The sequence below is a fragment of the Bombus vancouverensis genome, chromosome 10, assembly GCF_051014615.1.
Source record: "Bombus vancouverensis nearcticus chromosome 10, iyBomVanc1_principal, whole genome shotgun sequence".
NCBI lineage: Eukaryota > Metazoa > Arthropoda > Insecta > Hymenoptera > Apidae > Bombus > Bombus vancouverensis.
Window position 1 is genome coordinate 2990849 of NC_134920.1, and position 288358 is coordinate 3279206.

A 288358-nucleotide genomic window follows, 5' to 3' on the forward strand; every position below is an offset into this window, starting at 1 on the left:
ACTTCCCTCTATCAATTTTACGATGAAAACTTAAAGAAACCTTGTTAGGGGATGGCGTACACTTTCCTCGTTTAATTAACCGTTCTCGCTTGCGGTTCCCAACCGCGAACCCTGTTTTTGAACCTTTAACCATTCCCGTTGTCAGGCGGTCGGTGAATTTATCGCTTGATTTGAAATGCACCCGCGCCGCCTAATGTCCATTCATATCTCATCCGCGGTAACAGTGAATATTGCACCGACAGAACGTCTCGGCGTCGCACGTTAGGTCGAATGAACTCCTGTCCGTTTCCGAGAGGGTTGAATTTGTTCCATGTAGACGCACGCTTCCGTGTATACTTGGCCTCGCATGGAAATGGTCACTCCGCTTTGGCCTCAGCAAGATGTATTTGCTCGTTGCGGAGAATTCGTAGCGCATGCTCGATCTTCTATTAGGCAGCCAGCTTCCTATCAAGTGGCTTAGAGAAATGGGTCGTTGATTAGTTGTGAATGGCCCTTGTTGGAGAAAGAGTTTGCATTCAAATTGCGTACGGAGGAAGAGGCATAGATATGTACGTAGTTACTCGCAAATTCATGATACGGATTTTCTAATGACCCATGGCTTGCTCGAGTAAGTGAATTAACGCTTGTCCGTTTATAAACCAGTTCTCTTTTGTTAATTATAATTCGATTATTTTTTATTCAGTTTTCACTACTTTTTTCTCATAACTTTTTTCCTTGGCCGTTTCAAAATCCTACCCATTATAATAAATACCTATTATAATAAAAATCGCACAATGAATAGTGTGTATAAAGGAAGCTTCAGATATGTATTCATACGTTAAATGTTCATAATACAGGCGCAAGTATGATCTCTAATTATGTACGAAGAGGTGTCAGTATGGTCTTTTCGCTTTACCGAATTACCGAGTAAAAAAGGCGAAGTGTAAGCACGAAAAATACGCGGAACGTAATAGAATTACCGTGAAAGCAAAATGTCGTATAGAATACGATATTCATTTCTCTTGCTTAAAGAAGATATGTTCAGCATCGTTAACTCGGCTCACGTGTCTTAACCTCTCAAGTGAATGCAATTAGCGTAATCCCGCTGGATTATTTCTTTTCAAGGCCTCCCTTTTACGAGCAACCGAATCCCTGAGCGTTGTTTACGTAACGATTATTTCAGTTTGCGAGGGTAGCGCTCAAGCGAGCTCGAGTCCGGCTCAGAACTTTGTTACATTGAATTAGACAGCAATGTTCAGATTCGCGATTAGTGCACATGGCAGTGGTAACTGTACAACCGAAACTTTCGTAACTCTGAATCTCTGCACTCTCTGGGCGTTATTCGAAATTCCAGACAGAGAGAGCCTCGCCCGCGATACGAACAGTTTTCCCACTTTCGATGGCTTAGAATGAATTAAGATTTTTCGAAGTTAGTTCTCGCGAAACGTCAGAAAGTTGCACGATGAATATCAAACGCTCGCTTCCTGAAACTGCTCGCAGGGAGTCGCGTTTCAAGATAGCGCATAACTGCGGGATCGATATGGAAATACGACGGAAATAAATGCGAGGATGATCGTGCATTCGAGACTTAGATAGGAAGAAGCGTGCTTCTTCTCGAAGGATCGGAGCAAGAAAGGAGGTGGAGGGAGCGAAGTTAAGAGGCTAAATTAAGCTTAAAAAAGTTAAATTAACGGGACACTCTTGATCGAGAGGATAAGGGTGGGAGGGAAAACAATATTTTCGCTGTGAAAGGGAGAGTTATTAATTGCATCTGAAACGATTACTTGTACTCCGTCGAATCGGTATGGAAGAGTCCAACTTCGGAAAGTAGAAAAACTTTTGTGAAAATTGAGAAAAGCTTTTAACGCAAATACGCAGGAAATGGGAAAGAATGTTTCAAAGGAAAGGCTTCCAGACGTTTACTTTGGATGATAAGTTAAAAACTGAGCTACGCTTCGGGACAGACATGAATAAAAATCCAGATTTTAAACTGTTCCATCGTGGAAAACGTAACATCTGTGCTTAATTCCATGCCCTCCGCGTATCATCAAAATCTAACGGAGATCGTTATTTTTAAATGGAAATTGTTATTCCGAATAATGATCGATGTTATATTCACATGGTCTGCTAGAAGAATCGAAAGCGATGATATCTACCAAACTTGTCACAATTGTCGAATTAGATAATACTCTTTACCAAGAATAATCTCACAATTTAAAATTGAAAAATATATTTCCTTTGCATTAGTTGCATCAATCTGCTTTCGTGAGTAACTATAGTCATGATTAAAATTTTGTCCGTAAAAACTTAATTAATCGACCGTGAAGAAAATATTTGCTGTAGATGTAGATACTATCGATCGAATGGAGACTGGCCTCTGATGAAACTCCAACACGCGTTACCATCGGTTTAATGAATAAAAACATTCGTGATACGAATAAACTCAATCACTCTCTGCACCGTTAATTAATCAGGCCTCCTTCGTGCAATTTGGCCAAATAATCATGATAACTGATCGATTGTCGACCGCGATCGGCTACGATGCCTGCCTTCGATCATCGAGTCGGAAGTTACAGATCATCATCGTTACCGATGTAATACGGTAATCACGGGTCCTTAATTGGTTCGGAGTTTACAGCGAGAGAAATACGCGTTATTATCGTCGCTACTCGCTGGCAAATGCCTATGCACGTCGGTTGTTATCTCGATACAAGCAACAAGCCGCACATTCGGGCCGCCGACTAATCATACTAACATGAGATGCAGAGTCCGCCTCCTAAGTAAACTCTAAACTCTAAAGTCTGCCACAAGTTGTTCCGACGTGGTGTCAGTGAGCAACAGAAGGTATTCCCGGTAAGTACATATCTAAGATGTACCTGTCAATTGCGAGCGTGTAGGTAAGCGCCAGAAATACCTTTGGATCCCAAGAGGTTAACCGCGATGCTAAGATAGCATTCAACGCAAACTCAGGGGCTCTTATTTTAATTACCCCGTCCTTCTGTGTTACAGCCAGGCCACGTCACCGACGAAAACACATTTAAGGAGAGGATACTGTAATACGTTTCCTTCACGGATTAATGCAATTTCCCGTTCATCGTCATTGCAACATCGTTCTCTTTGTTACGGGAAATCAAAGTTGCCACCGTGAAAGACGATCCTTGTTCTCTACGTCCCTGCGAGATTAGCGTTTTCTTATTCGAAGATTAAATCGCATTTGTTTATCTTTGGTGTCTAGGAATTTATATATGGATGCACGACATATTGCTCGTACGTGTAACGTTTATGTTTCGCTTTACGAAACTTTTTGTTAGGATATAAGGACCGTGTTAATTTCGATGCACAGGAAACAGCGAGAAACGGAGAAATTGTCGTGTTAGTTCGGATAAAAGAACTTTGATCCAAAATTAATTTATCTGATAACTTGGAGGATCAAGAAATCGCTAAATCATCGGTATTAATGAATCAATAATCACTGAGAGATTTATTAGATACGCCTTTTAGATACGCCTTATTCATGCGTTTTCGTTAATGCCTCTAACTACTTGTTCACCTTTAATGTTCCTCCTTGTGTCTGTTACGTTATCGGGATGATGAATCAAGGTTGAATAACGACGAATCCTATCGTAATTTCAATGAAAATTTCATTGTGATAAAATAATTATAATATTATTCTCTGGTTTTTCCAATAAATTCACATATAACGACGAACCAATTTTATCTTGTTTGGAAATAACCAATCAATAACGAACCCTTTGATCTCTCACATATCACGTATCTCACATATGTGTCTAGTTATAGACATATCGCCGAAAGAAATCTCGTTTTTTATTCATATTCTCCCTGTTCTATACGACAGAAGAAAGAACTAGGAACGAAGCTGATTATAATAACTCGAGACAAATACGTTGGGATGGGACGTTCGCGGCGAGCACAGGACGTGATGTGACCGGTTCATCGTTTATGCATTCCGTAGCAACGCATAAATTTTTCTGCTTCGTGGAAGAATCGGTTTTTTTCGCCATGTTTTTTCTTCAATATGTTTTTTACTTTTTCTCTTCTATTTTTTGGCTTTTTTCTCCTATTGAACCCGCGACACGCACATAGCCACGCCGTTAAAAGCTACTCAATATTTGACGCCGGTGAAAATGACTTACGTGTGATCCGACGTTTCCCAACGTTTTCACGTTCCCTGAAACGTTCGACGCAGAACGTAAATAGACCAGTAGAATCGAGAAGCGGGAAATGGGTTCAGATTAAAAAAGCGTTTGCATACGTGATTAATTGTTTTCCCCTCGTTTCTGCATGGATTACCAGTGTTCGCTCGACTCTTCTCTACGCGTATACTCCATAGACGAGAGAGCACGACCGTAACATCGACCGGTATAATTACACCTCTCGAAACGTTCTTTCTCATCGGCGATTCCTCCATTCTATCGTTCGACGTCGCGTCCAAAAGCCAAACCGCCTCGAATAACGTTCATTTCCTTACTGGTTGGATCCAGAGATGGCTACCACTTGTCCGCAATTCCTTCAGGATGTACGGCTCAGTGATTCGTGAGAGAATGAATGAGAGCAAACGCCGCCCCGAAAAAGGAAATCTCACTACTGAAATTCGGTTATTTCTAGGCAATGATTAAGATTACGGCGGATATAGTAGAGCGGATACGTTTTAAAATATGAATAATCAATCTCCTGTTGGATCTTTAGCAAGAGTTTTTGCTTAATTTCCTCAAAGGAATAGATTAAACGAAAGAATTTTGGAATGTTTGGTGCGTTTGTTTCTTTCACGAAATTTATCTGTGTATTTTACATATAGAAGGTTATTACATGAATTGATGCTTTAACGACGTAAGCTGAGAAACATTTGAGGACTTTCTCAAATACCGTGACGACAAGAAGTATTTACAGGTATCCTTGTTTCATTCTTCTACATATTACCTTGTTTTATATTTAATTTTCATAGTATCAAATTTTTGTAGTCATATGGAAGCACTACTATGATGATATGAAATTCAATATACCTTTTAATTAGAAATTAGTAATTAGTAATTAATAATTAATAAATGCTGTAATAGATACAACGATATGCAAATATTTCTTGCAGTTTCTGTATAATACTGCAAATCTTAAACCACGCAGTTATGAATATTTATTTCGCATAAAGAGTTGAAAATAAATATCGTTTGCATCCGATTGTAGAAATGTTAGAAACTTTGACGATAAAGGACTAATTATTCCGGATTCATCGCTACCTTGTTACACTGTTAAAGAGTTAATCAAGCGTTCAATCGAAAAAATAGCAACGTAACAATTAGTCTGTGCGTACTTTAGAGAGATACAGACACATATACAAATAGATGTGGAATGATTTAAGCAGAGTTCAGTATCAACGCTCATTTCCGAGGAAAGTAGTCGAAATTACGTTTCGATTACCAATCTTGAAAAGACCGGCGCGCTATCGTGCACAGGGCACGTTTTACACAATAGACAGAACAGTATCTTTGTTAGCCCGTTCTGATTGGACTGTTAGAATCTCTGCTTATGTTAGTTATGCCGGTGCATTCAACCAACAGCCAGAACTGCTTTGTTGGCATTGGCATATCAGGGTGTAACGAGCCTCTGTATTGACGTTCTATTCTCCGGCTCTCTCTGACCGTGAATCTCCCGCTTTCAGCAACTATTATTAGTATGTACCTTTGTGTCTGCAGACCCAGGCTTTATACATCGGAAAGTTTTCCTGATTCCCGTCGCAAGTTTATGGATAACAGAGTTAACTCCGCATCGCATCGAGGTTCGGACGCGCGACCAACGGAAGCGTTCTCTTCCGAAAACCGGTGAATTCACAGCCTCCGTCTAGTTGCTAGCATAACTTCTGATATCCTCGATTTTATGTAATAAACTTCTAACTGATGAAAGAAATTAATTTTAATGCAAATAGCTTTCGTAACTAGACCGCGGATGTTCGTGTTTTTATGGAAAATTTGAGGATACAAATATCCAAATTATGAAAGTACTTATAAAATTTATGGTAGAACGGCGATTATATGAACCTACTGGAATACAAGCGATTCATGTACGTAAATGGAGTTCACATACTGCTTACTATTCCTAAATTATGTACATGTATATGATCTTCCATTAGTGTAATAGGAAGGAGTCTATCTAATCAGACACTAAAATTTCGTTCAATTAAATAAAGTTCCGCAGGGAATGAAACAAATCTCTGCTCGGGTTTTATCTTCATGCCCCTAAATTTATGTATGAAATTTACAAATAGGAAGTTCCAAAATGTTTTATGCGAAAAAACAAATATTTGAAACTTCCAAAGAACAGAATTTTTGCTATTCCTAGCACGTACGTTTAGAAAAAAAAATATTTCTGAAATCTATACGAAAAGCATGTGTGCAACGTTAGTCATCCATACGAGGAAAGAGGCAAAAATGGCGAAGGTTCCGATCAATTCGTAGATTCCAGGATTCCAGACATCGAGTCGAATCCTCTAGGAATGCCATGGGACAAACCGGCGACCGATACATCGTCCCTTACAGTAGCAGACCGCGCTCGAATCATTATCATGCAACTACCAACCCCGCAACAGCGACCTGCCGTGCAGACGCATCCATCTTACCGGGTCCTTGGCAGGAGACGCGAAATCAGTTTTATTGTATCTCTGTACTTGCTCACTCGTGTCGCGTATGGATGCAAATTTGCTTCATTAGGGTATCGGGGATACGACGTGGGCCGAATACGTTCAACCACGGGGATGCTCGTGAACCAACGTCGGATATGGTGAAACACACCAATTAAAACCGAAGGCTATCCTGTGCCCGAAACGTAAAAGGAAAGCGTCCGTGGTTTCTTCTTCCGTTTCCACGATTGAATTTTATGTTACCTATTCGAATATTCTATCCTAAATATAATCTCGAATGTCAGGAGCTCAACGACTTGTATAGGTTGTTTCAAAATTCTAAATATATATATAAAGTGTTGGATTTATTTTCTTTTTCTCTTATCACGGCTGATAATCTATCCTAGAATATATGTAATTTTGAATGATTAAGGTTGAATGAGATATAAATTGAGAATTTTATATACACCTATAAATTGTTAGATTTAATTGCTTGTATATAAACGAGTCTATTACAGAAAAAGTGATATGAAATAAAAATATATAATACATAGTACAAAAAGATGGATTACTGAAGCACTAAAAATTAAAAAAGCTTTACATGCAAAGTGTAGGAATAAAAAAAATAATTGAAATATATGACCGTACGATACGTGCAGTTCGATTGATGTACTATTTGTTTTTCTCTCTACTTCCCCCTTCCCATGCTTCTATTGGGTTCATAGGTCGAAAACTGCCAATGACCTCGATAAACCCAACTCTATGAACTCCAACATAAAGTAATTGCTAAAAATCGCGACTATTTGAAGCAATAATAAAAAAAAACATGAAAAGACATTTCTTGGTAATAAGAATAATTGATACGTCCTGCGATTGTTCCAATCTATGCTATGTACGCTAATTTAAATCCTTCAAAGTAAGCTAGAAGGAGCATGAAAATTATCAAATGAATGTCGCGTCGACGGAATTGAAACATGCTGTTCGTATCGCGAGTTTATTAAAAGCTATGTGCACATAATGGAGTGCACTAATGAAGATGAAGGTCATCGCGTGCCTGGAACGCAAAGGAAGAGTCTAAAGAGATTTCTGCCTCGTTTTCTGACCCGTCTCGATTTATATTTACGTACCCGGCTCACGTATGTAGCGCGCAGAATGAAAGATCGGAACCACCAATTCCACGCGGATCTCCTGTTGAAAAACTGCTCATCGATCTCCATCCGACACAAAAGTCGATTAATTTGACGTGCCTTATCGCCTTACTTTCCCGTGCCTTGATTTGCATTATACCTTATTGAATGTTTGTTTTCTGAATTATGTAGATACCAGTCACGGAAATCGCCCTCCTTGAACGCAGATTGAAGAAATTTAATTTTGAAATCAAGTATCTATAGTAGCATTTTTTTATTTTTAGATCCTTTATTTGAATTAAATAAATTTCTAGTATGACGATAAAAAAAGAATTAGTGGCTGTTGATGATGATGGGGAATAATTAAAAGTTAAGACGAAATCGAAGACTATAGAACAATGAAGTCTGCGAAAATTGCATCGAACAACTAAGTAATTACACTTACTCCCAACATTAACTTCGTTCAACTGTAACAGGAGCAGTATACTATATCAGATTAGAGTAACTAGTACACCTTCACTTACAGTAATATGTATATACGACCTAAATAATTGTGTATAACAACTTTCTTCAAGGAACGTTATATTACCATCGTTCACGAGTAACTGAGTATTTTACTAACAATAAGCCTATTATCCCCTATAACTACGCAGATCCATTTTTAGGTTGAGCATTTTCATATACATCACTGCATATTCATTACTTATCAAACAATTAGCCACGCTATAGAACTATTACAATACATCAACTGACCATCAAGAACGGTACCACCAAGAAACACACTTATTACTATAAAACGCTAACGAACAATATTATTTTCGTGTTTGAGGTGAATAAATATTTGACCATTGAAATTCACGATCAAGCTAAACTCTTGCAGAGAAAGCTAAATGTATGCACATTTGACCTTCGAAGCTCAAAATCAAACCAGAAGTTTTGTTTTCGCAGAGAGGCCAATCAAATATTTGACCTTTGAAGGTGAAGGTCAAACAGAAAACTATTTTTGAGGAGAGGCCATTCAAACTCTTTGCCTTTGTACATTCAAGATCAAATCGAATATTTTGCTTTCATAGGAAGATTATACGAATATTTAATATGGGATGATTAAGTTTCTATTGTAATTTTTAACTTTCTATGCTGTGATATGACTCGACGATTTGTAGCCATAAATCATATGTATTTCCAATTCATTCATACACTCTGATTCTTAATCAGAATGCTGTTTATGCCAGGTGCGTAACATTTTGCTACATTAAAGAATCAAAGCCTTAATTGGGTTAATTAAACTGTCTACGTGGAAGAGTGTATTTGATGCAACTCGACGACAGTACCATGATGCTGACGCGCGACTTTGTGAAATTCGGAAGTTAACTTCCAACCGAACCGTCGTAAATCTGTAAGCAAATACAAACAAGCTGATTGCCCTCGAAGTCCTTGGTCTATCCCTCACCAGTAATTAAACAGGGCAATCTGCACTTCCTATCCACGACGTCGTATGAACGGCGAGAATGAGCTGGATCCTCAGGGCGGAGAGCACCTATTGCCCGAGAGAGAACCATCTGTGTGCACTAAGATTATATTTGGTTTGGTCCATGCAAATTCATGAGTTCCTCAACGTCCTGACATTCGGCTAGTTTGAGTTGAATAGACGCAAAGCTATTGTAACAATTTCAATGATATGGGGATTTGTCACAAAAATTAACTTATAATTTATGAAAATCTTCATAAGTTTCCATACTCGTGCTCGAATTTTAGCGAAATTATCATCGAATCGGTAATTTCTTGTTAATTCAAGCATGCATAGGGCGGATCTTCAAACATTGTTAATGCAAATTGAAGTGTTTCAGTTTATCTTGATGCATGTTAATTAGCCCAAAGTTTCCAGTATGTATGCACACGATAATCGTCCGTTATAATACGAGATGCAGAATATTATTGAGAATGTCAATGTTTCAGTAAGTATACTCCTGTTATATGTTTCTGGATCGTTAGACAAACAATTTCATTCCGATTACGAGGTACCGGCGATTAGAATCGAAAGTTAGCTCATTGGATTTCGTCGGTTGTATTCGGCGCGTCGAAAGAAAATTCCCCTTCAAATTGTTTCGTGCGAATTAATAAGTTCGAAGTTCATGTTGAACTGGATTCGAAGCGATGGAGAATTGGAACGAAACAGTGGCACGCAATGTTTCCGGCGAGCGCGAGTTAACACGGCGTTACTTAACTTCTAAACTACTGACCGAGACGGGGAATCGCCTAGCTCCGTGTAAGAGAACAAAATTTCGATAATTATCAGCACGACGGAATATTCACGGTTTCGCTGGCAGCGATTTGCACCGGAGAGATAGCTGTATTAATTCTTCGCCAACTTATCTCATCGTGGAAAGTTTGGTTTATCTTGTAGTAACCTGTGCAAAGTAAACGTCTAGACGAAGCAGATCTCTGAGGTATCCGCGATATGAGACATTCTGTCGTATTTTATGCTGATCCTAATCCACCTTTGAAACGCGCTGGAAACTTTTGAACAAGGAGCATTGGTAAGCACACAGAATACATAGCCAGGCCTCCCCCGGATGCACGCGAATAAATGCAAAAGGGAACGTTTAAATTATTATACTCCCAAAAGGATTACCCAAGAAAATTGAAATCCTTCCGCTGGACATGCCAAGGTATTTTCTTTACGAAATAACGCCCCTTCTTCTCGAATGAACAGCAACTACATATGGGAGAAAAAATGTTACAATTTTGTTAGATCGGATCTCTTCAGTGGAATTTCCACTCATAGAGCAAATAGAGAGGGTGTTATTCTTCTCAAGTTGCATAAGAGAATTCAACTTTCGGAAAATGTAATTTGAATGTTAGCGAATCGTGAATGGTTCACATTTAGAACGAGCGGGTGAAGAATACAAAACGCTCTTTTACCTCGAGCACCTTGCAACGTTACATTCGAAATGGGACTTTTAACGCCTGAATTGTTAGTCAAATTTTTAATGACGAACCATTATATATAACAACGATGCAAACTCCAGTTAAAAGGGCTCTTATGTATTTAATAGCGTATTCCAAATATAGGTCAAAAGGTCGAACGCACGAAGACTTTATTTTCACATTTTCCTGCAATTCAAGTTCGAAATCGAACGATGTTTAATTATCAGTACACATTACATGGTACATAACTCCGACCTCGTTATCAATTTAACATATCAAGAATTTTGATTTAATATACCTAATATAAATTACATACATATAAATTATAGCTAATTTAGCATATCGTACCAAAATACAGGAAGACGCCACTTATTATCTCAGCGTTCAAACATGTGATTCATCAAAGTATTTGGGTACTTACCATAAAAAAACCTTTTCTATCCTCCTGAACATTAAAAAATATCCTTTGTTTTTTTTAGAAAATCTCATAATTGCACACTATCGTTCATAATTGTGTACAATGATTGAATGAATACGAAAAATATTGGGCAACCATTGCACTCATCATAGCATTTACACACTAATTAATTAGGTCCAAATATATTAAATTTCGTATCATTTAGTAACATTGTCATATGACTGCAAAAATTTGATACTGTTCTTATAGCCACTGTATGTGAACACTATGGTCGTTTTCTGTGAGCAAAACACGAATATTACTAAAATATATGAACTAATTCCTAAAAGCATCAGAATATCTTCGTGAGCTACATGTATGCATTCCCAACCACTGAAACGTTAATCGACGATCGTTGATATTGACCAAAAGTGTATACATTCCTGAAGAATAAACGCTAGAATCAACAATTCGAGAAACTGTGCATTCTCGGTGAACTCAAGGTGGCCATTTCGGTAACACAACAAGTCAAGATCACCCGTAAAGGGCGTGTACACTTAACATTCCAGCGACGTGCGCCAAAGATAGCGTTACTCCGTCATTAAACAGCGCCGAATATTTGCATTATAATGGAACACGGAGGCCGTGATTCATTGAGTTCGTCTCGTTCGTTATTAATGGCTCTCGGCTGCACAGATATTGCCGCGCGAGCCGCATTGTGTGTCAGTCCCTGCCCGTCCCTCGTGGTACACGTTTCCCTTCGCATTAACATAAGCACCGTATCTCGCAGGGTGTCAGTCGAAGACGCGAAGGACATCGCGTCGAGCTCTGGCTGGAATCCATGTGTCCCTTCTTCCATCTCTCTGTTTTTCTTGTACTCTCCTGGACAACGACTCTGCGAACGACTCGAGCTACTCTCTAATGATGACGTCGCGTTCGAACCAATGCATTCCAAATGCCGACACGCCTTTAAATTAGTGTCTCTGCTAGAATGTCCTAAAGATACGTCAACCTCGTTGACGCGTAAAAAGAGCCGCGGCCAGTTCTCGCCGAGTTTAAATATAGCGAGACGCGGAGAACACTCGAACGCTCGCGTGGTCGATGTCTTCGGTCCGCATGTCACCGCTCCGGAAGCCCAGCAACGCCAATGGGAAGAGGGTAACAATGTAATTCGCTCCTCGAGTCGATCTCAAGATCTATCATTATGATACCCGGACTGCATTCAGTGGCAGAATGCGAAGACAAAATGCGAGATTTTTTACTATTTTGTAGTTACTGGACTGAGGACCCCATGTATTGGGTTGATAACTAAGAGATTGCGGATTTTTTCAATACCACTTAATGACAACATTCGTAATCACTTAGTTGCCAACCCAATAGATTCGTAGTTTTGTAAATGCAACTGAACAAATAGAACTGAAGAAGACTAAGGGGAGATTTTTTCTTTTGATAAATATTATAACGTGCACACTATCGATATTTTGTATTTTTTTTTTCTCATTACATGAATTTTATGTATGCTTCTATCTTCAAATTTCACATGCATACACGAAAATCTAATTGCATAGTAATCACAATCGTAGAAGTATTGTCACTTCTACATTTGTGCTAACTAGTGTTCTATAAAAACTTGTTTACTCTAATTTTCTCCGTAATATAAACTATTATAATAATATTATTAAGAATATAGCTTTCAATGTATAATATCTTATAGTTCGCATATTTATGTTTACGAATTATATAATTTGATTTTCACAAAAATGCAACAAATGTTTTGCAGGTCATTGAATTCGTCAAAACTAAATCTCGGTATTTTCATTCACAAATTTATACTTATTCAAAATTAGAGTCATTTCGAGCCGTGAAAGGAGCTTCTCGTGCCCACGTTAGATCTGATCAGACATCAGAACGTTTCAGGATGCATCTGTTTTCTTTGCATTCACGCAATCTTCTCTTCTTCCAGTTCGCATGATAAAGATGATTATATGGTTGTTTCTTTGAAATGTCATCGACTTCCATCAAGGGCGGGAAATACTCGAGGGGTGTTAACATGATAAATTATTACGATGAAAGAGACGCAGATGGTGTCATAACAGATTGGCATACAATATGGAAAGTAGCGTAAAAATGAAATTTACATGCGATATTCTAGTTTATTCAAATATTTCGCCACGTGTTAATACGACAGTCATATAGCTTATAGTATATACATTACATGATAATGTCACAAAAACAATTCGTACAGACTCGCTTTATGTTTACCGAAACGATTTCGTATTTTCTGCAAGACTGATAGGAAACATCGATAAATTTCATATTCTGCGATTGACGGAACGCCATTTCTGACCTCATTTGGCTATCACCAGTTCGCTGTGCATGACACGGCCAGATAAGTCGTTAGTGTCGGATTTATCGACACGTTTTCTGCGTTGTCAGGAAAATTCATTATTCCGTCAGCGCTATGTGTCAGCGAGCGCGTTAATGTCAATGAAGCCTATCTGTGTATACTTTTCTCGTATACGGACTAAAGATCCATATATTTCTGAAATCCTGTCAAAAAATACCTTTATATATATATATTTGTTATATAATAATATACTTTCTTAGTAATTTATATTCTTCTTTGCTTTCATCTATTCGCATGATCAATTAAATCAACGACTAAACAATTACATTTCATAGATGGGAACACACAATTCCGATTTTTCACTAAGACAGAAGTCATAATGTTAGTACTTAGACCGATAAACAATTCCGTGAAACATACGAATTCATTATAATGTGTATTGTCCAATTAAATTGATTAAGTATATTATATTTCGTATCCTACACATTTTCATATCACTACAAAAATATAATAGATAAAGTGAGAATGAAATGTGTAGTACCTAATAAACAAAAGATTCCATTGGAAAGTAAGAGTACAAATAGTTATTGTAACCACTGTACTCATTTTATTCAATCTATATACAAAACCAACTAAATCATCGATTGATCATGATTGTTCAGTGAAGCATGGATCGTGCCCAAATGTTGGTTTTTATATCAAAAAAGAAACTTCACGGAACATGCGAATCCATTAAAACGCATACCTACAAAGCGTCGTAAAAAGGTGGAAAGAAGGCGCGGGAGCGTGAGCATCTGCGCGCAACGATATCTAAATACGTAAATTGCCAGGAGCTTCCGTGGCGGCAGCGTCGTTTGAATGAGCTGAACAGAAGATGAATGCCGGGAACGGGAGGAACGGTGGCGCGCAGAAAAATAAAAAAAAGTAAAAGTGTCCGTGCGTGTCTTTGAGCGAGAGTGGAAGCGTTTCTTTCGGTTTGCATCCGCTACCTTACCATCGCTGCATTCGAGAGTTGCAACGCGCGCTCCTTCTTGTCCGCCTTTGTATCCAGTTTGCGTGAAGACGTAAATAAAACGACACGCAATTTATTCGCCGAAGCCAAGCGCTGCCAGTTTCCTCCGTGAGAACATATATCCGCAGGTTGCTCGCTTTCCGCAGGAAACACATACGAGCGTGGTTTTCTTTCTCCTCTTGGCCACCTTCCTTTACACGCTCGTGAATACGAATCTCGCCCGGTGAATTGACGTTCTTTTGTTACTTTCGATATGGAATTTCACTCCATCGACCGTGGCGTGGCTCGAGTATTGAAAACCCTGTCCAAAACTTCGCCGGCTTTCCTTCTTTCGGGCATCGTGACACGCAGGTTAAAATCGTGTCATTGTGCTCGCGAATCGTGGCTCGTTCGTGTTGCTCGTGTCTTTCCACGGCCAGATTCTCGTTACGTTCTTGAAAGAGTATGGACAACGTGTAACTAAGGTTACTATATCCGCAGTAACTCCATATAGGAATGATGTATGAGCCATTCAGAAGTCACGTTGACCAGTTCCAAAATTGGAAAATAAAGAATAGTGCCATATTATTATCACGGGCATTGATTCTAAAATTTATCTTGCAATTTGCTATTGTTTGTATTATCTCTCTATCACAAACGAATTTATGAAAATAAGTTATTTGTTATTTTTAGAATTGAATATCAATTGTGGGTTTGATCAGTTTAACTTCAGAGAGGCGCAAATGTACAACATATATGCACGGTAAATGTCGTGCAATTCCTATTATACATTTCCAGACTGGTTCCAAATTTTACCAATATAATTATGATAGTCGAATTACGTTGTAGTACTAATGAAATTTCAAAAGGTTTCATATAACAGACACAATATATTCGTAAAAGTTCTCCATGTGTAATATATTCGCGAATTACTTGATTCTTGTATAATTTGTAAAGTTATAATATTTTATATGTAACTATTACACATTAATATGCTTCATATTTTGTAAGTTAGTAAGTCCAACTTTGTGAAAGATAATACAGAATACGATTGTTTCGACAGCTTTGAACTAAGAAGTAATCCTCCTTATTATACCACCTCCCCCGTTTCGTCTCCTTTTATACGATATATTCGGTATGTTAATCGTTAAAAACTTCAGTGAATATAAAAAACCGCATAATGCACCACTCAAAGAGACCTAGCATACAAATGTTGCCCAGAGTGATTGCATCTGCTTAATTTTCGTTTCGTATATAAATTTTCAAAAATGGCAATACCACGTTCGCATTCTAGTTTAATTTAGACGAGTTAAATGTTTCAAAGGTATACTAAGAGATATAAAACTACAATTGATATTCATAAATAAACACGTCTAACGTAAGGGTCATTTGTCTCGTCGTTATGGTGCATATTTTCAGACTGAACAAATCCTTAGAACTATAATGAAACCGTGCTCCCGCGTTCTTTCCATTCACCAGATAATTTTCATGAGTCCGGAAACGGATATTACATTACTCTGAATCCGTCGGCTTCGAAGGAAGCACAAGGTCTATCTCTCTCTCTGTCTGTCTGTCTCTCTCTCTGTCTCTCTGTCATTCCCTCCGTGTCCTGTACCGATCCAATGAACTAAAGAAAAAGGAAGGTAATCCGGCGACAGTCTCGCCGAAATAAAAGGATTTCTCCGGTATGCTTTCCAGAAATGTTTCAAGCAAATAGTTCAGCAGGGAGAGACAGGACTAGAACAAGTTTTCCACGAGAAACTTTGCAATCACGACAAAGAGACGCGTGATGCACGCGTGACTCTTCGTACTTTCGTTTGACGGGTGTGCGAGTTCATTCTTTCACCACGCGAGACGGAAACTGTTTCGTACCAATCCTTTTGTCCTAGTGGCTGCCGTTGCCTTTAAGGTTTGAGTGGTTTCGGGGGCCGTACTCCGTGGAAAGAATCGTCGGTGGAAGTTCGCTTTGACCGGTTAAGGTATAATTTTCGGATAGTTCCCAGGCACTTTCAGCCCGGCCACTTGTCAGCGAAGCCAATTTCGCTCGAAAGAACTTTGGAACCTGAGTTCACTGATGAAACGGACTGGATACTCCGAAAGGAGTTCCCGTAAAGAAACGCGTCGTTTTTCCGACGAATATTAAGTACACGCAGAGATCATGGAAACGTCGCAAATTTGCGTGATAACGATCGAATGCCTGGCTCGACGATCTCGAATTTTTTCCCTGCAAGTAGTTTTGACATTCTTGACTGTTATCTTCGATCTGGTTATTAAAACTGCAAAGATCATGGTTGATTTAATAAATACGGATGAAACCTTTTTATAAATATTTTATAATATATAATTTGTCCGTCGTTTGGAATTGAGCTACAAAAAACAGGGAAAAAAGTGAAGGAACAAGAAAAGATATGGAAGAAGAGAAGAAAGAGAGAAAAAGAAATATATACCATTGTACCTCTTAGGATTGAAGCAGAAGTAATCTCATGCTTCAGATTACAAGTATTTATTAACTCTACAGAAGATTTGATTTGCCTAATACACGCGAACTTTTATAACACAGAAGATAACATTATTCGCGGAATAAACTAATTCTATTTTCAAAATAATTGAGTACCAATGTAAAATGATAATTTTGATAGACTTTAACGGCTTTCTAATCAGTATGACCCGACTTGGTGTTAGGTACCCGAAATATAAGCCAGGAACGAGTAAGTTCAGAAATTAATTTGCGAGGTCGAAAGCTGCAAGCGATACTTTACGACGTCAGCTCCAATTTCATGCGGGGTGGATTAAATCTTATGGCGCACTTATCTCGCCATTAACACTGGAAATCCGGTCCGTTTCTATTCACGTTCGCTTTCCAGCAGGGTACCACGATTAAAATTCATCCGAGGCCACGATCGTTTGTCGTGTAACACTGCTACCTTGCCCGTCGTCCAGGCTGCGTATTATACAAGCAATGATTGGCCCGAAATTTCTCGAAATCTCTGGCTACCTCTTAGATTAATCGAGCCACGCCGATCCTTATTAATGCTGGACAGGCGAAACGGAAATTTGCATTATTACCGAAGCGTGTACGCTGGTCTGATGGTTCTTGACGAACGCAGCAGGCTACGCGTAATCATCGTCGGCAGGTGGAGGAAGGAATTTTGGAGACATAATGGCGAAGTTCTCCTCGACCGCCATTAGACGCCGCTGAAACGACCACTAAAAACCGACATTAAATATTCGGTGTTCGCCTCCAGCTAACCCTTGATGCCACTGATCAACAACGTATTACCATTCCTACGATTCCGAATAAGAAATCGGTTAGGGATAATAAGACAGTTATGTCGGTGATGCGACAATTATCTTGCATAATACGAATAATAATTAAGAACACAAGTTAAACGTGAGCCGCTAAAGTGTAGTGACCGACGAACAAAATGACACGATTAGAAACAGAGCGTTCACCTTTTCAATGTCTTGATTCCAGAATGAAAAATGTTCTGTTCCAAGATTCAAGTGTCTGACCGAAGACAAATGATCGTTTCTTATTAAATGCGCTTACGTTATCGCGAAAGAAATTACAATTTTCCCAAGTGAATTTTTATGTTCTCTCGTTTACAGTTCTCATATAGTATCACGATTCGGAAACCGTGTTGCTTTTCCTAACAACCGTCGCGATATGTCATCTATAATCGTGATAATACGTATGCATTTCTGGTTTTGTATAATACGTTTTTTCGCTAATCAAGCTCAGATTCAAAGAGTTACCTTTCGGGACGCGAGGCACGCGATAGCGTTTCGCGATGATAATCTCTTTTCCCCGTTCTCATTTGCCATTTCCGAGATCACGCAACGCAAAGGGGCAATGTACATGCTTCCCTTTCTCTCTCTTCTTTTCTATTTTCCTCTTTCACTCTATTTCTCTCTCATTTTTTTCACGTATTCATCGAGTTGGTAATTCAAACGAATGAAAAGTTTTCAAGCGGCGCGTCCGGCATCTCCTCCTTGTGTTACACGATTCTACATCTTTCAATAATGGCGATGCGTTGGCGATTTCACTCTGTCGGATGAAAAAAAGCCGCGCAGACGGCGTATCGTCCCGCAACTTTTTATCCTTTCTCCCGCGTTGCAAGTTCATTTCCGCATCAGTGGAGGCTCCGCGTCGATGTTTCAATGCTAATGTTACTTGCCAAAAGGCGAGCGCGTACCCCGGCACCGCTCTTATCTCAATTGAATACCGTCAGCCCCCGATTATTACCTTCAGCAAATTTAAACATCCCATTACACTTTCCTTTGGCCCTCGCACGCCCTGTTACACCCTAACAGAGGCCGACAGAGGGGAGGATCTCGTTCAGAACATTCATAAAAATCCCGGCGATTTTTTAATGAATCGTAACTACGAGACAGAAGGTAAGTATATAATTACAGTCATGATTTTACTCACGAACACGTGCCTCGTACTTCTTCGCCACTTTTTTCCTTTATTTTTCTTTTACTGTCCTCCTCCTACCTGTCCCTTTTCACTCCTGGGCTTTTCTTACCGGAAGGGAAGACGCAGCCAGAGGAAAAAACGAACATAGTACTTCCACTAGTTAATTTAATCGATAACGAAGTGAAAAATAATGTCTCCCGTTATTGTAATAGACTTGTTAAGGAATCACGTTATTCCAACATACTCGCTGACGATCGGCCACGGCTACCATTATGCGTTAAGACAAACACGTTTGAAATGAAACTGACAATCAGCATAAAATTTTCTGGATTATTTCCAATATCTGTTTATGGTCTGAAAATGTACTATTTGTAATCCAAAATTTACATTCACGAATGGTAAATGATTTTTAAAGATCAACGTTTGCGGCGATTGCTTTCGCAACGACAATTATTATTCACGAGAATTCGGCAATATCGAGCATGCCAACGCTGTAACAGACAGGAGAAGAGACGAGGTCTGGTATTGTCACCGTTGCATTCATTGCGGGCAAGTTGGTCGCTTGCCTGATACATAATAGTTGAACCATTGTGTCATTTGATTGCATAATTCTAGTTAGACAACGAGCGACCTGTGTAACGTGCACGCGCAGCCGCGTATACTTCGCTACCATCAATTTAATATCAATTCATTACGACTAGATCCCGGCTGGATGGGACTTCACGTTCCAGATTTTGATCGATATTCCTGTAACTTTAACGCCCTCGTATTATAAACGTTCGCTGCATTGTCTTTCGCGTACCTATTGTACATCGTTTCCTTTTCAACGCGAAAATATACGAGTTAACACAAGATTCTTCTATTTTCTTTTTTCCTCCTCGACCGTATAAAACAGTGAAAGGAAAGCCATCATTTATTTCGAAAGTGCTTTTAAAACGATTCCGTTATTATTCGAGTATGCTCGTTTCATATTTAATGATACATTCTATTTAATTCAATGCCAGCAGCACAGTGGCAAAATGAAAATTCTTGCGTTGGAAAAATAAAAAAATCCTTAATTTCAGAATATAAAATTTACATGGAGAACGGAGCGACGAGGTATGAATTTCGATGGGCGAATTTCTCTAAAACTGCGCTCAACTTTACGCAGTGCGTCGCGGCGCAAGTGAAACCGTTCTATCTTTCTCGTTACAACATTTCTATCTTCTACCATCGACGTGTGTTTTCGTATTAAAATGCAGATCGACGTACCCTATGTTCGAATACAACCGCATTTTTTTTGTTCGGGAATTTTCTCGAAAATGGTTTGGTAATTCGCGCGCGCTCCAAAGTGCGCGGGTACTTTCAAATTTTCCCATTACAATGCAGATCAATCGCGCTCTCCGGACCTCCATAGTTCTCTGGCCGCCTCTCTGAAAACGATTTTTACAGGATTGTCGAAATTTCAATGCATACTGGCCGATTCCGTGCCGCTATAGCGATCCGGTAATTTCCTTCGATTTGTCGTCGAAAGAATGAACGCTGTTGGGGCAAACAGTCGGTCAATTTCGCCGAACATTCAAGTTGTTATAATGGAAAAAATCGAAAAATCTTTTATTCTCGGTCAATTTCTACGAAGAATCCAGCGCGGCAATTTTCAAATTACTACCATTAAATCCGTATACGTCAGAGCATAGTGTAAACTATGGAAACAGTTTGTAACACGTTATATTTCTCCTCGAACCAACCGCCATCTAACTCTCAGATCACGAAGCGGCGGGACAAGAAACAGCACACGTTCTTCGATTATTCCGATTTCGTGATGGGATTCTTGGGTGTAACTCGAGATTCAGAGCTATCGAAGATGTATCGTCAGTGGGCGTGATATGAGGGCAAGAAGCAAGAGAACCAGAGCTATTGGAGCGACATTACAGATGCAGTGGATGTTACTGATCGGATTGCCGTGTGCTCGCGCGCTTTCGTGTTTACACACCTTCGGTCATGCTCATTTCCATATCGGAATAGGTGCATATTACTCTGCGTAACCACAACTCTGTGCACTCGCTTCTGTGGCCAACCACCTTTGCTTTGTGTTTCTCATTTTCGTTCTCCATTTTTTCGGTTTTTGTGCGCTGTCTTACTTCCATCTTTCCCTTTGTACTGCTCTAGGACTTTAGTTTTTCTTATCATTTACTGTCTCTTCTTTATCATCGTTTCTTATTCTCCGAGTTCTTTGTTGTCCCTTTTCCATTACTTTCCTGGTGCTTCCATAACCAGTCCAGAAGTTCGAGTTGAAATGCAAGATGGAAATTCATACGATCGAACGGATGCCGTTTCTCGTTTTTCTCTTTCTTTCTCTCTCTTTTTTTCTTTTTTCTTTTTTTGTAGCTTTGTGCGCTTCTGAGGATGCTCGATCGGAATTACAGAATAATCGGAGCGAAATTTCTCGCAACATCGGACTAGAGTTGAAGCAAGACTCGCAGTATTGAAAATTGCAAGTTTCAAGAGGACATTTGCTGCTATTCCGCGAAGCATTCTGCGTCGGAAGAAATTTTTGTCAAGCTGTTTTAAACACAGCTGGTAGAAAAAATGCCCGTGATTAGTCACCGTAGCTTTCCTTCTCTCGGTTTCCTTAACATTTAGTGCCTGCATTTTATCGTTACTTCTCGTTGCCTAGTTCCTTTGTTTCTGCCTTCCAGATATTTCCGTTGGTTTCTTAACCAGCCGTATATCAAAAAATGCGAGATACAAAAGTGGATATTGGAACAATCGACATAGAAGAAAGTAACGATGTTCGTCCATTTTCGGACTCATCTTCTCTTTTTATTTTTGTCACGGATGGATTGGGCTAAAAAAAATGTACGAGCCGGTTGGTAGTTCCTGAATTTTTTCCGGAAATTACGTGATCCGCTCGCAGTTAATCAAACGAGGCCGTGAAAAAAACGCGGGGGTGGAAGGTAAACGAATTTATTACGGGAGTGAAAAAAAATATTGAATGAAAGGATCGAAGCACGGATAGGACGGTTGTTCAATCGGCGAATCGACGCTCCCCGTCCACGGGACGAACGAACTGTCGAATTGTCATTTTGCCAAACGGATAAATTGCGAGAACAGATATTTCATCGAACAAATTGCTGAATATGTTGTGTCGGCAATAAGCGAGCTCACCGGTACGTATGCCTCTTTCTCTCTCTTCGTATTAAACGCGATGAATGGATTTATTAAACTTTTGTATCCTTTGGAGCGGTGCATTGCGTTGGCGTTGACTTGAAATTCTCAAAGCCACCGCAACGATCATGATTTCGATAAAAAAAAAGACAAAATAGTGAAAAGAAGAGGTAGGAGAGAAATGTTTCATGAAATCGGATTCATTTCGACGCGTTTAACCCGCGACGTGTGTATTTTCGGCGATTTTCCATCCTTTCTTTCATGGTTTCGCAGTTTTCCAATGGAAAATCGAAGAATTGAAAGATGTAACGTTGGCGCGTAAAACCGAAGAATGCAAATTGCTTCTTTGTTTTATGCAGAAGCGAAATTATCTCTGAGTTTCTAGGAGTTTAAAACAATTTCTAAAAATAAAATGAATCGATGATCCCACTTTTAGTTGCCTCACTGACGGCAGTTTTATTTGTACGCAAATTTTTGTAATAACACGAATCGTTTTGTTTCAATTCGTTAATATTCGAAAATATTCGTTAATATCACTTGCTACTTTTAAAACATTTAAATCAGCGTCGATTATCGAGTGAAATATAGAAAAAAAATATTCTCGCTGCGAAGTGTATTAACGCTATTACAATTCGATATATTTGTATAACATGGACAGAAACGTATCGAGTAATATCGAGTTTTAATTTTAATTCCATATCCGAATTCAAAGAAGCCCATGTGCTGAGGCGCTCGGGAAAATTAAAACAGATCCTTGAGCGACGAAACCCTGGTGGTTAATAGAAAAATTCCTGAGGGAAACGTTAAAACGTTTAAAATCGGGCTGATGAGGATTTCAATATGAAAGGAATTCCGGAACAAATATCGGACAAACGTTAAATAAAAATCAGCGGGCGCTTGATAAAATTCGCTCGATTAATTCACACGGGGAGCGGGGCGAAATGTAATTGTTGCGAATACGTTTTAATTTATGAATGAAAACGTGGTCGCCCGGGGCGTTGCCGGTGTAAAACCACCGCGCAAAACAACAGGGAACTGGCGAAAGGCGAATAGGTTTCCGATTTTGTGCGTCATTAAAATTTCATTCGGGCCGACTCAAAGGTATCAGTGTTTGCCAGTTATATACATCTCGTATGGCGCATACGTACGTAGATACGTGCACACGGTCGCACGTTACCAGCCAAAGAACCCATAGTAGTCGCATATTTATCCAGGGAGGACAGAACGAGCAGGTGTATAACACTGGACACCTTTTGATTGGTAAACATGCATATTTTATCCGGCCTCGCAATCGGATAACGTGTTGTTCGTATCAATTATTCTCCAAAACTCAACGCTACCACCTAATGGGGAACAGAGTTTTAATTGAAACGTAATCCCAATTAAAATGAGTTCACGATACTCTGCGCACGAATACGCGTAATCGTGTTAACGAAATGAAATGTCCACTCTGGCGCAAGATATCGGGGTGGTACTGTTCGCGGAAAAAGGTATAGCAAGAGCTTTTTAGTCGATAAGTTTCAACCTATTTCCTACGATAGATTTTATTTTCCTTCCCTTGCTCGTTTCTTCTATTTTCTCTCTTTCTCTCTTTTTCTTCCTCTTTCTTCTTTTAATATCCCTTTGCGAGCGAAGCGAAACGCTCCATGTTAAAATAGAATATTGTTTCCCTTTCTGATGGAGGAAAATTCTAGGAATGGTATTTTTATTAAAGGATATCGTGAATGTTATTCAATACTAGGAATTCATCCCGGTTCCACGTAAAATCGAAGAAACATCAGGACAAAGTGTATTCCTCAATGTATTTGTTCCGTTTATTTTTTATTCATAACGACTTACATCTCTATGCTCTTCAAATATACAGTCTTATATCTGGCATGATTCTCGTACCGATATATATTTACAACAACGTCTCACAAAACGTCACGTAACAACATCATACATACCCTTTTTTTTGTAAATATAACATTTCTTTATAAATGACTTTTTTTCTAATAGGACTCGTGTGCCCTCTCGTAACAATCACGTTCTCCGCAACGATCGTCACACGAAGGCAACATTCTGCTTAAAACACGCCCTTCATTTTTTCACTTCCCGATTACGTTTTTCCCTTTCGATTACCTGCGTAGAAAAAGCTCTGACCGCTGTCTATTACGATAATTTTCATGTGTTAACTTGTGTATGTACGTTAAAAAATGCTCCCGCCGTTAAGAAGTAACCTTAGAAAACGAATCGAGAACGCCTGTTATATTGTCGGATCAACGATACATCCGGAAAGTTGTTACAAACAAAGTAAACCGAATTTATTACGAACCGAATACTGGGAATCAACGTGAACCACGCGATATTCCGCCCTTCGAAAACGACCATTCGCAAGAAACAACGAACAAACGATATTATATCATCGATTCCTTACCAGCTACCTACGTCCTAGATAGTTTTTATTCTTGTTTGTTTCCCTAACGCATCAAAATGTCTCGCTAAAGCACCTTTTACGAATACTTTCTATTCCTCACAGGCTTCTGAAACGGATCATCGGATTCGTTTCACTGGATTTGTTTGCTCATCAGCGGAAGAACATGACGACGGCGATTCCTCGTCTTCGTTCACGTTGGCCATGAAAAATATTACGTTGTAACATCATAGACAACGCTAATTCGTACTTACGATTACGATTTCTTTACGCAGGAGAAAAAGTTTCTTCTTATGCATCGTTTAATCGAGTGCAAAGTTATCGCATAAGCTTCGCGTGCCATGATTCACATGTTTTCTCGTAGATCGTGGTAACTGTGAATTATCTCGAGAATTATCTCTTCTTCGCGATAAAATTAGCGAATTGTATCTAGAAGCTAGTTTATAATACGCGTAGAATTTGATCTACAAGCGTGACTTTTTTTTCTTAGAGTAATCGACGTAGATAAAAAGAACTATAACCGATGTCACACGACGTCGAAAAGAATTTCTGGTTTTCTTGACGCGCAGATATTTTCTCTTTTTTTCTTTTTTTGTTTGTCCAAGTTCTCGACACGTCGTTGTAAATTAGCCGAAACTTGACGCGGGTTGATCGCAGAGGCACATTAACGCATCCAGCTACTTCGGAAAATTTTATCAACGATCTTCGCTTCTGCTTCTAGTTAACCGTCGAGCTTATGTTTCTTCCGGCTCAATTGTTGAGTATAAAAATCTGCACGCGTCAGATTGCGAATTGACGATTCTACCTGCCATCAATGATTAAATTGGACGTAATGGTCGACAGACTGTCATCTATATCGCTATGCAAGCCGATGAAAATAAATTGCATGTTATCAGCCTATGTATATTTTTTCCGTGGTGTTACTTCGTTAACGCATATTCCAGAATTCTGAGATTAGATCTTTTATTTCTTGTCTGTCAGATTACCTTCGTGGCAATTTTGAAATTTCTGATTATCGACATGAACGACAGTTCAAATTACAATAGAATGAAACCTGTATTTATAAAATATCGATTGAAGGTGTTATAGAGGTTCGCGTTACGATCCTCTATAGGAGATATATAATTATATAAAAGATACTATAGTTTAAAAGATATATATGTATATATATAATATATATTATAAAAGTAACTGAATAATATTCAATTGAAAGATTTTTCTTTAAACTTGTAGACCATTTTAAATTTAAATTTATTTGAAACAATGGATTGCCTCCTTTTCAGTCGTACCGGTAACAAAGAATATGCAAAAAGAACGATCGTTCTCGCGACAAGCGTAGCTCATTGTCAGCTAAGCTCGTTCAGTGACGGCGACGATACGAAGATTTATCTCATATTAGAAACATCTAAAAATACTACTTCTTTTATTTTATATAAAAAGATTTAGAACGACTCTCAAGCTCCACACAACCCCATTCTCTTTCCCTTCCCAACCTCTTTTTGTTTAATAATATACAATTAACGTCTATGTAGTTATGTACAATTTGTTTTTTCTGCCTTACTGCCTCTTTTGTGTCTCTGGCCTCGAATAATGGTACTTACTCGGTCTTTACTTAAACGATACGCCCACTGCACGTCTAGGTTTTGCGCGAAACGTACGGATAAATTAAGCTCTATATCGCTGCTCCGTCGTAACAACTTCTATAATTTTATACAATCTATGTGGTTGTATTATATATCGTATCTGTTCGAAGGAAATTTCACGTTACCACGGTCTCGCGATCAGTGTCATGATTTACGATCGCATGCGAGATTACCGTAGTAAAGTGAATCGCGTTCGAAGGAATGGAAGGCATTTTGTAACATTTTCCTCGTCCTTTTTCCTTTTATTTTCCCCTTTCTTCCACTAGTAAGCTTCGTGCGCTTCCACAGACTATTTAGCATAAATTTAGTGAATAATCGAGACGCGATAACGAGGTTTTTCCTGCGTGATTGGAGGGAGATTGAAGGCATTGCATTAGAAATCGCACGAGTACGTTTCGCCAAGGATTTGTACGCTATTTTCACAAGCTTCTCTTCTTTTCTCTTCACCTTATATTTTTTCTTCTATTTGTATTTTTACATCGAAGAGATTTTTGTGTGTTAAGCTGTATGAAGCAGAACTCGTAGAAAAAAAAATGATTTTTAATTACTCAACGTTCGTAGACTATAAACGTTTGAGGAAACGAGTTAATGATTAACATTAAAGAGTAAGTATGCGATAAATCGTGAAACTCGTGTTCAACGTTCATTTCGTTGAGCGATATCCTCGAAGTTGTGCCTCTTCTTCTGACACGTCCCTCTATACACCGTCGTAGATAATTTTATATAAATCCATATTCTTATGAATATGGTTAGAGGAACGCATGCTTAAGCAGAGATTTGTTACATCCGTCAAATATTATAACGGTATGTATTCTATGCATTTTTGTATCTTTAAATTTTCCAAGCATCTGCACAAATAGAATCCACAGGGAATGTATTAATAACCGACACAATATTAGACAAGAAACGCCAACTTAGAACAAACAATCGTTTGTCGTGATCATAGTACGTTCGTGTCAGATGAAGGCAGACTTCGCAATTTCTACGATCGATATCCGCACATAAACTTACATAACGTGTTACGCTGGTAACGATTAGTTTCAGCTGTTGGCAACATCAGGCACCACAAACGATAAGTTAGGCCCATTTTGGTAATATCGTAGTCACTGTCAATGCGAACATTCCCTTAACAAAGACAATTCATCTGATACATTTCGCAGAATCAACAACAAACAACCATTTAGAACAGATAAATCAACGCGATAAACCAGAAGCAGAATTTTTATCGTCCTACACTATGACCTTTTTAACTGTCCTGTATCAGAACCTTTGGGCGAATAGAGGCCCAATTTCAGCGTAAGTTCTTTCGGCTTCCTAGGAGCGTTTCTAACGGGAAAGGGACTGAACTGCGTTTTTGGACTGGTCACAGTGTTGAAATTATTATCAGCTCCTTTACTCGAGTGTCCTATGTTACCTAAGCTAAGAGATGATTTCTTGTAACTGCTGGAACTTCTATCGGGTAATTCTGCATATTTCCCAACATTCATCTTGCCAGGGAATTCCGGATGAGAAACCGGTCGTTTCGATTCGTCAGAGAGACCTGATGAAAGTTTCGAGGTGTAGTGATGATTGATAGTAGAAGGAAAGTGATCAGGAAACTGACGATTCGGTGATAGAGAATGATAATCTCGGTGTCTCGTCGGTAAATACGATCCTGTCTCTGTTCCAGGTTCTATAGGAGGTAACGTGCCTAAGTGTCTATCATAATCCGTCGTACTCTTGGTATGAGTGTAGTCCTTAGGAGACAAAGCGTCGTATTTTCGACGAAGAAGGTCGGAAGATTCGCTGGGATAGTTCAGAAACGAGGTACCACCAGTATCCAAGATTCTTTCCTCCTTAGAAATATATTTCGTAGGCGTTAACGGTTCGGTATTTCCATTGCTGAAATAAGGAGACTTGCTCGGGGTAGTAATCGATCTACTTTCTGGCTGGAGAGACATGTAATCGGTGTTAACTTCTCTGACTGGATCATCGTCGTATCTGACACGAAATTCTAGCGATTCCTTCGTCATCATTGGACTCTTCAAATGTAGATCATACGTATTGATCGAGATCTCTGGTTTATGGTTAATGTACTCGAAAGCGGTATCCACCACAGGTTTCTCATACGTAGCTGACACAAATGGATTAGTGGAAACTTGTTTAGGTGACAACTTAGGCTTGAAGTCGAAGGTCTTGTAGGGATCGTAAGAAGTCTTCAGGGGTGAAGTGTCGTATTGAGCCGGCTTGGAAGTGTACCTCAATGGTGACACATCCTTGAAGGGCGACGTATTTGGAACGTACGGAATCGAGGACAATTCCTTCTGTGGAAGCTCCAGAGTCGGATCTGGTAACACCTGTGCGGAAGAGATCTTATCGAGTTTCTCCAATTCTCTGTAGATGTCTATGTCGCTTTTAGGTGATGAGTCGTCCACGTGATACTTCGGTACGGCGTATGCCGTATATTTCGGAAACTTGTCAACGAGAATGGACGGTTCCTGCGTCGAGCCTAAGTCGCTTCTCGTGTCAATGGAGTCATTGGATGATTTATAGGAAAATACGTTAGTTGAAATACTGGACAGATCCAGTCCTTCGATCTCGCTAATATTCTGGCTAGATGGTCCTTTGTCCAAACTCACCATACTAGCTGGAGAATGATCGTCGTAGTTTGCCAATAATTTCGACAATTCCTCGTTTATCTTACGATCTATTAGAGCTTCTCTCGTGTTCAAGTATTCGTGGGATATCACCTCGTCCACGTCGAAATGGTCCATCTGCTCCGTCTCGTCGATCAGAGAAAGCTTCGATAATTCCTCGTTAATCTTTGCATCAAACTCGGACACACTGGTAGCAGTCATGTTGTCGAAATCCTTGAAATTGATTCTCGCCAATTCCTCGTTAATCTCGTGTTCGTTTAATCCCATCTTCTCTAATATCGGACTAAAGATCTTCGAAATCTCCTCGTTTATAGGGCTAATGGTAATTTCTTTCGATATCTCCTCCAGGTCTGGCAGACGCTTTTTTGCTTGACACGCGAGAATCTTCTGAAGTATAGCGGAGTTTTCTTGAATGATCTTCAACGCCCTGTCGCTGTTCCTCCGCCCATTGTCACTCTTTTTACGAGGCTTCACTTTCGTCCACACGCCCAACTTCGACTCCCTGCCATCATCCGTGCCGTTACTCTTACCACAGGCCATGGTCTTCAATATGCTGTCGCTATTTTCGTCGATATTGATCTTCGGATGTACTACGTACGATTTTCTGCTTTCTCCGGTTATATTTATATCCGGTATCTCCAGACGATGTTTCGAAAAGTTCCTCGCTGAATCACTAAAGGTATCTTGCCTTCTGGCTTCTAAATTCTTCATATCCTCCCAAATATAACTGCTCTTCTTCGTCAACATCCCATTATCCGACGACCCATCGTTTGCTTTCGCCTCCAAGTGTTTAATATCTTCTAAAATGTCACTGGATCTCTTCTGCGCGATCGACGTTGAAAATTCATCGGTGGAAGCCGATGACTTCATATCAGCGTACCTTCTACTGTCCAAACTGCTTGAACTTCTTTCCAACAACTTCGATCTATCTCTATATCGATAGTTCAAATAATGTTTATCTAGCTTCTCCTGAGGCAAAGAAGGTACCACGTCTTTCTCCGATGACGGATCATCCCCTCCGTCATCAAAAATATCCTTATCCTTGCGATAGTAATCCGTACTCGTTGTTTGATAATACTTAACATCACTAACATTGATTCTTCTATCCGTCAAATTAATACTCGAATCTTCATTCCTCGTGATGAACTCTGGTCTGACGAATGTGTCACCTTTTCGTGCTATACCGTCTACATCTTTCATATCAGACGTCTTTATGGAGGAGTCAAATTTCGACTGATAACCTAGAAACTTGTTCGATTCCCTCGAACTGGTCGATTTCTGCTCAGGTGACGTTTCGTTGCTGTCCAAACTGGATCTTCTTCTAGAAGCACTGTACGGGGACGTCGGAGTTTTTTGATTCGGATTCGAGATCGGATAAAACGGCGAGGTAGCGCTGCTCAAGTCCATTGGCGAGCCTGATACGTCATCTTGGCCCCGTCTACTGAAATTCGAGGTATACTTTATGGAGTTGGCACTTATTGGCGATTGCAGGTCCGAACTGAACGACCTCTCGGAAGACTTTAATTTACTCGGGCTACACGATTCACTGGAGCTGCTCACGACTAGTTTTGGGCTGGCTTCTGATTTCTGCAACGAGTCCATGCTGATAGGTGTCGCTGAATTGGAAATCTCATACATTTTCTTCGCGTCGGTTTTCGTGCTGTCCCTCGTACTGTCTGAATCTGCAGAATGAAGAACCAAAGTCTTCGAGTCTGAGCTAAGTGACGAACACAGGGATTTGTCCATAGGGAAATCTCGAGATTCTGATCTAACCGGCGTCCTTGGGCTAACTGTCAGACTCGATGGTTTCGAATCAGGTCCCATGGTTTCACCTGAACTGAATGATTTGTTGCTTTCCGGTGTTTTAGGACTCTTCACTAGGTCTGAATAAATTTTCGTTTGGGTCGTCTGTATTCTATCGTTATATGACGTGTTCTCTAACTTTTCATGTACAATTTCAGGCGTTTCAGGAGCTAATACAGTAGTATTATGCGTTGCATGTATACTGGGTGTCACTCTGCTTAATTTTTGATCAACTGTTACAGGTGAAATAGGAAGATGACCAACGTAGGCCTTGCCATAAAGCGTTCTTTCAGTATTCACTGTGTCTGCAGTGTCACTGGTTAAACTTCCTACTTTTGAAGTTTCATACGGTTTCAAGTCCAAAGATATTCTACTAGAGAAATCGAAGGATGTTTTATATCGGTCGGATCTAATTTCATTTTCTATCTCTACATCGAGGCTTGATTTATCTTTGATTCTATCGTATTTCTTGTCCAAGGATGCTGAATAATCCAAGTATATGTTTAAAGAATCCTGTTTCATAGTCGTAGTTATCTTGTCTTCAGTTTGGTTTTTCTTGATTGTCGCAACTTCGTCTCGAGGTATATCTACAATCTCATTTGTTGTCTGTTTAGATCGATGCCTTTCGTGCACTAATACTTCATCTTCTTTCGAACTGATCTTACTGCCACTGAAACCTAGATAATCGTACTCGTTCAAGTCCAATGACGATTTTTTAATGATATTAGTATCGGAAGTGTAATCTATAGATAGATCTGATATGGATTTCTCTTTTTTCAATTCTTTCGTCGATTGTTCTTCCGGTGATTCTTTGCTCTGCACGCTAAATTTTTGAGGAACCATGGAATTATTGTCATCCTCTGCTGATAATCGTCTTATTTGGTCGGTGATTTTAGCGATTGATATGTCACCAAGGTTATCCTCGGAGCTTTTCGAGTCCTTCGAATCTTCGGCGTTAATTGGTTCTATCTTCTCCTCGAGAAACGAACGATCGAGTGGCTTCTCGCGAATCGGTGATCCGGTGATTCGAGAGCTCTTCTCCTCATCCGTACCGACGACACAGGATTCGGATGCTGACGTCAGGTCTTCGCTGTCAACGTCACTGAGACGGTCCGGTTCGTCGCACAATTCCGTCGATGTGCTGTCGCTATCACTGTCACCGTTACTCCGCTTTGGAGAAGCCAGCTCAGCTTCCGTGGATTGCATTGTTACAACGCTGCATTCCACCGTTTCTGAAAGGTACATGAAGGTACATTGGCCCATTATATACACTTGACTACAATTTGATTATCATAAAGGACGAGATATTTTTGTGAATCCATTAAAGTTTCATAATAATTTTTATTTATCTGCCTCTTGTTGTTTCATTATAATATTAAATTAACACATACATGCTAAATCAGCGGTGTAAATGCAAAGCATGTTATTTAATTTCAAGGATACTTCCTTTTCTATCGTAGGTAAAGCAGATACAAACTAACTGTTGGTAAGAATCGTTTACCAACTGATGATACATATGAATACAATTTGTAGTTTCCTGTATTACCATTTATCGGTGCTTCATTACTTTTAATCGATAAGTAAACTATTTCGTCAAATAATATTTAAAAACTAGCAAGTGGTGAATTAGAAGAAACAGAAATTTACCTGCTATCTGCAAACAAATCTTATAAGAACCCTTTACGGAAGTATTGTTCGTGTTATTTGTACCTGGTAAATTCGAGGGTTTCTGCTTCGGTTTTTTGGTGTCTTTCCAGTGAAGCGTGACGCCTTGTCTGTCCCTTCGGTTTTGATTTAGCGTCGTAGGTCTTATCTTCGTCGTTGCAGCACCAGAAGGTAGGCTCAGGGGTCGATTCTTCCCACTCACGAGCGCACTTTTGCCCACTAAAAGATGATTCATGGCCTGAGAAGTAGGAGGTGGTACCATGGTCTGCCTTGCACATGCAGCTGCGCCAGGAAAAAAAAGTAACGTATGCATTCTTGTAGCCGTTCAATTTGCAACAGACATACTTCCATTGGTCTTATTCTACTGTCAAATGCCTTAATATATGCGAAACATTTATGTCAAGCACGCATCTCAAAAGCGATGGAGGAAACGAGATGATTTATCGTGCCTTAAACCTTAGCAAAATACATTTAATTCTATGATTAGAATCTGTAATTACCAGAAAGTATAATATGCGCTTGTCGTTGACGTTCGCGTAGCTTGGCGTACTGCTGTTTCAAAGTGGTAATGTCCAAAGCGAGCCGTTCTCGGTCGCTGCTGGGTGCCATTGCCTGCAGCGCTCCAATCGTTTGAGGTATACGATCTGCGAACATGTTTTTACGATGTGAAACAACCACAGCTAATATCCTAACGGTACAATGATTACAATGTTAACGTATTTTTATTTCGCACCTTTCTTCAATCGCTGTGCCATACTGAACATCGCAGCAGCCACGGCCAGCCTTTCATCCTCCTCCGTGTCGCTGTCCTCGTCGTCGCTCAATTTTCTTGCCCAAGGTGTGATATTGTATCTATGTTTCTCTCTTAGCCCCGTTACACCATGCAAAGATCCCATACTAACGATATTCTATCAAAGTGACACAATTATATCATTCGTCACGTATTCGATCTAATAATTCTTTCAATAATTCTATAAAGGGTTCTGGCAAACCTTTATGAGGTTATTAGTATCCGTGAACTCGAGCATCTCTCTTGTCAGCACTCCCATTATACTATAAAACTCGTCCGCCGATGTCACCGTCATAATACGACTGAAACCAAACAATATCACTCTATATGTAACTGAACAAACGAAGCTATAGAATTATAGATATTCAATCCGATTCTACTTACTCGGAAAGTCCTTCCCAGATGGCCAGTGCGGTTCTAAGCAATATCTCATCTCCTTCGAGAAATATGAGGTCCCATACGCGCAGGACAGCCTCTTGTGGCAAACAGTGACAGAAAAGAGTAAGGAACCATTGCATCGTGAACACATTCGTCAGAGGTGGCTCGTAACTGCTGCCTGAACAAATTTTTGTTGTTTTTTCGCGAATAAGATAAGCCAGTACAACGCCCCTGGGACCGATCTCGCAGTCCCTACAACTGAATTGAACAGAGAGTTACGATTGCACAACCAGTTTGGTTACCTGTCGCCTTGTCCTTAGCATCGTTCTGCAGAGCCTCCAGATGTTTCGAGAGCTTGGGCAGTCTGCCCCGGAGGAGATCTCGAAATACCGCCATGTCGACCGACAGGCCACGGAGATTGTCCGCGAAGTAACCCTCGGGCAGGACACCCTCTATCAAGTAGATCATCACCTTCACCGCGGCGGACTCGGCGCGATCCATTACTTGCAAAACGAGGGCGGCCAACACGTTCAGGCCCTGGCAATAGCCGACGGACTTGTTCCATCGGGCGAAACCAAGCAGAACTCGACGAAGCACCGCTTGATTGTCTCTGCCAGCTGCACCGCAAAACAGACTGCAGCCCGTTCTGTGTAGGTCCTAAAAAATTCGTTCAAATACAGTGTGTATAATGGTGTACATGTTCGTGCAATATCACCTAAGCTTCAATATTATAAAATTCTAAAATTATGACTTACTAATATAACATAATCGTGAATAATTGACTATTCAAATATTTTCATGATCTTCGACGTTTCTATACATTTCTGATTTATATACATGTTCAGATTCGTTGCAAATTTTAGCAATATAATCACGACAATAATGTCGTATTACAGTGCTAATGAAATTTCAAATTTCAATATTGCGTAGTATATTCAGAAATAGCTTGTACGAGTGTTCAAACAGGGTTAGGTTTGATTTGGTCACTATTTCGTGAACCATTCATAATTATATTTATAATGTGGAACACTTAATAAAATAAAATTTGTTAGAGTTTTCCAATAGCGATAATATTTATAACAGGCGGTGTATATAGGATTTTATACTTATGGAACTCTAACGGGACGAATCACGATTCCGATAGAAACCGAAGGAAAATGAAACGAGCTGGCTGGTGACTCGGCCAGATTCATTAAAGGTCAGTTTTTCTCGTCGCAAGCGAGTTAATTGGAAGGCTCATTGGCGACACTTAATTGCTCGGCGTCGAAGTGATTGATGATCGAAATTTAATTGCGCTTAATTATACGAAGAATGAGGGCGAATATAAGGAAGGAATCGTAGCAGTGGTGTCAAATTTTCGTGGACACGTGAAACGTGAATGGAAAACTGGTTTCGACTGTTTTCGTTCTGTAAAGGAAGATTATTTGGAAAGTATTTGGTTGGAACGTGGGAAAAGTAACGGAGAGTGAAAGCTATTTGGAAGTTGGGAAATATTTAAAGTGCGTGGTTTGAAACGTTGTTTGACGACAGAGATAAAAAAATATTAATAGCTATTTATACGGCGAATGAATAATTCAGTAAACGAACGACGAACAAGTATTTATTAGTAGTCAGTTTGAAGTCCTATTAGTTAACAAGCAACGGAAAATTACTTCTTCCTCTCTATCTAAATAAGCTTGTACCTAATAGCACTCGTTAATGATAAAACAAATAAAAAATGTAAGTCAATCAAAAATGTAAAAACAACGATATATACATGGAGAAAAATAAAAAGGCATGGATATATATTTGCATTTCAAATTTAGATATTGCTCTCGAAAAATCATGTCGCTCTCGTCATTACGACAGCCAGAGATGGTGAGCAATAAGTTCATAAGAACACCGATGTACATGAGCAACTGTTATAAAAAGTATGTACGTTCCGCAGCCTTACTTTAACGATTTGTATACCAAGCTCTTCATCGTCAGGATTGCTCCACTCGTTGAAGCAGATCTTTTCAGCCTGCTTCCAATCTACGCCGCGCTGCTCTAGATGACGTTCTGCCAGTGTCAGCCACAACTGTGAAATATTTAGAAAAAAAGAGGATAGAGAGAAATGAGGATGCATTCTATAGGACAATAAGTTGGTAGATGTTGGAATCTAGTCTGATACTCGCCTTCTTTCGAAATTCCGGCGGAATTCCTCCTGGTAACCTGGCAACCATTTTCATCGCGTCCAGCCATTGTATAAAACCACTTTCTCCTGGTTGCGGCGTCAGGCTAAATCTCATCTTCGTGTCTTCGACTGTAAATTCAATTTATGCTCGAGAAATATCTGGGGTTGATGAAGAAATTTGTGCAAACAGCAGTTCGACGTTGCTATGAATAAAATGAAATTGAAAAAAAGTGAAACGAAAAATATAGAGAAAAATACAAAGATATTCGAGTAACAATCCTCTAACTGAATATGGAACTTGTTAAACATTGAAGATCAAAAAGAAAAACGAGAGGATCGAGGATAGAGAGGACACAGGCACTCGTTAAATTGCTCGAGTAGTATAAATTGCGTTGAACAAACAGAAACGTTAATATCTGTAATTCGATCGAAATGTCAACTCCCATTCAGCTTGGATTACGAACTTTTGCAATCAAACGTCAGATCTAACACAAGGCGACGCGCAGAACAAACGACGAAAGATGGACAGTTAAATCAGAATTGAATGCTTCGATCATCATGAAACCTCGAAGCATATTAATACATTTATCGGCCAGACGGCTTTATCGTCGTTAATGCTATTATTTAATTAGCCGTCGTGAATCTTCGAATCGGGTACATGACACACTCTGCGTGGACGACTCCGTTGATATTCTTACGATTGATCCATTCGATTTTGTAAAACCTCAATTCAAAATTTTGAATTTTTGAAATTTGAACTTGAAAATTTATTTTTTAATAAATATATTAATGAACATATAATAGTATATTTATTTAACATATATTTAATTACTCCCTCAATGAATGTTTCCTTACTTTTACAGTTTCACACAAACATTTTTCTTTTCTTTTTAAGTATAGGTACGAAATATCACCTCAACCTATTACGAATTAAAATGAGAGGAACATGTTTACATTGAAATCTAATTTAGTTAAATACGAAATCATTAACTAAATAAATGTATTTCGCGTCAACAAGTTGAAATGGCCATATGTTCCATTATAAATTTTACAATCGCGCTCCGATAAATATAAAATCTATAACTCGTTTATCAGAATGTATTACGGATACAAATGTGAACTGATTTCCATTATCCCTTTGTTGCCCAAGGATAAATTCCGCAAATTCCGTAACTCGAATCACCCAGTACATGTAACCGAATTTCCTTTTGAACTGTAGGATTTTGTTTGAACGAAAAGTCCATTAATAGAGACTCGTTCGACTTGAAATAAAGTACGACGCCAATGCGTGTGATCAACTTTTCGAGAAACTCGATTCTAACTTATTCAATCGTCAAACGTTTCATGAATTTCTAGTAGTTCGTGGGAGTACATACTTTGCATCCTTGGAATTTATGTGCCTTAGAAGGAAATTCATAATCAGCGAAGCGCAACTTAAGATTTCTGTTGTGTACACAATTAAAAAGTATTCGAATTTACACAACGAAATAATATTTCCCGTTACTAATACAAGAGTAAAGACTCCTTCAAAAGCATCGTTGTTGACTCTTAGAACGACGGAGACAAAGTTACATTCCTCCGTTCCAAGAAGTTGCCAATGCAAGCATCGTATCAATCTCGGCAAACGTTTAAGTTACACAATAAATATTACCATAGTCGATCGTAAAGAATCGCCCAAGAGTCTGACTCTATCTATATTTAAAAATCCTATTTCGATCAGTGGCGAACGAATCAAGCAGCAATTACGGCGCTTTCGAATCAAGTCGAAAAATGAAATCACATCGCATTCGGTGATCTCGTTTTCAAAGCAAAAGCGATTCAGCCGAAACGAAAACAGAGCTTTGAAACGTAAAGCCGCGAAGCGAAAGTTAATTGAAATTCGCATGCACAGTCGAACGAAACGAAACCAAACGTTGATTCCCATTTGCTGAGAAACGGAGCACACAGAGACAGTCGCATGCACCGGACGTTGAAATTGTTTTGTTCACCTTCCAATTCTTCGTACTTCGAGGCAGAGCTGGCAGCGTACGCGGCTCCTGACGCGAAGTTTTTCAGGGAGTTGAAAAATCCGCTCATTCTCCAATTAGGAACGCCTCTCTTTCTTCTTCATCGTCACTTTCACCTCAGCCGCCTCTTGTTGTACGCAGTGCAGCCGCCTTTCAGCCGTTTTCGTGATTCATGATCCGTCGACCTTCCGCTTATTTCCTCGGGATCATGTTTGCTAGTCGCGCTCTGCGAACCTTCTGTCGTGCGAGATGCATTTTTATCACGTGTCTGAAATCCCGATGGCAACGTTTACCTCGCGCAAAACCTTCTCTAAAAATAACATTTGTCGGCGTTACGCGCATTCGATCTCGAGGGAAGTTTCTCCTCGATAACGCTGCGGTCGACGCTGATACGTCATGGTTGTCGACCAGTTTGAAAAGTTGATACACCGTGAGTTATGAACAGAACAACTAGCCGTTATTATCCAACACACACGTATCGTATACGATAGCGTTCGAGTACTATATATGAAAATCGAACGAAGAAATTCCTTTAGTTACGGTTACGAATATGCATGTGTATTGATAAAATAATGGGTAACCATATATGTACCGAGAGGAGCCGATTATTAACATATGTGCCTTTTGCTTATTCAAATGGTCGATATACATAAAGCTTAGGTATTGTAGAGAACAAACGAACTTAAATAGCTACTCCACTGTTAAAAACAACGAAGGAATTATTAATTTCTTAAAAGCGTATCAAGGAATCAGGAAGCTCAGCTTGAAAACATTAATTTTTAGAAAGCACGAGCAATTTTTTAAATCGGGATCCTGGTGACAAACGAAAACGCGTTTCCAGCGTGGTTTTTGTTAATCGCGTCTACATGAAGTATACCACCTGTTACAAAGCGTTTAATGCGGACGTACCACTGATACGTAATGCACGCGCTCAATTCTACGAAGAAGTTGGTGATACTGGGACAAATCGATTGGTTATCAGTGTTTCAATTGAAAGCATGTGACGCACGGAGCGTAACGTATACATTGGAAATCTCTGGTCTTCTGATGGGACGAAAATTTTTAGTATAATATAAATCATTTGGCGTCGATGAAAAGTTAACAGATTCGAATATCACTGTCGAAGATAAAAGCGGTTTGTTCTTAGACTGCGTTGGCAATAAAAAGAACAAGTTTACCACGTAACTATTTTCAATATAAATTTCTTCATAAAGTGAAGACATTTTTAATAATGCTCAAAGTATTACAGAGTTAACGATAAAAATAACAAAAGGTCATTTAAAAAGGTTGTTAAATATCTTCTAGATTCGTCCGAAAAAACTTAGAGAATGGTCTAAAAGGCTGCATATGGTTGCTACGCACCCCACGAACACGTACACGAACACAAGCACGAACCAACATCAACGCGAGCACGTACACGTTCACCGCGAATCGCAGCTTGAAACGAGGCATTAACATCGGTCGAACTGGTGTATCGAACGTTTTGGTTTATCTAATCCTATTCAGCCGTTGAATACACATCGATTTCTCCGCTCTTTGAAGGCCTACTTATTTCTTGGCCAAGGAAAAGGATGTCCCCCCTCCTCTACCGAATAGAACGTTCCAAGCAAAGAGAAGCAAAAGAACTTAACGAAACTTTCAACGTCCTCTTTCCCTTCGTCCTGTGTTCGCGTGTACTCGAAGCTGCACAGGTACGAGAACGATCATTGTCGTTCGATAAATCAACGTGCTTCGACGCGGTCAAGGAAGCTACCAAAACACATCCCCGCGAGACTGCTCCAGGGACGTCTTACCATTGTCAGTGCGCGAATCAACGTCGTGAACGTGAAGTGGACGGCTTGTCCTCGGGAAAACCGCACGTCGTATTACACATCTGGCCTCGTGTCACTGAGCACACACGTTCCTCGAACACTCACCAGAAGCACATCCCCGTAGTGCACCCCTCCGACACTGACGCGTACTGGTTCACCCTCTTGTGTACGTGAGAGAGAGAAAGAGAGAGAGAGAAAGAGAGAAATCGTTGGAATTTACACGACGTACTGTAACGACAATACACACGACGTGATGTTTCACTTTTTGGTTCAGACCAAACTTTCTTTTTTATGGACAATTGTACTGAGCGAGAGTACACAATCAGGACGACGACAACGACGTGGTCGTAGACGAATACGTCGAGTTAGCTTAACGACCACTACGCCGGCGGAAGCACAGAGATGCGCGCGCGCGCGTACGTCCGCCGTGAAAATAACTATGGTGCCTGGCGTGTATGGGAGGGGTAGTTGTCTCGTGGAACCCTGCAATAGGCACACTGAAGCCGTTTCACGAACCGTTCGCTTTGGCAGCCTTAGCGATCAAGCCACTCCCGTTAGATCGCATGCGCTAACGCCCCCGCACCACCCCACTGGTGAGGAATTTGTATCTGTGGGGGTGCTCGCGTGCGCCAACGTCTTCGTGGCCAACGGGAACGCCGTGACCGCTCCGTAGGGGTGGCTCGAATTCGGTTGTTCGACGACGTTGCCGCGATTATTCCCGTTCTGTCCTGCTGCTATCTTTCGTTTCCACGAATACTTCGGGGCACACTTTCTCTTCGTTGTTGGACGAGTGCTGCGATTGAATAATTGGAGGAGCTCTTCCATTATCTTTCTTTTTCTTCTTCTTGTACTTTGCTTGAGAGTTCTTTTGTTAGGGAAATGGGTATCCTTAAATAGAGTTACCCTTGTCGTCGTGAGAAATTATTGCAGTTTTTTCAATGACTTTTGTTATCTTTGTACGTTGCTTCTCCTTATTGTGTTCGTTTGAAGGTAGTTTTTAAGTTTTCAGTTATTTTTATTGCAATGTTCCATCATAAATGAGTATTTCCATAGCGTACGCGATAGTAGAAGTAAGAGATTTTATCACCACGTCATATCGCGGTGCAGCAGTCGATTTTAATCCGCGTACACAACAAAGCCATGTTCCTTCGATCGATGAACTTATCGACTCGGTCCTTTATGGGTCAGTCGGAAATGTCGTCAGAGTCAGTAGCAACACGACGAAGAGACTAAGGCCATCAGATACATTCGTGGATATAGTGTCTATCTCGACGATCCTCTTGAGTATAAAATAAAGCTCTCAAGATAAAAACTGAAAAATAGCTGTTATTTTTGTAATGCTATATTGCTCGTGTTCCGTTCTACATTATTAATAACCTTGCCAGCATGTGAACTGATGTGTTCTAACTGATACGAATCGTTGTCGCATAGTTAACGAACTAGTATTTACGTACATATATTGTGCATGAACTTGATAATTTACTTTATCATGAACCATTCTATTTTTCTCCCCCTATAAGTATTATACAGAGTGGTTGGTAACTGGTGATATAAGCGGAAAGGGAGTGATTCTACGCGAAAAAAGAAGTCGAAAATATAGAATAAAAATTTTATTTTTTAATTCTTTTTTTTTTTTTTAATTTTTCCATCGAGACAACGATCTGCAATGAGATCCGTTATAACGTACCGCACGCGTACCGAGCGAAAATTCAAAGTCGATTTTCTCGAAAACAAACCCTCAAACGAAAAATGTTTATTCTATATCTTCGACTTCTTTTTTCGCGTAGAATCACTCCCTTTCCGCTTGTACCACCAGTTAACAACCACCCTGTATGTCATTCAAATTTAACGAGGTTTCTGGGAGTTTCAAAATTCACTCTATAGTCAAATTTATGATAACTCATTCCGTAGTTAAATATTGAGAGTCTGAAATATGCGCATGTAAATATTTGCTTCTGATAAAAGAATAGAAATGTGAAAGAACTATGTATATCGTTTCGTTTTCTTTCGATCAGAAATGATCATTAATATTAGGCATTATCGTTGACATTGACAACTGTCGGAAATAATTAACAACAATGTCAAGATATCAGCGATATGATTCATTTTTACAGCTAACTGGAAGAAACGACGAAAATGGAAAAATTTAAGTTATCGACGTCTTTCGATCGCGTTTCCAGGACTCCCATCTCGTACATGGAAAATCTGATCGAACATGAATTAAAGACGAGCTTAGCGTTTGTAGATAGAATTACCTTTGTCCGTATCAACAATGCTACATTGCAAGTCCATATTCGATTGAGACACGCGATCCTTTTCGCGCGAATTCGACCCAATTCAATTCGTTTCAATCCAGCTGGAGTCTCGTCTGACCGCTTATTTTCAGCTTCCAGGGTTATTCTTTCTGTCGATCACCATGGTCGTGTTCCAATGGATGATACTTCCAAGCCAATGTTAGTAATTTTAGCGTGTAGTTATTTAGTGAAACCGAAAGAAATATTTTTTACGAGCTTTCTATTTTCTTATTTGCAAAAAGGAAAGTTTAATACATGACTCGTGATAGAATATAATCGTCCAAATAAAATTGTAGATTAAAATTCGAGATGATAGAATTGTAATCTATATCAAAATATAATCCGAAATATTTGAATAATTTAACGCTAGAATTTAATATTTAAAACATGTTAAAAGATAAAGGTTGAGCTGTTGTGAATTAAATATAAAAACTAAACTGGTGTATACAGTTTACGTGAAAAAAATTGCATTTTCTGCGTGACGCGAGCCAGGGGTATCACGATAATCGATGCAATCATCAACGCATAATCCGCGCGGATATATTCAGCAGATACGCTCATTTCGCAAGACCATGTTTTTGCCGCTTTTGCAAGCACATCGGGGTAATGGCTTGGAAACAGTTACTTAATATTTTGCACGCTCGGTTGAGCCATTGAAGCACTCCGGCAAAGGACAGAGTTTAGAAGCTGTGTTTGAAAAATTGTGCAAGGTCGATAAGTTTCTCGAGTTAAGGATGAAAAATTGTTCGACGAAAGCGTCATCTTGTCCCGAGTAAAACGAATACCATGACCAGGATCGTAGTGAAGGGAACGGTGAAATCGGTAATAAAAACTAATTGTTACGTCGCGTAACACTCTACCTAGCCCAGGCCACACACCGCAGGCAAGATGGCAACCAGATGTCTTCGGATACTCACTGCGTACCCTCAATAGCCTCAAGTACCTTCCATAAATCTCATAGATTTCCTAGTAAAGGTCCATCAAACCAAACAAACGTCTATTTCCGAAGAATTTCTAAAGACTATTGTCTACCAAGGACAAGGGAAAGTTAGTTTTTCTCACGCACGCTGCAACTTTCCTCCCACTAACCACTTTCTCTCGAGGGGGGTTAAGACCCTTCGTTTAACCAATTAACAACGAAGCCTATTTCCCTCACTCTCTTAACTAACATCGGCACCAACAAATCCGATGGTCCCGTGCGCTAGACACATCCATCCTTAGCTTTCCTCCGACACAGCATCATCTCCCAAGACAGTACTGATTTTACATCCTTCGAACGGTCAACATCCTTCCACCGGGTATACAAACCCGCAGATCAGTCACTCATTCATCTCGTACATACGCACCAGCGTAACTGCCTTCGTTATAAGTTGGAATAAACGGTGAAATATAACTTACTCTACTGTGTCATATTCATTTAACCACCTCTGTTATCTTAACCGAAACAGGGGAACGACTACTTCGCGGCGTCGATTCACCGAATCGTAGCGAGAATTTACGCCTCTCGCTGACGCGTTTTCCTCGCGACCGCGTCTCTCCGCGAACGGTCGTAACACTAATAAATTGATAAATGACAGGAAGGAGATTAATTCTTCGTAAGTCGATAATGTAGAATTACAAACTGTTAAGTGCAAACTCGTTCCAGAAAAATATTTATGATTTTTTGATTACCTAGACTAGATCCCAAATAATTTACTCGCCGTACTCGTCGTATTTACTGCATATAATATTAAAACAACCTATTTTGAACACCAAATGAAATTATTTGAAATGTCTATCATATTCCTATTTCAAATAACAATCTGTTAAATGCAAAAATTAAAGGAGGAAAATTATAAGATTGAATAATATAAATATAAAAATCGATATTGCATATAGAATGAAAATAATTGCATGTCCTTAAAAATGCATTTATTAATTAACTATTTGTGTTCATTGATTAAAACACAGTGAAAACGAGAAACAATTACATCAACAATTATATATAAAGTCATTTCATTCGCATATTTTTTAAAGAATTGTTGCAGTTTTAAACTTTTTAATATAGATAATTACATTTAAGCAAATTAGGTGAAGTTAGGATCCGAAATCAATAAGGATCCTACTATTTATATATATCTTTACGAAGTATGGAAGTACCACGAAGCACTTAGTCGACGATGTTCTTCCAAATTAAATGTCGCACACTAAGGTTCATGGAAAGATGTGTGGCTCCCAGAACTTTTCACGAGAGTTGTTCGAATCCATTACTTTTTCAATTTCTATGTGTACCTAGATCGAAGCTGACCTTTATAGGTCAAGTTGAACCGACCCACTAATCGAGTACCTGCCCGGGACATTGTGCACTCTGTGGGCAGTCAGTGATTATTTTGTCCAAAATCATCCTTTCAGAATATCTGACTACGTCTGAAGAATCCTTTTCCAGTAACTATTTCTAACAATAGTGATCCATTTAAAATCGATCATGGAAAATGATCTATTACTGTAGGAGCTTCCTTGAAATGAAATGAGGACTTAGAGAAGTTTACAGGAGCATATAGAAAAATGATCCTACTACAGAATTGTTTTCAAGAAGTCAGAAATTTTAGCAATAAGAAAAAAACCTACATATACAATATACAGGAGATCCGTCGTAAGATATCGAAAAGAAAAATTCCTACAGTAAAAATTGCAGTGCAAGAGTATCTAAAAAAGAGAAATAAAAAAAAAGGGAGTGCAGAAGTACTAAAAAAGGGATTCCAATAATAGGCACGACAATACCGATAAAAAGAATGCGAAATGTCATCGACATTCGAGAAAAATAATTGACATATATTAAAATAGATGTTTAACTACTAAAAAATAAAAATTAAGTGAAGCCAAGTAAACGACCTTTAAATTTTAATGTCATTACAATGTATATTTAAGTACACTTCGACTTTAAGTATAACAGTATGACCCCACTCGTTCGTGTGGTGAAAACTCAACCATAAAATTGCTTATGTGAAAATATCACACGATATAAGCGAACTATGCAAAACTGGAGGTAAACACAGATATGAAATGTTTGCCTAGTGGTCGGAGCGTGCCAGTTTAGTTGTGCATCGGCTCGCGCGATGCATCGGGTTCATCGCACTAAATGCAGATCTAAAGTTAAAGAGAAGACCGAGGAAAGTTCCGCATTTCCGGTTCGCAGGCGCAACATCATTAAAACTTTATCAATGACGCTATGCCGCGAGGTTCAGCCGCACTTACCGCACGCCGGGCATGCGTGTCGTGCACGATACGCGCGGCAAAGTCTAATTATTGATCACCGAGCGCGCGTCGTGCCACGTGAAAAAGAAGGCCCTCTTTGTTTTCCGGATGAGTCGACCATCAGCGTAATATTTTTCGCGATACGCCATGATAATAACACATTAAAAGTATCGATAATACGTTTTCTGAAGCGTGAACAATTTTAGAGCAATGCCTTCCTGCTCCAAAATGGACATGAAGTTACAGAGTAACATGGTCGTGTTAATAACGTAATTTCATTCCATAACAGCACATACTAAGTATTATTTTTTCCACATTTTTTGCAAGTATGGTGAGGAGATCAAGGTTTCTATAAAAAATCGGGGAATAGAGAAATTGAAATTGCTAGCAAAAATCCATATAGTTGGACGATAACTTTGAATTCTCGGGCATGCGCAGCAGACGCAGCGTAAAACACGAACTTTCAAAGTTGTTTAGTAAAGTAGTGACTAGAAAATGTATTTGCATACCGTTATATTTATTATAGAATTTACTTATTAATTAATTAATTTCCAGTATATTATATTTCGTATTATCCAACGACGCCTTTTGACTACACAAATTTCATACTATGAAAATGAAATATCGAACTTGATTAATTTTATGTTTTAATCATTGTATATAGAACTATTGACGCGACAAATTTAATTGAAATAGATGACGATCGAACCCAAGGCCCCCTTTATAATTTAGAGATATTAGACATAGGAGTTCGTATCAAAAAAATTAAATATTGTGTTAGAATTTTTAATGAGAATAATTTTGTAAGTTTGTAAAATATAACTTTGTGTCTTTCTTAAGAATGCACATAATTTGCGTATCTGTGCCACAGATCTGGACACCGGTTCGAATTCCTGTTCCAACTGTTTTCCATATTTATAAATGCAAAACGACGATAAGATAAACAATAAGTTGCCAGCGGTTAACGAAGAGGCGGTATAAATCGCGCGGTTGTTTCTCGCGTCGAGACGAAACACGAAGATCGCTTTTGTGCGGCGACGGTTTTATTGTCAGAAAGGGAAATACGGAGCTTGAAGCAACTCCATGCGAACAGCTGTGTTTTCCTATTATATGAAGCTCTATTGTTTGTCCAGCGACATTATCGTCGACATTGGAAGAACGTTGCTGTTTGTTTAAACGCTACTTCTTTCCCCTAAGCCAATTTTAGTGGTTATAAATATCATGCGAGTAAATCATGAAACGATACGATCACTTAACTTAAAACTAAATGAAGGAATACCGAAATACAAGCGTACGTGTATGTCATGCTTGAAGTTCGAAAAAACCAACAACAAGATTGTAAAAATTCTGAAAATGTACTCACCGCATTTTGGGCTGACTGCCAGAAGGTGAGCCGTAATTATGGCGCATAGTTTCTCACATTTGGTGGCGAGATGATCTTTACGACGCAACTGCCGAATGAGTATTTCACCAGTGTGATTAATATGGTCGCGTAAATTCAGCACTAAAACTTGAAGCTCGTGCTCACCTGAAATGAATTCAACATGCGTTACATAACGAGCAGGAAAAAAACTTTTAATCTCGTGAGAGTTACAGTGTAACGAGCACGTACAATATTCCGAATTGCACGGGGTTATTTCGAAATTGGGGATCGCGTGTTTTATATTCTGACGCGGATAAAAGGCGAGACACTTGGAGAAATCTTTGAATTCGCGTTGCAATCTTGATAACGGCCCGAAAGGGCTCACCCTGTGTACACAGCGTCCGAAGATTGAAGTTTCCCAACCCTTCCGCTTATGCTCCTCGCGTACTTCGATGAAATGAGCGTGCACTCCCTCCGACTGTTTCTTTTCGCCATTCCAGAAACATGTTCGTCTCGCAAATTCGTCAAAGTTTTCGATAACTAAGTTAAATTATGTTAACTTTCGCGTTAAAATTTAGATGGTAAAAATTGAGGGAACGACTCATCGTCTATAATACGTAAGATGCTTAAAAAGAATCTCGAATAACTGTCACGTGTCACGGATCAAATTTAGAGATTTAATGAAATGTCGTGTAATTTAATTTCTTCACGTAGCAGGAGATAAAATTGATCCGTCAAATATATATTTTATCTTTATTTATAATTATTTATAATTGCTTCTTTTAATGCGTTTCTAATGTTTCTATGAAATAAATATATGTATCGATTTATATCGATTTGATCATTTCTACGTTTTTCGTGATGTTTTAACTCAAGACGTGTAATCTCTCCTCTGTATTTCCTTATGTATGTTCAACGAGGTAGAATGAAGCAGCATCGTGTATAGAGATAAAAGAAGTGCTTCTCCTTCGAAAAAAAAAAAAAAACGAAAAAGAAGGAGGAAAAAGTAGTACTCCAAGTCAAAGAACCTTCGTGCCTCGAAGTCAACGAGGTCGCTTGTCTGTCTCGTCTCTACGACCTCTTGTCTCGTCAGCTCCTGCCAAAGTATCTTTGCCTAATCCGGTCACATTTCAAACTTCATGCGTTGAATTACGTTTAAATATCATAAACGAAGTGGCACTGTGCTCTTCATCAGCGACATTCGTGATTAACGCGAAAAATTTAGTTGAGAATTTCGATTTTTCACGCGATGCAGCAAAAGTATTCTTATTTTAAAATAGAAGCTAGTATTTCTTTTAATAAAATGTTTTTCACTGGAACGTATCCAACCATTTCTCTTCCATAATTTTATTTTTAAGAGTAGCTACTGTGCTTCTGGGAGAAATATGCTTTACAATAAATGTCCTCGAGCTAACGTGTTTATCCACCACCCACGAACGCTCTATTCTTTCCTCCGACATATCCAACTCTTATTGAATTACTCTTACTTTTCCAGAGTAAACGCGCCTTCTGCAGGTGCTGATGTTGCGGACGTATCTTCAGGGATGAGGCTGTCGAGTCACTTTCTGATCGTCTTCTGTCATCGTCTGGCAATCCATAAATATCTAGCAACAATTGATCAACTAACGAAGACACAGTTCCTTTTTTGTTCTCGGGTGGATTCGGTAATGGTGATGGATATGTCTGAATGGAAGAAATAATATGCTTATTTGCATTGTATGGGGATTTTAGAACCAAATTTTTTAGAAACATATTTTACGTCTATTACTTTCTCAGTTACATTTACGTGGTATTTTTACTATATTTTACCAAACTACAGTGGCTACAAAAAGTATTAGAGCACGTCCTTTATTTTTCATCGAAACATTTTTCATTAGGTTTTACATTTCATATTCAAAGTATCAAATATTTGTAGTCCTACGAAAATACTGTTAAATAACAAGAATAATTTTATTTTTTACGCGATATAAAACGTGAATACAAAGCTTTTTCTTGTTCTCTTCGCTTTATCCCTATAGAATAAAATACTCGATATTGGTAACAGCAACCTATCTATAATCTAACCTACGCCGAGCAAGGATTAATATTTTTCTATAAGCCTACCTTTGGCTTGCAAATGTAATTTTCATCTTTCGAATTGTTAGCATTTTTGCAATCAGTTTCGATTACGTCCCACGTGTCACCCAAAGATTTCGACCTCTTCAAATTTGTTCTCTCCACTTTGGTCGGCATGCAACTAGCCCTTCTGATCGGCTTTTTCCGATTCAATTCCATGAAATCCGGACCTTCCCATGATTTCTGAATCAGATTGCGTCTGCTTCTGTTATACAACGAGGGAAACTGATATCCATCTGCGCAATACAGCAAATTTCGTGTTTGTTGTGTGACGTATACGTCACCAAACACGCGCTCATTTTCCACAGCCACACATTTCACGCGGTAACTAATTTCCGCGTACTTCTTCAGAGGCATCACGTTACAGCTCATGGTTCATCAACGTGACTGTTAAGCTATTATACTTATTAGTATAGTCATTCGAGCTCACTGGAACTTCTTGTGGGTGGTACGAGGTTTAAGAAACATCGTGCGTACGATCGTTTCACCTCTTTTGACAATAGAGTTGATTATTTATGAAATGTCAGTAATATTGTTCCGCGAGAGCATTGAGAATACGTTTACGTCTGACTCGCCAGGAAAACATTTCACATTCAAACGGAATTCGCGCGCGTCAACGTGACAGAATGTTAGTTTCTCATTCTCTTGGTTATTACTCTCGTTTCAAGTTGTAAATACACAATGCTCGGCAACTTCAATGCGAAAGTTCGTTAGCAGGACCTTTCACACAATGCTTTAATAACTAGTGGTATTAACAATTTAGGACTAAATTATTTATTTATTGTTACTTGTAACAAATGACAAATAAACGATAAGGGTTTAAAACGATAAAGGTTTAAATCCAATAGAATATAATTATAATTTGTAAAGTTGACCTATAGAACTTTATTTGTTTTACTGCTAAACTTGTTACTGTTAAGAGAATCAAGTGAAATACGAAGAGATATGAATGACAAGTTAGATATAAATTTCTATTCTTTGTGCCTGCTAATTGCCGGGAATGCTTGAAATAAATTACCAGCAACCACAATTGAATGTACACAAAGTGGCGCATATGAAGATATAATAAAAATTGACCAAGTGTAGTTAAATGAACGAATAAATTGCAGGACAATACTTCTTTGACATTAGCATGAGGATGTAGATAATGAATGACCTTCTTACAATTGAAATTATCTAACATTTATCATTTTTAATACACGCGCACTCGTAATTGCTTCCACCGCGATTAGGAAAAATCAAGGCTGAAGAAACATTCGAAACGCACACGTTTTCATTTGTGTTTATAAAATGGAAGCGACTATCGCCGTCGATGGAATAGGTGCTGTAAATTGCGGAATGATATTTATAAACAATTCCATACGAATACCACCAGATCGCAGTTCGAAATAATAAATTAAATATATTATGCGTTGTCTTGGTCTTTGTTTAGAATTCGTTTAACGAAGGCGACGACTTAATGCACACACGTATGAAAATACTAATATAGAAAATTTATGGCACATTTAAATGTCACACGTTTCATACTTCCGCGAGAAAGAGTTTCAAATGTCGCGCAGGATATTTATAATACTAAATTAGAGTCATCGGGTGTCTATCTCTAAGAGAAATTTTATTTCACTTTTCACTTGTCATTACAGTACACATATTCACTTCAGAACTTTTAAAGACGATGTTTATACATTTAAGATTACTATTATGTTTGCTTGTCGTGATTTTAATCTGTAATTTACTCTTATTACTAGCAGCTTTTATTCGTAACATTTTCTGTCTTTTTAACAGCTTCCGCGTCTTGGCGTCGACGAATATTTTTCGAGACTGTTTTATTGCATTCTCTACGCGTCGTAACCCTTATCGCGAGGCCAGTAATTCGCTTCTGGTGGCCAGACCGCAACTGGAAGTGGCGGCGATGATAATCGTTTCATTAAGTCCATACCTCCACTTACGTCGTCGACCAACTAGTTGACAGAGGTGGTGTACACAACAAACGAAACAGCTGTCGTTATTTATAATTGCCATGTGTCCAACGAAAACGCAAAGATCTCTTTGTATGTTAATCACACTAGTAAATTTACGCTAGTAAATACTGGCAATATTTCCTTTTCTTCTCAAACAAATATTGTTCTCATAAAATGGTTAATATTTGAATGAAAAATAAAGATTAAAATTTGTATTACTTTTTTCTCCAGTCATACTTCCTTTCTTCATAGATTGCGTAAGATTGTTAACAAGGAATGATTTTTACTATACAATTAATTACATAACGCTCTGTTTGTTTTGCTTAGGGGGCATGAGGGGAAGTGTGATTTCAAGGCGGTCATCGAAACCGCTACTGTTATCGGCTGTTGCTGATAACGCGGCCGATGTAATGTACTGCATACTCAGCTAGAATTTTAAATGCTTGCTGGGTGTGCAGTAGTCGTTCACCTGGTCGGTTCAATAACCCTTTTCCTAACAAAAAACTGCTCATCGAAGAAGCGGACCCCGTTTCTGTGCTCATGAGTGCAGATAAGCATAAAATATTCCTTATGGAGTAAGAAATTAAAACGACAGTGCTCGATGAACAAAAAGTTTCAATGAACCCTTCACTTTAATGCCCATTTGATTGGAAATAACGTTTATCGGACATAGAAACCAGAATTATATATCTTCAGCGACGGACGAATAATTTAATTTCACATTCAAATTTTTTGATTCTGAATTTCAATATTGAATTTTTATTTGAATTTAAATGAAGATTGAACTTTTTAACATTAAATCTAACTTTTGTGAATTCTTGTTCTTTATTTCGAAATTTTAAATTTAAATTTCTAAATCTAAATCTTTTAATTTCGAACTGTCAGAATTTGTCACTTATATTCTAAGGTTTTTAATTTTTATTTTGAAACGAATATGACCGAGAAGTTGACCGAGCAACGTAAATCGATGCCCGTTTGATCGATACCAATGTCGCGTACAAGATACAGTCACCATAGAAACGAAACATTTATGGTCAATGTCGCAGCAGAAATTGCAGCGTATTTTCACTGTGTTCTGTGAAGATTATGTTTTGCTGTTCGGGAGCATTATGATACGTTTACGAATCGATTGAGCAGCTCGTAATCCGAAAATGATCAAAACGCCGTGCATATGCAAAGAAAAAAAGAAGGATGCGGAGGGAGAGGAAATTTCTTTCGGTCCACGCACCGATGACATTTATCGAACCTGTAATCTTCCAACACGATTTATGTACCCACGTAAGTCTGTATAATTTATTAACGTGACGTTTTTCATATTTAACAAGTGACATAGTCTTAATTGTACGGCCAGATCGGTTCTCCACACATCAATCGATATTTTTAATCTTATTTTATTCTTTTGAACGAAAATGTTTCAAACGTTTTATGAAGTTCGTTGAATTGGTTTGGAGATTGATTTCGCGTGTCGTGAAAACATCTCATTTCGCGGTAGACTACACGACAAGAAGTTCTTCGTACTAAAACGATAACATTCTGCTATTAATAAGTCAGTGTTGACGATCGGTACGTTCGTCGAAGCTTATCGGTAATACAGACATTTTTGCACATGTCACAGGAACCTTTCACAAGATACGTCTTGCTTAAAATATACGCGATTCCGTCACTTCATGTATTTTCCGTTTAAGAGATTAACTTCGTTTCGCGATAAAAGAAAAAAGATGATTTGAAGCGTGTCGAAATACATATATCTACGCTCAAGTTCACTTGTGAACGTCCATGTTTCTCAGATACGTTTCTTTTGCCATAAGAGTGAAGCGTGTATCTGACGCTCTCGGATATTAAAAACATCGCTTTAACATTTTCATTTGTAAATCATCTGTTTAAAATAAGAACACGTTCGTCTCTGGTTCGAATATTCATTTCGTGAAACATCGGCGTAACACTGTGAACGCTAGATTCAAAATTCTATAGCGTCGTCTTTCTCGGTGTCTCGAACAATGCGAAACGATCCTACAGGAAAATAACTTGTCCGACGCGAAACCTCGGATCACGAGATTGCGGGAGACGGTGAATAAATGTGTCCTTTGAAATCCCAGCCATGTTTCCAGAACATCGACAAAGAACAGTTTTCATATACGCAAACCGAACACATAACGTTGCATCGATAAAAATGCAGGCAGGGTTCCCGCGAAGGGTCCTTATCTCTCTAACTTCGTGGAAATTATGAATTTGAATATCAGCTACGAAGAAACAGCTACTTTGGATCGATGTGCAAACGTTGATTTCAATAAAATTGAATTTCAAGATGAAACGTTGCTATGTAACCGTATCATCCGCGGACACAGAGCCACTGTTAAAGTGGGCAACCGCGGGGCGTGTGTTTAAAATGAATAAAACATCCAATTTCTGCGGAACTGAACTTCATCGTCGAGTTATACTGTACACGGTATGGCTGATATATTTGTCCAATCGTATCTGTCGAACGGTAACCGTCGGTTTGTTCCCTTGGCTGCACATCGAAACTCTGCTCTTCCACGCGTTCAGTGCGTATCCAGCATCTGAGCACACCATGTGCTTCCTCTTGCTCGTTTATCTTCTCTTATCGGTCACCACTCAAGACGTTCGCGCGGAGGAAATCGACTGCCAAGTTTATAACCATCTTTACGTTTGTCTGGCCAACAGCGTGTTATACAGTGTCGCGTTCGAGGATGTCAACGCGGTGCAGACGATCGAGGACATAGAATTACACCTGGAGGGTCTTGGGATCATCGACATAGCCAAGGACGCTTTTCTCGAAGTCAGCAACTCGTCCGCCTTGTACATTCGTGACAACCACTTGTCTACAATTTTTAGACACTATTTCGCTGGTTTGGACCAACTGACGTATTTGGATCTGAAGAATAACAGTATAACCGAGATAGAAGACGGTGCCTTTGCCAAATTGCACAGTCTAGAAACGTTGCTGCTGGATAACAATAATATTACTGCGTTTCGACCTGGAATGTGGAAGGGTCTCACCGATCTTCGTGAATTGTACGCCACAAATAACAATATTGCCTTGAAGAGAAACATATTCAGAGGACTGCGACACCTGGAAACCTTGGCGTTGGATTGTAACGGTATCACGGAGGTACCTATTGGAGCGTTTAATGGACTGCCTCACATCGATCTCCTCTATCTGTCGAGAAACAAAATTTCGTCCCTGCAACCCGAGGTTTTTCGTGGTCTTGGTGAAATCAACGAACTAGATTTGGGACGGAATCGATTGAAAAACGTGTCTGGAGGAATTTTCCGACATCTGAAAAACTTAAATTCTCTTTGGCTCAACGGGAATCAAATTATCATGCTGAAGGGGGACGCTTTCGATGGATTGGATAATTTGTTGCTTCTGTTCTTGAACAGCAACGAACTGCGTTTTGTGGACATGTCCGCTTTCGTCAAGATGAAGAATGTTACCACCGATCCAGGTTTCAAGATAGCCGGGACGACTATTGATAATGTTTCCAAAGTGCAAGGACGATTTCAATGCAGCAACGTCGAGTATCAGCTGCCCTACGAGTGCACAGAGATCGAGTCTCAAGTTCATTAAAATACGGTTTACAGAGTGAACAGTGTTGCTTCGATATGGAAACGCGATTCTGTATCCGAAACGTCGTTTGACAAATTTTTAGTTATATAGGATATGCTTGTTAACGATGATTTATGTAAAGTATTGGAAAATATACTAATACAACGAAACAGAGACGTTACACTGCATTCATCTATTTAGGGGTAAAGTACAAGTTTATCCGATAGAAGTCGTTTTTCCAGGAGTGTTCAAAGGATACCGACAGGACGAGAGTCCGCCTCCGCATCCTTGTTACAGGAGCACGTCGATGGATTACGGATGGTACGCACCGACGATTCACACCGTGCCCACCTCTTATTATCCACGAAATACTTGTTTCAGCGACAACCAGGCCCGTGGTGGCATGTACCGTAATTGCTCACTCAATACGGAACTGGATAAAAGCATAGTTTAATTTTTTTGCACGATTCTTTAATTCTTTAACGATAATTTTTTTCAATTTTATTAAATCACAGTATCTTTTGTAAAGTAAATCGTAGTTTCATATCAATGGTGTACTATATAATGTATCCAATAAATTTAAAAAATGTGAAGCTTGTGCATTGAAAGGCGCTAAAAATTAAATCGTATTTGATATTTAAGAAAGTATAATTTGATATTTCAAGTCTTTATATCTAGAAATTATTTTGATAATTTTTATATTTAAAAAATATTTCAAAATTAGTTGGTGATGAGGTTGTGAGATTGACGGCAGTCAGAAGTATAATATTTTATTTTGTTTTTATTGTTACAGTTTAGCTTGACGTATCGCAGTAATCGTATTTCAACGAGAACCTAGTCGAGCTACGCAGAATTACACGGTGTCCCGAAATCTAGCACAGAATCGAAAGTCGTTCTTCTTCTCATACGATCGCGACAACTGGGTTTTATCATTCACGTACTTGTTTTCACTAACGTTTGTTTTCGTTACAGCTTCATTTAGGATTTAATAATCAGGGCCTGAAAGTTACTCTGTGTTACTCGACCTCGGAAGTAATTACGACATTTTATAATTTTTAAGCGCATGTCATTCATCCATTACGCTGCTTGGTATGACCATCATAGAAGTAATTATAACTTCAACATATATATAAGAGTTTTTAATACTTTTAATACAATGTCTTAACAACCATATGACGACTTCGAAAATGTTTTTGACAACGTTTCACAGTCCAATATGGCAATATTTTTCATTTTCTGTTGGTATGCAATGGATGAATACACGATTTTAGTTGAAGAAACTCTGTAACGTATGTCCATATTCGTTTGTTAACAGGCCACGTCGATCGCCTTACGGAGACACCATAAAGATATTTCATGTTTGATAGTATGACATGAGACCAGTATAGTCAGAAATGATCACAATAATCAGAAACACGCGACAGTTTATTCTTCCTCACGTGGCCCCTTTAATTCATTCTTATTCAGTCATATGTAACTTTGCTTCTTGAAAAATTCCTCTATTCGGTGCTTCATTCGTTGAAAAATTTTCCACAATTGCGTCATGTATCAAAACTCTTTCAGCGGTTTCGTGTGAAGAAACGCGCAAAAAAGAACGACGCAGAATCGGTATAAAATCTTTCCAGATCAATCGAATCAGTCGTCGATAAGAGTCGTGGGGCACGTTAAAGCGTCGATCGAAATTTTACACGAAGTTAGCACAAAACATCGGCCCATCGGTATCGCAAACGAAGTTCGCAAAATACACTGAATTTAATACAATATTCACCAGTACTTTTCGTACTCCGTTTGGTATGCGTTGGCCATTCGTGTCGTCGTCATAGACATTTTTTTCGTTTTATCGCGACAAACGCGATGTCGCGATTACGAAGACACTTGACCCCTAATGAAAATTTGATTAAGGCCATAAAATGATCACCGAGCGTCGAGTGTCGTTTGCCATCGCGAGGAAGACTCTCTTGATGTTCCATGAAACGGCGTGCTCGTTACCTATCGACCACCCCAGGTTATCATGAGATCCCTCGGTGAAAAGGGCCGTTGCACTTCGATTACTCGCGGATAGTGAATAGAAAGCGGTCGAAAACGTTTCCGTGGTATCTCAAGAAGCTTAGAGGAACGATCTTGTTAGGCTTTCGTCCGTAAATACCTTTCAACGTTGAACCAATGGGAAGGGATCGGTAACGAGCGCTCGACGTGTGCCCCAAGACCGATACCTCTTTACATATGTCCTCGAGTATCTATACACAAACCTATACATTGTACTACTTGTTATTTTTTCCCGTATTTTTTCAATGTGCTGCGCTTACGTGGTTCGCATACCTGGATTAGAACTACCCCCATTTACTTTGATGATGAATCCTTAACAGCTAAAACGATGACAGATAGAACTCGCATTTTACTCGCATTTTTAATCTTTGAACATTCCTTCTTTCCTTCTTCTCTTATACTTGGCGGTTAGATAAAGGTAATAAATGGTCGTACGATCGGAGAACTCGTAATAATCGTGTTCAATTCGAGCGATCATTTCGGCGAGACGCCGCGTCGTGATCGCTGCCCACTCGACCGCGATGATTCGTTGTCCACTTGATATCTTATAATCACACGCTTAAAACACCCGTCATCAATATTAAGCGGCCTTGACTATGAGCACGGGAGAAAAATAAGCGAGCAAATGCGATCGACGACGGGGCGACCGCGAACAGTACGCGCGATCCAACGATCGAGATCGATCGTTCAGTAAAGCGATGATTCTTTAATGAAATAATCAACGAATGAATTGCAAAGATCTCGATAGTTGGATCGCGCGCTGTTTCAGAGGAATGTTCCAAATGATTTCGCGACGCATCTAGGATACGCGCGCCACGAAAGGGAACATCGAGATTAATAGGTACTAACTTGCTACTCTCTCACATTTGTCTCGTTCGAGAAGGGTGAACGCTCGTAGCGCGTTACTCTACTCGTGATACCTTATATTGTCATACAATTGATATCGAATATCGGCATAACAAAGGTACGTCCTGTGCTACGGTGACTCTAGTCGAAGATTCGGTATAAATTAATCGACGATAAGAGACACCGGTCCATTTCCCGAACGAAATGTAGCGCTAGTCGCACGAGAACGTTCCATTTTTATTCTTTTTCTTCTTTTTTTCTTCCGTAACTGTATTCGCTTTTCTTTTCGGGTTACAATAGCATTCCGATCGATTTACAATTAATTAGACCTGAAGCACCCTTACACTTTACAACGTCGTTTAATACATTCCTAGAATAATAGACATAGAATGTTATGTTGTTTATGTTATAATGTTATGTGTATATATAATATGTCGTGTTTATATATTCATGTGTTGAGAATACGAGTGTTAAGTAATTATAATACATGTGACATTTTTTTTATACGTGAGGAAATAGTCATGGACACCTCGCCGCTCTTCTGGGAAGCGGCGGAGTAGTGTCGAACTTACCGATTAAAACTCCACGGTGGCTCACCTGGCGCTCAACAGGGGTGCCCTGGGATCTCCTTATATTCTTGCAACGTTTTTTTCTTTTTTTTATACGTGAGGAAATAGTCATGGACACCTTGCCGCTCTTTTGGAAAGCAGCAGGGTAGTGTCGGACTTACCGACTAAAACCACACCGTGACCTACCTAATGCTTAATAGGAGTGCCCCGGGAATAATACATGTGACTAGCACTCATTGAAATCAAGGAGGTAACATACGGTTACATATAGAGTCTACCGTATTCTTAACTAGCCTACTATGATAATCTCACCTTAACGATTGTTATTGTTAACACTATTATTATTACCTTAAGTTTCGTTACACATAGACATTGATTAATCATAATTAGAAGGACGAGCGTTCGCGTTGATCGAGGCGAAATCCGGAAATATCGTCTAGCCAGCCAGATTCTACTCCTATGAGAAAGTTGCTTGATAATATTCACCCCTTCCATATATTCGTTGTAATTAGTCTCGTATAGTGTTTTGGTGTTTCGTTTCACGAGCCGAGAAGTATCGATAAGGAACAAAGAAAGTGGAAGAAAATTATTGGTGTTCGCGAACGCATCATTCAAGTCGAGTAAGGAAAAGGAACGATTCGATCGTGGCGTAACTTTCTGTTCGATTCGCGACCGAAGGAATTTATTAATATAGGCATAAGTGAACTTATATAGACACGAATATTGCGACATGATTTGAACTCGAAGTTACTAGAAAGAAAATTGCTAAAAGAAGGGAAAGTAACGAGGCACTAAATTGACAGCGAATGCCATGAGCTAAGATCGCTAATTCGACTGGCGCACGACAGGATTTGGCCCCGATTTTTTGCGTCGAATGCTCGATATTTTTCGATACTCGGCGAGATGATTAGAATTGTCACTTGCCATATTCTATAGTGTAACTCTAGGCTATTCGATCGAATGCATTTGGAAGCTTCGCCACATGATCTTACGGTGATTCAAGCACCATGAAAAAAGCTACGAAACAACGATAGTAACACAAAATTACACTACTGCTGCGTTATCATCGAGCCTGGCCTGTCTTCTCGTTTTCTTTTTTTCCGTTTTTTTTTTCATTTTTAATTATTTTTCTGTTGGAGCCTACCTTATACGATGTCGTTATCCAAGACATCTAAATTAGTTCCACGACCTTGAAAGTATTTCTAAGAATGGTAAATCTTAACCAACAACGGTATTACAGCGATGCAAGGATCCTAAGTAAGATTAGCCTAGCAGTAATATTATTACTTCCGCCAAAAAGGAAACAGAGATTGAATGACGAAAATTCGGCGCGAAAAAGCACTGTGCTTTTTTTTTAAACTAGACTCGAATTTACGAAGCGATGCGAGTCTTCGTATGGAATAAAGAATCTATTAGCCTGCCAAATTACGCTGACATGTGGCTGCGACGAAATCAAACGCAGTATGGACACATCAACACGTTTAAAACTAATGGGAAGATATTGTAACAGTGCTGCTCACTACATCACACGGGCACTAGAACAAATCACAATGTCGTCGATCGAAGATTCTTATAAGATCAAGCAGCGTGAAATGCCTAACAATGTGATTTCTGTGTTCTGTTTGGTGTTCTGTTTGATTTGATCATCTATTCGATTTTAACGAATAATTAATTATTTTCAAATTATATCTGTAAATTTAAAAGTCTAAACGATTAAAACTAAATTAAACATTAACTCGTTTCAAGCAAATATTGTCAATGTCAACGAAATGATTGATATGCTTGTAAGAATTGACGTTAAATCGACAAATATGCGATTAACACATCTGTACAAAATACTGTAACGTTGCATAAAGAAGTTCTTTCAAATAGTTACAAATGTAGATGATCGTTTTGCTGATCCGATTCCACAAGTTCTATCCTTAAATGGATAATCGCTGTGATTTTTCCGAAGAAGCGTGCTTGCTAAGTGACTAGTCGTCGTAGGTATCAAAGTCAATGCCGTTAATTCGTCTAGGCAGCAACAACACTTGAACCCAACTGTCTCTTCTATCTCATCTTTTTCTATCCTACCTTGTGCTTAGACTTGCACCCCTGAGATATTCGTTATCTTTAACCGCGTCTACGTATCAGTACAGATTCCGTATCGGATCGAATGCATCCATCTTAACGAATCTATCAAGCTTTCGCGTTTCGCTTCTCCTCATGCGTCGTGGCGTCAGCTCTGAAAGCCAGTCTCAGCAGCAGCTTTCGTTCTTCGAGAATAATTTTTGTACTTTATCGGGCAACTACAACTTTTTCAGCAGCGAAGATTGTCCAGGATTTTTTGTTTGTTACATGTTCTTATTTAGTTATCCCTTAAAGTACTATTTTTTCCAATGTTGGTAGGTCCGATAATCTATTTTTCGCGATATCTATTGCAAGTCTGATTTTACTTAGATCGTACGTACGAGCGAGCTTTTGAATTAAGTCGCGAAATTAGACAGCCTTTTATAACATTAATTCCAGAAGCTTCTGCTCTATTCTCTCACTGTTCTTTCACTCTAAACACTCTTTAAGACTATTTTCTTTCTCTACGTGTCATTGCCTATCGTAATGATGAATAATTTTTAAATAAAAATTAAGCGTGAAAGAACGTAAATCTAAATGCACTAAATCGCGAACGCTGAGGAACGAAAAAGAATAAAGTCGTAGTATCGAGCTACCGCGAATATCGACGAACGATAATAGGTTCGCTTGTTCGATCGATTGACGTTTCGAGTGATACCAACGTCTTCGTTCGCTGTTGATCATACTTTGGACGGTGTACCTGCACTTATCCACGGTATCGAGGTGCCTGATGAATCAATAAGCAGCTCGTTAGAGATGATCATGCGAAAAGGTAAAACGATGCACGCGTTTAGTGTATAAAAAGTACAAACAACAGAGAGATTCTCATGGTTAAGTGCATAGTAAAAAGTGCACGTTGACACGCGCTTCGACTACTTCGAATGGGCAAGAAACGTGACAAGAAGGGCACTTAAGTATTCAAGGCACTTCAAAAACCAAACCATTGGACGTCTATTACCTGGAATAATTCGTAACCGTTTGTGACACTATGTAACCGTTTGTAATACTACGTAACCGTTTGTGACGCTATGTAACCGTTTGTAACACTATGTAACCGTTTGTAATCGTTTAAATTCGTGTACCATGTATCTTCTAACAAATGACTAATGCATTAATTTACATCTATATACACACACAGGAATATCGATCAATTAGTCGTGCAATAGAGAATTGATCAAGTTCACGTCTTTGCGTTCATTTACTTGATATTCCTAAATTCGATAAAGCAATGTGTTGATAATAGGAGACAATAAATCAGAACGAGAAGAGGCAATACATTCCTTTTACGATCCTATGCGTTCCTCTACTATATTCTTGCAACTTCTTTTTTTATACGTGAGGGAATAGTCATAGACACCCCGCCACTCTTCCGTGCAGCGTTGGGGCAGTGTCAGATTTATCGACAAAAACGCTAAGGGTGCCCCGGGGCTATATTCGAAACGTTATGTAACGGAACAAACTACACTTTTTTCTTTATATGTGAGGAAATCGTCATGGACACCTCACCGCTCTTCTGGGAAGCGGCAGGGTAGTGTCGGACTTACCGACTAAAGCTTCACGGTGGCCTGCCTGACGCTGACCAGCGGTGCACTGGGACCTCCTTATATTCTTGCAGCATTTTCTTTTTTATACGCGAGGAAATAGTCATAGATACCCCGCCGCTCTTCCGTGGAACGGTGGGGCAGTGTCAGATTTATCGACAAAAACGTCAGGGATGTCCTGGGACTATATTTGAAACGCTATGAAACGGAACAAACTACACTTTTCTTTCTTATACGTGAGGAAATCGTCATGGACACCTCGCCTCTTCTGGGAAGCGGCGGGGCAGTGTCGGACTTACCGACTAAAACTCCACGATGGCTAGCCTGACGCTCAACAGGGGTGCCCCGGGATCTCCTGATATTCTTGCAACTAACGTAGGTTTAAGTAAAATTAATTTTCCTAAGTGCCTCTTTGACAAAAGTCACATAATCGAAATGTGAAATTAAATTAGAACAGAATATTAAACGGACGAACTTATTATAGTTCTTTTCAAAGCTGACACCACGAGGTCTATCTTTCGTCGTAATGCCTTTATTAGCTCTTACGCTAAGGTAAATTGAAATCATTTGGACAATTGTAGTAAAAATAAAGGACGCATATTCTGAAGTTAAAGACATCAACGCAGGGGTACTGCAAGGAAGCGTCTTAGAACCAATATTATACACACTATACACGGCCAACGTACCAATAACTATCAACAGCAAAATACTGATATTCGCAGACGACACGGCTGTACTAGTCAGGCACACTAATCCAGAAACAGCAGTCACGTTACTACAAGAGCATATCACAAAAATAGAAAAATGGATACAAGATAAACAAATAAAAGCAAACCCCAGTAATGGTAACCATATTACATTTACACTAGGAAAACGGAAACCACCAAATATCCAATTGAATGGCACGCACATAACACGAACAAGGCAAGTCAAATACCTAGGACTCCACTTAGACACACAACTTACATGGAAGCAACATACTGCCTAACTAGTCGAAACTCTAAACTCAGCATGGAAAATAAACTAAAAATTTACAAAACGATAATGAAACCAATTTGGTCGTACGGAATACCACTATGGGGAACAGCAGCAATGAGTCACATAAATAAACTAGAGTCGCTAGAATCGAAGATACTCAGAACAATAGTCAACTCCCCATGGTATGTCAGAAACGAGGATATACGCAAAGACTTAAAAATACCAACAGTTAAAGAAGAAATCGGCAGGTACGCAAAAAAATACAAGGAAAGAACGGCAACATATCCAAACCAGCTAGCTGCGAGCAAAACTTTCATAAAAAGAAGACTAAAGAGAAAACACTCCACTGACCTCACTAAAGGAATAAAATAGACAAACTCGAAGATGGTATCCCTCTGGGGATAGCCATCCACATGTTATTTAGCAATAAAGCTAGAAAAATTTACCGTATGTCCAGCTGGACAAATTGTAAAGTACAAATTAAATAATAAAAAAAGAAAAATTTGGACAAAGACATTTCGTTCTCTCTTCTCGCTTTCGTCGATTGGTTTTTACTTCGCAAATCCAGATCCTTCTCCAGCGGGTACTGAATCAAAGGAGCTTCAGTAGAATCAAGTTAACTCAGGCAAGCAAACACGATTATATTTGCAGATCATCAAAAGGTTGCTTGGTGTGCTTCGGATTTTTTGCACGATCGCAAAGAATCGCGATTTACTGAATGCCCATGTTTTTTTTTAATCATTCTCGCGGCAACTAGCGGCCGCTTCCCTTTCGCTTCCCGTTCCTAGTTCACGAACCCGTTTATTACATTTTGATTTCATCGGTAATTGTTCTTAAAGCCTACGGAGCAACGAACATCTCTTTTTTCATGAATTTTCAGCAAGCGTGCCAAGTCGCCTTACGCAAGTTCCTTTTTTCCTTTACAAATGACCTACAAATGCGTGAAAATTTAGGAAAAAGAAACAGTTCGTTATCGGAATGCAGGACAGTTTTCAACATCGAGATGCTCAATACTATTCGAGACAATGAATTTTGAATAATCCAAATCGAAAGGTCGCCGGCCGAGGAATTACACTTTTTGCAGGCCGAAACATATCATTGTTCAAGAACCGGCGACTCTGCAGAAGAATTTTTTTCATTTCTCCCTCACCATAAGTCCCGTTTATTAGACCAAACGTTTGCGTTGTTCACATGCACGATGTCAAAGTACTGCCCGTGTCTCGAAATCCTAATGACTATTTGTGCGCTTAAGATACAGACTGGTCGATCTTGTTCTTCCATTGGCCCGGCATTGAGTGCCGGGCGATCGATCCGAAGTCTTCTCTAGCCAAATGTTCAGTATAATGCCCGAATCTCCTCTTTTTTTGTTTTCCTCAATCATTTTGAATGACGTCGGCTTACAAATACTTTTTAATAATTTTACAAATATGTATTTTACTGCAGGACTTCCATCAGCCATTTAAATTTATAACTCATCTTCCATTTTTTCCTCTCTCCAGCTTTCTCGTTCTTTTCATTCCGCATCATTCCCGTTCCCTCGCCTTTAGACAATGCTATAATCGAAAGTTAAGCCTAAAAAGTGGACGCCTGAAGTAAAGTCGGATGAGGAGATGACAGGGGCCTATGGTACTGTTGCCTGTTGGAATCGAAAAACCAAGTGGCGGCGTTCCCCGTAAACGAGACGAGTATGCAGAACGGATACGTCGATGGTAACGAAACATAACTGGACACTTGGAAAAGTATTCATTCTTTTACTATTTTAACCTGAGAGAATTTTCCCTAGCCACTATGTAAATGCTGAATACATCGAATACATAGAATCTACATTACGATTTTTTTATTTTTTTATTTTTTAATATACATAAACGACCACGACTCTTTCTTTAAATCCCCCATTAATTTTTACTTACCCTCCCCTTATCGAAAATACGTAGTTAATATTTGAATAGCAACCGATGCGTTGAATACGCGATATCGATTAATAATCAAGTACAGAGTAATAGCAACGCGATTAGCAAGAATTCTAGAAGAATAAATTTCCAACGATATTTTCTTTCGCTCAACGTAATCGAATGGCAAGAAACGGATGAATTATTGAACTGATAAAAAACGAAAAGTTAAGTTATGTTTATGTTTATACACATCGCCGTGGACCGTTAGCAAAATTTACATTGTTATATGGCGTCCAGTGTGGGACGCGAGCGTCATTTAGATGAGCTTGATGATCTACAAATATATCGACTATATTATATATTCCTTTCCAGTACATTTTCATATTCGACAAATTAATTTAAATACATCTTCCAACTGTTTAACAAAAATCCTATAATTGCAAAATTATTCCTATACATCACTGATAATGAAGAAGCTATATAAAAAAATACTTATATAAAAAAAACGTAAAAATATAAAAAAATCTTTCGTTAAAAATATTAACTAACTCATTTACATTTTAAATACTTTTTGTTCACTAACTTAAATTTGATGATAATCCTAAAATGATCTCCTTTGCTCCAGTACACTTTCGTTCGAAAAATTTACATGTCTCCAAAGATTCCTGCAAACGTTTTCCGAAGGTTCTTCATGGTGTCTTCGGTGTCTTCGCTCTGGGATTGGCTGCCTTGTCTGTGGAAAGGTACTCTCGATGTTGGAACATCTTCTTGGCGTCGACCAACCGACGGAGCGCTGCTCACTGTACTCGATTGCGATGCTGCAGATAAATAAATAAATATTTCGATATTTTAGTTATCCTTGATTTAATTATATTTCAATAATTGTAAACCGAATCCATAGTTCTTACGAACCTTGAGAATCGCGTCGTTGCAATTGATGGTGGCTGTCAGAACTAGTTACATCACCCGCCATTGCTGTCGTGGAGCCCATGGAACCTAAGCTTCCTATGCTAGCCATGGACCCCATGCTTCCATGCGATCCTAGCGGAGCTGTTGGTGGCACAGTGCGATCTTCTACAGGACTCGTTGCCTGACTGGAGCCAGACATCGATCCTCTGGATGTCGTTTTCGTCAACACGCTTGGAGGTCGACAACATGCCTAGATATTGGAGAAAGTAATGCATCATGTAATAAAAATTTGTCGACTTATTAATTTTTATAATTTATAGTGACTAAAAGTGGTATTGGTACATTATTGTATTTATTATAATTAGACCATGAATTTTTATGTAAATTAATATTTTTGGAAATACAATTAAGAAAATAGAATCTCTATAGAAAATTGTTTTACCAATTATTACAGAAAGTACTCTATTTTAGATATTTTGTATATTTTTTTCATACTATGTGCATTTGTGCAATTTTTCACTTTAAAATGTTCTATAAATATATACAAACCCGCAGTCTGATTATAACATTTACATACTAATTAATTTAGTCTAAGTATATTAAATTTCGTATCACATTTTACCTGCATTTTCGCGGTGACGAGGTCTGCAATGTGACGACGGTCTTCCTCTTGTGAATCTCCCATTAACGACAGCGCGCTATCATTCACCTCGATTATGTATTCTCGACCATCCTTCCCGACCAACAGCTCGATCGCACAGATATCCAATCCACCGAATAATTGGGCCACGTGATCAACCCAGGTGCGATGTCTTTCGCTCACGGCTAATTGCTCCAACATCGCCGAACCGGTGTTAGACTTCCAGTTTCCGCTTATGCTCTTCCGCCTGAGAGGAACGTCGATGATTGTGGTTGTTAATTAAATACGTTGCTATTCTTGTCGCAATTGTCTAGTTGGTTAACCCTCGACTGATAGAAGGCGGATGGATTAAAGTTTCGATCGTTCAAAAAGATATATTTAGAAAGGTGTAACATGACAACTTCTTGATCCTGCTTCGAGAATCGAATGACAATGTGCAGGATCCTGTATTGTTCTGTGAGTCATACAATGCGTATTACCATAAATATGCTTACATATTCAGTCACGTAAAATGTGAAAAAAATAGATGGATTTGAAACGATCCCGGCGCTGGTCGTTACATAACTTACGTTTCACCTTACCAGCCGAGAGTTAAGCTACGCGTTCTAATTTCCATTTTTGTACAGCGGGGAAACCGTAGTACCCATTGACAAGCTACTCGGTAACATTTGCAACGACAGATCACGGGATCGATCTGGCAGACATTTCGCGGCACTCACATGAACGCCTTGTAGTTATTGCCTATTTTCTGCACGTGAACGTCGTATTTGGTGTCGACGTACGGTTCCGACGTGCAATAAGTGTTCGCCAAAGCAGCCAAAGAGGCGAGATCTAGAAACTCTTGATTCGTCTCGGCACGGGCTTTTCCCACTCCACCGTGGGCGTGCCCGAGTTTCACCACAACCGGATAACGAGATGCACTCACCTGCAAAGACGATCAACGTTCAAAAAGAGAAAGAATTAATGGGTACATGGTGTTCGATCGCGAATCGATTGGCTTCGACTGCGTCACCAAACGACTTGTCGCATAACTACAACTCTTCAAACGTTGAACTGCAAACGTTCTGTAATTCTGAATATATTCGATGCTTCTCGGATGCATTTTCAACGTGGTATCGAGACTTCTGCGTGGAGAATCGATTAACAATGCACGCGTATTCTGCATTCCGCTCTAATCGACGGAAACCAGTCCGAAGGGACGCCTACAGCAATATCTCGGGCTAGTCTTCAATAATCGAATACATTAACCGACATCTATGGATGAAGATCAAAGTCAGCCGATATACAGGCGGTTGATTAAACAGTCTACAATATTCGCGTGGGTCGCAAGAGATTATTAAACGATGATGCTGCGTATTCGTTGCATCCGTCAGTCGATTCGTTTGGAACGATCTTCCAGGATCGTGAAACATATCCTCTCGAGATTTATTTTTCTTACGCGAACCGGAGCATGCTAAAAATATGCGTGATATGAGATGAGTATTTCATTCGATGTTGAAATAATTTCTTTGAAACGTAAGGTCATCGGAAGTTTGCAAACCATACGTACCGGTTTCGTTCCTAGTAATTAAGATTCACTCGAAGCTTACGATCTTCAACCACAAATTTCACCCGATTCCATGGTAATCGAGTTAGGAAAAAAGGGTGAAGGCGATATAAAATGTGAAGTCCCTCTCCTGGTTATCCCGTTAGCGCAGATAACCAAGGAATTCCTCGTTAAAAGAAACAAATCGAAGCCAGCCGAGCTTAAGTGGATAACTCCACTTAAATTGAACCTTAATCTCCTTCGTCCAGTTTTTCTCAGAACTTGGGACAACATGAGGAATGTCAATCGATTCTTCGATATATATCATTTCCCATGAAATTCTTCGTACGTTTAATAGACACAAAGTTTATTTCTTTTCAAATCTACTGCGTTCTCTCTTTCAGACTTTAAAATTTCAGTTGATCGTTCAATATTTTCTACCTTCCTCAGAATTCCTCCTTGCAAATTTCACGATATAAAACTTGTTCAGCTTTTGCTTTTACTCGCGACGTAGAATAAAATTAAGAAATGAGCTGTTCTCAGGCCAAAGTTAAATAACTCGACGTTACAACTTTTTTGAAATAATTTTGAAATAATACCAAAGCATTTGATCGATGCTTATCTTATATAATTTTATCAATTTTCTCTACTTTCTGTTTCGTGGACATATGAGGGTATTTGTGGAAATAAATGGTACAAATGTTAATCGATCGTTAATTCCCTATGAAATTAGTTTGTGAAACATTTAATAGTCACAAAGCGCATGGCAATTCAGGAAACTAAATGACGGAGCTGTTTAAAAGCGACGTGGAAAAAGGAAGTGGTTGTTGAACGAATCGTCTCATGGGCGTACGTCCGGCCACCACAGGCTGGCTGCGCTGATTCTCCGATGGACAGTGCTCAAATCGTATCGTATCCACGTGTTTATGTCGGCACGTGGGTGTCGCAAAAGTGACTTTCTGAGCACCGCTGGACGCGTGTCCGTTCCCCCGTGGCACGAACACCAACGACGGGGATCAACGGCGAGGGACACGGAGATAAATCATTTATCGTGCTCGAGGGGACTGTCGAGGACTCCGAGGGCAGACATACACAGGGGTGTCGCCTTCGATTTTGTTCGTCGTACTTGAACGCACTAAAAATAATGCGCCGTTCACGTCCGCGAAACCAACGTTTATATCTGCTGCGAAATTTTCGGTGATAATCCATCCAAGGTTATTTGACGAGTCACACCCACTTTCGATAACGTTTGTCCGATTTTCTAATCGTTCTGCACCATCATCGACTTCTGCCCATATTTTAAATTTAGAAACGTAAAAAGTTAAATTCCGCTTTCATTAAAATATCTTATCTAATATCTCACAATTTAATTAGTGTATAATTTTATTTTAAACATTTCAATGTATCTTTAGAAATGCTGATTACTGAAAAATTAGAAATAGAGTTCTACGAATTTTGATCAACTACCATTTTGTTCAATAAAGAAAGAATACGCACGCCGTGTTTTTTTTAAATCATGTAACGAAAAAAGATCCTATTAGTATAGACCAATCAAATCTGCATTCCTCCCGCTATCCAACATTCCAGCCACGAAGTTTATATAATGTGTACAAATGTATGTAGCTAATCTCGTCTAGAAAGCACCATCAGACTCAAAGAAGAAACCACAAGCTATCGAATTTATGTGAATTACCGTTTATCAAGCGAATAAACATTATGGACATATATTACCAGTCTCTGTTTACCGAGTAGGCCATGGTAGGGCTCTTTGAATGCTAATAGAACCGATCTGTTCTACGTTCGCGGGCGTTTCAAAGACAAAATATGTTTCTGGCCAATCCCGGCTCGTGTTTCGTGAAGGGAACTATAAAAAAGGCCGGCGGACGTATTAAATGATAGTAATCGTGGATCAAACGGTGATGAGTGGAACCCCCGCGAGCGCGTTTTGGCGAACAAGGAAGGCACGTAGCGAAGCTTGAGGTCGTGTTGTGGGAAGAGGAGGGCGATTGGCCAAGAAAAATGTAAGTAGATCGACGAAGTTCGAAATAAGAGAGAGAGAAAGAGAGGAAGACGAAGCATCGGTTAAACGGAGAGAGAAGACGAGAGAAAGAGAAAGAGGACTGTGGGTGGCCGGCAGGAGACGCAAAGCGAGCAAGGTATACCGACAAAGTGGGGGATGAGAGCGTTGGAAGGGGGAAAACTCCAATGGTAGGAGAAGTTGAGGATCGGGACAGGAGGAGAACGATAATGAAAATGCGTGACGAAGATATAGGTAAGAAGCTGCGGAAGATGAAGAAGGAAGAACAGAAGAGCGAGCAAGGACACGAGGAAAGTAGACGAGGAAGGTAACGAGAAAACAAGAGGGATAAACGAAAGAAATGAGGGGGGGGAGAGGTATGAAAAAAGATGATCGAGTTCGAAAGAGAGAAAAAGAGCGTAGCACGCTGGAACGAGCAAAGTTCTCCGAGAGGAAGAGAGAGCAGAAGAGCACGGTATAGAGCGAGAGAGAATGGTAAAAGTCAGAAATGGGGACAGAGACGGAGGACAGGTATGATTGAATGGGAGTGAGGAGGATAGCAGGGTAGGAGAAAAAGAGAGAGAGAGGAGGAGTGGATCGGAAGGGAGACAGAAACAGCAGCGAGATCGACGTAAGAACGTAGGAAGGAACGAGAGGCTCCCGTGTCGTTCGCGCTTGCATTGCTTTTCGAAGCTCGCGCGCGAACGGTCCGCTCTTGTTGGACGTATACGTGTGCGCCGATCGATAAACACACGTGAAAATCCAGTCGGTTCTCGTTTACGGTCGATGGTGTATCGGCTGATATAGTTGGCGAACTCGAGATCGTTTATTTATAACACGGTTGCGGGAAAGCTTCCACTCATCGTTAAGTACGATTCGTGTTCGTTCGATTATCAGTTCTATCGTAGTTTCCGCAAACGAAGGAGAAAAACGTGGTGCACGCGAATCGAATCACGCGGAACTCGCCGGCTCACGGAGAGGCAGTCGCTTCTGAAAGATCTACCGGCTGCGTCGACCCGTCGACGGACTCTGGTACAACCATTCGCAGTTTCGAAGAATGATTGCGCGTCTTTGAGGTCAAGGAGAATAACGGAGAGAAAGGTAGAGTGCAAGTAAACTTTACGAGGAAAGCCGAAGCGGAAGGATCTACGCGGGGTCACGAAGAAAGGTATCTGTGCACCGCATGTACGATTTTCACGTTGTACCTGAAAGCGGTTTCGTGTTCCTGTACTGATCGTGTCTTTAATGATATACCTTTGTGTCTCTAACGTACTTCTCTCTACTCGCTTCTTATTTATCAATCGATATATTATCGACATATTTACGACTTTTTGTTATTTATCTATCATTCAGACAATTTACTGTTCCATATGATCCGTAGATAGATTTTATGTCAATAAAACTTTCTAGCAAAGCGTTCGAAGATTAGTAGATACGAGAATAACATTCGCTACTAAAAGTGGCTGCACTTTGACTCCATTTGGCCTTAAGTTATACATTTGTCGCTTAATCGTAGTAGCAATCAAAACGATGACATCATACTCGCTCGCGAGCCAAAATAAACTTCGCTAATCGTGCACCGAGGAAACGCAGAACCGCGTTCTCTGAGGCTCTCTTTTCTAATCAAAGTGTATTCAATCGAATAGACTAATGTGTTCTAGACAATCGAGTCTATGTTTCACGCATTTCTGGCAGCGAATTTACCGATGTTTAGATAAAAACGTAGAAATTATGCGTTGTTTCAAGGCATTGTTGTTAAATACTGCGAATTTTGCAGCGCTAGTTGTATAAATAAAACGATAAGTCTAAACCAGACAACATGAGCACGGTAGAGGATCATTTATGCTAGCTCTAAGACCGTGTCATATGAACCTTATGCGAAGACAGACATTCCAGCCACGAATGCCATGGTTGAAACGCGAGAATCCACGCGAATCGTGAAAATAACAGAGACGTAGACTTTTACGATCGTTTCATTATGTTAATTCTATCCAGCAACATCTATTATGTTCCTGGTATTCGTGTACCCAGCGTTTTTCGAAAGAAGATCCTAATACCTGCTATTTCTCGCTACTACACGCAAATAAAACCCTCGCATCTCGTTATATTCTGTCATCGTTATGTTCTTTAAACGACAGCTCACGATATGAATAATTCATGATACTAATTAGTCGAGGTTCGACCTATCGTGTCCAGTAATGTCTATGATCGCCTTCTTTTCCTCTTCGCTTTACCGATATCGATAACGACGAATACCTTTGTGATAATAGAAATGTAAGAAGTTATTTACCCAGCGAACGAGAATTAATTAACTGTAAATTGAGACATATTTAAAGTTACTATTAAGAAGTCTACATTACTTATTTGCTAAAATACATTATAGTTTCAATATTTCGCGATAAACAAAATAATACAAATTATTAGGGTAATACGTAGCGAAGAATAATTTCAAAAGTTCCTCAATTTATGCTAACGAAATTCTAATAATCTGTTGTCAATTACTGCCAACAAGGTGCGGGTGACGAAATTGAATTAATTTCAATTTGATACATGTTAGTATTTCCAACATGTGTTTAAAAGGAATTTCATATTCATGGCTGTGTAGGTATTTCTTGAGAACAAACTTCCAATCCACCTTTTCATCGATTCGATATAGGGCGGTGAACAACCATTTGCTCGTTAGCTTGTCCTATTTATCATTTTCAGCGTGTGGAGCACACCTCATTAAATACAATACATTAACGTTAGATAGGTACTAAACGTCCGACGACATTATTAAATATCAAAATTTGACGATCTTACTTAACCGGTTGTTAACTGTGGATTATATGTTCCACGCTTGATCGGAAAGTCAAAGAAAGATCGCATATTGTAAAGCTCAAGAGAAGCTTCGTTCGATGTTCAATTGGCGAAACCGATATCCATGTAATCGAATTCGGTATGCTGTCGAGGAATCGATTTCGATAAAGCGAACGACAGAAAATATGAGGACATGAACTTCGAGTTGACTATATCGTACCTCTCGTACGGAGGAATGTACCTGCCGGCGCCGCGTTGTGGCGTCGAGTTAATGATTGAACCTTTCGCATGAACCGTTTATATACGCTTCCAAACAAACATCATTGGAAACAAAGTTATTATAGTGACAATTAAATACGGTATTCTGTTTGAATGGAGTCTGAAGATATGCTTCACGTAACCGTAATCAAAGTTTCTCATTCTTATCTCTCTTATCCTCTTTATCAATTTGCTCGTAAAACTTGTAAGGGAATTCTGAAAGCATTTCTCCATTCAGAAGGAGGTATCACGCAATTATATGAAGAATTTTATGTTATTTCACACTAAAGAAACTACTTAATTTAACCGAAAAAATTATTAGTTTAATCAAGTGCAATTTATTATTTCCATCTACAAAATCTAAATACTTTCTGTACAAGAAAAAAAGTCTTTAACTTGATAGCGATACCAGTTTATTTTCAAATTACAACTACAATACTCTGAACCTACAATGAGACCTTCGAGTTTTGAATTGAGGTGAAACGTTTCACACTGATAGATTTCGTCACTCTGTTCTCAAAAATATTTCATCATAGGACAAAATACTCAATATTTCTTACGATATCGTCAATTAAAGTTTTAATTGCAAATCTCCTACATGCACTTTCTTCGTGTCCAGGAACAATTTCGTGGAACGATCGAGAATGATCGTGGTCGCTGTTCATTAGACTAAAGCGACTTCCCTGAAGTACAAACAGGGATGACTAGCCTGGGATGTGTTATAAATTCTTTCTGACCTCCCCACGTTGCGACGTAGTATTGTGATACGCCGATTAAGGAAGATTGGAAGAGGAAGATATAATCCCCCGATTCGACTCTCATAAGAGAACGTAATGCACGGGTCATATCGGTGATATTACGTTTATTACGCGTTTCTCCGATACGCTATGAGAGGACCGAGTGGCGCCAACCAGCCGGTCTCCGCTTATGTATACCTAGCTATCTACGTACGTTTCTTCAGAAACGTGTATTAGGCCCGCGTATTCGCATGGTCACCCGTCCACTGTGTCTACCTATGCTCTACACGCGTTTTATTTCCATTCGAAGAATAAGCGACGGCTCTCTGTAGACTTGGTAGACCTGGTATACCTCGTCAGCCAACAGATTAGAGCAGCGAATCGAATATTTATAGCAGCCCGTTTTCATGATCGCACGCGCGCCGTTCAACGATGTACAGAGGATAGGGGGACACAGTGCCTGTGTACAGTGTTGCGTTTCGATAACGCCACGGGAGTTCGCGATCCATTCTTCTTCTTCTTCTTCTTCTTCTTCCTCTTCTTCCGGATTTTTTCTTCTTCTTTTCTATTCTTTCATGGCAACTGGAGATAGCGTAATCTGGGAATCTGGTCGATAAATCCTGAACTATTCCGAGATCAAACGCACCACAGACTCAAACGTACGTCTCGGAGTTATTGGCAATTTTCTTGTTATTTATGCCTATAGCGCTGCTTTATGTCCGTCCCGCGATCCTGATTACAGTGTGCACGAGAGGCGTTCTTTATCCGGCGCCTGTTACCGCGCGTTTGGTAATATTTATACTTATATTCTTACGTCGTACGAATTAACAACGTTTTACATCCGTTATTTTCGTAGTTCTGGTATTATTTCACGACCTCATTCGAACCGGTCCTGTGCACTTTCGACTACGCGAATGCACGCGAGCTATGTTGGTGATTAACGACGTTCCTCCGTCCTTGGCTATTATCCAATACATGTCTCTGGCGCCAATAATAAATTAATAATTTCCGCGGAATTCGCGATACCTGTCCTTCCCTGATATATATTTCTTTTTTTCTTTTCCTTTATCAAAACGTGACATTATTGAGTCGAAGGTCAGCCAAATTAATGGAATGCGGCATTGTTTGTCACTGTTTTCGATTGTGTTCTCTCGATCAATTAAAATTGTCACTCTGTGTGAACGTAGTTGCTCCCAATTGTACTGTTCCAAGACGCGAGACACAGTCTTGCTGTTTGCACTAACGAGCAACAACGTTCGACGGACTCGTGAAACTGCCGAGACCACAAACTTACTCTTCTTGTCCACCCGGAAACATCGCACGGTGCTATATTTCTCACGCAGTGATTACTTCGCTTGCGGTTCAAGAACCTTCGACAGACCAGCGGTCCTTAATACAGAGAATGCAGATTAATGGTAACGTAGTTACTCCGCGAACTCGAATAATTTCTACAATTTAAACTACATTAAGCATTCGTCAGAAAAATTCATTTAATACATAATTTGCAGAACACTTGCATCTTATTAACCGCATGTCAAGGTAATAGCCAGGATGAAAGTCATGGATATCTTAAAAAAGTGATTGTACAGTTTGCCCCACATTAAACATCTAACACTACATAACCATAAAAATACATTTAATACATAATTCCGAAAATACCGACATGAATCACAGACCACGAATCTTACTTGCCGCATCTCAAGGTAATGTCCAGGATGTACGCCATGGAATGGCCAAAAACATGTTATGGGGAGCAAGCAGCATCGCAATGGCCTTGCCTAAAAGTCGGTAGCTTACGAAACAGCACGTGGCTGCGGTATCGTCGGGGTGTGGTCTTTGCGGTTTCTCCCGTTACATCATCACAAATATATGGTCAGTCTAGTCATGCACTTTCTGCCCGCGGTTAGCATTCTTTTTTTTACCTTTTCTTTTTCTCTTCTTCGTCTTAATCTTCTTCGCGAGTCTCTGCACGCGCTCAGGAGGATTCACTCGTAAACGCGTATAAGATTACGTGGCACACATAATCGAGCGCGCGAGCTTTAATTAACCCTCGCTATTATTCGTTGGCACGAAGAACCGATCGCATTACGCGCGGCTGAAGCATTAAGCCGCGGTAATGAAAGAGTACGACAACCCTTGCACGTGCTGCATTCGTTTCTAAAGGTATATTCGTAAGTTTCAACCAACGAAACGTTCATTTCCTGAAGCCTTCGCAACAAAAATTGATTGAGATCCTAGCAGCTTGAATCACTGTGTTTCTACGTTTCTATAATAGTATTACGATGTTTCCCAGTCGCGTTTCTACTATCTTGGTATTCCAGAGTCGTGTGAAATTCTCGTACAGCGAATTCCGTATGAATATGAAATCAGGTACACGTTTCGCGGTTTCTTTGGCGAAAGGTATTCTTTAAACAAACTGTTTGTTCGACATTCTTTAGTACTGAGTAATCAAATTACAAGTGGCTTCGTAGTATCGATGGAAACAATTCCTCGTACAACTTTGCATTCCCACCTCAGTGTCTGGTGAGCGCGATGTTTTGCTGTCGTGGTTCGCGGAAAGTACGGAATCGGTTGGCAGAAGGAATGAATTTTCAGCAGAAAGCGGGCTGCTTTGAAGTGCAGGCGGATCGCTGCCGTTGAGTCAGTCCTTGGCATCGATCGCCATAAGTTAGCGATCGACAAGTTCGTGTACATACGCAGAAAGCCTTCGTGCGTCGTGCACGATCAATCAGCGGGCCTTTTTAAAAATTTCAGCCACGTATTACGACTATTACGAGTGATACTTAGAGGTAGTCAGCTCTCCCTTTCTCTCTCTTTCTCTCTCTCTGTTCTCTGACGTCTGCCGCGTTCTTTTGCGGGCCAGCTAACGCTGCTACTACGAGCAGAGTGACTCAGCGGCCAGCAATCTCATTCATCGACGCGAAAGAGGAGTATTGCGGCGAACCGCGTGTATAGAACGCTTTTGCAACGACGCTTCGGGGAACGAGATGTTTTCTAGGATGGGAAAGCGTTTTAGTAATTAGAGTCATTCGTTAAACGCGACGTCCCGTCGTTGCTTCGTGTATTCAACTTATTTTTCACATCCCTTATCCCCCCCCCCCCATCTCACTCTATTTCTCTCTAGTCTATTCGTTCTTGAGTTAGTTCACGACAGCTCCAACGACACACGCAGATTTACTATTCGTATATAACGCGAGCCACGTGAACTTTCAGTGATAAATTCGATTTTCTGAAATTCTAACCGAGCCCGATGCCTGGTAAATCCGCACGGAGAATTAATTACCCGTTATAGGCAAACATGTAACTCTCCCGAATACATTCTTCACATGTAGCACGCGATATTTTGTAGCCAGTGTCGGAGTCGCGCGGCTCCTTTCACGGGGCGAAGGAGGAGACGCGATCCGCGGCTCCCTTTTTGACAGATGTTCCGTGAAATCATGCCATGCAAATGGTGTACCCGCGTCAAAGGAAGTCTACATTTTTCTCCTCTACCTACGCTTCGAGCTGGCAATTCAAAGTGCACGCTTGATAATAATCGGCTGTGATTTCATCTGTTATTTTCATGAGTTGTCGTCAGTGGGTAGGCAATTCTCGAGGTCTAAAATATATTGGTTGCTTTGATACGCCTATGTACATTCACTTTTGTGGTATTGATATTGTTTAATAAGAAACAATTTTACGCAGAATCGCATAATCCTATTGCAATTAACTTTCAACGCATCATTCCTTGGAATATCGGAGTTAAAAGTTGAAAACTATAAAGATACAGTCGTCTAATCTATATAGAAACGTATGTATTTAATTCCAACAAGAAGAACAACGTGTCGTTCGTTCGGTAAATAAAAGGATTAGAATGTTTCTCGTTGGCACGCAGATAAGTACATCGTTGTAATTCTTCGCGGTAGATTCGCACCAAAGATAGAGCTATTCGTCAGTCAGCGGCTCTATTTTTTCCCTGTCTGGTTAAAAATAGATACAGACAATCCGTGTCAGCGGTTTGTGACCCACGGGCTGTTTTGAAACACTTTTATTTCTTCGATGCGCGTGAAAATAGCTGCCCATTTATTTCTGTGTCGTTAGCTGCCCTATATTTTTGGTCCAGTAATTTACTAAATCCAAACACTCTGATAAATATATCGCGTACCCATCTACGCGCTATCGCCCGAGGTCGATCATTTTCTTCATTCTATACCGTGAGTGATTCGTTATTACTATAATTTTCAACGTTTTATCCGTAACAATCGAATTTGCATAATGATATAGTAAAAGTTTCACAAAATAGAAAGTGTCGCTAATAGCCTAATCTGTACCATTGTTTACAAGGTAAAAGCACTCTATCAGCTACGTCTTATCAACCGGACCGTTTCGAAAGAGACCTGGCGTTTTTAGAATCGAATCACGTCAAATTTCCCAGTTGCGCTCTGACTACGAAATTACACTTCATTGTTCACCAACCGCAATTTACATACAAGGCAGAGCACGGTTATCGCTATTAAACCGTGCACGAAACATGCCCGCACGCAATTTCGTGGCAATGCTAAGGCCAGATTTTTCTCGCAAATTGATCGTTGATTCTGTTTCCTCTCTGCTTCCCCAACCGGTTGTATGCAACTTGTGACGACTTCCTCTTGGCAATTTATAGCCAGACGTTTTCTTTGCCAACGATTATTTTCACAAATGCGAACACTTCCATGAACATGCTTCTTCTTTATTCTACAAACATGTGTTTTGTGGAAGCGATAAAATTCCGTTTACTATCAATAACGATCGCACCCAAGGCCTGGCTGTCTTGTACATCTGTCGTAGACCGTCCTAAATGTACTTGACAATCGTTCCGCCCTCTCGTTTCTCTTCCCGACAGTCGTCCACGAAATTGCATCTTAACGTAATCCTCCAGGATCGATGCTGAATCATACGTAGAGACTTCCAAAGCGTACGAGACGTGCATTATTCTACGCTTACGAATCTTCGAATTAATGCAGCTCGTGTGTGCATTACGGTGAATCGGCGCGATTACGTTTTTATTTCGATCGGTAAATGAAGACTGGCGGATTGTTATCGGGTCGCAATAGCGGCCGATTTAACGAGGCGCAAATTGTCGACCACCAGTATCGCTTTAGTTCCTTCGTTATTTACACTGAGTCACACTGTAAATATAGATACGCATTCATGACGCGAACACCACGAGAGCAGCGTTGAATACTTTTATCGCCGTGACTTTCCCCGTTGCATCGGTGATTACCCTAATTCCCTCGATTACCATAATAAAACGTTTCGACCTGTCAATTTGCCCGCTGATCAAACCTCCGCGGGAAATTGGAACGTTAACGGTATTGAGATCAGTTTTAACAATTCAACAAAGTCGAATCCCGGATGGTTACAAAAACAGACTGATTCGTCATGATCGTATCTAATGTCTTACACATGTTTCCCGTGGGAATTTTGTTTATTAGCTTTCGAACGAAGAGCAGGAACTTGATTCACGAGCTTCCATGTGGTTGGAGAAAAATTGCGCTGAACGTAACGAAATTGCAATGTTACGCATTGGATTAATAATAGCGGGTATCGTGGAGCAGTTGTGCAAAACCGTAGAGAGATGAATTGCCATTCGAGTTTGAAACCATGCCAGGTCTCGTCAATTCTTTTTTTGTCTTTCATTTTAAATCCGTACTCCCTCTGGTATCGTTCATAACAAAGTACTTACGTATGTGTCAAATGTAGTAAATTCTTCAGTATACGTACCTATGTGTTTGTGCACAGTAAACGAGCAACACGACACGATGTTCAAATACATGATTAATCGTGCTATCGTCCCGAGCAGTGGCATCGATATCGAAATGTAATTAAAAGGCATATCGCTATCTCCGTTTTCACTGTTAAGAATATCGAATTTGATGCAAAATCTCGGCACAAGTACGAAGATATATGTATCTGGAATCTCGTATCGAGGAATTCGTAATACTTTTTTCTGTGCGTATTATTCAGTGTATAATATCATTCAGTTCGTTATCGTCTTTTTGCAACTCGTTTTGACGAAATTTTGACGGAGTTGATTGACAAAACACCCAAAATTGCGCGACACGTTGATAACGTATTTACATGTACGTCTATAAAATTTTAATCTTTTAAATAAGCTCAGACTACATACTTATCAGCAGCGATAAATATATGAACCAATACAATGTTGATTTCCATTGTTCCGCTTAAATATAATACAAATATCAGAGATATGCACATATTCAATATACTTATTATGTCATGGTTTCGTTTTAATATTAGATACAAGAATCGTGATTTATGTGGTACCAGATATCACTAACTGACTCACAAATCTTGCTATACGCTTTCCCAAGTTATCAAATTTCTTCTTTAATTCCAAAATCATCTCGTAAATAAGCCTCTTAGAAGCCAAATTGATCAGCTTCACTTCTTACAAAGTTCTTAATCAGTATTTAACATCATAAAAAAGAAACGAATTAGGGATAGCATAAACGATTGTAAAAATCCATATTTGTAGTCGTAACTTGTTACACTAATGTGACGACTAGAGATGATCAGTGTGGCTTTTAAGAAATTCAAATCTAACGATCTATCAATTTCACAGTTGTTTCATTCTAATAATACGTCCCAATTCGTAGATGGCAGTGACATGGTCATAAATAATAACAAGCAAACAGAAATAATAAGTGAAACGGGTTTATATTAAAATCTGCAAGATCGACGGCAACACCGATCCATCGTTTTTACTGAGAAGAATCGACGTAATCGTTGGCTAGTCGGTTGCACTTCCGACTACGTATCGTCGGTCACGACATGACGTAACGTCCAAATTTATGATTAATCGCTGTTCAGATAGTCTCGCGTTCCTTCTTTCGGCTCGGCTTCGTAGCTTCTGCACGCCGCGACAGTATATTCGCGTTGACGAACATGCGAGTGAGTGAGCTGGCAAGTGTACACGAGCTCAGAGCTCATGCGTACACGCATGTACGGATGCTGCCGCGGAATATAATAGCGGTAATACGATGGAACTGGGGCAGTCCTGCTTTGACGGGCGTCTTAGAAGCCTCTACCTGGCTGCTGCTCCGTTTCGCCATCGTCACGCGAATTTTTATTTTTGGAAACGTTCGATTCTAGAGGTTCGTTCCTTTTTTACTCGATTCGACGTTCGCGAAATTCTGGGGACGAATTGTGAATTGTGAAAATTCGATATCCACGATTAGGCTGCAGATTTTTATACGTTTGTGAAAAATTTAAAGATGCGATATAAAATTTCTGAAGTAGAATATTCGTTATAATATATATTAAGCGAAAGAAATATCGTTTATTCAGTCGTGATCACGAAAATTTGTTTCTACATAAATATCCGCAGTCTATTCATGATTGATAATTGAATCGCGGTGAATTTTTTTTAGAAATCAAATTGTTTTAAAAATTCATATTTTGTTCGTCTTTCTTCCTTTGGGTGATATAGTGAATTTGGAGATGTGAGATTTTTAAATCGAGTGAAATGTCGGTAGGTTAGGATTGTATTAGAAGCGGACAAGTAAAGCTTCGACATTCCGTGGAAACTAGAGTGAGTTCATCCAGTTCAATTTAATAGACGGTCACGTGTAAACTAGCAAAGGTTAACATGACAGAAGCGATAGACATCCGCAAGCGATAACTGTCGACTTTCACGTCGATTTATTTTTCCCATCTTACGAAAGCTAATGTATATCTTTTTCGTTTTCTTCGTTTTACTTCTTAACGATTTCTACGGATTATCGCTTAAATACACATCACGAATATTACATATGCGGTGTAGTAGCGTAAAAGATAGCAATATTTACTTTCAATCAACGTTATCCACGCATGATACGGTGAACGAGAAAATTCTTAGAATCACTAATCGTTTTCTTCTCTCGAACTTATCCATTTTTGTACTTACACACGTACACAAATAAGATAGGGAAACAAAAATCCATAAAATAATTACAAATGGCTGGTATCGAAATACTGCAATATTTCGGAATCTTAGCTCGAAGTATAAGCTTGTTTTAAAATGTTTAATTTCTGCCAGTGCACCGGTTGAGTCATGAACTTTCATCGAAGATGAACCGCCTCAGGTGAAAACTAGTTGCTCTTTAGATGAATGTCAGATAATGACGATAAGCGATGTGTATTTATACGTTGATTATCCTCGTGACATATTGTGTTCGTGCGCATTTCGCGGCACGCGTGATGCTGCTCTGTTATTAGCCTCGGTGCAATTATCAATTTGCAACACTTGCTATAGCACAGTGTTCGCGGTAGTACCGCGTGTCTCAGGATCGAGTGGCCATTTATTAAATTGTTTTCATTAATCGAACGCTGTTTGCGGCAAATGGCTCGGAAAATGTAAATCAGCGATCGGTACCATCGTCGATTTATCTATCGCGCGGCGATGATTCGAAATCACGCGCGCTTCGTGACATCGTGGCGGTCGTCATCCAACCATTCATTTGCCGGTGATTGATCAATCGTATAATTAATACTTGTCTGCATCGCATCTGCACTTGCAGTCGCGGATTTAGAACGTAAATGATTCGACTGTTTCTGAGGAAAACTGCAGATTTATCTTATTACTCGACGCATGGCCAGACGTTGGACGCTACTTCAGTGTATTTTTATCTAGATTGTAACAAAATGTTGCTCTGTGTTCGCATTATTCGATACTTAGATCACTTTTAAACGTGGAATTAAGAATATAGATCGATTGTTTGCTGATCGATGCTATACAAAATATTTTTCATTTAGTAATTAAACGTGGAAATTGAGGGACAAATTAGCCAAAACAGCTCCTGTCAAGTTTTCCGCCCATTTAGATGATAATATATTTAATATAGTATTCAGAAGATTATATTCTGTCTTACAACCAAAAAAAAAAAAAAAAAAAATGAACTAAACCATCTACAATAAGTACAAATACATTGATAACAATTGTGTAATATGATAAATGTTTTTTTCAAACAGTTTGAACATATAGAAGAAAAATTAAAGATGCCAGAGTATTTTTTTGTTTCTCTGAAGAAAAACAAACCTGCACAAAGGTCATTTTTGTTATGAGCCCTTTTTTGTTATTTATTATGCACTTTTTATATATCTTCTTAGATAAATAAGAATAGAAAGTAAAAGATAAGTCGCTAAAGCAACATGCGAATACAATGCTTTATATGTACATACACATCTATTTCGTTTACGCAATATGTTTCCAGATTTGCATGGCTTTTCAACTGATGTCACATTCCGGAATTATGATAAACATAACGAATATTTGAACCAAGGGAACATCGTCTTGGGGGAAGGACGTTTCAAGAATCGTTCAACTTTTCTTTAAATATTTCATGATATTTCTGAACAAAAATATTTTTGCAAATCCGCTAAGAATTCTTGGCAATGTTTTTCATGCAATTCAATCCACATCGTTCGCATGAAATTACGCAAGTGCACGTCAATGCGAGACGTCATTTCTTGCGCATTAATTACATGCACTGTTAGCAAACACAGCGATGAACTTCAAACGACGTGTTTGAAAGCCTCTGTACAGCACTTAGCTTGCCCGATTGTGAGAGATGCTAATTGCTATCTACATAAACGTTGAGTCTTCCAACTCTTGTTAAGTGTGCGCAGAAATTACATCGCTCTGATTTGCTGCTCTTATTACTGACATTACTGTGACTACTAACTGTGACATACTACTTCAAGCAAACACGAAATGTTTAGGATTATTTATGTTTAATTAATGAAATTTTATACATTCTGTAAAAAACGATATATTCAGAAATAGAATAGAATTCGAGGGTGATTAAAAATTGAAATTTTACATATGAAATTTATATATATAACTTGTCTGGTGTGTAGCGATTAAACCGGTATTCATGGTCGATGACGCGACGAAAGCGAGTAATCGATTTATCCAGGCCGAGATGAAAAGGCCAGTCAATTCATTGAGAGAAAATTTTGGGCATCATATTTCCCGCGTGTTAACGTAACGCTGAATTAATGAATACATAAGTAGATACTGATGAAAATGATGGTTCTTCAATAAAGTACATCGTGATTACCATTAAAATGTACAATACGTCGTTTATTGAAAAATGCTCGCCAATTTATTTTTATAACTTTCTTCTCTACGTCGCATCGATTTAGCTGATTCCCTACAGGAGCCTGTCTCTTCGCCACTAAAGGGTTGTTATTAACTTTTAATGAGGTGCAGTTCGCTATAAATTCCATTCAACATCCACGAGGCAATCTCGTACCTCGAAATTCGACGACCACAAAAATTTATGTTCGAATATATTTCTGCAATTTTTTGGAGCATCAAAAAATGTTTAACACTGTATGCTTACGTCTAATTAAAGAAGAAACGAGTCTCTGCATTTCTTACATGGTATCTATCTCAATTTTTTGTTTATTGAATTTGCAAATACCCGCGAAGTTACCCAGAAACGTGGAAACTAACCTTTTCTTATCCTTGAAATTTAAAAATAGACCGAGCGTATTTTCAGAAAGATTTCCAAGAATTCTAATCCAGCGAAACGACTTCTGGTAACGATAACGAGAACAATTGTTCTTGGCTTAATGTATGTGCTACTTCGAAATCGGGAATTCGTTAAATCTAAGCGTAACGTTAGAACTCGTTCGAACGATATGCAATCCGTTTATTCTTGAAGCGAGCAATAATTAATTGCGAGTCTTGATAATCAAAAGAACAATCGTTCATTCGATCCGTAAACAATTATTCCTTCTCACTTAATCTTAAGTCAATGAGAAAGCGTTTTATAAAGCATAATTTATGTTAAAAGCCAAATAGCGTCTCAAATATCTCAATATACGCTTCGATAAACCTTCACGATTTATAGACGTATTTATGATTTTATGTCATCGCTAATTTTCAATCTTGTTACCGTGGCAAAATGTTAATCGAACGGGTTTTATATTCCACGCCTCTTCCGTTTCTGATAAAAGTTTCAACATTTGAACCACTCGGTGGAAATATACTCGTTGAGTTAAGCACAATATTATCATCTGGCTGCTTGGATAATAGTTTACACGATATATTTCTCCTGTTCGTGAGATCGGAGTCCTGTAAACTCGTAAGACGATGAACATTTTCACGCTTGGAACTAGTGAGCCGGTGCACGCCCCGGTATATTTGATACGAGCTGCTGTCGCTGCCGCTGCTGTCAGCTGTAACGTAATATAAAACTTCAAGAACTTGCTGAGAACGCGTTCTAATGGTCGCGTAAATCCGCCCACTGTATCTTGTAAACAATTGCAAGAATGCCTGATGCAAGTCAGTATTCAATTACTGCCGCGATTGTCTTCCTTGTTTTGAAAGAAATTCTTCCTAGATGCTCTTTTGTACTATCGTGTGTAATATTACTTCCGGTTCATCGTATAATGTCAGGTAGATGAAGAAGTAATGTCGATTTTGAGGATGTAGCAGTAAATCAACTTAGTATGATGTTAATTTATTTGACCGTTTTGTTTGGTGTAATTTTTATACGATTGCGTCATCATTTTGGAAGTTTCTTAGTAGGTACTATCGTCATTTCATTGAAATAATTTTGCAATGACCTAAAACGATGATAATCTGACAGTGCCGTCTGGAGTATAGCGAGGACGAGAAAGACTAATATAATGTTGTTACCTTTTCTAAATTTACATAATATAATTGACCAAGAAGAGACTTTGTTGTGTTCTACGTCTAACTATAGAAACTGCTCGATCTATACTCATTTTTATACCTTATGATATTTTATAAATATAGAACACAATTTCTTATTGTAAACCATGATAAACATGAAACATTTGAAACTGATTTTCTTACTATGATCAAACATCGAAATCATTTCTCTGCAAACGCAATATTTCTCAAACTATTCTTCGAACTTTAAACATTCAATTGTTCATAATTCAAGTTGCGTTCGGCTTAAACTGCATTGATTTCAAAAGCGAAACAAATTTTTTATTCGCAGAGTCATGTTCGCGTGATATTTATTGGTAAGAAAATCAGCTCAAGTTCACGCTCGTGAATAGGACGGAAACGGAACGTAAATTAATTGGTTCGACGCGACGGGGAATAACAATCTCCGCGAGCAACTCGAGTAGCAGGGAGTCTGTAAGTTGCAACGATACGCCGCAAATGAAAACGCGAGATCGGAGAAAGTAGACACACGTATGTAGGTAAGAAAAGATCTGGTAAACGTGTTAACGTCGTTACAATCACGAGAAGTGCACTCGACACGTTATTATGACGCGCTTTGATCCCTTTGAATCACCACAACGCATCGCGTTCATTTTCAAGTCGTTTTGCCACGGTGACTCGTGGAATTCTGCGTCGAGATGACCTTTTAAAGCGTGCACCATCTAAACATGGTCGTTCGACATCATCACGCACAGCATCGTTCCGATGTTCCCGTCTTAATGAAGATATACGAAAGCGATAAACGTTACGACCGGACCGGGCACGAGGCAATCCTTTCGCTGATGTACCCGATATAAATCGGCACGTATTTGAACGCACCGGTAAAGTTACGTAAAGTCACGTGCAGGCGGGACGAGTGTGATTTTAATGCTCCCGATAAGGAAATGCTGAATCAATAGATATTAACTCGTATAGGACTATTATGTAACTTAGTTGATCCGTCGGATGTTTCATCATCGAAGAGCCGTAAGAGTGGTCATGAGAGTCGAATGTTGTAGTTCATCGTGGTTTTGTAAACGTAAACCAGGCGAAAACCTTCCTACTTCATAAGGGAAACAATTTAAATATTCAGTCCGTTGTCAAATCAGCCCACGTTACTAAACTTGTCTAAGTATATTTCATTTTGGAGCTAAACATCTGTTTTTTTAACAATTGTTTTTGTTTTGTTTACAATTTTAAACTGTTTGGATATCGTGCGAGACAATATTCAAATATCGAAGGTATTAAAATATTACTTGTCTTAATAATTCTGTCCGTGTAGTTGATTGGTATTTGTACCATGCATTCCTGCCAATTTCGGACCATTACAGATTTTTCTGGATAATCTGTCGTTCGTAGCAACGATGCGCGTGAATTATCACAACGTTTAGCCTTGCGCTTGTACTAGACTCGAGAAAACTGCGGAGAAGTTATATTATTGCACTTATATGTATGCTCGTTTTAGATTACCATAAGTATGAGTTGTAGCGAGTATGCGTGGCCTGACGCTCATTTACGTTCAACAGCGCTACGCCGTGTATAAACTTATTCGGAGTTTAAGGTTAATTGGCGTAGCCTTGCGCACTTATTTACATCCGTGCAATCACAAATCTTCAGGCCAGAATTATCGATCGTAAATTACTTCGTACATCGTACGCCAGTCGGATCGCTCGTTCTGCTAACACGAAATGGTAATACTGTTCATCTTTGGTTGCATTCGATCTTCGTAAAACGAACATTTTTATGTCATTCCGTTGGTTTTAGCGAATTGAACCTCGAACGTCTTAATTCTCCACGGAAAAAAAATCCCAACGGATCTACCGTAAGTTTCGATACTTTATAACCAAAGTATGATTTTCAGGAAGTTCGAAACGAAATAAGATTCTTAATTTTATCTCTTCAACTAAAGGTTAACCAAGAAATTTTCGTAACTTGAAACGAGTCCACAAATCTTCAAACAGTTACTTTGCTTCTGAATGCAACCATGACCACAACTTAGCGCGTAGAAACAAAACTCGCTCGAACTAGAGCAGGACGAAATCGAATCCGTCCTCAGCATATCGGGTAATACTCACTTCACACCGGGTTGCAAACCTAACACCAAACTAGCACAATTCGATTGGGAAATAATTATATGATCAACTGCATAAACAAAGCCGCGTAATAACTAAATTTCAGACGAAATACACAGACTCACGAAAATATTTAAGCAGTTGTAGACAACTTCTGCGTGTTATATAAAACATTTTGAAATCTCATTAACACTATTATGAGATATGACTATCGCAATCGTATTTGTAATGTTTGAAGTAAATCTGAAAATATCTATAGAAACTACGACATATTTGGTAGAAGTATATATTCCGGAAACCATAAACTTATTTGAAGTCAATTACCCGTTATATTAATAAACCTCGATATTCAGTATAATGAACTTTGACACTTATTATACAGTTGAGAAAGCTATGCATGGTGTATACTAATTTTTTACTAAATACATATATACATATACCTATGCAATAAATATCTTTCTAGTTTCTATATAGTATATATATTTTCAGAGCTTCAAAATTGACCAATATGATTATGACAGTCGTGTCTTCTTACGGTGCTAATGAAATTTCAAAACGTTTTATATAACATACACAATATGGACATGAAAGATTTCTATGATAAGTGTTCAAATACTCGTACTTTTGGTGTAAATCGTGATGCGTTTGACGAATAATGTTTGGGTGCGCAATAGGTCGTCATGTCGATGCGTCACGAGGTGTGGGTCGGACGATCCATTCGCGTATGTTTATTATTGCCGATGGAAATAAAAATAATGCAAGTACGTAGCTGCCTATATGACATCAGCCAATCAATTCGTTTTGCGTGATGATGCATGAAGTGCATCGGATGAATGCTGCGTGAGAGTATCGGTGTCATCATTTGGGTGTGGGTGCTACGAACTGTGGCTCCGTTGAAATTCTTGCACGCAATTAACTATTTCGATACACTTTGCGCTCGATCGGTTACATTCATTTTCCTGATAATTGCATGAACGCATGTCCGCCAATTGGAAATGTAAACTTCAATAGTTGGCAGAATTTATAACAACGGTGAAACACCATTTATTTGAACTTGTTGCACGGCAGACTATTCGGGTAATTGGAATTAAATAATTATTCCGACTATCTATGATTTTTTCTTTGATCAATATGCGTTCATGTTCAGATAAGTGAATTCAATCGATGGAAGTTTAATTAATAACGTTAAATTTAAATTTCGTCCTTAGAAAGGAAATTTTGTTATAATAAAGTATTGACTATTACGTTTTTCGAAAGTAACTATCAGATTGCGAATTTGTTTGCATTTATAGGAAATTTGGAGATGCACAAATGTACATGGTGTGCACAAATGTGTAAAATAAAAATATGAATTCTGAGGACATTTGAATTAGTGAGTTTGCAGGCACCTATAGAATGCCATCCAGAATGAAGTCTAGAGAGTTAAATTTATGTTTATTCTTAATCACAGTATATCAAATAGAATTTTTCATCCGCGTTATGTAGAAAGTTTCCAGTCACGGCTACTGCAAATTGTTCGTTATCCACTCGAGTTCGAACTCATAACTCTGGGACACGCTATATTCCGTACGTAATTACAATAATCAGACAGAGCTTTATGATCTTTAAACATAAAATTGTTTCTTGTTAGTGGCACTATAATACTCAACTCCCTCGACGGCAGTGATATAAAACCACGAAATAAGACTGGAAACGCAAATAAAATCAAATTTGCAAGCCGGAGAGAACACAGTTGAGCAAGTGGCTCTACGAGCGTCCTGACGTTAGCGTAACGTGGTTCAATTCACTCAAATTGCCTTTGCTATTAACATTCATTCCGCCTGAAATGGCTAACTCGTTGTCAACTAACCAATAAATTTTTTAAAACCATTGCGTAACGAAAGCTTATCACACGAAATGTTCAATGATAGTGCATGAGTGCTATTGGGAAGTGTGTTAAACGATGATTCCAACGAGAACACCTACGAATTTGTCTGTCATTTACTATAAATGTACTTTGCGCTTTGAAGTAACACTGTGTGTTACGCTTCGTAAACGTATATTTTCGAGCATGATGTATCGATACAGGGTTGAATATCGTGACTGCCTGAGCACGCTAACGATCTGTGCACGTTCAGTACATTCCGTTGAAGTTCGATGGCGATATAGTTCACCGAAATCGTTTTCGTGTTCGTGTCTTAACCTCTTTGCTCCTACTGAAACAAATATGTTTCACGATTTTACTATTTATAGGCCGAGCCTACTACATGCTTTCGTGCATTATCGTTCGTTTTGTAAATACAATTTCTTGATCAAAATTTGTATGCGTTACTAGTGAGAGATGTGAGTTCTCTAACAAATGGATGAGCATTACGGAAAGAAATCTTTATGGCATCGGAAAATTACTTTGTGTACCATTGCTGTCTTGTCTTGTTTACTACGCACAACTATTTTCAGTATCTGAATGGCTATGATTATTTATGTGCGTATTCGTATTCCAATTCCATGTTTTGTTAATAGTTATATCTACGTTTAAAAAATATCTCATTTTTACCGTGATTTACCCTATCAATCCTCATAGAACACATATATAGAGGGCGTATATGTCTCACCCCATTTTCTCCTTTGATTTGTTACATTAACATAAGAAATATTTTGTTAATTCGTTCGTTGGATCTATTTCTGATTAGAAACTTTTATTGGAAATTGAAAAAGTAGTTCAAGATTTCTGGCATAAAGCATTAATATTCTTTAAGTTCTCCGTTATAGTATAAAGTATTAGTTAATTAGTTAAAACTTAGTTATAAAAGTAGTATAGTGTGTGTGTGCGCGCGCGTGCGCATGCGCGCTCGCACGTGTGTGTGTAAATACCAACAATTCATTTGGAATTTATCGATGCACATAATCACAGTATAGTTACCGAAGAAAGTTTTGCAGCAGCCAGTCGGTTCCGTTAGGAATGCCTAGATTCTAAGCTGTCCACCGGTCTATTCTCGCAGTCCAAGGAAACGTATCGTCAATACGATCTTTGAAACGGCTCACAGCGTTTCTGGTCCGTGTTGGACTTCGGTTTCCATTTTACGTCTATGTTTAGACCTGGCCCAGCTGATGTCGATAAACTAGGCCGAATTGCAGCGCTTCCGTAACGTTTATTGTCGGTCCAAAGTTGATTCTTCCCCATTATACTCGGTGTTATGAATGAATTTATAACATTGTTCTCCATGATTGATGTTTCTACTCGTAACACTATTTTCGAGTATTTTCATTGATTTAAAAGGATTTAGTCACTATGCGTGACTCCGGAGTCCATTTAAACCAGTTTTGTCAACTATTCTCTGTTCGGATAGTTTCGTGTTTGAGGCCAGTGGCAGCTTATTCAAGACCTCGTGTTAACAATTGTTGATCGTCAGTTTCGCAGAATTCGCACATCAATTTAACCACACGTTACAGCTCTGCAAGGATTGAATAAATTTGCATTAACGAGGTTTGCAGGTGGGCTGCCGAGATACCAGATTTAGATGGAGCAATAGCAAATTCAGATTAGTCGTTTAGGAACAGTCATGATTCACCTCGACGCGATGCTTCGTTTGTTGCATCAAAAACGAGACACGCATTCTCATGACTTAGTCAGTCAGTTTCTCGTTCGTCGAATAGAGTTATATGTTACGCCGTATCCGACAGGTGACAACTGTCTCGGATCGTTCGGATACATGTAATCAGATTTCGGAGATAAATGGATCTTGTCTGAGAGCACAAGCATTTCTCAGAAGTTTCATTATCTTCTTACAATGGTTACACGTCTTCGATTCAAGATCGTTTCATTACCTTGCCTCTTATCGTATCATTTCTACCTTTCACTCTTATCTTTGATAAACATTTAATCTAATTCCAATGATACTTGATAAGATTTAATGCATCTTTTTTTATTGCCACCAATAAAACATCCAGAAACTACTTTTCACTTTCACCATGTAATTGAATCGATTCTTCTGTTTCCAGATGTGGCAATTGAGGTTTTGGATGTACATTCTGCTCATAGCGCTGTCGCTGGCTCCATTGCAGAGGGTCGCGGCGTGTAGCTGCATGAGCAGTCACCCTCAAATACTATTTTGCAATTCAGATTTCGGTAAGAATTTGCATGAAATTTGCTAGAAAAATACGATCTCTTCTGTTACTTTATAAACATGCTTTTTCTCTCCTCTATGATAGTCGTTCTTGTAAGAGTGAAGAAGATGATGAACATGAACGAGCATGAAATCGCCTATAGCGTGAAAATCAATAAAATCTTCAAGGTTCGTATGGCAGTTGCACTATTTTTACTTATCAGTTTTGTATCGTAATCTACACCTGATTGTTTTTTAATTACAGGTAAACAACAAGACATCGTACACCGTCCTGAAGAAAAATATTTTATGGACCGCATCGTCCGAAGTTTTATGTGGAGTAGACCTTGAAGTTGGAGAAACTTACGTTGTTAGCGGCAAAACTTATGATGGTGAAAAGGCGAACATATCGTTGTGTGGTATAAAGATGGCCTGGCGTTCTGTGACGAGCAGACAACGAAAAGGTTTCAGGCATTTGTATCGTTACGGTTGCCCGTGTAACGTAAGTGAGAAATTTTTATTTGTACAAATATGAAGCTTTCATGACACATTTTTCTGTCGATTACTTTCCTAAATATGCAAAAATCCTAATTTTAATACTGAAAAATATTTAAAATTCTGTCAATCGACTAACGATGTAAAATCAATCATTTGAGATCTTTTTTACAGTAATTTACCAACTATTAACGTTAGTAAATTAACACATTGCAAATTGTACTTATAGAGTTCCTTTTCCATCTCTTATAACTTGTGACTTGTAAAATTTCGCTAATAATGATTAGTTCAATAGTGCAAGACGACACAGACAGTTGCATGTGACCGAATTCTCATCTCAGCTACGATCAATTTTAACCAATCGGACATAATATCGAATCCTTATTGACCAAGAATTCCACTGTTTTCTTTCAATTATACTCTGCTCGTTTCATGAATTGCAGATCTATTACACACCTTGGTGGACCAAGGGTGCCGCTCTAGAAGGCACGGATGGCAAAGAATGTCTATGGGAGAGCAAACCTGGTCCGGAAGAGTGCCAGAGGGATTATGGCGTTTGCATGCCAGGACCAGCTGGATGCTCTTGGGTCCCGTCGGTTCCTTATAAGAACTGCATCAAGGAGTATCAACAGAAACGCGAGCAACAGAGGGCGCGAGAACCTTAAATCTTTCTATTTCGATGCATGCGAAAGTTCTACGGTGGAACGAGAAAATCGATCACGCTGGCGAAAAATCGACGTTGCTCGTGCCAAGTCACGTAGCATGCCTCGATTTACGAACGTATTTGTGAAATTTCGCAGAATCCCCACGAGAATAATGTTACTTCGTGTGCAATGAGCGTTCCAATATGCAGCAAACTGGCGCTGTACCATGTAAACATGTTGACAAATTAATGCTATCTTATAACGTGTGTTGTAGCGAACTGTGTACCCAATGTGGTATCTTCAAAGAAGAAATATTTGTAATAATTAAATATTCAAGAAATTTTCCAAGTCAAATGGTCGAGATAGCATTAATTCGCAATGTGACTTTTTCATTTCTGTATCGTGTCATGCTCTATTTATTGTTGCGTTCCATTAGAAGTATTAATCGGGTAGTGATATATCGACGAGTACAAAAGTTGTACGCTGATTAAATACACGAAGCAAGGAATCGATTGGGGAAAATCGTACACAGCTAGCTGAGGGGAAGCTGTTATTCAGGGGTATAATATAAACCGTCGAACTCTTGAAACTGCTTGCATTTTCATGATAAATTACTTCCTTGATGTTTCGATGTCTATTTCATCGCGTTTGTAATAATTGATATTCTATTTTCATCTTTTCTTTAATCGGTCGTCGGTAATATTTATTCTGGGATCGTTGACTTCTTTCACAAACCGAATAATAAACGTCGTTAAATATATTCAACGTTTAATTAATCCGCGTTGAGAAGAATCATCGGTAAAAAACTCTGTTCGTATCGATTCAGATTGAAATTTTCCTCTTCTACCGTTAATCATCGCTGTTAACCTTATTTCGTTTAATTGAATCGTAGACTAACGTTGACTCGCAATATGAATCGACTGAATTTCGTGAAATCTGAAATAGCAGGTATAGATGATTGGCCATCTTTTTAGTTGTATATATTAGGCTATTGATGTATATTATACATTTTTAAATTATTCTCATTTTCATTTCGTTGTACGTAGTTTCTTCTTCTTTTATTTCTTCTATATAAGAAACTGTTAACACGTATTTAATTTTTAGCAAAGTCTTGTACAGGTCTCTGAATATTTGAAACTAAGTTACAATTGAGTCAGTTAAAAAAAATAAATGAATAAATAAAAGAAAAAGAGATATTTTATAGTATTAAAAAACAATGTTTAAGGAATATAATTTCTTACGAAAAAAAAATTCAAGTTTCCTTTTAACGATCATGTTGTCTCATTATTCGGAGGGTAGCACAAAGATGCTAAGCGTTGTGTTAGAAATGTTACAATCAAGTTAGGTACTCTAACCTATCAACTATGTATCTAAGCGTAATCACGTATTGTTTCTCGATAAGAGTGACGAGAAACAAAAACCCTGCACATGGGTAGGACTTTAGTACAAAACACTAAAAAACGCGCGACGTGACGGAAGTTAGCCGGCATTTCCTAGCTTGAGAACGTAACACGAGACGATGTATGTTCTTAGTCTTAGTTCTTTCATTTGATAACTTTTGTAAAGTATTATAATACTTAAACGATGGGAAATAAACGAGAAACTCATATTCGTTCGTTCTATATACAGACCTAAGCAGTTACCTTATTTTAATTATATTCTATAACTTACCATTTCACGATGGTTGGGATAGTAAGTTTGCTCGATCAAGGGGAAGTTGTCTTTTCCTAAACGACGTTGAAGTCCCAATAGGTGTGCGAACACCCATGGTTTATCCTGAAAAAAGAAGCACGATTAAGAAATCCATTTTCATGCGAAATTGTTAAAGTTCTTAATCGTTTCCTTTATTCGAAGTATCTTCAATGTGGTCGTTAGCTCACGCAAAGTTCATACCTGAAAGTTGTAAATTGCCGTGAGATTGTTAATGCTCGGGACACCGCCGTACATTAAACCGAGAAGAAGGTTCTTGTTGTCTTCTCCGGCGTCCTTTAGGTTCTGTCGTATCAGGACGAAATCAGGTTTGAAAGATCTGTCGACAGAATTTGTCTGTTTTACTTTCGCAGTGAAAATAAACAATACATATTGATTAAAATAAGTAGAATACGTACATATACATATAAATAAATAAATATTATGATATAATATACATATAACAAGTAGACTGCGGATGTTTATGTAAATTCATATTTTCATGATTGATTTCTTCTATTAAATATTATAGTGAATTCTATACTTCCGATATTTTATGCATTTTTACATATTCAGCACGTTCTATGCATTTTTGCACCTTTAAATTTTTCAAAAAAAAAAAAAAATATATATTATATATATGTCGGAGATGAAAGGACACCGGGGCCTTCCTTTGGAATTCTTCGGAAAACCCCCAATATTTTAGCCTCTATAACTTAACTCGAATATAATTGTTCGAGATTTGTGATAATGAGCTTGACTCGAAGCAACAACAAGTCGCTGAACGTAGCCGCGGTCACGGGATGAATGTTCTTACCTAACATAGAGCTGGAGTAATTCTATAGCTCTCCTTAAAAGAAATAGTTGTAGCGGCACTCGACAGTAAACATTCCAACGGTTTCTTGTAACGGACCCGTTACAAATCTTAAGATTTAGTTAACTGAAGTCCTTCAAACAGGCAAACAGTCTTTGTCCCAACTACGGGAAGATAGGAGAAATCTATTTTTCTCACGAACGATGCATCCCGCTAGTAATTTTCCCTCAAGGGCGGCTAGCATCCTTCTCTAATCACCAACATGGAAACTAACCAATTAACAGGAACGTCCGTTTCCCTCATTCTTCGTACGAAGGCTTTTCTCGACAAATTCGATGATCTCGTGTCCTTAGATACACTCCATCATAGTCTACCTCTGCAGCATCATCGTGACGGAAAGTCATTCTCTCGTGAGGTCTCATTAGCGAGTTACATAGCGTCTTTACGCTCGGTGGATATTCCACGTTTTAACAAAGAGTTAGTTCAGTAATATTTGTACCGTAGACAAGCAAGTTGAGTGCAACTTGGGCTTTGGAAGAAAGCGCATTTTGTTATCCCGTTGACCGCGGATTCGTTATTGAACCTAGGATCATTGTCATTAGCATCTCGAGTCATTACCACGATTACTTGTCAAATTCTGCACTAATGATATTTGCACTAGTCAACATCTCTATTGCATAACAACAATGTGTAATCCAAATGAAGATTCGTTTCACGCCCCTAACCCTAATCATAATGTGAACCCGACATATATATAGATAAATTTAAGTGAGAGAGATACGTAAATTGAAAGATAATATATAATTATAATTAATAATAATTACCGGATGACTTTGGTTCCGTTACGATAAACCGCCATGGACACAATAGTACCAGTCTCGCTCGCAGTTAACGACAATTCCCTAAATTCCGCCTGTTCTACACGGATCTCGTAATCACCATGAAGCCTACGACCCCGGAAGTATTTGCTCCAGTCGGTATTCTGGTCATCGATGACTAGCAGGGTGAAACACCGATCTTTGTTGTAAGATGGCCCTCTAGTTGTACCTGACACCGCCGCTCCTAGAATCGATGCACCCTGTTTGTAAAGAAGATTTAGACAATTAGTTACACTACTGCATTCCCACAATTTACACGCAAAAAAAGAAAGAATTTTTCTTCTACATATAGGGCTACGTCTTAACAGATCCAAACGCTCCAAATGGTATAATGGGATAATGAATACTGAAGAGATTAATGGGATTTCGTGCACGCAAATGCTTGCGTATTTCTTCGAAAGCATTAGAAAGACCAGATAACGCGTTGAACATGCAAGAACGCAATTTTAGCTTGAAATCTGGCTAACGTCGTTCTATCGAAGGTTTTGCACCGCACGTTTCTACGATTACATTTCTATGTAATCTGACTGTTTGAGAATGAGTAACCATTTATATGTTACACACTGTGTGTACACCTTGGAATTGGACTTGAAGATGGAACTCATTCACGGAAGTAATCATGCTTAGTCATATATTTCTCTCGTACAGTGATAAACCAAAGGAGACTTAAAAGGCAAATGGCACGAAAAACACTGTAATTTTAGAAAACGACATTATATTTGACAGGAGATACGAATAGACGTAATATATCTGCCAGAACGGATGGCTGTTACTAATATGATAAAAAGAGTCTAATATAAAACAGATCAAATATACATGTATATCTTTCTTTCGTTCATTATTATATAATTTAACCTTTATCACTCCGATCATTTGCAATGCTATTAAATATAAGCCAGGGTTCTACCCTAATTGTCAGCAGTAGGGTAATAAATAAACTGTGGATGTTTATACAAATTTATATTTATAATTAAGAAATAGAATCTTGCCCCGGACATTTGTTCCGTCTAAATATAACGTGTACTATATATTTTCGTCTATTATGCATATGGATTCTGTGTATTTTTGTAGCTTTTGATTTCCTTAATAAATGTATAAATATCCATAACTTAGTGATAAGGATTAAAAATTCGTACCCCAGCTTAACTTTTCTGTACTAAGTTTTTCTAATTATTTAAAAAGAAGATGAAGTGTACCTGGTCGCGAGCAGCTCCGGTCAAACTTTGAACCCTCTGGAGTAAACTTTCCCGGGTCTTGGCCGGCGAGGAAGGAGCGCTGGTGGTTCTCGATCCGGGTCTCAGGTTGAGACTTAGATCGCCGCCAACGGGTTGAGGTGGTCCAGACGGCGGTGCTCCAGGTACCGGTGGCTGGTTAGCCGGTGGAACAGGAGTCGGCTGAGACTGCAATGGCCGATCCGGTACTGCTTGATACGATTGGGACGAATCCCTGGCCATGGAGGCCAGCCCGGAGTCTGTGCTTGGTTCATCGTCGAGCTCCGAGCTCAAATCCCCTGACGAGAACCTGGAAGACAAACTATGGTCGTGGTCGTGATAGTGGCAATCGGTCCGATCGTCCAGTGATTTCACGCTTTTTGCATTTTTTTATTTTGCTTGGTTGCTTTTTTGCAGATCACACGGCTTAGTTTATAATGCACACATCGAACAGCCAGAGGTGCTCGGGGTATAAATGGCATAGATGGCGCGCCGGCGATGATGGACGATTGCTGATTGCTGGTTTGCATGCGTGACACGGGATGTGATGACATATTTGGTTCTGATGCGCGTAGCTGGTAGTCGGATGGTGTCTTTTAGTAGTGGACATGTCTCGTCTTGCGGTGTCTTGCGTGAAATACGGCTCGACGATCGCTCGTGCTTTGCAAGGTACAGGTAGAGACGACTTCCCCCTGACGACGAGACAATCGGATGACAGATACCCGATAGCGACGTTTTGCTTGGTTGGACAATAAATTGTAACGAAGACATGGAATGCGTGGTAAGCTTGAAATAATTTGAAATATTTAGCGTAATATCGTTACGGGTTTAAATGATACGAAGCGGTGGCTGTAATTAACACAAAAAGTTGTTCTTAGAGCTTTTAAATCACTCGTCTAATACCAAAATGGAAAACGTCGAGCCTTAGGCTGATTTTGCACGATGCCAAAAGCACTTTCTTGGATAATTTGCATGCATACATACATCGAGATTTATAAAACATGAAGAAACACCGAGATGCTTGCGTGGTATTTTACTCCATTTCTTTTTGCGGTATTAATTTACGCTTAATTGTGCTATAATTAAATAATAGCCGTTATGATGTAGTTGGAATTATCGGCCCATCGCTTGGGTCTCGTGGAACTCGAATACCGGCTGTTAATTATAGTTCAATGGATAAATCAGATAGTCGGCCCAGGGTTAATTGAACGAGCAATTTATTCGCCGAGATATTATACGACATATCACCATTCGGAATATATACGTATAGAAGACCATTCAACTAAGCTTTCTATCAAGATGGTCGTTCATTATTTTAGGCTTCTATTATAAGACTCTGTCTTCAGGTTCAATGAAAAGGCTGCGACAAATGTACTCTTCTGCAAGCATCTATCGTACAACGACCCGGACTCTTTGTTTCAAGTTGCTTTATACATTTCCATGTACTGGCATGTACTGTTATGAACGTATCTGGACGTTCTCAACTACGAGAAACAAAGTTACAGTTTTCGTTGTTGACAGGGACGTTAATCTATCATAATGTTCTAAAAAGAAGCTCAGTGACCTTTCAATCTAAACGATGTTTGATGATGATTTAATACTAGATTCCTTCTCGTGAGACCTTCAATTATACTTTTTTTATATATTAAAAGCAATAGCCAAAAAATTTCAAATTTATTATCTTGAGTTAATTATTTTAAATAATTCATATAACAGCACTTGTCATTCTTTCGAGTATAAAAACCTCCGAGTATTTCCAGTCGTTAGGCGGGGAATTAACTTTTACCGGCTTGCTAATGACTAGTACTTTTAGTATTAATCACTCAACAAACAAGACTTGAAGCTATTGAACGAACAAATAGAAATATGAAGATATCCGAAGCATCTCGCTTCCGAATTCCTCGAATCTCTCGAGACGGTCAGAAGGGAAAGTGTTGAAATTCCATCGGCCAAGTGTTATCGAGCATGCAAAGAGACAACAGAATAGGCATCGCGCTGTTGGACACAGAAAGAGACAGGCACTCACCTCCGTTTCAGGTAGTTAACATTGGAAGTGAAGGACTGTCGAAAGCTGGAGAATGAAATGTTGCCGGGTGAAGGGGCTGTACCACAGTATTTGGCGCAACCGCCGCGGCCGGTAATCTTGCTGGTTTAACACCGACCTCGTCCTCCTGACCAAAACCGCAGAATTCCGGTGGCTTTTGGTGGTCGGATGGTCACCGTATGCGACGATCTTCGTGTTCTTCGAGCGGCTTAGGAACGGGAGGCGGAGGCGGAGATTTTGTGTCTTGGGCTTTGTGGCTCGCTCGACGACGTTCACTACCGATTCGTCTCTTTGTTGTGCCCTTTTTTTCCCAAGTTGTGGAATAACACTTCAACGTAAGGTAATCCAAAAGGAAAGGATGAAATAAGAGAGGTGAGGAAGGAGAAACTAAACAATCCAAGTTGAAATCTGCAAAGGGAATGGTACGCGATGATTAGAGAAGGTTAGAATGGTTTCTGGTTTGTAATATTGAATGAATGTCCATTGATGGAATACTGTTGGATTAATATAAAATTCCTACAACTACGTAAGCACTTCTCATACATGTAGGGGATTATGACGCGTTGATTACGTAAATGTCCGAGGTATAGTGTTACTATAGTATACACATTATGTCAGGACAAGAGTGTCATTCAAGTTTTTAAAATCTTCTTCGAAAGTGACTGGCATATTTAAAAGAACGAGTTACGGGTATAGATTGTTGAAAGCCATGGAAATATCTGGCAACCGGTTTAAAAAAGGAGGAGATACATTCTTTTTTTACTCTCCTTTTTTATACTGAAGTATCGCTATAATTAAACCTCTATGTTCTTAGTAAGGAACAACGAGTGCTCGTGCGAGGTCCGTGATAAAAACGTCCACGCGAACACTCAGAGTGCGCGAGATGGAGACCCTCACAGAAATTTAGCACAGTAAAAGTGGAGCTTGATATTCCGCTGATCGATACCGACGCAGCGTGACTTTACATGTTGAAGAACTTTTTTACGCGGACCGTGTTTTGCTTTCTCCGATAGGAAGCATGATTTTAGCTTCGATATCGGACCGCGATAGAAACGCCTGATAACGTTGTATTGCCTCGTACAATTTTTACCAAGGCTACCAGGAAATGGTGGGCCATCAATTTGTTTCTACGATAAAAGTGGCGTCTCGTTGAAATTCTTCGGAATTATTCGCTGGTGTTACTCGTTGAACGCGACACGCTATTTCGTGACCGTAAAGTGGCAGCAGCAAAGAAAGAATTGAAAAGTGGAAACTTTTCACTGAATGTCGAGAGAAGCTTCGTGATTTCTTTAAAGCCGAAACTTCCAGCTAGTCGCTTTCCCCGTGAAAGCATTTTCTAATCAGAGTAACTCGAAACTTTAAACTAACAAAGTTCGCCGTTGCATGCGACAACTTGGCGAACTGTCTGCATTCAATTAATGTCAGAGATTCTAGACGTAATTGAATTTTAAATGAACTCCCACGAAATTCGGTCTTCCTTCTAATTTCCACGTGTTTTTAGATATATCTTCTTTTCCTCGATCTTATTAACTCGTGACAGCTTATCTAACTTGGGAGATTCACTTTATTTATTTTTATGTTTAGAATGTACTAAACGTCATACTGATCAATTAGCAGATCTTGACAACTATTCCTAATTTTAATATAGATAGGTGGAGTAACAATTTTCCAAATTGTTGACAGTACTGCGCAGCCGATTGTCACGAGGGATAAAGTGATAAAACGTTTTAAATCAATAAATTTCTTGACGCACCCCATCGTTCAAACATTTACTGTGTACAGAACGTATTCGGATATACCGTATATTTAATTAAGTGTTAGGGTAAACTTTCTTTCCAATGTATTAGACATAATTTGCTTAATTAATCGGCATACGAAACATGGGAATAGCTACGTTGGATGCACTTGTATTTTCACGGATCTACGCTGATCATATTATTTCTAGGGGCTTTAGCTTAGACTCTAGTAATAATCGATGATGGAAATCCCTAGGCGTTAGGAAAGGGCAGGCGCATTGACCGCTCAAAGCTGCGCATATAGAAACGTGCATCTGCCGTAAGAGTTGAAAAAAAATGATCAAATACTTACCATGGAATATTTAATTTTGAGTAATTGTGTAATTATTTGTAATTATATTTACACCACGTTTATTCTGGTGACTAATGCTCTTTATTCTTTGTGATAAGGGGCGTAGTATTGTATTTAATGCAATCACTTAACGTTTTTTAAACGTAAAACAACGCGTAACTTCAACTAGATTCTTTTTTATTCAATTCTTTTTATAAAAACCGTTTATGTTTATCATTAATAAATATACGTATTTAAATGGTGATTTCGTACATCAGAAATCAAACATTTCAATAAAAACTTCTTTGTAACGAGCGGCGCGCGAAAGAATGTGTTTTGGTATCGAATAATTGGAAGAATCTAATTGGTGGAAAAAAGTAGAGATCACAGAATCGAAACGTCACGTGAAAATAACGCGCAACATACCCACGAGAACGGTCACGTCACTTTATGTACACCATAAATTGTTATCTCGTAGAAACTCTTCGATCAACATAGTACCGTTGCGTTTATAGGCTCCCGCGTAAATTTAAAATGAATACGAATCTCGACTAATAACATACTTAACACTAAACCTATCGACACTTCGTGTATATCTATTTGTACCGTGCCCGGTCAAAATGACCGGTGATTAAAGAAGTAATAGTTTTTATGATTTAAATTAGATAATGGTTAATTTATAACTGAATGTATATAAAATGGTGAACTTTCATAAAATTTCGTCCAAATTTACTTTTGTTTAATTTCAATTCTAAACTTAAATAAAGTTACACTTTTATTTATATAAAGATATATCTTATTCAACTTCACTGCATTTTTTACAAATTATCTTATTATCAAATGTACATTTGCCGCATGCATATTTCCTGCATCTTGAACAAATTTTCGTAGTTTTGTAACCTTTACAACTTTTTACTTGACAAGTTTTTTGTAGTAATGAATCTGGACTTGTTGATAGTTACATTGCATGGTATTTTGCCGCGATTCTTTATACAAAAGTAATGTATGCACCAGGTTGATAACAATTTTGTGAATTCTCTATAAATGAGTCCCATACTGTAGGTACCATTGCAAATTTATTGGTTCCTAAATGTTGGCTTCTTTCGCTCTTCTTATCAAATCGTATAAACCTCATAATTTCAGTAAAGTCATTCCTGCTTATTGTTTTTGAAAAAAATGCAGGTCACCAAATTTTATTCCACAAATGTGAGACATCTAAATTCTTTGCCTGATATGCACCGCGGGCATATAGCAGAGCAATAAATGCATCTAGTTTTGTCCCAGTGCTCTAAATGTTTCTTCTTCCGTACATTTTATTATATGATCTCTTATACTTTACTTGTCCTTTCATTACATGCCGTTTAGCATATCCCTAAAAATATTATCAACTGATGTCCGCCAGGTTTGGGACTTGCATCTATTCCTTTCCAAGCTGTTCCATCAAGCCCGTTGTGATACATTGGTTTTCTACATCAGTCTCATTCTCTTCTGTCAATAATAGTTTCTTTCCTTTTTGCCCTGGACGTGAACGCTTATTTATAATATTCAACTCTGATTCGGTCGTAAATAGTTTTTCATGTGTTTCCATCCTGTTTTCAGTTGCTGAAGTTACTTGTTCATCGCACACTGAACAGTCTTCTTCTATGTCCGTTATTATATATGCTTTACTTTTTCTTTTATAACAACTTTACACAAAACGCCCTGAGATGCTTTCCGTCTGAGATTTAGAGATAACAAATTTAGATGTCGACTGATTCACTAACAAACTAAGACGTATACTGGTCGGAAGGGCGATAGCAAGTAAGAATCTGTGACGGCAATATTTATACGAAAATATTGATGGGTGCTGGCCGTTCTCCACCAACGGTTGTTCGAGGGTGGAATTGACCGTTGAACATTGGAAAACCCCGCTTTACCCGTGTTTTATCAGAATGAGCAACAACCCTAAGAAACTTTTCGACTTTTAAAATGTTTGTAACAATTGACCGTAAAAGATGCTAAATTTTAGCATCTTTTCCTTTGGATTATTATAGGCCTGAGTTGATATGTTTTGATACCTGGTGACCATCTTGATCTAGGGATGAATTATGGTTTATGACAAGATTACGGGCGTAACAGTTATTATTATTTGTTATTACTGATTTTGTTTGTCATCTGACTTTGAGATAGCTCTTCCTTTGTACTGATTGTATTTATTTTGAGAGTAATTAAAATATTTTATCGGTCAGTTAAACTGACCGCCCGCGGTAGGCAGGACAGAATACAATTTTTTCTAAGAAAAGAAAAAAGCAAACTAGAAGTAAATACCGAAAAATATATTGTATGCACGTTTTAGGAAAAGTCGGAAATTATGAAGAAATATGATAACGTTTAAATATGGTTAAATTTGTGTAGAAATTTGAAAACGATCAATTTAATCAGCACTGGTAGGTTTAGTGTTAAAACGCAAAGCCAATTATCAATCACTATTATTTTCGAATTAAAATATTTCTTGCTTGCCACGCCTACCTATTTCACATAAATCTTTATTATTATATGATTAAAATATAAATAACTCTATCAACTTCGAAAAACTCTATTCAACAGCGAAAAAACGCGATATCAACTATCTATTTGAAACCTTATTTACTTACTAATATGACAAAGAAACCTCAAAAATATTCTCTACCTAAAAATCAATTTCTTATTCCTTTCAACCCCCCAATGACCGTTGCGAGTACCCCGCGAAAGAAGTACGACCTAGCCAAAAACCGATCCGACTACGATACCAAACACTGAACTACCAAACAAAGAAAATATCATTATCAATAGAAAACAAATTTATAAACTGATTCACTTGTTCTTTGGCCAATCTTTCGGTTAGAAGAATTATTTTAGACGTCGATTTTATCCCAAACATTCTCTGTTAGATTACACTTAGAAGGCAAAATTTGAGAAGCTGGTACTCACCTGTGTCGCGTGCGTGTACTACCCACTAGTTCGCCGGAGAAGCAGTGAGCTTCGGCTGAGGATCGCAAGGGTGTTACCCGGAGGGTTAGCTGGTCGATAGGTTCGCGCTTGCGTTCTTCTTATCATCCCCTCCAGCGTGTCGCGAGCTAACGACTAGGGGGAAACTGGACGAGCCCCTGGTTTCCCGATATGCCCAGGCTTGGTTCTCTCTCGTGTTTGTATAGGATGATGTTGTTCGATGCACATCAAACACGCCCCACCTGCTGGTCGTCTGAAGATGAAATGTCAGGTTACGCATTGGTAAAACGTGGTTGTGTCTATATCGAACCATTGCGATACTATTTCGTGTCCCGGGTTGCGCAACTCTACACGATCGAAGCTTGTTTTTAAAACTTATGACGAACCTCTAAAGCGTCTGCATGTGAAATGAAATCAAAGCAGGGGATGAGATATAACTCGGGAGCAAATCCGACAATATTATTTCTGTACTTTATTTTTGTATCTGCGACGTTCTCTTTCCTGATATCTTAATGATTATAGATAGCGTGCCGGCGAGATGTTGATTTCCCGGTTCTATCGCTCCTGTTCACTCGACCGGCTCTGCGTTTCACAAGCTCAAGCTGCATAAAAGAATTAATGCAGCGACCCAGTTATTCATGATTCCTCGGCGTTGCACTTACGGAGCTTTTGTGCCTATGGAGATCGTACTTTGAAATCTTTCGAGAGATAGAATTTCTATTGTTTGGGGCTGTGTTAGTTAGGCGTGCGGACTCGTGTAGGTAAAGTGCGGAAACGGATTCTTCTTTTGGAATAAAATTTCATTGTTTATAGCATTCAGTGCGGCAGCTCTGGTTTACGTTCACGCGGACGCAATAAAATTGATATATTCGCAACAGTGTCTGCCCTTTTGCGTGTTACTATAGACAGAGGTAGTATTCAACGCGAGAAGACGGTTCTTTTCTTCTCTCCCGTTTTCTTTTTCCCCCTTTTTCTTCTCTTCGCGTAGGGAAGTCGACATTAGAGCTGTTTTTTCTGTGGGGAAGTGGGTCACAAACATTTTTCCGAGGTAAAAACCTTCAAAGGAAACAAAAACGTCTGGATTTTTATTAAGATTACATTTTCAGTACGCTTTAGATATAACGTCTCGTCTTGTTACGTAAGAAAATATGAATTAGCACTGGTTTCTCTTTGAATGAAAATTTTATTCCTTTTTCATGCCTTCAAGTTTCCCGAGAGACCAATTAAGCCACTCGGCTTGAGTAGGTGGCTTCGCGTTAACACATAAGAAAAATAGCCCCAGTAAAACTTTTATCCTCATAGCTTTAACTTTTTATTACCGCGTTTAAATGAATACTTTTCATCCACTTATCGCTACAAGTGTCTACATATATTTAGTAATTTATTCTGTACATCATGTCATTAACTGTATTCATTTATAAACGTAAGTACTTCCATTCTTGTACTTACGTTTATAATAATATGAAATTGCACAAACATACGCAATCTAATAATATCGTTACATCTGGTATATATTTATGTACAATTGTTGGATGGATTGGAAAAACGTAATAAAAAAATTATCTGTGCGTAAAGGTAACGATGCATCATTATCTTAGATGGTTTTCACATCATCGATGAATGATTCCATAAGCATCGTATTGTCTTCGATATTCACCTTCATCCGCATTGTGATAAACTTAAGAGGTGCTACGACAATACCCTTACCAGCGTCACGACTATCGACAGTTCTGTGATTCCTACAATCTTCGTTCAATCAATATCTATGGAATCGTTTCTTGGACGTAATTGTTCGATTATTGCCAATTATTGCATTCAAATTTTCGTACATATAATCAGGCAAAATAATAAACGTCTAATTCAAATGTTTAAAAACCAAAATATTTCATTTTTCAGGCATGGGGCTTAGACTTTCCGAAATTTAAATGTTAAAGCAGATGAATCGTTTTCCGAAATCAATATTCACATCTGACAATTTAAACCGAGCGTCTCTTTAAAAATATTCAATATATTCAATGGAAAATTCCAAATTCTATTTTCTTTTACATCGACATTAACAATCAAATATAATTAGTATAAAAAGAAACATTTTCCAATCTGTGAAAAAAATGAAAGGTCACCTTTTGCAAATTAAGGTCACCATCTAGTAGAAAAGAGTTTCGAAACCATATGAGAACGTTCTCGAATTTCCCAGGCACGTCGATAAAGAGATTTTCTACGCGAGTCATGTGCGGCGTGCACAGTGCTGACCTCGCGCAGCAACCATGAGAAATATACAAAGCTCATTGCCGGATTCGGAGACATGAATGCGTGGATCGCATACAATATCGGATGAAAAGGGAATGGCCGCTGCGGCACGATCTATCCCCACCAAAAACGCTGAACACCTGAGCGTCCCTGGGGGCAGCTCAGGAGGAACAGTCATTATTGCGCCAGTATAACATTCGCTTCCAGTTCTCTTGAACGAACCATCGAGTTTTCGAGACACCATCCACGAGATCACGATACGGGCGTGCTCACGATCGCCACGTTTCCTCGGTTCGTCGTTACGGAAAAGCAAAAACCGCGTGGTCGCCTCGAAACCGTCCCATCATTCGCTGAACGCGCGCGATACGATGAGATTGTTCTCGGCAAATAACGAAAATGTGACGTGAGATTGGCCTTAAGAGAGCCTTGGCAAGAACGTGACACGTTTCGCAGTCGGTCGTTCAGTGTGGCACGCACTCTGCCAAAATGCCAGTGAGAAGGACCAATTTTCACGCGTTCACCAGTGCGCTTGTGTCGATACTGTTCTTGGTTCTGGTGGCGCTTCGCGTCGGCCAGGTAAGTTTGGCAATGTCCAGTCACGAAGTTCTACGTACAACACATTTTGCAACGATTTCTTTTATATTGTCAATAAATGAAGTGCTTCACGAAATATTCGTAGCTGTTTTTATTGAAATAATTTTTATTTGCAAAATACTTTTATGTTACGATACATTATTAATCGATAGCCGAAGGAATCTCTCCATAGATGCGGATGTTTGGAGATAATTTCGTTTGAATCTTAATGATTTTTTACCCCAATCATATTACGATTGGTTTCTTGGATAGATAAGACCTCAATATCCGATTACTTTAAACAACTGTTATGAATTAAGTATTAATTAGACTTTTGTGGACCTTCTTCTCAATGTCCCCATCGAGAAGTACATTATACCCGCCGGAATGCAGGCTTGATGCAGTTGCTCTGTTACCTGTATCACTGTCGTTTATTCATCTGTGTATCGGCACGAGTTAAGATCAGCGATACGCAATCGTCGTTGGACAAACAGAATCGCGGGAAAATAGAAGTGGAATCGAAATGGAAGATGACTGTTCTTTATCTTGCTGGGATAACGCGAGATACATATAAACGCACATTCGCCGACGATAAATCGCCGCGATCGAGTGCCGAGTCTCCAGCTGACTCATTCATCTCGCGCAAATACACTCCCGTCGCTTCTAAATCGGTGTCACTGACGTTTAACCGTTAAACAAATTAGATAAATGTACAATAAGCTGCAGTCATAAATCGGTCGTTATCTAACGATTCCAATAATTTACTAAAATCTTCGTCTATCATCTCATTAGGAGAATTAGGAAAAACTTCAAGGATCCACAAGGACTGAACGGTACTCGAACGTAGTATCGCGAAACCGTTCATGAAAAAAGCAGATTGCTTAGGCATTCGCGTGCTCACCACGCAATACGATATGATACAGTAATCTATCGGCAAGTAGGTACGCTAACGGCCGCAAACGTAGCCTTTCCACATTGTTTCGGTAAGAGCGTTGCGCTCCCTCGCCGAGAAAAATTCAGATAGACCGGCTGGAGCATGGCCAGCTTCGTTGGTTTCTGCGAGAACGCGATACAGGAATGCATGTCCAGCGGGAGGGCTGCATCGTTGGATGGCACGGTTCTCTGTGTCTCGTTCCAGTCGAAATATATCGTGCGTCGAAATGCCGCGGATCCTCTGGATCTGCCTATGACCAGCAAGAATGCGGGCTACCACGAACGCGGCCACGCGTGTGCGTGTATCGATGGGACGGGCATCGAATGCGTGAATTGCACAATTACGTGTGCTGGATAAAAGAGCGAACAAACGAACGGTGTGTATTTATGCGTGAATTGAATAGGAGATATAGAAACATGTTTAAAGCTCGTACCAATGGAATGTAAATACTGGGTGAATATGAAAAACATTAGCATTATTCATCTCTTCTCCTAAGAAAATGATTCTTTTTAGAGGTACCTTGATATAAAGGAAATCTTAAGCTATTCATAAGCGAACTTTCCATTATGGATAATGCAGAAGCGTAAGTTGCTTCTACAAGAAATATCATAATCTCAGGGTGACTAGATATTTGTCTGGACTGGTTCATAACGCGTACATAACGCCCGATGCAACGAACACCCGGTATGTATCGTGCAAACACGTACCGTTTAAGTGGGCAGTGAGAAACAATGATGCACACAGCCGCTCGGCCGTATACCACTCCTCGCGGACCGAACTTTTACTTAATTAAAAAATCTATTTAACAGGAAACTGGCCTTGCCTCATACGGGGTTATCTACGACGTAAATCGTAGATACAACTTGGCTTTGGTTCGAATCCCGCGCGTATAAATAGACCTTACTCTTGGGACCCTCTCCGTGAATCGAACGTCGTCTTTTTACGTACGCACAATTACGTTCGTGTCAGCGGCGAGAAAACGCAACGGGGGGATACACAGCGAATGTTATCGAAATCGGCGATATACTCTGGAAAGCTTCGCCACACAAGAGATTCGAAAGCAAGTTGCGCAAGCTCGCAGGGAATTTTAATGGCGTTCGCCGACTGTCGAGCTGAGTATCGGCGAATTAATTGCAAACGCTTGTATCGAACTTGCCAAGAACTTTAAGGCTCTTCTCATTTCTCTGCGATGCTTGTCAATCGAGGGCATTACCGATCATTCGTAATAGTAGGTGGCCTTATTAAAGCGTACGGCCTCGCGCTGATCAATTTACACAACGCCGCTTTATTAATATTTATGAGTTACCCTACCATATCACCGCGATATAGAACGTACGGACTCGATCTGTGACACGCCGAGGTGACAAGTTTGGGTTCGTTGAGCAATTATTTTGCGCCAGTTTCGCTATGCTCCTTGCGCGTGTACGCGCGATTGCGAGTCGCACGCTACCGTCTCGAAGAATAGAACGCAATAAACGAGGATAATCATAAAATCGCGCTAACGTTACTTGATAATTCCACATTTTATTCAACAGATATTTCAACGCGCATCATGTAATTCTAGCTAATGGTAACATACCTTATGGAATAATTCTTGTATGGTCGAATTATGATCCGATTAACCCTATGGAATAATTTTTGTATGGTCGAATTATGATCCGATTACGAGAATTTCTGGATGTAAAAACACTGTGAATACTAAGTTTGCTGTTTAATTTTATTAACTGTAAATTTTTGCACAAATCAGCAAAATTTCAGATTTTTGTTTCTATTAAAATCGTGCAGGTGCTTTTAGTAAAATTAACGCTAATTTTCATTGCAGCGGAATGAACATGAAAGCACTTGCATACTGGCAGTAATTGCAAAACCTGGATTATGTTAGAAATTTTTATGAGATGAAAATATAAATAAATTTGTTTTCCTGCATAGTACAATAAAATACACATTAAAGTTTAACGTGTAGTTTTCGTGAACAAATCTTTTTTTAGTGAGTTACATAGTATCAACTCTTTTCATGGCTCAGAGTAACAGATGTGTGTCACTACTGGTATGACTACATACGGTAGAAAAAGAGCGCGATCCTCTTAGTTAAATATTCAATCACGTTGAAATGACGCAACGCAAACTAGACATCGCCGCGTCGAAAGAAAAATCCATTCTTTCATCCTTGCACTCATCCGTGTGCGCGACATACCATTGCGCGTCTTCGAGAGCGACAGTCTCGCACAGAAAATCTTATGCTTCTCATATACCTATCTTATTCCTCAACGAGCGGAGGAATTCTCACTTTCCGCGAGAATTCCACGGGGCGCTCTGTGAAATCCACGATCACGCATGTACACTCAGCATCGTTCCTTCTGTGGCAATCGACAGAATTTAAAGCGTGACGGCATCCCTCGCGTTTATTCCACCTTTGTAATCCTCTTACGTCGGACATTTTTCGTCGAGCAGACAACCGTGCGGGTTCGTAAATTCAGCCGTTTATAAGTCCACAAACTGTGATCAAAAATCACAGTCGGATCACAACTACAATGCTCCAACGATGACATTCTATCCATTTTTGACACGTTGGACTTCGTCTAAGACCTTGGACTTAAGGATTATATTTTCGTATTGGTTTCGTACTGCGTCTCCTTTTGAAATGAAGTTTAAAAGTTAAATCAAACCGACGGATTCGTAACTATGATAGTATGTGAATGTATAGATGTAACAGTAAATACGTAGACATGTTATTGAAAATAATATTCTAATCGGTTAGCTTGATCATGCTGGTTACAAGAGCAGTTTGACGAATTAGAATATCAAATCTTAACTAGATGCAATAATATCAGAATGGTTTCTTCGGAAATGTTCCATGGTTCACCGAAGGCATGATGCAACGCACAATTAATTCTTACATGGTACATATTACTTACGGCCGATCAATCGACAAGATTTTCAACGAATTCGTGCTCTTACTTGGGTCTCTTTGAACGAATTCGCTGGTCGGGTAGGAGGATGGGTAAAGAACGAGCAAATGTCGAAGGATTTTTTTCGTTTTGCTGCAGTGTAAGTGCACTGCCATATACAGAATCTTGTACAAAAACGGACAGAACCTCTGTTGTTGCATACTTTTCCTCTCATTGGCGTGTCCATTTTGGGAGAACGAGCACGGACCAGATAGCGTCTCTGCCTACGCCACAGGAGCGGCCTACGTTCGGCCGCGATAATATGTCTTTCGTTCGAGATTGCGAAAGGTACGAGAACGGGTACGAGAGGGTTACGAGCGCCGAGAGAATATCGACGATCCACCCAACGCACGGCTGGCTATAACTACTCGCAGCTGGTATATCATACGTTATATCTACATCGAAGATCAAACACGTACACACGAACGGCGACACGGAAGTATAACGCGTATTGTCAGATTTTAGACGACAGAAACATGTTCCAACGTTGCATATAAAATACTTTCTTTATTATGATAACAGTGAGATATCTGTGGAGATTGGAGGTTTTGTAACTAGGATATTTCTCGGTTCTCCTGGTTGATTATATGACACGGTTCTTCGTTAAGTTGGACTTATTGAGGTAGGGCTATTTCGAATACGGGTTCCACGGATTTATATGAATTTAGTTCAGGAATAACTAAGGAGAAGTTCTATGTGTTTGGAATAAGTGTAACTGTAATTCTAATTGTCAGATGTTCAACTAGTTACGAGAAAAGCATGTTTGGAATTTGGAAGAATTTGAATTATTGAAGAATGATGATGTGATAATAAGTTATTCTACATGACTGACAAGAAGTGTGACCGAAGTGAGAATGACGATAATAAGGTTTCAAATTTTTGAACAATTATGTCAAATGTTATTAGTATAGACATATGAGCCATGTTATAGAATTTTTGTTGAATCATTTCATTTTCTCATAACTGATTGACTACAAACAAGTCCAAAGTAGTTACAGATTCTTATAAATTATTCAGAATTATTACTTTACTAAATTTCGTTCAAATTAATGAGGATCACATCTGAAGTAGAATTAATGTTCGAATTAGTCAAATCAAATATGTATGAGTTTGCATCACCTGCAACACACTCTGATTACCTAAATCCAGTTGAAGAAATGAAATTTGTACAATCTTGATTAATTACGCTATTACGCTTTAAAAATGTTGTGGCACTCAGATAGCTGGACCAAATATGGCCGAACAGTTTATAACCATCATGCCAGTCTGCTCTTTTTCTCTGGCATCACTGCACTTTCGAACAGACTGGTACGAAGTTCTTTTACATAGGAATGCAGATGTTCGAGGCTATGGAAAGATACAGCGTTAACGCTGCGAGGCGTCGTTTTTTCATCGATTTGCATTGGTAAATTCTAGAATGATCTGGCCGCTGGGAATCACGCATCGTTTCAACGTTACGAGCTGCGCTGTGTATCAGAGCGAACGGAAACGGTGCTAATGATGACGCGTTCCAGCCACGGCGTGCATACTATGCATCGTACTACGTACAATACGCGATTTCACCGCTATTCCCGGCTTCATTATTTTCCCGCCTATCGAGATATTACTAAACGGCAATGAAAGTGAATATGTTTAAACAATGCTGTCGCTCATAATTCTTCATATATCATTTAATGCGTATAATGCGCGAAATTCATTTATTGATGAATCATCGCGATCAAAATTATAATCGTGAAAAGATAACATGGAGTGCCATGAACATATCTTTTTTTGCACATTGAAATTTCCTATCAATATATGTAAATTCAAAGCTCAATGATAATGGGTGTCTTACGGGTTTATCTTTATTAGAAATTAAGAGACATTACGTGTGTGATTTTCTGAGCGACGTTATTTCTGAAGTAAATAAATCTCGAGACTATTGTTCTCCAAGTTTGATCAGTTCAGACGAAATGCAAGTGCGCTTTTTCCCAAAAACACGCGCATGAAATAATACATGACATCCATATTTGTTTAGAGACTATGGGTTTCTAAACTTTTATAACTATGTACCACAGTACTGTGTTCATACTAAATCTTATCTACAATTCTCTCAACTTAAGTATATCGTCACTTGCACCATCTTCTCCTGATATTATCATTTCATTAGAACAAAGATTTGCAGATTTTTAACAAGATGTGCACCATATCTTTTGTTATGCTTCTTGGGTGGCAAAGCCCAAGACAAAGGAGCTTCGAGCTCTGAATATTCTCGGCTACGCCGCAATTAATTCTTTCTTCATCCTCATTCTCGTTTTCTTAATGCCAGCGATGCTGACAAATAAGCACCGCACCGAGTATTCGTCTTCCTCCTACGCCGCAAGGCCAGCAAAGCGTTAATACCTCGTTAAAATATTTCTCGGGAAGCGTCGTAATTAAAGGCGATCCACCTAGTCACACCTTCTATCACCATCGTGCAAATCGTTGGACAAACACGAGGAAATAGTCGTGTAATTAATGCCTCGACTACTGAATAGATAACGATATCATTCCAAATATGAGGAACTGCAATGGTAAACGAAGTAGATACCAGAAGCAAAAGCTTCAAACAGATACAAGAAAACGCATTTTTTTTAATTTGATAAGTTACATTATCCGTTACTTACAAGCTATGAACTTTCAGCGTTTATCACATTCAGAAATTTCAAGGAAGTATAAATAAAGTGTATTGGATTGGGTAAATTTATTTATTTGTATTTTACATTTCCATCTCTTTCAGTCACGGCGTAATTAGGATTTATCATAGCGATACTTTTAAAAACTCGAATAAATTAATAAATCGTTTACCATTCCAACTTCTCAATTACCAAACAATTTTAACGGCACCCAGCAACTTTTACCATTTTCTGATACCGACTCTCTTGTAATAGGATCAGTAGCTATTTCTTCGTCATTTTATATAACGATAAAAATGCTAGATCGTTAAATCCTCGGATGAAAAACCGCATATTTAATATTACCACCGTCGGTGGAGAAGACTCGCTCGTTCCCAACCGGAGGAACACTGCCACAAAAGTTCGATTCTCTTGGTTCGTGGTTTCACCGGTGCTTCCTCGACTTCCAGATAGGATTCACGGACGCTTACATCTTTACGACAATGCCATTTCGTACGCGGCGAGATGTGTTGCCAGCGGACGGTCTGTGCACGTACACGTCGAACACAAAGAGAACCCGGGGTACTGCACACGAAGCGTGAAGAACGTACCTCTCCGTCGATTTCGTCCTGGCGTCGCCCTCGGGAGAACTACGGATATAAATCACGATCTCCACTGACGTGGCTGATTTGCCGACTGCCGTGGGCAAACCTATATGACTGCTCCATGGATCGAACCATGTCAAGTGTTTAAACTACCTATGGGCTCCGGTCCACGGAACCCAACGTGGTACCAGGGGGAGAAAAGGGATACGGAGGAAGAAGAAAGGCGAACGTACAGAGCGTTTCAGAGGTAGAATTGTAAAGTTTTGGAGGATATAATACGAATAATGATGCTTAATTCATACGCGGTAGATATCGTGGAAACGTCTGTTTGAAAGATCATACGATTGAAAATCAGAGGAAAGGGATACAGATTGAGAGAAAAGACGAACGTAGAGAGTATTTGAGAAAAGGAGTTGTAAACTTTTGAAAGATACGAGTAGTAATGATCCTCAATCTATAGTTATCGAATAGATATCATAGAAATGTTTGTTCGAAGATTATACGATTCCTCGTACCAACTGGTCTCTGCGAGTAATATAAACGTATCCGTTAGATATGCGAAGAAAGTGTGAAGAATCAAATGCATCATAACTGACTAAAACGCGTATTCTCTTACAGGTCATTTATATTAGTATAAACAGCCAACTTTTATACGCATATTTGCCATGATCCACCCTTGTTTAATCATAGATACTACAATTTTCATTTCAGTGACAACCAAGTTAACTTTGAAGCAACCTGTAAAACCACGAATCGTACCCCTCGAATTCCCTCGGTTCTACCGTTCGACTCGAAATCGAATTCACCTGGGCTCTGAATTCTTCATCGTTTTCTGGGAAACGAGGTAGAACGGCCCAGACTGCCGCATGAAATCACGCCGCTGTTTTAATGTCCCGTTCCTCCAGCTATGCACTTCCTTCTTCATCGGATTCTTGCTGTTCTCGTTCTCCTGTTCGACGCCATTATCCATCGGTTAGCTCATCGGCTTATGAGTCGACGTTCCGAAGGACAATCGTCGGAAACGTATCGCTACGTCGGATCTCCCGTAAATTCTGTGTCCCATCGAGTTTCGATACCTTCTTTATTTCGTATTTCCTTTCACGTGGCGTCACCCTTTGCAATCGAATCGTTCGTTGGGTACCGTAAAATACGCCAGTATTCGCCGCGTACGGAATCGTTGTTCTGCTGGAACAATAAACGCGCGCCGTGTGTTGCCGTTCGCAAACGTAATGATACCGTTTCGCGAAAGATAAACGGCACAGTTAAGAAAATAGTATCGGAGCAGTGATATTACTCCGTCCCGTTGTCATACACACACATTATCCGTGTCGTGCGAAATTATTGAAACGTTTTCATCCAGATTTGTACGCCTGTTCCTTCGAATGTTTGGGTACTGTCATCATGTGCAATATAGTAATTTAATTACGTTGTAGTAGAAAATTCTACACGTCAAAAAGATATCCATGAAATTGATGGAACATATTCTTTTCTATACTTGGCAATTTTAAATGAAAATTCATGAAAATAGATTTTTAATAATTAGATGTGGATGTTTATGTGTATTTATTACAGGTTTATGAAAAAATGTACAGTGACATATTAAATACAGTGATTGGAAGAAGTAATTCCGAATGAAATGTGGAATTTGCTAAAAATATGCTTCACTGCATAATAAGGATACGTGCAAATATTTCTTGTAACCACTTCATAGATGAATATATAAAATACTTGTTATAGCATATGGTAGATAAAATAGATCTCAATCTTCCTTTAATGTAGGTGGACGTATGAATTTACATAGACATTTGCAGTCTTGTGTCCATAGTTACTTAAATTATTCAGTATACTGCTATACATTTCGAAAGATATCGTAAATTCGAAGCTTTTAAAACATGTTCTTGTGAAGTATATCTAAAAGCTAAAGGACGGTCGTTTAGAAGTAAACTAGGTAATTTACAAATAAACAACAAAATAAATATAACAACTCGAAATCGAGTGGTTAATGAAATAGTGCATTTAACTTCTTAAGAACAATTTCGAAAGATTTATGTACAGCGCTCCTGTCTGGAAGTCAAGGCTTTCGAAGCCACGGGAGCATCGATTTCGCCACGATACGATAGCTGGACCAGTGACCTCAACCGGTCATAAAATCGAGCGTAGTTTTGCCTTTTTGCTTTTAAATTTCGTCGCTTTCACTTTTCGCCATACTTTTCCGTCTGGCCACTGGCTGCGACTCTGTCTTGCTCTTCGACGAACCCTTTCCTTCGTAATGTTTCTCTCTCAAGACGACGAGAAACGCTCGATCCCGTTTATTAATCGGAATGCGGCTCTGAGAGGAACGTCCAAGGCAGCACGCAATTCATATTCAGATTCCAAGTTGCAAACACGCCAACGAAGTTGTAGAAAAAATATTTTATAATTATGATCAATCATAAATAACATCCTTTTTAAATCATTTCTTTTATTCTGACTATGTTATATTGCGTATTTGAATAATTTGATTTGAAATGAATATAAAATTAATGATGATAGATAAGAATCTAGCAATTTCTAGTCATTTTAGATTCTGATAAGAAAACTGGAACTAATTGCAACGATATCATGATATTTTAATAATTTAATCGGCTTGATGAGTGGCTAGCGACAGAGTAGCAGAAGTTGCACGTGAAGATGAAATATGTATTAATTGCTATGCTTTTATTATGCTTGCACGAACTGCTTAAACTCGATGTAGAATTAATCACAACGAAAGAGAGAGAGGCTCCCTTTCTTGGAATTCCGATAGAAGCTGTGGAAACATACGTTATTTTCATTTCAGTGGTTTTATATTCGACGCAGGCTTAACGGCGCGACGTCGGAAAGTATCCGATTTTCTTTACCCAGACACAAAAAGATGATTCTCTTTCAATCTGTCTAATGAGTTATCGTTGAAGATTAAGCAACCATACAGTCAGCCGCGATAAACGATCCGCCGTTGATACAACAATTTATTAATAAGCATACCTGGGTCCGAGCGTAAGTCTACGAAATTTGCAATCGTGTCAGAGATTAATTAAAACCGCGTAGAAAAGGCTGTCGAGGTACCGAGGTTCTCTGGGCTTTATTCGCCATGTATCGTTCATTTTAATTTCTTCCATGTGTGCCCGCGATTATTAGAGAAGAGCTGCTCGCTCTACGAGAAATTACATCGACCGCCGCCGCTGTAAGATTTATTAATTGCACCGTACGTACGTTCCTCATTCAGGTTTTAACAGTTCAATTAAAAACAGCGATAACTGGACTACGATATTAACATCGACCTCATCGATTAAATTCCATATAATTATACAGAATTTGTATTTCGCGTGATGCTTCATCGTTCAAAAGTACTCGGACACTTGCTTCTTTATATTATAATAACTTTGCATAATAGCATACTATGGCACTATCGAACTGATTTTTAAATATACTATACGCAATAATTAAATTGACGTTTGTAATTTTTAAAATTGTTGGAAATATTTTGGTACCTCATGAGCTTATTGTTCTTAGATATTTTAATTTGTGAATTTTGATTTACATTAAGAAAAACTTCCTGGTTAAATGAAAAGACTTCTGACGTTAATGCAAGGGATAATATAATAAAATATAATATTAAATATATGCAGATATATACAGATATATACAGACATACAGTAAATAGCAAAATATATTATTTCTATCTTTCAATGGGTAATTTAAATCTACGGTGTGTTAGGTAGTAAACACTGCTTCTGATGATTAATTCATCATTAACTTATATTCACTTCCAATTTCAAAATTCATTTTGATTAAATTCACCATCTTATTTTGCCATATACATTTGAGTATTCTTTCTTCCTACAAATCTGCTGTATAAACGATCACGTAGTATATGCGTATGCATATACGTGTCTATTATATTAAACTGGCGCCATAGTTCCTTTGTTCGTATTACGATAAAAAATCATTATGGTAAAAATTCACCCAGATAGGTAACATCGTAGATGTTGTAGGGAACAGCATCGGCATCCACTCGTTCAAACACCTTAACATTATTGAAACTTATCGTTTATCTATTTATCGACGCAGGTGGTGAAGGTAATAAGCAACGTTGCTCTCGCGCCACGCGCGTTTCGTATAATCGTAATAATTTCACGCAATTCACTTTCGCCATTCAATAACACGCATGCAGAAAGCGTATAGTATACACCCATACACTGACCATTAGCCAACACCGATGTATGGTACCACACATATGTACACATAAATGCGTTCGCGCGATCTCTTGCGGTTATTAAACCTACGATATGCGGACATACGTGTGAATGTATTCATGACCGTGCGTGTGCATTTCTATTAGTCCGTAATATATACGATAAGAAACAAACTCGTTGCGAATCTCATCTCCGTGTTATTTGCACAAGGCGTAATCGGTTACTTTTCAGAAAGAAAGCGGATTCCTTGACGCGAAGAGTTACGTAACTTAAGACGACAGAATCGATCGCTTGAAACACAATGACGCACGACAAAAGAGTAAAATAACGGAATACCATTAGCCATTATACAAATTTAACGTCTAACGTTTCATGGTATACTATACAAATTTCATAAAAACGTGACCGATATCCTATACGTATTGTCGAGAACGAAGGGGTGAAATCAATATTTTCCATCGTTAAAATTGCAAGTGGTAATAATACGAGGATCATATAGACATCGTTCGGTTTCAACAGAGCGAGCTTTATGGGCTGTTTTTCTGCCACAAGCAAACTGATTAGAGGAACGCTTATTGAAACGATTGTATCGTTCCTAACTACCAATGCAACCGATCATGCTGGCTATAAAAGTACATATATGTTTCTCTATCGAATTAAGTCGATATCCATCGGCAGTGCTCGTGTTCAAATTTACAAGGTCTAACGAAGGTAACTCAATATATTACGCGCGTACACCACGTTCCTTTCATCGTTCCACTAATTGCGTCGAGTGCATCAAATATGCTTTCACTTGATGTTTTAGAAGAAAATCACGGAGGCTCTCTTTGAGCGCATTGTCTCGTGAACGACGCGGAACATAATAGAACGGAATGCGGGAGCTCTCCCGCGAGTCGAACGCTCGCTCGTACACAGAGCGGAATCTTCTGCGGATCGCACACTTTCACGTGTCCCGGCTTTTCTTTCGAACCGTTTCTACCATGCGTAAATTTAACAGACAGCGTGCCAGGGCCCGGTGCACACTCTGCTTTCACTTACACGCTTTCGGGTTTCGAGAGGATCGCGCTCCCGTAAAAGTGGGAGGAGATGACGCGCCCGCCCGATCAGATACCGCGAAACTTAAATTTACAATTACTTCCGACGATGGTTAATCTGATAATTTCCGAGTCGAAATATTGAACGGACGAAAGCGAGTTTCATCTCTTACAAAGTGTCTTGTAGCTTTCGCGAGGCTCCTCCCAGTCCTTAAATATTACAAACAATTAAGCCAATCGTGGCCATTGAGGCCTTTTTATGAGGTCAGTTCCTTGCGATGAGGGTTTTAATTCATCGTTTTCAGCGAAGATTGCGTTGGGTTATGACGTTTCTTTTTGTAAAATGGGAACAATTTGGAAAATAGTATGGGCAAATGTTCAACATTTGAAATACTATTAGTATATGATAAAGCGATGCCACTTTTATATTAAATAATCTTATAGTTTGTAGTTGGCTTGTCTAGTAGTTCAAGTTAGTTACAAGATAATTTTAACAACAATATACGTACGAATATTTACGATAAGATGGATAATTGTACATAGTTTTCTACATTTCAGGCTTCATTCGATAATTTCACAATCACGGTAACCAAACCTAAGTTTTGAACCCAATAATTTCGTAATTCTCAAAAATCGAACTTACTTTGAACAATGTACCGTGTATTTTGAAAGAACGACAAATGTGTCTGTTCTCTTAGACCAATTAATCAAAACTACATCTTATGTTGATTTACGACAAAGAGGCTATAAAACCAATGTATATATATATATAAATATTTACTGATGGCGAATGCTTCTTTATCGATGAGAAGGAAATCGAAGTTTCACCGAGTCCCCCTCTTAGAAATTTCTTCGAGGATCTTCCTTCTCGGAAGTCATTTGTTTGGTTGCGTACCGTTCGACATAACCGTTTTCCCTGAATGCTTCCGTGTAAACGGTCATTATTAAACAATGTGTGTGTTAAACAATGTGCCGTTAAACGTCCAGGCATAAAACTTGCCAAACGATCGGATCGCAAATTGTACGACGAAATGGTGAGCGCCATTTCTGGCGAAAATGCCGTTGGCTTGGGTTTCGGTGGACGTGAAAAAAAAGGAGAAAAGGAAAAGAACAGGAAGAAAGGGAAAAAGAAAAGAAAGAAAGGAAGGAGAGAAAATCGACGACACAGACGGTTAGACGAAAGAACCTGAAGAAGGCAGGGTCAATAACATACGTTTCGGCTGTCTCCTTCTTCCTTTTTCCTCGCAAGATAATTCGAGAGCTGGCTCGAGCCCTCTGGCCAAAGAATGCGCTTTCTACGTTGCATGTATCCAGCGTACGTGCAAGCAGTTCGCATTGACAAACGCCTTAGAGCTCTGCCTGTAATAATCGTAAAGAAAAGGAACAAAAAGGAACGATACATCTGATAACGTCGTAATTGTTATATTAATGTCTGGTAGTCTGCTTTGTACGTAATTTTATCGTTCGAAGGTGTTGCATGATCGCCACGTTACCTTCATGGACGTATTTCTTCGTAATGATATAATTTATGCTTCGAACACGGCCCAACTGTATGTTAATCGGAAGTATGTGTTTTTCGGGTTTAATCGACCATGTAAATAAAGAATCATTTAGAATCATAGCTATAAACTCGAACAGTTAGGGAAAGATTCTTAACAGACACTTCATAGATACCACGGATTTTCTTTCTAAGTGAAATCAACTTGTGAGATCGCTCTTTATTTACAAAAAAGGTGTTCGAATTCTCTACTAATTAATTCAGCGCTCTATAAAAATAAACTTTCACAATGCATTTCTCATTATTGTTCTTGTTATGCTGTCGATGGTACAGACAAAATTAATTAATAACCAGTTCATTAAAATCACGACTCTACTTTCGACACACTGATATTTTAAGGCATTATATGCATATTTTAGCACGCTAATGTGTACCTCCTTTTTGTATAAGTTCTCAATCGTGCAACTTTGAAACGCTCTATACTTTCGAACGTTTAAAGAATGCAGGCAATGAGTGGTGAGAAACTGATATATTTCCTTTTCAAGTTCAGGTTCCTGTGCGTTGGCGAACATATTGAGGGACAGAGAGTGTTTTCACGAAAAAACAATGGTACATCGAACGTGAAAGAAGGTCGGGAGGCATGTAAACAATTACTGCAAGTTGTTTCTTGAAACTTGCTTCCTCAGGAAGACCGGTGGCATTGTAAACGCCTGTAGTATATTACAGTTTGCGAGTGTGACACAGCAGCATTGTTCCACGGAGACGTGACTTCCTCGTATTTTTCAATTACTCGGCCGTACCACGTGCTGTTCCGCGCACGTTTAGTATTTTTCCAGAGCTTCGTTATAACTTTCCGCTTGGAAGACTTGCCAGTGAATCAAAAAAGATCATCTCTGTTCTGTGTACGGTATTTATTTCTACGAACGAACGACAGTTTTATAGCAATCATACTTTTTAGAACGGAAGGACTCCATTTACTGGAATGAAATTTTAATCGGTGCTTGATTAAATGAATTACTGTCAATTGAATCCAATTAATTGTACATTTAATGTTTTTAGTACAAATAAAAAATCTTAGGTAGTAAAGAGAATCACTGAATTCCTATTATGCGAATTCCAGATACAGTGACTCACAAATATACTTGAACACACTGAACACAATAAAGACCTACCTGTACATACATAATGAGACATTGAGAATAAAAGCGAACCACGATATTTAACAGATTGAGTAATTCATTGTATAAAATGGATGTGAGCAGAAAATATTCACTGCAGTAACTGTTTTCGTTATGCTACTTGACGAAGGGTTTGATTTGAACAAACCAAATTATTTCATGTTTGTATGATTCATATAGCTTATTGGAATAAAGTTTTTAGGACAAAATTAATGATACATTACGTTAAGAAAGAATACGATTTATAATTGGTCTGTTTTTGCTCTCTCTGCCTCGTTTGATGATACATATTCAAATATTTTCGTGAGTCACTGCATATAAACTGTCTATTTTTCGATAGATACAAGTAAGTATCCACTGTGACCAAAAAAGGAAGAATTTGAAAAGTTTTAAACAACACCCCGGCCTATCCTCCGGCTACTTCTACGAACTTGGATCGAAATGTGCAATACGTATCTCCTACTCCTCCCGAAGAAACGATAAAAAGAATCGGAAATCCTGATAAACTACGGCCATCCAAAGAGAACAGTAAAACTTTCTTTCGAAACCCCTTTATCTCGAACAAGCAGAAGTTTCACGGTTTAGCGGCGGTGTGTACTCGAAACCCTATACCTATTCACGTATTTAATAAAAGCGATACGGCGAAGCGAAGGTTCGCGTATGTCCGACGTTTCGATAAGTCCGCCAATATATTTCATTCGATTCGGAAAAAATAGTCGCCGCTTCACAGTCGATACTATTCCGCCCTCGTTCCTGCGGCTCGCATACTTGCCCCATGGGTGTGTACTATCGGAATGTGTTGAAACATTGCGGCCACAAGGCGGTCGGATTAAATCTTGATACATTGCCGCTATCCACGCGTAAAATTCGCGCTCGCGCGAGCACACCGCGCGCGCGCGCGCTCTCGTGCACACACACACCTCTATGAAGATGTTGTTACACAGTTTCGCCTATATAGACGAAGCCGAAAAAATTCATTGATTTATCGACCGGGGTTTTGATTGTCGATAGCGTGCATTCTATCGTAGCGAATTACTAAGTGGCCACTTGCCCGCCACGGTTCCTTGTACATGAATTATTCTATTTCGTGACCGGCCGTCGCGCGTCCGCGCCGGCTAATTGTTGCTTTCCCCGTGGACGAGTAAAATCGCTCGTTAGCGAGTTACATCGATCGTTGATCCGTTCGAACGCCGCTTCCAGCCCGTGTTCCTCGTGTCCCACGCAAAATTCGCCAACAACCCGACACGTTCTAGATGTTATCTAACCAGCGCGCTAGCTCGGATCGCGTTAACTTTCGTTTATATAAGCAGCCGGTTCCGTGATGTCACCCTCATTTTCTTCTGCCCACTATTCTCGTCTCTCCGCTACCTGGACAAGGCACAGTGTTCAGCAATTGATTGCGTCACCTTAGACATCAAATGGGGAAGGGGGGCGTGTTCCATGGCGTGAGCACACGTTTTTTACGTCTCCAACGCAGGAAGAAAGCTATGCTCACTACAATGTCGACTTCAATTAACGTCTAGCACGCGACCATAGTTTCGCGTGAATCCACCAGAGGAGATGTATAAAAGATTTCGTGTAATATCAAATGTTGCGTGCATTTACGACCCGCCCAATGATCGTGAATCATAGTAATTACGCACATATCGTGATTCTCCTTACGATCGTAGAAATTAGAAAAGACCTCTGCGTTTCTTATAACGATGCAATGGTAGAGCCGTGTCCTTCATTGGAGCTCGTCTCACATTCGAAGCCTCGAGGACCTCTGGTCTCGTTTCTTCTCCTGCCGGCCTCTTCTTGAAGTATTCGTTAATTGGAGCTACCGTATCGATTACGTAAAGCCTCGGGTCTCAAGCGTATACTCGCAATCAGCCTATAATTAACGCATTCCCTTCTCCTGCAATCGCAAGTCTCGAGAAAATGAATTCGTTGTTGTTTGCAATACGACTGGCAAATAGATAAGTAGGCTAAACGTATAACTGACTATAACGAAATAACAAGTCTAAGATCACAGCTAACTTAGCCAAGGTATATTACGAAAAGACGAACGATCCACGAGGATCGCGTTAACCAACGGAACTAATCGTTCCGAATGAAAGAAGTTGGCATAAAAAGAAATTCGGAAGGATGTCATTCGTCAGTGTCGAAAGGAAGACAAAGGCAGTCTGAGTTTTGGTATTCTAAGGATAATAGAATATAGACGGCGAACGAGATAGGGATACCATAAGCATGCAGAACAGAGACCGAAAAAGGAGCAATCAGTAAAACGCAAGGACGCGCGTATACGTTACCATGTCGTGTTCTCATAATCGATTAGCCGTTCGCGAAGAGGAGGAATCCTTTTCTGTAACCCAACACGTCTCTGATCTTTCTCTCTTTCTCCGCGGAGAGAGGCCACTGAAGCATTTAGGACCGTTGGCCTTGCAACCGCCTACGTTCCAGACCTTTGTCTCGTTTCCAAGAGACTCGATGCTTGTCGCGGTGGCATCTCTTTCGCTCGTCTCTAGCTCGGTTCTATTTTATTGTTGGCGTATATCCGTCTGGCACTTCTGGACGTACTTATATGTATACATGTCTACCATATACCGTGACAAGAACGTGGTGAGGCCACATGAAATTGAAAGTTAGCGTGGGTCGATAGCTGCCGCCCAGACCGGTCCAAGTTTACTTGGGCATTAAGTTAGCGATTGGCACGAGAAAATATCACCGATCTTTCGTTATGACTCAAGAGCTTCGATGGGTATGCATGGCCGAGCAAAAACTCGTGAATTTCGATCGTTTTCTATAGGGGTATCCGGTACATAATTCGCCATGGTCACGAGAATTCTTCCCCTTGTCTGATTGTAATTAATTAAATAATTTATAACCACGAGACGAACGGTGGACGCTTGAGGCCTGGTATGCGATCTTTAAAGGGCAAGGGGCAATTAACTGAGTATAATTAAAGCTGGCAGACTAATTAGCCTGGTATGTTAATATCTATTCTTGGTTCATTTTTTTGTATCTTTTACAACTGCGATTCTCATGATCCAACTGTTGCCATCTTCAGCTGTCGATATATCTGTACTATACGCAAATGTTGGAAAACGAAAGTGGAGAAACGAGCTTTACCAGCGTGTCTTCCTTCAGATTGAAAATCGACCATCCCGATGAATATATATTTTGATATTCGTTTTCACTGCCTATCTTTGCAACAGAATAGAGAATATCTTTGTACTGTTATATTCTAGTTGCAAGTGAATCTCTTAGAAACTAAACTAATCAATTACGTTTTTTTTTTCTTAATTCATTAAATTCATACATGAAAGTGTTCAACTCTAAAAAAACCAAAGATTGATTACTATATGCAGAAAACAATTCTCAATTTGAACATAAATTTCAAAAAATATTTGTGGTACCATCGTTTTTCTTTACCTTCCAATATATGGAGTTGATTAGTATGGCTCCTGGCTGACCTAGATATCGCTTAGCGTTCATCGAAAAAACTACCGTAACAAGCAAACAACTTTAGTAACCATCTACAGTAGTTGAATTCGTTATCAAAGTCTCACTCGATCAGGCTGTTTGCTGTCAAAAGTCAATGTAATTCTTGTTCAATCGCAGGTCACCGGACAATTATTGGACACGGAGTTTCAACCGACGGTTACAGCAACATGTAAAGCCGGCCACATGACGATACGAGTGAACCTGAATCAAAGTTTCGTGGGAGCTATTCATGCCAGAGATTTTCGGACGCCGCAATGTATGGCGCCCGGAAACGGCTCTACACACGCCACGCTCGCCATTAATCTTCTCGCGCCTAAAGGCTCCCCGGATTATTGTGGCGTTTTGGTAAACAACGTAAGCGATCTTTTCCATTTCTATGATTAAACCTCAAACACATACTGATACCACTTTTCAATGTGAAAAGATGTACTTGTTGAAACAAATGCTTTAAAATCGAAAAGTAAGGTCAGGTAAGGAAAATGCTCAATTTACTGTCGCATTTTAAATTCGTTCTTGATCTTCAGATATTACGAAACATTCTGTATAACTATGCTTGCGAAACGATATCACAGAAATATCAGAATAGAACACCGCGTTCAACTCTTATTACTTCGGCCGATAACATCAAGAGACTCTATTCGTTTGGTGGAAAACGTCGTCCTTCATTAAACGCGCTCGCAACAAATTTCCCTTAATCCCGTTGTAATTCTTGCAGGACACCGAGGAACGGTCCATTCCTATCGCGGTAAGGATACACAAGACGTTAGAGCTGGCGGACGATAAATTTTACGTGATCACGTGCGGAAAAGCTGGATTCAAAAACGCCAAGTACATATCACAGTTTATTAATATTATCCTGTATCTCGGTGGAATCGCCAGCAATCCACGAGAGTGGATTGCTACACAGAAAGACTTTAATATCCTAACACGACACGTTAATTTCTTTGCTCAGAAACGAGACCTCGCTAGTATCTTTGCGCCTTTTGGACGGAGGCCACAAAGTGCAAGAGGCTATTTATGGTCACAACTACACTTTGCGTGCGGAGATCTCGCGACCAGATGGTTCGTACACAGCAACTCTTACTCCGTTTCACTCCCTACGTTTAATTGGAATTAACGAGCACGCGTAGCGCGTGAACGCGCGGTCGCGTTCACGCGTTCTCATCGATCTTTCTCGTTTGCAGGAATGTACGGAATCAAAGTAAAGTCCTGCTTTGCGTTCAACAAACGAAACAGCAGCGTACAACTGATCGACGATAAAGGGTACGTTTTACATCCACCCCGTTTATCTTCATTTGTTCATCCTCTAGGACGAATTCATTTATCAAAATCGTTCATGTACCTATAAAGTTTATGGAAATCTAATCTATAATAGTTACGTAAAACTGTCGATTACTTTTGTCGAACGGATCAATGATAATTCCAACAGAGTTACATAATTCCGATATGAATTTTACGCGATTCAAGCTGTCACGGCTGTGATCACGATCATAACCGGTTGCGTAACGTTCATTTTCCATGACAAAGGTGTCCCGTAAAGGCTCGGGTCATGACGAAATTCATCTACGATCGAAACACTGGCCTGGCGGATGCGACATTGTTCTCGATGTTCCGGTTCCCTGACAGTCCGCAGGTGCATTTTCAATGTGACATCGCCGTGTGCAGAGGTAAACTGATTCGCTGAATGATTTCCGATTACGGCCTGCTTCGATCTGGGTTACAGCGTGCCGTTCAACTCGGCTCGGCAATTAACATATACCCTCGAAACTTTCTTTGGACGTTTAGTAAACGCGTTATTTGAACGGACACCGACAACCATAGTCGTATCGCGTCTAGGTTCGTTCGATTACGCTTCCTACTTTGCAAGAAGAAATTTCAGAACGCTTTCCTCGCGGTGGTCGAGCGAGTGTCGAACGGTAAATAATGCGTCGTAATAGATAACAGGTGAAACGTAAAACGGTTTATCTTCTTTTCCACCAGGAAGCTGCGGTATCCCCGTTTGCGAAGGCGATAACGAGGAAGATATAAAGGGAGCGTCCTTAATTAATGGGCAAAGCGTGAGCGGCGAGGAAGGAGTGCTTCTAGCCGGCACGAGCGTGTTCGTTCTTGACCCTGGTCAAACGCCATGTAAATATCACGCCATACTTTTCATACTATACCATCGCTTCCTGCTTACTCCGTGGATAACGCCGCGTGATTATACTCATACCTCCTACTTGAACTCCTACCTCCGGAGTTGAATTAATTAGCCACCACGCAGCAGGTTCTCCATTTCGACGAGATTCTCTGTTCTCAATTTTCCACAGGAGAGGTTTCTTATAGTTGTTAACGCGGTACTTGTTTCATAGCCGTTCAGACATTGTACGAGGATGGCAGCGTTCACCCGTTATGGCTGCTGTGGCTGGCAGTAGCTCTTGGCATTCTGTTCCTCATCATGCTGATAATCAATATATTCCTCTGCTCCGCGATGACCTGCAGCTGCACCAGGACGGACATTATCGAGAAAGAGCCATCGATTATCGAGGACTACGATCCGTATCGTAGCTGGCATGGCTCCCAATACGGCTCGAGGTTCGATTTTATTTCTCATTGGAACGACGTTTCAGATCATAAGAACACGAAGACGAAAGATTCCTTGAAATTCCACGGAACTTGTAATTAGCCCGAAGGCGAAAGAGATTCTCTTTTAGTGCGGAGTGTAATTGAGATGTTTAGAAAAGGAGGATTCGAGGAATTTGCGTGCTTCGAATTGATTGAAACACGGTAGTGAATTCTTTGGATCGATTGCTAGCTTGTTGAAGGGAAATAATGAATATTGCTCGCGTGAGCTAAACGAGCATATGAAATGCATAGCGAAGAAAAAATACTTCTTTCTTTTCAAACATATTTTAGTCAATTTAGTATTGCTCGTGAAACTTGATGCTACTTCGTACGTCATATTTAAAAAATATTATGGCCTTTAATTATTATATTCAAAGTGACTAATCGTCTACGTGGTTGATCTATCAACGCATTGTCATCGAGATTATTTTTAGCAACGATCGAACACTCGACTGAATCATTGCCTGTGTTTAGGTACTCCTTAAACGGGAAGCAAGGATATGCTTCCGGAGGATCGACGATGAATTCAACCAGGTCGATATCGACGAACAGCGATCACTACGCCATAGTCCATTCAAGGCCAGGAAGCAGATATTCCGGACCAGGTCAAAAGCATCATCACCATCACAGAGGGCCGCCGTCGAACATCGGTTCGCACTATTCTGGAAAATAATATTCATCAAACTTACATATATAACGAAAAAAGAAAAGATGGATAGAACAAACTATCATTTTGATTAATATTTCAAACATAATTGAAGCTCTTCTATAACAACGCAACCACGCGTAACGGGTATCTAGATTCGATAGAGTCATTGCTCACACTGTTCAAAGACAAACTACACGAATATCGAGATAATAGACAATGGTTGATCCTTGACTCGAAACAAAAGCATACAGACGCGTTGCAATAATATGCTTGATTATATTCTTAACAAAGAGCAGTAATGAACACTTACACTGTTTGGGAATTCTTTTCGCGTTAAGGATTGACTTACGTATAGCTTGATACGTCCTCAATAGTTACTACTAATATATGATACACTTAGTTCGCAATTCCTGCCTTCAAAGAGTATTTTTGTATTAATATTCAACTATCGTCTGACTCGTACTCCCGTTTTCTCAAAAAGGCAGGAAACTTGAGAAAGATCAAATATTAATTTGTACGCGGATTCTACAATGAAATAACACATTTCATTCGTAGGTATATCGAGATATGGCAATCCGTTCCATTTACTTTTAGTATCTCTGTACGAGAGAAGGTTCTTCAACTAGATCGTATATGTATCATATGATAGTCATAAATATAGGTATTTAGCATTCTTTTTCACTATGTTGCGTAATATCTACTTAATTAAGATGGAATTACACGAACGCTTTTGTACATAAATTCATTAATCAGAAACATCATCCTTTGTCCTAGCGACGCGTAGGAACGTTCTTTCGTGCGCATGTATGGTTCTCGCACCGTTCAACTAGAGGTATTATCTTCATGAACAAAATTTGTATTTTGTATAAAGAAAAGAAAAAAACATCTACGAATTCTGGAAAGTAGCTGGAACAAAGAATGTAGTAACTTGAAAATTAATCTGTCGCGGACAACAAAATAAATTTTGCATTTTGTACAAAGAAAGAAGCAAGAAAATCTACGAATTCTAGACAATGGAACAAGAAATAGACTTAGAGAGTCACTTCGTTTTTTCGTTGACACGAATTTTTATTGTTACAGCTCAATGAAACATTCCATGTTCAACGAGTTACAAGTATATGCCTTTTTAAATACAGTAAAAATGTAGAAAAAGTTTCTGGAAACGTTTATTCTACCTGGACCCATTCAAATCTGCAATTTTCGAACGATGCTAAAATTTATTCCACGAACAAGATTTCGTTTTCATAGAGAGTAACGTTTCGAATTCAATGGATGCATAAGTATGATAAATTTCCTTTCTATCAAGCAGACGATGCACAAGTGAATGAACGCTGGAGTGAAACGTGGATCGCGTGACTTACCTACTTTACAAAGAAAATCAAACGTTTTGAAATATTATAGATGCAGTTATTCTGTAATTAAATCTGTACGTGTTCTCGTAAGATGGTATTATCAGTAAAAATATGCGACACCGGTTGTTGGGGTGTGTTGCATACCAGTCGTTCATGAATACATCTAGTCACGTAAATACGCACGTACATTATTCGCTTTGTCATACTAAATACCTACTTCATGGGGGACGAATACGATACTGCATTATGGTAAACTGCAGTTAACATATCTAAAATTTCAGATTTATAAATGATAACTAATATATAAATAATAAATAGGTTACGGACATTTATGCAGATTCGTGCTTTTGTAAACCCAAGCACTACTAAATTTTACCTATTAAGTATTGTTATAATGAATATTCTACTTTGGATATTTCATATATTTTTGTTTATTGTCTGCATTCTGTGTATTTTTATATCCTCAAATTTCTCATAAATGCATAAAATTCCGACAAATTTCTGCAGATTTATCTTTAAATAAACGCAAAGAAATGGAATATAAATAGATATTTGTTTCACCTACTAAATACATATTACAATGAACATTCTATTTTCAATATTTTATATATCTTTGTGTACTTTTACGTCTCCAAATTTCCTATAAGTGCATAAAAATCTGCAGTTTTTAATAAACGTCTAATCAAATAAAATTAAACGCCAATAACGAAAAATGTTATTGAAAATGTTTAAATATCAGGTTTAGCCAAGTTACGAACTAATACATTTCGAAACGAGATCTCTTGAATGTTCCTTTCATTGAATGTGACGCCGTTAGTTATTCGGAAGAGATCACATATCCGGGTTAAGCGTGCTGTTCTCCTCTGGCTTAATTGACTGAATCTGAGTACCGCTACTTTTGCAACTTCATTTAACGCGGAACTTGTTAACGTTAACGATAACAGTATTCTAGTTTCATGCATGGTCGTTGTCCTCGGTTTTTAAGAAAGTTAGGTCAGCATCTTATCACGTAGCATAGTGATAAAAGAATGAAATGATCTTTTATAGACCATGCAATGGGATTATGAGATTTTCATCGACAAAAGTATAAAGATAGTCGAGCTTTTAAAAAAAAATTTATTATTAAATGTACATCTTCACTTGATAACGGCATATACGCGAATTACTCGCTTAAATACTACCTGTACAAAAAACACGAAAACTCATCTCTTCATGTGGACAATAACCGCTGAATCTGTCAGAAATTTTCGTTGCATAAATTATTATTAGAAATGTTCGACTTTTTGTAATTTTGTCAGTGAACATTTTGGTTAAACATACAGTACGTTTTTAGTGACACTTTTCTGTACATTCAGTGACAATCTCTGCTAGTTGATCTTATAAAAGAGTATTTGTACGTTATAGATCCACCATCAAAAGTGTATAAATAAGTTAAAAGGGGAAGAAAATTAATTCGTAACAGAAATAACATGCAATATTTCAATATCCTTTGTCAACACGAAACTCGTGTAGAGAAACAAAATTTTTCATAAATAAATAGTGATTGAACGTCTGACTAACGACAGTTCTTCGTTTTCGAAAACTTGCCCTTATCGAACATGTGTCAAAGAACGTTGCCCTGAGAAATTCAAGGCAGGCCAATAAAAATAAATGGTCTCGCAGAAAAAATTCTAAAAACGAAGATTAGCGTACGTGTTTTATCTTTAACAATACCAAAGAGAGTACCTCTGGTTGTTATTTCTTTCCTGTTAGAAAGGTTGAGCTTCTCCACCATAAATTACGTGAAATAAATCACAGGGGTTCCATAGCGGGCCGTGCAACGTCAGAGACACTCTCTTCTACGAAACAAACGTGCTATCATCGCTAAAAAGCGACGTCATAAGATACATATCTGTATAGACGACGTACACCATGTTAATCCGTCAGTGATTAAGTATCGCCACGATCGAGTATTTCGTGTTTTAACGGTTTTGTCGAGTGTATTTAGCGAAGTGAAATAGAAGAATATTATCTACAAAACGGCGAGTATCGTGACGTGGTGCACGTGTGTTTGTCGTGCGCGACTCGCGAGGATGCAGTTAGCACTGAGTCGTGATCGCTCTCAACGGTATCAAGCGTTGTAATTGTGAGTTGCGAGTAGTTGTTTTAACATGAATTCTCTAATATCGTGATAGAATAAAACAAAAAAATAGTAGAAGGAAAAATGGAAGCACCATGAATAAGTGTAGAAATATATAGGTATGTATAAATCAGCGACAGCAAATCTGTCTACGTGCTAATGTTTGCTTATTTAACGATAAAATATCGACTGTCATTCGAAAAATGGTTAAGTACTATAAGAACAAGTATAGCCTGAATATACATTATAGTTGATCGAGTATTGATTCAAGGATTCAATGTTCGCAAATGACCAATGAAATGGTTCGCCCGCTGTGTTAAGCTCAGCGAGGAATCGAACGTGCCCGAGATTAAGTCGAAATTTCATGCTGAGCAAAATAAATAATGAATAGTATCGTAAATCGTTAATTTCTAGAACAAAAAGAGGAAGGCAAGTAACGACGCAGCCTGGTGCGTGTATTTCGTAAAAGGTGAACGGAAATACCGATACATCCGCGGCTACGTCGAGAAATTTCTTCGACATTCCAACCATCTTCTTTGACACTAATTATCTACGAATATTTTTTGTATCTTTTTCTCATTTCTTTTAATTCTCCACATATTAGGTGATACGCTAAAGTTACCTTTCCTCCAGTATGTATATACCCTAACTGCACTACTTGAAATGCTGACAAGGACAAGAACGAAAGCCACATGCGCCAGTTATGGGCACGAATTTTCCTTCCTAACTAAAAAGGCCACTTTAGGAACCTGCACTCGATCCAGCGAAGCGTTTCGTCGCTCGTGTATCGGGCCATTTCGCTCAAGCTAGCGGTCTACGCTCATTCAAATGAAACGGATCGAATATCCTTAAATAGCGTTACTCTAATGATCGCTGATCGATCATCTCATGGTGAAAGGTTTCCACGCCGTGCGCATTGTTTTCGCAAAGATTCCTCCGCGCGCCATTTTATCCCAAACAACTCCCACGTTAATGTCTTGTTAAAATGTAACACAATTATTTCTACATTATGTACACAGTTACAAATGTTAGTAACTTTTCGCGATTTCCTTTCGGCAACCGGCTGAGGATACTCTCGAGTACCGGTGTATAGATCACCGGCGTCGTTCTTTCTTGACACGTTTCTTTCTTGTCACGTAATTGAAATGGGTCGTTGATTCGCATAAAGTGGCAAAGCATCTAGGACATAATAAATATTGGCTGTTGCCAGCGAGTGGATTCGTTACCGTCTTTTGGGAACGATCGCCATTGCGGCAGCAAAAGGGATGTCTGTTGGTGTGCCTGATTAAGAACTCTCTTTCCGCCTGTTCTCCTATCGTTTGATTCATGAACCTCGTATTTTCGAAGACCATGAGTCTCTTTTGCTCTCTTCATTCACTCTGACTCTTTCTCTCTCTCCCTCCCTCTCTCTCTCTTTCTCTCTCATACACTCTTTTGCTCGCTCTGTTCCTCCATTTTTTTTGTTTCTCGCGTAGAGCGTTCTCTGACGAACGACCCAACGAGAGGAAGATTTACGAAATAGATTCGCTACAGCATACTGACTACTTTACAGGAATACGCTAAAAATATCGTGTATGCTTTGGACCGCCTCTAATTTCTCACTTTCCTTAGGATGGATCAGTGAAATGAGTCTAATAACGATGGCGGTGTTATGGGCGGTAGGTGATCTCCGCATCTTGGGAAATTCGGCGGCACTGGTGGAAGATCGGCATGTGTTCCAACGTGTAGAATTAAATTCATTCCGATAAGGATGTGGAATAAGAAGTGACAATGGAACAGCCAGTATCCTGAAAAGGAGAAATGACGTTGAATGATCGCAATGATTTGAATTATAAACGTGTAATCGCGTTGCGCAGTTTCGCTCACCAGGATTGTCTGCGCGGAAGCGGAAAATGACGTAGCCATTGTTTGGAACAGCTATAGTGTCCTTGGCAGGTGGCAAATTGAACTGTCGATTGAGAAGTCCCCTTTTATCGAGATCCAACGCGTGTTTCAGATTGATCTTCTTCACGTTTTTGTCCGGGGAGCGACCGATACCAATTACATTGAAAGCGTAACCGTGTAGGTGGAAAGGATGCGACAGATTGGGTTGCTGAACTGTAGAAAAATTAATCAAACCATAGAATTACTTTCTATATATCCAGATTTGTAAGGGGTATATGCACTTGGAATTTGATTTACAGCAATACAACATCAAAAAGCCACGGTTTTTATTTCTAGAACTTAATATTTCTAGGACTTTATACATCTTTAGAAAATCCCAAGTGTATTCCGTCTTCATCGAACACGAGAGAGTTACGAATGTCTGACCTTACTTATTATTACTCTACGAAATTAACTTCACAAACCGATGGACTAGCTAACGAAATAAAATCCCAGCGAGTTAAGACAATGCTAGTGTGTATATGTATGTATTGTATATGAAGACTACATAAGAGAAACATGGTTAGTCCGCTTTTCTTGATTTTCTAAATTTCACGTTACCTGATTGGTAAAGAAAAGCATCTTAGTATGAAATTGAAGTATTAATAATATATATAAATTTATGAAATTTTATGAAAAATAAGAGAATGATGAAAATATGTAGATAAAATTTAATAAGAGGATATTGCCTTGATAAAATGAAAAATATGACTCATCACGTTTTTGTTCTACGATCTTCATATGCTTCCAAAGTTCTTTTTTTAGAAAAAGATCGTACCTTCATCTACGAGAACCACTTCGACGACCGCGTTGTGCGGGATATCAACCTGATGGGTGCACATGCAGTTAGCGCCGCAGTCAGCAGGCCTGTTGTCACCGTTGCAAAACTGTTCGGGCGGGATATCATCGATTTGCGAAAGCGGAGGCGCCGGCGGAAATGTGAACGAGATTTCATCGACGAGAGAGATTACATGATCTCCGGTCGGGGCGACTGTGAAAAGTACAAACGCGGAATGATAAACGGCTTGGTTTGAATTCCATCTTAATGGATTCGATGGTAATGAATTCTTGCGACAGATCGAAGGAAAAAGAAGCCATCCTTTAAGAAAGGAACCTAGTGCGATTTTGAAATCGTCCGTAAGGCCGCTTACCCAAGAATCGATTATACGTTTGAGGCTGGAAGACTTCTTCTGGCCTGTAGAAGAGGAAGCGGAATGGCAAGAATATTTTCACATCTGGACGTTGTTGAAGAATTCCTTGATCAATTTGACGAGCATTCTTCAGCTGGCTCACGCAAATCGCGTCATCTCGTTGACGATTGCAAATCGCGTCCAGAGGATTCAGTACCTGCAAATAAGTGGTTTGGTAATCAGGAAATATCGAGTCTCTTTATCTACTACTGGTAAGATAGAAAGTTCTTCGATTTCTGTGTTATCTATAGTTGACCGTAGCTGATAAGTATAAACGATACATATAGATCATTGACAGATTAGTTTCTTGCTTTATTTTAAATTTCCTAAGACATATTCTTCATTCCATCAATTGCCTATAGATATTAATGACAAAATTCTAAAAATTATTTTATTTTATTGAATCTTTTTGGATCCTTTCCACCCATAGAAACAAGGCTGTTCCCATTACCTGTCTAGAAGAAGTACTTTATTGCACTAATTTGGTTTGTTTGCTTAATATTTACTTTAGTTAAATTCCTGCAATTAAAGGAACTACTTCTACTCAAAGTATGGCTCTTTATTTAAGGTAATGACATTTGTGACACTTACAACACCTTGCGGAAGACCAAAATCGTAAGTTGGTGCCGTAGTAGTCGGTTGGTAAGGACCACGAGCGTATCGTAGTATGGCTAGCTGTTGAGCACGCGGAATACCGCATTCGCCGAGCGAACGAACTTGAATCCAATACGCGCCAACCGGTTGATCCGCATTTATTACGAAGTCGTATCGTTCGCCTGTAAATCATACAAGTAGATACTTTACTTTCACAACCGTACCTCAATTAAAGTCTAGGAAAATAAAAGCGAATGCGCTTTCCCTCTGATGTCGGAGGGTATAAAAAATCGAGTAATCGAGGTTAGAGGATTTTTACCGGAGAATGAGATGATCGTGTCCACGGTGGCTGGCTGGACTGCTTCTCCGTCGGTTGCGATCACGGTAAGGGAGTGACCTTCGAACGTGATCTGAGATGGACAGACCGATCCAAAGGAATTGATCAGTCGGAAACGATAACGACGGCCGGGAGTTATAGTGAACACCTCCAGGGGTGTATTCGTCATGAAACCGGTGTTGGGATCCTGCGGACAGAAACGGGTTCTAGAATGTCTCACGTCGTTTGTATGGGGCTTCATCAGAGTTTCAGGATTTTTTCAGTCAGTTTACAGACTGAAATATGAGATCATGGGGATGATTGAAAATTTATATGCTGATGGAGGTCGTGTTTTGAGTGACGAGATTTATTAAAATCTAGTAGAGGAATGAGAGATTTTAGATGCGGTGACTATGGTATTCCGTCATTGGGGTGATTGGAAATTTATATGCTAATGAGGTTCCTATTTTGGGCGGCAAGATTTATTAAGATGTAAAAGAGAAGTAAAAGAAAGTAAAGTAAGTAAGTAAGAGGGTATGTGCAGTGGTAAATAATTTTTCTACACAATATAAACATTGAAATATGAAGTCACTAGACTAATTATACATTTATATATTAGTCAAGATCCTATTTTGGGTAAGGAAGTGATCATTAAAAAATATGAGGAGAAGGAAACACAGTATAAAAGATTATGTAGTTATGAATAATTCTTGCGAATAGTTGAGACACTGAAATTGAGACTGATGAAATAAGATTCACCAAAATGATGGAAAATTTATACGTGAATAAGGTTCCAATTCTGGGTGAAGAAATTTTTATTAGGATGTCCAGACAATTAGAAACAGACTCAGAGAGGAAGGAAAAGTGAACGAAGTAAGGACATATATGATTACGACTTAATTTATAGGTATCGTAGATATTTTTCAAAGATGGAAAAACAAGACATAACATAACGAGGATAAATTTGACGATTTGTACCCTGAATTGCCCTTTCCCGTTGATCAATACGCTTTCAGGCGCTTGACCGGTGTTAACTGCAAGACGACCAGGGAAACGCTCGGCCGCGTTCTCGTGGAACCAGTCGCTAAGGAGGACAACGTGGGTAGTGAGATCGTAGTCGTAAAGGTTGCTGTTAGGGTCTTTGCTTGGTGGTTGACGTATTACGATACTTCCGTAGAGACCGTCTATTTTCTGTAATCCTGTGTGAGCATGCCAGAAATGCGTACCTTCGTTCCCAGCTAACCATTGGTATCTATGTGTACACAAGCACGTGATAAATGTATGAAAAGAAAAGCGAAATGTTTGGAAAGAAAAACGAAATGAAGAAACAAAATTGGTTTATAGTTACCTGAATGTGCTACCCTCTTGAATAGGACATTGCGTTACAAACGGTACGCCATCGTAATATTGGCTTCCTCTTTGCCATACACCGTGCCAGTGAATGGTAACTTCCATACCTTCGATGTGATTTTCCACGTCAATCACGACTTTGTCACCCTGACAGACTTGAATGCTTGGTCCCGGAACCATTCTATTCGCTGTTAAAATACCTCGTTCCACGCCATCTGCTAAAACGCACTGGCAGTCGCTCCAAACGACGTTAGTTGCGTTGGGAGTGCAAATTTGGCATGCCCTATAAATTATGAAAAAATATTAAAATTGCATAAATTTGAGTTTGGAAATTCAAATGTCTCAATTTGAAGTTTGAGTGTCTAATAGACTAAAAATTTGAAAGTGAATTAAAAAGTTTGAGAATTTAAATGCAGATTTGTTTCTTTATTATTCTCATCTCTGTTTTCCTATCGCAGCTAAGATGTTAAGAAAGAATTTTATATTCATGAATTTTGTTCTTGGCTGAAGATTCTGAAAGATGATACTCACGCTCCAAGTACAGTATAGTACTCAAGAGTGAAGTGATAGTAGCATATCCTCGGAGGTTCATTTTCGCGACAAGCTCTGGCACACTCGTCCGGCGAGGAAAGCGCCGGATTTCGTCGTAATTCAGCCGTGGCGCGTTCGCTATAGTCAAGGGGTCTTGTCCTTGGTGGCCTGACAGTCACCCCCCGACTACCAAGATTGTCGATTCCACCGAAACCACTTCTAAATACGTTACCGGTCGGATGGGTCTGCACCAAGCCATGACTCGAGGGGAAAAAGTCGGCGCTATCATCGGTAAAGATATTGCCTGTCTTAATAGTTGGAGTCCAGAAAGAAGATGCTGGCGTCTGATCGGCGATCACATCTGTAATTAGTCGTTTAAAATTAAAAAATGTAAATTTTAGAATTTGAATTTGAAAGTTAAAATATCTGAATTTAAATTAACATTTAATTCGCTATATCTAATAAATTACATAAATGGTACGATTAAAACAACAGTGTCCTATTTAATTTAAAATTAAGAAAACTGGTTTTACAGGATATGACCAAAGGTGATTTAAAGGTTTCGAATAAACGTAGAACTCAACACGAAGAGAGAAGCTGCCAGCAAGAAGACTAAGAAAACGATCGACAGGTAAACTGGAAGGTGCTTTTCTTCGAGGTTTTCGCGATATAATAACGCGCAGGTGAAAAGTATTGTAGCAGAACGAGTATAAGATACAATACAGCAGATGTAGATAATTAACAGCGGGTAAACGATACAATCTATTGCTATTTATAACAGGTAAATACACGTTTCAACGCTACAGCATTCCATAACTATAACAGTTACGACGATGGTGATGCGACATACTATACACGTGCAATACGGCGCCTAATATTGTTTCAACGCTACCATTATGACGATAGATGAAACAAGCGTAGCACGAAGAAAGCAACGAGACTTGCAAAAAATTCGAAAGGTTCTCTTGTATCGTTTCACGTGGTACGTGTAAAAGTTACTCCTCGATTTATAAGGAAAAATAGCCCCGATTAAAACGCGCTACCGGCTCCTAATGCACATTCACAGTCCTAAAAACGATCATTTATCTCGGGCGTGCTTGTCGGTTCAATGCTACAAAAGTATGCGAGAGAAGGCGATTTACGAGAGAAATTGTTCTTGGGTACAGACGCAAACTCTCGCGAGTCAAGGTAGACGTTATCGTTGAATTATCTTTATCTTGACCCTCGACGAAGATAGCGAATAGATGATTTTGTTGTGTAACTAATAAGCCCGTCCTCGTTGCTTCGATCGTGACAAACGTTGAGAAAGAAAACAATTTACCGTCCCCGAAATTGCATTATTAGTCAATAGGATAATTACTAGCAGGTACAAAGAACGATTAACACATTAATTATAACGGCTACAGGTCGAGTTATAACCACGAGGTGTGCGGCCCAGGATGAGAGTAACGCGCGAGCGAACCACGATTAATTTGATGGTCACATTAGCAGCACGCCTCGTGCTATATTTTCCCTTTAATTATCGCGACGCTCGAGTGACTTTCGCGAGCGGTTTTCACAACATAGATGCCACGGCCCGCGGCCACTCGGATACCCAATTATAGAACACCGTATTCGTAATTTATTTTTCTGTTATTATCTCGGATTTCGTTTCAATACCTCAAGCAATTCTGATTTTATTTCGATTGCATTACTTGTTGGTTTCTATGAAATATTCATGGGAAAATCAGTTTCCTTTTGCAAAATTTTTGTTAACGTTTGTAACATTGTTTTTCCTGGTTCTTTTACAAAAGGAAACTCAATCTTGAGCAATTTTTTCGCGTATAATCCGTTGCTGTCTGAAATCGAAATGAACAGAATTCTAACGGAGATAATTTGGAACTTCTATGAATATCATAGTTTCGGTTAAAAATCATTGCCGAGCTAGACAGTGCTTTACAAACCGGTTTTGCCACGTGAAAAAAATCGTGAGCACGAGGACATTAAAAAAGGATCTGAAGGAATTTCGGATTGCGTAGCACTCGCCGCGGCTTCAAAGCTCTCGTAGAATGTTGATCTAGGGTAACGTTCGATGAATAAAAATCACGCGGTACACTTGCCTCACCGTATTTGTTCATTGCTGCGGTAAAACCGTTGATGTCGCGTGGGACTTCCAATGAAACTGGAAAATCTGGTGTTACTCATGTAACGAGTGTACAATACTTTATTGTGAAGAATGACATTGATGGAAAGTAGAGAAAGTTAAATATTCATCGATAAAACAGCGTCGATTAAGTATACGTACAATATACATCGATTGAACACTGGAAAAATTCGAAAGTTCGATATACATTCATACGTACTTATTTTATCTGACAAGGAAGAAATTCTTTATTCTTAGAACTGTATCAAATACTGTTTCTCTAAGAGATAAATAGTTTCCTACTATTTGTCATTAAAAAAATTATCATGTCATCTCATAAGTAATCGTCAAAACATGTCTTAGTTCTCAGATGTTTTAATCGATCTGTATTAAGATCATATGAATTTTCTATGAAAAAATGTTACGTTTTATTTCAAAACGTCTTCCGCTGTTTAAGACTCATAAGCAATATCAAAACCGTGTGGCGTAATAGTGTAATTAATAAATTTCTCAGTAGAAGCGTTTTCCTATTTCTTAATAATGACCTTCATTGTGTAAAACTTAGAACTGGTACGAGAAACGTTATAACCTAATAGACTAATTAATCAAATTCTCCATGCACGATTGACACTATTATTTACCTGTACCTTTCTATGGGAACAAGACTGAGCAACGAATTGACACAAGAACTGTTTTTGGATATTTAACGATCCTACGCAACTATTCTTAAAGGTTTATAGTATTGTAATTCAGCGTTCTATCCGGTCGCACGCCAGGCGGTCGGCCTCGTCCGCAACTGGCATAGGCGTGCATTATTTACGACCCTACACCGAACAGACATCGTGACGTAAAAATTCTTTGCGGATGAATTATGCCGCTCGCTTGGTATGCGAATTTTTTTCCCAGACAGCCGCGGTACATCTACAAAGCTTTGAACTTCGCGTATAAGCTTGAAAGCTACCATTTGTCTAAACTGTACCATAGCTTTCGTGGTGAACACGATGGCAACCACGCTCTTTGAATATTCCACGAAGAAGACAGAAAATAATGCAGCGGAAAGAAGTACGGAACTACACTATCTCGATTATTTTTCTCAATACGTTAAGTAAGCGTGACTATGAAAACTGTTGTTACCGAACGAACCATCTTCCACAAATCGAGAAGGCAAACATAAATTTGAACGTAAATTATCATCCATTAGGCCACACTACGAACTTCGTGTTATTTTGATCATTTCCCGCATCTAGATACATTCACGCCTGACATTTCTTCGAAAGTATATGCAAATCGCTGTTCGATCAATCCGTTTTGCAACGTTTCCGCGTAAAAGTTCGCAGCGATGCGATTGCTGGAGAAATTTCTCTGAAGGATCACGATTTCTTCTTCTTTCTAATGCTTCTAAGCTATTTGAATTGATGGATTCTGTCGATGAAAAAATTGAAATTTATAATATATATACATATATAATGTTCGATAATTATTGCATTCCACGGGGTTTTCTTGAGCTTCGTTCGCGCTAACAGCAAATTATTTGTTACCGATTGGTACTAAACGAATGGTTGATAAAACAAAGCACGATTCGCTTGAAAAGGAATTCTGTCGCAACGGCATTTTAGTAATCGATACTTGGACTCGCAATGAGTTCTCGTTAATGAAAAAAAAGGTCTATAAAATAGATAAGAGCATAAGTGAAGCTGGTTTTTCGCTCTTCTACAATTCCCGTAGCAATTTCGTAAACCATTCGATTACCTAACTGAGTAGGTAAGAAAAGAATGTAGATTAAAATTTACTGTTGTTAGAGGGTCGGTAAAACTCTCAATTTCAGCACAGTCCAATGTAGAAAGTTTTGCATTTGTTCTCTGATTTATCATTCGTCCGGAAGAACACGATTTGTCACATTGTTGCGCAGCTGGGAAGCCATTAGCAACAAGATAATGGGACGAAAAACGTGAAACACGAAATTAACAGGATCTGCGATAACTTGTCAGATTACGATATCCTCGGATAACTTACAAGCTACGAATCTCCAGGTAATCGTCGAAATATTGTAATTTCGCGAAATATCGTTTTATATCTAATGCCACGAGATTATCGCCCGAGCATTGTGTGACTACTGTTCTGTGCTAAAGGCGATGTAAACTCGGTAAAGACAAATAATATACGAGGACGTTTACAAGTGGTAAGAATAGAAAGCGTGAATAAATTCACGCATTTAATGATTTCTGTGATTCGGATTTTGAAATACGTGAAAACTGGTCCTGCGTGAAGGCACGGGATGCGTTAAGAAAACGTCAAAGTCACCTGCGCTACGCCGTGTTTCAATTGGTCTTTAAACGACTTGCACTTATCGTTAGAAACGGTCGAACAAATTTGTCAAAACAACATTGTGGCTGCGATGCCGCCCTGACGGCAGACTTTCACTGTATTTCGCACGCCACCTGTAATGACGGATCTCCAGTTCGATGTGTCATCATCTGACGTCTCGTGGATTGTATTCTATTACGCAATTTTCATAGGTTTATGTAAGATGGAACTCGTAAGGAAACGCGGTTTACATAATATACCAGCCGCATGTCTATGGTCGAACTCGCAGACCGGGGTTAGAGAGTCCACCTACGTCGGCTGACTAGAAACCCTGTCACGCGAATGCCTTTTATGATGACACGGCGATAAAGCAATGGTCGTGACAGTCCAGTTTGTACGTCATGGGAGGAAAGAACAATACGAATGTGTAATGTGTCCAGCAATTCCTTTAGTCCTTCGTTGGGAAAATGCTAGTTTTGTTGTTAGTCAAGGTAAGAGTACGGTCACGGAAGGGAAGATGGACCGTTGTGAAAGAAAGATAGAACTGAGTCAAATGAAATGACGAAAGAAACGATGTTTTGGAAGGGTTTTAGGTCACTTGTAGTGGCTAAAAAGGTATTGGCGCACTATTGTATTTATTATGACATTTAATATATTAATTAATAAGGCCAAAGTGAATGAAGTTTCGTATGATTTGATAGTTCTTTCGTGTAGCGATAATAATTTGATACTATGAAAATTAAATGTAAAACCTGGTACAAAAAGGCTTGCTTAAAAAATAAGGATACGTTTGTGTGAAAACTGGATTGATGGAGAAATTGTTAATAATTTATTTTAAGACTCCTTCACATTAGTTTGAAGTAACTCGATTTGAAATTTATGTTTATAAAAGTCAAATGATTTGGCTAATGAAAACCAGGATATTAAAATTTGAAAGAATAATTTCAGTTTAGTAAATAACAGATTTACATTAATAAAGTAATTTAACTGGTCTGAACAAGGCTTAGAAAATGGTAATCTGGACAGATCATGAGAGATATTCAAATTCGTAATTTGCCTCTACAAGACATGAATTGAGGCGTTCCGTACATAAATGAACACGTCGGTTGTCAAGCTGACGCGAATCAACGAATTGGAAGCAATTAAAGAGATTTAAAATTAAGACATCTTTCGAAGGATTGGTGTGAACAAGCGGTATTCGATTAAGGTTAACAAGGGTTAAGAAGTAAATAAATTAAACTGAGGTTTGAACGCCGAATTTCGATCAGAGCAGCCGAGAAATTAACAAGAAAGCCGTGCTTCGAAATGTGTTTTCTTAAATCTTTCACTTTCATTTCTTTTATCGAACATGTCAGGTTAATAACGTGCACAATGAAGTATATTTCACACCTGTGCTGTCTTATTAACCTCTATTTAAGGAGTAGTTAATTTGATATACGTCAAAACCTTCCACGTCGCCTTAACATCTTAATTTAGAAAATCTTTCCAGTTACGCCATACTTATGCTGTAATTCATCGGTTATACAATGCCGTCTTCCACGTTTCATTACATTAACGACGAGTTTCACGATTACTGTACGATGTAATAAGCCAATTGATCGACTCCATTGAAACTAATAGTTTGATTAATGGATTGATGAAAAATGAGATAAATATTCAGAGGAATTGAAATGGAAAAAAATTTTACGAAAGAAAAATTCCTTTCATTTATATGAATTAATAATAGTACGTTCTTTTAATTGTAGATACTTGCGAATGTAGGATTTCTAGTTTACCATTACCATAAAATTACCAGTTGAAAACGTGTTAATTTCATCGTTTTCACGTAGATTTCATGATACGAAACTCTCGAGTAGTATACGTTGCTTTTAAACTGTTGTAATTTGCGCGTGCTCTTTGTTCTGATTCAGTATTCTTATAGGCGATCGATCCGTTTCACACGCTCGAAAGGATAGTTCAAAACAACAGGACGTCGAACTGGGACAAAGGAAATAAAACGGGACCATTGGCAACGCTTAAATGTCAAGCCTTCGACTTCGATCGTGTCACGAGTCAAAGTTTGTCCTTTCCTTTGGTATGCGATTGAACTTTGGCGTCGTACTTGAATAAACAGGGGAACGTTGATGCGCGCAAAACGAACTGTTCGGTGTCTAACCTTTAATTAAATTATCGGACGGATGGTCGTTCGTTCCATACTGCTCGGGTAGATCTAACGAGACATTAAACTGTTCTTTCGAGATTTATAGTGAATGTTATATAGTTTCACGTCGTTAAATTATTTTATTAATATTAAACGTTACATTATTTGTAATTATAATATTATTGTACATTATACATTATATACATTTATATGAACTACATTTATTTGACTAAAGCTTTAATTAATGCCTGATAAAATGAACTGCTGCCTGTCGAATCCAGTTATCTGAATGTGAACAATTATATAAACTAGTTGCTTCCCGACAAGTTTATATAAATGGAGTTCTACTATAAATATAATATTGCAAACAATAAAAATAGAAAAGTAAAATTAAAATAAAAAAATTTACAGACAGATCTGACTACCTTTATCAAGCGCAGTTTATTCACGGTGTTTATTAATAATTGTGATAAATGTAAGTATCGCAACGTGCAACGGTCGTTCGATAATATATCGTATTCGCGGCTAGATTTGCAAGCGCGTAAGGAAGTGAGAGCAGAATTTAGCGTGTTGCGTGAGGATATTACGTATCGTTAATGATCGCGATAATTATTTCCCGCACAGTTAGATGATTGAATTATTGTTCCTGTTGTGTAATCTACCAATATTTTTTATTTCTTTGTAAATAAAACGTTAATGAAATGCTCTCAGATGCTTTTTTCTAACACGATTATTTTGAACCGCAGAATAATCGACGAAGAAGTGACTAACTGTGCATAAGATTCGTTTCGTAGGCGGACCGTTATTCGGCGATATTCGCATGATATTTGTAGTCACGAGACTACATAGTTACAAAGGCTCATCGCTCTAAAGTTCAAACAAAAGGTAAAGTTCAAACAAAGTGAGATCATAACGGAATGCTATTGATTCGAGGCTTAATGTTGCGCCTTGATCGTAGTTTCGCGTCCTCGTTCTTACTGTCGACGATCGAGTAATCAAAATGTCAGACTGTTTATATTACACAAAGACACTTTCGTGTCTTGACATTGTAAAAAATTACCTCACTATCCTTCGAGACTATTAGATAATAACGATCATCTATTATTATAATACACCGTTCCATTATTGGAATGAAATTATTCCAACTATTGAACCATCGATTACTCGCCCGATTGTTCCATATACCTTGACCCGTTTACATTTCGACGTTTTTATATTTGTTCACGAATAGATCAAACAATCATGTCCAACTATTTCCTCGATATCTATAGATGGAAACAGATTAAAAACTCTATCCTAATTATCACGCTGCAAAAAGCTACTGCATTTATCTCATTAACATTCCTTGCTCTTTTCCAAGCAATGCCCTTCGAGAACTCAACTAACGATACTTTTTACCAGCACAATAAATAAAGAAATAAGAATATCGTATATATATTCCAGTGCCCGTGAATGTCATAGATATTAGCATGAAAAAGAGGAGATTAAAGGATGCTGTGTATAGCTTGAAATACAAGCTAAGATAGAAAGCGTGATGATCCGCGAATGAACTTGGCCTTGTCCTTGTCCTCGTCTCATCTTACGGAACACGCTCGACAAGCGTTCCTCGAGTTGTGCAAAAGCTAGGTATTGTGCAAACGGCAGGAGAGCGTCAGAAGGTGAAGGGAAGGTTCAGCGAGTGTTGCATCGCGTTCGTTCGTAACGTCGGCGCCGCATAAACACCGTTTCGATTGCGCTAATGAATGTAATAACAGTTCACTCCGAACGAAAGCTTTCTAGTCATCGGAATTACGTCTACATAGATTGCCGTGTACAATTGAACGCGGCCGTCTTTTATGTCTCACTTTTCTCTTGCTTTCATCAAACCTATCATCTGCATGATTTATGCGTCAACGTGATTGTTGTTTCGCGCGGCACCATTGCGTGGCGTTGGTTTAATAAAAGCCACCGTTTCTTGTCCGAGGTTATTAAGTCGTTTTGTTCATTTGCTTCCTAACGTTTGACGCGAGATGAATGGCCTTCGTCATCTATCATCTGTTTTTTATGCTTTTGTTTGTCAAGGCGTCGCCTGCAGATCGCTCCAAAGCAAACAACTCTTGATAGTTGTATATTTCAAACAAGATATATTTCAAACATTTTCAAAATAAGATTGCAGATATTTTAACGAGGCGTATAACTGGCCATTTCTGGGATCCGTTTCCGCGTGTTTATACGACGTGCCGTTTCCCGGAGAGACGTCCCCTCTGTGATCAAACGTACACGGGTTTAAACGATTTCGTTTTGTACACCGGCGATAAATTCACCGTATAAACGAGGCAATCGCAGCCTGGTCAAATTAATGACTCGGTGGAGCGGCTGACGCAAGTGAAAGGCTTACGATCTCAGGCGATGAGACACCGGAAGTACGCGTGCACGAGCTCGCCATGAAATTTCACGGCCGATTCTATCATTAAAATCGCCCTACTAACGTCCAATGCTTCGCTTTCCTTGATTCCCCACAGGTATTATACTCAGACCGGCAGCTCACAGAGACGAAACAAAATGTGTATGTACTTTCGTTGAGAAATGTTCCGTGAAATTATAGCTCCTCCCACGTGTCCGATTACTTCTGTAATGGGTGACGTATATTTTTGTTCGTATTTTCTCATTCTCAATCATTTCACGTGGAGATTGGTTCAAAACGATCAAAACGGTTCTACACTTTCTAGTGGATGGAAATTGATCCTGTACATTGAGATACACCCTATCCTTTCATTTCAGTACTTTTATAATGGATGATGTATATTTTTGTACATCCTTCTTCACTGCACGCAAAGAATTTACTTAAAACGATCAGAAAGGTTCCAATCTTTCTAGTGAGTGAAAATTGATCCTTCCTATTGAGGCACCTTCTGTCCTTTCGCCTGAGTACTTCTATAGTTAATAGGCGATGCATATTTTTGTTTATCCTTAATCACTTTAGACAGAGGGTTGTTTAAAACGATCAAATAGTATCTACATTTCCTAGATTGAAAATAAGTCTTCTCGAGTTGAAGGATATCTGTTTCTTTCTTTTAGTTCTAAACGTTTAATAATTTAATTATTAATTATGCGGCGAAAGTCGATGGTTTTTACGTGATGCCAAATTGGCTCTTTCACAGAACGCGCCCCTTTTAATGAGGCTGTAAATGTCGGAGTCATAAAATCTGAACTCTGTTATGTTTTCCAAATACTTTTCCTTATAGTCGTTCGTACTGTCTTCGCGAGTTATGTACGAAGACATAATTTAACTTTTACGATGAACATTTTATGTGTTTCCTTTCGTTTTTCTCCCGGATACGCGAATTGGTATAAACAACTTCTTGGCTAATCAAAAGTTTGTCGTTTTATCTTTGTAATTTTCTGAGCGATTATTCAAGTAGGTGTCTCGGTAAAACGCTTTTGGACCTTATTCTGCCGTGAAAACGTTTATTAGAACCCCATTCAGACTTAATTACACTTTACATAGTACATATGGCTTTATAAATCTATTATTTTCGAGGTAAGTTTCACATCCGTAATATCGACTATGATAGTGATCGGTAACTGCATTTCACTTTATCAGATATACCTAGTGGAAATTAGTTTTGATTGCTTGGCGGAGTTATTCGAAAATTACTTCAGATACCGATCTAATTTTTTACGTAACGAATGCAATAAAGTTTCCAGAGATTATCGAAACAACATTCTATAATAGTTATTATGCAGTACGAATGTTGATGCATTTGTGGAAAATTATATAAAATACGAAACATACAATAGAACGTTTAAAGTAAAATATTTATTTCTGAAGAAAAGGGAAGGGTAATGAAAGGAGCTTGTTAAAAAGAGACGTTATTGTAAATGAAATTTATTCCCGACTGCGTTCGACTATTTCACTAAATATCTGTAATATTTGATTAACGAAGGTCGATTGAAAGATCGACGACTGTGGAATTTCAAAATGCATTAATTTCAGAATTTTTTCAAAGTCCAAAGCATTGCATCCAGGAAGCTTCAGACATCAGAATCTATTAAGTTGCAAACTTCGAATATGAATATTTAGGAACCTCTGAATGGCTGCGAGGGATTTTAGAACGATAATTACGATATTTAGTGAGTGAAACAAGTTTCTGTCTAGATTCTATTTTCATTTCGTTACATTCGTAAAAATTCAAATTCTCATAAATATCCGCAGTCCGCTAACAACGTAAAACGAAAGACTACTCGAAGCGTTTTGTCAGCGTCGATACAAGACAATTACGTTGGAAAAAATAATGTATGATAGAAGATGCACGCACTCGCGTCTAGGTTTGCATCTCGTCTAGAGAGCCTACTCGTTCCTCTCGTTCGCACTTTTATTTCCATCCGTTCGTTTCTTAGCGAGACAGACAGCCGGTTGATGACTCGCGGTTTATTTTCGCCAGGATACCGCTTGCAGGAATACATGAATCATGATTACTGCCTACGAAATACATGTACACAACCCCTCGACATGTCGTTCACCACGCCGGAATGATTCTTCTGATGTCATGGCATCGTTCATCCCGCCGATGTTATGCAAAGATGAGGCGGGAGGTTCATGAGATTTCGTGATTTCCGTGGCAAAGGTTACATTGTGCCAACGGATTATTTAATAGAACGTACGGATCTCTTCGTGCAAATGTTTTGACGGGACAAAGAGTCGCGTCAGTCAGGAAATGAACAAAGAAATGGTGTAATTGATCCTGACGAATATCCAAATACAAACGTCGTGCAACTTGAAAAATTATGCCATTGTGAGGTATTTGGTTAATAGTTCCTTGTCAAAACGGTAGAATACAGTCTTCAAGTATAATCGAATCATTAGTTGCTTAAACTAGTTGCTTAAACAGTTTTAATTTATCGGTGGTTATCGCGCAGTGATCGTTTTGATAATTGAGTTATTATCAGACTGCGGATGTTTCAATAAATTTGTATTTAAACGAATTTAATAAGAAATCCAAGACTTAATTAGAAGGCCAAAATAGTATAAATTAATTACTTTATTTTTTGTAGTTTCCCTATTTATGTTTCTGTATTTTTTAAATTTCCATAAGTGCATACAACCTACATAGTTTACGTATTACGAAACCAAAGTGGCACTTCTACGCTTTCATAGGCGCTAATCGCTTGCGATACGCTTGGAACTCGTTAGAAAATACGATTAAATTAAACGTATCACTTTTGAAGTATGCGTCAAACGACCGTTCCGCAATTTAAACGCGAATACATCGAATAAAACATCGCCTTACATCACACTTTAGATCATAAGTGTTCTAAATTCTGATCTCGTCGAATATTACACGTGGTACACGAGTGCGGGTTAGTTATATTTTCTTTTGAAGCAGCTTCAATTCCTGTAACTAGTTTATTTTCGACAAGTAGAAAGAAATAACAAGAAATCCAGCAAGAAGAGCATTGCACACGAATCGGTGCAATTATGCATCGGAATAAATGAAAAATCTCGCTGATTTAATGTCAAATTATTTTTTTGAGCTTGCAGGATGTGAATTCGCGAAATTAGGTTGATATATTGTTGGCAGCTGTCCCACGGGAAAAAGTAGTGCACAAGGGGATAAAGCTTTCTCGTCAATTAGAATCGGAAATCCAGTTTCCGTTCGGTCGCGATTTCTCACAACACGAACCTTGATAACCGTTTGAAAAACAGCAAACATCGCTTACGACCATTTGTTCTGGTGAAACCGCATGGCAGAAGAAAGACATTACATCACGAACACTATTCCTTTTTATCGACTTTCAGTTTACTATTGGAAATTGAGTGTTACTTGCACAATTTCGCGGGTGGGGAAACGCGACAGAAAAATGGAAGAGTGACAGGCCACCGACTTGGCGAAAGGAATCGATCCTTCGTGGGAATTCTTATTCTACATCCATGAACCATACAGATTTTATTTATATAATTTCTTTCTTTTTATCTTCCTGATTTGAAAAGTAGGCTTAAGAAATATTGTAGAATTCCGTCTATATGGACTCCATTTTTTTTTTCTTTTTTTTTGACAAAATTTTACTTAATATCCGATTAAAGGAACTTTTGCTTTGAACGCTAAGCGTTACTTATGAACGAAAAGTCGTAAATAGTAGGGAGAATGTGAGAATTCTCATTATACGAATTCTAATTATGGGAATTATTTATGCCACAAGTTCTTGTAAACGAAGTTTTATTGTAGTATAATTGGACAATTTAAGAAAGAGAAGTTCCAATTTGAAGATGGTATTGCAAAATGTTCAACGTGAAGTCGATATGAATCCACGTGCTGCTGGTGAAATGCAATACGTAAAAGGTACAAGCTTGACATCGTTTTCTTAACGAGGCGCGTTCCTATCTTTTCATCGTCTCCCCATGAAAAAGCGACTGGCTGCATACCCAAGGGAGATCAGGAATCACTTGATTCTTGAATTGAGTTTCTTTCCACCGTAAAACACGTTCACTCTGATAACCTTACCTTGAAGAACCTAACGAGAGAAATACCATCGAACGACATACTAAGAATTTCACTTAATTAAGTAAAACAAAAAGAGGCGCACGCGTTTTACTGGTTTCACGGTAAAACAAACGCGATAAGGTTAAATCTCGGGATGGATCGGGATGTGACATCAAAATGAATAAGATTGATACTTTTACTACATAGTATTACAAATCTATTAGCCGGAAGGAATATTCAATTACGCTTTCATAACGAGCACGTAACCTCGTCGTTCGATTAGCTCAACGACAGAGTTGCTGAAAGTAAGTACCGTAACAGTCCATTCGATTTTTTTCTAGCCCGTAATCGCAGCGATCGTCGATTCCTTTACGACAGTCATCTACCAAATCACCTTCGATTCCTTGCCAGAAGGCTTCGATCAAGTTCTATCGACGTTGATAAAAGCGGAAGGCCAGGTACTGTTGTCACGATCGACTTGCACGGGAACGAATCAGTCTGAGATCGGTTTCGTTCGCGTTTGATTGGCTGCTTATTGGCCGAGTAGTGATGCAGAAAGCGTGACACAGTTTCAAAGTAGCGATCGTGGGACAGTCGCCACGGAAATGGAGAGCGATCCAGCGATCTACGTATATCTACTATATTTTCACTATTACAGTAGCCTACCACATTTTTTCGATGCATCCAAGTGTATCATTTATTATAGAAAACTTTTATGTATATATATAATTGTATTATATATGTTATATGAAACAGTTTGAAATTTCATTATCACTATAATGAGATACAACTGTCGTGATTATGTTAATAATATATAGAAATTGCAAGTTATCTTTCCTGCTTATTTGATTGACAATAAATATTTCATTTAACGTTAAGAGTCTTATTTTAGATATATAATCTAAATACCAACTCTGACGACTTCGAGTAGATTTGTGCTTTCGATCTCTGTAATGAAGTCGATCGATCGTTACATTGATTTACAACAAACCCATATTACCCAATTATTCTTCGTTTATGAGTGGCAATAACGATGCTTTTTATATTCTGACATTAATTTTCTCTTCGATCTTTTCGAGTATTATAAATTTGCTTAATGAAACTTAATAAAGTCTTACGGTGGTCTGTTGAGAAACATATTGGAATCTAAGCGCGATGGAAATTATCTTATGACTAATCGAATTTGCGATCATACAACTGTCAGAAGCACATTTCTCTCACATGCCAGTCATTAATCTCAAGCATCGCTATTAATAAGATACGGACATCTTCTCGAACTTGAAACATTCGTAAAAATTGTCACTTTTTTTTTAGTATACTTAACGATGCCAAACCTTGATCATGATCGGATTAGTTTCTTATTATACTCCAAAGATTGGGTATCAATATTACAATTTGCACTTCTTTTGGTCTACCTAATGATCCCGAGCCTCGACCGCAATCAGATTAGTTTCAAGTTTGCATCTTCTTTCTTTTACTTAACCACCGAGTTTTTACCACAATCGGTCTAGTTTCTCACTATACTCTGAACTATTTTCTACTGACAGCACCCAATCTTACAGAATCTAGCGTTACAGATATCTATTGCGTTCCGATGTCGGTAGGTATCGTGTTTTATCCGTGTGTATTATGTTACAAGCGAAATAGCAACTGGTTGTAAGCGATGAATCGAGTCGACAGTGGTTCGATCCTCACCATTGACCTTGGCCAACGACATCGAGGCTCATTTGCCGATAAAAGATGGCATTCGACAGTCAACGACCGGCAGAAAAGCGGTCGAACTAGTTTTGTGTATGCACGAATCATGGCCTACTGGTTTCACCAATGTCAAGTGCACGACGGACTTCGGTCGAAGACCGGGTACCTCTTGCTTAATACCCGCTGTAATGGATTCTCTGCCCTGGCGTTGTTCGCCTTCGAATCTCTTTTCGAGACCGGTACAAGAACCTCGAACTTGCTTCGACGCCAACGATTCAATGTCATTCGAATTCAACAGCGGTACATAAACGAGCTTGGCGTGGGCGTCGAGGAAGATAAAAAAAGAAATAAAAGACCTAGAAGAAAAAAGGTTACTATCTTTTTAAAGAGATGCGTCCAAGTACGGCGAATTGTTTGGTAATCAACTTAATTAAGCAACTAGAGTTTCGTATGGTTAATGAACCCACGTCGAGACGTAATTTATGCCCGACCAAATGAAAGCAGGCGAACTTTTGATGCGTGGAATGGACGCTACGCGTTGCAATCGAGACACGCACGGTTAATTGAAAACAGCTCGTTGGTCCAAATTCAGGGGTAACGCGCTATAATTAACTGTTGTGCCGACGACCAGGGATTTTTCGTTGGTTCCTAGGGAGTTCGTGTAATTAATCGATGCTAACGGAGCGTCCACGGGGATTGCTACTCTCGTGAATTATTTACACGTTGATAATTTCAATTAGATGGTACACGTGGGATTCGATTACTGAAAATCCAGTGGAACATCGATGATTAGTTAACTAATGAATCGTTAATCGGTGGAACAAGGAGGGGAAACGAATCGTTGTTTTGTTCCACTTTTTCTGTTTCTTCGTGACCGCGCTGTTTTCCCAACGTACGCTTAACTAATTTTCAGACCTTTATAGAAACTATATCGGGAATGGTGCGCGCAATAAAAACAAACGTTCTTTCTTAATGATTCTTTTATTTAAACCTACTCCTTACTTGGCCAATGGAAGTTTTTTATCAATCTTTTAACCTGGGAATATAAGTTTATCTATCACTTGGATTCCAATTCCTTCAATATAATAATTTCTTTAATTTCTTTAATTTTCCTGGCTTTTACGTATCGTTTCGTTTTTGTTAAAAGTGAATTATATCATACGATTCACAAGGTTTAAACTCAATATAAAAGATTAACTTTATTAGCTTTTAATCCCGTGGCTATATAAATGATGTATTACTTAAAGAATAGCTCGATTAACAAATTAATTGGGAAACTTAGAAGAAAAGTGACACACGTGACAAAATCTTTCATTTGAGGATGAACTACTAATAAATTTACATTTGAATTCAAAAAAGACTATGTTTTCATAAAAAGTTGAAGACTCGTAGTAAAATTCTTCAAACAAATACAAATATCAAAACCATTCTATATGCATGTATAATTTGTATTGCAAAATTACCAATTTATCTTTGTGAATGTCTTGATAGTTTCAGTGCTAACACTTTGCTGCAAACCCTGCAAATACTACAAAGAGATTTTATCGCACGTTTCAGACGAAGAACAATGACAGAGAAGTGCAAACAATTCGATCCCCTTCTCGGTGTCGAGTATGTTACTGGTGAATAGAACGAGCTAATTGTTCGCAAAAGCGGAAGGAAGGTTCGTGGACGCTTTGATCACCGAAACGAACGAGTTTTCACTCGAAGTTCTTCCGTGCAGATACAAGGATCGAGGCCACGTGAAAGGCCTTTTGTGCGTTCTTTAGAGACAGTTCACGAAACGCAACGTGAGTTCGTTTCCCTTAGTCCTCCTTGTGTATCTGTATATATATCGTGTTATACAAGTTTTAACCTTTATGTGACTGCAGTGACCTAGCCCTCCTCGCCTCAACGTTTACTGACCTTTAACGGTACTTTTATCGTTAATGAAGTCAGTAAATTCTCATTGTAATCTCAAGAGTTGTTCTGCCACTACTTTTGCAACTACGTTCCTGTCTGCTCGAGGGGAATTAAACACAGAGACAACTCGTCCCTCCGAGCGTTCCCACCGATGAAAACGTAATGCGGCTCAATTGCAGACATTTGAATCAATTTGCGCCGATTTACCTGACTTCTTGCGAACAGTCGTTTCTAGGTCATACCTTGCACCGGAACGCTACGTGGTAGTCCCCGTGCTTTCTTAATTGAACTCTAATGGATGATGAATGAACGATCGATGCAATTCTTGGCAGAGATAAACGTTTCTAACGTTACAACTATGGAGAAGAAAATTATCAATAGTCTTTGAATTGAAGAGGTTTTTGAAAATATGAACTACAGATCGATGGCAAGTATATGTAGAGGAGACATGGGTATCTTTCTCCAATTTTTATTTATTTTGTAAATGAACAAAACGAACAAAGTTCTTTAGTAGCCATTGTAAAAGGTATTCGTGCAAATTCATATTTCATATATTCTCCTATGTTATGTGCATACGTACTGTTGCATCTTCAACGTTCGCACAAATGCATAAAGATCCACAATCTAATAATCACCAATCCAAACATAGCTAATGTTAAAAAACTGAAACTTCCAATACCTAGAATAGGCTCGATTTTTCATCTTGTCTTATGAGCCCTTTTTCTAAAAAGTTCCTTGATTAATAATGGCCCCTGGCTCTTATATTTTTGAGTATATTTCTTTCATTTTGTTTTCACCTTTCGCTCGTGTCGCAATGCTCTTAGCGGCATACCAAAGGAAAAGATTTCCAGAGGTACTAAATATTACTGGACCTTAACAGAGACACATTTTCGGTGTTCCACTATCTGACCGTTCTGCGTAAAATATGGCACAGATTACACGGTTGCAAGTGGAAGTTTACATCAGAGACACATGACTAAAAACGAAATCAGACGAAAATTCAACAACTTTCATCAGCTTAAGATAGACACGCACCAAAAAATTTCTATAATGCTAACCACGTATTATAACTGGCCAAAATTTGTGTGTTCTTTGATCATCAGCAGAACGTGCGACTCATCAAAGAATACGTGACATGCGTACTAATTCTCTTAATTTTCTCTTGAATTAATGTTATTTTAATTCGTCGACCATGATGATATACAAACGCAAACGCAAATCGATAATTATAGGCACACGTTCTATGATAGAATAGAACACGTGTATCTGATATAGAGAAATAGAGCAAACACAGAGGGCAATAGAATATATAGGGCATCTTGTCCAGTGAGCAAGCGAGCACATGACTGGCATGAAAGTTTGCGAATTAGAAGCGTACGTAACTGGAATTTGATTACGTTTCGTGTACTTGAAGCAAGTTGAAAGTAAAAGGCATGACTAGAAGCTAACCTAGCTCGCTGTTACCGGACTGCAGCATCGGACTGCTCGAACTCGTGGAAAACTTACGGAGGAATATTTAGTGAACCTATAAAACTGTTCGTATAATGCAAATCACAGAGAATATATTAGAAAGAGAAAATTTTTTATACTTACTATAATTTTATTTTAATTTATATTATCAATTACTTCATATTCCTAAACACGAATTAATAAATGCTCTTCAATCAATAACGATATCTAATAATTATACAAAAATAATGGAATAGTTAAAAATTAAATAGAGTTTTAAAACAGAATTTAAAATAAAAAAGACACTTTCTACAAACAAAAGCAAAATTTTATCACAGTTCTATGTAAGAAGGACGGAGATTCCCAACAGTATTTCACACATAATCGTCGCTATTATTCAACTGTATACTCTCGTCAATATTCACGTCACCGATTCACGTAACAAGATTAACCGATGCTATAGGAAATAATTTATCTATATACAAAGTGACTGAACATGCATTCATAATCTCGACGACGACAAAAACGAGCGGATGCGATAAATTAAGCAGGAAGCGAGGAATCGGTACGACGTCGATTTACAGCGTATTTCGTGTCGAGTATCATCCCCTGAACCTAATATTATCATCTGTCGCGATGTTTCGTGCATTTGGGTTCGATATGCCGAAGGATGACTTTCTCCTCGCATATTCACGTGCGGAAGAGGAGATCGCGTCGTCAATGGAAAAAAAGTGTTCGCATCCAGGAACTAGAGTGTAATTCCACTAGATAGAACAAGTTTCACCTTGCATCTTCTAGCTTCTTCGTCAAATATTTCTGACGTAGGAATTCATCTTGAAATTATGTGGGAAACTTATGGTAGAATTAATTAAAACAATTATCATTCTGCGATTGCTTTGAATAATTGAATCAATTTCAATTTTTGTAAAAATTGCAATATTCGACATACTTTCCCTTATGAAATTAATCAATAAAACGAATTAAGAACAAATTAAGAGTAATTATGTTTCTGAGTAGCACAAATAGTACAACAACATTCATGTTTCTGTGTAACTTTAAAACAGTGGCCATAATTAAATTCATTATTTGTTGCCTTGGCAGAACACAATACTAATGTCAAAAATTCCGAAAGTCCCTTCGTTTTGTGTAGGCTTAAAGAAAAAAACATCCACCAATTAATTGCATTCCCGTCCACGCGATTTCCTGTCGATCCCGTGCGAATAAAACCGCGAACAAACATAATTTCGTATAATTCCAGCTCATAAATATTATCGATCGAGTTCCACGCGGTGGTGGAAAAAGGTTGCCAAGGCCGCGGAATATTTCGCGCGAAAACATTGCACTGTTGCCCGAGTAAATGAAGTTCGAACGAAAGTTAGGATAAAATAGTTAATCCGAGTATTTTACGCTCGTGATGTTGAATTCTTTTCGATTCTGTCTGAAAGGTCTGGTTTCGGAAGGTTCATATTACTGCAAGATAGATAGTTTATATAATAGAAAATTCACCAATTTTCCAAATTATCAGTTACTTTTCGTTCGCTTAATAAAAATTTACATTCAGATAAATAGATTGAATCGGTAAAAGTGCAATTAAATAACATTAAATAAATGTTCGTTCTAATAAGTAAAGTTCTACTGTATATAAATCTATACTCTTTCGTTCACCACGTGACTCCAATTATATCGAATGGATAGAAAATTTTGATAGAACACTGTATTCCGTAAATAGAGCACATAGCCGTGGATTTGCGTAACCTTTGGTTTATTGTTATACCGCTTTCTTTTCACGGGGGATATCGCCTTCTATCTCGTTCAATTTCGCCGTTTAATCGACGGTAAATTTCTTCGCTCTATCGCCAGTGGATAACAGCTTCGAGTCACGGTTGTATCGCTGTATTCGCTATGGTACAACGAGGGCAACAGCAATAACTGAAAACAATGATTAGTAACCGCACGAGCTACAAGGCGGTATACGACGATAAATAAAGGACACGACACACTATTCGTTTAAGTGACAATTTTCACGCCCACTGAAACGCGACTTTCACTGGTCCAGAACTTCTCACTTTCGAGCAATTGAGCTGCACGCGACCATCGAACGAAAAGTGTCTGATCATAACGATACTCAATCTACTGTCAAAGATGAATAGTCAGTATGCATATAGTTACTTTGGTGTTAATTTACACTAGAATTAGTGATTAGAATGATTAATTCACAATTTCTCATGGATCATATTTATAATAATAAATTTTAGGATTTTTAAGAGAGGGGGAGAATTTAACTAATTCATTGTAAAGTATGTGCACGGATAAAGTTTCTCTTTTCGTTGCATTGTGCACCTTTTCACATATCATCAATTTTTAACTTTTTAGTACAAGTTTTATATCTTAATTGCTGGTGGATACAGTGGATTGCGATTTCACACTTTCGACGTAAATTAAATACAGGAAAATAATTGTGCAACACAGGATTCGTTTTCTGACTCGAGGTCTTGTTTTTTCGTTGAGACTGACACGTTTACAGCTTAATCAAATTAAATTGTTATGGGTCTGGAAGCATTTCAATTAGATGTTTTCTACTTCAGCGTCTTTTGTACTTGTCATTGCAGAACTTTCTAAGAGATTTTATTCCTACGTCTTGTCGTCGATTTCAACATCGAAATCTTGGTGCTATCTTATTCGAGGTACTTCGCTGACAAGTTCACCAATAGAACAGGAAGTACATCTTTCACATTTCTATCATCCTTTCCTTTCTTTTATCTTCTACAAAATTTCTTCTAATCAGGCGCTGATTGATTTTATCTCGAATACAAATCCATCTACGGAAATTCCGGAACACTCAACTTTCCAAATTTTAGATAGGTATCTAATTATTTTTGACAGGTTGTCTCGTTTAAAATCCAGGATGACACTAAATCCACTATGAATATCTTCTAAAACTTCTCGAACGACGGATGTAATCAATTAAATTACCCATTCATTCATCAATTTCTCTCTAATTCGAAACTGATTACCATTTATATGGTTTACTAAAGGGAAAAAGAAGAAGAAAAAAGAATTATCGAGTAATTCTCAGTACTACACGGGCTGACCATCGATCTTTGTCAATAGTAATCTTTCATATCGACTGTATTTGCGATAATTGCATTTCTTCGAATTTTTCAAGACATATTATTTCCCGTTATAAATGACAATCGCACATCTGCTAAATTGAATCATCGTGATGGCAAAAGGAGCTGACTCTCATTCTTCCCGTGACTAAGAGAATGTTGTTGACTATCGAATATGCAAATCATCGAAAGGGGAAAAATTGAATTTCCGCTGGAAATTCCGATCGAGAAAGTTTTTCGCTTTATGTCTCATGCATCTCGTACGTTATGGATTTATTACGTTGCGAACATGTTACGTTCCAACCTATCACATCGGGTCAGGGATATAGACAATAATCAACGTCGTCTGCCGTTCAACCGCAGATACAAGATCCGCTAGTGTAATACAAGTCGTCGTGAAACCGAACGTGTTTCACACGCCAGTGATTTCCTAGCGGTGACTGTTGTCACGCAGAGTAATCCGAGAAAGGGATTGAAGAAATTCTGGCATAAGTTATTTGTTGGAAGAAGAAGTGGTGGTTTGTTAATAGAGTTCGCGAATTTTTGTTAAAATCAAACTTTTTTATGCATTTCCTTATTTGCTTTAAAGATATTTTATATTTGATATTTGTATGAAATACTTATTTTATATTTGAACAAAGTTTCTGATAATGCTTGGGTTTCTATATGACTATGTAATTCAACGCAACAGAAGAAAGACATGGCAAGTCCATTTTCATTGATTTGAGTGCTATTTTCTGATCAAAGTAAAATATTTTAACACAAGATTAAGAAGGGAAGCAATCTGTTTGATCCAGAGATGGGTATTCTGAAAATATGTAGGTGATAAGTTTAAGACTTTTTCCGACAAACCAATGATAGAACAAATGTCCTGACAATCCATATTTTTTAAATATTCAAGAGAGTAATAAAAACACATATCCCTTAACATAAGATCTTTAGACGATAAGGCAATAACATAAGATCTTTAGACGATATATCCAATTTAAAGATTGTATCCATATAAGACAACCATAATGCACAACATACAAATACAACTGAGATACACATACAACGAGATTTTAAACGCTTAATAAAGGGAAACGTGACTTATCATATATGCCTCTGTGTTCTTCTATTATTAGTCCAACTGTAATACTTATCTCGAAACACTTTACAATATAGGAATACATGTAAGTAAGTGCACATTGCAAATTTCAACGAAACGACGTAGTTATTTCCTTGGAAAGCGTTGGATGCGTAATAAACATGCTGTTGGCTAATACGATCATTGCTGTAATTATGATTTCATTGATATCACCGATGCAATCGCGTCGTACATATACGAAGCTCCATGCATAGCGAAGACGTTGGTATATCGTAAGACATCCTCGTTGACGATTATAATATTAAGAATAAAATCGCGCGAAAGATTGAACGCGTCGCAAAAGTGCAAAGAAATTGTCGTGTGTTCTCACGTGTAAACACGTGTGCGTTTTAATCTGAATAAACTGGGACACGCGGAATAGGATGAAGCTATTCAAACACAAACTTCTCGCGATCTCTCAATGCTTCGAGGAAAACACGCGTGTTTCTTTGCGCTTATGCATTGCGCCGCATGTGACAAATCTATTTTCACTTTGAGGGTGTATATTAATTAACATGTTACGTTAATATCTTCCGCGATTCTATCGTGAACTTTGTTTTAACGAAACGTAGTTGTATATGTGGTAGAAATTCACGATTTCTGACGTCAACAATTTGTAATGTTGTGTCAATTACGTTGATTGGCGGCCGATTCTTGTATTATATTTAGCGAAACGCGCGTGGAAATTCAGTAATACGTGGGTAGAGATTAAAAATAAGAAAGTGAACAAGCACCTACTAAGTGTCTCCTTGGTGTCGTATTTCGTTCTTACTTCAGTTTCTTCTCTGTCGCCCGTTAATTTCATTGGTCAAATTTCTTAGATCGTTGGAGAAAGTTAAACACCTAGTAGATGTAATTGTGTGACATCGGAAGCGTTGTACCTCTGTGAAGTGGTGCGTGTGTAACATTGTTATAATTAGGCTAACGTTTTTCGGTAGTGAATAGACTCGTTATCTATGCTACAAAGCAATAAATCTCTCTTTTCTGTGAAAACCTACACAGCTAATGGGTACCCGTTCAATTAGTCTTCCTCTTTCAAGAATTATCCACGTCTTTCTCCGCGGAAGAAAATTTAATTGATTTTAGTCGTAATGTTAACGTTATTAAACTGTAATATCTCACATATATCAAACAAACGATTAAGTTGATACATGGTGTGTATATATATATACAGGATGGTTGGTAACTGGTGGTACAAGCGGAAAGGGGGTGATTCCACGCGAAAAAAGAAATTGAAAATATACAATAAAAATTTTTTTTTAATTTTTTTTTAATTTTTCCATCGAGAGCTTACTAAATTAATTAAAATAAATGAACATGTGATCGAACTCTATAGGCGAACGCCATAACATGTACTACTTATACATAACAATTTTCTACTAAGAAATACTAATTATATTAGGTTGTCCGAAAAGTGTCTTTCTTTTACAGACACGTCTTTTACAACGATGCATCTTTATACAAACATGAAACCTAATCTGTCAAACGTTGTGATCTTTATTTTGATGAAACAAAATGGATCATATGCAATTCGATAGATTAATATAAAACGGAAAATGTTGTGCACCCATTATTTCTTTATAAAACGAAAGAAACTTTTCAGTCGACCTAATATATAATTCAATCTTTCAGCATCGATATTCTAATTAACTAATGATCTATAACACTTTCAAGATCGAATATCTTTTTACCCCGTGGGGAAATTATTTTCGATTAATTATTAACCATCTATATTGCTCCCCTTAATTATTAGGTTGGCCAGAACGTTCATTTGACTATTTAGAGACTTAGACAAAAATTGTTTACCAAACACATAATGCTGATAAAATGAAAGGCCTCTAGAGAACATTCGAATATTACTTAATAAAATATTACTTTTATAATTTTCCACTTGCAACCCTTGGAATCCTTTCACGGTTCTGATATTCTCTTAGCACAAGATTAAATTATTTTCTGCCGTGATACTTCTGAGATATACGTATGATATCTCAACAAATGAAAAGGGACTAGATAGAAGGTTTTAATGAAGAAAAGCGACATAATTGTAGAATGCTGTCTTATGTAACATAGAAAGGAATAAATAAAACGTTAAAAATTCACAGCGTGATCTAACAACCAATATTTACAACGATGCCAATATCAGAACCAAAGAACCATACAAAGATATAGGAGCGTAGCTTCCAACTGACCGCAACAACACTTTTACTCGATAGCCTAGGCTGAACTTTCGAGTTCCCCGCAAACGAAATAAGAAATCCCGATCAGGCGGTTACAGCATCGCGGTCGAGGAAGCGCATTCAGGAAGCTATTGATGGTTAGAAACGTGTGCACAGAAGCGCGAGAAACGCAATGAGGCATGCACTTTGACATATCGAAATCTAGATACCATTCGACGCGTGAGAAGGGTGTGGTGGATGCCGGATAAACCTTAGCAAGGATCGAGGACGTCGGGTCGCCACTTTCCCGACCTCGTCACGCTGTCTCCGCGTTTTACACACTCTCGTGTGCCGTTCCTTATGCCTACAAAGCTAACTTCCCACTCCTTCGAACGATGTAGGTGCTATACCACGGACAATAGGCTCACCTAACTCGATTTCGTCTCCTTTTTCTCCGTTTTGCTTTCTTTCTTTCAATCTCTTTCTTCCGTTCCCCGTAGTCATTGCAAATGGCACAGGATGTGACGAAATTGCGAACCTACACCGCTAATCGACCGATATCAATATTCAATTGTTTATTCAGTTCATCGTTATTTGTATCGTCGGAATATTTACTTGAATATGGTTTTCAATTTCAACAATTACTACAATATATCTGTCTTTACAATCAGCCCATATTTTTGTAAATAAAATTAAATAAATGCAGTATGAGGAGAAATTGACTCTTGAAACTTCATTTGTTTAATTATCATACTTGTTATTACACAAGGGCATTTGTTATATGGAGTTGATAACTTGTAACTCGAAAAGCTTGTAGGATTTCACTAATAATATTAACTCAGATAAGCAGGGAGATTTAGACGATAGAATTATGTATACATATATTGGAACATGCACGTTCTAGATACTCCGCTTTTGATGATAAATAGAACGCACATGAATCTCTTTTCCTTAAATTTTCCGCCACCGTTGGTGTAGCTTTCGACTCCACGGATATATAATTTCTATACTAATTATTCTATATATTTCTATTATACGTATTAAACTTATACTCTTATCGAAACAAGATCTGGACAACGCGAATAACATATCGGTAAGCAATTTCAGATACGATGAATGAAGGCGTGGAAGAAAATTAGTAAGTAAAATTTTCTAATCTCACCAACACGATGCCGTATATCGAACGTCGTGATTAAAGTTATTTGACAAGTAGAGCGAGTGAGCATTTGTTTTTTTTTTCAAATTCCAGAACGAACGGTTTTCTAACCGCATCGTAGATGTAGTGGTGCGAATGTTTCACATTTGGTTTTGCTTATTAGAATGTCGTCCAAGCGTGTCGAATAAACGGCTGATTGACTACACGATATTACAGCAAGCATGCATTTTATGTAGAAAAAAACGCACACAACCGTGGCAAGAATATAGTCGTCATGGAACCGAGAAACACGAAATGTTACGCATCCCGTACTTTTGTCCAGCTCGGTTGCCTTTGTTAGCCGGTAATTAGTCAAAACTGTCAGCCTTTTTGTCAACAGAGCGCGTTATCTAATGTTGTCGCGTGAAACGGCCGCGAAATGGCGTAATATTTTCGCCAAGCGGATTCGGCCAACAAAGGAAACGCTTTTCCCTTCGAGTGTTTTAATTCTTACACGTTTTTCTTTTTCGTTCCGGAAGAAACCGTCTTTCTCACGTTCGCAGACGGCTTGATAAATTTTGTTAAACGATCCATGGGTCATGTTACTTTCTCGGTTTACCGATGCGTGGAATTTCTAGCGTGCTAGGCAAAACAAACTAACCGATTTAATAATAAAAATATTAACGTGTATCATATCTTATGTTTAAATATGGCGTGTAAGAATGACAAAAAAATTGCTGATTTCAATTGGGAAATGTTTTTACATTGAATTTTGAAGTACTTGTGGTAAAAGTATGCGTAATCATGTTTCATGTAAAAATCAACATTAACTTTACTAATATAGTACAAATATTTTTTGCGGTTGAAAGAGTTGCTGCAGTAAGGAGGCAAGTCGAATTTTCATTAACTTGAATAAACCAACTCAGAATCAATCGAAATCAAATCACTTTCTCAGACGTGCTAAAGACTTATAGTGTAGTAATATTCATAGCACTAAACTTCTACATTTTCTAATATGAAATTTACACCTTTTTTCTATCTCAATAAAAACGATTGAAATGAAGCAGCTATTTCTTTCTTGCTGCAGACTCTACAATGCCAAAAGCAAAAATTCAGCATTTTGTTAGATTTGGTGCTTTTAGTAAAAATAATTACACTGCAGATGTTAATGCAACTTGACAGTTTTATAAGTATTATAAAAAAGATAGAACTTATATCATAACGAATGCTACACTTTGGATACATTATATACATTTTTCCATATTTAGCGCAATTCTTGCATTGTCAAATTTCCCGTAAATGCTGTGTGAAGATCTTCAGTATATCAATAATTATTTGAATTTATAATTCTCGTGACGTAACAACTGATCCTTTCGCAGAAAGAAGTCTGCAATGGGAAAGACGGGAATCACGTCACGACGATTAAATCAAATCTGCCTCGTGGTAGGCTGCCCGTTCACAATAAAACGATTCTACTATTTCATCGCGATCGCGTGGAGCCGTAGTAAAGTGACGCAACGAGGCCCATGTTAGGATGTAGGCTGGCTTGGTTAGCAAAAATAAAGGCATGTCGCGACGCGTGACCCACTGTACCACAACTCCTTCTCTCTATGAACATGCATGAATCGCATGGTTATTTTATATTGTGGCTTGAGTGGGGCAACTGCCAACTGGTATCCCATTAAATGCAGGAAGTGAGGTAAGTATCCACTCTTATAGCAACGTGGATCATAGTATTCCCAGAGTTTTGCCGTCGGTCTGGTTAACTGTTAATTAGCAAGCGGGAAACGAATCGCCGCGTTTTAGAAAATCTTAAGTTACATGTGTAGATGAGTAGAACGTGGCTGTTAACGCCTCTGGCTAATGAAACATGATTCACAATCTGGGATCGGAACATTCGGATTCTTAGATCGTTGCCTCAACGTATAGAGGAAATCATCGGTAACTCTAACTTTTTCTTCGTTGGTATTTTTCTGAGAACTGCATCTTTATAACATCTTTTTTTAGGATTGTCAGGTAAATATGAATAATGAATTGTAAATACGAATATGTAATTATAATTCATCGTGAATTAGTGTTTTTATATAGGTGACCTCAGAGATAAATCTTTCCTTTTTGGTATTTTGCTGAGATGAGTATCATAATCACACCTTTTAGAAGATCGTCATTCATAGTCAGTTTCGTAGGTTCTGCCTTTTAATGTTCTTACGATATGTACTTTCACACGGATCTATTTATACAGTTATTGTTCCGAATCTTCTGCAACTATATGCGCTCATGTACGAACGTAATGAAGCAGGTAGGATAACCTGCATTTCTCATCAATGAAACATGAAGAAACCTAATTCGCCTGAACTTTGTAATACAATAAAGTCTCGCAATTTTTATCCTCCGCGTCACTTACATTTACGATCCTCCTTTTTAAACGATTCGCCCATCAATATTTATAACTACTCACCAAGACCAAACTTCCACAAGTTGCTTCCCATTTTCGCCACGATGAAACTATTCTCATTTCAATCGGGAAGATTATTGCCATTTAACACTTTCAACGACTCATTAGCTGATTCCATAAAAGACGAACGCTATCGATAAAGTAGCGCTAAATATGACGTTCTGTAGAAAAGACGAGATGTCAGAGAAACAGTACGGACCGAATCAAGGCAGCGCTCTTTGAACGCTGCGACACGACACTAAATTAGTCATGACGACGCGACGGTTCGATCAAACATCGTAACCTTTTCCCACGTTGAAATCAATGGAGAGTTATTCCTTTGCCAGCTTATATGAGACTTGGCGTTTGCTTCTATTACGGTCGAACCTTTCGCTTTTGGCACGAATGAACTCGGGTACAAGGCGATCTTCTGACAGCAGGTAGCGTAATGTAGAGTCTATAGAGAAATCGGTAACAGAGACGTGCAGCAGTACATGATGCTTCGTACATTCGATCGTAACCTGACAACCATATTCGTAACCATTGACCAATGATAAAACCAAATCTGTGTAAAATAAGTGGACTTTCCCATAAGAAGACAGACACGATCGTGGATATGGTAACCCTATCACTGATATTTATAAAAATAGAATGAAGATTCGAAAGATTAGAGAGATTAGAGAAGTTATCAACGATCGTGGAAAGACTGCAATTAACTTGTACAGATTTTTGATCAGAATGATAACTGTGTAATTGTAGACCGGAGAGTTTTACAGACATCCCACCAGTCCAGTACTCGATCATAATTCAAATCCGACACTATAGTATCTAACCTGCAATGCAAATTGCATTCATTTTCTTTCAGCGTTCTATTTTGACGTCATTAATGTTCTTGATCTACCTGTTTTGCATATCAGCTAGAACAGGAAGAATAATCAAAGTTGTTTTCTCACGGTGTTGTTATATATAAGGATAGTCACCTGCACTTCTTCAACCTGCCTCACTATTCCAAAGAAACTTCTATTTCCTCTTTCTACCTGAGGCCAATCTCAGCTTATCAGTTTCTTACGTTAATCAAAATAATCGGTAGTAGTTTAAAACTAAAAAAGTAGTGAAACTTCGATCTTGCTTCGCGTGATCAGTTTCCTTTCTTCTCGCGTGCTTTTTCATACGGATCGAATGAAAATTTTTTTTTTTTATTAAACTTCGATTCGACGAATCGGACAATTTTAATCGACGGTCCAATTGAAGTGAAGAACGTCTGATGTTTTTCGTGAAAACACTTTCACGGATGTATGTCGAAACGGTAGAGGCCAGAAAACAGCTTTGAAGGAAAGTTACGCGGCTCCGTGACGAATGGGGAATGATTGATGATTGGCGAATTCCTAAATGCAGACTTTGACGCTCTAGTTAAAGTCGTCGCTAACAGCCCTTAGGTTCAGTGGCAAAACACTCGTTAGGCCGGATATGTGGACATATCCAGCGTGTCTTTATTACCTGTATTTATTGCATCGATCCAGACGGGAAGTACTTTTCTTTCTCAGGTCTTTCCTACCTTTTACACCTCACTGAAACGGAATTCGATACCGGTTAGGAATGGGACAACTAGACGAGTAACACGTAGCATGAGCACAATTAACGTAACCGTTTCGCGGTTTTTATATCTTTGACCGTGTTAAGGGGAACCGATAATCGACGCGATTACTGGATTGATCTGGGACCTTGATCTGGATCTCGTGCGTTTTGTGGAAACCGGTAATTACAGGCTTGAAATATAGACGTGTGTTATAATGGGCGTGAAAACATTCGTGATGTTATATGGGGTCCTATTATAGGGGATGATTGAACGGTAGAATTACATTTATTTCAACGTCATGAAGGGCAAACGGTTCATTTAAGTGGAGTTTATGTTATACGAGATTAACCATTCTTACCGTTATCTGCGTGATTTCTTGTTCAAATAATTATTCAAGAAATTTATATTGTTACCCTTATGTTGGAATAATGATTATGTAAATTTGTATTTTTTCATTGAACGCTTTCTTTCTTTTTTCTTGATTGTGTAAATTGAAACAATAAATATAGTATGATAAAAGGGATTACAGTCGAAGCTTGATTCTTCATTTCCAAAAGTATCTGATTATTCTACATTCAATTACGAATTAATCTATTGGATTTCATTTTATTACTTGTGATTTTTCGTATCAAGTAAAAGGAGATCAGTAAATTTATTCGACAAAGTCAGTTAATCGGACATTAACTAAAATTTCGCTTCGATAAATGGACTTCTATCCTAATTAGTTACATGCCCAAATATTTGTCAATTTGCTACGAAAATTTTAAGAATTTGGCAAATTGGAAAAAATTCTCTAGTGTCCTTTCATAAATTGATCTGAACCTGAAAAAGCTTTGAAATTCTTGACACATTTATAAGAAACATCGTTTCGCTATGTGTACTACTCACTTTTCTTAGGGACTGCTTTTCCTGAAATTAAACCATACTTAAGACAGGGTAAAGACGCGTTCCTATCATTTTTCACTCCTATTTCAATCGCTGGCAAATAATGCCCTGAAATGGGTGACACGCAAAAATTCCATTATAAACCACTAAAAAGAAGAATGTCAGAAGTAAAACCACCTTTTATCGTAAATTGTTTGTCATACGATGGAAACTCGGTACAGATAGAGGCAAAAGAGCGTGGGGTCACCGTGATCGAAGATTTCACCTATGGTTTCTAACGACAAGAAAGTGCCAGGCAAATAATTTTTACGCACTGTTAATCATCGGATATTTGTCAATCGTTCCCGCTGTGTATCAAGCAAAATACCACAAATTTATTCCCACTAGTCTAATTTAGAGACAAGAATTTCTCGTGAATTGGAAATCAATTTTTACATCGTATGACAGCTTTATTTGCGAGATACGTTACATCTAAAGCAATTAACTTGCGACAATTAAGGAAATACCAGTGAAATTACTGAAAAATGTTGAAAAAGTTGGTAGGATTACCAAGAAAAGTCGCAATTAACTGTAATCGAAAGTTCTCGTCCAGAGCAAAAGATCGATGGTTGCTTGCGCGAACGATTGGTATTCATTAGCGCAACCAATTAAACTTACGAATTCTAAATTACGTTTAGGACAACGTATAGGTACCGCATTTCTCTATAATATGTCCTATGCACGTATAATAGTTATAAAAAATGAATTATTCCTGGTGATTAGAATTATTATTAAATACATAGACGGTTGTATATATATACGAATTGTTTAATTTAGATAATTTATCTAATTTATAATTACATCATATTTAAAAAAAAAATCGTATTCCCCTGGCCAGGTAATTCATTCGATTTAAATGCCATTGAAGTACAAAATTAATGAACTTCGTTTAGAAATCGCACGAGTCTCAATTTTATTTAAAAAAATATTGACAGCTTTGTGTGGTGTTCATATCGAATCACTGACCAGAGATTATAGACGCGGTGTATGGAAGTCATCGATAGTCTTAACCACGGTATATTTTGCAGATAGGGTGAAATCAACCACTCGCGCGGAACCTCGATCTCCGTGACGCTTCGTTGTGTAAGAAATTTGAGATCAACATAAAAGAGTGATCGTTGGTGGAACTTTCTCCCAAAAACCGTTACTCATATTCCCGGGGCGATCCCTTTCTTCTCTCAATGAAACCAATTCCTCGTCGATAAAGCCTTTTCGTTTCTTCGTTCGCTTTCACGATCACGAAATCTAAAAACGAACTGGTACGAATGATGTGTAATTAATAGAACGAATCAAAGAGAGGCGCAAGCCTCCGTGATTTTGATCGAGGATTTTATGGCCTCGTGAACGTTGTATGAGTGGCTCGTCCGACTTGCCTCCGGTGATTTTGCGGTAAACTATGAAAGACTACGTGTAAGCGCGATTCAAGTTGAGCAATAGTCAGGAAGAGATTCGCCCCGAGGGCTAATAAATTTACTGTTATTGCTCGAAATGAACGGGACCGCGAATAATCGAGTGAGAGTTGGTGCGAAAAAGAAAAAAAAAACAAAGCAGAAAGGAAAATGTTCCACGATGGCTTGCATAAAAATTCTTCTAGTTCGAAGTCGGTTGAATCGAATTTGGTTTGTTTCGATCGATTATAATTTCAGTGTAATTGTTTCAATCGATTGAGAGTAATTCCTCGCGTCGCGTGGCTGCATTGAGAAATGAATGGATCCCTAAGGGAATCGTTAAAACAAAGTACGGCGTTCGTGAGGCGAATTGCTCTGCGATAAATGACCCATTGTATCGTTGCGTTAGTAACGGCCGTTCCTCAAACATGACAGGTTCCCTACATTTTCAACGTTAACAATGTTAGCGAACCGAATTCGCTCGCTGTTTACGGTGCTGTCAGAAAGAAATGGGGTTCGAATCGTCCCGATTTGATCGACTTGTTTACTGGCTCTTCCAAATTTCATAATTTTTAGGACTGCACCTCGTCGATTGGTTTTCCTCTTACGTCAAACATTAACTTGCGTACGCAATCGAGGACCTCTATAGAAAGGCCTAAATCGTGGGCGTCAGTGATTATGTAAAGCTAATTTTTGTAGACGAAAGGAATCATCAAGTTTCATAGGTCGATTAATGGGATCAGTCGTTTAGCAAACGAGAGGACCAAAGGGTCGAGTACCGAATGAACTCAGCGAGCAAATTCGGGCTTTCTACTGACCATAATTATGGACCACTCGTCTCTAAGGATAAGAGAAGTCTACATTTTTATTTCATTACTACATCTAGAGAATTTTAGACATTCCAAAGTTTGAGTATTTTGAACTATAAAAAATCTAAACAAATAAATACAGGGTCCAGCCGAATAACATATAAAACCGGGCATGATGTGATTCCTTGTGAAAGAATAAGGATGAAATACAGAATACAATTTTTTCATTCCCGGGTTAATTTTCGAGAAAATCGAGTTAGCATTTGTTAAGGTATACTTGAACATGTCCAATTCTAGACTGGACAGGACTGAATAATCGACAGAAAATCATCCTACGTGCGAAAGAAATGCAGAATAAAATTTTTCCCTTTAAGACTTTGTTTTCAGGAAAATAGAGTAAACATGTTTACCTTGCGTTTTTTCCTCGGAAACAAACCACCTTGTGAAAAAACTTGATTCTACGATTTTGACTTATTTTCGTACGTAGAGCAACTACCTTTCAGTTATTTACTTCTGTTCAGTCCGGAATTAATCATGTACTTGATAAATACTCGATTCTCTCGATTTCCTCGAAAACTAAGCGGGGAATGAAAAAATTATATTACATATACTTTCCTTATTTTCCCACAAGGAATCACGTACTCGCTTTTACATATTATTCGGCGTAGCCCCGTATAAATAAGACTGTAACATATATTCGTCGACAGATTTATGTGTCTAGTTCGAAACTAGAATCCAACTGAACAATATGTTCTATCATTGGAACCTATACTATCGAGGCACATTATAAGTATAGAACGAGACCTATTCTACTGAAATATACATAGTAGTGAAATACAAGTGAAATGAAAATATGGTAACTTGAAAATTGCATTTAATCCATTTCTTTCCAAATTTGAATGTACTGTAGTCTCCACTATCGTATTATTACTATTAAAAGCTGACAGTCTCGAAGGGGAAAATATATAAAATTAGCCGTGTTAACGACAAAGATACAGTCTTCTGCACTTAGGGGTTATACCAACCGAGTTGAAAAACGTCTATACAATATTAATTCAATCGAACTCGTCATTCGAAACATTACTAAGTATTCCATAGTTGTGTAATGATCTGACAAGTGATGAGAAAAACAAACGATCGTCAATCGTCAATTATCCTATCAATCAGATCAAACGTTCACGAGCGGTAAAGAACTGTAAAATCAATCTCTCGTTTGAAACTTGCCGCGCACGAGATAGAACAGGTGCAATTTCGAATCCATTAGAATCAATTTTCTTAACAGAAGATCGCACGGAACGCACGCGTGACGTACCCGCGGCGCTCGATGTTGCTGGTTTCACCGGTGATTGCGATCCGAGACATACACGCCAGTGCAACAAATTGTTCGCCACGAACACGAACAATTCAACCTACATAACAAGAACCCATCGAACAGCAGGAAACGATTGGAGACACGCCAAAAGTCGATCGACCAACTGCTGTTTCTATCACATCCGTTTCTTTTCGTATTTTCTTTGTTGTCCATCCGCCCGTTTTTCGTTTCCGACAAAGAAACGCGCGCTTTCTTCGAATTTCTTTGATCGTTTTGATTGCATTAAACTTTTTGCGAAAAATACACATACACACATATTAATGTTATAATTATATTATAATATTATATTATGCTTATATATATTGAGTGTTATAATTGAATTATACATTTTTATGAAAATATCTGTCAAGTATTATAGAAAACGGATATTTCATATATTTTTTCATATTATATGTATTCTGTGCAATTTTACATTTTTAAACTTCCTAGAAACGTATAAAGATCCGCTAGTTATAATAAATGTCTATTTATTCTATGTGGGTTTTGAAGATAATTTAATTTTTGCGTATACTAATAAAAATAAATCGAAATTTTTATTGAGGAGGAGATTTCAATTTGGATATATTCATAACATCTGATGACATCCTGTTAACAATATGTCGGACAGTATAGATATTGTTACAAGTGTATATCACATACATGCAGATTGTACCTCAGATTTTTTGCGCCGGGAGGCATTTTGTTTATGTTCTTTTTTTATTTCCAGCAAAATATCGTGACACGTTCAGTCTTCAATTTTGTATTTGCATATTTGCCTAACTAACCGTTTCTCAGACGTTTCAAACTTTCGAGAATTTTATGTGGAATGGAAGATTGTAAGACATGATTCAACGGATTTGAACAGCATCTCTCTTTCCGAAGACTAAGTGATTCAATATTAGCTGACTGATCGGAATTTATATTGATTAGTAAAATACGGCTATTTTAACATTTATAGAAAATTGAAATAAACAGTAATGTACAGAGTGTAGATATGGCATACGTAAATGTTTTCGAAGAACGTAAAGTAAAAATGGCTAACACCTAATAAGGTGTACAACTTTCTAGTTAGAATCTTCTTTCATTTACGTTCATAAAGACATGAATTTACATAAACGTCCGGAGTCTACTGATCATTGACCTAATTTAATCTAAATAGTTGGGCTGCAAAAATTTATGCAAAGTAATGATAGTAAAGCGACGATTTCTTTCACTTAATGAATTCTATAACTAATATATAAAATATAAAAATGTATATACTTTTGTACATTCCGTCCATTCTGGTTATTTTTGCGTCTTCAAATTCGTCGTAAATGCATAGAAATCTACAATCTATTTATAATAAAAGGAATTGGAGAATTAATCTACCAAATCGTATAAAGATACTAAAGACTCAAACGATCCTGTATTACCCTAACTTCCATTTTTCCAAATTTTTAATCTTGTTCAAGCCTTCCAAACAGATATCTATACAACCATTCTATTCAATTTTCTAAATTAAACGTCTTATTTAAACATAGTTCATTCATTAGATCGGTTCTCAAGGAACGAGGATTGATCAGATTCTCCTAAGATATGTCAAGACCACCGACGTGTTTCATTCACGGAACACGCCGTGCGTTTTCCCGTTTGAACCGTTAAGGACGCGAGACTGGCTGGATGGAAGTGGAGAATGGAATAAGAGGGAGAGGTAAAGAGGAAGTAAAGGATGGAAACAGAAACGCTGGTTCCTCGTGGACCTGAATAAGAGACAATGACGAGCAAGGTTCGAGTACCTGACAGAGCAATTTTTACGTCCGTTTCGAGAATTTCAGCGGAAAACGATCACGATCACGATAGCGCGTACGCGTGTACGAAGAATCAGTGAACGTCGCTATATGTAGGTGAACAACATGTTCAACCAGTTCGCGATAAACTGTTATATGCACTGGCGGTGTGCCATCTGCTTCCTAATAAAACTATAATAGCAATGCTAACGACTGAATGGGTTACGATAGAGAAAAAGAAAATGGGAGAAAAAGTTTGTAGGACCATTAGATCTGCTGGAGGAAACACGATAACGTTAATTTGCTAATGAACACCGAGTTCCTTACGTTTCGTCGATTATCATTCGTATCGCGTAAATACCTACACAGATTTTTAGCGTTAATTGATCGATAATTTTGGATAAATGAAGAAATGTTAGATTCTTACACTCACTAGATTGCTAGAGAACAACGTGACTTCATGTTCACAGGTCGGATAAGGAACGGTTAATCGTACGTGTGGTAATATTCGTAATAGTTCTATAATTTCTGAATTTGGTGCGATCGCATACTTCAGGAGAAAATCTGGTTAATGAATTCAGGCTGGAAAGTTTAATTCACCCGAAACAATTGGTTGTTGTATGCAAATGTCGAACACGCTCCACTCATGAAACAAATCTCGCAGAGATTCGTAAAATCGAGTTACGTCGAACTCTATCTTCCTGCAATCTACATGCGTTGCACAACGACATTTAAATTTCAATGATACACGTGTGTATTTGATTACAGAAACGTCTTATTGAAACATCAATTCAATTGTTCAGGCGTCGTTATTACGATTAAAATCAAAGATATTCTAGCATTAAAAATCACCATTTAAGAAAAACGCTTACACAGTAAAACATTAACTATCGCGTGGTTAATAATTCTCAACGTCTTGTCATTCTGTCAGAGCACGAGATATGATCGATGCATCGTCGAGTTCTATGAATTTTTCATGAAGCGAGGTACAAATTAACCTCTGATTAATTATATTTCACTATTTATACTTCACGATTTCATAATCACATAGTTATATTTTGTTTAAATCCAACAAAAGCAGTTATCAACTTTGACTTTCAATTAGATGACGCTAATGGAGATCACTAGCGCTGGATGTCGTTCGGAAGATCGCATGACCGTCAGAAATTGGAGAAATAATTGCTACATGTATTGCGATTAGTCGCGCTTGGTATAATTATAGCAATTACTTCCACATAGGTGGCGATCGTGTAACGTTTGCCGTGTTTTGCGAGTCGGTTAGTCTTGAGCCTCCGTTCCCCTCATTAAAAGTTCGTCAGCTGACTGGAGCGCGCGCGCGCACGAACTCAACTCGGTCGAATACTCTAGATCGAATTTATACTCGTAATCGAAAGTTTACACAGTCGGCGGACGACGAATAACGATGGAGACTACGGAAAATGTTGATGAATGCCAAAGATACAAAACAAGCCCCGCGAAAAAAAAGAAACAAGAATTACCGTAATAGTATTCAGTATCGTAATAGTATCCAGTATCAATCGGATACAAGATGGACATAATAACTTAATTCCTTGAACGACTCCTTTGCGAGACACTGTGTGGTAGTTGCAGTTTGCTTGCGATGTAACGGTGCAATTTCACATAACACGCACACTATTTCTCTGTCTCTCTGTTGGTTTTTTCTACTTTATAATCGATCGACTACTGGTAATCGGTTTCTTTCTCGCGCTTTTTGCTCGTCGCTTTTCTCATGAACTATCACTCGCGGTATCGAGACATCGAAAATTTGATATGCTAATGTAAAACATTAAAACATGTGGGTTCATTAGTGACAGGCGCGTATACCACTCACTATTTTCGGAAATGTTAGAAAATGGGAAATTTAGAGAAATCTAATGGACGATGTAATGGGATTCAAATTAGCCTTTTACTCTATTCAATTTTCAGCTGATGAAGAAGCATGTTGTACAGAACCAAATCAATCTATTAACAATCATACCTCTGATTCAATTATACACGAATCGAACAACAACGTTCCGTTGATTCGAGAAAAAAAGCACCAGTTACTAACACGGTTTGCTAAGTCGATTGAGAATCACGACAGATAAGAATCTCGTCTGACATTTACTGTGACATTTATGAGGGTATTAGTTGGATAAAAATTGAAAAGACCTGTAAGGCACGTAAGAAAACATGATCGTCTCGATGCATCTCGTTGTTGTATACCATAGCGATGTCACGTTTCCTCAACGAAGTACAATCTCGTAACACATCACAGTATTCTGCACTGTTCTCCCATGTACGTTTTGTCGCACAGTTTGAGTACACTTCACTCGCGACTGCCTGTCAGATCGACGCGCGAAAATTCACGTACTGGCGGGACTCGATTGAATGAAACGCAGGGAACGCGCAGAGGAAAACGGTCCCAGCGTGTAGCGGGAGAAGCAAAAAAAGCAGGAAGAAGGCCGAAGATCGAACGGGGGAGGGGGATATTAGCAGAGGAATCGCTATAGAAGAAGAAAACGGAGTGAGGAAAGAAACAAGGGAAGGTCAAAGACCTTGAATCGAGAAGGACGAGGATACCGGGGCAGGCAACCGAGGAAGGAAATGTAAACGTGTACTGGTGAGAAGAGCAAGAAGAGGAAAGATGAAGGGAGAAGGAAAAGAAGAAGAAAGACGAAAAAGGAAGAAGAAGAAGGAAGAAGCAACGGTGCAGGTAGATAATGATAGAGAGGCAAGCTCTGAGAAGACGCAGAAAGAACGAAGAGGAGAGTAGAAGAGCAAGAAAATGACTCACCGTTCTTCCTACCGGAGGTTTGTGTGACACGTATGGCGAACGAGATCCGCGTGTACGCAAAAATCGTCACGAGGACGAATATCGCGTAGCCACTGGAGAATCTCATGGTTGGTAATCGGTCAAAACTTTCTCGAACTAGATCTCCGACTTCTGGTGAGACTTGCTGAGGCAATGGCTCAGCGCCGACTGAGACGTTCTTTGTGCTTGCCGCTCTATCTCAACTGTCACTTCTCTCTCGTCGGGTTTCACACCGTTCGCCCGGTATCCCCAAGGAAGCGAAACTACCACCACGGCGACGACGACGTCGAGGGACCCGGCGCGGCCACGTATTTAGTCCCGAAATCCCGCGGAGACACGCGTGTATCGGTATCTTATCCGACTAGTGGCAATCCAGTGTGTACTCTTTGTACATCTATTTAAAACCTATCGCTCCACCTCGCGCTCCTTACTATTGGCTCCTGCCCCAATTCCTTGTCCAATGATACACTCTCGCGCGCATTCACCTCCTTTTCAGATCGAGACGTGAGGGATCGGTCGGAGAGGTGGCAGAAAGTGTCGGTTAGTAGGTGGTAGGTAGTAGCAATACCCGGGTAGGTGGTAATACCTACGGATGTTTGGAAGGCGCCGCTAATAATGAGCTTAGAGACCTGGAAAAGTGACGTCCAAGTTCTCCCCCCGGTTAGACTCCCAGCTCCACTTGATGAAGGTGAAGGGGTTTTAGGTGGGGTTTCCTTGCTTCGAAACCAAGATCGCGACAAACTAACGTTTTCTTAGGTGCCCTTCTACGTCCCCCATTTCTACCGTCTATCGGCCTGTCTGGCTGATTCTGATAGTGGTAGGCGCACGTGGAGGGGCCGGCCAGCTTGTCTACGCTCCAGCTAGGTTTCGCGTTCTTTTAGAAGCTTCCTCGCACGGACACATGTTACACGTCCCCGACTCTGCCGTTCCTTATCGTAATTTGCGCGTTTTCGCGATAGCAGTTTACAGCTTGGATATACCCAGAAGATCACTTTGGTGCAATATGGAACGATCTATCGGAGATTCTACTTGGCAACTATCATCTACAAGCATCGTTGTAGTTTCTATGAGACCACAGTCCAGGATTGTGGAAACTTCAACTTGGTTACCAAGACCCAGGGACCAGGTGGAATAGGTTTGTCCCCAATCCTACTCGATACACCTATAAATATCGATGGACAGGTACTATTTATTGGTCGGTGAAAAATCCTCGGATTAGCGAACGCGTTAAGTCAGCGTATCTAACCCAGCGTTTCGAAAGCGGTCGAATAACGCGACGGCTGTCGAGATTTATTCAAGTGGTACGCATATTTACCGGTACTCTTGGGTCGGGTAAAAATATTCACTTCGCGGCTGGTTCGCCGGTCTCCGATTTCTCCTTTCCACTTTTTTTGAAAATATGTTTCGATCCGCTTTAATGGATAGTAATTTTAATTTGTAGGAACGTAAGATCGAATACCTAACGATCGTCGACTAATTTTTTAACTACGAATGATATCTTTACCGTCTCGTTCAGGAAACAGAGCTAAGAATGCTAAATTCTTGATTCTGTCTCAATCCACTTATTCAAAGTGGTGGTTTCACTAATCCTTTGACCTCCAGCACGTTTTTACCATTCAATATCCGTTATTGCTGCCAATTGTGAAAAATCTATGAATAACTGTTATGATTGTTTGGAACAAAAAGGTACAGAGAAAATTAATTTGCTGAAAAAAGACGAACTTTTTAACCGCACCAGATGAACTAGGAGTGAATAAAAATAAATCAATGTCAGTTATGTCTTAAGTTTTAATCTTTGCAAACGTAAATGTAATCATTCATCATTGACAGAAATAAAATGATGTATAAAAAAAAGACGATTCCTAAGAAAAGATGTTATTGATCCAAGAGAATGGCAATATACTAACATTATATAATATTGCATATTAATAATTTCCCATAAAAGTAATACTAGTATTCGAATGATGTCATTATTTATTCATACATTAGTCGCTTTTTTTTCTTGGCTCTATGATAGGGTTAACTCAACTAGTTTTACGGTGAACACTATTTAATTATTCATTGCCATAAAGATCGCACACGTGACACCAACACAGGGCAATGATCGTAGCGAAAGCTCGTAAAAGCTGGTCATTGGTACTTGAGCCGTATCAAAAGGATTCATTACGTTAAGGAACTTCAACGGAGTAGCGTGTTCATCCTGGGTCCTTCAGAGAGAAGGAGAAAAAGGAACAGTAGTAATTATCGAATGATGTATGGAGGAAGTGACATTTTGTGCCTCCTGACGAAATCTAATCCACTGAAAACCTGTTCCGTCTTATCGAGAATCGATTACCGATCTTAGTGTTCCGTGAAATTACTGGCCTACAACGTAAATGAAACCACCGTTGAAAAACGGTTATGTTCTGATGTTACTCCTATACCTCGATTTTCCCTGTGTTGGAACTGATTGACAAGCGTATCATATCTACATGTGTATTCACATTCATAATTGATCTTCTTAGAAACCGAATTGATCAACGCCCGATCTTATTAATTATTTAATTTCATTACATAAATAAGTGATTGATATTCAATTCTCCAAAAACGAGTAACCTGTTTATATTGAAATCTGAGGTAAATTAAAAAAAAGGAGTTCCTCTACGTTTCAAACAATAAAGTTGATCACCACAGTTCCTGAAGGATTTAATTGACAAATGACATATCAAGAAGTTATTTAAATCCAAGGATACGAAGAATATTCTTGAAATTTGCTATTAAAGATGAAAACCACGAACAAAAATATATATAAAATATATTCATTGAAGGTTAATCTTTCCCACGCTTATCTTATTTGTCATAAAAAAATATCTTTTCAAACACTTTCACCAAAAAAATGTAAAAGATCTTATCAGAAAATTTTCAATTTTTCTTTCACGCCACCTGATATCGTAGCTAAGTAAAGTTTCCGAACATTAGACTAGGAAAAAGAGATCAGCGAAAGGAGCCATAAAGCGAAACAAACAGAAACAAAACCGAGGAACGGATAATTAAAGAAGAACGCCGGAAGTGAAGGAAAATGATAAACCTGTCGTGGCCTATCCAGACCGTTGCTTTTCTCTCCGAAAAGGAAAGCAACGTCGGAGGAAAGCAGCTTGCATAGACTGAGCGAAACGTGCCAGTGAAAAGTGATTTAGATCGGACATGCGGTGCATTTCAATACCTTGCCAGAACCTGCTTCCGAAACATTCTTCGCGACATTTCAACGATCTCGCGTAGTCATCGTCGATATTTTCCACGGAAATCGAAAGGTAACCCGCGATCACGTTACTCTGCGAATCGATGCCAATTGGCACTTGACACGCTCGATGGAATAACGTTGAAAATAATTCAATTCGTTTGGTTCTTCGTCGTCGTAGTTGGAGTAAAGAGAACCGATCCACGTGATTGACTCACAGTTCAGATGAATTTCACATTTCACATTTTGTCTTGCTCCTTTTCCTTTTAACCATAATGTCTCCTTTGCAATTCAATCGTTTCAATTACGTAGTACGTTCCTGTAATTGGACAAGTAAAATTCTTAGAGCTTATTAGTCAGCTTATTGATTTTCATGGGGTACCGGTTTGGTTGCTTTGAACGATTTGTGGGTGGAAGACTGGTTCACATTTGACCATTTTTATTCGTTGTAACTGACTAAGATTACCGATGTGAAGTCTGCTTGATATAAATAGACGAAGCAGTTGAAACTAGAGGAAAAAAGTTATTCCAATGTTTTATAGCGGTAATAAATGTGATTTTTCTTTAACTTAAGATTCTTTTCATTGATCGATGCTATATCAGATAAGTTTTTCCTCGAATACATATCCCCTAGCTCGTAAATTAATTAACACTTTCTCTTAAATTTAGCCATATACTCTAGCACTAGCTTTATCATCGCGACGAGTTTTTATCACCGTGAAAGTCTGGCACATTATGAAATAATTTTTTTCCCCTCGGTTGGAAATCAGCTAATTGTTAAATCAGCGTTGCGATCTCGAAGAGGGAAGGCACTGTCCTGTAAAATTTATGACTTCAGTACAGAAGAACCAACGAGGAAACTCAATGTAGCCTAACAAATTTTTAAAGCGGTCACAATGTAACGTCAGTAAAATGAATTGAAGAAAAAACAAGAAAAGAGTCATGCGTGTCATAAATAGATGACTTGAATTGAACGATTTACACAAAATTTACGATTTCTTCGAGTAGTTCATCGACCTTGAGCGAATAACAAATCGGGAGTACGATCTAGACAACGATGTAGTGCAATTACCAACAAGCATAAATCCTTTCTTAGATTCAAGTTTTATGGTAGAACGTCCGTCTTCGAGGAATGTTTCTTGCCATAGAAGAATGGCGAACCACGTTAAATAACTCTCTATTCAGGCGTGTACAATAGTGTACATATCTTCGTGGTGTGGTAGAAACAAGTGACAAGCATTAATGTCGTAATTCTCACTGAGCCGTTGATTGACAGATATATACACCAAAGAATGTATCATTTTCCGTCGCGATGCATATAACCGTGTTTCGTTTCATCATAGACATTACTCCACATTTAACGAACTTCTTGCTGCGATTTCCTTCGGCTAGGCTTTATATCGTACACCAAACGGTCGACCGATTAGCGCGACTTTTCGATTGAAAGTAAATGTACCGTGGAACGTGCTATTCAATGCGCGATCATTTTGTAAGATACGGGCAGCTCCGTGTCTTTTCACGCATACGCTTTTCACGCCCGATTATTAATCATATTCGCGGAACTATAATCTGTAAAATTACGATACGTCGATCCCCCTTATTCGAAGAACTATGGCAATCGTTGACAACCCAGGACCATTTCCATTCGCGAAATATTCGATTATTCGCAAGAAACTTGCATTCTCGGTTACAAGATTAATCACCAGCATTCACCAGTCGACTGTTTCAAAGATCCTGGCGTTTGATTTATTCGTACGAACGTAATATCGGCCTATTACGATCACATGTTGGAAAACGTCGAAACGAAACTGTAACATGCTCGTTTCGATCACGCGAAAAATGTTTATGTATATCGTTATTCCCTGTCTATCTTGTACATATCGGATTAGATAACACGTGGGAATATACGAAGCGAATTTAGGCTTCTTTCAATGCTATGGATTAGATAGGTGCCCAGGTAAAAGCGTTCGAAAGCCACGCGTATGGGAGAAGTCTGTTCCTGGTATACCACATCGTGAATGTAAATCGTGACTGTGTGTATATTATTGATTCTAAGATCGTGGCTGGTTAGAAGGTGTACGGACAATGACGTAACGAACCAACGATTGCGCAGAATAATGAGACCAGATTCTCGATCAAATGTAGCGCAACCGGATGAATGTTCCTACCTAACTATGTCTTCCGAGGAAATGAAAAACTTGCAACCGTATTTCCGCTATGCTTGGTGGTATTTCCAAATTGATAAACATTTTTCATTGGAGCACATGAGTTCTTTCTCCTTGCATTTCACCTTCGATCGTGTGACCGAACACGAATTCTTTTCTTTTTCATTCAAGTTTACATCATTCATTCAAACGACGTGCTCACAGGAGGTTATATACAGATTATGTATAATATATACATATATATAGTCTGACTTCGTTCGGTTTCAATGTTAAAAATACTATTGATTAATCTTCTGATTAAATTACTCGTAAAAGGAATCTGTTTGGTCAAAGTACGATTACACTTGAAAGTATAGCTTTTATTTTTGAAGGTGGAGTTTGAATCTATCTCACTGTAAGTTTGAATCTATTTGAAAGTACTGACTTTTTCCTTGTTTCTGGACGTACTCGTGACATCAAATCTGATTCAGATTGACCAAGTTACTTAAATTCAAGCGGCTTGATTAATGAGAAGCGTGAAAACTGGAAACGATTTTGTAAGTAACAAACAGGTTTAAACTGGAGAAGTGGTCCCAAGCTTTTTTTAATTCAAGTCACTGAATTCATGTAACTCCACTTTCAACGAAGACATATATACTTAACCCCTTCATTACTTGCTGCTCATTGGAAGTAATCGTGTTCCATAATATGTGTATTTTTAGGAAACAACAGAATATATAAAGAAATAACCTGCCCTAAAGACAATACAACATACAGAGAAATAATAACATACTATAGAAGCAATATTACAACCGATAGGAAACTTTCTAGATTCCAGAGTATAATTCTCCTCCAATTTGCACAGGTCTAAGTTAATTACCAATTTGCACACTCGACATTTCTTCGAATCCTTCCTTTTCCTTGAACTCTGATACATTTCCTGTTCGAACTCCCATTCGAGAACAACCACAATCGCGTGTGCTATTTTCCTGATTAATTTATAGGAAACAGTGGTTCATTTGCACGCAGCATCACTAAAATGGGTAAAGGCCTCGTTCAACCAGATCACTGACGAGGAAAAGCCGAGCGAACAAGTGTTGGATAAGTCTAATTAACGTTTTATTGCTTCGGTATTGTATCTAATGAGGCGCGTGCATCGATGTAGAAGAACGGGAACCGAAGCAGATCGATGATGGTGGTCACTGTCAGATTCTGTTGTCGGAAACGCACGTGTGATTTAACCACGTGATTCACTCCAGGAATTGCACGTCCATTGAGCAACGTTTCACCGTTTTGTCGACTTAACACTTGTAATTATACTGTTTCAAATAGCATTACGCTAAGTAGATTGTACTTAACGCTAAAAATAGATAAAAAGAGGTTACTTGATCAAGAATCACGAGTCGATCTGCTTTCAATTTCGCGTTCCAGCTTTTACGTGACTGGTTGCTTTTTGCCGTGCGTGAAGTGATGCGTTGTACACGCGTGAAAAATGCTTTCTTCGTATAGCAGTTTTCTCTAACCATCCAATGTACAGGTTTACTGTTGAGGTAGTAAAAAATACTTCTCTGTACGGTGCGTGAAGAAACAATGTAAATTCGTTTTTCCGAGACTAGACATTTCCTTGTGTGCAAGCGTGAGAAGAAATAGTTGATGGATCTTTCCTCGAAGAAGGTTGAAGTACACGTGTAAAGACAAGATTTCCTATAAGGCTCGATGCAACTTCCTCTTTCTCATAAGAGTTTCTTAAGCGATTTTTAGTAGTACATTGGTTCAATGCGTGCTTAGAGTAAGTGATAATTAACGTGCTAATTATTTTACAACTTTTAGATTATTACTGCGTATCATTTGGTCCCTGTTGACAAATATCTCATCTGTAACAGGCCTAACATCATAATAAATTAATAAATAGTAATTAAGGAAATTAATAGATAATCTAATTAGTAATAATAAATAATAAATTAATTGCTTAGAAGTATGCCTCTTTAATATATTTTAATACAATTTTATAGTAATAAGAAATCTTTGTGTGTGAATTCTGTGTCTGATTAGAAGCTTTCAGATACATAGATCTGAGTGCAATCTCTTATTTTTATAAAAAGAACTAAAAAAAGTGGAAACTAATAGGTATCATTCTGTAGGTTTTTGTACTTTTAAATTAGCTACCCATAAATGCATAAATCTCCGCAGTTTACCAATAAGAAATTCCATTTTTACTCATTTACAGGTTAACGATAAAAGTATAATTTTTAAAATCACTTGAAATATTTAGAGTAAACGATACAAAGTCACGACCATCGATCAATATACAGAGATTCGATTTATAAAAACGATTCGATCGTTGTTCATGCATCATCACGCAGCATTTTGTTGACAGTCTAACACGACCGAAAATGCTCGTGCCTCCGCTATGATAGATTCACCGCTCCGTGAACCATGTGACCCCAAATAACAATATGTGATCTTACAGTCACAATTGGAACGATACACGAACAATCTAATCCGCCTAGGGTCCTGTAATATAGATTCTACTCAGCCGACATCATGGCTCGATTCATTCATAGCCGAATATAGATAAGGTGATAGGTTACTAGATCTCGGACATAATTGCATAACAATGTTCGTGAGTGGATTGGCCAACTTACTACAATAGTCTTTTCGAAAGTCATTAAACGTGATTACACCGAGGACAAGTCTCGTTTATTATTTTATTAATAAATCTTACAAATAAACATACATGATAGTCAATTAAAACAAATTGCAAATTACTGTACGATTAAGATCCAACACACGTCAAAATTCTATCGACAGGTCATCTACTTTCTATATAAGAAAGTTTGAGAGAAAAATTCGCAGAAATCTCGAGCAATTTCTCTATGCCTGTTCATTATGTTAATAACGGAGGATAAAATCAATCACGTATACTCTACATGGCAAATGATAGGTATTACGCCTTCGTTGAATTATCATTGGTAACAGGAACTTGGGTACAATTAAGACGATTAAACGGCGTAAAATGGTAATTGTAATTAGACGGATTGTGCAAAGTTAACTGATCACCTGTGTCTTAAAGAACCAATGCGGAATAAAATGCAATAAGTAATGTACTTCTTGTATCAGTTACGTGATTTTTCATGTCAAATTAAACCCTCGAGCGCAAGTGTAATCCAATATATATATATGTACATACTTTTTTTCGAAACATCACGCGAAGCTATTACAACAGTCATATTATTTTTACTTCCATAAAATCGTCGAATTAACGAACTAATTCTACCTAATATTCACGTCAGCCGATCTTATTATCACTTTAAATGTAATTAAATTACGCGGCCGAATAAATTTTTCCTTCGATTGAACGAAAATTATTTTATCTGTTACGTAAAATTAATAGTGATTCGTTGCCTAATTAGGATAAAATCGAAAAATAACTAGAATTTATGGACGAGATGACGCATCATCAAGATCGCGAGTTATTACGTTGATGACTTCCGATGACTTTGAACTACCTCGTTACGCTTGACTCGAAATTTTAATAGAATATGGAAGGACATCTCATTAATCATGTTGTTATGGAGCCACCACAAGGCTTTCGACATCTAATTCCGAGTTTAATAAAAACGGTCCGATGAAATCGCCCGTAAATGCAACGAGAAACGCTTTCCAGCAAAAGGTTTCATCGTTACGCTCAATCGAATATTGCCTCCAAGCATCTTGTAATTGGTGATTAATAATGTCGATTAATGGGCATAAGTCAAAGGGCAGTGTTAGCACTGCGATATATGGTATCCATCAAAAGAGTGTGATCACTACGTGTTTCATGGAATCCTGTACATAAAAAATGTGCTAGGTTAAAATATTTACAGTTATCTTAGAAAATTCTTTAATTAAAAAGATATTCAAGTAACATATGTAAAATTAATTTTGAATTAATAACGAAATTTGCAGAAAATGTAATTACTCAGTATACACATACCTGTAGAAAGTAATTTCAAGCATTCGACCATAGTGTAATGATGCAATAACGTAATTGTTGAGGCGTGAGGATAAATAAGGAAGCGACGAAAGGGCCACGAATAAGATTCTTTCGCAATTGGTAGCAGAGGATTTATTTAAAAACGTGCGAATTAAAATTTCGTGAGGGGCTCTAACTACTCACTTCACTTTTCTTAGCCTGCGTTCCTTTCATCTTTTCTATCGGTTCACAATCCCTTGGGAAATCAGTCGTAATAGACAAGCATGTATGGTCGATGTAAGTACGATCAGAAACGATATGATTTCACGATGACAACGATGCTGAATTAGGAATTATTCGTCTCACGTTTGCGGAAAGATCACGCACGTTGACAGCGTATAAAATTCTTCGTGGTTTTTGATTTTCTCCGCCGACAGAAGTGCACAGGTCGCCAGTAATCGAATAATAAGTCGAAATATTTCATAACGGGGTCGTTACGTCAGAAATCCATTTGAATCGGCAACGGAACAGATAGCCGTCCGAAGTGAAATCTGTAAAAAGAGTCATAACTCGCGGAATGCGCCGACTCTGACATACATTTTATCGAACGTGAACTTTTCTTTTCGTTAAGCTCGTGTTGCTTCCGTTCGGCACGCTCATTCGTAAGCGTATAGCGGATAGACGTCTTGATAACGGCTTGGGACAACGACAAGTGCGCATCGCTGTTCGTAAATATTAGGGTAAGTAATTGGAGTCTCTCTTTCAATAACGTGAATTTATAACATTACTATAAATTAATATAATTTTATAATAATTTAGAATATAATTTATAATATCCGAAGATTTTTAGTATCAAACAGATCTAATTGTTTTTTTCCCATGTACTTTATTATACCGCGAATATCAATAAAAACCAATTATCTGTTCAATTTTCTTTTCATATTTCACATTGTGATCATTAAATACTCGTATATATTATAAATATTTGATAAATATGTATCAAATATTCGTATGAATCGCATAAATGTTTGATATCTATGCGTAAAAATGTAAATTGAATTCATTATAAATTAAACACAAAACTACATGGAGAAATTCTCCGTGTTTTTCTTTTTATTTTTTGTGTTCAATGAAAGCGTTCGTGTAAGGATCGAACGCAAAATATGGGATAAGAGAAAAGTATCGTTGAATAATGCATCGTTCTTTTTCTGATTTTCTTCAACCGTTGAAGAAAATCGTTTGCAGAAAGTCGCAATGAAGTAACTAAGAGTCACAAGAATTTAACAAGAAAACAAGTTACTTAATACTTTCGTTTTTCAGGCAATCTGCATATAAGACAGTAAATAGGTAAAGGCAAACTTGTTTGTCTAACACCGATCGGAGCCCAGTTTAATTAAAAATCGTTCGTTGGAAGTTTAACACGCATGGATGCGTGCACGGATACCCAAAGCCACTTTTTTCGTCGCTAGTTTTTAACTATGTTTATCGGTTGACATTTCAAACGATCTTTCGCAACAATAATATCCAATGTACTGATCTCGGTACGTAAAGTGACGGAAGGTTGAGCACGACTACCCTTTTACCACTTTTTTCCTTTTTTTATTGTAACTTTCTTATAATAAGTTAAGCTTTGTCTTATAGCAACAATTATTCGATACATACTATCACGTATCTTACATAGACACATACTACTATATATGTTACATTTTCCCAATACATTTTCCTTTGCTATTTCTATGGAATCGTAAATAGTTAAGCTTAGGAATTTAATGGCCGTTTAATTGCCATTTCTTTCAAACACTAAAATAGCTAAATACCAAGCCGTTAAATTGGCGATCGATACCTCTATAATATAAATTTCTACTAGCGCGTTCCGTGAAAGTTAATCAATTGCATCACATTTTACTACAATACGTATAAAGCTCGCGAGTATGTGTAACTGGTAATACCAGGTGGAAACCTACCTTGAAATTAAACTACCGAAACGCAGCGTCAGTGCGCGTTTCTTCTTTCGAGTTTTTTTGTTAAACAAATTAGCAAAGCCGATCTGTGTCATTCCCTGGAGATACATTTCACGTAAATAAAAGTTTCTTAACAACGATTACCTATTTTCTCCCCTTTAATAGCTTCATGCACGTGATGATTTACGAGATGTTCACCAACGCTTTCCGGCGAAAACTTTCGAGAACAAGTCAGGCAATTGGGCAACGAACCGCCTCTAATTGGGGCTGGCACACGCCGTAAAAAGAAGCAGCAAGGTGAGCCTCGCGTAAATGAATCGCGCCCTGGTTCCCTTCACCCTGGCTTTCAACGCTTTTCCTACAGAAACAACTCCCTCCGAAAGGTTTCTGGCTACCAGCTAGGGAAAGTAACGGTATAAACAAAAGAAATTTCCTGGTATTTCATTACCTCCGACAATTCATTCACAGCTCTCTAGGCTCCTCGTGCGTACATTCTTTGCCTTTTTCTTTTTACTATTGTAAGCTATGGTGTCAGTCCGAGTACTTGAGGTGTTTGAGTATTTAATTTTTACGCGGAGAAAATTAGTGGATTTTCTTGCTCGTATATTGTGATACTTTGGGAATTTACTCGAATTTTTCATAAATGTGTACCGTCAAAATTAAAGAACTTCGATACTAAAAAAAATGTGTCTTATATTTGAAGACTTACCATAGAAAACATCAGAAAATTTCATATGGGTAAAATGTTAAACCAATTCGAAAATCTATGTAGAAGTGTAAAACTGCATACTTAATTACCTTATACTGTTTTATATTTTTATTTCGTTTTTCGCAAGTTCAGTGTAGTCACTCAGGGTTGAGACACACATCAACAGTGGAAATATACTTTTGAAGGATAAAATTGTAGTAGTGAGAACCGCTGAGGTACTTATTAGTATTCTTTTTTCTTTTTTAACACATTAAGTTCTACTTTTCTAAATGATAAATTGTTGCATAATAAATCTTATTTTTCAACAACGTCTTACTCCATTCTTAAATCATAAAATATTTCACAATTATCTTCCTTTGCCTATTATGTTTTGTACCAAAGATTTCAGTCGACTATTACCTCGAACGATTCGATAATTTTCTTATACATGTACCTATATCCATTGATCTCGTAACCCGTTACTAGTTTCTCTATCCTCCACGATCTCATTTTTCCAATTACTTACTATATGTGCGTCTAATTAACGACCATCCCCGTGTATCTGGTTCTCAGATAGAAAACCGAGGAAATAGTTTTAATGATGACGTCGAAGCACGCCGAAATACCGTCGACGTTGAGATATTTTAATTGCACGGTCGTCGATGTTATACTCGTTACACGCTTGCCATGGTTTAAACAGTTTCACAGCAAAAATTCTTTCTACATTCGATGAATAACAAGTTGCAAATAACTAAATAACATGTATCGTCAATGGGAAATGCATTACGAAATGCTGACAAGTTAGAAAAGTTGTCGTTCCGCGAACCGTGTTCAATTGACCTAATAAAGTCGGTGAACCACGCGATACACAACATTCTCCTGCTTCGATTACTCGAAACATTCTACGATTTAGAAGAAGCAACTTTTTTTTCTCTATCTCGTTCTCAAGCAGTTTTGCACATTAAACCAGAATAAACGTTAGTTTCACGCGCTTTACGTACACAATAACGCAATAGATTAATAACGAGAAAAGAATATAAATAAAAAAGTTGATATTGTTAGGAGCATACGAGTTCTGGTCTATTACCATTTGCTTAAATCCTTGCTTGTTAATTCGTGTCTGCATTAAGGAACCACGCAATTATTCATACGGTAGCTATTGTTTTCAACGCCAGAATAATTCTTCTTAATTTTATCAAAATTCATATATCTACAACTGTAAACAATGTGAAAATAAATTCGCTGGTAATCTTCCGTCGTTATTTGTTATGTAATATATAATATGAAAAATAGCGGATCTATGAAAATATTGCTGCTGTTTTTCTATTTGCTCTTCGAAATAGAATTACGTTCTGAGCTATGTAGAAATTTCGCCAATATTTTCTCCAGCGTGTATAGAGTTTTAATTTTTGAACCATCATTTTCATCAAGTACACTTTTGTTCACTTTGGTGAATTTGACATTGGTGAATCTCTTATTTTACAATACACGTAAATTACGAATTTTATATCATATTTTAGGAGATTTATAATTCATAAAATATGTAAATTACAGACTTCGTATATTTTATAAGGTATAAATACCTATAAATTTTACAAAACTTGAAATGTGGACAATCGTAATATTTATCTGAAATTTACGGAACATTAAAGAAAATATTCTCCGTTAGTGCCTTAAAACCCTGCTTCCAGTGAGGACGAGAATAATTTGTTTAAGCTCAAAATAGAAACATAACACAACCACATTATTGATTAATCAATGCTTATTACCGATTATGCCATGTATACCGGTAACAACATAATTTATAACACAAATAATAAGCATGTACATCGGACTGGTATGGCTAACCATAGTGCGAACGAAGTACCGAGGGAGGAATTTATGGTGTTCGATGCGTTCGAACGTCACGTTAATCATACCAAGCGCGAAATTTCGGATAAGATGAAGGTGCTCGCTGGCATGTGATCGTTCCAACCTTTAATTGGTATCTACAAATATATGTACGCGAATTCGATCACGGAACAATAATCGAACTGGCGCCGCGGGCTAAATTTACGACAGATGAAAAATCACGTTCGTTCGGCTGATTTGTAATTGTGCCGGTGTACATTCGTGCATACACGTCATTGGTTTAATTGGGCATATAAGTTGCGTATGGCCAGTAGGTACGATCAAAGAGAAGAAATTTGTGAAATCGTTCGTTCTTAAATTCATTGGAATTCCTTTCGGGATTAATTAATTTATCTTACAAAGCGGTTAGCAGAACATGACGTGTAATCCTCGACGTGAAGATTAGATCACTGCGAAACGTTGCGAGTTATAAGGCATTTAGTAAACAAACAGTATAAAATAAGCCATAAAACTGATAATATTTTAAGCTGAATCAAATATAGGTCGCTATTTCAGCGAGTTTTAATCAATTGTAGTGATCAGAGTGTTCAGGTTTGAATGGAAATATCGTTTCGAAAAAAAGGTCTTAAGGCTATCGCATATTTGGTAACGCGGTGAACTTGTAGAAACATTCCGTCCTTCCGATTTCGATAGTTTTGAATTCAATTGTAGAAATTAACGTTTTGATTAACTTTTTCCTATACAGTGGTCAGACTTAGTTTACGAGATATTCGCAAAAACCTGCCGGCACTGCTATAGTTTATGTCTACCAATAGTTTTCCGTCTGTGGCAGCGTATGTGTCAGTATTGGTTGCTGGCCGTCACCGACCGTTTATTTTCTGTTTCTAGATGTGGTTCGGGCGAGCTGAAGGGCCCCCTGCGTAACTGCAAAAGCGAGGCTGCAAGAACTGTCTGTTACAACTCAATTAAATGTAAATATCTTCAAGATTATACTGCATACGCAAGACTACAAGAAATGTCTGTTATAACTCAATTAAAAACGAACATCATCACGATTATTCTGTTTCGTAAAATAATATGAATTATTCATCCGTCTGCTATTTCTATAATTAATTTGTTATTATTTCACGCAAGCGTTGCCATTGAATTGAAAAAATTGATTGGGAAACCTAACCCAAACCTCAACCCAATACATTGATGATATTCAATCTTAATTGTGTTATAAGCTATAACAGACATTTCTGGAATTCTCGTATACGCAGTTGTGCACGGGGCCTTTAAGCTCGCCTGATCCTTGTTTACAAACAAAACTACAAAAGATAGGCAACCAATACTGACACGCACGCTCCCATAGATGCACAATTATGGGCAAAAATGTACTGTAGTAGTACTGGGAGTTTTTTTGCGAATATCTCGAAAATCAGAACCGACCGCCGTGTCGCTTGTACGTACAGGAAAAAGTTGTTCAAAATGTGAGCTTTACACATATTCAAAAATCATCGAAATCGGAAAGAACGGAACTTTTCTACCAGTTCACAAATAACATAAATAATATTAAATAAGCATTCACATACTCACAATCTATATCTCAGGTTAACTTAAATCTATCTCTGTCGAAACTGAATTATATACACTGCCTTATTGCTGTTCCCTTATTTCCTAAAATCGGTGAAGGTCTATTAAAAATATTTATAAAACTATTTTCTACATATGATCTACATGCGATCGATGAACTGTAACTATTCTAGAATTAATTAATATTCGTGGTAGTTGTTAGACATAGCTAACTTAATTAGCTAGAATTTAAAGCGTTCAACAAACTTAATAGAGATTAGAAATTCGGATATTCTACATTGAACTGACATGAACCTAAGGGAATCAACAGAAACGAAAATAGTAATAACGTGTTGCGTCTAGCGACACTCTACCTAGACCCCGCCACACACCGCGGGCAGGATGGCAGCCAGATGTCTTCACATCCTTACTGCGTACCCTCAATAGTCTCAAGTACCCTCCATAAATCTCAGGAATTTCCTAATCGAGGTCCTTCAGACCGAACAAATATTCTTTTACGGAATTGTTTTCTAAAGTCTATTGCCCACCACGGGTTGATACGGGAAAGTTGGGTTTTCTCACGTATTAGGCATCACACTAATAACTTCATCTCGAGGGCGGCTCGCATCCTTCCTCACCCACCAACATTGCAACTACCCAATTAACAAGGAAGTCTCCTTCCCTCACTCTCCTAACGAAAACTCGCCCTTAACGAATCAGTTCATCTCATGTCCTTAAATCCACCCATTCTAAGTCTTCCTCCGCTGTATCAGCTTGACAAACATCGTATTCGTTCTTACGCTCTCGCCCTCTCATCATCTGACTTTACGTTATACATTCTGTTCGAGTCAAACATCACAACTGTTTCTTTTAACTCAACTCATTTTGTATACAAGGTGTCATAATAAAACACAAACGGAGATTTGTTACATCAGTGTACTATTCAATTAACCACCTCTATTATCCTAATCGAAATAGGGGATCGATCATCTCGCGGCGTCGATTGAACAATCGTAACGGGAATTTACGACTCCTGTTGATGCGCTTCTCCGCGAGTGATTGAACATAACGAGTGATTTTTTATTTTCTAAATAAGATTATTCAAAATGTCGATCGTACATGTTTATTACGAGCTGACGAAAATAAAAGTGGCAGAATACTTTCTCTCGTTATTAAAGTATTAGGCATACTAAAGCAAGGCCATAAGAGGTATGAGGTGTGTCACACCGCATCGATAACAGATTTATACACGTTTTCACTTTCAGAAAGTAAACTATTGTTAATCTACATCTATCTGCGCTTCACCATTAACGTTACTTTCTATTATTACACATTAACAATTAAATTTATCTGTCTTCGACGGTCGTATTCGGACTCCATTTCCGCTCCCATTCATCTTAATTTCCAATTTCATTTCCCATTTCAACACACGCGCTGCTCAATATTTCTCCTAATTTCCATACTAAACATAGATCATAATCAGACTACCACGATTGTTTCGTACGAACTCGATCCTAAACATGTCATGTGAAAATTCTCATTCGGAACGTCACTCACGGTATGCAGGGTGTATTTATGCACGTACATAGCGAATCATTATTACATCTCGACGTGGTTTCACCGTGATTCTAATCGATGCGCCGCGCCGTGATACAAGCACGTGGCAATCCTTCGCGTCCTTACAAGGTAACAAGCATACGTCGCGTATCAGCAGTAACGGAACTTCAATGGTATGCAACAGATGTTTATGGCTTATCTGAAATATCTTGTTTTCATGATACGCTGGTACCAAGCGTAATAGACGAACGAAGAGAATAAGTAACGTCAAAAGTATTAAACTAGTCAAAATAAGCGATGCCAAATCTTTTGTTCTTGTAATTTCTAAATTCATGAAAGTGTTTCTGGTAAAATATTTCTCTTTTATGCTATTTTGAATCGAGGCAGATGTCTTTTTTTATTATCTTATTATCTCCATTTTTCCTGAACATGAAATTGACAGTTCGATAGATAAGTTCAGGAAAAGAGAAAAACATTTTAAAGACGTTTCTTATTGTTTCCATTCGTACAAAAGGTTTTTTGTTCTTCTTTAAATTTTCTTTTGTCGTGTAGCTCGGATTTATGAATGATTAGGGTTCTTATTATGGTTTTAGATTAGGGAATAAAATTTTACTTTCATAAATTTCAACTTCCGGGCACGTACGTTTATATATATGCGCGCACATTTATAACCGTTAAAGTGCCATTAATTAACCATTAAGACGCGACTTTACATTCGCCAATGTGTCTCCTAGGTCCAATTATAAAATCATCCTGAAACAATTTTTGCGCTTTTATATGACGTGTAATCACGTACAGACAATCTTTTATCTTATAACAGATGCTTTCTTTGCAAAAAAGAAAAAAAGAAGAAGAAAAAACAATATATATTTGTTTCTAATGTTTCTGAATAGCGTAGCACGATTATTTAACGGAATCACTATTTCGTCCTCATCGCGTCCAATTTGAAAAAGAAGAAGAAAAGATGTTTTTTGCAGAGAATACAGTATTTTACGAAGTTTCTCCGTGGTGGTTTTATGAACTAGCCACGGCAGCGAAGGAATCAATATTTGTCATTAAACATTCCGACACGAAGAAAGTCGGCGTAAGGCGTAACGATACATCATAAGTTCTCTAGTAAATTTATGGCGTACCATAAATTTCATGAATATTTATATAACCGCGACTATCCCGAGCATACGTAGCGGAGGTGTTTAAGCCGTGACGAGAGCATGCGGTGAACAGTGAGGTAAAAATTCGCATTACTATGTCGGAAACCAGCCTCTTTTGTTATTGAGTGACCTTTACGTAATTAACAATACGTCTTATTCGGAAGAGAAACGCACTTTCACTGCCCTTAATGCAATTACGATAGTTCGAACGATATTATTAATACATATACAGGCTCACGAGAGTATTTGAATACTTACCATAGGAAATTTTTATGTCTATATTGTGTGTTTTGCATAGTACATTTCCAAATTTCATTAGTATTATAATGAGACACGATGATCATGATTACATTGGTGTAATTTGAAACTAATTTAAAAATGTGTATAAAAATGAGAAAATTTACTGTGAACATACATATAGTAAGGTATTAAATACGGCATGAACAACCATCTTAGACATGTGGTAAGTATTAAAAATGCTGTGACTGTATGTCGGAGCTTATTAACATAATGGATAATTGATTGTTTAAATATTTTTGTGTTTTGCGATCTATAATCACGATCGTCAGACTTATAGTGCTAATGAAATCTCAAAATATCGTTTCTGCTTCTATTCTTGTACCCTTTAGATATTACGATCCATGTTTGCTCCATTATGCGGCACACCATCATGCCTCACTTTAATGGCGATCGTTAAACCTATTTTTACGACAGGACTTTTTATGAAAATAAAACACATTCTTTTCTATATTATTAAATGGAAACCTCAATATTCATTAAACACCATACAACGGCCCAAGTTAATTATCGAGACGGTTATAATTTATGTTCTAACACGAATACATACATCCCACGCGTGTTCTTATACACGTATAATCAAACGCCATGCTCAAGCGTCGAAAAACGAACATCTATTGCAGTATTCGGAAAAAACGGCACACCCCAGCAGGTAATTAACCCTTTTCTACAGAGTTAGTCATAGAAAGTAGACGTTATCCCCTATAAAAATTTTATAACTTCCTATCCACACCATCGAATATTCGACCGCATGCATGCAAGTACGAAATTTTTATCATCTTATGATGACTATTTCTTTAATAGACGATAGAATCTGATACTTTTATTCAATCCATCGTTCAATCCGTATTTCCCAACACCGACGTAAACAAACCATATTAGACTTCCTTGAAAGCGATCGAGTGGAAATTACTTAAAGAAGACATTTCCTGCAGGAAATTCTGGCGATTTGCCAAACAAGTGGAATAAAAGAAGAACAAAAAAAATTCCTTTAGATTTCAGAACTTTCTACAAATCAAGCGTAACAAATGGATTACGTGTTTCGACGATGATTAACGTAATGTTGTAATGTAAGTTACTTTAAGCAACCTTAAGTGATGTCAGGCGAAAAATTCGCAAAAACACGGTATATCGGTATGATCATTAATTACGATTTATGTCAGGTTAGCGGCGAAATACGCTTAGGATTCTTGGGACTTATTGAACGTTTTCGGCCTCGATTTTCATCGTTCCAGTCGATCTCGTTCGTTTCGTTGGAGCTGCTTACTTGAATATCAATCAAGAAATGGCCGGCGGCCATCCTCGGACGCACATGGTAAGCGTAATAAACTTTTGCGCGGGTACTTCGTTCGTTTCCTTTCGTGCTCGCGCTAAATCAGTCATTTTCTCGCATTCCACCGTACAGCCTAATGTTGATTGGGTCACGATCCGACTCTCAAAGGTAATCGATCGAATCTGGCCACGCTACAATTGACGTATATTGAAATACACCGTTGAATCGTCCACGCGGTTCCTTTAATTGAGCAATTAAACCTTTGATGCCTTTGGATTGGATCGTGTTGAATTATGGCTGAGTTGTGGATCGCATTGATCGCCGTAGATGTCAATTTACCTTTGACGCATGGATCGCGATCCTTTTACGTTAATTAATTCTTAAAAATAAAATAAACTGTATAATAATTAGGTACAGGTATGTATATTCCAGTTTTTCCTAGTTACAATTTGGTAGAATGCGTTGGGAGTATTAATGAGAAGAAAATGTTATATAGACTTAGATCGTTGGAACCCTATTACGCTTTCTCGATTCTCGTTATTTATTTCGATTCCAATTATATGTTTTTAATATTAAACATTATTTTTAATTTAAACGAAATATTAAAAAAATGTTATAGATATTCACGATCACTTCTTTAAATTTTATACTTTATATTTTTTACAATGAGAACAAGTTTGAAAATTAGAAATTCAAGAATTGTAACAGTGGCTGCGAATCCCTATGCAGTTTCCAATTTTTGCGAATATACTTAAACAAATACTAGGATCTAGATAGAGATTTATCCACAAAATATTAGAGCTTTGAATATATTATATATTTTTGCATATTATATTTATTCTGTACTATAATTGTATAAATATCCGTCATCTGCCTGTTAAAAAATTGGGACAGATATAGAAAAAGAACAATAGGTATTTAGAATTCCAACTTTGTTTAATTTCACATTACTAACTTCTTATGTGCGATTAATTTTAAAAGAATAGAAACGAAGAATTAATCGATTCGCTGAAACGAAACAGGAATAAACTTCGTGAGATAATAAATTCACTCTTTTACCGCTGTCAATCTTCTACCGACAAGAACAATAGACGTTTTGAAATGGAATATTAATAGTGATTATATTGATTGAGAATCTATGACTTGTTACAGCATAGTAATCGCGAATCCATTATTATTTTCCTCATGCCTCGTATTCCTTTTATAGCTATATAATAAAGCTTGGAACTATAATTATGAAAGTCAGGTCTCACTATATAGCTAATAAAATTTTTAATGTTTGATATAACACACATAATGTATTTATGAAAGGTTTCTCCAAATGTTCCATAATATTAACGAACTACTGTATATAAGAGCTTAAACAAGCTTGTATAGTATTGTAATTTTCGCTGACCAAACTATACGACTATATTCTATGAGCATAAAAAAAAAATAATGTTATGTGAACTAGAAATTTCAAAACATTTTACATAAGTACAATATTACACATAAAAATTATCTATGGTAAGTGTTCAAATACTTTCGTGAGCTACTGTATCTACATATAAGTCAGACAACACGTCTCAACGGACCAGTCACGTGAACATTGAATGAGGGAGAAAACGAGTTCATTCTACACGTCTAATATTCTCGAGGAATCCGTAAAAATAATATAATCAACATGATCCAGGTCAATTGCGACATTGTTGCTAGGCCAGACAATATACCTCTTGAGTCGCCATTTCAATGAGTTTTTAATTAGTCTCCCTTGTTCCCTCGAAAGCGTTAAAAACCTATGTTACCCCTCAATTAATGTAACCTCCGTATACACAGCGTGTAACACAAGCCATTACTCGAACGCTTTGACTTCCCAGGATTCTATGCATAGCATCGCATCTGTGGGAAATCGGCGAAACCGGCGAAATCCTCGATTCCTAGACGGTTTCTGTAAAAACACGTCGATTCGCAATACCGTTGTATAACCATACGCGTGGTACGAGTAATTAAGAATAGTGAAAGACACAGTAAGACTAGTTGTTAAGTCTATTATTTATATACACATTATAGGATAGAAAGGAAAGATTTGTGGAGTCTCTAATTCGTTTTGAAGACATTCTGACTTAACGGCTGACAAATAGTTGAAAATTAGGCAACAATACGGGCGCCATTTAATCGGATGAAGATTTATTAACTCGAATATGTTCAGGATGAATAATATTGCTCTACTCCAAGATAAGTTTATTTTATGATATTTTGAAACACCGTCCACACTATGCAAAATGTTCCAGAAAGGAGGACTTCTCTTTTTAGAACTCAGTAATCGTAGGATAAGATATATGTAATCTGGGGTTTAAATAAAGAGAATCTTATTTTAAACGATTCAAGCATATCTCTGTGCATGTACATATAAATGTATGTGCATCTTATTCTACCTGCATTGGAGATTACGCATGCTTGATTCAACAAACCACGAGAGCATTCTCACGAATTGCAAAATAACTGTATCATATGTTTCATCGTTTTTATCGGTGTTTCTGTTCAAAAATCTAATCTCTGCGCGCATCTTCATCTACGTAACATCGCGTTTCACTTGACCTATCGCGATAACTCGTTTGTTTGGAAGTAGATCCAGAATCTAAATGCGTTTCGCGTACACACACGCAACGTCGAATATTCGTCGAAATATTTCATCGGATGTTCTTAAATCGATCAAGTCGCATCTTTTATTTGCAATATTTCCTGCGTTTCATGCGCGTGCAGTTCAAATCATTGACATATCGAAGGAAGAACAGATGAAACAAAATTCGCGAGGCATTCGAACTATGACAGGATGAAATGCACGGAAGATATTTATTAGGGCGGGAGCTTGTACAATATATTTTCATCGGTATCGGATGCATCCAATAAATAGGAAACGTGGTTATAACCGACATTGCAAGCCACTCTGTAATCATTAACGTGATTGTGGCTGCCAGGATGATGTAACACTGGATGAGGGTGAGAGAGTCGATCGGTTTTTAGCAACGACCACAACTAATTTGTAAGCGACTAATTGTGAAGCGAACCTTCACTTTCACCCTTCGTTGCGCTCTGACCTTTTCATTTATCTTCTCGAGCCGGGTGGTTCCGCTCTACATATGTGCAGGTGTAGGAAAAATCTGCATAGTTGAGCGATTCTACAGGCTGTTTCATTAGTGATGTATAACATAAAATCAAGTAAATTGGTCATGATAAATGTATAGACAACTGGATATAGATCACAGATAAAAAACATGGTAAGTCACAGTTCTTGCCTTTTATATCATAGAAGGGCGATTTTATAATTCAATATGTTAACCAATTTAATATCAAAATTATCTTTGCATTTGATTTTTGGATCAAGTACATATTTTTGTCATTGCCACAAAATACTAGTAACATGTATTTATTTTAGTTATACAAAAATGAGAACTAGTTTTAAATTTATTCGAATGGAATTATGCTTGCTTTCCTTTCAATATTTTATGAAAGACAGGAGCAATTGTAACTTGTCTTTTACATGCGATTAGTTTTTGTCAACATAGCTCGTAGATACGCAAATCATGCTCAATTTCCCGGAAACCCTTTCGATCAGATTGGCCCGTTGCCAAGCGCAACAATATTGCATAACTTTTCTAGTTGATTAACAGCGGATCAAACCACTTTTTACCGACAATTCGATCGTTTCAATGCATGGATAAACAGATTAAAAGCCAACCTATGTAACATTATGCGTCATCAAGCGTTTCTTTGTCCCTAAAAGAACAGTAGGACTAAGAAACTTGCTAAACGCACCTGCCAATAATATGTTATCTAATGTTGGGTATTCACAAATCATGTGAAATGCTTGCGATCGTTTGTCAACGTGAATTTACATGGAAGGAAACACGAAGCACACAGGAATATCAAACAATTGCAAATATTTGCAGTTTCAATTTGTGAGCGTTTGAGGCAATATTGGTAGATCGAAAAAATGCACTGCTCATTTGCACGCATGAAACTTCAATGAAAATAAATGGTAGAACGTGTCGTTTCTGTGTTCGTGTCAGTTAGACATCTATCGATGGTGAAATATTTGTGAACTCTTGCTAACTTGCTAATTTGTTTCGGTGGAAGCGCGAAGCATGCACGGAGAGCAAACAATTGCAAATGATAGCGAGCATTCGCAAGCGTTCGGAGAAATGTTGGTATCCTAAAAAAGAAATTTATTTGTATTCGACTAGTAATAGTAACTATATATTAGCATTGCTTCAAATGCTGCGCAAGTATTCGGTAAATTCCAATGCAAACCTTCGCAAACTTCTGTAAGCGTTCCGTAAAAAGTTTTCGAACGATCTAAAGTATCCACACAAAATCTAATTTTTTGATCAAAATGCTTAACAAATATTCAACAAATTTCAGTGCAACCGTTCGAAAACCTTTTTAAACATTCAACGAATTTCTAAGAGATCAGAAATACAATACGCTAATTGAATAGCAACCAACGACTTTCCATCTATTCACTATTGACCTATACGGTATCAGCAACCCGAGGTCGAGTCGCTCGAAGACAATGAAATCGAAAGGAGAGCCACGCTCCCTTTCCTCGCACGACCACGTCGTTATATTATCGCAGATGACCTGCGAAAATGCAACGGCCGATACAGCGGGAGCGGGTCGTACATTCTCGCGGCGTGCATGCACAGCGGCGTGTTCCACGTTCTCCGAGACCGACTTGCAATTCGTCTCGCACGAGCAGTCGCACGATTTTCGAGTATCTCTCCCCAACTCCAAGGACAAACAGAGAAAGAGACGTAGAAAGAAAGAGACACGAGAGTGTTGAGCGCTTGCCCGAGTCGTGTGTCCGACCGGACACGTCGGTTCGCCCCTTTTTTCCGACTAGAGTACGACTTATAGTATTAATAATTCTGTACGCCCCGATCGCGACCGATCGGAAACTTTCACTGTTCACGGGACGTAAACTCGCGCCTACACGATCGTATTTGAACGACGATTTGAACGTGCTACTTAAGTAGTATAGAAGTGAACATGAAAGATGAGAAACGTTTGATTTAGCAGATTTAGGGGAGAAAGCAGGAAGCATCCATCGATGGGATGATCTTTGATGTATAGATGGGCTCTGATGTTATAGTAAACTACCGTGTACATATAAGTATTTGGACATCAGAGACCTCCTATACAATAATTTATCAACTAATAACATTAGAGGGTTGACAAATTAGAACTTCTCCTTTAAAGTTTCACTTCTTTTTCTTGATAATTAGCATAATCACATAACTTGCGAGTTGTAACATTTACGTGTGAAATATTATTTGCGTTATTATAAAATTTGTTAATATTATACAAGGATTTTTATCACTGCTGACCACTTTAGACTCGCGACTTGCAAAATTTCATAAATAATACTATTTCAGCTGTGCATAAGTAATACAATTCGATCAGAAAATTGATATTGTTGTTACATTTTCAAAATTATGATTCAGTAAGGTAGATAAAGAATGAGTAATAAAAAAGGCAAGCAATTACGGTTCTTGGGAAAGTTGCTATCCCATATATTACTTTGATAACTTTGCAAATTTGTGCAAAAGATTGACCACCGACGCAAGAACTGATTATAAATTGCGTAATTTTTTAAGTTTGCGCAGGAACATTTGGGTCGACTTTCACACGGAAGTTTTAGAGTACATAAATAAAATTAAAACAAAAATTATCAAAAATTAGGCACGATAAATGAAACATTCTGCTTTAGTAAAAAGACAGCATACAATCTCAAATAGTTTCGTGTAAAAGTGTCACGGTACTCGATTCTAATACACCGTTTCGACATCGTTCTTACGCAATTGTAAACGTATCGTTGCCAAATTTCGTTTTTCCTCGTTAAAAAAAAAAAAAAAACAGAGAAAACTCTGAAAAACTTGTAAATTAATTACGAAAAAGAAGCGTACGGGGACCTAAAGCGAATTGAAAAATCGTGATGAGGCAACGAATAATGGAAAGCAATTTGCGACCGGGTTACGTAATGTCGATTTTTAATAGAAAAACATTCAAACGAATGCGAGCTTTCTCGTTCGCCATGACTGGCGCCTAGTAACCAGGCAAAGCTTTGAAGCTGCATAATTAACCATCCGCGGTACGGCGATCGATCGATTCGCGCAGTAATCGTCATGTTACCATAATGAAACGTGTGCCGCTGCCTCCCTTGACTTAATATGTTCCAGCTTAATATATCGATGCTTATAAATTTATCGTAAATTGAATTCGTTAGCGAATTCAATCAAGAGAAACTTTCGCCTCGCGGAAGGTAACAACGAGCCGATTTCTTTTACCCTGACCAATGATTTGGCTCCGTGTCGGCTGGTTTTAGTAATTAATCGATGAAAGAAAGCAGAAAGACTGGCGAGAATCGGCGAATGCCGCGTTCCATTGTAAATGTTCGTTCGATCGAAGGCGTCCCACGGTAAGCAGGTTCCTTTCGAGTAGCCAGCTACCTTGGCTCGCCTCTTTTGTTCCGATCTTTAATTTATCTCCACTGGTGGCACGCCGACCGCGTGTAACACGTTGCCCATTGTGTGTCCTTGTCGTAACGGGAACGATTTATCGCACACCTTGCACGTCGGCTGTGACGAAACGCTTGTTGGTCAGTCCGCGTGACAGCGTCCTTACTCGAATGCGCGTATTCTGCAGAATCGCATAGAATAAAAATCTCTTTCTACGGATACCACGATATTATGTAATTAGAGTACACATCCGTAACCGATCGCGTAGATGCTTTTGTCTTCGTGATTGCAACATATATTACGATACGTTTATTACACTTCTCACCTTTCGCTGACGGAGCAAGGAAAAATCCTGCCTACGTAATCTTCTCTGTTGTGAACCGCATTCGAGGCTGTAGATATGAGAAATATCGAGAATCCAAATTGTATCCTGGGCATATAAGGTTGACGCACTGTAGAATCTTGGAAAGTTTCGTTCTGTCCTATCCTAAATCCTAGAAGGATTTGGTAAATCATTCTAGTTCATATGTTATAGCACACACGAGGTACAGGGTAGACTTACTATTCTACCCTCGAGGTCAGAATGAATATGATTTTCTTTCTGTATTTTCTATTATCTACAAGAATTTGCGCTTTCTAAGTTTCCTAGAGAAGATAAATAATCTTTGTTGTTTAGATCGATATCTGTTTGAATTGAATATAATTGTTAAACTTACCATGTTAGATTGTAGAAAGTATATAAAACTTCAGGTTTTAAAACATGCGTCATTTCGAAACAAAGTGGTAGATCTATATTCTACATCGTCTGTAATTATAGATAGTTACGAAGATTATCAGGTGATAAATCCCGAGATAATTCCGCCGATGTCAAACTGAAGTAGAGAGATGAAATACCTGTTTAGAAACGTTCATTTACTCTACTTTTGCGACTAAAAGAATTCAATCCAAGCACGCAGAATATTCAAATCGTACCGGAACACCGCGCAGAGATCACCGCGAAAATTCTTATCTACTAATCGGAGGCGGGAACGTAGCGTGAAAGTCTATAAATCGCTAAATAACGCTTATCGTAGAAATCTGCTAAACAATTTCTTTTCTATGTTTCATTTCCTCGATGTAAATTAATAACATAAAAAGTAAATGATATGTAAAATAAATATATACTTGAAATTGTTAGATTTGCAGCAAAACCGAGGGAGCTCCAATATTGAAATTATATTTATTAGATGAAAAAGAAAAATATAGGTTTCATATTCGAAGGTCTCATATTCAAAAGTGTAAAAGTTTCTTTCTATCAATTTCTATGAAAATATATTTCAAATTATGGAATCGATCAATGTAGTTTTTCAGCGACTCAATCTAAAGCACGTTTGAAAGAGTGATTCGAGTTTGAGTAATGTTGACTTAATGTTCGTTGATTTACTCAAGTTACTGAAAAGCGGAACTGGGCCCCTTATTGCAACAGTCCGCTCAATTGTAATTCAGAACAAAGATATATAATGTGGAGCAGAATTAAGAATTCTAATTATGACGAACCATATAAGAAACTGGTAAGAGTATCATTCAAAGACTGGTCTTGTTGGATAATTTCTAAAAGCGGAAGGTGGACAATGTGCCGAAAAAGAAAGGGCAACGTGGTGTCGTTGCCTATATAACTCGGTAAATATTCAGAGAAGTAGACCGCGTTATATATCATTACAGTACACTTTCACCGAAAAATCTTGCTTTCATTAGACCGAACGTGACAAGTACACGCTGCACGCGTCTGACCGCAAAACGAATCCCGCGAACACGGATGTCCTTTGTTCCCGGACTCCAGGCAGCTTCCACGCTCAATATACCTGATCGTCGAACCGTTCTATAAAACAGAGGCAGCGATCATGTAGATAGCTGTTTTGCATCGTTGCAACGAATACCGATCAGCGCGTTAATTCCTCGAGCAAAGAAAGCGAGATTTAATTGGGAAGATTGGTGGGATGTATTTCCGATACGTGCGTTTCTAGATGGATATGGTGGATATGTTACATTTAGGTTAGTTGCTATGATGAATTTTAAACAAGTTAGTCTTTTTTTTATACGTAATTATTAAACATGCGGCAATTATTTTTTCTGTTCTTTCTTAAATTTCATTTGACGTTTACAATTGTGGATATTTTGCTATAAGTAGACTGTGGATGCTTATGAATTTATGGGCAATTTAAATATGTAAAAATGTACAGAGTACATTTGTGTATAAGTGACATGCAAAAACATCCAACGATGAAGGAATTTTTATTGTATTTTATTGCATTTGAGTTGAATATGCATTCGTCATTGATTGTGCAGAATGTCAAAGTATACATTGTGTCGCATCTACCATTTTCTTATCTTTCAGGAATTGGAAATGTTTGAGGTTCTCTTCTAATATTTTTTACTTCTTAAACGAGAACGCTATTCGTGGAATTTCCAGTGGAATAAATGTATTCAAACGACCAACTAATTGTTGTTTATTAATATTTTTCCAGTATACATATACAATTTGGAAAACATATCGTAAATAAAGAATAATAAGTAATTATGAAGCCAGGTTTCCAAGATAATAGAAATAAACCAGACTATAAAGATCTAGATAATCAAAATTTATACAATATGGAATATATTAAAAAGATAATTGGAATGAATGGAACACTACGTTCTAATTCTTTCTCTTTATACTGATATTGCTATATACTGATATTACTACTATATATGATCGAGGCAAACATCGAACTTTCCGTTGTTCCCTCTCGTATTATTCCCGCGTTATTTATTCTCCTCAAATATCTTTTCTTTTGACACGATGAAATATTACCGCTTTCTTCATAACTAGTAACGCATTAATATCTATGCGTATTCACGTTTTGAACAAATAAAACGATGTTTAGAAAATTCTTATAGAATAACAATGAACAATGTTCAACGAGCATAATTTGACTCGATGATTGATGTTCCTTTGTTTGAAGGGAAAACGCGTATTATTACGGGTATTTTGATGTTAGAAAAGCTAGGAATAACTGTTGCAAAACATGACAGTTATTACTACGAAATTCATTTATAATAATAACAAATTCGGTTTTCGTTTACTTGAGTTCTTTGCGGTTAATCTGAATTCTATGTAGCATACGTCGATAAGCTACAAATTATTCTATAGATTAAATGAACAACATTTTACAAATCGAAGACCGATTAACATTCGATTCGGTTTATATACGGAATAAATAAATCAATCGATCGGTTTCTTGCAATGGTTAAACTGGCTCAACTTGCTTGGATAATTGGTGCAATTACGCAGTTCATTATTATTCTCGAAGTAACACGCAGCTACGCGTTGCTTGTTCCTTCCATGGAATCGCTAAAAGCAAGCATAGATAGTTGTTTATTTGACTTTCTTCCGACGTTAGTGGCTTCCGGTAATTACAAATTCCTGATTTCCGATAAAGGCGGCAGTTACCCTGGTCTTTGGATGATTTATTTATTTATTTATAGGCTACGGATGTTTCTAGAAATGGAAATTTGTATTTCTGTTAATACGATTAAAGTATCGAATCCTAACCAGAGGTTTGTTTCGCTCACAAGATACTTTATTTCAAATACTTTCTATATTTACATACATTATGTGCATATTTATAGTTTCAAACATCTCAAAAATACACACAATATTTCCATAGTAAAATGTAATATTTCGAGATAGAATGTAAATTTTACTTGATGAAATCTTATTTCGAAAATACGGAAGACATTTCATGATAATAAAAATAATATTGAATTTTAATTTCAATGCCAGTTAAAGATTTCTGCAAAAATTCTTTCGATGTGGGTCTTTGTTTTCATATATGCGGAGCTACAATTAGAAAAATCGAAAAGAGCACTGAATGGGAAAGAAAAGTATACTTACAAATGATGAAGTTTTTCGCTCGTTAATTATTTATGTACTGTTAAATATCGCACCAATGAATAGTTCGCTTTAATTAAAAGTTAGAATAAACGTCCTCGCTTTCACCTACTTTCGTGTACACGAAAAAATATGTCTCAAGTGTAGTAAACTACACTCATATACGTTTTTCAAATTTCTCGTCACATTTACAGTGCAGATTTGTTCTTGATTTCTTCAGACGTAAATTTATTAATAAAAGTAAATAATTAATTCTTTTATATTTCTTTCACATTTATTTTTATATTGTTTCATTTGATATTCCTGACAAAAATATTACGGACATTATATAGATACGAGGCCATTGAGTGTTAAAGTTAATTATTCGTTAAAGGATTTTACATATTCAGAAGTATTTGGATCGTTCAGAATTTCATGTGCAGACTCTTAAAAAATACAGTCATTATTTGGTGAAAGGTGTTTCCTAGAAGATATACGAAAAGAAAGGGGTGTTCGCAATATTGTCGAACAACTGTCCTCAATGTCAGTTGTCGGATACGTTCGAAAAGAAAGCGCTCTTTAACTGTGGCAATGCAATAAAACCTCTTCAGGCATTCGTGTCATCTCACTCGAGATTTCAGGTAGATCTGTGATATGTCACGTACTCCTGAACTTGAACGTTCCAAGTGGAAGCAAATCTAGAAGTGATATTCGATTAGACATTTGCATTCCTACTAAAATTTATTCAACGTATAACTTGCAATAAATGTCACTTAGTTGAACTGAGCAGAATTCCGTTTTAAAACGTTTCTTGCGTTTCGTATAGTTGTTCCGGTATTCTAAACGCTCAAATTTTGCGTGTAATTATACAAAATCTGCGTTCTTTCTCGGTACTTCTTTTTTTTGTTTGCAGTCAAGAAGCTGTGAAAAATAAGAATCGCCTATCCAATGGGAAATAACATCCGCAATAGTAACGTAACAACCGACTCTCACAGATTTAGGACAGTTCTAGTTTAGTTTCACACGTAAAACAATATTACGTAAAAAGACAGAAGACGCTGATTTTTATCGGGGTAATGGACTTGTAACACCATAGATATTTTTATTCTCTTCTTTTCTCCAACAGAACGACGAGTCGAGACGATTTGTAAATGAATTTCCTCACTCTACGCTCATTATTGCCTGTGCTCAACTTCGTTTGCATTTTCAAGCAATTCTTTGCGTAGTCGATGAAAGATCATTGTTACTTTAAGGATTCTATTTATGCCCTTATTGTACGTTTTACAGACGTTTAATTAATCGACGTTCACACCTGTGGCCTAATTTTTTTTGCTAATAACTGGGAGAAATGCTTCTTACCGAAGTAATGTATAATCGAATCCTGTAATTTGATGTTCTGATAAAATATCTATTATCCGTTGGATTTCTCCTTTCTTGCAAACTAGAGATATTTATTTTATGCCACAGTTTCGATATGCTATGGTTTAATTTATTTTTATACGAACAGAGTAAAAGCATTGATTTTGTAGTAGGTACATGTATAACAAGTAATAATCCACGAGAAGATAATTCAGATTGCGTTCACCAAATGGACATCTAATAATGATGCATATAAAAGATAATAACGTGTTCATGCCGTATGCACTGCAAATATTTAACATTATTATATTTAACGACAGGCTCCTATTTTGCGTCTTGCAATAGTGGTAATATTACAACGTGCAATTTCTGGGGCACGAATGAAAAATGAGCATATTCCAATTTCTACATGAAAGAAACATGCCGGTTAATATATTTTCATGATATACGAGGTTCTCGGGCATTAACATAATTTACGATATTGATATGATTAACATCTTCTAAGAAATTCGTATCGAAATGATTAAACGAGCCAGCGAGTTACAGTATAATAAAACCATTTTTTTCAACATATTTTTCAAACTTCTATTTATAAATATAATGTTCTGCATCGTGACTAACAATTGAGATCCTTGATGAAAGATTCGCATCATGATTAAATATGGCATAAGATTTGCATCGCCTTCAAACATTTTTATATTTTCTTTATCGATGCATTTAATTTCACGTTTGAACAATATCCGTTAATCATTCATTCTCTCATGTTTTTAGTGGGTTAACGTGACGTCTCGCAATTTGAAGTCGAACTGAATGAAAAAAGCTGTTAAAGAACACGTTACGAACGCCGTAAAAAGATTGGATGGGTAACTGTCCTGGAATTTTTTCTCTTTCTCATAAACGTTGCTACTATGACTTACCAGACCGTGAATCTATTTTCTATGGCACAATCGTTGATGACTTTATTAATCGTTATGAAATAGTAGTGTAATTCTAAGAAATTGTAAGTGTAAATTCTTGCTTCGAATGGAAATATCGAGTTTCAAGTCTTTAATACGCTTTTTATAAAAGATTTACAATGGAAACTGTGTGATACTTCTTAAGTGAAGTCGAACAATCTTATAAAAGAATGTTAGAAAAGATTCAATTTGTTTTCATAGAAACATAATAATTTTTATTGATTTCCTACTACCTAACACCGATACACCGACTTGTTATTATGATTAACCACGGAAGCATACCGATGGCGACGAGGAAGTCAAGTATCGTTCGTTTTCATTTCCCTGATGAGTCGTAAATTCCGCCCGTCGCATGAATTCGCGCATTAGACTCTAATTAAATTGCAATACGACGATAAATGTCCGTTATTCTCTACTTTTATCGTGTTCCATGACGTAATGCAGTTAAATTCTACGTATACACATAAATAACGTTGTCCTGTTCCATTTAAAGATTTTTAAACTTTAAGTATTATTAAATGAAGTGACCTCGTTTTCGCGAAGCGAATTATTAGAAAATCCATAATTACGTCGTTGCTGAACAATATGAAAACGGTCACCATGGAAAATTTCTATCCAGCTGTTGTTTACACCCTTGCGTTTTCTACGTGAATTTCACTTAAGAAGAAGCACGCGCTTAGAAAATGGTATTCGGACAGTAATTATCACGTTAAACTGTTATTATTCGAAAATTACTAAGTACTACGTGCTTATATGAGTTGTGCAATTCGTTTGAAACGACAGTTGTTCACGTTAAGTTTATAGCACAACCGAATAATTCTTCCAGGTTTCTGGAAAGGCAATAGTTGATAATTCCCTATCAATGAATTTCAACCGGTCAATTATCGAATGTATGGAATACGTATCGAATATCAACGGTACGCATTAAGGATAACGAAGAGAGAGAGAGAGAGAGAGAGAGAGAAGGGAAGAAAAGGCGAACGTTCGACTACCAGATTATTATAACATTCCTTATTAATGTTAAAAATCAGAGTGAAATGAATACAGATTTTACCCATACCAATGGTACAATACACGCATGGTACGCCTGTCGTAAAATTTTATCTCGCTTTCATATCCGTCATTCGAGCAACTTCGCCAGTTTCCGTGGAAACGTTTTTAAACTCAGATCAAACGAACGCGCACGTAATAAAAAAATTCTCGACGGGGGATTATTTGCAACTTTGTTTATCGGCCTGCAATTTCTTTCTGAAATCACCTAACTTCCTTATTTTGAAACGAAACTCGTTCTAATGCAGCGCGGCGATTTTCTCGGCGCACTTTACAGCTTCCTTTAACGGCAAGAACGGTTATACGATTTACTTCTGAAATGCATTTCTCGCCAAATAGTATATGGTGTTCGATTTCAGTATTCAACAAACAAATGCAAATTCTACTAAATTTCTCGAGGCATCATAGCCTCTTGTACGTACATACGTTTCGCGCGTACTTGAACTTCTCTCCCTGTATACCGTGAAAAAAGAAGAGCAAGGCGCGTCTTCGAGTACAGAAGCCTAGCGTGAAAGTTTCACGTAATTGAAGGCGTGTGTCTGTTCTTTATTAGAGCTCTTATTATCATATGAAAGTTGATTTTTCGCAGTCGTTGTCTCGGACAACGTCGAGTCTAACATGTTTATGCGGTGACGCGTTCTCGGAATACGATAGTAGAAACGTCGTCGCCGACATTATCTATTCTAAAACGGAATTCGATATGTGCACTCTCAGCCATAAATTAAAACCTACAGATATTAAGTGCAAACTGTATGCATTTCGCTATTGTTGTTTTCGAAATATTTTATCATAAATCTGTTATTTCAATCTAACTATATATTTATTTTTGACACACCATATGCTTGTTTTTGGCAGGATGCTTAGATTTGGCAGGAGGAACATAATTACAGAATCCTGAGCAAACATGACGAGTTAGTCGTTACATAATGATTATCATTCCGTATTAATAACCTACAGCTACTTGTAACGTGATAAAATTGGTTTTAAAGAGATTAACAAATATCTAATAAAATATTGCCGTCTGTAAGAATCAAATCAGCTATCGATTTTTTAAAAAAAATAGCAAGATCCTTTGGAAAGTTTTTTTATCTTCAAATTGTCATGTCTCTAAATGCAAGATATAGAAATAGATATAGAAATAGATATAGAAAAATGTTCACTCGAACTTATGAAAAAACCATTCGAAAGGCTTCGTGAAAACTAGTGGATACGTCGATCCTTTATACGTGTTTACATTTTACTAATGTCAGTGTATGCATGCTACTTCAACCCTTAACTTAAAGAACGACCGACTATGCAATGACAACGTTATACTTGTTCAAGAAGAGATCTTCGCGGTTAGAAAAGGAAAGCTCTGCGCAGCGAGATCTTGACGTTCACTTTGCCGCAACGATCAATATGCTGTTTGTCATAATTCATGCTGAGAATGTCGATTTTTCTCCTTTTCTGTCCATCTGTTTTTCTTTTTTTTTTTTTAGAGAGTTGATATACAGAATTGATATAGATCGGCGAGAAAGTGACCTGTGCAAAATGAGGAGTCGCTGTGTGGAGTTCAGGTAACAAGTTAAACGATCAATATACGTCCTGTAAAGTATTAATAAAGTACGCCTAAACGAAGTGTATATGTAAGTAGCTGATATATAATTAATGTACCATTTATAGAAATTCGAATTTAATCTGAAAACCTTCACTTCCGTTTAATCCCCTTCTTTTCCATGCTCGATACAGTATCTGAATTTTTCTTACGTCGTTCGACAGGGTGAATATGTAGGCATAAGATACGGTACCATTTCTGGTAACTGGTTGTTGGATATTCTAGAAATAATTAAGCGAAAATACTGTTGTGTAGCAACGCGGCAATTTTTTCGATCGTTTAGTATTCCAACTAGTATAACGGAGACTGAGTAACGGCTAAGCGACGTAATTATTGCTAAATTTCTCAGGGGAAAGAAAGGGAAAGCTGTGCGCCATCGAATAAAAAAAGTCGCGAGCTCGACGTCACGATCCGTGTTCTCTGATAGTCGGTTTTCTTTAGTCCCACGCCCAGTTGACAGAACGTTGTCAATTTCACGTGTGTTTGATTGACTTTAGCGTAGATCGCTTTTCCCACCATGATTAAATATTTAAAATATCGACTGTATAAAATTCAAATTTAAAATGTAAATTGACTTCGATAATTTATTTTCTACACGTTCTGTGAAATACAAATACCGAGCAATTCTGTCAGTATTATGCAAGGAATGCGGGTAATTTGTTTAACGTCGACAGTTTTATCACGTTTAATAATTAACGTTCTCAATTAAAGCGAACGTTTTACCACAAGAAATAAGGATAAGTAATTCTTGAAATTTTCGAAGAAATTTATATTTTACCATAAATTATGAAATATTTGGCGTACCTCATGGAATGTTGTATCGAACGTTGAATATTGCATTATTCCAAAATATATTTCATATATTATGGGCACATAAAATTACAAACAATTCAAATATTTTGGTCGATTTTTATTATATCTATACTATTCATTATTATTTGTATATATATATATATATATATATATATATATATATATATATATATATATATATTAACTATTAAACTTTTCGGTATCTTTGATCAGTAGTAGTCAATAGTATTTTCATTTAGGTGTTGCCTTTTTCGTGCTAGGGATGTAATAAAGAATACACCTACTGTTTGATGCGAACTAAAATTTCCATTTCGAAAAAAGCCAGAAGTATTTTATTTCTCTTACAATTTGAAGCAATTTAGAAATTTAGGAATTTTATTCAGACTAGCCGCTCAAATTGATAAAAGCATTTAATATTATGTTCAAAGAATGAATAATAGTGTTTCAGTTTAATCATGTGCAAAGAAGTAGAATAATTTGTAATGTTTAGATTTATCACACGTGATAAATGATTGTTGGACGATAATATATGATGGCAGGTGCAGATTTATCACATTTAACAAATGATTGTTGAGCATCATTTCATATCCATAAAGTATAATTATATGAAATATAGAGAATTAAATATCAAGATATATTGTAATATTATGATAGATGGGCAAAACTGTGGTTACTTTTTAACAAGTCCATTCTTATGTAATCCACTGGTTTAAGCTATGTCGAGGTTGTAACTAGAGATAAGTGCAAGCTGCTCGATGAGGGTACTAAAGCTTGGGGTTGGTTTGTGTCGCATAGGCCTGTTGGTTTTCTCGAGTAATCACGAACTTGTTCGCTCCAGGCGCACCGAGATTTTAGTTTCGTTCCTGTTTACTCGCGATTTTCATATTTTTTCATATGTTAATTTCGAACAATTTTCAGAGAATTAAATTCCCCTTTAATATTATCCTATATTTTTTATATTTCTCAGAATTCCAATTGTTGCAATAGTAGCCAGTAATGTTGCAATATATATATATTACTTTCGCTTATTCATGAATTTTTATAATTGTTGCAAATATTCATTCCGAGAAATTTCTCTCAGATTTTCTACTCTGTTTCTCTTCTATATATGCATATCTGTACTCTCTCTTTCTTTTTTGTGACTTCCAACGCTGCGGGAGGAAAAATAGAAAACCTCGAGAGCCGTTGTTCACAAAGCGCCGTTGTCATATACGGAAGTCGCACATCTTGGTTTGGTTGACGTGGGCGAAACTGTTATGAACAGGGGCGTTTAATAGGAAAAACAAAACTGGTCAAGACAGTAAGATGATTCTAAAAATAAATACTCGTGGTGAACTAAACTGTGTAGCACTTATTATTATTCTTCATCAGTAGCTGAGTAAAACTTTCATTCTATTCACCTTATACAAGTTCCAGAACGTAATCGTGTAATTTCTTTCCCTGATTTATGCTTCGAAAGGAAATTTTCGCGTTACAATCTAACTTAAGGCAAACGTACACTTGACATTTATATCTGTTACAAATATGGCTTTTGCATACGCTGTAATGTTAAAATTATCGTACAAATGCAATGCCGCGTATCAGGAAACAGTTTATTTATTGAACAATGCTTAGAAGAAGAACTCGCTACAATGGAGGAACGTGAGTGAAAATCAACTTTTAAAATTGGACTATCGGTATCCTACATAAAGATTTCAATTCGTGCACTAATGAACTGTGTTAACATATCTTTAATTAGTAATCGGTATGTCTGATTGTATTATATATACAGTAACTGTGATATTCAATTTAAAGTCGAATATTTCGTTTAAAATTGATCTTAATCTGCAAATTATCAACTGGATATATGAGTCTTATGAAGTAGAACGCATGTAACATTGAAGTTTGAATTTGCATTTTAAAATACACTAGGAGTTAGTTTAGATTATAAATTAGCAAAATTTTTATTTTAGAAATCTGCAAGCAGTATTACTTATAAATGTTTCATCGTATACATAAATTATATGGATATTCATTCTACTTCTAATGGAAATAATATGGATACACTCGATTTCATAATTTTATGTTAATCTATATCGTCAACATGGTCATTTACGATATGCACACGAGTCGTTCCATCTTATGGTATTTACTACGCATACATTCATTATTTCAACCATCAGATTCTACGGACATATATAGATAAACGTATTAACATATCGTGTTCTTCATTACGTAAAATCACGTGTATTTCACTAGAATCGATAAAATGTAAATAAATCAGCAGATTTTTCCTTCTATTCAGACTTTCACTAATATACATTTCTATTATGCACACCGTACTGTTCTGCTACGTACAATCGAACTCGGCCATACTAAGGTACATTTCCTATTTCGTTTTAATGTGACCGCACCCTTTTCATAATGGTCCCGGTATTGTAAAAGGCGTCCCGCTATCAACGTTGCAGAAGATAATGATTACTAAACAGTGCAATACCAGGAGTACAAATTTAGGAACATAAAGCAAGAAAGAAAGAAATACCTGCACGCAACTTGAAATACTTAGAACTTAGTTAACTCAATAAAAACACTAAAAAAGTATCTAATGCATAAGACTCAAATATTATAAATTATCATTCCGAAATAGTATGTTACACAAAGTTTTGTTAATCATCGTTAGCGTTAAAATTGTGACCTTTAAGATAAGATCCAATTGAACCAATTCCGTATAATTATAATTACCCCGTATGATTATAAACTATCAGTTGAGATTGAAATTTTCATTGTGGTATCTGAGAATTCCATCGGGAAGTTAATATATTTCTATTTCACTGCTAGCAATTGAAGGTTAAAATAAATAAAAAAATGTTCCCTGTCTACAGAATGTTGGTTGTCTGAGATCCCAGAACGTGATTCATTCCACTGTGAAGTAGAATGACCTTAACCTCAACGACCTTAAGCGAAGGTCTACGATATATTACGTAAAAGTCGAACAACTTCTCTATTCTGCGTCCATGGTTACATGTAATGTAATCGACTGTGGATTATCATAGGTTTAAGGAATTGCTACGGATCGTTTCGGAATTTCAAGATCTCGATTCTTGATACTAGTCTCAAGGAAAAGGCGATCCTCCGACCTCGTGAGTGCTTCACTGAATTTCCTAACTGAGAAATTTTACAGATCGAAATTTTTTAACCATGAAACAATTCCAGATGTTTCCTATAACCACAGGAAGGTTCTAATCCTGGTTTTTACTATCATGAAGCGTGATTGAATAGGATTTTTCATCTTTGGATATGAGAAAGATATGAAACTTTGAAATTCCCTAATATAATTCATATACTCCATTTATATCGATTTACTAAATGCTTTATATGCTATTTTATAGTAAGTAATGATTTCTAATATTGTATTGCCTTTATCACTTAAACATTATGAACTTTTAATATTTGCGTTTAGTATTTTTACTAATTTTACAATTAGGGGATGAATAAATAGAAAAACGGATTAGACAAATCTATTTATTTATATGTACTTCCAATTCACTATTTAATATCCTTCTCAGGTTCTTCATAATTAAATAATTTTTGTTCACTTTATTCGTATGGAATGTATATTCCTTTTCATTAAAAAACTGTTTTTATCTTTTGCCACTTATCTAAATCATTTATTATTCCAATTCGTTAATTATAGTTATTATTCCGTGATATTTAAATTGAAACTATGTATAATTGTATTGTACAATACCTTTCTCTATATTTGAATACGGAACGAATTTGAATTAACAGTCCAATCAAAGAAAAAAAGCGGTCCGTAAGAGAATGAAATCGATCACTTTCGACTTTCCATTCTATAGTAGAACGAAGCCGTGCAGAAGCGGTTTCGATTTCCATATACTTGATGTTGCTCGCCACAGGAAACGACACCTGCTACCTTCTTCTCCTTCTCTTTTTCTCTAGATTCCTCGAAATCCGCGTTACTTTCCCTCACGTCACAGACGAACGATCGTTCGTTTCTAATTGAACGACATCGGCTGTTGCGAGGAACATTAAAGAGTCTTGTCGCCGTTAAAGACAGATAAAAATGCGGAGATGCCGCTAATTATTGTCTAAGAATGAATTCATTAGAACGGCTCCTATCACACGCATCACTTCGTTACAACTTGTATACGTTTCAACTTCTAACAATAACAGCGACCTTTTTATTCGTTAAATGATATATGGTTAAGAAAGAGAGACCTCGAACTGTCCCCATTTTTAACAAACGTCTCCTTTAAAACTGTCACCGTGAGATCCTTACGAAGAAATGTTTTTCCTCAACGTCTCAGAAGAGAGAAGGTAGAAAGTATCATACTGCAGAGAAACGATGATAATACGGACGGAAGTTCGTCCGAAACCGCAAATGTCATTATCAAAGGTAAAAGTTGTTTCTAACTTACTGCATACATTGTTTAATTGCCACTTTAATGGTTGCCTCTGGAAATTAGTTGAAAATTACCATATATACATCTTTCGACTTTTATACAACTTTTATTGACAAGAATGATTAAGAGAAAGATTGAGAAGATTAATACTATAAAATTATCAATAACTATACATAATATAAAATTTGATCAATGAAATTGAAGTGAAAAGTATATGAAAAAGTACATAATGTTAAAGAAGAGCATTCGTCCATTTACTTTACACAAAATCATTAAAATCCCCAAAAACGCACCGCAATAAATCTGCTATAAAATATTAGTACTTATCAAAAATTACGAATCGATCGCTTCGACCACACACATAGTTTCAGCATTAAAATCATAGCACGAACACGCAATGGTACATGACACGCGATACTTTCGAAGCCTATATTTCAAACACACGTCACTCTCGAAGTATTCGTACACCCGGACATCCATATCTAACTGGTCCACCTGCGATTACGATAGATACTCAAACGAGGTCACATCTCGCTGATGGTGGCAGTTAAGGAACCTCAAATCGAGATTTCGCTCCTTTGTGATCGTTCGTTTGCCGTCAACTGATAGCCTGTGCCGTTATCCGCCTAAGCAACGTATAAAAATGGCCCTCAGTCGAATTTCTTCTATCCCACTGACATCGAAAGGTTTGGATCACAATCTGTATCGAGGAACAAGCGATTTGATATCGTGTATTCCGTTTTCGTGTGGCTGTAATTTTATACAATGTCTCTTGGTCAAACAAAATCCGGCACGAGATACGACTCGGTCATTAATCAGTAGATCAGAGTACATTATTTGTTCGGAATTGTGAAATCGTTGGTGTTAGTCAGTGCGGTTTATCATAATTTACTGACTATTGTACGAGGAGGAGGGGAGTAGATGAAATATTAGGGAAAATGGCATTAGATTCTTACGTCACACGTTACCGGCTAAGGTTTGAGATCATTAATTGTTAGAATAGAAATGAGAAATTTTTCAGAATTTTACTTCACATATTACTTATGAAAAGTTTGTAATCATTACGTGATCCATAGAGCCCGGAAATTTAGAAGAAAGTTAGTTTAGAATTTCATTATCCTAGAAAGCTCTTTCATAAAAAATGATCAAAATAGAGAAAATTGCCATTAATATTTACAGCATTAATTTTTAATAACTTTTAGTATATGTAAAAACTGAGATTCCAAATAGTAGGTGATTCCACATTTTTGGCCATAAAGCACTTTATTCTAAACAGATTCTTTATTAATTTTGTTTCATTAAAGTAGGTAAGGTTGTTCTTTTAAATACAGGAGTAACAAAACTACAATGTGTGAAGGTATTTACTAATATAAATTTCTCTCGTCCAATATAATACTTTTGATGTTTCTTTGTAGTAATAAAGGAGACATGAGTATCTTCGTAAATTCTGAAGCTGCTCACGGAGAGCTTCGCCTCAGGATATTAAAGAATGGCTCTCTCAAAGTTTCTTCTTTTATCTACCTCTAGAATCATTTTGAAGCTTGGGCACGTTCTATTGGACTCACGTTTTATAAGTTCTAAACACTGTCATCGTATTTCTTCGGGATTATGAAACTTATCTATCATCGTTCAATTCATCACGACACGACAGTACTAATTGGGTGTAAGGAATGATAATTACATGCTTGATGTGATTATAATGGCACAAATGGAAAGTGTGACTCAACGTATTTGAGCGACAAAGAAGCTGTAACCAGTACGAGGCTTTCATCGAGTATCGATTAATGGGTCGTTAAAGCCTGCTCGTCGTTAAAGATGCAACGACAAATTATCGTGAATATGTCAAACCTAGGATTTCAAAATATGATCTGTGAACTATAGGAAAGTAATTGAAAAGCCCACTTAATATGTTTGATCATAGTCTAAAAGCAGCTCGAAGAAACGATTCGTCAAAATATTTGCCAACTGAGTAAGTCATAAATGAGTCATTATTTAATAATTTCTAGAATTGTTTTGAAACTATCCAAAGAGTAAAATTAAGAATGTAGAAAATACACTCTTTTATATTAAAAAAAAATTTGTATGGACTCACTCCTTAAAATGAATTACAAACGAATTATCCTTTAGTTTCTAGAATTATTTTGAAACTATTCAAAGCGTAAAGTTAAGAAGATAGGAAGTACACTTTTTCATATTTAAAAGAAATTTGTGTGGATTCACTCCTTAAAATGGTCGTTGTCGGAAAGGTTTACCTTAAAAGAGACAGGAAAATATAGTTAAACTAGGTAGGAAATGTGTAAGGGAAAAATGAAGTCTAATTCGAAAATCTCCTTAATCAGTCACACCTACGATGAGGTACACTGAGATATACAAGCGACATTGTAACATTCAATCTTAAAATGTACTTCAACAGCCTTTTTTAACCATTCAGGTATTATGAAACCAGCATAATTATATGAATAGTTTAGGTAAGTTTTTGTTGACATGACCGTAATTACAATACTAACCGAATAAGAAAAACTAAGGTTCAGAGATACGTAGATCAGTTCTACAAAAGCAAAAGAACAAGGAATTTAACGGTAAGAGAAGAATGAATTCTAATACGATTACTGATAAATTCAACTCAAGTCTCGAAATATATCCGCGCAGCAACCGCGTAATTAAGATGTTAACCTCTCCGATGACTTCGATGATAAAGAGAGTAAAACTCCCACCAGAGAGTAAACTCCAATTACATTCTCGGAGCTAGTTAGACGTAATTGAAAAGCTTCATCGCTAAAGTATTTTAATTGTACATAAATTACACGCTTGATTATTACCTATCAATCACAGTGTACCTATCAAGCTCGAGACATGCTATACGTCCTATAGAAGCCAAGAATTAAATAAATTTAACCTAGTATTAGGTTATCTACTTCTGCCTTCTGCATACTTGAATTGATTTAGTAAAGTTTTATAATTCATAAGTTACAAATCCTTAGTATTAGTAAATTTTCTCGCAAACAAGTAAATAGTTGAAAGTAAATTTTACAAAACTCTGTTAAGAAAAATTTTATCAAAAATCTAAAGAAATATTGCAAAGCAGATAATAAAAAATAAAATGTTCGTGAATTTTTAACTTCATTTTTGTTTTGTTACTTAACCATGATACGTATCGCGAAAACTTTTTTTGACCTCTGTCGTCGATTGAGCCGCGTAACAGACGCATGAAAAATCGAAAATGGACCATGCTGTATGACATACGTACGACGGCTGAAGTCGAGAAGACCTTTCGCTTCGCATTACATTACAAAATCTAATCGTGATATTTTTCGATACAATCTAGTGACCTTTCGTGCCAGTTTTTCGACTACACACTGCTCGAAAACTGGCTGAAAAAAAACGGCGACTTTTAACAGCTCGTTCAAGCGTGACGATTGATATTAAATGTTTTTAGTCGAATCGAAGCTATTCCCATTTGTCATAATTGTTGGATGAAAAGAACAAATTGAATGAAATCTACCTTCCATATTATTCTTAATGTCCTTGATTCTTAGTAATAGTAAATCTATTTGTAAGAATCCTGGTAATTCTTATAAAATGTTCGTAAGCTATAAACGATGCAAAAAGAACATCGAAGGTTTTGTAATGACTCTTTCGTTTCTTTTATTCGTCTCATAGAATAAGCAACTGTTCCACAGGATGCTAATATATTACTTCTTGTCGCTATCGTTAAGATCGATTACTATTCCTGTCACTTGGGAAAATAAACGAGTGGGTCTAACTATTATCATAGTGCTTTATAGAGTGGAACATTTCAGGCATCTATGAAAAATAATGTTTGAGAAATATTGGTAAAGCGTTTAATAATATTATTAGAAGTCTGTTGGAATGATCATTTATCAAAGCACGGAAAAAATTAATAATTGTCAACGTGAGATCCAAAATACCAAAGCGCTTCAAAACGGTTGAACTTTAATATCAATTCAATTTCCTCTTACAAACTCTGAAGAGATTTATGGATGATGTAAACTAGAACGGCAAGCAGTAGCATATTGCAAATTTTATACATTAATTATTACATCGATGATAGCGGTTTTCAGCATAGCAGTCATAGGAATAAGATTTATTAACATCTCTGGTAATGAGATTACGAATCTTAATTACAAATTACAAATTACATAAAAACTTAATTACCTCTGAATTACCTGTATACTCACTTAAAGATAATCTTCTGTATCGATAAACTAGAAAATCTGTATAGCCAAAATGAATGAAATGGAGATCCGACGATCGACAAACGAGATTAAACATAAATCCACAGTCAGCCGAAGATAACAAAGTTCGTATTTGTACAATTTCATGTATCCATAAAACAGAGGCAGCCTAAACGGATGAAATGGAAAGAAATCTACTGATCGAAAACCAAAATTTAGTTTGCCCTTAAATTATAACTCGAACTTCGTTCACTCGAAAATATCGTCAGAGCAACAAAAACAATTTAGTGTATCTATAGAATATAAAATAGCTTAAATAAATGAAACGGAAAGAAATGTAATGACCGAAAGGCGAGGTTTCCTCACCTTGCGTTCCAATCTTCTATCTCGTGTCTCAGAGCCATTATTTTCCATCGTTTCCACGTCGCAATGCTCCGATTCCGCACGACCGTTCACCGCATTCAAATAGCTTCGCGGTGATAATAATGATCAGGATAATTGCATACGCGTTGTGCATAATGGCCGAACGGCAGTCACTTCAATAAAACCAGTGACAGGGGAATTATATCGTGCGAGATTTTCACGACACCGGGGATTTAACAGCTGCTACCTTACGAGGATTTGTCATTAGCTCCGTTCCGGCGCAATATCGTATTGGCAACCAAGTGTTTCTTGTTTTTCTGCCGCAACACTGCCCCGTTTGAAGGATTTTTGCCCTGAGTATTTGACAAATTGTCTAAATCGTATAAACGGTTCTTGTTAATTGAATATTCCCGTTCGTTTCTAAAAAGATTGTTTAAGTTGTTCGATTGGGAAGAACGGGGCAATTATGAATGCTATTCCTACGGTATATTACCTTCTTTCTCAGATTCGAAGGTTAGTAATGACCTTCTCATATTGCGTTGCTTTCAAGAAAATCATGCAATATGGAATATTATTAAACTCGTTTCATCATGTTCTTTCTATGTTTGTACTGCAAGAAAGGTAGGAGATAAATTTTGAAAAAAGTGACCTTAATTGAAAACTATGTTACAATATTTCGTTCTTCTGCGCTATTCTATTAAGGAAGCAAGAAAATAATGTGTAGATGCAATATCAGGTTATACTTGAACAACTTACTTCATCAGACATTTTTTTCTAATATCAAAAACATCTCAATATACAAATCAATATACAAATCAATATACAATATCTCAATTATACAAATTGAAACGCTCTATACAATAAACTTTCCTTTCAAAATAAAGACTTGCTTAATAATTCTCCGTCGAATTTTCGATTTCATGAGCCAATCCAGTCTCACTTTGCACCTCGATTTTCTTAATAACTTCTAGATAATTACATCGAAAAGCATCGACGTGAAAAAAGTTAATTAGAATTTCTCTAAGTAGCCACGATTTGCAGATCGGCAAGCCATCAAGGAGAATAATCAAGTGACGCGAAATACGGTGCAATCCAATGAGCAAAATGATAGTAATGATGTCATTACCACTTTTCCTCTCACTGAAGGAGGTAACGTTCATGTTCCGAGACCTTGCCATGGACAACGCCCAGTTTCACGATTCTTCGTATAGGTTCACGTGTTTGATTGCTCTTGAGCGATCTTGGGCAAAATTGAGCCAAATTAGTAATCTAGGAGATATTTGCCAAGGCCAGGAGCAAAAGAAACGGATTAGATGCACGATGTGGTGAATGGCTATTATGCTGGTGAATGATAGAAGTTCGTAGAACGAGCATTCGAATTACATATTATTGAGATAAAACGATTCTTTATTTATGGTACAATGCATCTTCGATATAAGAAAATATTAATATTACAGGATTTCGACAACATAGGCTGAGAGCCTTACATTATTGGATCGACAATTTTTATTGTCAGGAGTTCTCACATTTCCTTCTCGAAGGGAAAATACGTTATCCTTAATACGATGCACGCCTTGAATAGATCTGACGTGATAGTAGCTTGATTGGACGTTGAAGCAGGTGTTATTATACAATTGATAGACATTTACGAAAATATACAAGACAGGGCCGTGTGCATTGTTTCACCAGATTCACATTTCCTTTACTCACTGGATCGTAACGAAGCGAAATCAACTAAGAATTATTATAATGTTCACAATATTCCTATAGGCTGAAATTCGATATTCTTAGCTCAATGCAATCGAAATATCGTGAATAGTATGTAATAGTAGACTAGAAATTGCCAATAATTTGATAGAAAGTCTTTCGCGGAAGTCGAAAGCAGAAAGCAGGGTTGCAAAAGGAAATGAACAAAATATTAGATTAGAATACTAGTGAACATCATAACAGGCAAGATAGCAGACATGATAATATCTACATCAAATATTTCTTCATCGCTATGCGAAACATAGATTAAATACCGTTTCGTGGTTTCAATTAATTCCTCCGTTTCCCAATGCGTTGAAAACGAAAATCCGTAATAGCATCATTCCATTTCTCGAGATTGTTTTAGTCTGTTATAAATACAATGACTCACAAAATTACTTCAATACTTCTAAAAACTCTTTTATGTATATAAAAATTCATTGGTTATTTTATATTTGAAATCTCATTAGTTATATTTAGTGCAAGTATATATTTCGCCAAAAATCACGAAAGTATATCAACAGCAAATTTTCCATTATATCAATTCTTATCGCTCTAATCATGTGGGATAATAACTTGCATTTGGTAGCGTATCTGCCGTAGCGTATAAGGATTCAATAAGCTTCAATATTCAATGAAATCATCCTTAACATTTATAGCTTATTTCAGATGATTATTTATACTATAATACTAACTTTCGACTAAATATCTACAGTAAATCTGCATTAGATATCTTGTAATTCCTACACGTACATAGACATTTTCAGGTTGGTTTCAAATTTGATCAATATAACCATGACAGTCGTGTTTGATTTCAGCATTAATGAAGTTCCAAAATATTTTACATATGACACATACAATACAATGTAAAAGATTTCTATGAATAATGTCTAAATACTTTCGTGAGTCACTGCATCTCTACGCGTACACCGAATTACATTGTGATGATAGTTTGATAGCTTTCTGTAAATCACGATACGTTCTCACAGAGTGAGATATGCAGTTACTTCGCGTTGCAAATTGCACGTTTCGCAGTTCTAGATGACATCGTGCGAACGATCGTGTCATACACAGACCTTATACCACACGCCGACCATAACGAACATTCTGCAAATCGGTATGTACTACAATTTGTTCGCAACGCGATGGAAAAGCGAGTTAAGTAGACGCCTAAGCGCTAATTAAAAAAGATTAAAGCGCGCGGGGTAACCGTGCAGATCATAACGGATATACGGTCGGTATTAACGCGTATAATTCAGTAGAACCAGATGTTTCCTTGATTAGATAACTTTGATAAAATTCTGAAATACAATACAGCCACGTGAAATAAAGTAAGATTACGTCTTATATTGTGGTCCGTAATCAACTAATTTTCTCAGTAATTGGACAAAATGAATTAATAAATAATCGTTATTAGGTGATTAAAATATTTCAGATACACATGTGATATACTCGACCATTGTGAAATAATTGCGTTACGCTGGAAGAAAAAATTAATTTATGACAATTAAATACACGCGCGTCCCCTCGGATTAAACTTCTTCAGATTTCAATAAAGATAAGACGTTCAAGTATAATAATATAAAAAAATAAAATAAAAAATATATATATCTAATTATAATATATATATATTATAATCTTATTATATTTATATATATATTATAATATTAATATATATATATTATATATATATTATATATATATATTATATATATATATTATAATCATATATATATATATAATTGTAAAAATGACTCGGCCATCGATACAATGATATAATAATACATCGATAATCCTGAGAAATCTCCGCCTCGTGTGGGACAATTGGTAATAAAAAGATCTTTCTCAACAAATACGCTTTGTATGCTTGATCTCCCTCTTTCCTTCTTTTTCTCTCCATATCTTTTTTTTTATCTGACTTTCACGATCGATCCGTGTCTTCCTTCAAAATAAAACGTACATGCTCCCACACAAAAAAATTACGTAAACTGGGGCTCGCGCATTATGCCATAATGTATTGCTCCTTTCCACGATTAAAAGGCCATTTGAACGTCTGCCGTACGTAACTTGATCCCATACTTTCGAGACGAACGTGTGCATGGCTGCGATAGTACGAAAACCACGTCAGTCGAGGTACGCTTGCTCATATGTGGGCAAAAAAAGAGGGAAACAAAAAAATATATAATTCAGACGGCTCGTGCACGGGGTCGTAAGCTTGACGCTCGTTGGAATGATTTTACTATCAGGTAACCGTCTAATTCGGTTAATTAAAAGCATTGCGAGCAGCGTAAAATCCGCCTGGCTGATTATAGCGTGAAATACCCGACGAACCAGACACTACGACCGAGTTATCTATGTTCTGAGTAGCTTGCACGAATAGCGAAACTCGCCAACGAAACCGTGATCCGAGAGCAGAAAGTTTCTTATAATCCCAAGAAATCTTCAATTAAGTCGTCCGTCTAGTCGCCACCAACGAAGATGGGGAACATCGTTGTTCATTCACGAATTTCACGACGTAAATCGAGTTTGATGAGCTGGAACATCATGACGAAATACATAAAGTGAATATCTGGCTCATTACTTCGAACTGCTAGCTGTACAGTAGATGTGTGTAATGTATAGGAAGACGTGGGACCGCAATCAGAAACAGAGCGCCTGATCAAAGACTATTTGGCCCGGATGCGGTTTTCACGGCATCAGCTGGGAGTTGTCGGCGTGCTTGCTATGGATAATGCACGGTGAATTTTAATCGACCTCCGTTTATGTGCAAACCTAATATCTCCGTGTATCGTGAGAGCCAGCGTTTTCATGAGAGTACAGGTTTTCTAATAAGGGATGTGTGGTTCGCAGGTGTATTCTCTTTTGTCTGTTTTGCAATCGCTACGCAACACGATCGAATGTTGAAAACTTCGTACAAAATGGTACTCTACGATAAAGATTTTGGGATTTTTCTTTGACCAACGTGTAACCTTTAGAAAAAAAGGAAACGAAATACTAAGGGAGATACGATATTAATGAATTGTTAAAGATTCTTAATCATGATAGCAGTAGTCAGTCCTACAATGATGCATACAAGTACTGCTTATCTGTATTATGTGATTACATTTTTTCGATCATCATTTAATGTTCGAGGGAAAGAAATAGAACAGTAGAAAGGTAGAATGACAAACATTTGTGAAAGATATGTAATCACAATAACGCTGATAAATTCTAAATCGATACCATATTATGCCATCGAACTTTTCATGTTTTCCTTCGCTTTAGAAAAAACTAAAACAGTAGAAGACATGGATCAGATATCGATCAATATCATTAGAAAAGAAAAGGAAACTTCTATTGTGGCTTATTGATCAATCGATTATAAGTATTTATGTTCAATTAAACACGAATTAACGTACACGAAAAACCAGTGCTTTCCTGTTCACAACGCAAGTGAATGTCCTATCTCTTTACAGCGTACATTGAAGCCGTCCACGCGGAACGCTTACGTGACCGGACCTTTTTCCATGCCGTGCTATCGTAAGAAAATTTATTAACCGATAACAACAAGCACTGCGTGCAGTTTGTGCGCTAGGCCTCTCGTCTTTACTACCGCTTAAAAACTGACTTCAGCAGTCAAGCCTGCTTACGTTCTACCTCGACTTGCTTACAATTCTCGTGTTGAATTACATAATAAGAACGGAAAGTATATGCATAAATATCATTCTAAAGAATTTATGTACGTGCATTAATTAGTGCTCGGTGCAGCACGCTCATCGCTGCAATTTATATCGCATTAACGGCACGTATTTCCGTATAGAACGAGCATACGCTTTTTAAATAAAACTTACGTTGTTGCAATGGAGGGGTTTCGTGAGCTTTTTTAGTTGAGAAAAATTTAGGGGTGTCAGTAAAGAAGTGTAATTTAAACAGAGATTTATTTTATCCATTAAATATTGTAAATAGTACTTTATTTTGGCTGTTTTATATGGCTTCTTCGTATGTATAATATAATATATATAAAATATAAAAAAATGTATAGTCGAGTAATACGTTTTTGTGTTTAGAATAATAACAGAACTCTACTGGAACTTACCCACATTCAGAATTTTTAAAAATGAAAACCTTTCTCTTCTGTATCATTTTCCCTTTCAAACTCTTAATTTTTCGTTAGAAATACTTCGAATACATACAAATAAAGATATTTCACAGACAAAAAAGCGATAAGCGTAGAAATCAGTTTTAACCAATCAGGGGAATTACTTTCTAGTTTATTCACCTGCTGATATCTTCTTCGAAGATGTAACATAAGCATCTTTATAACGTACCGAACCTTTAATCCTTTGATATCATAGATTAAGTTGTCAGAAAGCAAATTCAACAAATTCCCTTGCAACGGCACCCATGAAATCCTTCGATTAAAGTGTAAATCTCGATAGTCACGAAGTTCATGGCAATACGTCGACTCTTTAACATTTGAGGAGTGGCGGAAATGCTCGTCGATTAAGCGGTTCATTAACCGATTTCCTAATAAATTGCGTACTAAGAGATTTTGTAATTCTAGTTAAAACTAGGTAGAAAAACACCATATAGTAGGTGTCCAACTTGTTGGCAGAATTATGCCTAACCGGACGCCGATAAATCGTTTCATTTGCAATTCTGGCAGCAGATCCTTTATCACGGCGCACGCGAACGCGCGACATTTCGTATAAATTATCGCACACTTCCGGAAGAAGGGAAATGATTTCGTGAAAATATTGTCATTTATGTTTGTGTAGGAACGTTTCTATGTACTTACATTCACTATGGAAATGAACGTGAATATGGCGATAGATAGTTGGCAAAAGTGAGCGTTTCTATCTTTAGAGCGGTTGGTCACTTTATATGGTAGCAGGTGCCAGCTGGCAAACTTAGATAAACGTGTCTAATAATCGTAGAAATATCGTTCAGAACAAGTTACGTTCCTGGCCAAATGAATATAAATCACCGTCAGGTTTGCGTAAATGTTCATAAGAATATATTCCAGGTAAAAAGAATGATCCAGTCGTACGATCGTTTGGACGCGCGGACGCCCAGAAACAAGTTATATATGTTCAGACTATAGATTTAGGTAGCTAGTTATAACGACGAAAGTGAGCAATATTTCGTATTCATAAAACCCTGCATTGCCTTCGCGAAAAGAAACTCGTGGAATCGGTTATCCAACTATGGAAACGGTGACATGAAAAGTGCATTTTTCTCGCGGAAAATCGATACCTATACCCGATTGATTTCATCGTTGCACTTATATTACACCTATTTCTTCAGAAAAACCACAACTCTTACGAAATTTCCTGGGAAGTCCTAATGTTTTACCAAGAATTGAAACTGGCTAAAAACTCTGCATTAATTAGCCACCCATACATTGATAGATCTTTCAACTATTACTGAAATCAGACACATCTTCTAATACTTCAATACATAACGTAAGGCGTTGTACGTAATCGACTTTCGATATTCTGCCATTTCCCAGACCTGGAAATCGATTTGCAAGTGTGTTTGCTTTATCCTTCTCCACGCATTGTTCGGTTTTGCACGAGTGTCGTAAGTATAATACTTGTGAGACCGGTGGTGTTCGGCTACGTCACGAGTTCGAATGGTGCCACACCCACCCCAGGCGTGGTACGGGAGACACTTCAATGCCAAGAATGCGGCGTAAAAGTGGTTCCGTTTCGTTCCGATCGAGCCGCAACGGAGGTTTCGAGCGGTTCGGTTCACCACGCACGCGACTGACCACTCCAGTCGTTTTCACTGCCCGTTTTGCGATTGGCATTAAAGGTTAGATAATATCCGCGATCGTGTGTGCCGTCGTTTCCTAACTGCCCTTTTCCTGATCCTTTGCGAGACCGACTTACCGGTTAAGTCTTTGCGAACCCGGAGAACGCAAAAGATAAATGTTCCACGTCGAATATGCGTTTTATAAATAGTGTTTGTGTATAGGGTACTTCCAATTTTCCTTGCCAAATTATATGTAATATTGACATGGAGTTCAATTGAGAATGTTTTCACATTTATGGTAAATTTAAAGGGGTAAAGATTCGTAGAATGCAAATATATAGAAAAATATACAAAATATTTCAAGTAAACATTGCATTTCATAGTTATGAAATTTTTTACATTTTTCAACTCTTATATGTTGTGGTTTAATATTAAGCTACGTGGAAAATTTGTAACCAAGCTAGAAAGACTTGTAATCTAGTTAGAACTTTGTAATAAAGAATTTAAGGTAAAACGTCATTGCAGTGTTTTCATCATGAAATCTGTTTCTTGTTTGTACATGAGAGCTACAACCCTGTAGTTTGAAATGTAAGCTTGAAAACGCCGTAGGTACATGGAAATATAACACGATGAATATGCGGATTGAATAGTTGAAACAGTGAAAATTTCAATTTCGAAAGGACAATTAACGAGTCGCTGTCAGAAAAAATTTTTCAAGCACTTGGGCAATTTCATTCATAATGTTTAAACAACATAGAGCGCGTTTCTTTTTATTCATAATGCTAATTTATCATTTGGACTATAAACAAACTTAAAGCTTTGTTTTGAAAAAGAGGAGATCTTGTTCATCACCGTCATAAAAGAATGTCTTTCAAACGTCGGTACTTGAATACGTTTTTTATTCCCCGCGAAGAATCGTGATACTCACTTTGAAGGTTGATCCACAAAACTAAATTCGTGCGTTTGATTTATTATGGACCTCACATCGCGCTTACATGTTCTCCGCTCGCTGAAAGTAACCTTTCTAACCACGCGACTTCCGCGTCACCGCTATATTCTACATATATGTGTATCAAACCGTTTAACAAGCACGTTCTCTAACGATCCAGAACGAAACGGACATCGAGCATCTTCTAATTAGACGTTAACAGGCAGCACGTGCGTCGACAGTTTAAAAGTAAAATAGTCTAGGTCACGCGAAACAGGTATGGAATCCTTCTATGGAAGTGAATTAATTGGATCACATCGTGTGTGCAGCGACAAGTCGATAATGACGGCAGGTTAAAAAGAAGATTCCCTTGAGAACTAGAGAGACGCTCAAGTTCATGGCTCGTCTTTCTCATGGCCTAGGTTAATAAAACTTGCATCATCATTCAAAGAGCAGTTAGCCGTGTGAGGATCGTTCTAGCCGAGCCGATTACGTCACCGAAGATCGTTGCACCTTACCGAGGCTCGTCCTCGATCGGGCAAGATCATGGATCGTCCTCGAGCGGAGAGATCAGCCTCCGCGATTCTTCTTTCGCGCTTCGACTCGATATTTCCCCTGAGTTATCCACGGTAGAAACGTATTCTAGCGACGTTTGCGACAGATACTCTCGAAACGGAAGAAATTGCTTTCCAATTAATTCAATAAAAGTGATTCTCTCCACCGAAATTTGACGTGGACGATTACAGCATAGTAAATTGGTGTCTCTGTTCAGGAAATTGGGAACGAAGATGAAAGTTACGAGAGATGAAGGAACTTTTTAATATAAAAGTTTTCACTATAGTCATAAAATTCTAATGAAGTATTTACGTCCAGGTTTAATTCTGTAGCAGTATAAATTAATAAGTTTGAATATTATTTTATTATGAGCGGAAACTCTCGATCGTGAGAGGATTTAACGAAGTTATCTAGACAAATAAGGAGGACTATAATACATATTTCATTGGGTATGGACAATTACCAGCTCTGTTTTATGGTTAAATAATTTCATTATACGGATCGATTAAAAAGTAATTACAAGAGAATAAAAATATATTACTTTGTCTTCTCTTTCCTTTCATTGCGTATTAAGGCGTCAGCGGCCGGAGAGAATTCGAAATACAGCGAATCAATTTTAATAGCATTTCGGTCAATATTGGATATCTGTCTTGCGGCATAGATTTACCAGTTACTTTAATTGGTTTCACGATTAAGTTTGTTCGCTAATTCTCTTTCTCATAAATTCCTAACAAGTTGCAAAACGTAATGAGATAATAATTGGGACAACTACTTGCTAACGTTCTCCATTGACTTCTTTTGTGACCTATAGTGGACAAGATGCAGAGAAAGTACGTGCACTCAATTTATTATAAAATAGATTATATAGTTACAACAAATACGATAATTGGATACAACTATGTCAGCTAAAGGTTATGAAAGTATAGCATGGTACGTTTTTGTTAATTATGCTTTACATTCTCGCACAAGAAATGCAACACAGGTTCTAGCAAATCTTAAATTTCTCAAACTTCTTAACAACCTCAAGTTCTTTATACAGCCTGACCAATTTCTTTTTGTATAGGCACCATGTAATGACTTGATCAAAGACCAATGCTTTCAAATACGTTTCACATCATTTGCTTGAGAAATCAGGCAACAAACACAGTTTAATATCTTGAACAGACTTCGATACATTCAAATTTGTTTTACCATTCTTCGAATGACGGAAGCATAATCATAAATCGAACGTAATACGCGAAATTCCAGCAAATATATCCTAAAATCGTTATATAAAAAAATATGCCAGTGCTTTCAAATTCGTTCCATCTCTATTCAAGCGACGTTAACGTCACCATGCTCTTGAATCAAGAACAGAATTTCTGGTAGACTTTCAACTAACATTCATTATAGTAGCTATACAGTTAGCCAAAAAGCAAGTGAATAATCGTGGACAGGCTGACTCTCTCTGTTTCTTTGTAACAAACGGAGTCCGAAGAAACAGGATCGCAACGGGTTCTAATTAGAACGAAGGAAGAAAATAATAGGTTTCCGTTAAATGGCGACGAACGGATTATGAAATTTTCTAACGATCAATGGCAGGCGGCCTGGTTTGCGTTACGTAGACGTTGAAATCATAGAAGTGGACGCCGCGCTGCAGCTGAATGCCCGCTTTTAATGAGATTCTTGCAACACCCCATCCTAACACCTTGATCGTTAACTCGCCGCAGGTGATTCGAATTAATCGAGACAGGTCCGCGCCGACACTAGCCGATTCATAAAGGTTCCGATCGTAACGACTGCCAACTACGTCGGTAATTGCACGGTGAATGACACCTGATGACGAGAGACCAGATAAGATCTATGGATAAAACCAACAGTTGGGTGTTATGGTTGGCAGTAATTTGATGGAAAAGGCGAATTTAGGTTAAAGCAAGTATTTAAGTTACTAGGACAAGTGTGTTTATAAAGAGAATAAGATTCAAACATGACACCTGAAATTCAATATTCGAAATTTGTTCCTTATATCATTTGTATGAATTTCTGTTCATTACAAGCTACCATATATCATACGAAGACAACAGAATATTATATCAAACGCTTTCTTCAATATTTTAATATTATGACAATCCATGCTTTTAATAAAGAGGATGAGAAAATAAATGTTTAACTCTAAAATCAAATAAAAAGGTAATTATAGTAAGATTGATTGTCAATCTGGTGAATTGTCAAACTGTAAAAACGATGTAAAATGTAACTTATCTCGTTTTTCTCCTGTTTCATATTAAAATATTCCTTTTGAGACCTAAAGCGATATTAAAATGAAAAAATTAAGAGAAATATACTCAATGTGTATTTCTCTTGTGATAATATTCTGGTTGCATCGTGTCCCATGGACTTATAGAAGATCAAGCATTATCGAGATAGTGTCCTGATAGATAGTATCCTGTCAAGATAAAGCTGTGAATCATGCTATAAAACATATTCTCACCAACTAATGTGATTCCAATTATGTATGTTGAATTGCCTCGTGTAACTCGCGATCAAGACGGAATTGAGAGAATCCTGTGGTTGCGTTTTAATTATACATTAACTCGTGGGACGAGTCACTTGTGACGCAAGCGAACAGGAGAAACTATCGATAAGGTCGTGCATGAGTTTTCCAGGGCGGGCAAAAGAACATCCGGCTTCTTTATTTTCGATGAAATCGCTAACGTCCGGGACATGAGATTGCGGAACATTTCGCGGACGAATCGTTGAACGTAATGACGGAACGACCCGCGTGAAATTCGTGAAAGTTAATGATGCCGCGTCGATAATACTCGCGAATCGCGACGAACGTACCGCTAGATCGCTAATGATCGGCAATAAGTGTAACAGAATTCGCGCGTTGCGAAACCCACGCTAGATTTAGAGCGGCCACACACGATTTACGGAAGGATTATTCGTTCCTCCGTACTGTAGATTAAATAACGCGATTCGCAAACGTTTACGATTGCGGTAACGCCAACATGTTTGACCATAAATCAGCGTGATTCGCGAGAACCTTAATTGGGAATGATGTGTTCTTAGTTATTTTATAATGCTGAAATACGATACGATATTTATGTTAAGTGATCAAACTCCTTTACTTGCTTGATATGGAAAGTTTGTTACGATTGAGATATCATATTGTGTTTTTGAAATAACTTACAGTGTTATCACCATGTTTTATGGTTATACGTTGGATACAATTTGTTAATTATATAGTCATAATCGTAAAGTCAACGACATATAATATTGCACAAGCGTTTGAACATTAGAACATTTAATTACTAAGTAAGTTCAAGCAAAAGACACTGCGCTAAATAAGTAGCGTTCCATGAAACTATTATTTCTGGCATCGTTGCCTAACAGGCGAACGCAGACGCAAATTTCTTGGTTTTATTCCCTTTTCAAAGGCTATAAACGCCGACTACATAGGTTTCGTGAAATGCTCATTCGCTTTTACCTTCGAATATTTCGCAATTACCTGATCACGTTCACATTGTTTTCTGGCTTCTTTTAGCTACGAATGATAAAAAATGTTCAACAATTAAAATTACAAAATACGCAACTGAATACAAAGAGATCAATCACGCTCGACCTGATATTCAAAATTATACTTTCACATCTGTGAACTCGTTGATACCAAACCATACCAGTCCCACCTTGCTTCTATCGCACTGCAGTCTAAATTCAGAACGCGAAGTCACAAACGTATCGATATATGGAACCTATACGATCATGTTCCAAATTATATTTGTATTATATTCAAACATAGTCCCATCTTGGGGGTATTACGATTATTTTATTGGATTATATTGCCTTTTATGATAGTCGTTATCTCGCATCATTAAATACATTATCTCAATTAACAGCCAGAATACTGTTTACTATTCATTGCATTATCTTCAAAATGTGAGCTACATAATAAAGTCATTAACTATTATCAAGTATGTAATCTCGTATGTTTATTGAATGTAGTAGAATCTTTGAAAGTTTCAGCTCTCAGGTTGTAAAATATCTATTGTGCACGTTCCTTCTCGTTATAAAATTACTAAACAAATCAATATTTCTAATAAATTGAATAGAATTTGGATTTTACATAAAAATATATACATATCACAACAAAATCGTACCTTTATTTCTTAAAGTAACAATTACGTTGTCCAGTAACAAGCAATCGTTACAACTGCGTAAGATCTTTTCAATAACTTAATGATCACAGAATAGTACAGAATTCCCTACCGGCAAGAAACACATGTATACCCGATATGACGGAGAAAGTGGTCGGTGATCGCCGAACCGTAATGTTGGCTACTTTAATACGCCATAAAAATAAATCGAACACGTTAAAGTCATTAATTCAAAATTTGCGACCGATTTAACGTATAATTTCTAACTAACGACCTGGCGTGGCATATATCGACTACCACAATTTACAATCTAACTATTTCCATGATTCGTGAGGGAAATCTGATTCGACTGTTTGGACGTGTCTGATATTGATTCGTATGTACATGCCAGTCGTGTACAATTCACATATATTTTGTGTACTTGCATTTTTACATCACGTTTGCCCAGTTCGGTGGCCGATACTACGTTTCTCTGAAAGCCGTCATTTTCAAATTTGTGATACGTACATATACGTATGTCCTTTATATGTAATTGTAAGATGTTATGGAAATTTGATGGTGATTTTTAATTCAATAATATCTTCGAACTTTTTTGTTATATTTCTCTTTGCTATACTTTCTCTTGTATTCGGATTTTCTTGTATCATTAATTCCTTCTTCTATTCTTTCGTTTTTCTACTGTTGTGCTACTTTTGTGTCTCTAAACTTGCTTTTTATTAGCATTATTGATTTTCTCCTAATAATTTTTTAAATCATTAAGATAGCTTCTCTGGTATTCTTTTTCATTGTTCGAGTTCTCTTTTTGATTTTCTTTGATTTTGTTTTTATTAGTTAAAAATTTCTCCTTTTTCTGTCTCTTTTATTTTTGGAATTCTCTGATTGTAAGAAGATTGGGTTTTACATAAAAATGCCTAAAAAACTCTTAGAATATATCCCACGACAGGATTGCTTTTCTCCTTATATGGAAACGTTTCGAAATTGCAATTTCATCAAGGTAAAGAAGTGTAGCTTAGAAAGATATTACTGTAGGCGAAATGACAGATTATTTATCATCATTGATTCAAGATATTCACGGAAGTAGCTGAAAATTAGAAGAAAATATTAAGAAACGTCCTGCATAGCCAAATAATCACTAGAAATGATTTTAAAACAAATGACCACAAGGTGTACATTTAATCAGGTACATAAGAAGGTATAAGACCTAATATTGTGTAGTTCAAGATTTCTAATCTTGAGCAACATTTTTCATGTGCACTGATCATTTATAATACTGCACTACTTGATCTTCTTAAAACCTGAAGTTTAATAGATACACTTTACACAAGCAAAAGATTTTATCTTTGGTTTACTTTTTATCAAGCTCGGTAAAATGCTATACGCGGCCGTGAATATCCATTACTTCATACTTAAATTCACGACACGGTTATGTTATAAGGGTTCTATGTATTTAAAGGTAATATGTATTTGTAAAAGGCCCTAGTATATTTCCACTATATCTAATGCCTCTAATAACAAACGCCTCATAAATCAGAAGCTGGATTCCATTGCAACAAAAAGTGTCATTTCATGCTTTGAATCTACTTTAGATTGTATCTACCAATCGATTGGGTAAGTATGAGCACAGCGAACGGTATAAAACTCAAAAATAACAGAAACTTGACTTTGTAATATTTACGCAATAATATGCAATATTGGTTTTAGCTCTCTCCCAAAAATATTGAGTTCAAAAATATTCGTCATCATAATTTATATATATCATACTTTAATTTTCTCACAAAACTTCCTGGATTTGCCATGTATGCTTATATCTTTAAGCTGGATATACTGTTTCTTTTACTATGTCACATTAAACTATATTCTTTTAATCACCAAATAACATTAAAATTACAAAATCAACGAATTTGTACCGATCATATTTCACCTTCGTAATCTTCAATTCCTATCTACAATATTATATTTCAATCAGTTCCTCATCTACAGGTAATAAGCGCGCTCTCTTTCCCTCGGTGCAGCCATGAGCAAAGAAACTTCTTGCATATTTAGCGAACGTGTAACGTTTAACGATATGTTCGGATAATAATCTGGCTCTAGGTTTAACGGTATAACAAAAAGGAAGATAGACGTATTTGGTTCGCGTTTCCATACGACCTCGGCGTTCGATAAGCGAGGCAACTACCTTTCCAGCGTTCTGCACCGTGGCCGCCAGGCGCGCAAAGAAATTTTCGCAAATTAGTAGAGAAAATTTCTCGGGGTCGACGTCTAGTGGACCGATCTGATAAGAGTCGTTTGTTCGCTTTCACGAAAGCGAAATCGGATGTAAAAGGAACGCGGCGCACGGAAACTCGCGTGCGTCTAGGGTAGCCGGCCATGTCTGTCTGGAATTGTAAAATACGCGTCCAGACGACCTCGTGTAATTGGCTGGTGCACGAAACTGATTACCCTGCCGCGCTATGAGACTTTACCTGTTGCCAGTTTACATTGTTTATTACACTATTTCGTCATAACAGCTTTAAACTAATTATTCTTTTATGAAATACCCAAATTCTGAATCACGCTAATATTCTTGAGGTTGTGATGGTTTGGCCAGAACACGGATATCCTGGTAGAAACAAGTAAACGTGTGGTGAACGTGCGTGCCTTAATCAAATAGACATTGTACTGTATATTGCAATAATATGCAGGAATTGTATACTTATGACTTACGAAAGTGTTTGAACATTTGCCGTGGAAAACTTGTCTGTATATATTGTGTGTATTATATAAAATCGTATATTTTGCAGAAATCAGAAGAGTACTTAAAAAAAGAATTATCTAATATGCATATTTACATGCATCGGTATTCAGTGGAATTTTTGTTTGTAGTAAATATCTTGCATCTTCTATATACGTTTTCAGATTGATTTCAGATTTGACCAATATAACGGCAGCAATGTCTCATTGTAGTAATGATAAAATTTCAAAATGCTCATATAACGTCTACGATATACATAGATATACACATTAGACGTGACTTCTCTGTGCCAATAGAACTCCTGTCGTTTGAAGAAAGTTTGTGGATTTGTGGAACGTAGGTTGTACTCGACTCTGTACGACTGACAGTGGCGATTAAGGTTAACAAAACAATAAGAATAACAACATGTTTGGATAGTGAAAACACTACACTGACAATTCGAAATCGCATTGCGTTTCATTCGAAGAATTCGCTCAAGCAAAAAACTTCGTGGATTGGTTTTTTGAACGCGTTCACCAAAGTATCATGACGTTTTCTTGTCCAAACCGCAATATGTCTTTGTGGGCAATGTCGCGAAGAGACCGCGGTTCATTCAGCTATACGAGACATTCATACGTAGATGATTGTTCCACATGCGCCGGAAATAACTTCTTTTACAGCAACAGCAACAGCAACAGCAACAGCAACAGCAACAGCAACAGCAACAGCAACAGCAGCGGCAACAGCAGCGGCAACAGCAACAGCAGCAGCAGCAGCAGCAACAACAACAACAACAACAAAGTTAGTCTTTAATTAAATGGAGTCCTTTTACGATGTCAGAACTTAACGAAACTTTTTAGAGAATTATACGAAACTGTTATGTTAAAGTAAAGGCTTCCAGAGTTTCATTCCTGAGAAGTACTCCAGACTTCTTCGATTTTTACATAGTAACCGTTTTTTAATTACCCAGACAGAGCGGAATTTGATCAAGCAGTAGATGTGTCAACGTTGATTTGTCACGGTTGTTCAATCTAAAATTTTCTTCACGTCCCGATGCCTTCTGCCTTCAACTATGAACAAGATGTAACAGAAACGATTTATGACCATCATTATCTCTTTAAACTTTGATGGTGTATAACAATGACTGCGTTCCACGATAATTGGACGGGATACAAGATTCGAATGTGACACGTATAGTCAAGTAGAGGTGTATAGCAAGTTCCTCATTACCTGTGTCATAGCCCTTGTTGTTTGCGTGATCGTACAATGAACAATAACAACATTGTTTTAAGTTATTATTTCGCCGATATAAAAGTCTGAATAAAGAAATACCTTGTTTGGAACACAAAAGATCGGTCTAACTTCTATAATCTGCCGGAAGTAAATACGGAGGGTAAGGACGAAAGTTATTACAAAAAACATATCATTTTATAATCAACATTTGATTTTTTCACTCACGGAACTGTGAAAAGTGATTCTTCTTGTAAAACTTTTCACGCAAATTGATATCTAATATACTCTAAGCGAAGTAGTAGAAAATTCAATAGAAAATTCAATGTCCTCCAAGAATATACTGAAGATTTACGTCACTGAATATAACATAGCACATCAGACTAGCCGATTTTCAATATGTTTGGTTGAAAGCTATGACCCTATCTCAGCTAAATTTCAAGGAGAACGTGTTTAAGAAAAGACTGTAGTAGGTACATCTTCAGAAGTAGTATATATTGAGAAAAGCTTATCGGAAGTAAGCCGAGACTTTACCATGCTAAAATCGCTTTCAAAGGAAATTACGTCCGTCATTAAATACGTATTAGTTTCTTACCTGTACATCGAATCTGTGTTACAGACTGTAGTTTACACGACAGTAGAGATCGATACATTTAGCAGGTATTTATTTGCTGAATGTAAAAGTAACTCGTCTGTTATGCGTCAGGATCAGCGATCAGCCTCTGTCTACGAAATAAATCTGTACGAAACGTAAGTAGCTGGAATTTCATTATTGAGAATCGAGAAGAGATTTATCCTTGCGCTACATCGATTCCCACAAGAAGAACAAAATCCTAGCAATTATTGCCCGGCGTAACATAGTAATAAATAGGTTTGCTTTCCCGTTACGTGCTATCTGATTTGCCCATTCGCTTATGCAAGCGTTTCAAACAGGGTCGTTTCGAGCGCTTATTTCCTCGACTTGGTTTCGCGTCGTATGGTAATATATACAAGAACCAACGTTGTACCATACACACCGTACGCACGCAACATCAAGCTTACCTGATCTTTCCTTCGTAACGAATAGTGTTGGAATACGTACTGTGTTCTATCTTATTACGTCAGTCTGTCGCGCGTTTTGCGTAATAAACGCGTATTCCATTAAAACGGTAATCGAGCAATACGCTACGAGATACGACGACGTCTCTTAGAGTATCGAGTCTTCGTAAAGCAATCCAGCCACGTGTATTTTCTCCTGATGGAAAGGATGTATAGTGGCAGACAAAAATATTTGTACATTTGATTCGCTGTAGAAATAAAAAGAGAGATATTTTCTGTATTATTCAATATATCCAAATATATATATAATATATATATATATCCAAATATATATATAATATATATATATATATCCAAATATATATTCAATATATATATAACAAATATATATGTCCATATTTTCATGCACATTTCTAAATTCGTTTCAAATTTTTGTAATGTTTCTTATGATAAGATTGCGTTTTTAAATTTATACATATTTATGAAAAATTGAAATATATAAATGTGCTCAAAGAATACATAATATGCTAAAGCATACGAAATGTTCAAAATAAACTTCTGGTTATGATACTTTAGATGTGCAACAGATGTCCGTTTAGGTTTCACTTCCCAAGTTGTTCTCGTAAAAACATGAATTTGCATAAAAATTTGCAGTCTACTTATGATATACAATAATACATTGATAAAAGACTTTATACAAGTGTTTGAATTCCGAATACGTCTGGAACTAATCGTTGTCGTTATAAAGAAATGTGAACTTGAGCCAACTGGTCAATTTTATAACTTTACCACATTTTTCACCAAGAGTATTATACGTTCTATTCGAGTTGCTAAATTTGATAAGTTTGATCGAGAGAAACCGCGGGTCACGTGTTTGTAACGACCAGGCACGAGTGCCGCGTTTAAATTCATCTATCTCAGTTGAAACGGTAATAAAGAGTTGTCGGCAGGTGCCATTAATTCCTGAAAAAGTTACGTTCGCAGCTTTTCATACTTCTCCCGTCAACAGTGTTGAGAAACGCAGTATTGTCGACCATAGTCGGCGTCGTTTACACGCTCCTTCGTTTGTTCATTCTCGCGTGTCCAACGGAATTCTTGTAATTCCATCTTTCGAAACCGAGCTGATTTTCTCGATCGCTTCGCTAGCATACTCGTCCGCGTCACCTTCCCCAGTGATGCAATTAAAATATATACTAAGGATACATGCTCGTACGATCTATGCATGAATTTTCTGTCGAATGCTGTCAGATTGTACAAGTGATATATATAAACTGTATTTACTAGTGTATTCGATACGAAGCTTTATTCTTTTCTGAGACAATATTGCGTTAAATTTTCGCAATTTGTTCGTAATATTGTTTTCTGTTAACGGCTGTAAATAAATTGTAGCACCTGCAGCTACTCCTTTTTCTCGACCACCCTTTCTGTTTTGTTTCATAATCATTATTTTGCTCTATTATAATCGATACCGATAATTAATAATGAAGAGGTAAGGAGTAAAAAGGAAGAAAATGAGTCGCTTGAATGTAGTTTTTAACACTATGAGCGGACATTTGTACACACGTGCGTCACTACTAGAAACGTAGGAGAAAGAAACGGGAGAATTTCGCTGACCGAAAGCACGCAGGAGAGAGTGTCTTGTTTCCTTTTCGTATTGGCCTAATTTATTAACCGTGATCTCGACGATAACATCTATGTGGTCTGAATATAGGTGAAATTCACCATTCGATCTTCCCTAGTTTATTTCTAGATAGAAATCGAGAGGCGTCGCAACAGCTTAGTGGACGTGTCTACGAAAAAATCGGAATCGCAACGCCTGGTACGGGAACAGATCCAATATAAAATCAAAATGATTTAATTTTGGCCCCACGTCTATGTATCGTTATACAAAATATAAAATACACTTTGAGGTCCAAATTTCAGAGCTGATATGCGTAAAATCGTGATTATTGCAGTAATTGAAGGATAACCTGAAATAAACAATCAACTAATGTTCTTCGGGCAAACTAATCGTAAAAGGTATGAAATTATCATATTCATTTAATAAACGTCAGAACAAGAAGAAATCCATTAGCCATTCTATTCGTTCGACTGCGTGCAAAGGAAGAAAAACATATCTCAATCTCGACAGGCAGGCCATTCTATATAAATTTTTTTTCTAATTAACATCGATCGTAATTGCACAATTAATTAGAGTTAGTTTCTTGCCGGGAGAAGTCGCGGAATTTCGCAGTCTCGAAACCTACTCGGCCTATCCGCGAGGCAAGCAACAGCTCCCATGTGTGCATTAAGCGGCCGGTCGCGTGCATATCAGTTACAGACGCTTTAGCCCGTACATCAATTAACTCACTGTTACTTACTACTTGTTATACGAACACGCGGCTATATCGTTCCCTTCCTGAATAGACCAATCGCAACGTGGAATCTCGAGCCAACAACGATACACGACCTCACAACTTCGAGTTTCCCTTTACGAATTTCGAATTTCGCTCCCATTACATTTCGAGCGTGCAATCAGCAAAAAAGAAAATTGCTCACGCTTTCACTTTTGCTTTACTCCCGGTCCATGGCGATTCTAGTTGGCTAATTATCATCGATAGACTCCTAACAGTCTCGTTCCTTTGTCTTGTTGGGATTCGTTGTCAATTTGTTTTCATAGAGTAACTATATAAGTGTACATATAGGATACCATCGGAAGTGTTGTACAAGCGGAAAGATTCTTTATGCAAAAATAGTTAAAAGTTTAAAATATAATTGTCCTGTTCGAGGTATAGTTTTTGAGAAATTTGATTTTAAAAATTTATTGCGCAGGCATGGACTTACGAAGATATTTAATTGATACAGTAAAATGTCATTGTTAGAAATTTTCTCCGAATCCTATAATTTGCAAAAAGGATGTTGACATTGTATGTAAAGAAGATATACAAATTGTATTATAGCTATGAAAATACGTATTATGTACGTGAGGTATTTTCAAAATCCACTTTCTCGTAAAATTAATCTCAGGTGAAAATATTGCATTCTATGTACATTATAATTTATAATAATTTCAGTTGTATCTGTATACAGGGTGTCCCAGTAATTATGGTACAATTGGCCAGGAGGTAATTCTGCATGGAAAAACTAGTCGGAAATAAAATTTATTTATTCGACGCTTTGTTTCCGAGAAAATCGGGCTCGTCAATTTGTCAAGTGTATCTGAACTTGGTCAATTCCGGATTAGAAGGACCAAATAATCGACATTATTCTATATGCCAAAACAAGTCGAAAATGTAGAATAAAGTTTTTTCCTAGGACGCTTGGTTTCCGCAAAAATAAAGTTGCAAAATTGATCAAGTACGCGTGCAACAGGCCAACTCTTAATTAAATACATTTCAGCTCTATTCTTTTGAAAACGAGTCTATAAACAGCGAAATTTTATTCCACATTTCTGATTTGTTTTCATGCGTAGCATAACCCCTGCTGATTGTTGATTCGATTTTATCGGAAACGAAGCGAAGTATGAAAAAGTTCTATTCCACATTTTTTATTTAATTTTTCACGTAAAATCGTTCCCTTACCGATCATGTCATCGGATTACTGAAATACTCTGTACACAGACTAGTTAAATTAACAATAAATCGTGACGTAGGAAAGAAGCAAAGTTTTACCAAGCAAACGAACACGAATTTGAAATATCGAAGAAGTGGCGTGAGTCCTAGAGGCGGAAGCTGCAGCTTTCATAAGCAGACGTCAACGATTCAACACCTGATAACATTAACGATGCTGACGGTGAAAATAAGCATATTTTACAGGGATTCATACGCCGTTTAATTGACAGTAATGTTCGCTACATATCGTTGAATTAATATACAATGAACGTACGGTTAATTAGAATCATGAAACGCTTCGTAAAGTATAGACAAGCGAGATTAACGATACTAGCGTGCAATGTTATACGAGTATATTCTTAGATATTGGGTCCATTCTAGCCTGAAGGTTCGCTGATTCGATCTCTCCTCTACGAAAAATTCATTAGTATTTGTTTGATACAAATTCTATCTCTCTATCGATACACCATCAACGTTTCTCGCGTGAAACGTCTAAAAGTGAAAACCAGTTTTAACCTAGTTAAATTTAATAGCCTAATCCAGAGTTTAATAACCGATTATCTCTATATCAAGCGACATTCGACATTCTTGTTACAAATATTATTCCTAGCGGCACGTTGGAAATGTTTTTTGAAGATGTGTATCGATTCACATAACTAGTTGCATGGTGGCTGCTCACCTTGGAGAAAATAATGAAATTTGTCTCGCAACAGAGAAACACGCTTCTTCTAGATCGAATCTTTCGATGTCTAAAAACGTTCGAATGGTTTTTTCCTATGTTTCTTTGCTCGTTAGCTGTCTTGCGGCGGGAGCTTTCGCGACGTTGCTCAACGAAGAAAGTGACCACAAACCCAAGTGAGTCATTTAAAACGGGATATTTGGAAAGTTGTAAACATTTTCGACGATACAGGCACGAATACGTTGTATTCGCGTGACTGGTGATAAGAATCAAGTAATAAATCCTAGTCGAGAACGTAAAATTTCTTAATAAAGATATCGATGTCGACTGTAACAGTCCGGCTAGCAAATCGTCTAGAAGACATTTTCAATAGTATTTAGAAGATAAGATCGACGATACATCACAGAGACGTCAAATAAAAAATGATGGAAGACGCTAGAAAATAGCGAACAGACATTCTTTCGGTTTAATAACCTACACTCGAAAGATCCAGATAATGAAATGTATTATTTAACTTTACAGCACGAAGTACATGCGTGGAAAGAACGTTTAAATTTATCATTAAAATATGAGTGCTGGGTTATACAGGGTGGTTGGTAACTGATGGTACAAGCGGAAAGTTCTACGCAAAAAAAGAAGTCGAAAATATAGAATAAAAAATTTTTTTTTTAATTTTTTTGTTTTTAATCTTTCCATCGAGACAACCATCTACAGTGAGATCCGTTATAACGTATTGCACGCGTACCGAGCGAAAATTCAAAGTTGATTTTTTCGAAAACAAAGCCTCAAACGAAAAATGTTTATTCTATATTTTCGACTTCTTTTTTCGCGCAGAATCACTCCCTTTCTGTTAACGTAGTTTCAATAGGGAATTATCAATCTATGATGGATGAGCAATCTGATCGAAGGATCGAATATTAGACCAGAAACTCGTTAAATGTATTCCCGCGATATCGTTGAGACCGTTAAAAATTGAGAAGCATCGGAGAAAATCAAGGAGGACGTCACCTTGAAAGTGATGAGGCGTAACAAGAGTTGGCCAACGATAGGTCGGTATCGATGATGGAAAAGAAGGTCCTAGAATCATTTGTGAACTTTGCATGAAATTAACTACATGCGCCCCTTTGCAGAAAGACGAAACGCGGATAAAAGGAAAATACTATCAAGGTTTCACTTCCTATTCATAATTTATAAGGTAACGGAAGAAGAAATAGCGGAAAGTAAATCGATAACAGCCATTGCGGGGTTTATTTTAGCCGGGATACGATTGATTATCTGGAAGAAATGTTAACTGAAAGCAGCAGCTTCACAATTGTTCGTATCACCGCTATTAAGATTACTGATATTGCATATATTTTTTCTTTAACAATAGTATATAAATCAATACATGTCTTGTACGCCTGCCAAATAACAGCAGAAAGCGTATCTAAATTTCGATAGGTTATCGAAGAAATTCTATTGTGCAACGTTAATTGGGAGAAGAAAGTGTTTAAATTTCTCCGAAGTAGAATTTAAAACGCGGACGTTCGAGATATTAAGATCTCTTTGTACGAATGTTAAATACTTCGCGGGCATGAACAAATAAAGAAATGTATATTTCGTATTAGTTATATACCACTTAGATTCTCAAAAAGAGAAATATTAGTACAGCGTTAGAAATAATTTTAGAAACATACTTGCGAAACAGATTAGATGCAAATGGAACGTTGCACAGTGATAAAGGATCACGGAAACCGAGCCAACAAGAAGAATGTCCGCAATCGATTGGAGAAGTTAAAGACATTGATATTAGAAACCGCAATCGTGATTGGAATTTCTACACGATCAACCAATCCGACGGTTTTATCGAAGTCAAACAAAGTGAGGAATCGAGAGCAAGAGGAACAACTTGAACGCCTTTGGTGAAGTTTCAGAACTTGGAATTACGAATATAGTCATGTTGTACGAATATAGTAATGGTCATGTTCGTAACGATTTCCTAAGATATTGATTCGTGGTAGACATCAGTGAAAAACCGGGGAAACGTTCGTAAAATACTGGTTTCTTTAAAGACGGGAAAGTTGAAAAAAGATTGTCAGGTAAATCGATTCGTTAGGCAAATGGTGTGCTGTCGAATGGTATCGCGCCTCTAATCTGCAAACTAATAGAGGCGCGGCGAGATCGCCTAAAGACAACTATAGGGACACGTTTTAAGGAACGTATCTAGTTTCGATTGTGTAACTTGCCAGCTGCAGCTATTTTACCCCGTCAACCGCGTAGCTCGAGTCATTTCGATAATTCTCTTTTGCAAAGCACTTGCGACGTTGGCGACGGTAAAAAGTTATTAAGGAAATCGGAACTATTCGTCGATCGATATCTTCCAAGGCGACTTATTTGGATGAAAAACAGCATTCCTGCGTTGATTTTCAGTTTCCTGTCACGACAGCTGCCAAGTAACAAGATCAGTTTCATAATATTACGTTCTCGAGACTGCTAAAACAATTCAGCAGTCAAACCAGCACGAAGGGTGAAAGTTGGAAACAATTAAGGAACGCTTAGAAGCTAAATAAAAAACCAGCCAATTATTAATTAATCGACTCGATCGATACGCTTGATACAGATTAGGTTTTTATCTGTAATGTACAACGGGGGAACCGCGACCAGTCGATTCGTTTAGAAAACTGTGCGTTGAATGGGCGTACCTAATAAAATCATCTCGATAGCTAACAGAGCGTTTTCTAACGCTTAGTGATGAAAAGACCTAGATGCGAAGAGTTTCTATATAGTATAATTGGATAGTATTCACGAGCACGTGGCTACGATATCTGTGCCTCATCTAATTCAGTAGGTAGCCTTCGCTTTGGTAAATGATTCACGATCATCTTTCATCTTTTCGTGAGTAGCCCTACGCGCACTTTCTCGAAGTGTCGAATTAGAAAGGAAATTCGCATATTTTATGTGCTGTATACATATAGTCAGCTCTGACGTTCAGCTATTCGTGAAAGTACAAACAAGGTGGAGTAGCTTTGTTGGTAGGATTCTGTCAAAGAATCACAAGAGGCGATCAGCAACTCGAGGCACTTTCGAGCCTGATGATTCGTCAGACGTGACGTTTGCCGTAGAATAACGGGCACGTAGGCTCGCGATCGGGTGTACCGCGGATATAGCGAGTGTCCTTCGCGAGAAACGGCACTCACCATCGCCAACAATCTTGGCTACCAATACGCCACTCAACCCTTTCATATCTATTGCCTTCGATCTAGCCGATTGGTCGTTTTGAAATTTCCTTTCGACGAAAGGTTTCGATCGCCTGTTTGACTTTATGCAACATTGTTATACAAAGATTATAAACCAATAGTAATAACTTCATGATATTTGAACATTCAATTTATAATGATGATAAATGTACTGTACTTTTAAAGACTTCTTCATTGAGAGAATTAACATCTAAGATGTTAAATGATATCTAAATGTATTAAAATTAATATTTCTACTTCTAAAACCAGGTTCTAAAATGAATATTTTCTACGTAAGATGTATAAGGCCATATTAAATCGACTTTCAATTGAAAATGTAACGATTTATTTTGAAGAAAACCGAGACAATTTACAAATAGAAGGTTCTTAAATAAAATTATATGATATCGTATTTAAGAAATTCGGAATCCAACTTCTTTTTTTAAATCCCTATTTCTAAGTCCTTATTCAAACTGCACTCAAATTCATCAAAATATTCCAATGCGTTTATAATTAAAATCTAAGAATTTGTTATTATAACAATCAAAAGCCTTCACTTTCATAAAAATATTCACATCTTTAACCATTCACTTCCTTGCAAAAAAAATTCTTTAAATTATGTTGGGGCACGACATCACCCAAAAATTCAAATTACCAAATATAACGAGGAACAAGGTGTTTTGTATACACGCGTCTACTAGAAAACGAAGGACAAACAGCCGTTTGAAATATTATTCGCGCATACCATGAACGAAATACACGCGACGAGGGCGTTAAAAGGCCGAAGAGATCCGCGCAATCCCTTTCACCATGTGTCGAGCAACGGGACATGCTATGTAGTTCGGTGGATCGAGTCGATGCGTCTAACCGGTCGACTGGGTGCTCTCGAATGTGATTCACAATCGTCTTATTCGGATCGACCGTCTCCGGATTCGTCGTTAACCACCGGATGAAATTGAATCCAGCGCTGCACGAGACTCTGCTTGATAATGGTCCCATCCGTTTCTCGAAATCAACTTTCCATACAAATGTTTCCACGAATCACATAATTCCGCATATTTCTGTGTACACGAACGTTAACAAAAGTTTGTAGTTATTACATGTTTCATAGGACCAAGAATTTATGAAAGTTAGCTTACAGTTCTATTACGTTGAAATATTCTTTCGATTAAAATTGATCGAAATAGGTCGAGATGTATATATAAATGTATATATAAATATAGAAAATAAACGAAGTTGGTATATTTAGAGCATTAATTTCAAATTATGACAAAATTGATAGAAAATTTAATATGGGTACTGTTTGGTACTGAAAAATTGGCTAAGAAACGAAATGAAAACTTGATTCTTTTATAGTAATGAAATCATATTCGGTGTCACAATAATTTAAATGGAGCACACATATTTTCGTTATTGACCAAAATGATCTACGAATCGTTATTAATAAATTAAATTGTCATTAATGTTTACAGATGAAAGGAGGAGCAGATTGAAGTGCGTCTCGCGATTTTGTATCGTCTTATCCTCAAATTGTCTCGAATTATAATACAGTTGCAAAAGTTGTATCACACTTTTGACAGGTAATGTATGAGAACTCATCCGGAGAATTTCGCTACGGCGATAATTACAATGGGAGTTGAATTGTTCCGTGATCTTGGTGTAATTACAACAACCATCGATACCGATTACAGAATTTCGTCGAGTTTCGTGATTAATCAATTACAGCCAAGTCCATCAACGATTCTCATAGTCCACGGGACTCCTTACTAAGAGAAAATACATCAGTTATTACTTAAAAAAGTAAATGAACTACGTAGAAAAACAACTTTGAGTTCCAGCTAGAGACAAGTATAAATAGCTTTCGCTATCTGTAAATTTTGTTATCTCTTTTTTCATTTCCCGATCGTTAAGAAATAGAGAGAAAATCATTCAGTGCATGTAGTACACTGTATAAGTACAGTGGATGTAGGTATAATTGAACTGGAATTGAATTAAAGTCAGTTGGAATGAATGACAGTTTGATTATGTTAGAAAGAATATTTTTATTTTGAAATTTCATGGCTGTTAAACCTGAAGATCGACGTGGAAAAACGTCGGATATATCCTTTATTCGTGGTTATAACTTGTTGCGCGCTTAACCTGGTTCCCGACTTCAGCTTGTCGTCACGTTATCGATTTAACCGTCTCGGTGAACCGCGAACCACGATTTCAGATCGATTAGAGGCGAGCATGGAATTATTTATGGTTCGCTTGTTTATGTATAATACGATCCTGCTGGCGATAACTTTTACTTTCGTGAACGGCGAATGTTTGTCGTTGCACGCTAATTCTCGCGTCATGCAACGATCTTACGAGGAGGTAAAGAACAAATAAAAAGACACGGTAATCACGAGCCATTTAGATCTTATCCTGTCGGAGGTGTTAAAAGTTAAAAGGTAAAAAGTTCCAACTTTTATTTTTCGTAATTGTACAAAAATAATCGTATGTGTGTAGGTTTAAGGAAACCAATTTGATTCCGGTTAATTTCTGTGGGATTGTCGTACTTCTCAATTGATAGCAATCAATCGCGAATGTGATTAATTTAAATGTTCCGTTTTACGTTTCGATCGAGGAAAAAAGTGATCAGTGGTCAAGGCGAAGTTCATGGAATGTATTGATCATTTTTTCGAACGACTGTATGTCGATCGTTTAACGTATAATGTGTTATACCCTGTCGAAGCTTATATCGTACTTACTTGTATTATTCTTTATAGACGAGAACATTGAGATTCGAAACACCGGGTAACATCATCCTCATTGATATATGGAGATCACACAGGAGAAGTATGATGGGCCTATTTTTGTTGATTTTCTGACTTTTATGTCATTTGATAGGTGAAAGAAGTATAAGTATTTTACATTTAAATATACAGGGTGGTTGATAACTGGTGTTCGACTTCTTTTTCCGCGTAGAATCGCCCCCTTTCCGCTTGTACCACCAGTTACCAACCACCCTGTATATCGAAAACTTGTATAGTACTACTACTTATAATTATTCTAACGACTTCAAAAGTCGATGTACATTACTTAAATAATCGAAATTAGACATGGATGTACAATTTCTAACTAATAATACGATAAGGAAAAGTGTTCATCGTTCCAATAAAGAATTTCAAAGAAACCTTCCTTAGATTTTATAGAAGAGAAGTAAGGTGTAAAATATCGTTCAAGTAACTGTGACCAATATTCTACGTCCAAATAAATCACTGTAATCAAAGAAACTCGAAATGAACTTCGGGCGTTTCTGTCACAGCCTGTTGATGAAAGTAAACATGTCGATCGTTGATATCGTTAAACAATTTAATTGTATCGCCAAAGAGACGTGGAAACCTGACCGGAACGGTTCTAATTGAATTCAATCTTTCACTTTACCTTTAAAACCGAAAAGGAGATCTGAATTATTCTCGATAGATCGAGAGCCGAAGGACACGCTCTCAGTGTACCAATAACGATCTAGTTAATTAATATCGCGTTCGAACGAAGAAATTATGACAAGTAGCTAACACAGACTATTTAACGGTTTTCGATATAAAGATTTCGTTCGACTCGACCAAGATCCTGTTTGGAAATTGTTACGGTGCATAAAAATGAGAATAAAAAATAAGCGAATGTTCGCCGCCGCTGAATTAAGTCACTTTATTAAAATAGAATGGACGATTATTTAAGCTAACCACGAAACGTTTCTTGCGTGATTGTGTATCAACGCCGTTTAAACGCGTCTAATAATCCTAAAATTATAGCTATTAAATAAGTGACCTTACGTTTTTTCCTCCGGTTGAATAGATCGGCACACGGCTAACCTATCTGCCTTCCTTTTAATATAATAATCGTATGCTAAAGTTCCTAATGATAGCCGCTTACCAGCTATTAATTCAACGTTCAGCATCAGATAATATCATCGTACTATGAGAGGCACTAGTTACAAAGAGAAAGAAAAATAACGCCAGCTCGATAAGATGTAATTAACGTATCCCTGATCGAAGATTGCTACGCTGTCTACCGAAGTCTCGATTGTTGCAACGAGATCCTTCTATGCTTAAAACAAATTGAACTCCGCAACGAAACGCGATCAAGGCCATCACGACGCTGGAATGCAGCCAAGTTTATAGCAGATACCTCTATTACCGATATATATTGTGTAATTCTATAACTACCTGCCGCTAGATGCAACTCTATGCAAATTTGTTGTATATGATGTCACGAGACCGTTACTTAATCGTCTGTTTTCCTTTCAAGTCGATCGCATTCCTATAACTGATCTGACTGATTCACGTGTTATCGTGTACCACGCTGTGCTACATCTTGTAGTTTATTTCTTATTTCTTCTTTCCTGTAAAGTATATGTTGGCTAAGAGATATTTTCATAATAATTCCATGGTGAAAAAGCGGGAAGATAAGAAATTAAAATATGATACGTAGATATGAAACTGGATAATATGGATCGTGATGATCAAGCATCTTTTGGCTTGTAACTCATATGAAAGTTTATAATAAGTTTAACCTTGGAGCCATTCTGATTAAGCTTTTTGAACCACGATAAACGCGGGAACACGGAATGCTTGATATGAATACGGAATTCTGTACCAAAAATGTTAAAATTCAACTCAAATGGTTCGTGAAACAAAAAAGAGTGACATTTTAAAATTAAAGATCACGCGAGAAAAACGTAATTTTCATTATTTTTCTAATTTCAGTGCTATTCGACCGCTAAAAGGGAGTATTTCAATATACTTACATAGTTGGGAAAAAGACTCGTAAAAATAAGTTCCTACAGAGTTTCATAACGAACTAATGGCATAATATTATGACAATCAATATTTTTTAAATGTTCAAGAAAGTGACAAAGATATACTTATGTTTAATAAATAAATATATCAACTAGAGAAATTATAATAATTAAAGAGGAATATAGATGAAATATACTAATTACAGAGCTATATATCAAAGAGAGAAATGAGTAATGTTAAATTGATTGATGACATATTGAATTTTAAAATTCCTTCTGTGTAAAACGTGAAGAACATGCTTAATTTTTTCTTCTATGATCTTCAATTATACATATGTACGTAACTTGAGAGAAAAAGATAATTTTTTATCACTGCATGCACCTAGATATGGACCTAATTTCCTCAAACAATTTCTTGATATCCTGCAGTTATTCGTAATGATGAGGTAATAGAATTGCCAAATTGGTGTACCTAATTGGCACTGCCAATATTGGTATTCCCAACCAGACGGTTAATCAAACGCCTACTAGGCGGTAACACTTTCTCATCGGAGGATTTGCTTCGTTAGCATAGTGTAACACCTCGAAGATTACGAATAATTGTAGCAAATCGTTCGTTCTAGCCTTCACCTACTTTCTCTTTCACAGAGTGAGCTTCGGCCAACAGTCAAGCATAAATATACCGAAATTAATAAGCATTTTAGAAACGCTCAGATAATTGTAGGAAAGCAACCTTGCAGGCAAATACAATTATGTATATAGGAATCTCATATAAACTCTAATAAAAGATATGGATTTAGTTCAAGGAAAAAAGATATTATAATTTTAAAAAGAAAAATGTTCAAGCTGTTAATTTTCTAATGAACCATTTAAAAACCAACTAGAAAATTGCGAGGTGGCAATTCAATAAAATTGAAATTGACAAATTAAAAATTTAAAAATTTAATTAAATTAAACTAGAAATTTGAGATCAGATCTTGAATAACTTGGGATCACACAATAAATTCTGAATCATCATGAGATTGTAAGATACCCTGATTCTACAAACGATATGTACACTTTTGATGTACTTACTCTTAGATCTCCAAATGTTATAATTTGTATAAGGGTTTGAAGCGCAATAATTACATGCCTATAGAATCTTGGACGTCATGATCTCTAAATTGTAGATTTTCGCCATCGTGTTTTATGACCTCTAAGACCGTTACACTGAAAGTTCTAAATACCATCCAAGGTTTACGGCGTCCGGGTCCTGTGGGTCACGTCACGAATCATGGCGTCTGAGGTTCTATAAGTCACGAATCATTGCGCTACAGGTTTTATGACACCTAGGACCTCTTATAACTTTGTAGACCTATGCAGAACGAATTAATCGATTTATGGTCTTTATAGAAAGCGTTTTACGGAAGTAATTCTTAATTTTTATTTCAAAACGAAACTGTAAATCTAGCAATTTGAACTTTAAGGAGCTAAACGATTGATTTGATACATAATCACTAGCGAAAGTTCCTTCACGTTTCATTTACTTTAATTTCAGAATGTCCCATAATATTTATATTTGTTCAAATGATTTAATGATCTATTAAGGACAGAAGTAATAGATAAATGTTAATAAGAATAACTTAACGTATTACGTATAACTTCGCTGCTACAACCTTGTTTTATTGCTCAATACTCTCATTATTTATTTTGTATCACAAACACATTTTATTACAGTTAATATCATTTATTTTTGATAAGCTTTCATACCAATACAATTGGTTTAACAAATAAAGTGTAATTGGCGGATCAATTCACTTCAAATGAAAATCTTAGTACTGATATTACCCACTTTGGACGGAAGCTATGAATTTCATTAACCTACGCTCCTGGATATTTCATACGAAACATGTAATTATTGCTCCGTGGATTGCCTGATCGGTAGATGAATTATCGTAAGGAGGATCTCAAGTGAAAGAACATTTATTTGTATCAGACGAACTGGAACCGGTTGTGAATCTTGTTTATCAGATAGATCAATCATGATCTCGATAAGGACCGAGGTATATCTAGATTTCTTGCGATGCTAATTAAAATTTTTTACCAGTATTATTCCACACCGCGTAGCGTTCTTCTCATAAATGCAATGCTATTCTCTCATAAAGTTTTTCATGAGGTTTGTTACAATTCCGGTTTATTGTGTTCGCCGATATGCCGAAGGAATTAATCTAGTTGTTGAGCAGGTTAATCGGTAAACTATAGTAGTAAAAGTCGCAGCAGGGTACCATGTGCGGTAATCGCGTAAACTTTCACAAAGTAAAATCTTCGATCAGCGGGTAATAAAAATTTGACAAGCGCATCACATTCGTGCGCTTTCATGCATACATATCATATTTTATTGCGGTTAAATTTAATCGCGCAAACCATTATTTGATTTGTTGATATTTGTATATAATATAAGCATGGGGAAAATAAGAATATTTGCAAATTGGAAAATTTAAGAATTTAAATTTGATCGTGTAACCAAGACACTTGCTTTTGCTTTTAGAACCGATTTTTATGTTGATTTGTGTCTTCATATAAGAATGTGACTACATCTTCTTGATGCTGACTAGGATAATCTAATATAAATCAACATGAAGAATCTCCCTTCCTAACGAAGAATTGTTGTAGCTGTTAGACAAGTTTTTACCATGATGTAAATGATGTCTCGACCAATTTGTCTCGTAATCTTGTGATTTTAATTACAAGAATAAACTGAAAACGTCATTAAAAATCCGTACATTGATTTAACACACAGATTAACGTTCATCATTGAGCCTCGTAATTTTACTCCAGTTTATGACAGTAATATAATTGCATTATTTTTCCTTTTTCAAACTCTTCAGTTTTCCGATATTTCTTCCAATTCCACCTCTCGATAACGACCAAGTCTTGGTGCTACCTGCAGCAATCCATTTGGTTCGTTTTGGACCAAATTAAACACCAACAAAAATGGCTTAGTACGTTATAACTTTCTCACCTCGTATATGTAATATATAATTGAAATATGGCTGAATTTTAGTCTTTATAATGTGATATATTTGACGATAATGATATTCGTTCCGCAGGTAAATCTATAATTGCAATCCAGTAACACAAGGTCGTTGAACCACCTTTTTTTAAATTATTTAAGTTAGTCTTCGTTGCTTTCCACATTCCTAGACCTATTTTTAATACTATTCGAGCTGGACTTATCTTGATCGTAGACGGGATATTAATGAATTCCACGCTCCCCTAATTAGTGTCATTCGTTCTTCACGAAATATACTTCCAGAATATAGATTTTAGCTAGTACAAGCGTGCCACCAACACCTGGTCGAGCTTGGCCAGTGAAAGGTACATTTCTTCCATTAAAAATATCACGAATCGCGTATCCGTTATTGAAATTATCGAATAAGGCGGGTTTAGTAGCAGACACAGATCTAAAATAAAGAATTAATGTCACTTTCAGCCGTAGCGTGGCAAGTGGCAAGTGGCAAGTGGCAAGTGGCAATTTTCCAACTGAAAACCTGAAGCTGCTCCTATTTCATCTAATCTTGATATACTTCAATTTACGCCACTGATTTTCCATCGATAATTTATTGTATCGTTAAAAATTATATGTGCACGCGCGTGTGTGTATATATAATAAAAGTAGTATTACTGTCTATTAATTACGAATATTTTTCTTTTTTCGTTGGTTGCCCTGTTTTTACTTGAGAAATTGGGAATTCGTATCGGCTCGCTGCAATTATTTTTAAAATAATGCTATTTATATGTAAAATAAGTAAGACTAAAATAAATAAGAAAACTACGGGGAAATATAATACGTCACGTGTTCTATTTTTTACACAGAAATTTTAAAATTCGCTACGTCCATTAATCAATCCTATGATACCAAAATTGTCTTTTTCTTTTTGGTTTTTGAACTAAATATTTGTCTTCTCACCCACTTCAAATTGTTCAAAATATTACATATCTTAATAATTATATTTTTGACTTCCATAAATCTTCGTTATCCTATCAACTATCTTCAATTTCTAAATCTATATTTAACACGTCATTCTTATTCCCAATTATGTAATGTACAAATCCTTTTGTTAAATCATAAAATGACATCAAAATGAAAATATCGCCTAAAGTGCACTTATCGTGCTTTTCTCCTATAACCTTTAATTTCAATTGGAACTCAATTTAATCGTTCCACATTGATGTTTATGTCATACGCGAGGGGGCCGATACTTTGTTAATTTTCAAACCCGGAGGGCTATTGGAAAAGCGGATACGTTTCATGATAAATGTAAAGTGTCATGATTTATGACGAACTACAATCTCAGGATACGCACGATTTCGAAATTCGTTGTATGGTTCGGTCATAGCAATTTCGTCCCGTGACAGAACCATAACATGGTTTATGTTTACTGAATATAGGGGGAAGTATTATTGAGAGTAGACTAACGATTTTCACTCGAAACTTATTACCTCGCAACGTGGGAGTTGCCGAGATAATGACATCTCTAGACATTTCAGATGCCCGATTTGGTATGACTTCTGTCGGTCCAATTCCCGTTCACCAACAGCTGCTCGCGATTGCCCCTTTCAATCTCCGACAGGAAATTCCATAAAGTCTCAAACGTCGAGCCTAACTCCGGTAGATTTGACTTCAACCGAGAATCAACGACAACATAGTGATTATATTATTATAGCAATGTTCTCTCTTCGAAACACAGAGATTATAATTAACTCTCTCTGTTACCTACAGTGGCTGACGAAAGTATTTGGGCACCTGTAGACACCTTTCATGAACATATTTTGTGTGTTACATAGTCTACCGGCCATAAATATTAGGACATCTACTCGTTATATTTATTGTAAAACTTTAACAAATTTCACTTAACCTAGTTTATTCTGAAATGCATATGATGTAAATGAAATAGCAGATTTATATTAAAATAATTAGAATGTAAAAACAGTAAAAATATTCATAGTCGGCGAAGTATTAAGTTGTTCCAAAAGTTTCTTTCGTTTTATGAGGAAATAGTAGATGCATAACATATTTTGTTTTATATAATTTTATTGAATTATGTATGATCCATTTTGTTCCTGGAAACAAATTTTTGGGACAACCTAATATATTTATCGTCTGAAGATATAAACCAGACTTCAATAGAGACAAATTTTAACTGTGTAATGTAAAGTTCAGACACAGAAATTTAAGAGATGCTGTAGTGTCCTACCATATAGGAAAATAATAGGTTCTTTGTGTCCAAGATCGAAACGATGAGTGTATTGAAAACTATACTACGTCGTTCTGAATTCTCTATCATAGGAGGTTTACTGTATAGATAAAGCATTCATAGAACTCCCTGCAGAGCTCGAAGGCGATTTCGCGAATTCAATCATGTGCGAATTCATGTAGCAGGTTCGTGACATTTAGAAATTTGGCTAGTGTATCGGATACACAGTACATTAACTCCGTGATAAATTTTTCCAACTTCAAATCGTGCGAGGTGAGGATCTCGAATAATTTAGGAAACGTCTACGCTTCTCTCGATGACACAATTTCACACTGAATATACTTCTTTAAAATTGTCACCTCCCTTCAGAACGGCTATTAGAATTACTTCTGTAATACGATAACCGATATAGATCGCCAAATAAAGAATCTCACAGGCTTCCGTGTTTTCTGTACTTGAAAATGGATGCAACGATTAATAATATCGTAACCAGACGGTGGCGAGTAAATAAATAAACTGGGATAAGAAAATATGGACTGACGCGAACATGAGAGGGAATTTATCAGATTAGCATACACTTGCGCTTTTCGTAAGAGTGAGTGGAAAATTCAATTTGCACTTGTAGACGCGATTTAAATGAATGGCTGCCAAGAATGTTGACGTTCATTAATATCCGCTAACGTTCAGGTTCTACTTCACTAATTGTCGCTTACCGTCGAATTTATAATTACCAACCACGTTTCTGGGCGTAAATAATGCTTTGCGATATTTATGAAAAATTTAAATCATTCCGGATGTAATCGCAAAAACCACGTGGGATTGAATGTGTAATAAGGACTCGATTCTTTGTACAAAAAAGTAATTTTATTGTTTTAATACATTGTTTTAATACAAGTATGCAAATTTTTAACGATTTAATCTTCGACAACAAATCATTTCTCTCGAATAAAGTATATATTAGCAGTAAGTAAAAAAATTCGGCAAGCTAATGAAGCTGTTTCATAATTTTTAATTTTTCTCGAGTGGTAATTACAGGTTCCTTGGTACTCTTTCTCGCACTGCAGCCCCGTTAAAACTTCCCAACGACATACCCCGACTACAAACCCGGTTGCAATTATTCAGGCGTTGAATCGATACGACCAACAAAACTGCAACTACGGTGGACTTACTAGCTTTCGTTGCTAGCCATATCATTTAAGGGTTACGAAAAAATATTACGTTTAACAACTATATATTCTGTATTTCACTTGTAATTAAGAAGTCTCTTTTTATTTTGGAATTTTTATTAACTTCATTCTCTTTCATTCTCTTCTTCTTACGACGAGGTTTTAGCAATGCTATTCGCCGTACATCGACGTTGGAAGTGCGGTTGATTGAAAAGTGTAACCAGAAATGTTTCCAATCTTAAACCACGTTGTACACGTCGACCAGTCCTTCCCTTTGCCCTTGGTATCCAGATGGGAAACAGCATTTGTGCCAATCGTTGTCGCGTTTAATCGTACACGCTGTCCATCCTAATTATCCACCATATAATCTACTCGTCACCACCGGTCATAACTTCCATAAATTCTAAAACGAGAAATTAGAGTTTATGAGATCACGTGCCGGCTTGCAATCGTGTCGAAATGCACGGAAATCTGTGACATAACCTAGCAGGAATATAACTGCTCAAACTGTGTAACGTATGAGAGAACTGATTGCTCGGTAAATAGAGAAGTTTGGTGCATAAACGCGTTTCGTTTTTTCGCCTGAAGTGAAAACGCTTGAACTTGGTAGACGACAAGCTTTAATTAATTGACCAGACTGATGGATTCTTAGCAAACGACGTCGAAGCGTTCCCTATAATTTTCAATGTGCAACACAATTTCCTGCGTTAACTGTTCCTGACGTGGTACAGCTAGGTTTGCGTTGGTAATTAGATTGATTGACACGCTATGAAAATTCTAATTCTAATAAATTCTATGATAACGCCTACCATCGAAGTCAAGCGTTCCTGAACCATCGGCGTCGATCTCCTCGATCATCATGTCCAACTCCTGTGGTGTCAATTTATCGTCCAGCTCGTGAAGAATGTCACGAAACACTGCGGTTGTTATGTAGCCATTGCCTTCTTTGTCATATAAGCGAAATGCCTCGCGTAACTCCTGTTGCATCGCCTCCGAATCTTCCTCCACTAAGAATCTGGCAGCAAGGGTGCAGAACTCTTCGAATTCCAATTGTCCGGATCCTGTAATAGATGGAGTTTGGTGTGACATATTGTTAGACTATCATATAAAAATTTTGTTAAATGTCTATGGTATATGTCATTTGATTTTGTTTAAGTTTACTAATTGAGAAATTGTTGAATGATAAAATTTAGATAGCGATGAATTTTCTTATTATCTTCGTTTACTACCGTGATGATGCACAAAAATGATTTAATGTGCCAAGTTGTTGGATTGTCATATTAGGAACTTGCAATTATCTTTGCATGCTAGTTGTCTTTGGTATTAATTAGTTCTGTTTAGGATTAGTAGTTGAGAAGTTATTGAATGATAAAGTTTAGATAGCGATAGATATTTTTACCATCTTCGTCTACTTCTGTAATGATTTCCTTTAGCGTCTTCTCGCTCAACTCGTAGCCCAACATCGTCAATATGGTACCCACCATGTCGGTACCAATGCTACCCTTCTTGTCGTGGTCGAAGGCATCGAAGGCCTTTTTCAGCACTGTAAAATATAGGACTTATTTATTAATAATCGATTGTTTTAACCTTCCATTCGAATAAATGGAAGTGAAATACTTACGAGCAATTTGATCCTTGGTCAGATCATCCTGAAATCACGTATTGTTTTCATTATTCTCACTTGTCATAATATCTTAAAAGAGAACAATAAAGAAAGTAACTCGAAATATACTCAAAAAATGTTATGAGAAAAAATTTTAGAATATTGATAATGTTCAAACGTTGAATCTTTATTCATGACAACGTACCATGTTGATATGATAATCAGATACACGACTTTAAACTCTGCTGTTAACACACGACAGCATCGACGGTTTATCCGGGTATGCACCAGATTCTGGCTGTGGACTTCTGTTTTATGTGGACATTAGGATGATCTGGCACGTGATTGACCGGGTAATATCTACGTAGGAACTCTAGCGGTTTTCAAATTCATCGAGGACACTCCCCACTCTGCATTTCCACGGAAGCGGAGCTTCAATTGTGTGAAATTCGAGGCAACGTACTCAATTTGCTATTCTATCTTGGATCGTTTCATTGCCATTGTCAGATTAACACTGTTTCAAATGGGAGTAACATATAGGTGGCTTTTTTTATATATTGCTCGAATTGAAGTATTTTAAATTTAACTACGATATTCCAAATCATGTTTCAGATAGTTTATTTATTCTTTTATTCAATTATTTAAACCCCTGTGAGGTTTCAATCTACATCTACATTTTATTGAAAAAGATTCGTTTTCTCTCGTTACGTATTTGACGTTCATTATAAAGAATTATCAACAATCGTGACTACATAAATATGAAAGTTCCACTGAAATTTAATAAGAGTGAATTTGGTATCACATACAGCTGCCTCGGAAACTAACTATCTTATATTTAAACTTCTAACGGGATCATTAACTTATTTTCCGAGGCGACTGTATATAGAATTTTTTATTTCTCATACGCGTAATTACAGATATCAATGTCCAACAAATCATCGCAATGCTCTTGTTTACCATAATTTTGTAGTAACCTCGATACGTTTCAATTATTTATAATTCAATCCACGCGACGTGAAATTACATCATCGATCGGTATTCACCATATTTATCGCGACCGCCAGCGTAATAACTCGCCGCAGGGAGAATCCTTTATATTCTGTAAAAGCTTCGTTTCGCAAGAATCTCTCAACCACTAGCCTTTATCGCTAGAGCTTCCGCGACTCTATAACTCGCGATTCATGATCAATGTGTCGAGAAAAAACGGCACGACAATAGACGAAGTTGGCTCATGATGATATCCTGCACAATCTTCGGAGACAATTCGACGTAATAAACGTATCCGTCGTATTCTTAGGAAGCTAATTATACACTCATAATATGCACCTAGAGCTAGCCATTATATTTCGAGGGTATTAGCGCCGGTTTTCATCTTTCACAACACATTGTTCAATTCCTAGCGAAAATTCCTTGCTCTTTCAACGATCATGACTAACGCGCTCTTTAGCACGGGCTAATTTTAAAACTATATTTACTCGAGGGCACACGTGTTATTACACGAGCGGATTTAAGCATTCCTTATAATATGATTTCGAGGTAACGGTACTTAATTCGATAATGGTAATATTATTGGGTATTGTGTGATATTAAGAACTCGTAAAAGGGACTGAATATTCAACCTAGGATATTCATTTAAATCCAAATAAATGTATACGTCCAAATAAATAAATGGATCTTTAATTGGATTAAGATTTATCGTTAATAGTTTTCTTCTTTATTGGAGAATTGTGCAATCCAAGTGTTAATGGCATTATGTAATTTATAATTCAATTATATACATTATAACAGAGGAAGAAATAAATTACACGAATTGTGTTTGCTATTTTTTTGTACTTTTATTATACATACAATCTTATGTAAATTTCGTTAATCTTAAATGTACGGTTTTACAATTATACTCAATTGTTTATGAGTATTATGACTGTTACAGACGATCGTAGGTTTCGTAGGCAAAGTATAAAGATTAGAAACTCATCTCTAAATATAAGTAATACCTAATTCCATTTCACTAAGCTTCACGCGATCTCTCATCTTCCCTTAGTCGGCATATAATGAGCAAAACTAGAAACTACTTTGCTCGGTGATAATTACGTAGAAACGACAATTTATATCGGTCGATATAAACCTGTTTCCAGATACATACTATGCCTCGCGAGAGACCCGCGAAAACTCATCCGTTTAATCCCAGCATAGATAGAAATACATTTTAGCCGATTGTGAATCCAAAAGCGACCCACACGTCAAAAATACTTTCTCAACTGCATCTACCCTTACTCCTCCCTAATAGACATCACCTACGAACTTTTTACATCATACTTTGCCAACAGTGTCTCGATAAATCGCATATTCCACGTGTGTAGGACGGACGGTAGCCTCGTTTGTATGCGTTTTCGTGGTGACAAACACGAGGGACGACCGCCTCGTGCCAAGCTGATAATTTAGCCTGTCATGACCTCCATGAATTCTGCAACGTGAAACGAACTTTGTTCGACACTGATTTACAAATTCTTAGTGTAACATGATCTCTGTACCGGATTGGTCTAAAATTTCTTTACGATATACCAGGCGAGAGCGATACAGCGCGATTTTAATCCTCGTATATTATTGTTGAGTTATAGATGACTGTAATAATTTATCATATTTTACATTCTCCACAATAGAGATTCGTAATAAAATGAGATTAAATTAGGAGTTGTCTGATACCAGAGTTAAATTAAAGGTTTAAACAGGAACATTTGTTGAAGGTCTTGTACTCAATACGTGTTTTGTAGAAGAAATTTAAATATTGGGAAATGTCTCCAATTTATGTATGTGTTTCGCCTCGGCAAAATGTATATTATAAACTAGCTCTCTATTGCTTTTACAATCGCGCTATATTATTTTCGTTTATGGTAAAACTCCATTTATCTGAACCCTTTTTCTTCTTTTATGTTTTACTTCGCATCGATATCGTGGTCTTTAACGATTATGTTTGATTCGTGTGAGTTAGATTTTGTTGAACACAATGATTTCTTTAAACTAGCTTATTGTATTTCTAATATCGTCTTACATCTTAAGTTTGTCTGGTTTAATGTCATATATATCTTTAAAGCTCCATTCGTTTTGAACTCGTTGAACTCATTGAGTTCGTATAAATTTTCAGATAAGAGTTTAAATAAACGGATTTCTAGTACATTTCACGTACCCTCAAAGTCGACCGTTCCTGAACCATCAGCGTCCACCTCATCGATGATCATGTCCAACTCCTCGGGAGATAGTGCGTCGTCTAGTTCATGAAGAATGTCCCTAAACACATCGGTGGTAATATAACCGTTTCCCTCTCGATCGTACAAGCGGAAAGCTTCGCGTAACTCCTGCTGCATTGCCTCCATATCAGTGTCCTCCTCCATGAATTGGGAGGCCAGGCTACAAAATTCTTGGAAACCAATTTCTCCAGATCCTACGAAACGAAGACGATCAATATGTTTTACGTTGATTGTTTAATTTCGAAGAATCCAAACATTGTAGTTTGTTAATTTACCAAAAGGGTCGTATTCAGAAATGGTCAAATGCAATTGATCAGTTGGTATTCTCATACCCATCATTCCAAGAATGGTACCGACCGAGTCGGTGCTGATGATTCCCTTTTTGTCAGGATCGAATGCATCGAATCCCATTTTCAGTTCTGCGAGGTTGAAAATTTTAGAAAACAGGAAAGTAACTTTATATCGTAAGATTTGAAAAAGTTGGATGCAATAAAAAAATTGACTATGCTATGCTATGAAATCGACACTCACGTGAAATTTGATCCTTGCTAAGTTGAATGTCATCCTAGAAAAGTGAAAAATCGATTCACATTTATTAAAACCTCATTTTCTAATTATAATATATATTGGAAATTAGTATTTTCAACTAAATAAGAGATCACCCAAACTTTGTCACACTGCATCAAAAAAATGATCGATTTTCATAATTACATATCACTAACGTTCTTTGATCTGTTATTAAATTTAATAGTCGGATAGCTCGCGTTCAACGATCCCTTTGATAATTACCATTATGTCGGTGATTCGATATATTAACGATTATGTTCGTCCGAACTAATCACAGTTATAACAGAAGCAAATGATTAACAGTTCCCGTCTGAGCAATCGCTTCTGAACAACTTACTGTACCGATGAAAATGTCACACTGAGCCTTAGTAAACTAATTAGTAGAGCTACACAGACGCAATCTCGCATTCTTATTAGCGTCGATAGACAATCACCAATCATTTGACGACCTAAAGACACTATAAAAAGATTCTTAATCGGGACCCTTTCATGGTTTGTACTTTGCGAAACGTATAGTCTGGTGGCGCAACCAGTGAATGACAAACTACATCGGCGTTTAAATCGATTGTTCTTTCCTTATTGTTTCATCTTGTTTACATGTTATTAATAACACATACACTTTGCCAATATTAATCTTCCTAATTTATCTTTCCACATTTGATTTGTGGAATCATTGAAATTTACATTTATATGATTTTTGTATTTTAAATCAAGATTCATATTATCCAATATCTTTGTCGTTGTCTTTTCCTGCTAGAGGATATAATGTAGAAGCTAATCAAATAATTTTTTTTGTAATTAAGAGATTGAAAAAGTGGAATTGAAAAATTGCGAAAAGGAGAAAAAAAAATCCTCCTACATTATGATCAGTAGATTATGGCTGTTAATGTTAATTCATATCTTTATGAACACACTTAAAGAAATGGAACATAAATATTATAGGAACTCATTTCATCCTCTAAATATCATGTATGTATAGTGAATATAATACTTTACCTTAGGTATTTGGTATATTTTCGTAGAATATCATGCATTCCAATCATTTCTGCATCGTATAAAATAGGCAAACATTCGCAGTACAGTAATGACAATTTTCTATCAAGGATATATAAGATATAAAAATAAAATAAATATACAAATTTATTAACATATATAATAGAATCAGTATATATCAAATTAATTGAATATAAATATCACAATAATTCATCAAATATTTGTATTTCATACATTAATTCTAATGTCAAAAAAAAAAAAAAAAAAATGTCGAAAGAATGAGATTCACTCGGAGTAGAGATAAACTAGCGTAAAGACAATAGAAAATGTATTTAATCATGGTTCATCGGGGTGCAAAGAAGTCGATTTATCACAAAGGGAGAAATGGGACGTGTTAGGTATGGTGTTACATCATTTGGCAATGTCAAGCTCACGCAAATCCGGAACTGCTATTGGCAGTGCACGTAGAAAGCTAGTGACGTGTCATTGCGTATAGCCGGTCATTTCCACGGCACTCGGTGGGCGAACACGCAAACAGTTATACTGATTGCAGCGTGCTCCAACAGTACAGTGGTTTGATATTGGCATTGCGTCCTTTTAGAGAATTGCAGTGGATTGCCAGCCACTCGTGGCAGTAAAAAAGCTCGAGCTGGCAGCCGCTTCTAAGAAGCAGACACGAAGCTGACTGACCTCCTTAGCCAATCAGGTAGAGCTTCGACGTGCTATGCCGAACTACTGACCTAATCATCAAAAATAAACGACAGAGACTGGCCAATGATAATAATCGACGTTAGAACAAACATTTTTGCAATGATACAAGGAACGATAATAGAACGAAACACGTTTCGTAAATTAAACTAAAATTTTATTTATGATATATATATATATTTATATATATATATATATATTTATATTTATATATATATATTTCCAATTATCGACATCTTTTAGTGGTTCAATCTTCTTGTTTACACATGATCACTGAAATTGACATTGACACGCGTACCTCTCGGCCGGCAGCCAAATTTTACAGAATTCGATCCAATGAGAAGAGATTCAACTGTGTAACTTCACATTGCAAAATATGTAGTATGTGTCAGTAAACGACTTTGAAATCATTACTCAATTGTTATAAAATGGCTAATGATCTAGTGGGCATCAGCTATTACGGAATTTAAGTTAAAAACTTCATAATCACGGTCGTCCTTTGTATCTATTCCCCAAGAGACGGAAGGAATTAAGTTGGAAGGATGTGGTGGTAATGGAGGAGCAATTGATTTCTGTTTCTCCAGCTCGCTCTTCAGTTTCCAAAAAGCTAGTTGCGACTCTATTGTCTCAACCTCTGACACGTAACTATTTCTGTCGCTTTGAGAGCTTGTTCTAGATATTCTCGATCTTCGAGGAAGCAGCATTCTCTCCGGAGGCAAAGGCGTAACGTAGCCATCCTCGTAAAGCTTGCTAACGTAAGAAACAGAGATTGATTTTCTCTGTTTCTCCTCATCCATATCGACGCCCTTTGGAAGCACAATGGCGTCCACGTTCCTGCGTTTCACCAACATGATTCGTTTGTTACCGCGAAGCAATGTTGGGTATCGCCTTATTAGCAGGAACGAGAGGAAAGCACCGACGAAGAACAGTAGAATTAACGACGATATCAATAGAGGGAAGACCAAGCTCTTGTCTGCGTTCGTCAACCAGGTCCTGTACTCGTAAGTGGGCCTAGTAGTTACAGCCAAACAGTTCAACGGTGATACGTTGTCTCCGTTATCGTCAAGCAAACAGATAGTATATGTTGCCTGCGAATCGATATTCTGCAGCAGATAAGAGTACTTCACATTCTTTGCACAGCCGAGCGAGCTGTCGACGTTATTGTTGTCGAACCAGAGCAGCGTGATTTCTTTGTTCAGGTCGGGCAGATTCACGAGTATGCTGCGGTCTAAGACCTTCGAGACATAGAAATGGGGAAATCGCGGAGGAAACTGAAGAACATCGGTGGATAAAAGTTTGCGTGTATTAGCAGTTTGTATATATGTATAGGTGAGACTGCAATTTACGTGGACCATCCTATTGGTTGTATCTGGTGTCTGGGTGGTTTGATTGGTTATACCTTTAGTCGGAGTAATAGTAGTAGTTTGGATCCAATCGTGTTTAGTAGATTTAAGTGTCGTGGTAGATATGGTGGAATTGATGGTTGACTGAGAACAGAAATCCACTGTCGTAAATGGCTTCCCGGCTTTTTCCTGAGGCGTTTTACAAATTGGAATTTTTCTATCCGAATTTACTACATTCGACTGGTCCATACAGATATACTGATTTTGCATGAAATCCTGTAACCATTTTAAACTACAATCGCAGTGCCAAGGATTGTCGTACATAAACATACCAAAGCATTTATTCGAATCAACCACGTGGTCTAGCAGTCCCTGTGGTAACGAGACAATATTGTTGCTGTACAGCGTTATTTGCAATATGGATGAAGCCATCGATTGCAAAGTATCTTGCGACACTGTCTCAATGTTCGAGGCGTGCAGATAAAGCGATTTCACCATTGGCACACCGACGAACAATTCAGCATCGATCACGGATATGGAGTTCCCCCATAAAGACAATAATTCAAGCTTTGACAACGCGTTTCCGCCTGTTATGTTTCGAAGCACCTTTCGATCGTCGATGGCTTGGCGCAGGTCCAGCGTGGTCAAAGAACCCGCCACCTCTTCGAGCAAATTAAATTCAGCCGACTTGACGATATTTTCGTTAATACTCAACACCTCTAACATTTTAAGGTGACGGAACATCGCCTTGCGCAAAGAGACGAGTTCGTTGTTGATCATAGAGATCTTCTTCGTCTGTTCATAAATGGACGACGAAAACGCGTTATCCTCTATTTTGCTGAGGAAGCAACGCTCGAACGTCAACTCTTCGATCGACAAGTTGGTGCACAGCCAATTCTTCCGAAGCATGTTCTCGGGGAATTTGCATTTGATAAGTGACAATTTCACGGATGTTGTATCCTTGCAGATAGCCTACACGAAATATATAATATACGATAAACTAGTTGATACGTCATTTGGGCTAACGAGACAGAAATATTGCTTTCGTTGTTGTTTTTATTAAATACCTTGAAATTGTTCTCGATGAACTCTGACACCACTGTTCCAGAATCTTGCGGGATAGACGAACAGGTTATTGTATTACATGATGGACCAGTTTGACAATAGGTCTTACCAGTTTTGTGTTGCATAGTGTCATTCAAACTGTGTTGGGACAATGTTGAATTTTCCTTTATAGCGCTATTTAGATCTTGAATGAAAACGTTGTTCTCCATTATCTTATAATCCATCGTATCCCAAAATATGTAGCACAGGCAGAATAAAAGTGCAATTACTCCAAACAACGAAACGGGCACTAGAAGCTTTCGCCATCCTAAACTGTATTCGTTAATGCGTTAAATAATTATTAATTAAATAATTATGCGTTAAAAATTATTCACGAATAGGAATGAATTGTTATTATTCATTAATGAATGATGAATATGAAGATTTTTTGTATAATACCTCAGTAAATCCTGAGATCTGGAAACCAAGGTGGAGGATATTTGTAATTTTTTAGCGAACATGTCGATACTGCACTGCGAAACGATAGTCGTGACTATGTGACGAATCTAGAAACATAATCCAATTGTATTAGGACGCATGGCAATCGTATCTACGTTTCGAATTGATTAATTTTATCACACGCATTATTAGATATATTTGAACTGGGACTCTTAGGGAAAAAGGTTGCACAAATTATCAACTATCCTTTTCAATTGCTCGCTAATTTGATAGTTTACTAATTCAAATAATTTTTAACAAGTTGCCATTATCGCAGCAGATACGTCGAAATAGATAAAATATAAATTGATTTAGGATCTATTATGGAAAGCTTCCATCAAGCACATGTGGAAGGTAAGAGCCGCTTCGCATTCGTCGTCTGTTCCTCCAACTAAAACAAAGAGATACAAATTATTTTTAAGATTTTCACTATGATAAAATATGAATTATTATTACAGAATAAATATACTTACGCGAATCTGCACATGTTTGCAAGGCATTAGCGAAAAACGGATTGGCGTCTATGTGACCGTGATGCATTCCGTGCATACGATCTATCATTGTTTGTACATTCATAGTAGATCCTGACATCTGAAGTATAAATGAATCAGAAAACGTGTTAATTTCTTGGTTATATTTATATATAAAATTATTTTTACGTCGCCATGTTGTTGGAAGGCGCAAGCTAAGAAACATCCGATATTTCTGAAGTCTTCTCTATTGCTGTCTAGTAATTTGATTGTCTCAACCGGTGAACTATCAAGTATCATCAATTCTTCTGTAATTTTTTTAATGATTTTATTATAAATGTAATAATTGTTTCACTTATGATAATTAACTCACTAGTTGTTATGTTTTCACGATCCATACAATCATGTATTATTTCGGGAGGAAAAGGTGGACGTTTCGCGTGTGACACAATTACATTTTGACTGAAAAGACCCTGAAAGTAGATAACTTTGAATATTTTGAAACGACAGACATCGTATTGTTTATACTGTTTGAAAATAGGATATATTTATTCTTACGCAATAGAGGATAAACGAAGCAAGAAAAGCTGAATTCTTCATGTTTCAAAACTTATGTTGAATCTCCTCGCGAAGTAAGGAACCGACTAAACTAATTGTAGGATTGTTAGCGTTACCTTTTATACGTTCACTTTTAAGAATTTTGCCTTTAAATACTTATGTGTTTGACAATATGTACGTGACAACCGTGTTAGATTTGTATCAGAAGAGATAATTACAACGATTTTGTACAATGCATGTGCTTACACTTGCCACGTATAATTGCAATAGTTGATTGTAGTTATATAATCTGTAATAAGCGTCGAAAGAATTATTCACGGTGAATAAAAAACATCAACGAGTTAAATATGGTTTCTGACTATCCAGAGATCAAGTAGAATTTTCATAAAAAGGGATATGAAAGAAATATTACATAAATCTGTATATATTTTTCTTTCGATAATAAAGTATAGCAAGCAGACAATTGCATACTTGAGTCATCGTCTAATTCTCCGCGTTTTAATCCGTGGATATACAATACAAAATATGTCCATCGATAATATCAAATTCTTGTATAAAGGCAGTTTAAAACGCAGTCAGAAGTACAATGGCTTACGAAAGTATTTGGATCCTTACATAAAATGTTCTGCAGTTTTATTAGCGCTATAATGAAACACATAATTATATTCGTAAAATTTGAAATCAATCTGAAAATGCACATAGAAGTTATAAGATATTTATTACCAACATATACATATTCAGTAAGAAATTAGTATACGTATAAAAATGAATGTTCATCTTGTCCCACTGAATATTGATTCTTACTAGTACAATAAATACTTGACTGTCTAAATATTTTTGTAATCTATGCGAACTATACGTTTATATTCGGTATCATGCAGCAGTAACGTGTGTGTACATTTTCAGATTTATTTCAAGCTTTACTAGCACCATCATGATGCTCGAGTTTCATTACAGAGCTAACGAAATTTCAAAATTTTTCATACAACTCACAAATATATTCATAAAATGTATCTACATGAGTTCGAATATTTTCGTTAGCTATTGCAATATGTGAGGACACATTGTTTAGAAACGAGACTATCGTCACATCAACTCTTGAATGTAGGAATTTGGTATACTGGTATACAATACTTTTATTAAAACACAGTTACACTTTTGTTAGAAATACAGATTGATCTTGCTTCATTTGAAGAGTGAGTCCTGTGAATAAAAAAGGGATCTTGTGAACGAATCAGAATAAACTAATGTAGCAGAAAATATACCGGTTCTGACCCCATTACTGTTGTATTTCATACACACTTGCAAGCGTTATAAAACGACACGTTCTCTCGTTCTTCCGTAATTTCCTCGTCGACGGTGTTCGCTAACGGCCTGCCCCGAGTTTCCGGCAAAATCGAACATAGTATACTTGCTATTAAAGCTAAGCCGCCGCAAAGAGTTGTTGGTCCCCACCATACAACAGCTCCTAATAAATCAGCGACATAAGGCGCGGCTACACTTCCGACATGCGACATCGCAGAATTCGTACCAACCGCGGAGTTTCTACAGACCTGTTTCGAAGCAAAATAATTTAGAGCTATCATTAATGTCATCATTTCAAACTTTACCAATATGATAATCATGATAGTCTAGTCTTGGTAACAGTGCTAATGAAATTTCAAGTGTTCCAAAAACACACATAATACATATATTTATTGAACTTGTCTAGAAATATCCAAAAGGTAGATTAAATAGTAAAAATTACGAAAATGTCTATCATAATATTTAGCGAGTAATTTTTATTGAAATAGTTGGATATAGTTAAAAGTATATTTGATGCAGTTTATTTATTAACGCTAGAACTATTGGCGACCAAAATATAGAACTCGCGTGAATGAAATTGTAGAATAATCAAGCTTTTATCTACATACTTAAAAATACAAAATATCATTTAGATCCCGTAAAATGGAAATTTGTAAAGTGTTTTTGAAAAAATTGTAGAATTGCTCATTTTATTGTAGATTGCTTTTATTTATGCTTACTATTTATGCTTACCGTGGGGAAAAGTTCCGAGCTATATAGAATAACGATGCCATAAGCAGCTGACGCGCTGAATCTACCAATTAAGGATACGGTCATAATTACATCGCTTTCAGTCGTTGGAATTGCGAGAATACAGAGTAGACATAACGTAGCTATAACATATAAACTTGTGCTTCCTGGACGTCGTCCCATAATCATTAGAATCGGTGTCGGTATCAAATAAGCTGGTATTTCGGTTAGACCCATTACCAACACGTAAATGTACCGATTTGTTGAGAAATTGTTCACATTTAACGCTGAAAGAATTGATAAAATATATTTTAAGCTTTAAGCTTTAGAACAGTTTACACGAATTCTATTTATTTGAACAAAATTTTTACTAAATGAACTCTTGTTGATTAAATCTATTTTTTTGATGTGAACTGCTATTATATATACAAAGAAATTCTAAGTAGTGGAGAGAATCACTACATTCTCATTATACATATAAAATTCAATTATATAAACTATCTCTCCTTCGATAAGTTACTATAAACAGAGTTCTACTATAAAAGTATAATTCTTTTAGATATTATAGTAGTAAGCGGAAACAGGAATAAATTTCGATCATTCGACTACCTAACGCGTAATAAGTCAGAGAAGCTGTCATCCAAGTAAAATTCGTGATAAGAATCCTCTTTCGTAATTCACTATTGCTAAGAAGCACCCAAAATCCTTTGATACTTTTATGCAATCCTTCTTTGGAATCCTTCGATTCTTGTTTTAACTCTTGTATTCGTATGGTTGGTGTCAATGACGTGCTCATTTCTGCATCAGGACTTCCTTTAGATGCTCTATCGATTAAACTCTTCGCCTCCTGTCGACGATTGTGAGCTATCAGCCATCGTGGAGATTCTGGCATAAGCCTGCAACAGTTGCAAACTACAGTTGTTCTACATATCTGCTCATTAAAATGATTTATCATAATAAGTTCCCTGAATTCTTTTAAAGATACAAACAGTATTTCTCTGAATTCAGTTTTTAATCCTATAATTCAAACAAGATTATGTCGTGAAGCAATTTCGGATAACAAACTGCTTGATCTCAGTCTCTTTGAGAAACTTCACATTATACAAAAGCAAACTTACCACAAATGTATTAGCAAAAGCAAAGCCGGTAAAGATATTGCTAATTGAATATATCTCCATTCGTGTAGCAAATAAGCTACACCTGGCACAATTACTATCCCTGTGGCATAGCCAACGTTGTAAGCAATTCCCATCCATTGTCTGTGTTTTTCATTCGCTACCTCTGTGACTGTATAACAAATAGGCTAATATATAATAATAATTAACGACCCAATAAATCAACTAATAAATATAAACCTTTAATTCATTAGTAATATTTAATTTTAATATTAATTTTGATAGCTATTGCAGCTTCCAAGGACAGAAATTTCTATAAATACAAATTGATTTAAAATCACATCGATATCACATTACTATGTGTTCCATAGTTATAATGTTATCAATTTATAGATTACTCACGTGTTGTGAAAGACGAATACTGTATGGCTGCATGACTAGCACCGTTAACTACTCTCGAGATTATAAAACCCCAATACCACGGCACGATCGCACCAGCTGGACCAGAGGTGATTAACATTATTATTCCAATAACGTAACAGATTTTTCGCCCATATTTATCTGCGATGACTCCGAACAAAGCGCTACCCAATAATTTTCCAAGGGACAAAGCCATGTGCGTGCTCGAACGGGCCGCGGTTTTGTCGCACACCAAATCCCACTAAAATTAATAATAAAGTCGATTATTCATAATTTCCCATTATAATCAAGTCACTGGTTATCCTATCTACATAAAAGTTCTTACTGGAATGCAACATACTCTTTTATAAAATAAGATCTTTTGAAATACTGTCTGAGAAAAATAATTATAAAAAAAAGTATAAAAAACGTATAAAAAAAATCCAGTTCTTTCAGTTTTGCCTACAAAAACTCCAGTTTTCCAATTTTGCCTATAAAAAATTCCAGGATACGACAAAAAATTCAAAAAATTTGGAAATAAGACTTCGAAAATTTGTTTTTCGGCGAAGCAAGATTCCTCATCCATTTTTCTCGCAAGTAAGTATATTATAATCATAACTTTTATTTTTAAATGTAATTGATTACAATTTCAATACTATTGAAGGATATTGTGTGTTATGAATGAAATATATATTCATTCAAGAAAATCGTTATTCCTTTAAGAATTTTAACGTGCTCCGAATTTTTGAGCGGGAGTGAATCGATACTAACAGATGTCGCCGTGAGTATTGGACACGATGGAAACGACTTTCTGGCAAGGATAAGGGAACTTTAAGGAAATTGAATATAAGTAACTTCGGATAATAGTGTTACGACTTACGGCTATATCTAATTAGTGAAATGTAATACTCACATCTTGCACGAGAGAAGTTCCATCGATATCATTTGCGAAACTCCTTACTTCACAGGAAATCGACTTAGGTAGAGGATTCGACATTTTATATTCTAACGCTTTCTCGAATCCAATATACGCAAAGTCTTCATAATTATAATCGTACATAGTACATGAAGTGGTCGATGAGATGTTTCTTATTTCTTCGTCCGTCCAATTCGCGGCAGTCAAACTTGGTATTGCACACCAATGTGTGGGAGTCTGTGAAACATAATTCTTATTCATCTAATCATATATGTATATTTTTATATAGAATCCTATCACTTTTTTATTCCAGGACTATGATCGCTATATAATATTTTTTTTATTAATATGGTACAGTGGCTACAAGAAGTATTGGCATGTCATTATATTTATTATAATATTTAAATACTAATTGATTAAGTTTGATTACTTGTTAATTGTTACCGTACCACTTTTAGTATTTGGTACTTTGATATGATTACTAAAATTTGAAACGTATATAGAACTTGATAAAAAGAATTTTCGTTGAAAAATAATGATATGTGCGAATAGTTTTTGTAGTTACTAAGTGTAAGTTAAGTTTACTTCGGCAATAAAGATATAAGACATGGAGTGCATCCCATTGAATATCGTCGGTGTCAGTGTAAAAATGAATATTATCCATAAAAAGCTGGACCCATATCCGAGTTTATCAAGCGCTTCGAGCAGCGGATCCGTGTCTTTCATTCTTCCTCTATCATTACCTCCATTGGCGGGCATGTTTTCTCTAGAAATCATACGAAGGTAAATAATTTCATACTTTTGGAAAACAGGCATCGACAAATTTGTTATGATTATAATCAATGTGTTTTTGTACGCAACATTTATAAAATACGATTTTGAAAAAAGTTACAGACCATCATTTAATTTTCTAATCAAATCTATAAGAAAATATGAAGAAGAAATTATTAACGATTATATTCGCTGCAACATCGATCACACCATAAATACAATCAATAGTCGCTCATTTTTTAATCATAAAATCAACTAACTGCCACTCATAGTTCTATATTGTATCTCATTATTCTCTCATTTTTCACAAACTTTTGTCAATATGTAGTACTGTTTTGATGACACTGTCACATTGCAATTATTTTCATCGTATTTTCACTCTGATAAGCATACTATATTAGTTCGAATAACAACAATTCGATCGCTTTAAGTTTAAATGGATCACACTATCCGCTTGTCGATTTACGCTCACCAATTTCGCAATTGGTTAATTACCAATACAATTTCGGATAAATTTTTCAACGTTTCTTGGATCGAAGGTCTCCGTACGATCGTATACCAGCGACTGACGATTGACAGCTGTTTCCTCCGCCACGTATCGAGATAAGCAAGTTTCTAAACAGGTATAGGTATAGCGACATTATGTATGTCGATACCGATGTCCATTTTGTGATAATGATAATCTCAGCTGATTTACTTACATGTGTAAGTGTCTTCGTATTCTAAATAGTATATTGTTATGCTATAAGTTTATAATTCTTTCGACAATTTTGTATAATTTAGCATTATTTCCTGTTCCTTTATCAAAAACGTTTTCAGACTTCTTCATAACAGATTTCTTAATTTTAGTTTTTTTTTTTTTTGTTATAGAGTTCTATTTTATCGAAGTTGAATATTAACTGTACAGATTTTTGGATTTAGTAGAACTTAAAATTTATTTGCAACTCGTTCAACACTTATCTAGAATTTTTATATGAAAGGGAACACATCAGTACTTAATTACCGATCTCCACTGATGTTACTTCTATCTGCATATTTGTCTTTAAACGATATGTGTCTGCAAGTAAATGGTTTTTGAGTGTTCATAAAATTAAGATTTACAATTGAGAAATTAGAAATTTATCTGAAAATCTATACTGCAAAATAAACTACATTGACAAATGTATTAAAAGAGTTGTGAATGCAAAAATACACTTTTCCATTGAGCTCTTCGATTAAAAAATTATTATTACAATAAACGTTGTAATGAAATGACACAATGTTGAAAATATTTTTGTAAAGGAAACAGCTGACAGCATATTCTACATTGTACAACGACAATAATGTCATTATTTGTCGCCTACGGGGCAATACGAAACGGTTGGTACATCACTGGAATAATTATCAGATCCATCGAATGCATTTACTTACAACTTATCAGACGAGAAAGCTTATTAGAATGTTACGAGATATCAAATTTACGCGCTCAACGTAGGCGTATATACGGTTTACAAGCATTATGTCGCGAAGAGAAAAGAGATGATTTGATTGCGTACATTTTGTGGCAGCGAAAACACACGAACGAATTGTTTTAATTCACGTTGCTATCTGTTATCTTGTTGAGAATCGGTTGAGCAATACTGGCACTCGCTGTAAAACGTTTTGGCTGCCGAAGTTCTTGGCACTGATTGAGAGGAAAATAGTTCTGTAGACTTCTTGAATGTGAAAAAAAAGAAAAAAACGAAACATTCGCCGATTGTTCCGATTTTAGAAGCCGTTTTTCTTTTAAAATTCAATCTTCGCTTATCATTACATATAAATTAGAGCGGCTGACGAAAATATTTAAACTCTTATCATAGGGAACTTTTGTACCAATATTGTACTTATTATATAAAACATTTTGAAATTTCATTAACACTGTAATTAGACACGATTATTGTGATTACATTGGTCAAACTTGGAATCCATTTGAAAATGTATATAGAAATTACGAGATATGTACTGTCAAAATATGTCAAGTAAAAAATCAGTATACAGCACGTACAATATACAGCTTGAACGTGCATTAAGTATCTTAAGACTTACTAATACAATTCATAATCGACTGTTTAAATAGTATTATGATGTCATATAGACATATACTTGTTTTAGGCATCTTGTAGCATCCATCTACGTTCGTTTCCACATTTGTTTCAAACTTTACCAATACGATTATGACAGTCTCGTTACAGTGCTAACAACATTTTTAAGTGTTTCGTATAACACACATAATATATTCTCAAAATGTTTCTAAATGTTTTGTGAGCCCCTAAATATCCAACTACACGTCAAGTATTTTTCTTATTATTAAATATTATTAATAAATATTATTACATTTCTCTTTCATTTAAAATCTTAAATCAACGAAATCGTGTTTTCTCGAATTTCGTCGATTTTTACAACGATCACCGAATCGACGAATAATCGAAGCAGATTATCGACCATTTATTTCCATTATTTAGTTATAGCTGTTTGATCGCACATATTTAATTGCTTTCATACTTTTGCGCTCGCGAAGTTCAACGTCCTTGAGATTAATTTCGCGTCGCGGTTTTTCAGTGGCGTTTTCCGCATAGACCGAGACAGGAAAGATCCGACTTGAGCGTATTATTAGAAGCACGATGAATTGTTTTTACAGGGGCATAGACGAGTTGACATAGTTACGATTACGACGTCTTCTACTTCGTCGATTATCTTTTTATTAGGAACTAATAATAGACGCTCTTAGCTCTAAGACTCGCCACGGTGGCAATTATTCGCCGTTAACTTCCAAACAAAAGCGAAAAAGTTCATCCGAAAAAATACGAAAATACGGTTTCAATCACGATCATCTTCCGCCGTGCATTTTTGATTCTTCCATTATTTATATATTATATACAGTCGCAGAGACAGAAATAAATGGACGGGTAGACTGGGAGTAAATGCCAATGAAGCTTAATTGTTATATGCTAGAATTTTATTTATTTTATATCCGTACAGGACACATAGGTTATTTAGTAGATAATTGAAAATAATAATAACATTCTGATGTAAACAAGTTGCATTTAACGAAACTTCATTGATACATGTCTCCACTTGTCCACTTATTTTTATAATAACTGATAGTCAATAATAAATTCTCTTTGGACATTTATATCTACTTTATCTCCTGAATTGAAATAACGCTATCTACTGAGAATCGATATCACAATTTTATCTCAAGTCAAGTAAAGCAATAAACTGTTCATCAGTCTTGGTCTATTTCTAAAAATTAGCCGCTTAGAAACGAAAATCAACATTCGATTAATTTCGTACTGTATTCAGACGACTTTGAATTGCAAATATTTATATTATTCATTGACTTGTACTCGTCGCACCATGGGAACGTTGTACACTAAATGGAAAAATGAGTTTGCTATATGATACAATGCTCTTATCCAGGCATCGACTTTGTATCTAATTTCTCTCGCGATTGGGAAGGCTTCTCTTGGTTCTTCGAGCTCCATTATACTGCAAAGAAACAAATTTTAGTTAAATTTATTCTGTTAATTTGCACATGCTTCATACCTGCTATATTCCATTCAAATATACTATAACTTATAACATCATCAATTGACTAGATTCAAAGATGACACAGATATTCGACATAAGTTATTATCGTGGGTGTAATCAGCAATTAAACAACTATGTCTACAAAGTATTTACAAAGATTCACAAAATTATTACGTACCCATCCGTTTCTGGTTCCTCTTTATTTCGATTAGTACAGGTGTACATGTAGCAAGCTGGATAAGCGCTCGTTGTCGTTACTTTATGAAATTGGCCTGTTTGTATTTGAATCGATGATCCTTTCGAGACCACGATATATCTCTGTTCCTCATCGCTATATGTTATTTCACCTTCGAGGACAGTCAGTGTGACGTTGGTGAAGTTCTTAGAGATATAATTGTCTAGATACATGCCTGGGAAATCAGCGACGAAAAGAACATCGGTATCGTTGGACCAAGTGTAAACGTGTTGCTGAATTTCTTCCAACTTGTATCTGAATAGTAAATAAAGCAATAAATATCATAATTTTGTTATTTATATGAAAATATTCGTTCCTTGAAAACGCTCTTTACTAGGGTAGTTTAATTCATAAATCATTAGATAAGTAAATTATGTTTATACCTGTACGAACTATATTGCGAAAGAAGGGGCATTAAGAAAGAAACAGGCTGAAACGGGTGCCAATCTACTGTTAGCATATCAACATTTGGATCAAACATCCTCTGTTGGAATCTTCCGTTTAGCGAACACCACACGTCGATGTAGATGCTTAAATTCGATGACAGTCGCGACCATTTCGGTTTTCTGTCGCGTTGGAAGTCACTCTCGAAAAGCTGATCTTCTTGTTTAATTAAATTATCCTATAAATATTATATTACTCTCTACAGCATAAATTGCATGTGAAACTTACTGATCGTATGCGTCGTTATAGATGTGAATCTCTCTTTTCTTATTTACTAAGAATTCACATTCTCAAACATTACATAATTCGATGATACGGGTGTATCGATAAGATAACACTTACTCTTAAACAGGAAGCGTATTGTATGACCATATCGCCGTGTTTCTCCCATCGATTGGTTTGCACCCATGCTTTAGGATCCAAATAACGATCCTCGTTACTGACGTTATCGTGAATCTTAATTACGACTAGTACAGTATCCCAAACGTGCACCATCATGTCCCAAGAATATCCATACATTCCTGGTACCCAGTTATTGTAACCCTAATAATAATGAAAAAAGGAATTATTGAATATCAAAAAATTGATGTAAACGGTTCGTGTAATCAGGAACATATTATTAGTGTACCTTCGTGATAAAATGAGAGTATGGTAAGAAAAACTGCAAGAATACATGGAATAGTAATAGAGAAACTACGAACTTTTGCTTCTTCGTCACTCTAGTCGATTTGCTGCTGATTCCTTTGACATGTTTACGAGTAATTGTAGAGCTTATCGAGTTTGTACCTTCTTGGTTTCCATCATCGATCGATGATCCGTTGCCAGTTTCATCATTTATTTCATCGTACGATTCTTTTATTCGCTCCATCGCAATTTTCTTATAGTTTCTTATCTGTTGACTTTTCTTAGAAAATGAACGAGCATAATTACGTTTGATGAAAGTTCCGAGCCTTCGAGGCCAATTTGGATTGCAAAACAGAGGCATCGTTGCAAGGCACACTAATGGAAACATTCCTGAGAATAAACACTGAAATTAATAATGCACATAGAATTTCGTTTGCCTTGGGATATTATTATTACCGAAACGAAATTACTCACCGATGCTGAATAATCGAGAGTTCATTAAGTGGAAAGCTGTACAAAAGATCATTGCAGGAATTCGAGTTTTATCGAACAGCATCCAAAATCCAACCGTGAGGTCAAAGATAAATCCAAACCAGTGAACTATGAAAAAATCAGTTTGCTTGGTGGTCAAAAATAATCTGAAATGGTGCAATACTATTTTATCGACTGGTAAAATTCTATCGGCTGTCTACCTCTGATAAGAGTATAGTTTTCATGTATTTTCGAACTTAGATACGTTCGGTTCTTAATTATACCTACTTGAACGGACTGAAGACCCAATGCTGCGATAAATTCGTCATGGCGTAACCCGATAGCCATTCTGCGCCAGATTTTTTCAATCCAGCTAAGAAATATAGTGCAAAAAATTGAAATTTTAGAATGAAATAGTTCCATAATGGTGCAGTTTTCTCGGTAACTTTCATTTTAGTAGCATCCAATGCACTGTAAGAGAACACTTCGTCAATTTCTAGCATTAAATAATTAGTAGACATAGAACTGCCCAAGTTGTACAGATTTATAAATTAAATATTTTATAAAGAAAATCAGGAAAAATTGCAGAGAAAACGAGAAGAAAAATTTTCATTTATTGTTTAGGCCATAAAATTGATATTTTTTAGTATTAAATTAATATCTGCAATGATTCTGACTCATATCAGTCAATTTTCTCATTCAGATTTTCTTTCAAACTCACAAGTACTTGTTAGCCTCCGTACCCCAGAAGAGAATAGCAACGATCCCATAAAGATACGTGTGATTGTTCCAGTAGCTTTTATCCAAGAGGAAGATGTACCAATATGGAATCACGAAACAGGCACAAGCTACTTTGAACCGCGAACCCAGCATAATTCCAAAAGCACCAATCCACATTATCGCATAAATTAATATCATCCATGGCAGTGAGGGAGCTTTCATTCCGTGAATTAATGGGAAATGACACTCCATAGGATCTCCCCATTTTATGTCTATATCTGCTAATCCACGTTCTTCTACCACGTCCAATACCATGCATAGTCCTAGACAATGTTATTTAAGTAAACATAAAACTAAGTATAAATTTGTATTACCTCTTATGTTTTATGTTAACAAATAGATTGCCCATCTATTTTTGTTAACCATTATATTATATCTTAAAATAACTAACCAAAAAGTGCTCTGACAACTCCTAAACTAGCTGGATCAGTTGGTCGATACAAAAGCGCTGTGAATTTTTCAAAAGACGAAAGATCGTTCAATTTGAATCCACATAGTCTTTCGAACTTATCTTCAATCGTACGTGCTGAGAGTTTCTGTTTACCATCTTTCTTACATTCACTTTCAGTTTCTGCACAGGGTTGGGAAGTTGCTAATTGTCTGCTTTTCCTCCACATAACTATTGAACTGAAAGTAAAAATACTAAGCTTTACATCACAAAAGCTTTACATGAGCTTTACATAACACAAACATATTCTTTAAACAACAAAGTTACTTCTTTTCAACCACTCTTTTTGACATTATCACCTACAATACGAGAACATGAACGTACCAATCAATCGATAAAAAATATTAAAGAATTGATCCGCAAAATTCGATCGAGGCGAGTCGAAACGCAATGAAGTTCGCTGAACTTTAACTTCAAACTTTGAATCTGAACAGAAAAGAGACTGAAACTGATAAGAGATCGAATGAAAGCAAATATATCGCGAACCGATGCGAAGAGTAAAGCGAAAGTATTCGATTTAACTTACCGAGGAGCGGCGTGTTTAAGCTAGAGTAGATGAAACCGGTCCGATGACGATGTATCGAAGGTTGCTGGACTTCTGCGCGTCGCAGCTGCAGGACTAGTCACTGAAGAAGAAATTCCGGAGGCTGAGAGAGAGCAGGAGCACCGTCGCCAGGCAACGTGCTCGATTATTGACCCGCGCCCGCGCAATAATAATATATATTATCGGGCATTCTTGTGCATTGTGCTCAGGTTTATCGATGCACACTGTCGGTCGATATTTAAAAAATGCATCGTCATCTGCTTCTGCTTCGTGTGTAACCGAAAGAAAACGAAATTTGCTTCAGTATATTTTGTAAAGTGGATGGATACCTATGTAAAGTGTCGATTGTTCGCTTCGACGATTTTACTGGACTAAATTTATCGATTTTTTCACTATGTTTACGCGATGAAGAAAATTAAAAATTTTATATAACGGACGAGTTCCGTAATCGGCATAAGTTTCAGATATTGGGAAGTTTAATGTGGAAGATACTAGAGTGCTCCGAATTAATTTATGGAGTTTTCTCAGGTTTATACGATTGAGCAAAGTTATGGTATTTTCTAAAATTCTGTGAAACGTAAAGAAAGTTTGTGAAAGCCAGGAGAATGTTTCATAGCAATTGGAACGTTGGTTAACTGGTTGAATTGTACGTTGCGTCGTTATACTCGTTTAAAAATAAATTATCGACATCCGCTTATCTCCGCCATTGTCAGTACACTATGTAATTATATAACAAGGTCTGACAAATTTACGTATTTTCTTATTGCGTGACTAGCGTTAGAGAGCAATAGTGTATTTTCTATTTTTTAATATTTACTTTTATTATTGTGCTAGATATAAAGAAACAATTCTATCATAAATAATGTTTGCAAAGATAACTAACATTATCTTTCAGTATATATGTTTCAGTACATATGATGAAAGATACGATATATGTGGCTTATAAATAATAACCTATCTTAGTCATCGAATAAGATACAAGAGGGGTGCGAGAATATTAGATTCTCAAAGATAGACTATTATTTCCAAAATCCTTACTTTTCATCAAGAAGGTCCTATGGGATCTCGCTACGCTCTTACTATTAATCCGAATCGTTTCTACCACAACGCATCGCTTAACCCTTTCCTTTCATCAAATTGATGAATCAGTAACACATTTATTCATTCATTTCATCAATCTATCGAATTTAACTTGCATGAAAAATTGTCGTTGCATCTTAGAAATACTTCTTGTGTTCGAAATGGTTTTATAGTCTAAAAATAGATGCAGTTTTAAGTCATGTACGTAGAGGAATAGTATAACGATATACAATTCGTATTAGAGAACAACGATTACGCAGTTTTTGAATGAGGCAACGAAGTCTTTTTGGTCTCGCAGCTGGGGTGTTTCTAATGAATGGACGTAACTTCGCGTTCAAAATCCCCAACGGCCGTTTTAAAGCCGTAAAACAAAGGACTGATTTATTTCAGCACGCCCCTCAATCTGTCTCCGTGGACCACTTTTGATTAGTGCTGCCTCTTCAAGGTTCAAGGCTCCAAAACTACCATTTCATAATGGATCTCGGCCCCTCTTGTATTCCTCGATACGTCTTAGAGACAAAAACACCAAATGTAGTTATATACGTTTACAACACGTTCTAATACATCACAAATAAAAATTCAATATCAACTGGATACGAATTTAAAACGCTGTATCTAAAAAAGTTAAAAATATCTGAAGAGTCTCGATCTTTTACACACATACGAAATCACTAGTTTCGTTTTTCTTTTACTTTTTCTATCTTTTCTATCAAAGTAATTTTGTTATCGTCACGGCTCACTTCAAACATTTATTTATACTTCTGAATAAAGTACTGTACGACTCAGGCAGAAAAATATTTTACATTCAAGTATGTGTAAGTGAAAAAAGAAATGCAAAGCTTTTTCGCCTGAGATTTTGATTTTTGGAAAGAATTGAGTTTGAAATGAACACTTCGACACATTGTCGATAGCCATATTGAACGTTCCCTTGAAATTTACGAATTTGTATTCTCGATTTTCCTCAGTAGATAACCAATTTGAAAAAACCTTTTCCCTTCATTTTCAATTTATTTATATACGTATAACGACCTCTTGCGCGGATATAAAACCTATAATAGGACATTCAATATTCATTAAATGTACTACCATAAAAAAAAACACTTCCTCTTCTTCGGTTCTCCATTGGAAAATGGAACGCGACGGGACACGTGAGCGAGGAAATTAACGCCGTTATTTGCTCACGGGAACCCATAAGAACCCCATCAACCCCCGCGTAATATTTGCCGAACTTATTTGTTCAGGAATATGAATCAGTCCACCTGGAAACGGCCAAAATGAGGGATGGAGAAAGAAGTCGAACGAAGAGGAGAAGAGGCGAAAGGAGATCCGCGATTGTCGTACGTATTTGCCCGGCTATTTATCACGGTTTATTATTTCCTATTGTCGATGGAGTCACGCATTGTTGGCGAACGAGAAGGGCCGCGGCGAATTTCTAAAACCGTGTCCGATCGAATTTGCATATATCGCCCGGGATGCGTGTCTGGCGTCCGATTACAGGCCCTATTAATTGCGGTTCCGCATTGTTCTCCCCGATAACGTACTCTGATATCGAGTTCTAGCCCTCGTTCGCTCCTCCTTCTTCTCCTTGACTTCATTTTTCCAGCTTGCTTTCGATTGTCGATTTAGTTAAGAATGACGCTTTTCATTTTGACGTGATGTTCATTTACGAAGAAATTAACGCTTTGAAATTCTGATCGTGATAGATTAACAAGTGTGAAAAGGTAAAATTCCTTTTTAGAGCTTTCAGTTTGCCTTTAGTTGTTGGACATTTAATGGTGCAATTTGTGATTTTTATTCGGCGTCGTTCTTTCCTGAAGAAATTCATAGGTTGTAATTTTGGTCGTGACAGATTTGAGAAGCGTGTGAATGAAGTTTCTTTTTTGAGTTGTTCAGCTTAGCCTTAGTGGTTAAATATTCGAGGGTGTAACTTTTGATTTTTATTGAACCACGTTCTTTCATGAAGGAGTCAATATGCTGTGAAAGATTTTAGAGGTGAAAGGAATATTGTTCCTTCTTTGAGTTTTCATTCTTATCGAACAATGTTGCTGTTAATGATACTGATACTTGTCAAAAGTAATGTAGTTGTCATTTATGTAACAAACTGAAGGGAATGAAAGGTTTGTACGGTTCACTATAGTAGCCACGTTATTCTCAAAATCTCGATGAAAAGTGTAATCCTCACTGCATTAGATTAATGCATATTCATGTGAAGAGTAGAAGAATCAAAGGATATTGCGGACAACTCTTTACGCTTGAAGGGACAATAGCGTGGATGTAACGCGTATCCGATATTATGTAACTCATATTCATTGTGTTCAAGAGTTTCTTTATGCAACAAAAACATATTACTCAAGAAAGAATTATTCCAATAAATTCAATCACTTGTTTCCATCAATATCGTAATCACAGAAACTTTAAAGAAAATTGTCCCATGTTTAAAATTTCTTTCATCTAAATTTCGAGAACATATAATCTACACCTTATACATTTTTTTGAAATTGAAATTTCAAACTATGTACATTGGTGATCTAAGAGTGAACGTTTCCCCATAAAGAATTCCACTAGTAACGATCTTTACGCAGCAAGTCTAAATAGCAAAAGGGGAGGAGGGATGGATGAAGTGGGCAAAAAAAATCCGGCATAAAATTAACAGTATACAGCTTGCAGAATGCAGTTTGTTGCTCACCGGCAATATTTCACGATGGCCTCTCCCGCGAAGAGAGAGAGAGGGTTCGTTCTTGAGGGGGTTGTTTAACAATGGAACCCTTTACCCAGCCCCTAGCGCCCAGCCAACATCCATACATCATCATTCATACTGAAAAAAAACCTGGGGGCACCTATAGCAGCCTACAGTGGAGGGGCCTTCGAAATTTCAAAGTACCCAGTACGCATCAAGTACTTTCTAATGCTACGCTGGATTTTTCGTTTGCCTTGTTCAGGAAGCTTGAGTTGCACCTCTAATAGTAACAAGTTTCATACTTGTCCCTGTGAATGGTTTAATTTTGCAATAATACTGACTTAGATATTCATAAGGACACGTTAAAAAAATTTAGGATATTGTATGAATGAACGAAACAAGTTTAAGGAAACTAAATAAAATTTATAGAGTTTTTTATTTCCATACATGTAATACACTACATGTTAAAATTGAAAAGAAACAAATAAATTGCGACTGGAAATAAGAAATAAATTTTTACTTCTTATGTCTCTACAACAAACCGTAACTTAACGAAACCAAAGAAGTGGAAAAGTAAACTAAAATGAACAATAGCTTCCAAACAAACCCATGAAGTTCTTGGGATCATTTGATTCCTAAAAACTGGCTGACACCCTTTAAAAATACTACCACGCCTAGGAACGCCAAAAGGGGTTGCACCGGTAGTAAACAGTGACGTGCGAAACTGTCGCGCAGCATAAGGAAAAAAATGGAGAGCCAAAGAAAATCGTAAAACCATTTTGCTCTTTATGGACCACCCTTTGCCCCTATCGAGAAAATATTCGCCATCCTACGGGAATAAAAAGTACCTAGGGAAACTTTATGAAATATATTTTCCAATCCGTTGTTTAATTTTGTGCTAGAAATTTAATAGTTAACACAATTAAAAATTAATGTCGTTTACTTGAGGAATTCCTCAATGATACTCAGTAACATTAAAAAATTTTCAATCGCTTTATGCAATAATAGAAAATTTTTAGTTATTTTAAGTATTTATATCAATGTATATTATATTATTATATTCATATTCGGTAAGCAAGGGTTTCTCGATTCTAAATTCTTATTTTCGGCTAACACTACACACTTTTCGATTCCTTTTGAGGAAATGTTTTGAACGAATGACAGTTAGCAATCGAAGATCCATTCTAGATCAAAACCCATCGATCAGTAACGATCGTAGGACAGCGGAGCGCGAAAGAATCGAAAAAGAAGACAGAATGAGAAGCGTAATCCGCTTTTCGAAAAGTGGCAACCCCTTCGACGAACTGTGCGTCGGTCGTGTCACAGCACGGGTGACTGATTGTAAAACCATGGAGTAACCCGCAAAGGGTTGCTGGGTCGGGGTAAGAGGGAGACGGACAGTTTAAAATTGAACCTCGTAATCGACGTGTAATCCTCTAAAGCCGTGACAGCCCGAAGATAATGGAGCACCAATCGTCGATGGGTGGCTAGTTTGTTTTCCATGGCGGTCGCTTCTTAAGCGTTTTCAATGTTCACGAAACCTGATGGGAATACTAAACACATTTGTTGGCCGATTTATTTATGGAGTAAATGTGAATCCGTTGTTTAGATTAATATTTATTTTATTACAAAATTTTAGTAATAAATTATTGTCGACATATGACACAATAAGTAGACATTTATATATTGTAGAATAAATGCTGCCACATAGATTAGAAGTATTAAGTAAAGTAGGATTCCATTGTGTAGATTATAATATGGATCGCAAACTTTAAAATTTATGGCATCCGAATTTAAAACATACAGTAAACGCTATGTAATTAATAAAAATCAGAGCAGTCTTCCAGAAACAAACTCATTTCTTCTTGCAGCTGGTCAAAAAACGATTGTAAAAGAGTACACGCTTTTTTTAACTTTCCTAAAAAAACCAGACAATCCTGGAGCAAGTGTTTCGTGAACGAAGTTTGGTAAAAAAAAAGCATTAAAAACGTTCCCCGTGAAAATCTTCTTTTTGTTACTTGTGTAGCTAGAAAACCTGCACGAGGTTTAACCGTCTTTTTCTTTTTTAAGTTTGCTGTAAAATCTATGTGGGGTGCTGGATGGAATTAAAACCATTAGAAGCTCATTAGCATTTCTCGTTTCGATAGTTTATGATCTCGAAAGAGGGCAGACTGATACTCGCATCATCACATGCGAACGATTTTCATTTTTGCGAGGCGTTCATCCGGAAAGACGATTCTGGGGTGACAAAACGCAGGGGATACAGGTACCGGTGCGTATTCGACTGGGTGTCCATCATGCTGTCACTCGTGTGATTCATTTTCTAAACCTTGAAACATGCCCAGAATTGAAGAGTTCGTTGAAATAAGGCGATAGCTGGAATATTTAAATTCTATTTATTGAAAGAGAAACAAAGCTAAAATTTTCAAAAGTGTAAAAGTTTATCGTTACGAAAGTATTATTTAACTATGAATTTATAGTACGTTTCGAAGGCCGACTTAATTTTGAATTGGTTTCCTGTAATTACGAAGGGGTGCTTACTTATTGCAGCAGCCTCTTTAATTTTCAAAAATACAATACTCGTCGAAAATAGATATCACGTATGTAAGTAGATTTCTATGGATTTAAGAAAGCATGGTTCGAAAATAGAACGAGGGGAAGAAAAGTCTATGCTTTATTTGATTAGAGTTTGACAGCCAATCGAGATTCCATAAAACTTTGATGTAGTTCGTTATAAGAATTATTTTCATTGATCTGTTACATTGGAAGAGCGTAGCTGATCGATCTGCGAATCACATACCAGTTTCTAGGGAATACCCTGCTGAGAGATTCTTTTGTTCGAATAGTTGGCGAGGAACCATCCTCTCTTGTCCCTAGGGAATCTTCCAGTATTATATTCTACGTTTCCCTCCTAGGAACGATCATTATCTCTTTAGAAACCGAGCGATACGATGCGAGTCGAGTAATCTGAACGTTATCTCTTTTATTAATAGAAAAGGAATCAACTGAATCTTTCGTAAGATTAGAAAGAATGTTGCAGGATACTTGTAGCTTAAGCAAACTTTAATAAAGATTAAGTCTTTCTCTATCTGTTACGAGTTATTAAAAGCAGCTTTGTGTTCAATTTTATTTCTTTCTCGTTTAATCAAGAAATGAAAATCAATAAACAATCGAAATATGAGCTGTTCAGAAGCCACATTGATCAATACCATAAATTAGAAAGTACAAAACAGTGATGATGTTACGAACACCGTTTTTTTACATTTGTCTTAGATTGTTTATGTCATATTTTTACGATGTATTTCATAGCAGTAAGTCATTTGTTTCGTGAGAATTGAATATTAATCGTGTATTTACGTAATGACACTAAGAAATTGATAAAAAGTGGAGCTGATGAATTCGTCTTCCAAGAGTCTCATACGTACATAGTTTGATTCTGTGTTGGAGAAGCTGAAAGATACAACAGTACTTTTAACGAGTTCCCCTAAAAATAATTTCCCTCTGTCTGTTTATTTGTGTACACTGGCTCGACAGGCTTGCCACCCTCTACTTTTAACCGTACAATCGTTCCGATGTAACGTTCATAGAAGGTCAATGGCGCGTGCAGCCTTTTTTTTATCCTCGATATTATTTTACCACAAATGGCAACTGTACTACTTTTGTCCAGCCGCCGGGCCAAACCGGTCCACTTCGTTTTTAAGTGCCTAGTCCCGCTTAGTAGACATCTGCGATAATTTCTGTGTACGAACCGTTTCTAACATAGCCATACT

At 37.4% G+C, this 288358-nt stretch overlaps 12 protein-coding genes across 27 annotated transcripts; 4 read left to right on the forward strand and 8 right to left on the reverse strand.

Annotated features, from left to right (window-relative positions):
• Window positions 1-23756: 23756 nt before the first annotated feature.
• Window positions 23757-50372, reverse strand: LOC117159180 (uncharacterized). 4 transcript variants are annotated; one of them, XM_033338773.2, is made up of 12 exons: window positions 48259-50372; window positions 47643-47838; window positions 46156-46320; window positions 35449-35576; window positions 35226-35351; window positions 33595-33949; window positions 33299-33470; window positions 33117-33216; window positions 32858-33032; window positions 32625-32768; window positions 32170-32406; window positions 23757-31691 (listed from the first exon to the last, which is right to left on the reverse strand). In XM_033338773.2, exons 1-12 carry the CDS (start codon window positions 48640-48642, stop codon window positions 27256-27258), a joined length of 6618 nt encoding a protein of 2205 aa, XP_033194664.2. In that variant the 5' UTR covers window positions 48643-50372; the 3' UTR covers window positions 23757-27255. The 4 variants fall into 4 exon arrangements, with proteins under 4 accessions (XP_033194664.2, XP_033194666.2, XP_033194668.2 ...); XM_033338775.2 differs by lacking the exons at window positions 46156-46320; window positions 47643-47838; window positions 48259-50372 and adding exons at window positions 37436-37721; window positions 39247-39752; XM_033338777.2 differs by lacking the exons at window positions 46156-46320; window positions 47643-47838; window positions 48259-50372 and adding an exon at window positions 39247-39752.
• Window positions 50373-51345: 973 nt separating this feature from the next.
• On the forward strand, window positions 51346-54417 carry LOC117159211 (piercer of microtubule wall 1 protein). The gene is made up of 2 exons (XM_033338833.2): window positions 51346-51506; window positions 54039-54417. The coding sequence occupies exons 1-2, from the start codon at window positions 51380-51382 to the stop codon at window positions 54248-54250; spliced, it is 339 nt and encodes a 112-aa protein (XP_033194724.1). The 5' UTR covers window positions 51346-51379; the 3' UTR covers window positions 54251-54417.
• LOC117159210 (uncharacterized) lies at window positions 52773-53904 on the forward strand. The gene has a single exon (XM_033338832.2). The coding sequence runs from the start codon at window positions 52798-52800 to the stop codon at window positions 53815-53817; it is 1020 nt and encodes a 339-aa protein (XP_033194723.2). The 5' UTR covers window positions 52773-52797; the 3' UTR covers window positions 53818-53904.
• Window positions 54418-54550: 133 nt separating the features above from the next.
• On the reverse strand, window positions 54551-103391 carry Syn (synapsin). 2 transcript variants are annotated; one of them, XM_076622466.1, is made up of 10 exons: window positions 103315-103391; window positions 98281-98706; window positions 96240-96564; window positions 94990-95243; window positions 93556-93691; window positions 93334-93438; window positions 66046-66251; window positions 65309-65573; window positions 64690-64936; window positions 54551-64595 (listed from the first exon to the last, which is right to left on the reverse strand). In XM_076622466.1, exons 3-10 carry the CDS (start codon window positions 96495-96497, stop codon window positions 64423-64425), a joined length of 1644 nt encoding a protein of 547 aa, XP_076478581.1. In that variant the 5' UTR covers window positions 96498-96564; window positions 98281-98706; window positions 103315-103391; the 3' UTR covers window positions 54551-64422. The 2 variants fall into 2 exon arrangements, with proteins under 2 accessions (XP_076478581.1, XP_076478580.1); XM_076622465.1 differs by having other exon boundaries at window positions 96240-96576.
• Timp (Tissue inhibitor of metalloproteases) lies at window positions 69553-93271 on the forward strand. 4 transcript variants are annotated; one of them, XM_033338910.2, is made up of 5 exons: window positions 69553-70036; window positions 90420-90546; window positions 90630-90712; window positions 90789-91025; window positions 91462-93271. In XM_033338910.2, the coding sequence occupies exons 2-5, from the start codon at window positions 90420-90422 to the stop codon at window positions 91681-91683; spliced, it is 669 nt and encodes a 222-aa protein (XP_033194801.1). In that variant the 5' UTR covers window positions 69553-70036; the 3' UTR covers window positions 91684-93271. The 4 variants fall into 4 exon arrangements, with proteins under 4 accessions (XP_033194801.1, XP_076478582.1, XP_033194800.1 ...); XM_076622467.1 differs by having other exon boundaries at window positions 69553-69969; XM_033338909.2 differs by lacking the exon at window positions 69553-70036 and adding an exon at window positions 79670-79798.
• A 2357-nt stretch (window positions 103392-105748) lies between the features above and the next one.
• LOC117159188 (uncharacterized) lies at window positions 105749-129084 on the forward strand. Its single transcript, XM_033338798.2, has 9 exons — window positions 105749-106155; window positions 124800-125036; window positions 125398-125510; window positions 125635-125744; window positions 125867-125945; window positions 126210-126349; window positions 126663-126809; window positions 127031-127253; window positions 127758-129084. The coding sequence occupies exons 1-9, from the start codon at window positions 106066-106068 to the stop codon at window positions 127954-127956; spliced, it is 1338 nt and encodes a 445-aa protein (XP_033194689.1). The 5' UTR covers window positions 105749-106065; the 3' UTR covers window positions 127957-129084.
• Window positions 129085-130383: 1299 nt separating this feature from the next.
• LOC117159187 (uncharacterized) lies at window positions 130384-176365 on the reverse strand. The gene is made up of 10 exons (XM_033338797.2): window positions 175956-176365; window positions 137308-137668; window positions 136775-137059; window positions 136405-136678; window positions 135430-135634; window positions 135108-135292; window positions 134478-134673; window positions 134105-134317; window positions 133270-133500; window positions 130384-133190 (listed from the first exon to the last, which is right to left on the reverse strand). The coding sequence occupies exons 1-10, from the start codon at window positions 176059-176061 to the stop codon at window positions 133021-133023; spliced, it is 2226 nt and encodes a 741-aa protein (XP_033194688.1). The 5' UTR covers window positions 176062-176365; the 3' UTR covers window positions 130384-133020.
• An 81160-nt stretch (window positions 176366-257525) lies between these two features.
• On the reverse strand, window positions 257526-263322 carry LOC117159185 (troponin C, isoallergen Bla g 6.0201-like). 3 transcript variants are annotated; one of them, XM_076621998.1, is made up of 7 exons: window positions 263110-263268; window positions 262852-262885; window positions 262596-262739; window positions 262260-262514; window positions 258872-259015; window positions 258282-258533; window positions 257526-257875 (listed from the first exon to the last, which is right to left on the reverse strand). In XM_076621998.1, the coding sequence occupies exons 1-7, from the start codon at window positions 263110-263112 to the stop codon at window positions 257841-257843; spliced, it is 867 nt and encodes a 288-aa protein (XP_076478113.1). In that variant the 5' UTR covers window positions 263113-263268; the 3' UTR covers window positions 257526-257840. The 3 variants fall into 3 exon arrangements, with proteins under 3 accessions (XP_076478113.1, XP_033194685.1, XP_033194686.1); XM_033338794.2 differs by lacking the exons at window positions 262260-262514; window positions 262596-262739; window positions 262852-262885; window positions 263110-263268 and adding exons at window positions 259094-259121; window positions 259281-259434; XM_033338795.2 differs by lacking the exons at window positions 257526-257875; window positions 258282-258533; window positions 258872-259015 and adding an exon at window positions 260886-261539 and having other exon boundaries at window positions 263110-263322.
• A 687-nt stretch (window positions 263323-264009) lies between these two features.
• Window positions 264010-267562, reverse strand: LOC117159182 (uncharacterized). 2 transcript variants are annotated; one of them, XM_076621992.1, is made up of 4 exons: window positions 267435-267562; window positions 267106-267308; window positions 266999-267042; window positions 264010-266903 (listed from the first exon to the last, which is right to left on the reverse strand). In XM_076621992.1, exons 1-4 carry the CDS (start codon window positions 267494-267496, stop codon window positions 265029-265031), a joined length of 2184 nt encoding a protein of 727 aa, XP_076478107.1. In that variant the 5' UTR covers window positions 267497-267562; the 3' UTR covers window positions 264010-265028. The 2 variants fall into 2 exon arrangements, with proteins under 2 accessions (XP_076478107.1, XP_033194676.1); XM_033338785.2 differs by having other exon boundaries at window positions 266999-267308.
• A 119-nt stretch (window positions 267563-267681) lies between these two features.
• On the reverse strand, window positions 267682-268636 carry Obp12 (odorant binding protein 12). The gene is made up of 5 exons (XM_033338796.2): window positions 268502-268636; window positions 268317-268416; window positions 268133-268251; window positions 267947-268064; window positions 267682-267864 (listed from the first exon to the last, which is right to left on the reverse strand). Exons 1-5 carry the CDS (start codon window positions 268541-268543, stop codon window positions 267785-267787), a joined length of 459 nt encoding a protein of 152 aa, XP_033194687.1. The 5' UTR covers window positions 268544-268636; the 3' UTR covers window positions 267682-267784.
• A 913-nt stretch (window positions 268637-269549) lies between these two features.
• LOC117159184 (organic cation transporter protein) lies at window positions 269550-274322 on the reverse strand. Of its 5 annotated transcripts, none has more exons than XM_076621997.1 (9): window positions 274232-274322; window positions 273551-273731; window positions 272963-273202; window positions 272053-272311; window positions 271654-271822; window positions 271145-271431; window positions 270539-270822; window positions 269804-270054; window positions 269550-269704 (listed from the first exon to the last, which is right to left on the reverse strand). In XM_076621997.1, exons 2-9 carry the CDS (start codon window positions 273722-273724, stop codon window positions 269641-269643), a joined length of 1728 nt encoding a protein of 575 aa, XP_076478112.1. In that variant the 5' UTR covers window positions 273725-273731; window positions 274232-274322; the 3' UTR covers window positions 269550-269640. The 5 variants fall into 5 exon arrangements, with proteins under 5 accessions (XP_076478112.1, XP_076478111.1, XP_076478110.1 ...); XM_076621996.1 differs by having other exon boundaries at window positions 274209-274314; XM_076621995.1 differs by lacking the exon at window positions 274232-274322 and adding an exon at window positions 273997-274129.
• GC (gamma-glutamyl carboxylase) lies at window positions 274232-281472 on the reverse strand. 2 transcript variants are annotated; one of them, XM_033338788.2, is made up of 12 exons: window positions 280814-281472; window positions 280612-280735; window positions 280231-280466; window positions 279781-280102; window positions 279348-279530; window positions 279063-279226; window positions 278593-278978; window positions 278307-278507; window positions 277904-278142; window positions 277464-277775; window positions 274438-277243; window positions 274232-274351 (listed from the first exon to the last, which is right to left on the reverse strand). In XM_033338788.2, exons 3-11 carry the CDS (start codon window positions 280454-280456, stop codon window positions 277084-277086), a joined length of 2193 nt encoding a protein of 730 aa, XP_033194679.1. In that variant the 5' UTR covers window positions 280457-280466; window positions 280612-280735; window positions 280814-281472; the 3' UTR covers window positions 274232-274351; window positions 274438-277083. The 2 variants fall into 2 exon arrangements, with proteins under 2 accessions (XP_033194679.1, XP_033194677.1); XM_033338786.2 differs by lacking the exon at window positions 280612-280735.
• Window positions 281473-288358: the final 6886 nt, after the last annotated feature.

Coding starts and splice junctions, on each gene's coding strand:
- LOC117159180 (XM_033338773.2), bottom strand. CDS start 48,642: ATGAGCTGTAACGTGATGCCTCTGAAGAAGTACGCGGAAATTAGTTAC. Junction 33,217..33,298: donor ATCTGGGAAGGACTTTCCGA/GTAAGTAGAATC, acceptor GTTTGGTTTCAG/TCGTATTATGACGGTGACAT. Junction 32,407..32,624: donor AGCGCATATTATACTTTCTG/GTAATTACAGAT, acceptor TTCCTGGCGCAG/CTGCATGTGCAAGGCAGACC.
- LOC117159211 (XM_033338833.2), top strand. CDS start 51,380: ATGATCAAAACGCCGTGCATATGCAAAGAAAAAAAGAAGGATGCGGAG. Junction 51,507..54,038: donor AACACGATTTATGTACCCAC/GTAAGTCTGTAT, acceptor TCGTTTTTCCAG/GAGTGTTCAAAGGATACCGA.
- LOC117159210 (XM_033338832.2), top strand. CDS start 52,798: ATGTGCTTCCTCTTGCTCGTTTATCTTCTCTTATCGGTCACCACTCAA.
- Timp (XM_033338909.2), top strand. CDS start 79,685: ATGGAACTGGGGCAGTCCTGCTTTGACGGGCGTCTTAGAAGCCTCTAC. Junction 90,547..90,629: donor ATTTTGCAATTCAGATTTCG/GTAAGAATTTGC, acceptor CCTCTATGATAG/TCGTTCTTGTAAGAGTGAAG. Junction 91,026..91,461: donor GTTACGGTTGCCCGTGTAAC/GTAAGTGAGAAA, acceptor CATGAATTGCAG/ATCTATTACACACCTTGGTG.
- Syn (XM_076622466.1), bottom strand. CDS start 96,497: ATGGCCAGGGATTCGTCCCAATCGTATCAAGCAGTACCGGATCGGCCA. Junction 93,692..94,989: donor AACGGAACCAAAGTCATCCG/GTAATTATTATT, acceptor TTCTGTCGACAG/ATCTTTCAAACCTGATTTCG. Junction 64,937..65,308: donor TCGTCACCGCGAAAATGCAG/GTAAAATGTGAT, acceptor TCCAATATCTAG/GCATGTTGTCGACCTCCAAG.
- LOC117159188 (XM_033338798.2), top strand. CDS start 106,066: ATGCCAGTGAGAAGGACCAATTTTCACGCGTTCACCAGTGCGCTTGTG. Junction 125,037..125,397: donor GTGGCGTTTTGGTAAACAAC/GTAAGCGATCTT, acceptor TAATTCTTGCAG/GACACCGAGGAACGGTCCAT. Junction 126,350..126,662: donor TGACATCGCCGTGTGCAGAG/GTAAACTGATTC, acceptor CTTTTCCACCAG/GAAGCTGCGGTATCCCCGTT.
- LOC117159187 (XM_033338797.2), bottom strand. CDS start 176,061: ATGAGATTCTCCAGTGGCTACGCGATATTCGTCCTCGTGACGATTTTT. Junction 137,060..137,307: donor TACTATACTGTACTTGGAGC/GTGAGTATCATC, acceptor CATAATTTATAG/GGCATGCCAAATTTGCACTC. Junction 135,635..136,404: donor ACGGGAAAGGGCAATTCAGG/GTACAAATCGTC, acceptor TTCTGTCCGCAG/GATCCCAACACCGGTTTCAT.
- LOC117159185 (XM_076621998.1), bottom strand. Junction 259,016..262,259: donor AGGAACGGTCGACTTTGAGG/GTACGTGAAATG, acceptor TATATTTTACAG/TGCTGAAAAAGGCCTTCGAT. Junction 258,534..258,871: donor TACAGAAGTAGACGAAGATG/GTAAAAATATCT, acceptor CATCTATTACAG/GATCCGGACAATTGGAATTC.
- LOC117159182 (XM_033338785.2), bottom strand. CDS start 267,496: ATGTTCGCTAAAAAATTACAAATATCCTCCACCTTGGTTTCCAGATCT. Junction 267,309..267,434: donor AGATCTCAGGATTTACTGAG/GTATTATACAAA, acceptor TAACGAATACAG/TTTAGGATGGCGAAAGCTTC. Junction 266,904..266,998: donor TCATCGAGAACAATTTCAAG/GTATTTAATAAA, acceptor TATTTCGTGTAG/GCTATCTGCAAGGATACAAC.
- Obp12 (XM_033338796.2), bottom strand. CDS start 268,543: ATGAAGAATTCAGCTTTTCTTGCTTCGTTTATCCTCTATTGC. Junction 268,417..268,501: donor CTTCGTTTATCCTCTATTGC/GTAAGAATAAAT, acceptor ATCTACTTTCAG/GGTCTTTTCAGTCAAAATGT. Junction 268,252..268,316: donor TCGTGAAAACATAACAACTA/GTGAGTTAATTA, acceptor AAAAAATTACAG/AAGAATTGATGATACTTGAT.
- LOC117159184 (XM_076621993.1), bottom strand. CDS start 273,781: ATGCCTGTTTTCCAAAAGTATGAAATTATTTACCTTCGTATGATTTCT. Junction 271,823..272,052: donor GTATTCGTCTTTCACAACAC/GTGAGTAATCTA, acceptor TTTGTTATACAG/TCACAGAGGTAGCGAATGAA. Junction 270,823..271,144: donor TCTGACTTATTACGCGTTAG/GTAGTCGAATGA, acceptor CAATTCTTTCAG/CGTTAAATGTGAACAATTTC.
- GC (XM_033338786.2), bottom strand. CDS start 280,456: ATGTGGAGGAAAAGCAGACAATTAGCAACTTCCCAACCCTGTGCAGAA. Junction 280,103..280,230: donor AGTTGTCAGAGCACTTTTTG/GTTAGTTATTTT, acceptor AACATTGTCTAG/GACTATGCATGGTATTGGAC. Junction 277,244..277,463: donor GAGGAACCAGAAACGGATGG/GTACGTAATAAT, acceptor GTTTCTTTGCAG/TATAATGGAGCTCGAAGAAC.